The 288,358-nt window shown below is 41.6% G+C and overlaps 1 protein-coding gene and 1 pseudogene across 6 annotated transcripts; one reads left to right on the forward strand and one right to left on the reverse strand.

The window, feature by feature from the left end:
• Positions 1-11,509: 11,509 nt before the first annotated feature.
• On the reverse strand, positions 11,510-165,437 carry TRPC7 (transient receptor potential cation channel subfamily C member 7). 6 transcript variants are annotated; one of them, XM_054488173.1, is made up of 12 exons: positions 164,611-164,903; positions 155,971-156,748; positions 114,900-115,082; positions 73,399-73,563; positions 64,948-65,164; positions 50,376-50,609; positions 46,206-46,470; positions 30,028-30,223; positions 24,698-24,919; positions 23,937-24,017; positions 14,965-15,040; positions 11,510-12,370 (listed from the first exon to the last, which is right to left on the reverse strand). In XM_054488173.1, coding segments are annotated over exons 1-12 (2,589 nt in total). In that variant the 5' UTR covers positions 164,613-164,903; the 3' UTR covers positions 11,510-12,200. The 6 variants fall into 6 exon arrangements, with proteins under 6 accessions (XP_054344148.1, XP_054344151.1, XP_054344150.1 ...); XM_054488174.1 differs by lacking the exon at positions 164,611-164,903 and adding an exon at positions 165,414-165,437 and having other exon boundaries at positions 11,544-12,370; positions 155,971-156,717; XM_054488176.1 differs by lacking the exon at positions 114,900-115,082.
• A 66,865-nt stretch (positions 165,438-232,302) lies between these two features.
• On the forward strand, positions 232,303-233,307 carry LOC129036249 (heterogeneous nuclear ribonucleoprotein A1-like; annotated as a pseudogene).
• Positions 233,308-288,358: the final 55,051 nt, after the last annotated feature.

Raw genomic sequence — 288,358 nt, forward strand, 5'->3', positions numbered from 1 at the left:
ATTGCAGAACTCGGCTAACAAAAGAGTCAAATTATTGGCTTTTGAGTTTCAAAATCTTGGCCCAGGTATAGGTTTTGAACAAGACATGATGAGTAAGGGCAGCACTGTGGCTCACACACATGGTACCTTTGGGCAAATTATAAAAAGGTGCCATTTCCCTGGGCATGTTAAATTTCTCTGTTGTGCAGTGCACACACTGCTCAACTTTATATGGCAATCCTGCATAAGAGCACATTTTCCTATCTCTGAAGCTAGAAAAGAATCTCCCTGATCTTGGGGCAGGGTAGAGCAGGAGGTGAGGAGAAGAGAGTTCATGGGGACACAAGGAGACCTTAGATGTGAGTAGGTCTCTGAGAGGGGGTAGAGGAGTGTTCTGCCTTGAGAGAGATGACAGAAGACCAGATAGTTTGGGGGATCGGGGTGCAGAGGGAGATGGTAAATACCTTTCTTAGGGAGCCCTAAGGAGGCAGAAGCCCTAAGATCATTCCTGCAAGCTCACCTCATACATGCCTGCAAGTTCACCTCAGTGCACATGAAGTGATGAGGGGCCACAGCAAGCTGCCTTCAGCTCCAAAATGATTTGGAGACAGAAGGGCTTCTGAGTCAATGCTCTGAGAAGGGCATGAAAGAGGCAAGCAGGCGTTCTGAGGCTGTCTTTTTGATGGGAATGAGGTTCCATGCAGCAGCGATCCACAGGACTGACCTTTAGGAAGCAGATAGACAACAGAGGTTTGGTGGACATCAGCACAGGCAGAGAGGGCTGGGGGTGGGATGATCGCCTGCTTTAAGCCTGCGGAATGTATCACAGGGTCAGGAAAATGGGTGTGGGACTCAGAACTGAGCTGAGATTTCTACCACCTCTGAGGAATGAGGGACAAGGGGCTTCTAACAGAGACTGACTAGTAATCTTTCATTTCTTACCCACTTGAGTTTGTGGATTAAGATTTATATAAATATGTAAAGAGAACCACAAGCAAATACCTCCTAGTAATTATCTCTAGGTGGCTGGATTAAGAGTGATTTTCATTTTCTTCTTTTCTGAATGCTGAGGTTTTTGGAAATTTCTCCAGTGACCATGGTTTACTTTTGTAATGAGAATAATATTTTTAAAGAAACAGTATAAAACAAAACAGCAAAAGTAATTTGCATTTTAATTTTTCTCCCCTGTCTCCTGGGCCCTCATTCCTTAAGTGCCTCATCCATCTTGCTTCCTTCAGTCCTCTCTGCAGAGGCCTGGGCACTGGCTGAGAGGTGAGCTGGGGGCTGGAGGGGACAGAGGCAGTGTGCTCAGTTGGGAGTCCTGGAGCCTTGGGCCTCGATTCACAATGACAGCGGCAATAACATCTCAAAGGACAATTTTCTATCCTCCCTGCACCCACTTGAGAGACAGGGGGAAGAGAACCCTCTGTCTCTCATTTTTGGCTTCCTGGAGATGGTCTCCTCCCCGCGGTGGGGGGGGTCCGGCTGGGCTCTGCTGAGCCAGAGGGAGAGTGGGCTGGGCTTGCTCACCGTCTGAGCTCCTGAAACAACACCCTTTTCCAGAATTGGCTTCTCTGGTTCCTTAGAGCCCTGGTTCAGAACCTCACTCTGCATCACAACGAAGGGAAAGGCCCGCCCGCGAGGGCCCCAGTAGGACCATTTGGAAAGAAAGGAAAAGGATAACAAACCAGCCGGGCCTTAAAGAGGTGGGGCCTCTTTAAGGGATCCTCACCTGGGAGGGGACAGGGATGAAAATAGAAGCGAGCAGGCAGGAGAGGGAGGTTTAGTGGGCTGGTGGGAGAAGCCTGCTGATTATGAAAGAGTGAATTACCTGGGTCTAATTACGAACGCATAAGCAGCACATTTCCTCCTGATACAAATCAGAAGTGGCTCAGTTTCAGTCACAGAGAAATAAAAGATAAATCTCAAATGTGAGGGAACCCCCCGACACACACTGCCCTGTGTCTTTTCCTCCCTCTCTGCCCTTATCGCACATTGGTTTGGTTGGAAAGAGGAGTAGGACCCCCCACCCTCACCTCCTCTTTCATTCTCTCTGGCTCTGTTTATTATCTATATTAATAAATATTAATGTATAATATCTATATTAATAAATATTAATGTATAATATCTATATTAATAAATATTAATGTATAATATCTATATTAATATTAATACTATTAATATTATCTGTATTAATAAATTGATAGACTGTCTTTCTCTCTGTCTACACTCACACACACACACACACACACACACACACACACTCCCTACTTGCTCAGCTTGGCTGGAGCTTTTCCTCCTGTCACCTTTGTCCACAGAACCTGCTGGCATGACGTGGGATGAGGCCCTGTCCGCCTCACTTTGGGGCTCTAATGGCAGCGCACCCTGGAAGCCTGCTGTCCTAGGCAGGTTTTCCCCCTCAGCACTCTGCTGTCTGACATCTGGTGAGTTCTCAATTCTGGGGACAGAGTGGGAGCGGACCTTGCCTATGCCCCAGTTCAAGAATGACATTTCCTTACCTCCAAGAAACAGGAGACAAAATCAAGACTGGGCAATCCCTGGGGTTGGGGTTATTACCCCAAACCCTTGTTAGCATTGGCTGTCCCTTTATTATTAGTTTTTAACATAATAACAATGCTGTTGAGTCATGGAGATGCAGCACAGGAAAGGGTGGAATTGAGCTATTCACCCCTATTTTTTCCTTGGTGCCTTCAATGCTTTATCCTTTATCTTTCTGCATGCCCAAATCATATATATTTATTTTTAGAGCTGTGATCTCGCCCTGTCACCCAAGCTGGAGGGCAGAGGCGAGATCATAGCTTACTGCAGCCTCGAACTCAAGTGATCCTCCTGGACTCAAATGATCCTCCCGCCTCAGCCTTCCAAAGTACCAGGACTACAGGCATGAGCCACCAGGCCTGGCCCCAAATCTTACATATCCTTCCAAAACTGGATCAGTCTCACCTTAGGGAAGATCACAGAACTAGCTAGAGCACTGGCCCAGGCCTGGGGGCCAGTCCCATGTCTAGTGCCCACCAGTCAGGTGATCTGATAACCATGCCATCTGGAAAGGGGAACTCTGTGGCAAGTGTTCAAATATAGTTGGTCATCAGAGTTGCCTGGGGGCCTCTTAAAATAGAGACTCCTAGGCCCAACCCTTAACCGTTGAATCTACATTATCAATCTGTGTCAAGGGATTCTGAGGGAGGAGGTCCCAGGACTGTGTTGAGAAATACCCCACAGGGAATGTCCCTCCTCCCCAGGCTGCCTGCTAGGGACAGTGCCTCTACACTTGCTGCCTAGCCTAAGTGCATTCCTCCCACTCAGTTCTGTTCATTGCCACTCATTCTATGCTCAGTCCAGTTTATGGGCCTAGGACCCCAGGAACTGAACTTCCAGTTCATGCTCTACTTAAGCTCTTTCTAGGAAAAGGGGATCTTGAATCCTGCCCTACCCACATCACTGGGCTGATGTTTTAAATAAATGAAATAAGGGATGTGAAAGTGCTCATCATATAGCTAGCTGTAAGATTAGAAATCGAAAGGGATGTTATTGTCCATCAGGCAAAGATTCACCAACTGCCTTGTGACTTCTCCTCTGTATTGCCCACCACTCTTGTTAAAATCTCACAAATCTGCTTACCTGTTCCCAGGCTTGTCTCTTTTCTCTTCAGTGAAACTGCAAACCCCTCAGAGTTGGAGTCCATTGGATCCTTCTAGCTCTTCGTACATTACAATACATGAGCTGAGGTGATGACTGAGTCGACTGGCTGTATTTAGCTTGTTCAACAAAATGTGCATCCTTCTGCAGGATGGCCAGAACTACTTTTGGGGGGTGGTGGCAGTTCCATCGGTGTCCAGACACAGGGTTTCTTTTTAAGTGGAGCAAAGCCAACCTGGGGAGGTTGGAAACCCTGACTGTGGCTTCTTAAACAACTGCTGATTTGCATTCATAGGCTGCTGTTGTTTGAGGCACCAGGCCTTATGATTCAGAAATCATTCTTTTGGGATGAATGGGTGGGATTGATTACTCTCCTGCAGATAGGCTAAAAATGGTGTGAAAAGTTCCTGGATCCTTCCTCAGCCCCTTTGTTTTAGTTATTACTGGGTAACATACCACCTCGAAACTTCGTGGTCTAAAGCAACAACACTTTATTATTTCTCATGATTTTGTGGCTAACAAAGCTCAGCTGGGAAGTTCTTCTGCTCCACATAGCTGAATCACTTATGCAGCTGCACTTAACTGGGAGCTTGACTAGGCTGGAAATACAAGAGGCCTCTCAACCTCCAGGGTTTCTCTCTATACAACCTCTCAACATTCAGCATCCTAGCTGAGATTCTTTACAAGGGCTGGCTTGTAGTAAGACAAGCCACCGTAGGCATGGGCTTATCAAACCACTGCTTGTGCTATACTTGCTAATGCTCCATTGGCTAAAACAAGTCCCATGACCAAGCCTAGCATCAATGGGGGAGTGGAACACACAAGGGCCTGAGTACTGGGAAGCATGTTTCACTGGGGCCATGGATGGTATAGTTCACCACAACCATATTTTCCTTTCTGTCTTGGGAAGTCACCCAAACACTTTACAGAACAGAACAGCAGCCATACCAGGCATTTGTGTCTATTTGGGAAATGGAACATATGCCTAGTACTATGTATCTCCACTGGGACCCAGTGCTACTGGCCCTGCCGTTTCCTGTGTTTGGCAGCCTGTGCTGTGACTTGGGGGAGGTTGCACAGACCCAGACTCCTCTGCTCTGTGCCACTGGTGGTCTATACCCCTGGGTGACCTCAGCTCAGGAAGAGGAGACTCCGAGGCCTGGCAGGAGGGCAGTTTCTCTGATTTTCCCTTGGGAGTAGAGTGGCTTCATGCAGATGCTGCCTCTTGCACATAGGTTTCTGATGGTGGCCTCTGTGAGGCCTGTGGGAGGCCCTGCACATCCCTGACGATGAAGACACCGACATCTCCTTCACATCTCTTTGGGTTGCCTCTAAGTCTTTGCCACAAAGTGGACCCATGTGGGAGCAAGTATGGGGCCCTCTACCTCACTCCTCTTCTTTCCTTGTGTCTGTGTGCCTAGGCACTTCTGCCCAGGTTCCATTCTCACCTCCAAATCCCCCTTGTCTTTGCCTATGTGGTGGAGCACCAAGGATGACCAGAAACACCCCGTGGGTGGGCACAGGGCACATTTTTAGTCTCTTCAGGGTTACCCGGGTGTCTGAGCCGTGACCCCGTGGGTGGCTGCACACAGGCTGTGTGGGAAGTGATAGTTCCCTTGATTTCCTCATATATCTGTGTCCTTGTCTCACACCCTTAGATCTCTGTTTCAGAAAGTATCCCTTATGTTTCACCTCGGGTTGAGTCTTTCATGTCATATGTATGCTGGGGGAGTACAGACTGGAAGATCTTTAAGAATCAGGAAAATGCTGTTTTTACCCTTTGGGAGAAAGATTGAAAATCTGTCCAGAGTGACTAGAATACTGATCCGTACCATCCTCTTCCTGCAGCCTCAGCACAATGAAAACAGCTCACCTCTGAGCTGGGGCTTGGGGACATTAGGCTCGGAAGTCCCAGGACACAGCAAAAACATCTGTGTTCTTTGAAGGAAAAATATCATGAGAAGGCACCCCAATGGCTCTTGCTGAAGCACAGAATACACATTCTGTTCACGCTGGTGGTGACAGACAGTGATAATGCTGCAAGCATCTTTATGTAATGATGAGTCTACAAGGCAGCCTCGGCTCTCAGATCGAATCTTCACCTTCACCAGGGTTCAACTGGCTCTGGGGGCAGCTAATAGATTTCTGCAGGTTAGGAAGGCACCAATAGCTCTATTTTGCTGGAGTGCCCATTCTGTGATTGATTGGAGTTGAGCGTGATACTCTGGGGCTGTGTTCCGTTCTATCACTGAGATGATCCAAAGTCACTTCCTCTCTCTCAGTGACTGACCCTGCTCGGGTCTGGGGCAGTCACTGCTCCCTGCCAGCATCAGTGGTCCGGAAATCCTGAGTCAGTTGTATGGCCACTGGGGCTCCTGCTGCTCTCAATGATCTATGCTCATGGAAAGCAGCAGAAGTCCCCAAGACCAATATCAAGTCGTATTTATGTAACTTGAATAGTCCACTTCACCATCCTCTACCTACAGAATAAGGCTCTATATTTCCTATGTATAGCAGCATCCTCACCAGCCAGAAGCTGGACCTGCCCACAGTGTCTACTGGTTATTTCTGAGTCTCCGAGGGGTGACCCCACAAACAAGGTTGGTAATGGTGGTCACCATGCTGGCTGCCTTGTCACCCTCTCTGCTTTGCTCCCCCTTCACCTTTCTGCTACCTGCTGCCTCCATAGATGTTAAGAGATGTCTCACTGGGATCACTGTCCCTACAGAAATGCCCAACGTGCCAATTCAAGGTCTTCCCAAAGCTGGCGGCTGGGCAGAGCGGAAAGACTCTTCTCCCTGGTCCTGAGGTGTATGCATGCCCTGGGCCACGTAGCAGGCCTGCTCTGCCCCACGGCCTCGAAGCTTCTCTCCCAAACAGTTTAACCAGCTTCTGGCCTCAGTCATTAAACAGAACCACACCATATCTCAAGAAAAACAGTCTTGGCAGTTTCTGGCCCTCGCTCCTTCAACCATAGAAGCTCAAAACCAGCCCCAGGGTTGGGAAGGGTGGAGAAGTCATCGCACCATTTCTGTGTTCATCAAGACTCTGAGGATGTAAATGACAGAAACCCAAAGCAAATTTGCTTAAACAAAAATGGGATCCATTTGGCGGGGAAGGCTTCTGGAACAGCGCTAAGGAAGAGTTGCAGTAAGCAGGGCCTCGGGGTGGGCCCCAGCTAAGGTCAACGGCACCCCTTCTGCTTCCCTCTTTCCCTCCTTTTCTCTTCTATCCCCCTTCCCCATCTCCTCTTCTCCCTTGTCTCTATTTCTCATCTCTCTTTGACTTCATCTGCAGACAGTCCCTCTCCATGTGGCAGAGGGGTGTCCCAAATTTGGTGTCCCAAATTCACATTCTCCTTTTCATCAAACCTGCCAAAGAAGGACTTTTCTTTCCCAGTGGCTACTTATATATAAAACCAAGGAAAGACTAAGATCAGCTCTGTTTGGGTCTGCTGTTGATTTTAGAGGAGGTGGGCACTGTGGTTGGCTGTCCTGGGGTTAGGTGCTAGATGGTGTCTGGGGTACAGTGAGATCTGTTACTAGCCAAAGAGGAGGTCACAGCCAGCACCAAGCCTACATGCTCCATAGCCCACCCTCCCCTCTGGCTTCAGTGCTGGCCATCTCTCTGCCTTATCCCCATCTATTTACCATCACTGGGGTGGTGGGGGTGGAAGTGGAAAAGTGAAAAATGTTGTCTATCCTACCAGTGTCTGGACCTACCCTCAGACACCTCAAAGTGTCTTGTTAAATTTTTCTGTGGCATGTTTCATTGTCGTCTTTTTTCTTCTCTTTCCCCAGCATGCTGCTTGTCTGCTGGGTGGGGTGGGGGCTGCTGACCTGAGGGGTGTGGGGTCAGTGCCTGGCAGCAGCCTCTGCATGTCAGCCTCCACGGGACACTCAGGCCTCTTTGCTCAGTGGCACAGTTATGCCACATCCATGTCAAGGCATAGCAGGCTGCGTTTTGCCTAGTTATTTCTGACTCAGATACTCGGAGGACATGAAATAAGGACTTTTAAAACTTATTGTAAGGAGAGGACACTTTGCCCCTGCCTCAGCCCTGGAGAGCCACTTCCTTCCTCTTTCTCCCTCCTAGTGCAGGGGAGAGGCTGACAGGAGGCAACTGGGCTGGTCCCTGCTCATTCTAGAGGAGGCCAGGCAGTGCAGAAGGTAGACCCAGCCAGGCCCCGGTTTCTATGGGCATGGGAGCACTCCCCTTCCTCTGGGGTCTGACTCTCTCTGTCCAGCACCTTGACCTCTCTGCTCTCACCACTTTGCCTCATTCCTCTCCTGCTCCAATCTGGGTAGGGAAGAACCCATGCTCCTCAGCCATCCTTTCTTCCAAACTTCGATTCTCCCCTCATCTGACCTCTCCCTTTTTTAAAGCCTCAGGTCTGGGAAATGAGCACACCTTTATTTTTTCCTGCTTTCTGTGTCATTCCTTCCCTGAAGCAAAAGGCATGGGTTGTCCTAGCTGCTTGACGGCATTGGGGAAACAATGGTGAAATACTGGGCCAAAGTGAGTGTCTGGACCTGCCATTCCGCAATGCCATCCAGCCCATGTGAGCCCCGCTCCCAGGACCGGGATGAGGTAGCGTTAGCCAAGCTCCTGCTGGCTGTGCCTGGGAGACCACGGCCGGAAGTGGCTTCACTCCTGTGTTAATCATATTAAGTTGATTGACATATATGTGTCTTTCCTGGAGCTCCTTCCCTCTAGTACTCCCACCCTTCATGGGATGCAGAGAAGAGCTGGGATAAGCATAGCGTGGAGGTGTGCCTGCCTGACTCCGCAAATGAAGCTCCTCTGGCCTGCCGGCCTCTGGGGCTCTCAGACTCTGCACTTTACAGAAGCAGTCATGGGCACTTTGAGAAGTGATGGGATCAAGGCCGCTTATTTGTAACCAGATGCTGTGTGCTCCTGAGCAGGGCAGGGTGTCTCAGCCTCCCCATGAAGGTGTCTGGTCAGAGCTTTCCTGCCCTGGGGAATCTCCCCCTGCCTGGCTTGTGTGGGCCAATGTTCTGTCTTTGGGCCTTGCTGGGAGGGAAGGAGACAGGCTTTGATGGGCAGAGGCGGCCATTGCACTTTCTCAAGTGTGTGAGCATGGTCCTTTCGGAACAGCTCAGAGGACTAATTGGGGACTTCTGCATGGGAAGTGTCACTATGATTTGTCGAGTCCTATTAGTAGCCATTGGAAGGTGACAAGTCACTGAAGAACTCACTGCTTAACCACTGGTTACCCAGGAAGCCTGGACAGGGGCTGCCACTCCCGCATCAGTGTGCCATGTTAGGGCAAGGAGCTGGGCCTCCTTCCAGGCTGTAACTAGAAGGGAAATGGCTTGAGCTACAGCAGAGGATGGCTTATGTTTCTGCAAATTCACCGAGTTTCTCAGGGCCCAATGATGCTGTCTGAAGGAACTTCAGAAAACTGGAGACCAGAAGGGCCCTGCAGTAATTCATGAGGAATTCTCCAAGAGTGGCTACTCTTTGGCCCTGTGCCAGTACTCAGTGGGGAATGGAACAGACCTGACCTCCTCATGGAGCTTCCCTGGAGCAGTGGAGACAGACGCTGAACGTATACATTAGAGTTGTAGACAGAATGATGGCAAGTGTGCAGAGCTGCAGGGGACAGATGGGTGCCTCTGGCAGCGTGCACATCTTGGGGAGTGTTAGTGAACTTTCCAGGGAGGACCTGGGTCCTATTTTCTCCCCATCTGCCCTTGGGCCTCTCTCAGGTTCCATTCCTCACCCTGCTGTTTGGCTTCTTCAAGCGCTGCTTCCCCTGCCTGGCTAATTCAGCATGGGCCCAAGAGATGGGGCAGGTGAGGGAGACTGGTAGTGCCTGGAAGATGACTGAGCTCTTTTCCCTGCTCCAGGCTGCTGATCTCTGCCAGCTCTCAGTTCCAGGCCTCTCCAACAGCTCTCCACCAAAAAGGGGCCCTCTTCTGCCCTTCTCCATAGTGATCTGACAGCCATGAATTCATTCCTGGACTACCTTTACCTCCTAGACATGGCATTAAAACCCTAATGGATGGTACTAGTTTTCTTTCCCAGTTTTTAGTTACTCAGTGAGACTGGTTTTCCTTTATAAGGAGTAGATCTGAGACTTAGGTTTGATAGGAAAAGGGTGCCCCATGGTTTGAAAATGGGGTTGCCAACTGCCTTTGGCTGAAGGCAGATAGAGAAATTGAAGAATGCATCTCAGAAGTGTTTATTAGCATTCTGATAAAGATAAATGAGGGATCTGGAAGGCAGTCCTCCAGAAGTGTTAGCAATTTGTCCCCTGGATGAATCAATTGCTCTTCCTACAAAGCACTTAAGCCTCCCTTTTCAGAGTCTGGGTTTAAAAAGGGAGCCACACTGGATGCACATGGCTCTGTCCCTAGCACTTGGCAAGGGGCTTAGTACATAGCTGCTGAGTAAAGTCATTCCTCATTTGTGGACTTGCCGGGGGTGTGTAGACGAGTGCTTGCAAAAAGCTACAGGTGTTCTCTCCAGAACAATGCACCCATCGCAAAGACAAGCACACAGCCTGAAGGGCACCTTAGGACTTGCAGGCTCTTTGAAATCCATCCATGGTCCTCTACGGGTCCTCCTTCTGGGCCAGAGTTTACGTCTGTCAGGTGCCCCTGCATGTGCAGTATGCCCAGTACCTGTCAAATGCCTGTTTCTGTCTTGCTCGAATACTAGGTGATGGTGCAGATTGGGTTGGGAAGGCCCAGGTATGGAGCCATGTGTCATCTTCTGCTGCCTAACTTGGCTGCCAGGAGCCCAACAAATGTTGACTTTTTCTTTTTTTCAGCAGTTGAGAAGATGTGGCAAAACAGGACTTATATTCCTTATGGCAACGATGGGCTGAGCTGAGTGTCTGCAACCTGCTTTAGGCAGGGCACGGCTGTGCAGTCTGTCATCGTCCCTCGTCACTCCCATCAATGCTGGCACCAACCTCACTTCTATTTATCACCTCATCTGATCGGCTGTTTTCTTATAGCAGAGTTAAGTAAAAAAAATGTTTGCCCCTGAAGACAAAGATGTATTGTATATCTTGAAACACAAGCTCCCTCTTTCTACATATACATACATATATACATTTACACATACACACATGCGTATATATATGTAATTATTATATATTTATTTTCCCCCTCTAGAATGTCTGCAAGGCATGTGAATTTGTAACCATCACCCTCCTCACAGGGTTGCTGTGAGGATCCAGTGGACTGATGTGTGCAAAGCCCGAGCACAGTGCCTGGTACACGGCAAGTGCTGAATACTTCTGGCCAGCCCTAGGAGTATTTCCTTGGGACCAGAGGGCTCTTCTGGAAGCTTCTCTTGGGACCAGAGGGCTCTTCTGGAAGCTTCTGGAAGATGAATACATTCCGGAATGAAGCTTCTGGAAGATGAATGCATTCCAGAATGAAGCTTCCGGAAGATGAATGTCATCTTCGCACACCTGCTCCAAACAGGCATTGTTTGGGACTCAGCGCCCTCTGGTGGCTGCTCTCCCTACTCACACTTAGCCTCTTCCTTGGTGGGGGGGACACTTTGAGGCCTCATTCCTGCCCCTCCCTTTCCTTTCACATGGAGGAAAGTTCTAGAATGGGGTGGGAGAAAACTTTCCACTTCTTCTGCATTTCCTTTACCTCCTTCCTGACCTTAGGTCTGGGCACAGGAAGAGGGGCTTGGAGGTGGAGGCTGGAGCTTCTGGGGGTCCTGGCTGCGTGACTCTAAGGAGGGTGGTGCCTTCGTCCCCACCCAACCCCCACCTCACCAGCCCATTCTCCTCCCGGAGCATCCCTGGGCCACAGGTTCCCAAGGCCACCTCCAGACTGGGCCTGTGAGTGGGGCAGCCCTGGCAGCGTATCCACAGAAGTTATTATGAGGTAATTTTATTTCTTTCCATTTTAGGTAAAAATAGTAAATACAAGATAATCTTAATAAAGGTAAAAATACATCATTTGGATTTTGTTGTTGTTTTCTAAACAGTGCTACCTACAGTACAGTTTTCAATTTAGGATTTTTAAACTTTTTTTTTAATATAAACAAATAGAACTATTTGCTATTAGGCTGTGTTCTCATCTGGCACTTAAGAATAGATCACAGGTCACCTCCCAGTTCTGTTTGGATGTGTTGGGAGGTGGCGGGGAGGGAGTGAGAAGGAGTTTTTGGGTTGAGGTGTTTGTCTTCCCAGGACACAGCCAGAGCTGCAGTCCCACCTGCAGTGGGAGGGCACAGGTGTGCACCCAAGATGGCCTTTTCCTGCTCTGGCCACAGGGATGGGTTTCACTGTGGCTGGACCAAAGGTCTCACACTCGTCAGGGGGCTGTTCCTCCCCTCCTCCCGTGGTAGCTTTTCTTACCCAACCACCTAGATTCACAGCAGTTCTGGTTCTAGGCAGGCCAGCGGGCTGGAGATGTCAGTCATGCTGCAAGAGACTGAGCCAGGAGATCCCCTTCATGTCTTAGAGGAGTGGGCTGGGGACCCCTCCCCACCAAGGATGGGGGCGAGGGCATCCAACCTGGCCTTGGAATGCTGGTAGAAGTCACAGATGCCGATGTGGGCTGCTAAATGTCTTTGCCCTTGTTCACCCTCAGGTGGTCTTTGTTTAAGTTCTTTCCAAACTTCTCGCTGAGTTGTTGAATCAGGTCTGCCAGCTCACCAGTAGCTTGAGATTTTTCCTCAAGAAGCTCGTAGCGCAGGCTGGAGATATCTTGCTTGATTTCCTTTAGCTCGCCTGCAAGGACAGAGGAGATTTTGCTATGTCTGAGCAGGTGGAAGCTGGGGGCTTGTCCCATGCACACGTGGGCATGTACATCCTTCCAGTGGAATGTCGGGTCCTGGGCCAGCCCACCAGGGTTGAAGGTGAGGCAAGGGGGGCTCTATTTGAACCCAGAACCACCCAGCTCCCCCACCACTGAAGGACACATCAATCCGTAGAAAGCCCTTCTCCTCCCATTCCAGGAAAACCTTTCCCTTAGGGGTTTGAAGGAGGAGTCAAGATCAGGGCTGTGAATTGTGTCTAGCACCTGTTTCATAAAATACTTGTTAGAAAGTTTGTTTCAGAGTCACTAAAGGCTGATTTCAAGACTCTGGACAACAACCCCATTAACTGGAGCATTGATTTTGATGATGCTATGTTTTGTTCTGTCATTGTTATTTGTAGGGAAGAGAAACTCCCAGGAGCCTGGAGAGAATGGCTTGGCACAGCAGATGCAGCCATGGTGGCCATGGAGCTGACCAGCCTCTTGGGAGTGAGCCGGCCACCTGAGCAGGGTCCACCCAGCCCACACAAGCAGCAGCACCACCTCGCTGACAGGAGCTGCGACAATGCCTGCCGCCTCCTCCTTCCATAACGAGGGACCACCTAGCAGGGACTTTCACTTTTATTTCTACAGTGAACCTTGTGGTTAGAAGTCCAATAGGTCTAGGCTGTGGGAATCTTCTTATTAACCACAAACAGGTGTCAAAAGGATCTTTCCTAATACTGTAGATACTGCACTTGGCTCATGTGGGAGTCCATTGTCTGTGGAAACACTACTTGTCTATTTTTCAGGTAGGTCTATATACATAAAAGGCAGAGATCTTAAAGGTACAGTTTGACCATTTTGACAAATGGATACCCCCCCTGTTTTTATCAGATGCTTCACTGAGCCCCCGTTTCATGGTGTAATTTAGGTGGCATGACACGTGGGTACCCCCACTTCTATGATCAGTGATGTTCACATGAATCTGTTACATACTGCTTGAGGCTGGCTGGCATGACACTTGGCCGTTGTTTGTTTGAGACCTACAAGTAGGTAGGTGGGCTGTTGTCAGCCCCTAAACCATGTCAGCTCAGGGGCAGTTCAGTGATGGCTGAGCTTCGAGCTGCATGCTGGGTGCCCCAGGATAAAGCAGAGGGTCACCCAATGACCAGGCTCTTTCTGTAGTTCCCTGTGGCTCAAGCTAGGAGAACAGAAACTTCAATCATGGATGAGACTGTTTCTAGGTGGCAAATATTTATCATAGGTATCCCATTAATTACCTGGTATAAAGTAATTTGCTTTTCCTCTAGGAGTAACTGCTTAAAATAGACTGGAAAACAATCCAAACAGTGAAAATAATACAGTTGATAAACTTCAGTGTGCATCAGAGACCCTTGGTGCAGTTTTCCAAAAGCAGATCCCCAGGCCCCACTCCAGAGATGCTGATTCATTAGGTCTGGGTGGGGTCTGGGATCTGTAGTTTTAATAGCTAGTTCTGAGGTGGGGAACACTTTGAGAAACATGGCTGGCAGTTAGATGCTGAGAACCTCCCACTGAGACTGGACAGGGCCAGTTAGAAGCAAGCGGCGGCAGACCCTAAATGCAGTGTGCATCTGCTCAGTGGACGTGCACCACGGAATGAAGTACAGCATTGGAATTCTGAACCATCCTGCACTCAAGAGGCATGAGGTTGGCTCAAGGCCGCCATTGCTGTGGGAGGCAGAGGAATGTCCCCTACTCCCAAGATGTCCCCATTCCTGAGCCCTGGTGTTCTGCCTGTGGGGAGTCATGTTTCCCCTCAAAGGGGAACTGAGGTGGCAAATAGAATTCAGGTTGCTGATCAGCTGCCCTTAACAGAAGGAAATTATTCTGGATTGTGCTGGTGGAACCAATTCAATCACATGAGTCCTTAAAAGTGGAGGAGGGGCCGGGCACAGTGGCTCATGCGTGTAATCCCCACACTTTGGGAGGCCGAGATGGGCAGATCACAAGGTCAGGAGTTTGAGACCAGCCTGACCAACATGGTAAAATCCCATCTCTACTAAAAAAATATATACAAAAATTAGCTGGGTGTGGTGGCACGCACCTGTGATCTCAGCTACTCAGGAGGCTGAGGCAGGAGAATTGCTTGAACCCAGGAGGTGGAGGCTGCAGTGGGCCGAGACTGTGCCATTGCACTCCAGCCTGGGTGACAGAGCGAGACTCCATCTCAAAAAAAAAAAAAAGGTGGAGGAGGAAGGCAGAAGAGTGGGGTCAGAGATGGGACAATGGAAAATGAGGCAGGGCAAATGGAGCATGAGGGTGCCTGATGCCTGCTGCCAGCTCTGAGGTGGTGTGGCTGTATGCACAGACCAAGTGCTGGAGCTCAGGGCAGCCCAGCAGCAGCCAGCAAGGAAACGGGGTCAGGCCTGCAGCCCCGTGGAAATGCACTCTGCCGACAACTGAATGAGCAAGGAGACTGAGCCTCCCTGGAGCCTCTGGAAAGGAGCACAGTGCCCTGACAACACCGTGGCTGTAGCCCAGTGAGACCCGCAGAACCTGTGTTATTTTAAATCACCACATGGGTGGAAACCCAGTCACTTACCTTCATTGACTTCGTCATTTTCTCTGTCCACCTGGGCTTTCAGGACATATCTTTTTATGAGCCGTTTCATGATTTTCTGAAATGCCAAGCAAGGAAGGGATCAGACAGGGCTGGCCTAATGCAGAGGCATCCTGCATGGTGTAGCAGGACCCCTCCCTCCCTTGAAGAGCCTCAGCAACCATGGCGACCCTCCCATGCCTGGTGCCTCACTCTGGAGGAGTGCCCTGCACAGTGCAGGTACCTGGCCAGTCTCTGTTTCGCCTCCCCCGCAGGATGCAATGTCCACCTGAACCCAGGATGTAACAGGAATACTTCTCAATGGCAGGAAGCTGAGCCAAGCAGAGAGAGAGAGAGAGAGAAAGGGGGGAGTGGGGAGTGGCAGAAATCCTGGATCCACATCTCTGCTCCAGGGGCCTTGGCCTGGCTCTGCTCTGCTCAGTCATGTCATCTTTCCTGGACCTCAGTTGTGTTTCAAGGATGGAGGGCTGGGGAAGACTTAGCAGGCCTGCCTGGGTGGAGCTGCCTCCCTCAGAGGTCACAGTGAGCAGTGTGCCCTTCATGAGGAGATCCGCTGGGTACAGAAGTCAGGACCAGGCTTGGAGGACAAGGTCCACTGTACCTTGGAAAATTCCTACCAGAAGCAGAAGCAGACACAGCCGGGCCTCTAGGGTTTTACAGAGATACCACTTCCCACAGGCCTGACACTGTACTGCCGGAGTCACACTGGAGAAGGATTTGGCCCTCAAGTTCCGTTTATTATGCAGATACTGAATTCGTTAAGCAGGCGAGGCATGAATAAACACTTAAGAGACACCAAGAATAGAGCCAAGTGTAGGAAAGACTGCAGGAGGTGAACTTTGGATTTTGCCAGCTAGTTGGTCCAGGGTTCCTGCGAAATCACAGGATTTAAAAATACTCGGGTAGCCGAGACTTCTGAATCTTCCAAGAGATGAGCAGTATGGAAGAGAGGAAGGGATTTCCCTGCTCCTTGGTCCTCCCTTCTTGTGGCCTTCTCACCTGCTCACACCTGAGGACCAAGAGGACAGAGGCAGCATTTTCCAGTTTGAAGAGACCTGTAGGGACTTGATTCTGTTCCTAGCTTTGCAACATAGGCTGAGGAAAAGCATCTTGCAAATAAAAAGTAAGTGAACTGGATGCAAAGAGCTGCAGGATTTACCGTTATCATCAATTATGGTTTTTTCCATCCCTTTAACCGTGAAGAGCTTGCCACAGAGATGCTTCCTGGCCTGTGATTCTAAGACTTCACTTGAACTTGAAAGGCTCTCTAGAATAACACTGGGTTTAGCTCATTCAGGCCAGCGCTGCCCCTCCTCAGCCCTCGGGCTCATGGGCCAACTGGCTGTGTGGTTTGAGTCGTGATCTAATTTCAGGCTGAAGAGTTAATTGGCAGTTGCCTTCCTGCTGCTCCTTCTTGGAGAAGCCTGGGTCTTATCCTACTAGTGGTTAAACTGCAGCGCTGAATTTCTCATGGACATAGTCTAGTCAATAAAGTAAGTTATCTAAGTTATAAAAATATATCCCTTTCAAGCCAGGCGCAGTGGCTCACACCCATAATCTCAGCCCTTTGGGAGGCCGAGGTGGGTGGATAACCTGAGGTCAGGAGTTCAAGACCAGCCTGGCTAACATGGTGAAACCCCGTCTCTGCTAAAAATACAAAAATTAGCTGGGCGTGGTGGCGTGCGCCTGTAATCCCAGCTACTCGTGAGGCTGAGGCAGGGAGAATTGCTTGAACCTGGGAGGCAGAGGTTGCAGTGAGCCAAGATCACACCACTGCACTCCAGCCTGGGCAACAAAGCGAGACTCCATTTCAAAAAAAAATATATATATAAAATATATATTTGAGATATATGTTATATATAAAATATATTTTTTGAGATTATATAAAATATATGTACAAAATATATATATCCCTTTCCATGAGACTCAATAATGCTGCTTTCACTTTGAGTTGGAAAAACAAAACAAGACAAAAACTTTGTCCTAAACTAGTTCTCATGAAAAAAAAAATAACAAAACAGACACCTAGGTATCTGTCATTCTTACTGGATAAGAAATTCAGAAGTGTTCTTCCACTGCAAACTTTCAGGCTGACACAAAATTAAAGGGACCTAGTTAAAGTTGGTTGCCTTTTCAAGGCAAACCTCAGGAATTAAGGGTTCTTCCAACAATTAATTATCCAACAATTAAAGAGCTTTACTGTTTCTCATGTAAAATGATAAGCCAGAGATTGGCAGTCAAATGGCGTTGAGGAAAATCCTTTCATAGGTGCAGCCGGAATTACAGCCCTTCCTGTTTGGTGTGCACATTTTGTATTTAAGAACATTCCATAGCATATATTTACTAGTAATAGAAAATGTGCCCCTCAAACTCTATTTGGCTGGGATATGTGAGATCCTGCTCACAGTCTCCTTCAATGCAGAGGAGCCCCTCAGGAGGAAGGGTGAAAGGATGAAGATGCAAAGAAGCAAATGCATTGAGTGCTTCCATAGACCAGGATTGTGTCAGCCTCTCACAAAAGTGATCTTACTCCTCCAAGAAACTCAGTGAGATGGGAGTTGTCATCTCCATTTACAGATGGGGACACTGAGGCTCAGAGACTGATGTAACTTCTCCAAGGTCACACAGCTGGAAAGTGGCAGATCTGAGATTTAACCAGCATGGAAACCATGGCTGGGACTTCATCTGAGCATCAAAACAAAGGCTCAAGATGGTTTAGGAAATGAGATGTGGGAAACAGGCTCCCATTAGTCAAAGAGGGTTTGGGCCGTGTCTGGGTACTGAGTCATTTTATGCAGGGGGAAGCCTCACTAGATTTCAGAGGCTGAGTGACATCATACAATGGTCATCCCTTGAAGAAGGGGGTCTCTGCTCTGTCACTGGCAGGAATGCTCATGGCCCACTCTTGAGCACTGGCATGCTTGACCTGAGCCAGGGTTTCTGTAGACCTAGGGCTCAGAGGGTAGAAAAGCAAAGGTTTACTTTGAAGCTCTCAGCGTGCATTAGGATTATAAAAGCTTCTTGTGGAAGTAGAATCAGATGAGCACTGCAGATGTGCAGGGACACTTTAGCCTTCCTCCTCACCTCCAGGGCACTTCCCAGAGTGACAGGGACCTTCAGGGAGAGCAGTGTGACTGCCTGCCAGTTCTTAAAGACTTCATGTCCTGCCGGGCACAGTGGCTCATGCCTGTAATTCCTAGCACTTTGGGATGCTGAGGTGGGTGGGTCACTTGAGGCCAGGAGTTGGAGACCAGCCTGGGTAACATGGTGAAACCCCATCTCTGCTAAAAATACAAAATTTAGCCAGGCATGTTGATGTACACCTGTAGTCCCAGCTACTTGGCAGGCTGAGGCAGGAGAATTGCTTGAACCTGGGAGGTAGAAGTTGCAGTGAGCCGAGATGGTGCCACTGCACTGCAGCCTGGGTGACAGAGCGAGACTCTGACTCAAAAACCAAAAAAACTTCATGTCCTCATAGAGACCTAACTTCCCTTCTGTTATGTGCATGCTGCACAACTTGGTATCTGCAAATGCCAGTTTTGCCACCAGAAAGCCTGAAATGGTTGGAGAAATGGCCAAAAGTTCTATTTAACATGGATGGCACAGAGGATATTGTTGCAGGAAGTCAGGGATCCCAAATGGAGGGACCGGCTGGAGCTGCGGCAGAGGAACATAAATTGTGATGATTTCATGGACATTTATCACTTCCCTAATAATACTTTAATAATTTCTTACACCTGTCTTTATTTTAATCTCTTAATCCTGTTATCTTTGTAAACTGAGGATGTACGTCACTTCAGGACCACTGTGATGATTGTGTTAACTGTACAAATTTATTGTAAAATGTGTGTTTGAACAATATGCAATCAGTGCACCTTGAAAAAGAACAGAATAACAGCAATTTTCAGGGAACAAGGGAAGACAACCATAAGGTCTGACTGCCTGCAGGGTCAGACAGAATACAGCCATATTTTTCTTCTTGCAGAGAGCCTATAAATGGACATGCAAGTAGGGAATATATCACTGAATTCTTTTCCTAGCAAGGAATATTAATAATTAAGACCCTGGGAAAGGAATGCCTTCCTGGGGGCCAATCTATAAACGGCCACTCTGGGAGTGTCTGTCTTATGTGGTTGAGATAAGGACTGAAATACGCCCTGGTCTCCTGCAGTACTCTCAGGCTTATTAGGGTGGAGAAGAAACCCCACCCTGGTAAATTTGAGGTCAGACCAGTTCTTTGCTCTCGAACCCTGTTTTCTGTTGTTTAAGATGTTTATCAAGACAATACGTGCACAGCTGAACATAGACCCTTATCAGGAGTTTTTGATTTTGCCCTTTGCCTTGTGATTTTTATTGGCCTCAGAAGCATATGATCTTTGTTCTCCTTTGAAGCATGTGATCTTGTGACCTACTCCCTGTTCTTGCACTCCCTCCCCTTTTGAAATCCTCAATAAAAACCTACTGGTTTTGTGGTTCAGGTGGGCATCATGGTCCTACCGATATATGATGTCACCCCCGGAGGCCCAGCTGTAAAATTCTTCTCTTTGAATTCTTTCTCTTTATTTCTCAGCTGGCCGACACTTATGGAAAATAGAAAGAACCTACGTTGAAATACTGGGGGCTGGTTCCCCTGATAGGATATCTATTTCTATTCTATTTCATTAAAATGGAAAAACTGCAATTACATTTGCCTCAACCTAATAGAAAAGATGGACATAGAAAGCCTCCCTTCTTTCACTATGTGGGGGAAATGTGTGTGTGTGTGCGTGTGTGTGTGTGTGTGTGTGTGTGTTATGTTTTGTGATGAGTATGAGATACCTCCTTGCTATCTTCCATAGAGTTCTTTCACTTCATGGAGATAATAAGCTTTCTCCAAGTTACTATGTCCCTGGTAGTGGCAACTCTCCCTGCCCTGCCCCATGCATTAGCAAGTACTGGAGATGAGTATATTTAGTGCTATCACTCAGGCAAAGAATACTCAAGAGGATGAAGATGAGATGCACAATGGATAGGAGCAGTTGTCACGCAGAGCCCTACATGCAGAGAGGAAGGCACACAGTTCCCACAGCCCAGACCCAGCCCAGACTACAAGGGGCCAGATGGCCTCTGGCCACTGGTGGTGAAGGGGAACACAGGACATCTTTCTATGGGAGAGACAACTCTTCCTGCGCAGCCAGGGCAGATGAGGACACAGATAAGGAAGGAAGGAAGGAAGAGAACACACACTGTATGCTGATGATGGCCAATGAGGTAGGATCCAGAGGGAAGAAATGTGGTCACCTAGGAAAACAGAAATTGAGGAACATTTGGAAGAGAGTGGACAAAATGGATCACAGGACAAGTCATTCATTAAACTGAGGTTTATCAGACACAAGAATAGAAGAAATAGGCACCAGCAAGTTGTCCATCCTCTTTGCTTTGATCTCTTCAGTAAAGGCCATTTAGAAGATGGAAAAGAGAACTCCCCATGGGGTTTTGGGGAGCAGATTGCAGCATAAAGATTGGAGTGTATGTGAATGATGGATGTGCCTGGATTCTATGGTTTATTTGGGATATCACTTGTTTACTTTGACCATGAAGAAATATGCCTCTCAGAGTGAGTATATGGGTCTGTATACTTCCTGCCCCAACAAACTAACAAGCTGAATCTTGGAACAGATCGCAGGGAGCTTGGGGAGGAGGCATACTTTGGCCATCTCACCAGTATCATGGTTTTGTTCCATTGTTTGGTCTCAGGTCTGCAGAGCCCAGACTGGAAAACACATTAGGAAAATGGTTTTGTGAAAAATAACAATTCAGACACCCTGGAGCCTAAGGAAAAAGCACAGAAAGCCTCTGAAGTCTGAAGGAGCTGTCTTCCCTTACAACAAAGACCTCACAAAAGCAGAAGGATTGACAAACAGCTGAATGAACACCTGAAATGCTAACAGTTGAGAAATCGAATGAAGAGACAAAAAAGCAGCAAACTTAGTAACTAAATGTGTGTGAACGATGGTGCTTTTATCTTCTTGGGAACACTAAGTGATTTCTCAGAGCCACAACATGTGAGAGGCTGACGGAATATGTGCTCAGTGACATCAGCTCTGCCTAGGGCCTGGATTGTAAGAAGGAGGGGGTGAATTGGGCTGCTCATGTTCTCTGCACATTTGGAAGCTGCTGTGGGAGGAAAGCAATGCTACTTGGAAGGCCACTGGTGGGCCCAAGGAAAGAGAGGAACCATACTCAGATCCCCACTCAAATTGTCCTTGCTGCCGTTGATAGCAAAAGTGCCCCAGTGCCTTCTCCTGCTCCTTGTCTCCTCACTATGTGCTTGGAAGGCTCAGATAGGTCTCTTCCTGGTGACTGTCAAACACAGGCAAGACAGGTTCTGAGGAGGGTGCTGGTGCAAAACTATGAAGATAAATAATAGGCAGGTGTCCAGGCAGCATGACGTGGTGAGAGAGGGGGGCCCTCTGAGTCAGAGATCTCAGTTCAGTCACTTGTGTGGCCTTGGCCACTGAGCCTCAATTCCCTCATCTGTTACATGGGGTTGAAGACAGTGCCCATCTCCAAGGAATATGGGAGAATACACCTGAGCTAGTGTCCAGCCTGCATCCAGGTATCTTCTAGTGACATCTCAGGGTTTACTCCAATTGTGAGCAGATGATGACTCAGGAAGATGCCACGCAGCCTAGCAGGGTGGAGCCAAGAGCCAATGTGCAAGGACTGCTTTCCCTCAGCCCCTTTCCTCTGATGCCTACTGGCTGGCTTTTTGTTTCTTCTTTTCTGTGACAACTATTTGAATAAGTTGCCTCAGGCTTTTTCTGTGGAGTCACAAATTACAAAATGAGCAAAGCTTTCCAAGGTCATCAGTCGCCTGAATCTGTAGATGACCAATCTCTGTAATCACAGCAGGAAGTTCCTGGGGAGATTCAAGGCAGTATGGACTCAACCAACGAGGATGGAAGACAGAGATGGGACTGCTCTGAGACTGCTTTTGAAAATGGTCTCCTGCTAGGCACGGTGGCTCACACCTGTAATGCCAGCACTTTGGGAGGCCAAGGCAGGTGGATCACCTGAGGTCGGGAGTTTGAGACCAGCCTGACCAACATGGTGAAACCCCATCTTTACTAAAAATACAAAATTAGCCAGGCATGGTGGTGCATGCCTGTAATCCCAGCTACTCGGGAGGCTGAGGCAAGAGAATCACTTGAACCTGGGAGGCGGAGGTTGCAGTGAGCCGAGATTGCACCATTGCACTCCAGCCTGGGCAACAAGAGTGAAACTCTGTCTAAAATAAATAAATAAATAAATAAATAAATAAACAAATAAATAAAGTAAAAAAATAAATAAAAAAAGAAAAGAAAATGGTCTCCTTCAGAAAGGATTCATTCTGGAATGGGACATTCACACAGAATTGATCTTCCTTTATCTCAGGAGCTGATTCTGCTCAAAACCTAGGAGAGATTTGGCCCTAACCTGTTATCTATCTTTTCTATGACACAGATAATCTACACTTCTCTCTGAAAAGCTGAGAAATAAAAATCCTTTCACTGACCAAAGGCTTTGGTCTGTAAAACAGCTCAAAGCAGATCAAACCAGTCAGTCCCAATTTTGTGCGCGATTAAACACAAAATTTGCCCATTGCTAATTTTTCGCCTGTCATCTGATAGAACTATAAGCTCTTTGAGGGATGAGCCATTTCTTAATTGTGCAATTAAATTCTCCTAACTGCACAGCTGGCTTCTGAAATATGGTTGGAGAGATTCAATTAGAGACCTGTATCTAAAAGATCTAAGTCTGTAATTGTTCCCTGTGGGAAGGTGGCACCAGGGGCATATCACCTCCACCCAAAGGAATGCTCAGGACAGCTTAAAATTTACATCTGATAAGAAATGATCGCATAGGTGAAACTGCTGATCATCGAGAAGTGGAAGACAGGAAAGGAGTGGCCTGCCCTTTTATAGTTGATCATCTGTAGCTATCGTTTATCACTGGCGCATGGGCTGATCCAAATGGATACAGAGATCTGGCATTCATTTCCAAAAGCAATGCAAGGATTGGAAGCATAAAAGTTCTTTTCCTAATTTTTCTGACAACAGACTTGGCAGGCTGGCAGTCCAAGTCTGAAGACACCTATATCTACTTGACTGCTTAAGACAAAAACCTGGGAGCCATGCTGGGTGCGCCTCGCCCTCCCCATATGTGCCCAGCAGCTATACATCCAGAAAGTGTATTGCATCTGTCTGCTTTTCTCCATCACCCTGCTCACATCCCATTCCAAGCAACCATGCCTTGTACCTGAATGACTGTCACATCCTCCTCACTGGTATCCTTGCTTTTACTCTTGTCCCCACCTGTCTCCTCTCATTATAGCAGTTAGGTGGTTTTCTTAAAGCACGAATACAACTTCATCATCTCCCCTCCTGGGCAAAGTTACCCTCTCCCGCATCCTGACAGTGGTCTGGCCCTCTGACTTCACCTCCCTCCAATCTCTGCTTCCACAGGGCCCAGCTGCCCTGGACCTGCCACCCTTCTCTTTCTCTGCCCGGAAGGCCATATATGGCTGCCTCCTGCATCCGAGTGGTCTTGGCTGACTGTGCTCTCCTTGAAGGTGTCCTCTCTGAAAACCATATCTAAGCAGAAGCTCCCTATTTTTCTCTGTTTTTGAGTCCTCCTGTTTTCTTTTTGTCACTGTTACCAGTTTGAGGGCATACACTTATCTGTGTGTTGACTTGTTTATTGTTCATCGTCACTAGACTGGAGGTACCACTGAGGGAGGAACCACATCTGTATCTGTATCCCCAGGAAGTAGCACAGTGCCTGACATATAGTAAGTACTCAATAAATATTTGTACAATAAAGGAAGGAATGAAGCTGTGTTCTCAGGGGATGACACAGCCATGGGACTAAATCTGTGTCTTAGTGAAGTCTACTTCTGCCCATGTTTGGATTCTTGGGAAAGGGGTGGTTACCTGGTATCTGGTGGGCTTGCTGAAAGTGTTATTTGCTGTCAGATTTTCAGAATTCCTCATGCCAGCCTGGTAGCGAGTCTTCTGGATAAAACAAACAAACCCACACACATCACACACAAAAACATACATGCATCCCTACATATCTTGTAGGACTTGAACAGTATCCACATACGGGGCTGTCTCAGTAAGGCAGCTTTTGAAAGCTGATTTACCTGGTGCTGCTTGGCTTCCTAGAACATTGTTTCTAGGACCTTTAGCTCTGTAGGATGTTAATAAGGGTTACAGAATATTGTTTAGTCAACTTGGTTGGAAAGCACTGAATTAAGGTTAGATGGATGTCTTTTCTCCAGGGGTTTTAACATACTAATAAACACTGAGAATCCCCAGGAAAGCCAGACAGTGGGAAGGAAACCTTTTTCTCAGAGATCATTTTCCAGATACTTTCTGAGAAAAGCTGTTCCATTTCCAAGTCCACTAAGGGGTTCCCTTCACTGGGGTCACGCCTTAGCCAGGCAGCTTACTACGTCCCCAGCGGGGCACCTCTCCAAGGGGTTGCAAGGAGAAAGGAGGGTATCACAGTAGCCTCTGCTGGCGTTGGAGCTTTCAGATGTGTCCAGGTAGACTCTACAGAGTACCGGCCCTCCCAGCTCCTGGCTCCCCTTGCATGGGGTGGGGGAGGGCAGCCATATGACTCAAACACACTCGACTCGCCCGCCGCCTCCTGCTGCCTTCTCCAGCCTCATAAACCACATGCTACCTACCTTGAATTTGGAATTCAGCATGCCCATTTCAAGGTCATTTTCATAGCTTTTGGCCTTAGATTTGCAGAGTTTTATGAGGCACATCTTGATTCTCATTATGAGATAATAAAATGATTTAGGACTTGGCACTAGATTAAAAGGAGCAGGTAGAGTTCTTCCTTCATCAAAGTAAGACAGCCAGAGTTTTGCTCGGGCGAATTTCCATTCCACATCTGCATCCTCCTGTGGAACAAGGGAAACAACAGCACACCCTCAAAGGCCACGATTTAACAACAGAGCCCAACCTGAGGAGCAGAGACACAGCCTACACATTCGGAAAGCAGACTTCTAAGCAGGACTCTGGTGCAGCTTTTCTACAGATGGCACAGAGAAGGGGAGTTTACTCTCACTAAAACCATGCACGATTCCGCCTGTCTCCTTCAGACTCATGGCTGAAAAGCCTCGACTAGTTCATATTAACCGCCCCTACTCTCCACTGGGTATTTTTACCAACATTCTCCACTTGCAGCTAACCAAAGAACTTTTCTCACTGCCACTTAATTTTGTTATTCATTAATTTTTATAGCTCTGCTAGCTGATTCACCAGCCACCACAGCATTATTGTATTTATTAATCTCTAAAGAAGTGCTGCTCACTAGAAATATATTGTGAGCCAAAAAGATGAGCCACATAGATGTTTCAATTTTCTACTAGCCCCATTCTAAAAAGTAAAATTGAACAGGTGAAATTAATTTTAGTAATATATTTAGTGCAGTAGATCAAAAATATCATTTCAACATGTAAGCATTATAAAACAATATTAAGATAGCTTACCGTATTGTTTTCATACTAAGTCTTCAAACTCCAGTGTGAATTTTACCCTTACAGCACATCTATTTGGACCAGCCACATTTTAAGTGCTTGATAGGCATATGTGGTTAGTGGCTACCACATTGTACAGGACAGTATATTTCTTATTGGTCAGAGTGCTGCCAGGGAGGATGTTTATAGATCTCGCATATGTAATTCAAGGGGAGCAAAGCCTGAGTGTAGTTTGTAGGAGGTGATCCAGCTGTGTTCTCTTCTGGGGTAGTGGGGTGAGACTTAAACCCAGGTTCTGTTCTTTCTGACGTTGTGTCAATGCCAGAATGCTAAGTGGGTACCTGAGAGTAGCAGGTGTATTTTGTCTAGACAGGTTCCTTGAACCTCTGTCCTAGGAGGGCAGTTTGAGACCAGGAAAGAGGCATGGGGTTTGTAAACAGATGGACCTGGGCTCAAAACCCCTTATTAGCTGTGTAACTTTAGGTGGGTGTCTTGAGCTTACGGAGATAAAACTGCTTCCCTCACATAGCCCTGAGGTCAGTAGTGCGTGTGTGCTCCCTGAGCAGTGGGTTCCTCTTTCCATAGGCAGTGACTACACACTGAGGGGCTGTGAACCCAGCAAGGGCCCAGGAGAGGCTGCTGGGATATACCACAAGAGTACAGGGTTATAATCAGCAGGCTTGACCACTTTGCTTTTGTTGAGGATCGACACTGGGCCTGGTCTACTTGGGGACATCCTATAAGGATCTTTTAGGTTGGAAGCTTTGTGAGGGCAGGGCTCACTCCTGGTCTCGCTGTACAAGAGAGTTGTAACAGGGACACCCGTCCTGAGAGGAAGCGTGGTATAGTGCAAAGCACATGGGTTCTGCAGCCTGTGTGGGTTTAAATCCTGGCTCTGCTCCTTACTAGCTATGCAACCATGGCAGGTGATGGACCACTCTGGGCCTTAGTTTCCTCATCTGTAACATAAGCATAGCAATACCTATCGAATACACTGTGAGAATTAAAGGAGTTAATGCATAGATGACACTGAACAGTGCCAGACACTTAGTAAGCCCTCAATAAATGTGATTTTCATCTCCATAGCCTAGCATAGGCCTAGTAGTCAACCTTCAGTCACTTAGCATTGATGGAGCACCTGCTATGCACTTGGCATGTGCTAGGGAGGCCCCGGGCATGACGATCCATGCCATGGTGGAACACACAGTCTGGCCAATGATGTGAACCCAGCAAGGGCCCAGGAGAGGCCCACAAGAGTACAGGGTTATAATCAGCTATTCAACAGCTAGTTAGTTAGTCTTTTACTTACTGTTGTACCCAGAGCTGGAGGGTCTAGGTGCTGAGGCCACTGACCCAGTCTGGGGGTCAGGGAAGGCTGGCTGGTGTTTGGGCTCAGATCCAAGGAGTGAGCAGTTCTCAACAAGGTCAAGAGTAGGTGGGGTGGGGGGTAGAGAATTTGTAAGAATTAACTTGTGGAAGAGGCAGCAAGAAGTGTAAATAACTCGAGGATGCTGGCAGTAAGGATCAGGGGAGAAAGAGGTTGGGAGCTGGAAAGTAAGCTAGAGGGAGGATTTTTTATAGTTCTTTTTTTTTTTTTTAAAGATCAAGTGACTTATTTAAATGCTGACAGGAAGGATTAGGTAGCAAGAGAGGGGTGAAGACGCAGGCAGGCAGGGTGCCCTGCAGTAGCGGCTGCTGGGGAGGCGGGATGAGCAGAATGGAGCAGGGCAGAGCTCTTTGCTGGAGAAGCCTGTGCTGCCTGCAGAGGCAGGGGGCTGGGGTGGGGGGAGTTGAATGGAGAGGCAGGTGCAGGTGAGTTGTGGATTTGGACAGCAGGAGCTTAAGATCCACTGAGCCAATAAATTAGTGTTCTCATGGAAGGGTTTACAAATATTTGCATCATCAAAACTACATGTGATCATGAATGCCTGGCATTTTCCAGTGGTACCTTCCATGGTCCAGTAAGACAGGTGAGAACATGTGCCCTCCTGCCGCAGAAGTCCAGAGCCCAGAGGGAGGTGTGGGGCTGTAATACACTCTCTGCATGTCGCGGCCCCTTTCCGTGGTAGGATAACTTGACCTCACATGCCGTGGGCTTGCCTGCTCCTGCCCTCAGCTAGTGGGCATCCCTCACAGCCAACTGCAAGGCTTCCCATGCTACTGTCATTTCAACCAAAGCATTACGTGCCTGTTAGGATATGGCAGATTGCCTGGGGGAGTGGTGCAGAGACCTGCAGCTTTTCCAGGCACCATCTGGTTTTCTCTTACACATGGGGAAACTGAGGCCCAGAAGGGCAGGAAGGACTAGTGGACAAGAGCTCATTATCCACACTGGTGATTAAGTATGTAAAATGCTTTAAAAATATATGTGTTGTTTGTCCATCCACAATGTGCTGTATTTTTCTGGAGGGCAGCAGCTGAGGCTTCATGGCCAGGCTCACCTCTTCTCTCACCTCTTGCCTTTTTTCCTCACTCAATCTGCACTCTTGCAGCGCTGAGCATACCACACTGCTTCACCCCTCCCTGCCTTAGTACATGTGCTCCCTACTGTATAGAGTACTGTTTTTTGGGGAGGGTATCATAGACTGAATTGTATCCCCCTTAAATTCCTATGTAGAAGCCCTAACTCCCAGCAAGTTAGAAGGTGACTGTATTTGGAGATGGAGCCTTTAAAAGGTGACTGAAGTTAAATGAGGTCACGAGGATGGGGCCCCAATCTTCTTGGACTGGTGGCAAGGCTGTGTGAGGACACAGCAAGAAGGTGGACATCTGCAAGCCAAGCAGAGAGGCTCCAGAAGGAGCCAACCCTGCTGATGTTGATCTTGGACTTGTGGCCTCTAGAACTGTGAGGGAAGAAACTTCTAATGTTTAAGCCACACAGTCTGTGGTATTTTTTAGGAAAGCCCTAGCAAGTTAATACACAGGGATCTTTACTTTTTTCTACATAAGAAGTATATAAACAATTGTTTCTTATAATTTAAGGACAGAGGTACACCAGGACATGGGAAAGTCCCATTTCAGATCTTCTCTCTCCTTTCATTTCCTCTCCCAGAGGACACCCGGTCAAAAGCCCTGTAGCCTCCTTGGAGTTCCTCTCTATGTTTGCATTTGTACTGTTACGTAGATTAGATTCCCCTATATGTCTTTTTCTACAACTTACGTTTTTTCACTTAATAATGTGTTAAGGATTTTCCCATGTCAGTACAAAACGGTCATTCTCATGCTGGATGTATAGTATCCTACACCTTATTCTAAAGTGTGACTATATCACAGTTTATTTAAACATTCTCATATCAATGGACTATTTCCAGGTTTTTCCTTTAACGAACATCTATGTAAAATGATATTGGATCTATTTCCAGAATTGGAATTGTTGAGTCAATAGGTCAGTGCTTTTTATTTTAACTTTAGCTTATTTATTTAATCATATAGTAGGTAAAACAACAATATGATTTATAAAGGATAAAAAATATAAAGAGAAAGGAATTCCACCCACCATGCCCCCATCCCCCCCTCTCAACAGGCACCCCATGGTGTCTTTCTTGTGGAACTTTCAGAGGTTTGTTCTTTTCATTTGCTTATACAGTCACAAATGAATCACATTCCCTTTTCTTTCTCTCTTACACAAGAGAGAGCCCACTATATACATTGTTCTGGAACTTGATTTTTACCTCCTACCACTGTAACTTGAAGGTCTTTCCCCATCAGCATATAGAGAATATATTTATCCTTCTTAAAATAGAATTGCACAGCATCCCATTTTTCAGATGCATCATAGTCTATTTAATTAGATTCCTATTAATGCTCATTTAGTTTGTTTTTTATTTCTTGCTGTTCCAAACAAGCTGCAATCAATAGCTTATGGTTCATGCCTTTTAGATTTTGATAAATTGTCTCCTGATACATTCTCTCAACCCCTTTATCTGTCAGGCAAAATTGTTCTCCTTTTAAATGGCCTTCCAGCACCACCTCTGGAAGCTTCCCCCATAGTCAATCTCTGTCTCTGTCCCCACACCACCCCCAACAACCTGGCTGCACTGGCCCCAGGGCACTGGAATTTGTTGATCACCCTGTATGATCTCCTCACTGGACTATGAGTTTCTCTAGGCAAGAACTGTGTCTTAGTCATCTTGGTATCACCAGTGCCTAGTGCGGATTTGGCATACAGTACTTAATAAATAATCCGTGAGAGGCAAAAGGGGCCTGGGGGCTGAAAGACAGTCATTCTGATTGATTGCCATGGGTCATCTGCATGATGTCCTGAGAAGACAAGTGTAAAAGAGAGAAGACTCATGATCCCAGTTCTTTCTGCTCTCGCTGGGCCTCATGGTGGTACCAGCAATGCCATGGGGCAGACTGACTTTGATTGCTTCTATTTCTAGAAGCAATCCAGGAAGAATGCCTGTTATTTGTTGTTCTGGCTGCACATTTAACAACACATGGGCTTCTAACATCATTCCCCTCATTGCTGAAAACAGCAATGTAAATTAGATGAGGGAGAGCAAGCATTTTCAGTGACCTGGCCTTACCTCAATTTCCTGATAGGAGTTGTTGATCATGGCTATTAGCATGTTGAGCAACACTACCACCATGGTGACGTTATAAACGCCGTAGAGAACGTAGCCGATGTTCTCGATGAATTTGTGGTCGTATTTCAGCACCACTGAGATTACTTCAGATAAGCCGAATATGGACCAAAACAAAGTTTTAAAACTTTCTTCAACCCTGCAAAGAAACAGACAGTCCTTTCAGGCAGTTTGCATCAGCTTGAACTTTTATTTATTCATTCATTTATTTTGAGACAGAGTCTCACTCTGTTGCCCAGGCTGGAGTGCAGTGGCTCAATCATGACTCACTCCAGCCCTGACCTCCTGGACTCAAGCAATTCTCCTGCCTCAGCCTCCTGAGCAGGTGGGACTACAGCTGTGCACCACCACACCTGGCTAATTGTTTCATTTTTTGTAGATCTAGGATCCCACTATGTCGCCCAGGCTGGTCTTGAATTCCTGGGCTCAAGGTATCATCCCACCTTAGCCTCCCAAAGTGCTGGATGACAGATGTAAGCCACTGCATCTGGCCAGCTTGAACTTTTAAAATGAAAGTTGCCATTGGTCAGGCTTTACCCTGGAGTGCCCAGGTGTTACCCTGGAGTGGGGCTGGGCTGGTTGGTGGTGCCTGCATTCTGAGATAACGTGATATTCAGATTTCTAAGAAGACTTTGAAAGAATATTAAAAATGGCAGGCTCTTTATTTTTTATTCAATCCATTTATTGGGACTCCTGGCTGTGGTATCACTTTTCTCTTACTGTAATTAACTTAAACATTTAAAATTAAACACCTGGGTAAATGTTTGTTCTTGGGCATTATGAGCCCCAGAAAGTGCATTCTTCCTTCCATTAAGCCCTAACCATTTCTCCTCAGACTCCATAGTCCACGTGAAGGGGAGTGATGGCAGATACCTGGAAAGTGGGCAGTGTCCACACAGGAGGATGGCATCCCTGGAGTCTGACACTTCTAGGCACTCGACAAAGAGCAGCTCACTTAAGCCTCATGACCAGCTCTGTGGCAGGCTCTCATATGACCTCCTGTTACAGAGCTGAGGCTAGCCATATGTATTAAGCTTTCTAAACTGGGGCTGAATTATCGAGAATGAGAGGGGGGATTTTGGTGTGCCCACATGGTTCAAAATCACCAGGTGACTGCCCAAACCTCACCTTACGGCTCACTTAGGTTAGGTGCTGCACGTGCCTTGAAGGCGGTTCAGGTTAGTCTCAGCTTTACGGACACTGCTCTTTGGCCCTTTTGAGACTACGAAGTAACTGAAATACAGTAGTGTTGTGAATAAGACCCAAGTGCATTTCGTAGTCCATACTCTATGGCCATGACCCTGTATCAGGTTGATGACCTAGAATCAAATAAGAAAGCTGGATTTTGGTTGGGAGGTTTAGACCGTGCAAGTGTATCTGGTAACATCTGAATGGTTAAGTGCAGTTCTTTTAGTTTTCATCCAGATTTTTGGTACCACTGTGAGAAGCACTTTTTTTTTCCTCTTTAACATTTCAGGTTTTCAACACTCACCCACAAATGGCCAGGATTAGCTAGATCTTTAAAAATATCAGCATTTCTCAAGGATTGGTATTTATTTGACAAGATGTACAAAAATACTGGTACTCGTCACTTGGGCTGAAAATCCAACTCTTGACTCGCATGAATTTACAGCTCTCCTGAGTGTGATTGTGTGGGGGTGTATGTGTATCTGTGTGTGCGTGTGCATGTGTGTGTGTCTACCCAGCTGTTTGGCTCATTCCCTATGCACACTCTTCAGAGTCTGAAAAACTGATATTTGAAGTGGGATTGTATTGTCAGTGTTTGTTTTTAGTTTCTTTTAAAACTGTGATTTTGAAACATTTAATTCATTTTAGCATTAGCGAGAAATAATTTAGTTGCGTGTTTATAAGCAACAACAGGGTATTAAGCCATTCTTGCAGAACTCCAGCTCCTGGTGCTATTCTGGAAGGGGGAAGAACTGTTTTCCTCATGTGAGATGCAGCATTTTGTGTGAAAAAGATGTCATCCACCCTGTGTCATGATTCACTGCAGTACTGTGTCCCATTATGAAGCAATCTTTCAGTTATCACACTCGTGGAAGGGAACAGTGGCAGAGAGATTTCAAAACCACCAGATGAACCCTAAATTCCAAACTGGAAGGAGACAGTAGGCTGTGATCTCTCTTAGAGTTGCTCCCCTCCTGGCAGGATCAGGTGAAAACTGGAGAACACAGTGTCTGAAGGGGAGGCTGGGCAGACAAGGGCTGATCTAGGATTATAGACTTGTCATGGACCAACAAAGGAATGGATCATACTTGCCATAGAGAGAGGCTTTACCCAAATTCATCTTCCCTTTCTTACCTTGGAACAACCCAGAAACCTTCGGCTGACACAAATGAAGTGAGCGATTACAGAACACATCCAGGGAAAACCCTCTGAATTTCGATTAGGGAAAGTGGGCCTACATTCACCTTCCATTTTTTTCTCATTTGCATCTTGCCATAAATTTTGCCACTGAGCCCTGATTTATCCTTGGTGCCTTCTCTTAGGTATTCTATATCAATAATCTGAAGAAACAGGCCTGGCTTATTAAGCAGTATGTGTTCCAGCAAGGTAATAGTTACTAATCTCGAGGCTTTGCCTTAGTCCCTCCTTTACCTGACTCCCGCATCTCAGGACAATTAACCTGGCTTGGAATGCTGATATGTTCAATTTGTTGTCTGTCTTCCAGAAAATCTTCAGTACTGCACATCTGTTTTATTTCTATTCTGTGGTTTAAGGAGTAACTCCTGGACCTGGATTTGGCCATTTCTCCAGCAGGCTCTACAAAAGGCCCAAACTCACTGGGACTGCCAGAGTGGCAGCCACGCCTCCAGAGCAAAAACCAGCTGCACCTGTCTGGGCAGGATGGGGTCTTAGACAAACTATGCATTTCTTTTCTTTCTTTCTTTTTTTTTTTTTTCTGAGACACAGTTTCACTCTTGTCACCTACTCTTGTCGTGCAAGTGGCATGATCTTGACTCACTGCAACCTCCACCTCCTGGGTTTAAGTGATTCTCCTGCCTCAGCCTTCAGAGTAGCTGGGATTACAGGCGCGTGCCACCATGTCCAGCTAATTTTTGTATTTTTAGTAGAGACGGGGTTTCACCATGTTGGCCAGGCTGGTCTTGAACTCCTGACCTTGTGATCTGCCCACCTCAGCCTCCCATGGTGCTGGGATTACAGGCGTGAGCCACCGCGCCTGGCCCTAAACTATGCATTTCTAATGATCTCTTCTAAGCTGTTAAGGGAGAACATCTATGGCCCTTGCTTTCTCTTTTCATGGGGCAAAATGAATGAGGTAAGAAAATCTTCATTTAAAGAAAGGTGGGCCTATTGGTTTGACTCACCCAATATGGCTAGATTCACAATTTGAGGCTCTTGGGTCTTTCATTTGTACCCACATGTTCTTGTCATGAAGATAAGTGGACTAACTGCATAGACTAATTCTGTTGCTGTTTTTGTTGTTGCTATTAGAGGGCACCTTATGGGCCGAGTTATGTCCAATTATCTGGGCTAACCTGTAAGCAATACAATATTTTATCCATAGTTCAAACCATATAACTAAATAACTTCTGAATGGAATTGAAGAGTTAAATGTTAAAAAAAAATACATGGTAAAAACACTAGAATAAAGTACTGGTGAGAATTTATTACATAATTCTGGTCTGGGGGAAGTTTCAGAAACTACAAAGCTTGAGAGATTTGACCACACGAAACTTTACTTGTACACATGAAAAACATAATAAGTAAAAACATATGGCAGAAGACTGAGAAAAGAATTGGTATTTGCAAACGTAAGACAAACAATGGATGATATCCTTACACTAAGAGCTGATAAATCAATATGAAAATGACAGACATCCTGGTAGGAAAAAAAGGAAAAAAATTTTCAGTGAAAACTTGATGCTTTTTATGGTGATTAGAGCTCTACAATGAATTTAAGATGCCATGCTAGTGTCATCTTCCAACTTAACATGTGGCAAGAAATAAACAAAACTTGACCTCACTACCCTGAGTGGGAAATGACTTGTGTTCCCTTGACCTTGGGCACCCATAGTAATATATTCTCAGAGAGAAGGCTGGCATTGGAATGAGTCAATAGAAATCACTTATCCCAAGGGCTTAGGTATTGGAGCTGGCCCTAATGCCCCATGAGGTTATGAGGCTCTCTGAGTTACATATTAATCATCATCCACGATTTTCATGAGCTCTGGAACCCAGGGCATGGGGTGGAAAGCCAGTCATTTGGGAGAAATGGGGCTGGCTTTCAGGAAGAAAATATCTTGGAATTAGGCTAGTTACTATTTGCCATAAAGCTACTTGTCTCACAGAAAGCCCCACAGTGAACTAGCTGGTCTTAAGACTAGATCTGAGGTTCTTTACTGATAGGAATGGCAACTACTGGCTCTGCATCCTCTTTCCATCCACCCTAACTAGCTATAGAGTTTGCCACAGATTCCTTCAACTGTGTCAATCACAGGAGATGACACAGAGCTGGAGGAGTGAGAAGATCCAGGGTGCATGCCTGGGTTCAAATCTCAGCAACACCTTGTAGTGGCTGTATGAGTTTGGGCATGGGACAAAGTCTGTTTGAGTCTCAGTTTACCCAACTATGAAATTGGCATAATGATGCCTCTATTGTTCAGTTGACATGAAGTTTAAATGGGCAACCTATGTGAAATGTAAAGTCCAATAAATGGCAGCTATTATTTTGATTCATATATTTATTGAACTATGTGCCAGGCACTGTCCCAGGTGATGAGGATACACAGGTGCCCAGATCAAACGTGTTTCTGTCCTTTTGGAGGTCCCAGTCTACAAGCAAGCCCAGTAAGATAAGAGAATGCTATGAGACTGTAAGCAGGGAGGCTCTGTTTGCCTCTGCCCTTCCCAGCATACATACAGCCCCTCAGCCCCTCAGGTGCTTCCACACAGGGCTGAATGGAGTCAATAATTCAGCTGCTTGTTTTCTGAACAAGACTTGTTTTTCTTCTAATCTTCAAAGATCATCACAGACCCTTGATTTCATGCAAATACTCTTTCTGATTATTCCAGCCCATGCTGTCTTTTCATATTTGACTCTGGGCCTGCAGTGGAAGGGACTGAAGTTAGTCAATAGGCCACCCCAGCAAAAGAAGCACTCCTAATGAAGTAAAGGAGGAAAAGTGCCCGTGAGTGATGTTGAATAGGCCACGATTCACCCTTCTCTGGGCGGGAGTGCGGGTGTGTGGGAAGGTTGGGGCTGATTTGTCATGCAGACAGCAGGGACGAGGTAATCAGTTCTCCACCAGGTCTGTCTCGGCTGGATAACAGGACTTTAATAACAGGTTGCCTGAAGAGGCAGTTGTATACGGGCCTCAGAGAACAAACTGATCAACAAGGAGAGGGTTCAGGGTGACAGGAAAATTGCTGCTTCTTCAGAATGCCATATCTCTCTCTCCCCACTGCCAGGACTCCTAGCCCCTACCACTGAATAGTTCAGTTCAGTTACCTACTCAAATCATCATATAGCAGGCTAAAATTAAGCACGAGGATCAGCCTTTAATTGAAAAAGGCTGTTTCCCAAGCTCAGCAGACAATAGCTGGCACTCTGCTAGAGTTCTGCTGAAGGAGAATAATGCTCACCTGTCATCCAAGCTGGGCTGATGGGAGGAAGGTGTTTAGAATGGATAAAGATCTTTTCAGAGGCTGTGTTCCTCTAATGCCCAGACCCAGAGACTGAAAGCAGTTGGACCAGGTTTGAGGATGGTTAAATGCCTGAGAAAGTCTGAACTCATCCCTTCCTTGGCCCTGCAAAGTTCTGTCCTCCGAATCACCTCTGATTTCTACCCTGGGTCCTAAACAAGGAGTTTGATTTAGACAGTCTAGAAGTAGAAGAGTCTGGGGCCACAGAACTGATGCCAAAGAACTGGGATATGTAAAGCCTGTGCAGCCTAGATTTATTTATACTGAGGGGTTTCACTGTACCCCATGCAGCCTGGGAACTCTTGGAGGGAAGAAGCTGTGTTTTCTTCATCTTCGAAACTGCAAACCTCATCAGAGCCTGGCACACAGAAGGCATTCAACAAATTCAAAGTCAGCTGAATGAACGAATGAATGAATCCCTAATGCACATTTCGACTTCCTGTTCCCTAACCCTAGTGTTGAGTCCAGGTGATGATGAAACAATCGAGGTGTAAGTTCTGACTCCAGGCAAACCTGGTTTGAGTATATGTTTTTGGCCAAATAGCCTCATCTCTCTGTGCTGCTTTGTTCCTGGCTGTAAAATGGGAAAACAGCAATCTCCACTTCATAGAATTGTTGTGAGGATTGAATGAGTTAATGGAATGCTTGTGAAATGCATAAATTACTGCCTGGCACATACTAATTGCTCAATTAATGTCACTAATTTTATTACTAGTGTTCGTTTTTTACACAATCTGCATCAACTGCAATAGGCTCCAATATCTGGCTGAAAGACTATGGAGCCCTGCGATTAATTTTCAGAAAAGCCCTTGGAAAACAGAAATCAGATCCTGCCCCTCTCTGTTAGTGGCTTTCCCTGTGGCTGACAAAGCCCATCATCACCCAGCGCAGGCCCTCAAGGCCCTGGGTAGTCTGGTTCCTCCTGCCTCCTGGAGCCCGAGGCCGGCTTTCCCTTCACTCACTGCACTCTGCCTGGGTGCACGGGCTGAGCTCTCTCTTGGAATGCCTTCCCCTCTCTCTGTACCTGGCTCCTCCTCCTCTTTTTCTCATTGAGGCTTCAGGCTGAGTCAGCATGCGCTCCATGAGAACTTCTTTGACGACCTGTCTGAAGCAGGCCCTCTCTCATGACTCTTCTGTACAGTGTCTTACTTCTCTAGCTCCCAGCTCTTAATCTATAACTATCTTACTTGCCTATTTGTTTATCTTTTTGCCTCTTTTCCCTCCGAAATGTGAACTCCATGCTGACAGGGCCTGCTGACCTCCTTTGTCACTCTGTCCTCAGTACTCAGAATAGTGTCCAGCTTGTAGTTGGGGGGGAGGGGTCAGTGAACATTTTTGTCAATGGACGATGGAATGCTGGGAAACTGAGGCAGAAGGTGATCTGGCACTTGGCCTTACCCAGCTTGCCTCAGACCTGCCCCTGCTGGTAACATCTTGAGCTAACCCTGGACATTGCAGTTTCCTGCCACTGTCACTTTGAGAAATGGCAGCTTAAACCATATTATCATCCTAGAACTGAATTTTAGTGAATAAAAAGGTGGGACCCTCTCCCCTGTCAGACAGTGACCGTCAGCCTGAGAAGCAGATGGAGGGCCCTGGGCAGTGCTTGAGAGGGTGCCGTGAAGCCAGCATCCTCAGGAGCACATTTTCTGTGTGTCGTCAGGTCTTTTTCCTCAAAACTTGGTGGTTCTCAGACTGTTCCAGGGGCTCACAGGTCCCAGGCTTTTAGAATCCAGGTCACAAATAAACATGAGAAGAATGTATCCATAAACATTTTATGATAGTAGAGTGTCTGTTGTAACAATTCTTCTAAAGTAGTCCAGGAAAAGATCTATATTTTTATCACTTGTTGGAGAGTTATACAAAGAAAAAGACCTTATATTATACCCAAATGATCTTTTTTGACACATAAAGGTCATTTCCAGGTCCCCAGCCTCTCTGAGCCTGACTTGGACCCCACACTGATCTTGGCTGCCTTCTCCATCAAGCCGTAGAACTTTTCTGTGCTGGTTTCTCCACCTGAAAGTGGGTGCAGTAAGCTCTCTCATCCCCTCCAAACACCCTATGCCTAACTTGCATTAATTAATTAATTAATTAATTAATTAATTTTTGAGATGGGGTCTCAATCTGTTGTCCAGGCTGGTCTCGAATTCCTGGGCTCAAGCAATCCACCCACCTTGGCCTCCCAAAGTGTTGAGGTTACAGGTGTGGGCCACCGTGCCCAGCCGGTCCTGACTTGAATTTATAACATGAAAGGTGGAGATTGTAATGAAAGGTGGAGATTGTAACTTTCACAGTGTAATAAAGTCTGATGGTGAAACAGCCTGTGGAGCTTCTGAATCAGAGATGCCCATATTTCAACACTGACCCAGGATCCTGGGAAAAACGGGTCCTTCACAAAGCCCAGTAGGCTGATGCCATTCCTTGTTCCCCACCTGCAAACACGTTCAGCACACTGCACAGGGAAACCGGCAGTAGGCCAAGCTCCTAGGGTGCCTCAGGGTGATCTCTCCCTCGGTTTCTCTCAATATATCATTGGTTCTGATGAGTTTTATGACATATTTCGGTCTAGGCAGCCTCAGCAGGATCCCCTTTGCAGCCATAGCCTGCCACTCTACCCCTTGCCCTGCTTCTCCATCGCACTACTCCCTGCATGTAGCAATGCACCCTCTCTCACAGGGCTCCTGCCAGAGCCTCCCAGGGGATCCAGCTCAGCTCCTTTTGTAGCTGCCTTTCTTTCACATTCCTGTCTTTCAGAACATTTTCTCGATTTGTAAACATGCCCTCATTCATGTGATTATTTGATTAACATCTATCTTCTCAACCAGTCTGCAAGTTTCATGAGGGGAGGGACCACATCTGCTTTTGCTCACAGTAGAATCCCAGCACCCAGCTTGGGCCTCCACTCTCACCCCTTCCAACCCACCCTTCATGCAGTTGCCACAGCACTCTTCCTGAAAGCAGACCCAATTACATCTTCCTCCTTTTACAAAGGCCTTAGCGGAGACTCTAACACTCTATCAGGACTTATGAAGTGCTTCACAATCTAGCTTTTACCTGATGCTCTGATTTAATCTTCTGCCATCTACCCAAATGCCTTCCTACGTGAAGCTCTCCAAAAATGCCTTGCACAGGCTAGAGTGCCCTTCCAGTCATCCTCCCAAACCCTCTGTTTAGAGCCACCCCTTCCAGGAAGCCTCTGACTGCCAGGCAGGGCTCAGTGCTTCCTCCTCCCTGTGCTACTCAAGTACCCTTTGATGATGATCATATGGGATCGTAGCTGTTGCTTTCGCCCCCTGCAAAATCCCTACTCATCCATGAGTTTCCTAGGAACAGAATTGTCTTATTAATCTCTATGGCCTCAGGGACAAACACCACTTGCCATAGAGTAGTTGCTCCATACATGTTTGTCAAATGAGGGAGCTCACTTTGGAATAGAAACCTGCTTTATCCGGGGAGAATCACAGTCTGCATATTAGAGCTGAGATATGTAGAATCAGCAGGTTCTCAATGGTAATCAAAATCTGAGTTAGTATGCTCTTTTTCAGAATTTACTACTATAGGAGAGCAACTCAACTTTTAGAGTCTTAGCATCCATCTCAAAGTGTAGGCCCTAGTGTGAGTGATGGAAATTTTAGGCCTAAGGTGGAGGATGGGCTTGGAGTCATGCGGATTTGGATTCAGATTCTCTCATTGGCTCTATGATCTTGGGCAAGTCTGGTACCTCTCTGAGCCTCAGTTTCCGGTAATAGTATTTGTGTTATTCCACTGTGGATTAAATGAGAAAGCAGGTGCATATTTTTCATGAGTTGGTCAACAATTTGATATTTATTATTATTATTATTGCTGCTCTTTACTGACTCCAAAAGGATCATCTGAAGCCTCAATTTCAGCTCTAAGCCGAGTATGTGAAGCTCAGCCTCGAAGCTGGGACAATCTGTGGCGGGTGGGGGTGTGTGGGCAGAGTCTTAAGGATCCTCTCCCTCAGCTGCAGTTCCCATAGCTGGAAGGGGAATCTGGCTTCTCTATGGCAAGAACAAGCTGGGTGGGGCTGAATCAGTGCCTCCTGAATCCCTCCCTCATAAAGTATGGAAATTTCCCATAAGTGTCATGGAAAATACAAGTTTCTAATTTTGCCTAGCATTGCTGAAGCTACTTCCATTAAAATGATTCCTGGGGAGACAGAACAACCTTAATAGAGGTATTATTTTGATTAGAAAACTCTCAACCCAGCTATGCTATGAAGCTGACTTCACAACAGCCTATAGAAAAGATGGGCTGAGATGATCTTTTGAGAAACAAAACCCACATTTAGTCTCCAATCAGGATTGAGTCTGGAAGGCCAAGTTCACCCAAAGGGGAGACAGGGGCCCACCATAGGTTGTGTTAGAGCACCCTTCACTTCCTACTGTGGACCACCTCATTGCCTCCAGGCCCTCCTATTCTCTGTGTAGCTGTCCCATCACAGTCACCAGCTAGGGTATGAGAAAGGCACCCTTTTCCTTCCTTCCTTCTTTTTTTTTTTTTTTTTTTAATATAGTCTCACTCCATCACCCAGGCTGCAGTGCAGTGGCACAATCTCGGCTTACTGCAACCTCCGCCTCCCAGGTTCAAGTGATTCTCCTGCCTCAATCTTCCAAGTAGCTGGGAAAACAGGTGTGAGCCACTATGCCCAGCTAATTTTTGTACTTTTAGTAGAGATGCAGTTTTGCCATGTTGGCCAGGCTGGTCTCAAACTCCTGACCTCAAGTGATCCACGTGCCTTGGCCTCCCAAAGTGCTGGGATTATAGGTATGAGCCACCGTGCCCAGCCTAGGCACCCTTTTTCTATGCATTGTCACTCAGCTGTATTTCATCTATGAGCATGGACCTTTTATTTCTCTTTTTCTAAACCTGTAACAAGAGTGCTGGGACCCCAAGAATTCCACACAACATAAGCAGAAAGTCTTCACTTTATGGAATATGTGCATTTCAGCAAAGTTGGCTATAAAACAAACCTCCAAAAAGCAAATCGTATTTGTCTACTGAGTTCTATGATAGAGTTAAAAATATGTCCCCAGTCACAAAATTCCTAATAGTCTGAACTGAGAACTTTTCTTAAAGACTTTATTAAAGGAAGTGTGTTCTCAGGCGATTTTTCTCTCCACTTCCTTACCCATGTCTTGGGATACTTCGATTTTGTACTCTGAGAGCATAAACCTTGTCTGAACACTTTTCCTTTCCTCGCCTGTGGCCATTTTCAGTTTCTAATAGAAGTGGCTTGGAGATAATGAGTTGCCAGCAGGTGTACTATCTGTCATGCCCAGACAGGCCCCAGCTTACCAACTAGTGACCCATGCTTCTCCCCTCAGGCCAGCACTGGACACAGAAGTGGCTATGAAAAACAACCCAGACCTTTGAGAAAATTCTTGGTTCTGAAGTGGAAGGAGGCTGAAAAATTGGGAACTATTAATAGGATCTAACTTTGGGGCTTGCTCCCACTGGATCTGGCTACCTCTTTAGTAGCTTGTGCTTAAAAAAAATTGCCTGCATAGAGCCTGAAATCCTACTAATAAGATACTCACTTAAGTTAACAAGCTCCTTGTTTTTGAAGTACACAGAGCTGAGAGTGACTTCCATCTCCCTATTGGTGCAATGATGAGATTGGATCAGATTAGCATTTCTCATACTGTGATCCAAGACCATCTGTACCAGAATCCTCCAGGGGCTTGTTAATGCTGATTTCTGGGTCCTACCCAGAACCACTGTAATTAGACTCTCTAAGAGGAAGAGCCTGGGAAGTCCCACATTTAGCCACCTCCTCAGGTGACTCTGATGTAGTTTGAAAACCACTGATCTGTTAAGGCTGCTCATACTGTGTATTTATTCGCACCTTGGGCTAAACCAATTTAATCCATCCATTTTCTTCTAGCCTCTTCATTGAGGTCTGCCAGATGGAGAAAATGAGAATCTGGGAGTGGCTGGAGGGAGGCGGTATGTGATTTTAGAACTGGAGTACACTGGGCGATAGGGCAGGGCTTGGTTGAGGGTTGGGGGCTGCAGTTGGTAGAGAAGTCTTTCTTCTCTTCTTTCCCTTTGTCTTAGAATGCCTGCCCTACCTCTTCCCCTTGGGACAGTGCTACAACATGGTGAGACTGGTTTTTGTGAGCTGGCCTAGGACTGCACCCCTAGGGTGAGCAGAGCTCATATGAAAAATCTCCCTGTAGGTTCCTAACAGCTGACTTTCGAAGTGGACTCCTGAACAGTCTTTAGAGACTCCAACTGCCCTTGGACATGGCAGGAATGGAGTTGGGGGGAGGTCAAAAGGGGGGCTGGGGGGATGCCTGCAGTGTGCTCCAACCCAAATTTCCCTTCTGTAGGATTGGGTCTGCTGAGTCTATAGAAACAGATGCTGAGTTCTATAGACTCCTGCCTTACCCTACAACCTCAAAATTCCACAGAGAACAGGCCACTCACCTGTGGGTGGGTCAAAGGGAAGATTATAAGCTGGGCAGGGCAGCCTGGGGATGGGCTGCTCTGGAGCAAACATTCACCTGAGTGAGGTTGTTTGACTTCATCATCAGCATGGCTGGCACTCAGAACAGCTTTGAGTATCCTAAGACACGAATCTCATTTATTCTCACATGGCTTTTTTTAACTAACAAAGAACATCTCTTGGGGGTGACATGCTCCAGAGAGCAGCCAAAAGGTAAAAGATGACATTTACAAAAATTCATTCTTTTCTCTCTCCACTTCACTGCTCTACTGACTGTTTTCCTGTTCAATCAAATCCTATTCACAGATACACATCCCATTTCAGGAACTGCCAAGGCAATAAATCTCCTGTCCTTTCTTCACTGTGCTTGCCGCCTCCCCACCCTTTCTCCTCTTCCCTATCCTAGAAGGCCTGGGGTCCTCTTGGTTGGGTCTCTCATGTCTAGGAAGTCTTCATTCAGTTTGCCTTTCCCCATGACTCTTCCTAATCCCAAAGACCCCAACCCAGGCCACCTGCCTTCCTCCCTGTATGGATTATCTGTGCTACATCTAGTTGAGAATTGTGGCTAGGTCAGCCCTACTCTAAAGTCATAATCTCTCTCTCTCTCTCTCTTTCGCCCTCCCCTCCCCTCCCCTCCCTCCCTCCTTCCCTCCCTTTCTTCCTTCCTTCCTCTCCTTCCTCCTCCTCCTCCTCCTTTTTTCTTTAATGAGGTTTCACTGTATTGCCCAGGCTGGTCTCAAACTCTTGGGGATCCTCCCACCTCAGCCTCCCAGTGTTGGGATTATAGACGTGAGCTACCAGGCCTGGCCCCTTTGTCATTTTTCTGTGTGTCATGGCACTGATCTTCTGAGGGAGTGAGGGACTGTGGGCTGGTGATACAGGCTCTCCGTAGAGGAGGGAAGAGGGATTGCACAGAATACTCTGGGCAGTAGGAACAGGACAGAAGTCCACACTGTCAAATGCCCAGTCTACTGTTTATTTGACTACTTTGACTCTGGCTTCCTTTCTCCTGCTTATTTCCTCATTCTTGTTCATAAAGCATTTAATGAGCAAACAACTTTTTCAAGGCACCATGCTAGGCTAGAAACACAGGAGGGACACCAGGGTCTGATCACAGAAAGTAAGAGCCTTCGTTTATCGGCTGACATCCTCTCCATGTTCAGTAGCAATGCATCCCATGTGGAGTGGATACATTTAGTTTTACCTTTAGCAGATCTACACCAAATTTGCTTTTGGGTGATTGAAACTTATTCTATTCCTTCAGCAGTTAATCACTAAGTATTGGAGTGATATAAAGTAGTCCAGCTGATTCGACAATGTGCTTGGCCTGTGCTGGTGGGCAGTGTGTAAGCTAGACCACTGCCCAGAAAGGGCGCTAGAGACCAATTCAGTACTCAGGTGTCTTTTCTTGCAATTTCTTCTCCCCTGAGGATAAATTATTCACCATCTCCATTATCATCATTACTATTTATTGGAGGCTCACTTTATGCCAAGCATTGCATTTGATCATATTTCTTCTTATTGGATCCTTACAACAATCCTGTGAAGTTGGCTGTCTTAGTATTCTCATTTCGGAGCTGGGGAAATTGAGGCCCAAGGGATTTAAGCACTTGCCCAAGTCCACAAAGTTAGTAAGAGGCCGAGCTCAGACTGAAACCTAGTCTGTCGGTCCATGGGGTACCAACGCTCCAACATAGCCTGTGGGCCGAGGAGCAGGGCCAAGCACCTCTCAGGTGCATTTCTCAGCACTGTGGCTGGCACCTATTCTCTGTGACACACAAACTACTTTGCTTCAGGGAGTAACAGCTTCTGTGGTTCAGCAGCACCAGAGTCCCACTCTTTTAGGTAGTTTCAGCTGGGTGGGGCAGTGCAGTCCATAATTCTGAGCTGAGTGGCACAGAATTCATTGTACTTGGTTCTCAGAGACAAGTATCTTACCTTAATGGGTGATTTCTCCAAGAAGAGTAAGATGAGGCCCTGCTGCAACCTGGAAATTGCTTAGGGAGTCTGAGGGGCAGGGCTCAGAGCCATTTCTACTAGCTGGAAAACTGACATTCTAGGCCACTCAGGGCTTCCTGGGGACAAGTGTCAGGAAGTGCTTAGCCCCATTGATCCTGGCTGCTGTGCTGGGATTCCACAAGGCTGAAAACCTGACTATCCTCCTTTCAAGATTTTGGGCAAGAGCTTGGTGAAGGCAAGGAGAAGTTCTGGAGCTGAGTTGGTCTGGGGCAGGACATGGACTGGAAACACTTCTGTGTTTCAGGCACTTTATGTAAACATCCTCATTTATCCATACAGGTATTTGTGAATAAGGTGGGAAATCTTATTTTCATTTTATAGACGAGGACACAGAGGCTCAGATAAATCAAATGACTTGATTTAAGTTCACCAGCCAGTATATGCCTGTGTCAGGAAGTATATTCAGGTCTTCCACACTCTTCCACTAGACCCTTCTCGGTGCTACTGATGGCTGGCCCTCCAGGAGACTATCTGGCATCCTGCCCTGCCCCCATCCCCAGGGGAGGAGCTTTGGATCTTTGTGGACACAGGCTTAGAGAGCTCCATCACCATTTCCACGGTGGGGGATGTGCATGCCATTGTGTTACTCTGCCTGCTTTCTGGAGCACCCCTAGCAGCTACTTCTGGACCCCAGTTTCAGTGTCTTGCCTCATGCTCAGGCTGCATGCCTCCTGCCTCTCTCACATGGGCTTTCCTTCCTGCTGCAGAGGCACACGATGCTGCAGGACTTGCTGGGTGCCCACACACAAGACCTGGCTTACCCAGCCAGGCATGGAGAGCTGTGACCTGCAACCGCTCGCAGACCTGCCTCCCATGCTGTGTGGATATGGCTTCCCCAGGGCTGCCCTGGAAGTGTAGGTGAGTTAATGTCCTATGGAGTGACTGATGAGAGACAGCAGATGGGACTGATCTGGATGATAAATTCTCTATTTCTCAGCCTGATGGGCTATTCTGAGATGTGGTCTTTCCAGATAGTCCCTCTGGAGAGGTCCATCATGCCCAGGCTGTGTATTCTGGTAGACAGTGGCCAGGGAGCTGCCTGGATTTGCTTTCCCCATCCTCACTTCACACACCTCTCATGCAGAAACACCTTGTACTTGCTTCCCCTCTTCCCATTCTTCACTTTCCTTTTTCCTTCAGTCTTATTTCCCTTAGATTGCAACTCCCTCGCTCTAATAAAGTGTTAGCATGCAACTTTTACCCAGAGTTCTGTTTTCTAGGCAACACAGGCTAAGACAATAATAATAGTAATAACTTTTTTTTTACTACATATTGAGAGTTTACTATGTGAGTTACATCATCTCACTGAATCCTTGCACAATCTCGGTGAAGAAGGTACTATTATTATCACCATTTTAAAAATGAGAAAATGAAATCTCAGAGATGTTAACCCATTTCCCCTTTGCCCCAAGAATACTCGCCAGCATGCTTGCTGCTGCATTGTTTACCCTGAGATAACTCATGGATTGCAGTCCTAACTTTACCCCCAAAGTTTACCACAAAATATCTCACTTTTATAATTATTTTCACATCACTCTAGTATATCAACTTTGGAAACAAAAGACAACATTCTATTAATGGCATTCTGTTTTTAGTAGTGGTCTTTCCATTTATGAAATTTCCATTTATGAAATAATTCCTGATTGCTGAAAATGTCAAATCCTAGAAAATGTAGCATTCCTACATGTGATTTTTTTTTTTTTTCTAAATGGGAACATGCTCTGGCCACACAGAATGTAAGTGGCAAAGTGAGGATTTAACTCAACTCTTCTGTTCAACTCCAGAACCTGAACTCTAAGCCACCCTTGAATAAAGTTGCCTTTAACCTTGAGAGATAGCAAGGAAACAGCAGTCTCTGCAAGAAGCCACCTTCAGGAGACTCCCAAGGATTCCCAGGAAGCCCAGGGAGAACCTCAGGGGAAAGCCCTCAGATACTCACGTTGTAAACGCTGGGTTGTATTTGGCACCTCGGTAGTAAGAGTACAGGTTGAACATCCCAATCATGAAGGCCACAAATACCATGATGAAAATGACCATGAACTTGAAGATATCTTTCACAGTTCTCCCTAGGGAGATCTGCAGGGGCCCAAAACTCTCGTTGGCTGGCAGGATGTATGCAATGCGAGAGAAACTCAGTACGACGGCTATCGCATAGAGCCCTTCCGATATGATCTGAGGGTCTGAAGGCCACCACTTGTCCCTGGCTAAAAGAAAACAATCTGGGTTACTCACTAGGCCACAGGATCTATTCTAGAAGAGAAACCAGTTAGGCATCTTTAGAGGTCTCCAACTGCATCATTTGCCATTCTTGTCCTTGTCCTTAAATTAATCCCAATATCCAGAAGTTGCCACCCTCCCTCTTGGAATGTGCTGGACCATCTGCCTGGAACACTCTTCTCTCACTTCGAAGTATGATTCATTCCTAATCCTCCTCTAAGACTCTGCTCAGGCATCACCGCTTTCAGGAAGCCTTCTGTGATCCCCCTTACCCCCACCACGGACTGGGCAGGTTCCCAGTTTCTGTCTGTGCTCTCATTGTATCCTGTACACCCTCCATGTCTTGGCACTCACCAGGCCACTTGCTATTCTGTCTCCCTCACCAGTGTTTAGCTCCATGCTCAGGAGCTGTCCCACTCACTGGGGAGGCAGCGCGAGGAACGAGATGGGCAAGAGCATGGACTTGGAGTCAGACAGCCCTGAGGCTGAATGTGGCCCATCCACCTACTGGCCACATGACTCTGAGAGACAACTAACTAACCTTTTGAGCTTTATTTTCCTTATCTCTAAATTATGGATAATATCCATTTCACAGGACTGTGGAGAGGATGAAATGAAATCATACATGTAAAGTGCTCAGCACAGGGTCTGGCACACAGCAGGTACAGATAAGTGTTTGTCAAATGACTGAATAAACTTTTAACCACAAGTTTAGACCAGACACAGGTCAGAACAAATAAGCTCACATGGGGACCAGGAATCTAAAGGATCTTGCCTGAGAAAATACTCTTGGGTTTTGTTCCTCAGGTACTGTGTGCTGGGATATTGCTCCTTGATTAAGCTAAGGCCCCAAAAGTGGTGACCAGTCAGGCAGGTTTGCCACGACAGCCTTGTTCCAGGTAGGCAAGGGTCCTAGGACTGATCCTGAGCTGGGAAGGCTCTGCTTGTGGTCACTGTGACCACAAGGGCCTGAGCTCTCCTATGGGTATTTCTGCAGCAGAGCAAACCTGCAAAGCATTCCTATTGCAGTTCTAATGGTAAAAGGAGCAGCACCTATCTCGAATCGGCTGTCTATTACATGTCAGTGATTCTCAAGTGAGGGCAGCACTTCTCTCATGGAGGATGTGTGGGGGTGTCTCTGGTTGTCACAGTGACTGAATAGGAGTACTACTGGGATGCTAATGTCCTGCAATGCCCCAGACAGAGCTGTACAGTGAAAACTGCCCTGCTGGAAAAGCTAATAGTGTCCCTATTGAGAAATGCTGAGTGAAATATTAATTGAGAAACATTGAGAAACCTAAATTAGCACTTACACTTACATTAGCTGTAATTTTCACAACAGCCCTGTAGAGTAGATATCATTATTGCCATTTTTAAGATTGGATTTAGGGTATGGGTCCTTTTCAGAGCCCCGTAAATGCAGATAGCAAGGATATTACATAGCAATTCGTGGCATTCCAAGGGAGATTGAAGAGGAAGGCTTTTATTCTTTATTTTCAAAACTAGACTCTGTTAAATAATTATAATAATAGAGAGCAGTAAGAAAGCTTTAGTAAAGGAAGCCAGGCCACAAAGTTTCATGGAGTGATTCTAAATTGCATTTGGAAATATAATAACATTACAGATTCTATGTTCTCATCAAGATCATACCTCAAAAATCCATGAAAGACTAGTAAGCAGAATAAATTATATGTTTTCCAATATATCTGTCATCTTCTATGGATAAATATTTGGATAAGATAAAATAAGACATAACCTCTCCCATTAAACAGAAGGCAAAAAGGAATTCTTTTTTTCTGCAGCCTCTAGCTCACCATCTTAAACCTCAGTCACAATAACAAGACACTCTTATAATCTACTCAGATTTAGCTGTTGTCAGATCCTGGTGACTAGGTCAGGACTTATATTGAAAAATATTATATTTCAACTGACTTGTGAAGAGTTGTGATGAGCATAGAATGAACAGCACTGTGATGATTTGGACAAAGGGGTTTTCTCCTTAGAGCTATTTCCAAGAGAAAAATTGCCCTATCACAACCTGAAAAACCTGTGCATTTGGTGCTGTAGAGGTTGGAAGGAGCCACTGTCCAGCTGGCCACAAGAGGGCTCTCTTGCCCTGTAACTGGAGCACAAGTGAAGCCAGAAATCCAAAGGATTTCCAAGAGCACAGCGTGAACCGCAAATACAAGAGCAATAACATACTATGCTTTGGGTTGGGTGAGACCTTAATACAACCCATAAAGCAACAGAAGTCAGAAGTGGACAATACTGCAGCCTGAATCCTGGCATTAAGAAAAGTATATAATGCAGTATCAATATTCTTTCTTCCTTCCTTGATGAACCCTGAACAAGACAGAGAGGATAACATCCAAGCTATTTTGCTTTAAGAAAGTCTGAATTTGCCAAACCCCAAAATGGCAGAGGGTGGGTGGGTGGATGATTTGTAATACTACAAGACTCTCCATTTCTCAATGGAGATTTCCCTACCACATTTACATGTAACATAATCTACACTGAAAACGGGCAGTTACTCAACTTTTGCGTTAAGCGAACAACGCTCTGCAGATCATTGTTGTATCTGACCACAGAATCACTGTTGTATCTTACCACAAAGATTCTGTGGTCCCGGAGCCATCTGGCTTCATGTAACAGGGACATTCAATACTCAATCCCTTGAAGATGTTGCAGCTACCATTAACAAATGCCTACTAAGTGTCCAGCTGCTTTTTACTGTTAGCAAGTATCTACTGTTCCTTCAACCTTCAACATCTTTCTGTTTCAGTACAGAAATTACAGTGTTTGAACAAGAAAATGACCCAAAAGGTAGTAGTAAGACATAACTTATGTTAAAATAAGTAAGCAGATAATAGCTGCTACCATTAAGTGAGCATTTACTATTTTCACAGCAGAGCGCAAAGCGCTTCACATACACTATTTTATTCAACCCTCAAAACAAACTTTTTGACATAGGTATTATTATCTCCGTTTTACATATGAGAAAAGAGAGCTCAGAAAAGTTAAGTAAACAAGATCTCACAGTAAACTACCGAACTAGGATTTGAATCCAGGTCTCTTCTACTCCAAAGCTTGGGGACATAACTACTATGCTATTCAGCATGATTTTCAAATCATGTCAGGCCAGGATTCCCTGCTATACAAGGCAATCCTGTATTTTCTGGAAACATTATAAGCCCTGCTATAAAAACCTGATTCTTCATGTTTAAAATAGGGACAAAAGAAGGACCCTTTTTTGCCGAGCTATTTGCAAGAATTAGAATTGTGTGTATAAAATGTCTACACAGTTCCTGGCACATAGTAGGTTCTCAATAAACATATGTTATAACTATTATTAGTATTCCTGAAGTCTCAATCTACTACATCAAACTGTAAGGCTTTGTATTTTGCAAGAATTAAGGTAATTAAGGTATCTTCTAAGAATGTAATTTGCCACCAAGCAATAACTGGGAAAGCAGGATTTATTTTTGCACAAAACACAGGGATCCAATATAGAAGGAAAATTCTTCCGCATATACATATCCCTTTAGTGCTCCTGGATGCACATCAGAAACAAGACGTTTCTTAAAAATAAACAAACTACAGAAATGTTCCCAAGGGCCTTTCAGAAACAAACTCGTCCTTAACACAAAAAGATTCATTTCTCAAAGTCACTAATTCCACGTTCTATTCTGCTGGCTACACTTCCAGGACCAAGGGTTTTTTTGAGGTGGAAAGGATGCTCTGCACTGACAATGAAACTGCCAAAGTCAGCTGCGTTACAAATCATGGGCCACTTGATTACAAATGACGTCACAAATTCACCAGCCGCAGTGAACCACCATGCCCACGTCCCGGAAGCACCAGAATGGAGTAGGGGAAGCACCCTCCGACTCACCGTAGGTGAAATACGCCACTTCCGGAGGAAGCGAGACATTGTGCAGCGTGTCGTCCTGCACGTGCTGGTCCACGTACAGCTGCGCCTCCGTGGCCTTCAGGAAGGCCATGAAGCGTGCTGTGAAGGAGGCCACGAAGATGGACAGCATTCCAAAATCTAGCAGGTTCCACAAGTGCAGCACGTACTCCCGTGGCCCCTCCTCCCAGATTTCCTTGCATTCGGACCAAATCATTCCTGTGGGAGAAGGAGAAGGCCAGGCTCATTTTTCGTTTCTCTTGGCGTTTGTGACCGCATGAGGTCATGGAGGGAACCAGAGTACAAATGTAAATATCAGCTCTTTGGAGCTGGGACTGTCGATAGCCAGAGGCAGACAGAAACGTGTTTTCAAAGACAGATTTAGACCCAGGAGACTGAGACTTGGCCTTGCGCTTACAAACACACTGTCTCTGGTAGTGAGGAGAGAGTTCTCATTCGTTGATAGATTCTTGGAGGGAATATAGGAGAAATACAGTTGCTGACATTTACACACTTTAAGAACTGGGAGGCCTTAAAGAATCAGTCAGTCCTAAATTAAATATAGGGAAACTGAGGTCCAGGAATTGTAAAGGGCTTTCTGAAGGTCCCACCTCTCCATGTCCCAAATTCTACAGAAATGCCCCAAGAACCTAGAACTATGGGTTTTTTTGGACATAGAACCCAATTTTTTGTTTTGTTTTGTTTTTAAATCCCAGATTAGAATGCTTCTGTATTTCTGTGTCATGAGCATTAATTTAGAGTTATTAGATTTTTTCTTACTCTTTCATAACTTATTGGACTTTAAAGATATATGTCCTCATTGTTACATACTAAACAATATAGAAGTATATAAACAAAATGTTACTAGTTTCCCCAGCCTTCCTCTAAGCCAGCAGCCCATTTGGCACCAGGGACCAGCTTCATGGAAGACAATTTAACACAGGGTGGGGTTGGAGTGGGGGTGGAGGGTGGGATAGTTTCCAGATGAAACTGTTCCACCTCAGATCATCAGCCATGAGATTCTCATAGGATGGCAACCTAGATCCCTCACATGCATAATTCACAATAGGGTTCAGGCACTTATGAGAATCTAATGCCGCTGCTGATCTGACAGGAGCTGGAGCTCAGGCAGTAATGCTGGCTTGCCCACCGCTTACCTCCTGCTGTTCAGCTCGATTCCTAACAGGCCACAGACTGGTACCAGTTGGTGGCCCAGGAGTTGGGGACCGCTGCTCTAAGCCATCCCTGTGAGGTAGCCTGAACTAATAGTTGATGAGTATCCTTCTAGACCTGTACTGTCCAATACCATAGCCACCAATCATATGTGGATACTGAGCACTTGAAATGTGTCTAGCCCAGTTTGAGATGTGCTGTAAATGTAAGGTACACACCAGATTTCAAACACTTACTATGAAAAAAGAGTGTAAAGTATCTCATTAATAATTTTTTGCATCAGTTACATGTTGCAGTGATTAATATTTTGGATATGATAGGTTAAGTATATTGTTAATTAATTTTACCTATTTGTCTTTATAATATGGCTTTTAGAACATTTAAAATTATATAGCTCATGGTTATTGCTTGCCCTATATTTCTATTGAATAATGCTATTCTATACCTTCACATTTACTGATTACTAAATTATTACTAATACTATTTAAATTATTTTAAATTACCGGCATACCTTGTTTTATTGCGCTTTGTTTTATTGTGCTTCCCAGATACTGTGTTTTTTTCAAATTAAAGGTTTGTGGCAACCTTGTGTTGGGAAAGTCTATTGATACCATTTTCCCAATAATGTGCTCACTTTTTGTTTCTATGTCATATTTTGGTAATTCTCACAATATTTCAAACCTTTTCATTATTATATTCATTATGGTTGGTCTGTGACCAGTGATCTTTGATGTTACTATTGTAACTGATTGGGGGTATCATGAACCACTCCCATATAAGATGGCAAACTTAATCAATAAATGTTTTGTGTGTTCTGACTGCTCCACTGACCTGCTGTTTCCCTGTCTCTCCCTCCCCTCGGGCCTCCCTATTCCCAGTATTTCAACAATATTGATATTAGGCCAATTAATAATCCTACAGTGGTTTCTAAGCTTTTAAGTGAAAGGAAGAGTTGCACATTTCTCACTTTAAATCAAAAGCTAGAAATGATTAAGGTTAGTGAGGAATGTGTATCAAAAGCTGAGATATGCCAAAAGCTAGGCCTTTTGTGCCAGATATCTAAGTTCTGAATGCGAAGAACAAGTTACTGAAGGAAATTAAAAGTACTACTCCAGTGAACGCATGAGTGATTGATTAAACCAGCTACGGCATTCCCTTAAGCTAATGCCCAAACCAGAGGAAGACCCTCACTCTCTTTAATTCTATGAAGCCTGAGAGAGGTGAGGAAGCTGCCAAAGAAAAGTTTGAAGCTAGCAGAGGTTGGTTCATAAGGTTTGAAGAAGGAAGCCATCTCCATAACATAAAAGTACAAGGTGAAGCACCAAGTACTGATGTAGAAGCTGCAGTAAGTTATCTGAAGATCTAGCTAAGATAATTGATAACAGTGGCTACAGTAAACCACAGATTTTTGATGTAGGTTAAACAGCTTTATCTTGAAAGAAGATGCCATTTAGAACTTTCAGAGCTATAGAGTAGACATCAGTGTCTGGTTTCAAAGCTTCGTAGGACAGGCTGACTCTCTTGTTAGGGACTACTGCAGCTGGTGACTTTAAGTTGAAGCCAGTGTTCATGTACCATTCCAAAAATCCTAGGGCCCCTTAAGAATTATGCTAAATCTACTCTTCCTGTGCTCTATAAATGAAACAAAAAAGCCTGTATGACAGCGTATCTGTTTACAGTATGGTATATTGAATATTTTAAGCCCACTGTTGAGATTTACTGCTCAGAAAAAATATATTTCTTTCACAATATTACTGCTCATGGACAATGCATGTGGTCACTTAAGAGCTCTGATCTAGATGTACAGGAGATTAGCATTGTTCTCATGCCTGTTAACATAGTATCCATTTTGCAGCCTGTGGATCAAGGAGTAATTTTGACTTTCAAGTCTTATTATTTTAAAAAATACATTTCATAAGGCCATAGCTGCCATAGATAATGATTCTTCTGATGGATCTGGGCAAAGTAAATTGAAAACCTACTGGAAAGGATTTATTTTAGATGCCACTCAGAACATTAGAGAATCATGGTAGGAGGTCAGAATATCAACATTAAATGGAAGAAGTTGATTCAAACCTTCACGGATAACTTTGAGGGGTTCAAGACTTTAGTAGAGGAAGTTACTGTGGATGTGATGGAAATAAGAGAACTAGGATTAGAAGTAGGGCCTAAGATGTGACTAAATTGCTGCAAATTCATGATAAAACTTCAATGGATGAGGAATTGTTTCTTATGGATGAGCAAAGAAAATGGTTTCTTCAGAGTCTACTGGTGAAGATGCCGTGAACATTGTTAAAATGATGACAAAGGATTTAGAATATTCTGTAAACTTAGTTGACAAAGCAGCAGCAAGGCTTGAGGGTATTGAGTTTAATTTTGAAAGAAGTTCTGCTTTGGGTCAAATGCTATTAAACTGCATTGCATGCTACAGAGAGATCTTTAGTGAAAGGAAAAGTTAATTGATGCAGCAAACATTACTGTCTTAAGAAATTGCCACGGCCACTTTAACCTTCAACAACTACCATTCTGATCAGTCAGTGGCCATCAACATTGAGCCAAGACCCTCCACCAGCAAAATGATTATGCCTTGTTGAAGGCTCGGATGATTGTTAGCATTTTCTAGCAATAGAGTAATTTTAAAATTATGGTAGTCACTTTTTTTAGACATGATGCTATTGCACGTTTAATAGACCACAGTATAGTGTAAATGCAACTTTTCTGTGCACTGGGAAACCAAAAAATTCCTGGGACTTTCTTTATTAGGATACTTGTTTTGTTATAGTGGTCTGAAACTGAACTTGCAATTTCCTTGAGGTATGCCTGTATTAAAACGTAACCTTATTCAGTTTCAATTTGAGCACCTACTATGTGTTAGGCACTGCCATATGTATATATGTATTATCTTAAATCCTTGCAACAATCGTATAAAGTACGTTCTGTTATTATCCTATTTTTACAGCTAATGAGACAGTGGCTCAGATGGTTGTAATGTGCCCTGTTAGGAAGCAGATCTGGAATTTGAACCCAGAAGGTCTGCCCCTAGAGTTCATGTTCTTGACTGCTATACTCTTCTGGCTCTCCAGGAAATAAAATTGGGCTCAAATCAGTTAGAAAAGACTCCTGAACATTTTATGTCATCAAAGAGTCTTATGACTACTCAGACCTGGGAGAGCTTTGTTGTGGAACAATGCTACACTTAACGTGTATATTTAGAGGGATTCACGTGGTGAAAGAATCACCAGCTGGTCAGTGAGTGAAACAATTCCAGCTCAGTGACCACACACTCCCTAGAGGCTAACACCGATAGCCTCTTTTGGCAGTCCCTTGGCCCTGTTCATCAGACATGATGGCCTGCTTTCTTTGGCACCTCCTTCCCCTCCCATTGCTCCTCCTCAGCTTTCTTTGCTGCTTTTCTAACTCTGCCCACTCCTTAAGGGCTGCAGCTTTCCAGGTTTTTGGCCGTTCCCATTCTTTCCTCTGACCTCAAGTTAGTGCATCTAGCCCTGAAACTTTGTCCTTCATTTCCTTGCATATGTCTCACAGATGAATATCTTCCTAACTTTCCTTAAGAACTTCAAAGCTGAATTCTCCCCATAGAGAGAGACTGCTGTTAGTGGGTTAGTGGATGTCTTTCCAGTGCCAATATTACATCCCTCAAGCTGGCCTCCCCATCCCTCCCACCCTCACTGTGTCATATCCTTACCCAGTATTCCCACTCTTGCACCCCTGACTCTTCTGGCTGTCAACAAGGATCACTGCAGTTCTGCAGATCCTCCTCTAGTGGATGTCAGATCCATCTTGCTCTTTTAGTCTTCAACTCTATTCTCTGACCTCATGAAGTTTGGGTCATATCATGGTCACTTCTGTCTTCAGATACCTGTGGTGTATTCTTCATAATACCAAGATAAAGTCTAGACTCCAAAGCTAGGCTGTCATTCCTATGATATTCCTATGATATTCCACAGTTTTCATACACCCTGTACTCTAGCAAAGCAGGCCCACCTAACAGTCCTCCAGCAGTTCCACCCAACCATTTGCTTGTGTTTCTTCCTTTCTTTTTCCCAGACCTTAACCCAAGCACACTCACAGATGCCTACATAATACAATGGTCTTTGAGGGTCCAGATGCTGAAAAAGCCTGGCGTCATAGATGATGCTAGGAGTAGACAGTAATGAGGGCTCTTCCCTGGTCAGAGCCTGGCTGACTTGCTCACAGGCCCACATGTGGGCACATTCAAGTGATGAGCTGATCACTTTTACTTGTCTGGGACTATGCCCAGGGACTATTTTAATCAGAAAATTCCCTTTCTGTTGAAAATGGCCCATGAAATAAAAGGATTTAAAATGTTTTTCTTTCTTTATTTTTTTTCTGAGATGGAGTCTCACTCTGTCGCCCAGGCTGAAGTGCAGTGGTGCGATCTCAGCTCACTGCAACCCCCACCTCCTGGGTTCAAGCGATTCTTCTGCCTCAGCCTCCCGAGTAGCTGGGACTACAGGCACACGCCACCACACCTGGCTAATTTTTGTATTTTTAGTAGAGACGAGGTTTCACCATATTGGCCAGGTTGGTCTCAAACTCCTGACCTCATGAGCCTCCCACCTTGGCCTCCCAAAGTGCTGGGATTGCAGGCATGAGCCACCACTCCCGGCCTGAAATGTTTTTCTAAGGAGAAAAGTAATTTGAGAGCAGCTGTTTGGAGAAGAATCATGGCTTTATTTAATGAAGATCTGCATATTTGTATCAAATTGGAATCCCCACAATAGGAAATATTAAAAAAAATTGCAGGTATGTTTACCCTACAATGGTAGGGCAGAACCAGCCCCCTCCTTTTTTGTTAACAAAGCTATGTCTCAAGTATACCATATCAAAATTTTTGTGGTAATTCAGTGAAGTAATTTCTTAACACTGAAATACGCTTTCATCTGTGACTGTGCAACAGGTATTTTTTAAATGGATTTTATAAATCAATTTTTTAATGGATAGAAAAATAGTGTTTGTTGCTTTCCTGTTCCCCCAAATTAAAATTCTCAGCATCTGAGTGGAACTGCTTTTAGCTTGGCACTAGGAGAGTCACAGGCTGTAACTTAAGAGTGATTGGCTTTAATTCAGGAAGCCCTGGGTTCAAGTTCTAGCTTGGCTGCTTATTAGGAGTATGACTTGGGCTAAGTCCCTTGATTTGCTGTGGGTCTTAGATTCTATATTTTGAAATGAATGAATTTGGAGTTTGGAGGTAACTTCAAGTACTAAAAGCTCTATGAATCTGAAATGTAAATTATTTTCAGAAAACTAACTTTTCTAACCCATATAGTAGCTTCTCATTGGACATTGAGAATCACTTCCTCCATGGTCAATGTCTGCATGAGTCTTCTTAGATTTAAATATTAATTCACCCAGATGAATTTAAATTATTCCAGGGCCATAAGTAAAAGTAACATGGGCCCAAGGGTTTGGGCAGCAGGAATGCTTAATGAAAAAGGAATTGTGTGAAATTAAGTATTTTAGTGAGTGAAATTAGGCCCCCTGCCTCCATAGTGCCAAGGATAGTTCAGCATTTTATATCCAAGCTGAGCCCCATGGCCTTTTGCCTCCAGCATGTCAATCAGAGGAGTATTTAGAGCCCAGGGCTCAAGGGGTAAGCATGTGCCCCCACCCTGCTCCCCACACTTGAGCCTCCTTCAGGCAAAATTTCCCTCACTCAGGGATGCCTGGAGCCTAGAGAACAAGGTCACTAATAATTAAGGAGGGGTGCCTGGCAGTGGAACAGGCTGGGAAGTGCCAGGAAGCCTCAAGGGAAATGAGTAGCTTCTTATAGGCGGGTTCTGAGTAATGTCCTGCAGGCTGTGGAGATGGAGCTTGACAGCTAAAAGGCTAAAAGACAGTTCACTCCTATCCCTGCCTCAGATGATATTCAGAAGGGCTCCCCCTTCAAAGTCCTGTGAGACTTAAGTATGCACATTCTTTAAATGGTCCTGGCCCCCAGGGGCTACTGTCCCAGGGCATTGCATCTGCCTCTCTGTTCTCTCAGGCCAACCTCTCACCATTGGTCCCCAGTTTGAACTCACAGGAGAGAGAATATGCCTAGTGGCTCTGAACCCACAAGTCCTAACATCAAAACACTATCTCAACAGGCGGTCCTTTGCAACAAATGTTGGCCTCAGACACATTCAGGGTTCATTTGTTTTTCAGGCAAGAGGATGACATTAATAGATCAAAAATTTTCTAACAAAGCTCCTCCTCTTCATCCTCCTCTTCTTTTCTAATACAGTAGCCCCCAATTATTGAGTACCTTCTAGGTGCCAGGCCCTTTGTAAGTACTTAATAAATGCTAAGTCTTCATAATAGTCTGATAGATAGCTGCTATAATTATCCCCACTTTACAGATGAAGAAACTCACCTATAAAGGTGGCAAGTAAGTTGTCCAAAGCCACACAGGCAGCCCAGGAGCCTTGTTGTCCACTGTGCCCTCCACTGGGAACAAGCTTACTCTCACTGGTTAGGAACTCATTCACCCACTTAACAGACATTGTTGAGCTCCACCTTTGTGCCAGCCACCATTCAGAGAGGCAAAACCACCAAAGAGAAAGGGACACACTCGCAAGCTCTTCTCCTATCTAGCATTTTAAACGTATTTTACTACCATACTGGGCATTTACTCCTAGATGGAGAAATCTCATGCGTTATGGAGAGGCTTACTAGCTTCCAAGCCTCTGACCGCTTTCTGGGAACTACTAGCATTATTACACAGTCCTCAGATGAACATCTCTAGTGATATAATCTCTAGTCAAAAAGCTTATTATAAGCTTGTTATTCTTGCATCTAGCCCGGAATCACTGCTTATAATGCAAGCAACAAAGACAGATTCCTATGGTATGTGTGGATGTTAGAGATTCTCCAGGCTGGAAGGAGCAATGGTCACTGGTTCATTTAGTCTTTTCCTCATCTGATGGCTCTCCAGGATATACATGTCTGCCAGCAAATTTGTCCCTCCTTCCTCAGCCTTGCTCCTCACTTGGCTTCCTTGATATTATGTTCTCCTGGGGTTTCTTTGCCTCTGGCTCTGTCTTCTTAGTCTCCTTGTGGCTTTCACTTCCTCTGCCCATACCTTTAATATCCTGGAATGATAATCTAGAATTTTCTCAAAATTCTGCTGAGAACTGGGCAAAGTATGTGGAGGAAAGGAAGAAGGTATTTCTAGTTGGGTTTGGCCTTCCTATAGAACTGTAAATCAAAAGAGGAACAACCTACATGCCCCATAGGATGAGGGGATTGGGAAGTAAGTTATTGTCAACACAAGTGGCCATTGAAAGAGGTGATTGGGAAAACCAGATGGCCGTGTGGAGAGAGGGCTACAGTTAAACAGAAGATGAAAGGAGACAGCTACAAATCTATGTGATTACAGAAATATCAGTATTAATTGAGACAGGCAGGAAACAAAATAGAGCATATAGTATTGTCAGAGGCGTTAATGGTTATGCAGAGAAACAAAAAAAGAAACAAAAAAGAGGGACTAGGAGGACAGTAGGGGTGGGAGGACTTGCAAATTTAAATAGCTTGGGTTGAAAGGGCTCACTCTGCAGAGGATACTGTTGAGTAAAGACCTGAGGAGGTGAGGGAGTGAGCCGTGTAGATCCATGCAGTAAGAACTCTCCAGGCAGAGGGGACAGCCAGGGCAAGTGTTCCTAGGCAGAAGCAGTGCAAGGCAGAGAGCCCAGGGGGCTGAAACAGAGTGAGTGAGGTGGAAAGAGGTGGAAGAGGAGGCCATAGAGATGGAGTGGAGAGGTGAGAGCATCATAGGCCACTATAATGACACTGGCTGTCATTCTGAGGGAAATGGGAAGCCACTGGAGTCTTGATGCAAACAATGAGAAGACTCAATTACATTTTAAATGGATCACTCTAGCTCCTGCATTGAAAACAGACTGAGTCATGGGGGTGGGAAGGGCAGCAGCAAGGAGACCTGGACAAGGGTCATTCAGCCCTTTGTGGCCAAACTCTCCATTCCTGAAAGTACTTTGGACTTGTTAGGGTCCTGAAAGTACTTTGAACTTGTTAGAGAAGCAACTCTAGAGTTGCTTCTGATAAAGAGGGAGTAATGGTTTGGGTATCTTTATAATCAGTCTGTTCAAAGTACTTCATTTATGAGTGTGGTATGTCATGGGAGAAAAGAACTGTGCTATTGTGTTTCTAGCTGATACAAGGCCTTCTTGGAGGTGCCCAGGAGCAGCAGCCTGATGCTACCTCATACCTCTCAGCATCTGAGCAGAGTGGATCACATGCTGGATCTCAGGGTGCACCAGCACAAAGACCTTTCTCATAAACACAGTGCTCAAATCTGTCTCTCAGTTATTATTATTTTTATAATAATTAAAGAGCTCCAGACGCTATTTAGAACAAGATAATGTTAATTCTATTTATAGCTGCTTCCCTAGTACCTGACACGGTGCCTGACGTATAATATAGTGCCTAATAACTAGAAAATATTTATTGAGTAAAAAATTGAGAAAACAGAAAATATTGGAGAATAACTTCTACATGTTCCCACTACTGCATCTCCCAGTCCACCTGCACTGTGCTGTCAACTCCACCTTTTCTCCCGTTACAATGAGTGAAGTGTTCACACTCCAGCTAAGGTCAAGTCCTCTACTTCCACACTAAATCCCATTCCCTGTTGCCTACTCAGGGACTTTGCTTCCAAAGCTGATGGTCAGGTCTCTGGCCTCATCAGCAGCATTCGACATTGTCATCACTCCCTGGTTCTTGCCACAGATACTTTGGCGTCTGGGCCAGCACTCTCTTGGTTCTTCTCTTACTTCAGCCTTCTTTGCTGGATACTTCTCATCTTTCCATGCTTTAAACATTGTTGTGCTCTGGGGCTTGGTCCTCAGTTCTCTGCCCACATTCATAGTTACAATGATGTTATATAATTTAAATGCATTGATATGTCCAAATTTATGTTTTCAACCTGTCTCCCCTGTGAACTTCAGGCATGTATATTCAGTTGCTACTTGGCATTTCCACATGAATGTCTAAATATATGTCTCAAACTAGAGTCTTGGTTTCTATCTCTATTCCCCCTGCAAACTGCTCCACCTTGGGTCTTTCCCGTCTTAGTAAATGGCTTTATAATATGCCAGTGCTTGAACTAAACACCTGGAATTGTTCTTGACTGCTCTCTTTCTCTCACATCCCATATACAATCCAATTGTAAGTGTTATTGATTTTACCTTCAAAATGTAATCACAATCTGCCACCTCCTCAAACCAGCCATTTCCTTCCTGTCTGAATTACTGCAGTGGCCTCCTAATTGGTCTCCTTACTTCTGCTCATATCCCACAATCATCTATTCTCTACATAGCAGTCAGTGATCCTTTAAAAACTGAAGTCATATGATATCACTTTTGTGCTGAAAACTCTCCAAAGGCTACCTCCTCTGACTTCATCTCTATTTCTCTTCTCCTCATTCATCTACATCAGCCACACTAGTCTCTTTGCTGTTCCTTGAACACATCCAGCTTGCTCCTGAATCCAGCTTTAACACATACTGTTCCTTCTGCCAGGAATGCTTTTCACCTTATCAGAGTAGAGGGATGAGAGGGCATGCTCTTACCTGCTCAACTACTCTGATAAGGTGAAATTTGAACAGTGATTTGAAGGAGGAGGGGAAGCAAGTCTTGTGGATATTTATTCAACTTACCTCTCTCAATGAAAGAAATTTGGTTATTGGCTGGATATTTGAAGATACTAAGGAATTATTAATTTTCTTTTAGGCTTGATAATGTTTTTCTGATTCTCTTTTAGAAAAAGTGTTCTGATTTCTGTTACTAGCCAGGACGGAGTAACAAACAGGTTAAAAAACAACAAACAAAACAAAAGCAAACATAAATAATATTTTTAGGCATTGGAAATAGGCAGCAAGGGACTGTGATCCCTAAGTAAAGGGAAACAAGTGAGGCAAACCATATGACCACCATGGCTTGCTTTCTGGAGGCACATTCCAGTCTGTAGTGCATGGAGAGGGATCTCGAAAGCATAGCAGCAGTCTCACTGAGTTGAAGAGACAGAATGGGGTTTTGGAAGGCTGAAGTGATTACATGTTGTGCGGCAGAGCTCCAGAGAGAAGGGTACTATGCAAAAACAAGCAAGCAAAGAAACAAACAAACAAACCAAAACTAAACAAACAAAAGACACCAGAAATTTAAATAGGGGTTCTTTTGAATGTTTGCTGAATACCAAGTCATGAATTCATAGAGTGAAACTCCACAAACAACTGCCAAGGAGCTATAAGCTGAACAGTTTTCAGAGCTCACCCAGGGTGGGGAGATATTCGAGCTCTGATCATCCAGAGTTGACACTCCTTGTTGATTACCCAGGGCATTCAACAGAGACCCCAGAAGTGTGTCTCTACAGTACAAAGATAAACAATCTTTACAGTAAGGCTTCTCCAGATCCACTGTGAGAAAGCTTTACATGGATCAAACTCATCACAAATGACATAACAGCCTGTCAGAATAATGCCAAAAACTTTGAAGGACGACAAAATCCAGAGGCTCACAACCGTTACATGCAGAGTGCCCATCATTCAACCAAAAAATTACCAAACATTTCAAGATGCGGGAAAAGGTCATCCATAATTAGAAGCAAGATTAGTCAATAGAAATCAACCCAGGAATGACAGAAATGATGGAGTTAGGAGTCAAGACTTCAAAACAGTTATTGTAAATGTGTCTAAGGATTTAAAGGAAAACACAAAAATGATGAGGAAGGAAATGGGAGATATAAAATAGAACCAAATAAGATTTTAAGAATTGAATAATATAATATCTGAAATGAAAAACCCACTGATTGAAATTAAAATCACAGGAAAAAATATCAGTGACTGTGAAGCACAGAAAGAAAGAAGATTGATAAAAGGAAAAAGAAATGTTACATTTCAGTGATATACACAAAAGTGTTTACAGAATAAATTTATGATAGCTGGGGTTTGTTTCAAAATAATTCAAGGTTAGAGAGAAGGGAGGTGGGGGAAGTATAGATGGAGCAAAGATTGGCCATGAATTGCTAACTGTTGAACATGAGAGATAGGTCCGTGGAATTCATTATGCTCTTCTCTTGATTTTTTGCATTTCCTTAAAATTATTTGTGACAAAAAATTTGAAAACATTCTCTAGGAAAGAAAAAGTATTAGAATTTTCCTTCTGGAAAGAGGCCAATGAGAAATAAGTCCTTCCCTCTACAACATTTCTGATTTAACAGTCTTGAACTCTGCTCTGAGGGTCAGAAGCAGGGACTAAGCTATACAAGTTGGGGTTCCTATAGCTAGAGACACATCCCTCATATTGAAATAATGCTCTGACACCCGGGAAGAGAAATACGAGGACTCAGGAGGAAGTCCTCATTCAAGAGGTTCCATTAACAGTAGCCACACCTGTTCAAGGGAAAGTATGGTTGCATTTACCAGAGTCTTCTACCTGGGGTCCAAGTGGGAAAATGGGTTGGGTGGGTGATTGGTGCTGTAAATACTTTAAATTTTATTCATAAATCCAACGTGAGATTTTTTCTAAGTGCCTAGTGTTAAAATGCTCAATTTAGTTAAACAATGGCGTATGTACTAGGGAGAACTGGGATAGATTCTGAATTGTGAAGTTAAGGCCACAGAACTCACTCTGTAACAAACTTTAATGTCACTTCCAAACTTTAGTGTCAGTGACTGTACTAAATGAGCCTTTGGTCACAGGGTTGCTGTTTTTTTTTTTTTTCTTTTTTAGACAGAGTCTTGCTCTGTCGCCCAGGCTGGAGTGCAGTGGTGCAACGTCGGCTCATCGAAACCTCTGCCTTCCAGGTTCAAGCGATACTCCTGCCTTAGCCTCCTGAGTAGCTGGGATTACAGGCATACACCACCATGCCTGGCTAAATTTTGTATTTTTAGTAGAGGTGGGGTTTCACCATGTTGATCAGGCTGGTCTCAAATTTCCTGACCTCGTGATCTGTCCCCCTCGGCCTTCCAAAGTGCTGGGTTTGCAGGTGTGAGCCACTGTGCCTGGCCAGGTTGCTGGTTTTATAAAGTCCCTGGAAAGCCTGGTGGGTTGTCCTTCCTGTGCCCTTTGGATAAAACAATTCATCCCATCTTCCGTTGCCTATTTAGAGATCGAATTTAGAGAGCATTTTTCCAATTGGTCTCAGCTTAGGCATCCATAGGATGTTCTCTAGTGGTTCTACTCTTGTAGCACTCTTGGGCTATATTATTTAATTAGCACAGGCCACATGTTAGGTTACCTTTTCAAGTATTTGTTCTATTGTGATTTTGTTGATTGATGGCACAGACACGTTGACCCTGAATACATTTTGACTCATTGTTTGTGAATATAAACATAATGAAAATTATACCAATATTAAAATTTTTGTTCAGAAAGCAAAATCTAAGGTGAGTACCATTAAGCCAATTGAATTACTTGATCAAGTCTTGATACTGTATATTTTTGTCTTTTTTATCTTCTGTTTTGCTTGTTTTACTTAAAATATTCCCATCAAATTCGCATATTTTTGATGTAAATCTTAAAATTTATTGATAAGGTTTATATACAGAGTCACTGATTTTAGTTTTTGCAATTTTTAATTTTTTCCTACTAAGACTGATTTTTTTTTAACCAACCAATTTTGCAGTTTTCAGTGTCGGAAAAATCTATAACACATTTTGCCACGTTCAGTTTTAGTCACTGCCAGTTTTATTTTGTTTTGATTATTCCTTCTAGTAATGGTTCTCATAAATTGGGTAAAAGACAGCCTTTCTTAGTTAATCAATGAGGAAATTGGGAACAATTTACTTGGCAGCTCCAGTGGCAGACTGTGGCAGCATGAAATACCACTACAAGAGGAATTTCATAGCCTTTTAGTACACCCACTTACACAAATAACAAGAAAATGTTACTCCCATAAATTTTTAGATGTATATTTATTATCAAAATTCTACTATATACCAATATTTAGTGATAACAGAAATATCTTTCAAGCTGTGCAATTTTATGCCCTTTTTAAGAATCTGAACTTGTTTTCTTAAGGCTTCCGGTAGACTATATTTAAATGATCAAAATAATATGTTTCCCCATGAAACTACTTTCAATACATGTATAATGAATGTTCAATATATGTACTTAAAAAATTTCTGTCCCCCGCCGCCCCAAACATTTCCTTTCGAAATTGGAATTTGTATACAGGTCTGTGTATCTTAAAGACAGAAGTTGACTCTGACTTTCTTGTTGGTCGTCCACTCACCATTTTGTCTATCAGGAGTACACTGAAGAGGAGAGGGAGAAGTGCAGAAGTCAGAGTTTAATAATGTCCTACTATAATTAGCAAGGAGAGAATAAAAATAGAGTGACTTGCTTACCTAAGACCCACTTCATAATGAGCATTTCTGTCCAGGAGAACTGTGTGGTTTTCACTCTGAAGATTTGTTTTGGGTAGTCTGTGAAGGTTTCATTTGGCAGGGTTTTAACACCTTCAAATCGGTCAGATGCATTCACAACTAATAATCCCAAGAAGATTGTAAAAGAAACTGCATGAGCTACAAACTTCATGAAAGGGCTCCTCAGGGTTCGTCCTAGCTGGAAAGAAAACGTGTGCAAGACATGTTAAACTGGCTCTAGGTGGATGTAGGTCTTTCTTTATAACATCGCTTTCCACCAAGGTTTAACCAGAGAATCCTTCATCTTGGACAGAAACTGCTAACTGAACCTATACAACATTTTTTCTTGAACTATTATATGAGATGCTGCTTGACCAAACTTATTTGGTCAATATTTTCCTATTCAGAAGACTTAGTGGGAGGGCTAAGAGAAACTGATAGAACACACCTGACATAATCATCATGCTGCATCTGATTGCACTGATACCTCCAACTGCATGGATATGAAAAAATAATGTCTGCATAAAGTTCACAATTTTAAAAAATGCACTTTGAGTATGCTCGGTTTTTGTTTAATCTACTCACTTGGGCTTCATTCTAAGAGTATTTGTTCTCAACCTTTCTTGTATGTTGATACATTTATTTAAAGCTATACATTTCTCACTAGGTACTGCTTTAACTGCATTCTCCTAAATTTTCACTTGTAGCATTTTCATTGACATTCTGTTATAAATATTTTATAAATTATATTTTGATTTCATTTTTAACTCAAGGATTATTTCATTTCCAGACATAGAGGACTTTTTTTCTCCCTGCTTTAAAAAATTTGAATTTTATTGCAGCATCTTTGTAGAACGTAGCCTCTATGATGGTATTCTAAAATTCATTGAGGTTTTCCTTTTGGCCTAGTGCCTGAAATGTCACAAGCTGGAAATGGTCCAAAAGATGCCCTATGAGGGAGCAAATATTAGTCACATCTTCTCTATCTCATGGCACCCCATCCAAAGGCCACTTGGATCTTTGGGATCAAATTGAGGGCTGCACATTTGAGTACTTGCCAACCTCCTGTTAATGAACTCAGTTGGGACTCTTCCAGCTCATTGCCCTCATCTAAGCACCAAGCCCTACCCCTCATCCAGGTACAATAATAAGGCAAGAACAAAGAGGAACATCTTTTCTGAAGCTCAGTTCCTTTTCCAAGGTAGATATTCAATTATAACCAGTGACATTACTTGACATTCACATTCTGCCTCATTCAGGAGTCCTAGAGTGAAATGTTACCCAGGAGATAGACTGTTGGTTCAACAGAAGATCAGTTACAGGGCCTTCTCTAAGTAGAATTTTCCTAGTCACATATGGTCAGCACAACATTTATAAATCAGATGGTTTGATAATGTTCTTTTAATGTGCTTCAGTATGTTAATCGTCCACTTTAATTATTGTAGTTATTAGCATAACATTATTATGATTCTGATGCTATAGAACCCATTTATTAAAATAAAGTATTAGTTTTTATCTTTTTGAAAAATCTAGGTTTTAAAAAATATCCAAGCATTAGGAGTCCCTGCTTGTGTTAGAATTCATCTGCATATTGTCATATGACACTAGGAATAACTTCAGAAATATAAAGAGATGTTTATCTGACAATAGGCCCACAAATATTTTACAATAACATTTCTGTATAATGTTTATTACTTACAAAAATTGGGACTGTAGATTATTTTTGGCAATAGATGTGCTAGTTATAGAATGCAGTGGCATTCTATAGGGCACTGAAGGTGATCGAGATAGAGATTAAATGTAAGGACAAATAAAACATTTTTATATAAATTCAGTAAAAAACTGAATTAAACCATGTCTCTTTTTTATTTATATGATATTAAATAGCTAGTTTGAAGTTTCTGACATTTTAGCAAATGGTGTTAGCATCTTGGAGCTTCATTTCCCAACCAGGACCTTGGGATATTTTGGCATATCCAGGAGACAGCCTTAGGTAGTCATCACATTGTTTCTTGTCACTGTGACCTGACTGAACTGGTGATGAGAGGTGAGGGGAGATGGAGAATGACTGCAGGGAGGAGAATAGAGCATGAGGAGAGGGGAGACTGAAGAGAGGGCAAGGGATACCAGGTCTTGTGTATCCCAGCAAGGTTTCAAGAATGTTAGAAAAAGCTGGGGAACTCTGAGATAGACACAGCTCTTAAGGGGTCCATTTTCCCCATCCTTTATCTGTGGGCTCTACCTAATATCTTCAGTGATAATCTGGATGAGGATATGGGGTATACCTCTCCAACTTCTCACCCAGGTGAGGCACCTGATTGCTGGAATTTGTATGTAGCTGCACCCAAGCTGGCTTTGGGTTTCCCCAGAAGACCTGGTTTAAGGAATTTAATATTCATTTTGTTACCTCCTTCAAGCTGTTATCTTCTAGAAGAAGATGAATCTGCAAAAATTATTATATTTACTATAAACCATAATAAAAAGTCCTGATAATGCCTTTTGGTGATTTGATGGAAAGTTACCCTGGGCTCAGTTCCCACTTGATTTAGGTCATACGGAGGAAAAGCGAGGTTGGGAATTGATGTTCTTTTCCTATACTTCTGGGTTTGAATGCATCTTTTTATCTGGTAAAACTTTGATAAAGGTCAAATGAGATCCAGTCATTTCAATGGTTTCCTTTTTCTTTATTTGTAAAATTCCCTATTTGACTCACACAGATAATTTTTGAAGTAAATTACCTTTGGGGAAAATTTCCTCCATTTGCAAGGCCATCAGATGAGCCAAAAGAAAGGAGAAAAGTCAACCAATATATGCCAGCAGCTCTTAGCTGCAGAATCGTTAAAGCTGGGTCAGGTACCAGCGTTAGGTGTAAAAAGAGATGAAGATGTGGGCCTTAGCCTGCTGTGCCTGGAGTGCAGAACTGAGGAGCCCAAAAAATGTGGGCTAAAGCAGTTCAGTCATTACTAGGACCTTATGAGCTGAGAACACATCAGGAAATTAAAGCTTGTAGAACTGAAGTCTCTGGCTCACCCGAAGCTTCCTGGCCACTATTCTTTGGCTCTGAGAAATATATGAATGTCAAAGCAACTGAATAGTGCCCCTGAATGGGCTCCAAGAAAATTGCCTTCATGGACCTTCGGGGTGGGCACCTGCGTTTACTTGTCAGCACCAACTCTATGTTCCATACCACTGGGCTTTTAGCCCCTACAAGTGTAAGCACCTAAGTGGTACCTGGATGTGCGAGTCCCCACATCCCAGAAACATAGCCCTGTGGCTGTGATTGTGGTAGATCACTCAGAAGTTTTCCAGCATCTTCCTAATCTTTTATGACAGAGTCTCCTTCACCAAATGCCACCCTCGCTTTCCACTGGGTGCCATGGTCTTAAACAAGGGCCTGGTTTACAAGTTAGAAACTGAGTGAAAGCAAACTTGGATTAATCATTCCCAAAAGAATCATGCACAGCTTCAGGGTTGAGTAATTCTCAAATGTTAGCGAGATCCTGGTTAAATTAGAGGCAGATCCTCAAGATGCTCCCCCTGAAACTCTTATTCAAAATGTCTAACATAGGGCTCAGGATTTTTCCCTTTTATGATCGGGTAGGATAGTGGTGGTGTTTACTGGGTGCCTATAATCAGTGTTCTTACATTACAGTGTCAATCTACACATTGTAACGACTTGATATTTCTCCACACATTTCAATGTGAATCCACACTTTGTCCTGGGGGCTGAAGAGGGATTTACAAAGTAGGACTCCGATGAAAGAAAAGGAAGGGACAGAGTTTGTCATCTGGTTGTTTTGACTTCTTTCTAAAAAAGTCCTACCAACTTTTAAGATCTAAATCAAGTCCATTTCAAGGTCGGTTAGTCAGCAGCTAAGATGTTTACGTTAGGCGTTGAAGGTTATAATGGTGCTAGTGTAACTAGAGAGGTGTGTGTGTGTGTGTGTGTGCACACATGGGCGTGTGCATTTGCATGCAGCCATTAAGGGCAGATCTCTGGAGCCAGAGACTCTAGGTTTAAACCACAGCTTCATATATTTTTTAAAAAACAAGTTATTTAATCCCTTAGTGTTTTAGTTTCTTCTTCTATAAAATGGGGATAAAAGTAGTGCCAACTGCATAGAGTCAATGTAAGCAGTGCATTATTTAATACACACAAAGCAGTTAGAACAGTGCCTGGTGTATGGGAAGTACTCAATATATGGCACTGGAGGGTCTCAGGGCATTCTCCTAAGAGGAATCTTAAAATAAATTTCACACAAAGGTGGACCCAAACAGAGTCCTTATGTCTTTATGCCACGAGCCTGTTTGGGATATCTCTTATAGATAGCCTGTTGTGCTATCTATATGCAATACGATGCTGGGCACTGGAGGTGAAAGAGATAAAACAAGCTGTAAGAGTTGGATCTTCCCTTCAAAGTTGCTGATTTTCTAGTGTGGAGAGACACAGGCTAAAAAGTGTGATAGGAAATAGATGGAGAGATGGGGAGAAATGTTGCAGGGCTCAGTCTGGGCTAAGTCTGAAAGTGATCAGCTTCCGGCACTCTTTAATCCTATCTCAGCAGGGTGACAGGTGCTGGACTAGCCTTTTGGACTTGGGAACAGAAGCACTGGTGACATAAGAGCACCAATGCTGTACTTCCTGACACAAATTTCCTCTCCATGGGTATGCTTCAAAAATTGTGTTGTGATTTTCTTTAATCGAGTGTAGCTCTCTGGTAGAGATAAATGTGGAGAAACAGAGGTCTCTGGAGGTGCTCTCCTCTCCTTGTTGGCCCCTGAACCACGTGGTTTGAGGACCCCTTTCAAGCCATTTCAGCTTTGGTAAGGCAAAGCAGAGATCTTTCAAAGCTGCCCACTCACTCATGCCTTTCTTACTAGATGTTCATGTTTGGGATGGTGAAGAGGGGGTACCAACTTTATATTTCTCTGAGCAAGGGTTATGGCAGTAAGGACTGATAGATTGCACACTACAAAGACATAAGGTTGGATTCTAAAGTTGTTTACAGTTCCTCCTGCCTGAGTCCTGGGGCAAATTTTGAAGATAATTGAACAGTTATGGTTAACAGGTAATAGACAAGGTCAGCTTCTCCTTCCCTGTTGTAAGTAAAACTGGTGCAGTTCCTCGGCATTTTCATGATGCTGGCTTCTGCCACATCATATAGAGACACTGTTTGAAACTTTGAAGATGACTGTTATTTATTCTTTTGGCTCTGAGATCTTAACAGGCAAACAATCTAAATTACAAATCAGAATAGGATAGCAAAGGATGGAAACAGCTCAGGCAGCTAAAAAGACCCTTTGACATTGGAGCCCTTGTTGAGAGAATAAAGAACTCTCTAGGCAAACAGAGACCTAACTGCCGTGCATCCACGGGGATTAGAATTCACTGGTCTCCCAGTGGGCTGCCTGAGCTCAACGAAGTTGGTGATGACAATGAGAAATGATGAACAGAATCACTGTTCTTTCTCTTGACCCAGATAAACTTGTCCCATGCTCCAGGCCTGCATTTATCATTATATGTAGCCATCTGTGACTTGGTTATCCTCTTCAACCAACATATTAGTAAGCTGAACTTCTGTTGACACCTTTCACCTTGTAATTTCCTTATTTAACTGTCTTTCTTAGGGACCCTCAGAAACAATATAAAAATAGAATCGACAGCCTTGATAATTCAATAGGAAAGAAATGATGCAGTCATTATGGCTGGCTAATCAAGTAATTTTGATGCTCCTAATAGTCTCTAAATTAGGGCAGCAACTATTAGGAAGTAAATGCACCACTGGGCTGGAAACAGAAATCTCAACATTTACTAGACATTGATGGGCATTAGTTAGTTGACGAAGTTTGCAAGTAACATTTTATGAATACATTTATAAAATAATATCAAGGTCTAAGTTTTTAGAAAGAGGTGTAATAATGTCATTAGAATATGAGATCTCTGAAATGACATTGTCCTTTTCCTGGAATTACAGATATAGGCAGATGTAAAGTCAGTGACCCCTCAGGAGGAGGGCTGCCAGCCCATTAACAGACTTCGCCATTGCCTTCCTTTTGGGAAGACATGGTTTTTCTGGGCATCAGGAACCCTTAGAGGGGCTGGTTTTGTCACATGGCAGATGTGACCTCTCTGTAATTCCCAGTAATATCTCTGCCAAAGTTGAAAAGATTTCTTTCTAAATGGTGAAAGGAAAGACTAAAAATATCTTGACTGTTTTATCTGTCCTTTGGCTGCCTCAGAGCAAGTTCAACAGCTCTTTAATGAGGGAATCTTTGCTTGTAATGAGCAGTGCCACCAAGAGTCATCTCATGCCACAGACTCAGTTATCGACATGCCCTCTACTGCACTGAGCTCAGACTTGGAATCTAGAAAGTGCACAGAAGTGACAAGTGGCTTAACGATCAGCTCATGTTTATCTTGAGTTTCTTTTTTTAGTCTTATTGGAACTTCTGGGGGACTAAATGTCAATCACATGAGTATCTAAACAGAGGTGAGGAAACCCCTGTTATGGGCCAAACTTCCCTGCAAGTGTTTCCTCCAGAGTGTTCCAGAAGACTGCCATAGGTCTGATCCCTACATCCCAGGTGCTATTACCTTCCTGGATTCACTAGGCCTAAGAAATTCTAGAAATCCCTCTCTGCAACCACACACTTTTTAATGGGATCACATCTGCATATGTACCAAGATTCCTCTCAGAGCTACCAGAAATCTAAACAATTTAGTCAGCAACTACTCTTTCTGAGTCTTTTCCCAGGCCACTAGGCAGTTCAGAGCCAAGCCAGTTTGCTCCTGTTGGCTAGTTCCAGGTTCCTGGAAGCTGTCACATTTAGCTTTGCAGCAAAAGTGAGGATTGGCAGCACTTTCTCCACAAAGTTGCTGTTATTTTAATGATTGAACAGCCTAGAATTTGTTCTGGGGCTCAGAGAGAGTGAAGTTAAGTGTCCCTACTCACTGGGGCTCTGGGTGAAGGCAACTTACAGTACAGACTGTGCCTAAAACTCATGACCAGCTTCAAGCCAGCTTTAAATCTGGTTAGTTTTTTCACCCACTGTGTTTTTTCAGCTCATAATGAAGGACAGAAAAAAATTGCCTTTATCTACATATATATTACTTGGGAAATTCTGATCTGAAAGTGCCTGGCATGATAGACTGCCATAGAAGCAAAATCCTCAATAGATGTAAGGTTGAATACTGTAAAAGTTCAGTAAGAGGGCTTCCATTTTTAATACTACTCTCCAGAAGAAGGATTTGGGGGCTTGACCTCTCTCTGTGACCCTGTACCTACTGTGAGGCAGTCAGTTCATTGACTGTCTGGTTAGGTGGCCTCACCAGCAGCCCCGAAGTCTCTCAGCTGTCATTCTGGTATGAGTTACTCCTAAGTGGAGCTGACAAGAGGGTTGGTTCACTGGTGACACTTTTATTAACCACATTACCTGATCAAATTGCCTGTGGAACTAATCTCCCTGTAGTCATATTTCTCCTACTGAATGTTGATTACCTAAGCTTAATTCCTTTTTAAATGTATCACTAGGTAAATGCAGCTTTGGAACCTTTAGTGACAATCTTAAACCCATGAAACATACTTCAAAATTTCTGCATGGTTTGGTCTTAAAAGCACTGACTCTTCCCCGAAGCTGGAGTGCTGGTACTTTCTACGGCTTTGACTCATGTGACTGGGATGTGGGGATGGTGGAGCCAGTAGTAGGGCAGCTTGGCACCTGCAGGTTCCACTCCTTCCATCACTGGTGGGCACTGGACACTCCCCCTCAGGGAAATAACACTCCTTTTGAGCTCTTCTTCTCTTTCCTTTGCCTTTTTCCTTCTTGCAACCTAATTAGCTGCCCATGTGAGCCAGAACCTCATCAAAGGGGCCAGGAAAACTAGGAAGATGTTGTAATGGGTCTGCGGTGCCCCAGCATGAGCTGTGTTTGACTCCCAGCCTACTAGTCATTTCTCTTTTCTGGACCTACTTCTTCATAAAGCATACATGTCATAATGTAATTGAGGCTGTGAAATGAGATATTCCATGAAAAGGGCTTAGAGAAGAGAAACTACTCAAATGTTGGCTATTACTAGTACCATGATTATAATTATTATACTGTGGGTTTGGAGGACATGCTTAGGACATTGCATAATTAGAAGAAGAAAAGTATCTTTATTCTCAATTCTGTTACTGATCTTTTCAAATTATGCCTCTCATGTTTAAAATTTTATTGCTCCTCTCTCTCTTTAAAAAAAAAAAAAAGATTTAAAAAAGCACGTCTTAACATTTTTCCTTTTATGTGGTTTCCTACTTTCACCGGGTATCTCAGGAATATTTTCTTTAAATATGGGAAAAAATCAGCTGCTAATTTGAACAAAATGGACTTCAGATCATGCTAAGAAGAGAGAAGAAATAACCGCAAACGACATGCACCTTAAGCAGTCTGTACCTTGCTGCACGGAGCAATCCAATAGGCTATGGCGAGAAAAGGGAGGCCTATGGAGACTCCAAAGACAGCCAGGAATTTCACAGCGATAGACTGTTGACGTAAGCCTGAGAGATTTTCATACCACATGGTAAGCAATTGCTGCTGACAGTTAGGATGAGCAACGAACTGTAAAAACAAAACAAAAACAAAAACAAAACGCAAACAGGAAAATGGCATTGATAGCACTTGAACAGTATACAACCTACGAGTAGCTGGGGGCTGAAATGCTCCACCTGGGGGGTGGTTGAGGAACCTGCAGTGGGGGTGAGGTGTAGGAAGGGGGCCTTCTGACTTGGGGATGCTAAGGAACTTTGTGCTGTGGCCAGAGTCCTTGCAAGACTGGCTGAATTCACACTTTGCAAACCGGGCCTAGAAAAGTCTAAGGCACAGAAAATGGAAGTCAGCTTTTCGGTACATGCTTGTCTTCAATTCAGGCTGTTCAGCTGATCAAGGGAGACTTATCTCTGGGCAGAGTTCACTTGGGAAGGAACACAGAGGAATGGATGGAGCATGAATGGGGTTTTGGAGTCAGACATGGGTGTGAATTTTGTTCTACCCCCTGCTAGCTGGGTGACCTTGGGACAGCTACTTAACCTCTCTGAGCTTTAATATTCTTATCTGAAAAACAGAGCTTATCACATTGTCTTGGAGGATTAAATGATATTGTAAAAAGAAAAAAAAAATCCCCTGTCTTTACCCATGTAGTCTAAGGAAAAATGCTTACAGTGTTTCCAGAGGATGTGTTAAAACTCCTCAATATTTTCTCACTGGATCCCAGTGGTGTTGGGCTTGAATCCAGTTTTTTTGTGGTGTGATGGAGCACCGCCACATTGGATCCTCCACGGAGTAGCTTCCTTCTGGGACATCACGCACCCTTCTTACCACCACTTCTCTCTCTTGGAACTGTTCTGCCCTAATGCTTAGGTTACAAGACAGACCTCTTGTGGCCATTTTCTATTGTGTGGCCATGTCCTGCCCTCACCCCTGGATTCAGCTTGTTGGACTAGGAGTGGAACCCTGACCTAAACTGGGCCTATCAGGTTTTCTCTCCTGGGTGTTTAGGACTATGTTGAGAGAGGCAGTCTATTTATTTAATAGAGAGTTAACATGTAACCTTGGACGATCTGGGCAGCTATCTTCCACTTTGTGGACTAAGTAGCAAAACAAGTCTGTTGAAAACAGAAAGAGAATGGTGTGCCGAAAGAGGCTAAGCTAGTGTTTGACCTCTTTAGGGCCCAGCTCCACTCTACCCATGTGGTCCATGAGACACTTTTATATTCATAAACAAAATGTTTTGTTTTCTGCTTGATCTAGCATATTGGCTTTAGTTGTTGCCACCAGAACATCCCTTTTCTGCAAATAGTAGTTGCTGCTTGGCCATTTTTTAGTTGACTCAGGGTCAACTGGAAACTGGTAATAGGCAATATTTAAGCAAAATTTATGGGAAGAAAGTTTACATTTGAAAAAAATATACTCGTTAGCTTATTTTTTTCCCCATGACAGGAGGAAGCCATTGTTTGCTTCTGACAGGTCTGCCCTTTGGCCCCACTCAGGATACCCATGTGCTTCAAGAGCATGGCTGGACACTATGGAGTAGAGAAGATAGACTGGGCATTTTTCAAACGGACAACTTATCAACTGAGTACTCTGGAATGTCATGTGCTGATTTTCATCTCATTTGCCTCACTGAGTATTAAGGGGACATATACAACAATTCCTGGGAAATTTGAAACATTCCTTTTTCATTACAAGAGCAATATAAATAGAGCTATTTTAAAATTCACAATGTAAGTGACAACATGTTTCCCATTTCTGTGAACTCATGGTAACTCACAGTAACAGCCAAACTATCTTTGAGGACATTATCAAAGGTTTCTTTGACCCTACAGCCCCTAACAATACCATTACTTGAAATATTAGATGCAAATGAGGCTTTTCTTTGTAGCATTACTGGCTTTTCTTTGTGGCATTACTGCTATGCTTTCTCTCTAAGAATAGCAATGGATTATCCTCAGCCCAGGAAGGAACCCCCAGGCTGCAGATCATAAGACATCCTGGCCCTTTCTGGCTCACAGTGAAGAGGAGCAAGCAATGGAGAGTCATGCAGACATTTCTGTAATTCTCAGGGTCTAGTCATAGCACAGTCTCAGAGGGAGTGGTGGGTGAGCATGGGGTGCAGTCACCTTTGTTTTTCAACTGCCAGCCTTCTGTGGATACTGAAATGGCCCTGCTTTGCAGAAACTCAGTCTGATTAGAAGGCGCGACACATGCTGTGAAATAGAAGACGAGTATTTGACTCACCCTATGGCTCCCTGCACTACAGCTGCCTGGGAAGGATGCCTGTCGCAATCCCCATCATTTGCTTCTTGTCTGTATCTGGGAGAGCCTCTCCCATGCTTCTGCTGCTACCTCTTGGCAGACAGGTCAGCACCGCAGATTGGTCAGAAGGCCAGAAGAGCAGAAGCTCTGAGAGAGAACACAGTGGTGACTATTCCCCACTCTCCCTCGCTTGCCTCAGAGGAAGATGGTGGTCCCAGCTAAAACAGAGGGGTCTCTTGGGGCGCTGTCTTCCTCTGATTGGACCTTTGCTAATTTCCACAGCTGCATTTATCTCTATAATAAAGCAACCTAGCTTCAGACATGCTATTTATTTGTAGATAGACTTTATGATGTAATAAGATATCAGCTGTGGATAGCTGAAACCCAATTGGTGTTTACCTCTATCTGGGTACCTTTCTGTACTTGTGGCAGCCGTTCAAAGACAGTTCAATGTGTATCAAAATATTTTTTTCCCATGTGATTTTGAAGCATGAAAAAATATCATCCCTGACCCAAGGAGGATGAGAGTAGCAAATGAAGCACACCAACAGGACACAAAGAAAACTCTACCCAAAAGGGCACACAACTAAGGAACAAAGGCAGGAAGAACTCAGGGTGTGACCAGGATTTTCGAAAGCAGGGTCAGAGAGGAACTGATGGAAGAAAAGCTTATAGCTAGAATAGAATAGGAACTCAGAAAATTGGTGTTGTCTTAGGCTTATTTTCTTTGGCATCGTGCTCACAAAAGGATAGAATGATCAAAGGATGGATGTCACCAAGAGCTAAGCCTAGGCCATTCCTGCCCAGGACATGGCACACTTTTAGGAAAATTCTTGAAGGGAAGAACTGATGTGACCGCCTAGATTTTCCCAGCGACATGATTCATATTCATCATAGTAGGCAGTTTGTAATGGCTGAAACCAAGAATCTCTGAAGGAGTTTACATGCAGCTGAGCAGGCTCTTAAGAGAAAATAAATCAAACTACATCTGTAACTGAGATGGACTGTCCAAGAAGCCGGGTGAGGGAGGGACTGGAGAGGAGTTGGCCTGCAGGGAGAGATAGGAGGGGACACTGAAACAGAATTCTCTGGAATGGAAAGGCTGACTCTGCCCCACTCAGGTGACAGTCTCTCTTTCTTTTCTCTCAAGTAATTCTTAGTCACTCCCTTTAATTGTAGTTATAGTTCTGCATGATCCCCTGCTGGAGAGAAAACTCCTCCTGGAGGGCTCCTGTGGTCTTTAGTGTGGTGTTCATGAATGGGCACTGTTTGAGTAAATGGCATGGCCAGAGTTCTCTGCTTTCAGATTGCAAATCTGGTGCCATCCACAGGACCAAAGTTGCCTTCCTTCCTCATTGCCCCTGTGAGGTGGCCGACTCCCGGCACTTCTGCATGTCACCACATCTGGAAGAGGCACGTGGCTACCAGAGGCTGAAAGTGGCTTGCTAGGAGACACGATGAACAGATAAATGATTGAATTCATGTCTGCTGAATTTATTTTAACTATAGAAGTGCCAGGAGATTAAGAAACAACAACAACAACAACTTCCTTAATTCCCAAAGGCGGTTGAGCTAGGGGTTTAAAGAGATGAACCAGGAAAAAATTCATACCATCATCTGGAGGGGACGCCCCAAGAAATGAGCCAAGGAGGGAGGCAGGGATTGGAACTAAGCTCAAGGGGATTTTGGGCTACAACTTGGGGTTATTTCGTATGCCCTGCCTAGGCACACCACCCCACTCACCTTTTTGCAGCACTGCCTTCAAAATTTCCCCTTTTTTGACCACCTGAGCATCTGTCACATAGCTCCTTCATTGCTAGGAGATTCTATTTGCATGCCTCTATAGATGTCTGACACTTGATTCCACCCTCCCCTGACTCCTCTTCCACTTGTGCATGCCTGATCCCAGCTAACTCTGGAATGCTTCTTGGTTATTTCTACAGCTGGGGATTCTGCCAAGCAGTTGCGAACTGAGCCTTCCTGGAAGTCTACCAGGCAGCAAAAGGAGATGGGCCTCTCCGCAGGCTCTTCATTCCCACGGATATTCAATATCAACTCTTACGTTAGGTCTCTTGTGCCATTGTTCTCAAAGACAGCTCTCTGTTCTTGTATCCCAGGGACAGCAGGACACAAAAAAACTCTCTGCCACCTCTCTTTAAACAAACCTCCAATTTTCTAGACCAAGAGAGATTACTTACACAAATGCCCTTAATTGTTGGGTTGCTCTGAGAACTGTGCCTGTGACTCAGCAGCATCTCTCTGAGCAGAGGATAGTTTTTTGATGAAGAAAGTCCTTAATGAACCAACCTATGTCTCAGTCTCAGGGTGCAGGCACCGAAACAAAGGGTACTGGAATTCTTCCAGAGCTGGAGGCAAGCCATTTCCTGAGTGCAGTGGCAAAGGCAGAAGCTGTGGCGGGGCTTTCTGGAGGTGGAAGCATTTTCCCCCACTCACCAGAAGTCCTCTCAGAGGAGAGAGCCCAGAGGGTGCTGATGTGACTGGGTTTCCAGTCTGGTTATGTTGTCATGGCCAGAGTCCCATGGAAGGCTGAGTCAGCTTCTAGCTGGCTCCAAATGACTGCCTCTATCCTTTCAAAGTGTCACAAAGAGGCCACCCTCCATACCTGGCGGCAACTCTCTCCACCCCACTGGAGGCTATGCCCTAACCTGAAATCAAAGAAGTGGAAGTTATTTCCAGCAAATTTTCTTGGATTATTTTCAACTCCTCCCCTTCCTGAGCCTTATCATCTAGCCACATTGCTCTACATGCTGTTCCCAAACATGGCATATGTAGCCACCCCCTGTCTATGTTCAAAGAAGGTCCATCCTGCTCCTCTCTGGTATAACTCCTCAGCAGCCTTCAAGACCCAACTTCCCCTTTGGGAGGCCGAGGTGGGCGGATCACCTGAGGTCAAGAATTCAAGACCAGCCTAGCCAACATGGTGAAACCCCATCTCTAATGAAAAAAAAAAAAAAATACAAAAATTAGCCAGGCATGGTGGCTGGTGCCTGTAATCCCAGCTACTCGGAAGGCTGAGGCAGGAGAATTGCTTGAACCTGGGAGGCAGAGGCTGCAGTGAGCCGAGATTGCACGACTGCTCTCCAGCCTGGGCGATGGATCAAGACTCCATCAAAAACAAACAAACAAAAAACACCCAACTTCCTGTCTACCTCCAAGTCCCACCAAGTTCCTCAGCCCCCAGAGACATCTTGGACACCTATGGGTCTTATTCTGTAGCCTACTCACTTGGCAATCATGGTTCATAGGTCAAGTTGTGGATAGACATACTCTTGTAACTACATTTGATCTTTTCTGCTATTTTTAATCTTCTTGAAGGAACCAATTGTCTAGGTATCTCCAAGAGTGTGCAGCCTTATGTTTTCCATGTAATAGGTGCTCAATAAACTTCTGTTGAGTGATTGATAAACTGAGGGTTTTGAATCCCCTAAGATTTTCTCCATGATTTTCTCATCATCCAGAATAATTTCTAAATATAACAAATCCTGTTACTCAGGGCCTGATGAACGCTTAAGTGTCTTCACATCTTTACTAAAAGGTAGGCAGGAAGAGGGGATAAAAGCTAAACCAGGTACTCATCTTCTTGTGTAGGAAAATATTGAAATATTAGTCCAAAATAAGGTTTGAGGATTATCTCTTAGATTAGATGAGGATTATTTAATTTTTATGTATGCCATGTACCATGTAAACTGACATCAATTCGGAAAGTATTTATTTAATAATAAGGAATCACTAATATTTGTTGAGCACCATTCTGTGTCAGGGCCTGTGCTTACCAGTCATTATATTATTTAACCCTCACATCAGTTTTTTAAGGTGAAGTTGGCAAATCTCTGTTTTAAATATGGAGGCATTAGACACAGAGAGATGAAGTAACTTGTCTACCATCAGTCACAAAAGTGATTATGATGACAGGGCCCGGACTGGAACCCAGGCCAGTCTGACATCAAAGATAGCATTTTGAACTATATTTACCCTATATTTCCTCAAGGTAGATTTAAAATCAGATGGAAACACCAAAGCACAAGGGATTATGGTGATTTTTCCAATTCCCCAAAGGCCAGGGGGCTCATCATTCGAGATACTGTTAGAACTCTCATCTCTCTCTGCCCTTCTGCCTGTTGGTCAGCCAAGTCTCAGTAGAGATAAAAATCAGAAATACACAAGGAGAAGGGCTTGAAGCCACTTTTCTTGATAACTTCATCCTGCTAAAGATAACATCCTGGGCTCTGTCTTCTACATATAGAGAAGAATAGAAGCAGCTGATTCCATGATGGCTCAAGTGCCTGATCACTTCTTTGCCAGGACCCAGGTTAATGTGGAGGCCACCCAAGCTCAGACTTACAGCCTTGAAAAGTGCAGACTCCATTTAAACAATCACTTTGCTGAAGGACCTAATTAGGATTTCAAGTCCCATGACAAAATCCTACCTGACACTGATACCTTACTAGGAAGAGCAGCAGTTCCCTAAGCCTGAGTTCTGACTGGATAATGTTCCCAAGTTGGTTCCACAACTCTGCAGGCCTTGCTGGTGGCTGTGCTGTGCCTTGGTTGCAAACGTTCATGGGATTGGGAACATGCAGAGGCTCTGGGTCAGCCTGCCCAGGTATCAATACAAGCTCCACCATTGATTGGTGAGGAACTGAGTAGCTTAGTTCCTTAGGTCTCAATTTCTCTACTTATGGAATGTCCATAATGATGACTAACTCAAGGGAGGTTTCAAGGGTTTAGAAAATGAAGTTCCAGTTTTTGGTTTACGGTGCAACTTTTAAACCTCAGCAAACTTCTGTTTACCAACATACTGATTTTTGATTGGTATAATATTTCTGAAATACAAACCACTTATATCATGCATCAAATTTTTTAATCAAGCAAAGATGTGCTCACTTACAGAGAGTATTCATCCACTTTCTGTGGCTCTAAAGTAGAGAAACCTGATTATCATTAAAAGCAGTTTTTCTTGCATGAATAATTCTTACTCTAGTTCAGAAACTTTATCAACAAGGAGAACATACACCCAAAGGTATTAACATTGATACAGGAAATCTGCATGGGATTCTGTATCTATATTTAATTAAATGAAAAAAGACAGAGTGGGAATGCTTTCTTTAAATATAAATCACAGTGTATGACCAGTACAAAAATTGTCATGCTAGGTTGATGGAACTGGGATGGGGTGTGGTGGTCATACATTTTTCAAAGAGATTCCCTCATATTATCAAATAAAATATTAGGTTAGGGCAGGCAGATGAAGGAATCAGAGGGAACTATTTGTAGCTTACTTACAACTATCCCTTTATGATTCTAAATTTTCTAAATGTCTCTTTCAGAGAAATGTGAATATAACTCAGTAATAAGTTATTTACTTTTCAAAATCACATTTTATATTTTATTTTTACGTAATTATTTTAAAATGACACTTTAGGCCGGGCGCGGTGGCTCACGCCTATAATCCCAGCACTTTGGGAGGCCGAGGCAGGTGGATCACGAAGTCAGGAGATCGAGACCATCCTGGCTAACCCGGTGAAACCCCGTCTCTACTAAAAATACAAAAAATTAGCCGGGCGTGGTAGCGGGCGCCTGTAATCCCAGCTACTCAGGAGGCTGAGGCAGGAGAATGGCATGAACCTGGGAGGCGGAGCTTGCGGTGAGCCGAGATCAGGCCACTGCACTCCAGCCTGGGCGACAGAGCAAGACTCTGTCTTAAAAAAACAAACAAACAAAAAAAAAAAACAAAAAAAAAACAAGACACTTTAAAATTCAGTCTATCTCCTATGAATTTATATGATAATGCTGATGTATGTATAACATCTATATTGCCCATGTTTTATTTTTACTTGATGCTTTTATTTGTATGTCGTTTTATACTCAAAATATGCTTAAGATTTAGGGTCACTAATTTTACATTTTAAGCTTTGAATTCTTAAAGTTATCAATATTCTTAATACTAGTATTTTGATATTGTGAGACATAAATGTGAAATAAGGGCATAGTCATTGATTCAAGCATTAGAAATAACATGTGTGTAACCCAAATGTTCCAGGTCTTGGCAGCTGGTGAGCACAAACCTAGTACTATTGGCAGACAGTCATCCATCCATCCACCAGACATGTATTAAATGCCTATTGTTACCAGGTACCAAGAACTTTTAGGAATAGAGGACATGGTGAACAAGATGGCCATGGTCCCTGCCCTTGGGAAGCCTGATAATTCCCTAATCTTGATGGTTCTGAATCTTTCCAGGCTGGACAACAGGGGATTGTTTCATGATAGCCTCCTATGTATTCCTACTCAAGTCATTCTATCTGTCACTCAGTGTACCAAGTACAGGACATCAGCTCCTTCCTCCTCGCTTCCTGAATGAGCCCCCGGCAGGGCCAGGCCAGTTGCTGGGACACATGCTGTGGTATGACCAGTTTTCTGCCTTCTGCTATGTCCTCAAGGGTCAACTTTCTCCTGCAGTTCTGTTGATGTGCCAGCGGGGCCCACATGGTGCTGGGTGCTGGGTTCCTCTGGACCTTGATGCCTCCTTGGTGTGTGGGGTGTCTGCTTTCTTTGCAAAGGCAGTTGCTTGCTTTCCGTTGCTCCTATCTCACTTGCTCTCCGTTGCTCCTGTCTCTAGATCTCCATTTATTTTCCCCAGAAATGCCTGTCTCTTCTCATGCCCATCTTTTCTAAAAGGGCAGTCCCCTAACAGAGTTGCTGGAAGTGAAACCCAGCGTGAAGTAATGCCTTCCATTGTTCCACAGATTCTCTTTCCTAGGCTCCAGGCCTGCATGAGTCCACTTCCAATAATTCCGAGACGAGAATTACTTGTCATAGTTAATTTTACCTCCATCTGAGTGTGAGTTAGCCTCCCACTGAGGCAGGAAAAAGAGAGGTGTAAAATCCTGAATGAGATCCTTAGCTCCCTGCACATAGCTCATCTTGGTTTGTGAGAAGGGAGGTGAAAAGGGTCCGAGGATCACCTCATGCAGAGCTCAGAAACCTTGCTCATCCCTCACACTTAGGTCTCGACCAGATTTCTTACTTCTGGGAATTTTTAACCTTATTTCCTGCCCTTTCATTTCCCAGCATCAACCTGACCAACAAAGACCCATGTAGACAGAGTTCTAGTTCTTTTTCATGTGATTCTGGGCCTTATGCAAACAATGGGGTGTGCCTATCAATGGACATCTACTCTCCTCCAACAAACACTGTAACTCTTCACATGTAGAGTGCACAGAGCACTTTTAGAGGGCATCTCCTAATTCCATTTATCACCCCGCCCACTCCTACCCTTAAATACTTCTGTCCTCTTGGTGCTTTCTGTGCCTACTCTGCCATCCAAGGCCTCAGTTTGGACAACTTCAATTGCTGTCTGCACTTATCCAAGAGCTGTGGAAATTCACCATACCCCAAAACTGGGAAACATTATTTCTGGTAAAGGGCATGTTTTGATCATGCAGGAGACCTCTGATTCCCTATTCTCAGATGTCAGATGAGGATATGAATACTCAGCATTCAAGGGTAAGGTACCCTGGGCACTTGTGTTTGTTTTTTGCTCCCTTTGTCATCAGGGGCCAACCCCCACACCATGATATGTGTGTATGTGTGCACGTGTGTGTGTATATTCACACACCTATATAAATTTCTTAATGGGTTGGGTCAATTTTGATCATACTTTGAATGTTAGTTTTTATCAACTTACGGCAAATAAAATCTCTTTCTCCCAGAATGTTCATATTCTTTAGAAGTAAAACTGAATCCCATTGCATATTGTGATATATTTAAAGCCACATCTACCTACATTCAAATCTATCTATACATCCATTCATTCAACAAATATCTACTGAGCCAGACACTAGGACACAGAAGTTGATAATAATGTCCTGGCTCTCATTGCCCTCAATGCCTGTCAGAGAGTCAGTTAAATAGGCAAGTTCAATGTAGCTCCAACAGTGCCCTAACAGGAATTGACCAGGGTTGTCATGGAACAGCAGAGAAGAGGCACCCAGCCCAAGAAGGGATATAGAGGGACAGTGAGGAATGCCTTGTTGAGGGAAGGATTTTTGTGAAGAGTTGTGAAGGCTATACCCAGGCCACTGAGAGAGTCAGGAAGGGCATGCTGAGGAGAAGGAGCTGCAAAACATTTGGGCTCCAGAGTCAGTGATTGCTTTAAATCTTGCCTCTGCCTGTGACTGCCTGTGTGAGACTGAGCAAGTTACTTCACCCCTGAGCTGTGTCTGTTTCATATGTAAAGCAGAGATGACAATATTGATGACACACTGAATGAGTATATTCAAAGCACTTGGCATGGTAAAGGGCACAGATTAAGAACTTAAATCATTGTTGTTATTGTTGCTGTTATTACTGAAGCCTCAGAACCTGGCATGTTAGGAGAAATGCAGGTAGCTCAGGGTGGCTGGACCATTGAGTAATGGGTCTTGTGAGTCGTGCTAAGATGAAGACTAAACATGACTTGGAAAAGTATGGTGCCTTAGGAGCCAGGGAGGGTTGTAACAGACTTTTAGTTTAGACATATGGGCCAGATATGCATAGTGTGGATTTTTTTTGCACATACACTTGCTTTCACTTTTGCCCCCACTGTACTCCCATGTACAAAGAAGCAGAACAACATCCTCTGTTTAAATTGCAGCATCAGACAGTCTCAGAAAGTTCCAGGGGCACTTGATTCATGGAACCTGCTCAGTGGACAATGACAATTTATTGCAATGTCCAGTATTCTGTTTGCAGCCTCTTTAAATGTTAATGATCACTAATGTAATTATGATTGAGAAAGTTCCTGGGCCAGTGTGGGTCTAATTTAATTTACAAAGCCATCTGGAGCTATGCAGGATTTTTTAAACATTTTTTTCCAGACCAAATTTGGATGGCTTCTAGCCACTATAATGTCAAACCTATAGCAAAGATACTACCCTCAGACTCTAAGGATCTAGAAGAGAAGCCCAGTGGCCTGAGGATGAGTCAGAGGATGCAAGGCTGATGATAGATTTTGTAATCTCCTGGCTGGACAAGAGGCCAGATGAATGGCTGCTAACTATGCTTAGAAAAAACAATTCACATTTCTTCCCATGCCTATAAGGCTTTTGATAGTCTAGTTCTTGCCCCAGTGCCCCTCCACTGTATTTCTGAAATGCACCAAGGCCTTCCTTGACAACCCTGCCCGAAGTAGAAGTCTTCCTTGTGTCCCCTATTCAGTTCCTTCTGTCCTCTAACCCTGCTTTCTTATACCACTTGGCAACCGCTAGAGTTTATTAAGCATTTATTGTCTGTCTCTGTACTAGAACATAAGATTTATAAGAGCAAGAACTTTTTATTTTTACCTCACTGCACCTGTAGTACTTGTAACAGTGTCCAGTACATAGTATAATTTCAAGAAATACTTATCGAATGTGCGAATTTATAAATGAATCCACAACTCATCTCTTTGATTCCACAGCATACTCCCACAAGTAGGAACTGTCACTCCTCTCTCCTCCTGAGGTAAATGGCATTTCCAAAGATGGTGACAACAATATGTCCCATCCCACATGCTCTGGAATCAGACCTTGAAAATCCTCCATCAAAAGGTGGGTCTAAATCCCTGTGGTGGAAGCTGGGATAACTCTCCATGACTTACTTTGAAGAGGATGCTGCGACACTTTCCAAGACTGAGCCTTAGACATCTTCAGTATCTCCTGAGAAAGCTACCTCTTAGAAGGCAGCTGCCATACTATAGTCCTGCTCCCTTGAGATCCCCATGCTGTGAGGAAGCTCAAAATATCCATGTGCAGGGAGAGAGACCAAATAAAGGAGCATTGAGGTGCCAGCCATGTGGGTGTAGCCTTCTGACATCTTCCATCTCAGCCAAACCACCAACTGAATACAGCTGAACAAATAATGTTAGCATAAGAACATCCCAGCTGAATCCTGCCTCATTTCCTGACCTACAGAATTGTGAGTAATTAAAATGATTGATTCTTTTCCAAACCACCAAGTTTTATGAACCAAAAGATAAGTCAAACACCGCCCATCAGTTTCTAGTTCTCAGCACTCCACATTGTCTCCTTCTCCATGGGCCCGTGGGAACAAGAACTCCTTCCTCGGTCTTCATCTCCTCTCTGCCTTGATGTTCATCCTCTGCTCCTCTCCCTTCTCAGAGGTAGAAGCATCTCACAAACAACAGCTGCACTTACCTGTGTTGTTAGCTGCACTTACCTATGGCCTCATGACCATCTGAAATCTGACTCTTAAACTCAGCTGAAATTACTGTCTCAAAATCTTGTTAATTTCCTTCTGGTTGTCAGACACACAAATCTGTTCTATGTCTTCCTTCCCTTTGACAGCACTGTGGTCCAGATGCCGCCTACCGCTCCCTAAGCCATGAGTGCTCACCTCCCTGGACCCCATCTGTATTTCTGGGTGTCTGAATAACCTTTCTGGGAGATGAGCCTGTCTTGTTTTCTTGCCTAAAGATTCATCATAGAAGAATGAGTGACGTTTTCCCTTCCACCTCCTTAGGAGGTGGCCAGGAGAGCTCTGTGTTCTGGTGATCATAGCTGAGGAAGAAGTTAATAGTTTCTTGAGGTTTTTAGGAATGGTTCTGAATATCACATGAAGGCTTTTTGGGGTGATTAGGGCTCGGTGAAGAGGAGAGTCTGGAGGAGAATCCTTGGTGTTGGAGAGATGTTTCCTGAGACCAGGCAAGCGGAGTGGGGTTTGAATGTCTTCCGTGGGGTGGCAGACATAAGTTCCAGTTGAACTCCCTGCCTTGGAGGTAGATGGACCCCCAAATGCAGGTCATTCCAGAGTACTGAGAGGATTGATCAAATGACAAGGGTCTTCTTTGTGGAAATCCTGAAGAGGGCCATAGCACCAGCCTGGGTCAGGGGTCTTGCTTCATTTGAAGCTCCAGGAGGAAAGGGTTAATTATGTTTTGTTTTGTTTTTCTGTTTTATTCCCAGCACCTGCTATAGTGTCAGGGACACAATGGATGCTGAAAAAAAAAAAAAACAAAAAAAAAAACCAAAAACCAAAAAACAAAAAAAACCCAGAACAAAAAAAAAAAAACCTCTGTTGAATGAATAAGATGGAGCCACAGCTTAGGACAGATTGTAGTGATCAGCACTTGTTAGTGGCATCAGGTGTCCATAGGAGAAGGGCATAGACCAAGAGCCCTCCTTTAGGTACACAAGTGAGTCTTCAGGGCTGTGGTACAACACAGAAAAAGGTGCCCCCAGAATGACTGAGACCAAAGTTCCTTCCAATCTGGGCAGGAGACACTGAGCCAGACTTCATGTAGTTCAGAAAAATTTTTAAATGCTAAGAGCCAACATTTATTGGATATGATGTGCCAGACATTCTTCTAAATGATTTTCATGTGTTGATCAATTTAATCCTTGCAACAATTCCATCATTAGCACAATCACTAGATCTTTTTTTACAAAGGAGGAAACTGAGGCAGAGGGCTAAGTAACCCATCTGAGGTCACACAGCCAGGATGTGAACCCAGACACGCCTACTTCAGAGCTTGAACTACACCAAGCAGCAGTTAATATGTGAGATATCTTACCAGCAAGAGGCACAAAGCAAATTCATACTGTTTATGCCTGTTTCCCCAGTCATTACACATTTAATGCTGTATATACACATGTATATAGATTATACATAACATTTTAATAATATAATAAAATATTAATTTTGACAGAACAGGTTAAGGTTAGAAATAGAGATTTTTTTTTTCTAGTAATAGAGTATAACAACATGGAGTGGGCTGTGCCTTGTCTGCCACCGAGATGATACACAGCTGGTCCCCTAACTAGTGCCGGCTATGGAGCAGAATAATTCCTGGAAGAATTTGTCCAGTACTTACTATGTACTGGAACTTTATAAAGCAAGTAGTGTTATCCCCACATTAGAGATGAGGGAAAAACAAAGTTAAACAATTTGCCCAAGCTGATGATTCTTAACCACTACTACACACAGGGCCATTTGCTCACATCATGCTGAAAGGTCTGTTTTTTGGCACACAGCCTTTGCTTGTCTGGGAAGGAGTCAATTACTTCAGAAAGAAATCTTTAACAACCATGTAAGGGACCTTCAGGATATTTGTGCACCATCTGTAAATATAATAACCAGTTACAATTATGACAGAACATGACATATATATATGTGTCCCCTGCCCTCATAACAAAAAGTCAGATTTCTCTGGGCAGTGGTTTATTATCAGCTAAGGATCTGTAACTGATGCTAATGGATTTGCTTGTTGGAACTTTGTCTTTGTATACCCTCCCTAATGGGTTTTAATTTCACTGAATTTCAGCCTGATGGTTACCGCAAGCAGCTCTTCCAAATTAGCCAACACTTTAACATCTCCTTTTCAACTTTTCTAATAAGGACTTTGAATAAAGGTCCCAAAATGGGCCCCAAAATGCAGGTCATTCCAGAGTGCTGGGAGGATTGACTGAAGGTCCTTATTAGAAAAACAAGTATTAGGGGGTAGAGCCAAGATGGCCGAATAGGAACAGCTCCAGTCTACAGCTCCTAGCATGAGCAACGCAGAAGACGGGTGATTTCCGCATTTCCAACTGAGGTACCGGGTTCATCTAACTGGGGAGTGCCAGAGAGTGGGTGCAGCACACCGCGCGTGAGCCAAAGCAGGGCGAGGCATTGCCTCACCCAGGAAGCGCAAGGGGTCAGGGAATTCCCTTTCCTAGTCAAAGAAAGGGGTGACAGATGGCACTTGGAAAATCGGGTCACTCCCACCCTAATACTGTGCTCTTCCAACGAACGGGCTTAACAAACGGCACACCAGGAGATTATATCCCACACCTGGCTCAGAGGGTCTTATGCCCATGGAGCCTCACTCATTACTAGCACAGCAGTCTGAGATCAAACTGCAAGGCAGCAGCAAGGCTGGGGGAGGGGTGCCTGCCATTGCCCAGGCTTGAGCAGGTAAACAAAGGGGCCGGGAAGCTCAAACTGGGTGGAGCCCACCACAGCTCAAGGAGGCCTGCCTGCCTCTGTAGGCTCCACCTCTAGGGGCAGGGCACAGACAAACAAAAGACAGCAATAACCTCTGCACACTTAAATGTACCTGTCTGACAGCTTTGAAGAGAGTAGTGGTTCTCCCAGCACGCAGCTTGAGATCTGAGAAAGGGCAGACTGCCTCCTCAAGTGGGTCCCTAACCCCTGAGTAGTCTAACTGGGAGGCACCCCCCAGTAGGGGCAGACTGACACCTCACATGGCCAGGTACTCCTCTGAGACAAAACTTCCAGAGGAATGATCAGGCAGCAGCATTTGCGGTTCACCAATATCCGCTGTTCTGCAGCCACTGCTGCTGATACCCAGGCAAACAGGGTTTGGAGTGGACCTCCAGTAAACTCCAACAGACCTGCAGCTGAGGGTCCTGACTGTTAGAAAGAAAACTAACAAACAGAAAGGACATCCACACCAAAAACCCATGTGTACGTCACCATCATCAAAGACCAAAGATAGATAAAACCACAAAGATGGGGAAAAAACAGAGCAGAAAAACCGGAAACTCTAAAAATCAGAGCGCCTCTCCTCCTCCAAAGGAACGTAGCTCCTCACCAGCAACGGAACAAAGCTGGACGGAGAATGACTTTGACGAAGTGAGAGAAGAAGGCTTCAGAAGATCAAACTACTCCAAGCTAAAGGAAGTTCGAACCAATGGCAAAGAAGTTAAAAACTTTGAAAAAAATTAGACGAATGGATTAACTAGAATAGCCAATGCAGAAAAGTCCTTAAGGGACCTGATGGAGCTGAAAGCCACAGCACGAGAACTATGTGATGAATGCACAAGCCTCAGTAACCGATGTGATCAAATGGAAGAAAGGGTATCAGCGATGGAAGATGAAATGAATGAAATGAAGCGTGAAGAGAAGTTTAGAGAAAAAAGAATAAAAAGAAATGAACAAAGCCTCCAAGAAAAATGGGACTATGTGAAAAGACCAAGTCTACATCTAATTGGTGTACCTGAAAGTGACGAGGAGAATGGAACCAAGTTGGAGAACACTCTGCAGGATACTATCCAGGAGAACTTCCCCAATCTAGCAAGGCAGGCCAACATTCAAATTCAGGAAATACAGAGAATGCCACAAAGATACTGTCGAGAAGAGCAACTCCAAGACACATAATTGTCAGATTCACCAAAGTTGAAATGAAGGAAAAAATGTTAAGGGCAGCCAGAGAGAAAGGTTGGGTTACCCACAAAGGGAAGCCCATCAGACTAACAGCGGATCTCTCAGCAGAAACTCTACAAGCCAGAAGAGAGTGGGGGCCAATATTCAACATTCTGAAAGAAAAGAATTTTCAACCCAGAATTTCATATCCTGCCAAACTAAGCTTCATAAATGAAGGAGAAATAAAATCCTTTACAGACAACCAAATGCTGAGAGATTTGGTCACCACCAGGCCTGCCCTACAAGAGCTCCTGAAGGAAGCACTAAACATAGAAAGGAACAACCAGTACCAGCCACTGCAAAAACATGCCAAATTGTAAAGACCATCAAGGCTAGGAAGAAACTGCATCAACTAACGAGCAAAATAACCAGCTAACATCATAATGACAGGATAAAATTCACACATAACAATACTAACCTTAAATGTAAATGGGCTAAATGCTCCAATTAAAAGGCACAGACTGGCAAATTGGATAAAGAGTCAAGACCCATCAATGTGCTGTATTCAGGAAACCCATGTCATGTGCAGAGACACACATAGGCTCAAAATAAAGGGATGGAGGAAGATCTACCAAGCAAATGGAAAACAAAAAAAGGCAGGGGTTGCAATCCTAGTCTCAGATAAAACAGACTTTAAACCAACAAAGATCAAAAGAGACAAAGAAGGCCATTACATAATGGTAAAGGGATCAATTCAACAAGAAGAACTAACTACCCTAAATATATATGCACCCAATACAGGAGCACCCAGATTCATAAAGCAAGTCCTTAGTGACCTACAAAGAGACTCAGACTCCCACACAATAATAATGGGAGACTTTAAAACCCCACTGTCAACATTAGACAGATCAACAAGACAGAAAGTTAACAAGGATATCCAGGAATAGAACTCAGCTCTGCACCAAGTGGACCTAAAAGACATCTACAGAACCCTCCACCCCAAATCAACAGAATATACATTCTTTTCAGCACCACACCACACCTATTCCAAAATTGACCACATAGTTGGAAGTAAAGCACTCCTCAGCAAATGTAAAAGAACAGAAATTATAACAAACTGTCTCTCAGACCACAGTGCAATCAAGCTAGAACTCAGGATTAAGAAACTCACTCAAAACCACTCAACTACATGGAAACTGAACAACCCGCTCCTGAATGACTACTGGGTACATAACGAAATGAAGGTAGAAATAAAGATGTTCTTTGAAACCAATGACAATAAAGACACAGCATACCAGAATCTCTGGGACACATTCAAAGCAGTGTGTAGAGGGAAATTTATAGCACTAAATGCCCACAAGAGAAAGCAGGAAAGATCTAAAATTGACACCCTAACATCACAATTAAAAGAACTAGAGAAGGAAGAGCAAACATATTCAAAAGCTAGCAGAAGGCAAGAAATAACTAAGATCAGAGCAGAACTGAAGGAAATAGAGACACAAAAAACACTTCAAAAAATCAGTGAATCCAAGAGCTGGTTTTTTGAAAAGATCAACAAAATTGATAGACTGCTAGCAAGACTAATAAAGAAGAAAAGAGAGAAGAATCAAATAGACGCAATAAAAAATGATAAAGGGGATATCACCACCAATCCCACAGAAATACAAACTACCATCAGAGAATACTATAAACACCTCTATGCAAATAAACTAGAAAATCTAGAAGAAATGGATAAATTCCTGGACACATACACCCTCCCAAGACTAAACCAGGAAGAAGTTGAACCTCTGAATAGACAAATAACAGGCTCTGAAATTGAGGCAATAATTAGTAGCTTACCAACCAAAAAAAGTCCAGGACCAGATGGATTCACAGCCAAATTCTACCAGAGGTACAAAGAGGAGCTGGTACCATTCCTTCTGAAACTATTCGAATCAATAGAAAAAGAGGGAATCCTCCCTAACTCATTTTATGAGGCCAGCATCATCCTGATACCAAAGCATGGCAGAGACACAACAAAAAATGAGAATTTAGGCCAATATCCTTGATAAACATTGATGCAAAAATCCTCAATAAAATACTGGCAAACCGAATCCAGCAACACATCAAAAAGCCTATCCACCATGATCAAGTGGGCTTCATCCCTGGGATGCAAGGCTGGTTCAACATATGAAAATCAATAAACGTAATCCAGCATATAAACAGAACCAAAGACAAAAACCACATGATTATCTCAATAGATGCAGAAAAGGCCTTTGACAAAATTCAACAACTCTTCATGCTAAAAACTCTCAAAAAATTAGGTATTGATGGGACGTATCTCAAAATAATAAGAGCTATCTATGACAAACCCACAGCCAATGTCATACTGAATGGGCAAAAACTGGAAGCATTCCCTTTGAAAACTGGCACAAGACAGGGATGCCCTCTCTCACCACTCCTATTCAACATAATGTTGGAAGTTCTGGCCAGGGCAATCAGGCAGGAGAAGGAAATAAAGGGTATTCAATTAGGAAAAGAGGAAGTCATATTGTCCCTGTTTGCAGATGACATGATTGTATATCTAGAAAACCCCATTGTCTCAGCCCAAAATCTCCTTAAGCTGATAAGCAACTTCAGCAAAGTCTCAGGATACAAAATCAATGTGCAAAAATCACAAGCATTCTTGTACAGCGATAACAGACAGAGAGCCAAATCATGAGTGAACTCCCATTCACAATTGCTTCAAAGAGAATAAAATACCTAGGAATCCAACTTACAAGGGATGTGAAGGACCTCTTCAAGGAAAACTGCAAACCACTCCTCAATGAAATAGAAGAGGATACAAACAAATGCAAGAACATTCCATACTCATGGGTAGGAAGAATCAATATTGTGAAAATGGCCATACTGCCCAAGGTAATTTACAGATTCAATGCCATCCCCATCAAGCTACCAATGACTTTCTTCACAGAATTGGAAAAAACTACTTTAAAGTTCATATGGAACCAAAAAAGAACCTGCATTGCCAAGTCAATCCTAAGCCAAAAGAACAAAGCTGGAGGCATCACGCTACCTGACTTCAAACTATACTACAAGGCTACAGTAACCAAAACAGCATGATACTGGTGCCAAAACAGAGATATAGACCAATGGAACAGAACAGAGGCCTCAGAAATAATGCCACATATCTACAACTATCTGATCTTTGACAAACCTGACAAAAACAAGCAATGGGGAAAGGATTCCCTATTTAATAAATGGTGCTGGGAAAACTGGCTAGCCATATGTAGAAAGCTGAAACTGGATCCCTTCCTTATACCTTATACAAAAATTAATTCAAGATGGATTAAAGACTTAAACGTTAGACCTAAAACCATAAAAACCCTAGAAGAAAACCTAGGCAATACCATTCAGGACATAGGCATGGGCAAGGACTTCATGTCTAAAACACCAAAAGCAATGGCAACAAAAGCCAAAATTGACAAATGGGATTTAATTAAACTAAAGAGCTTCTGCACAGCAAAAGAAACCACCATCAGAGTGAACAGGCAACCTGCAGAATGGGAGAAAAGTTTTGCAACCTACTCATCTGACAAAGGGCTAATATCCAGCATCTACAGTGAACTCAAACAAATTTACAAGAAAAAACAACCCCATTAAAAAGTGGGCGAAGGATATGAACAGACACTTCTCAAAAGAAGACATTTATGCAGCCAAAAAACACATGAAAAAATGCTCATCATCACTGGCCATCAGAGAAATGCAAATCAAAACCACAATGAGACACCATCTCACACCAGTTAGAATGGTGATCATTAAAAAGTCAGGAAACAACAGGTGCTGGAGAGGATGTGGAGAAATAGGAACACTTTTACACCATTGGTGGGACTGTAAACTAGTTCAACCACTGTGGAAGTCAGTGTGGTGATTCCTCAGGGATCTAGAACTAGAAATACCATTTGACCCAGCAATCCCATTACTGGGTATATACCCAAAGGATTATAAATCATGCTGCTATAAAGACACATGCACACGTATGTTTATCACGGCACTATTCACAATAGCAAAGACTTGGAACCAACCCAGATGTCCAACAACGATAGACTGGATTAAGAAAATGTGGCACATATACACCATGGAATACTATGCAGCCATAAAAAATGATGAGTTCATGTCCTTTGTAGGGACATGGGTGAAGCTGGAAACTCATTCTCAGCAAACTATCGCAAGGACAAAAAACCAAACACTGCATGTTCTTACTCATAAGTGGGAATTAAACAATGAGAACACATGGACACAGGAAGGGGAACATCACACACTGGGGCCTGTTGTGGGGTGGGGGGAAGGGGGAGGGATAGCATTAGGAGATATACCTAACGCTAAATGATGAGTTAATGGGTGCAGCACACCAACATGGCACATGTATACATATGTAACAAACCTGCACTTTGTGCACATATACCCTAAAACTTAAAGTATAATAATAATGATTAAAAAAAAAGAAAAACAAGTATTATGTTTCTTTTATTAAAAATAATCTGGGGGAAAATGTGTAAGGGTGGCTAGCTGTGGATCTGGTGAGAGGTTTAGCATCTCTGATATTATCTGTGGACTGGATAAGAACACTGTGCTCTACCAGCTCATTGGTCCTTCCCTATCTTGGGAATTCTGGCTGCCTGCTAGGCAGGGCGAGCTTGGCTTAGCCCCAGTAGTCCCCAGTGCCCCAGTCCCCTCCTCATCCACTGTGGCCCAGGCCTCCTCCAGGCTGCTAGAACTTGTCTGCCTCAGCTTATCACCACGTCCTCTAGGCTTCTCAATGGCCTCCAGTTCCCTCCCTCATCTAAATCAAATCTCTGTTAGGGTAATCTGGGGAATGCCCCTAATCTCTGCAATCTCTGTAGGAGAATCTGAGTAGTTTATCCTGTGGTTGATAGGCCATACTCAGCCATAGAAGCATCTAGGCTGAACTTGTCTCCTAAATTGCAAAGACTTATTTTCTACCTCCAAAAGGACGGATATACATATTCCTCATTTGAACTCAGCCATTGCCTTTAGGCCCTCATGACTTCCTACTGGACGCCTCTAACAGTATTTTAGCTAGTTCCCTTTCCTGTATACGCCATCAAACCTTACCACTAGAACTGTATTACTGAAGTGAAGCTACTTACAGTCCTAATATATGATTAACTTGGCCACAAATGTGTAGAAAGTTCTATATCACACAAGAATCATACAAATTGACATGGAAAGTGGTAAGGTTCCAGTATGGAAATGCTAAGGATATTTGTGGTGTGGTGTGGTGGACAGCTGGGGGTGGGGCAGGATTCACATAGAAAAATATTCATCTGCTTAGTAACCAGAGGAATGCATTTTAAAATATGCAAAGATAGTATTTTACATCTATTAAGTTAGGGAGGAATAAAACTAATAATCTTAATAATACTCAGTGCTTGCAAAGTGCTGATTAAACCAGGTCAGTTTTATACCACTGGTGGCACTGAAAAATAATATAGTCCTTTGGGAAAATAATTTTGCAATATATTTCAAGAACCATAGCAAATATTTATGCCCTTTGACCCAGTAGCCCCACACTCAGAAATTCAACTTAAGGAAATAACACAAAAGAAGGAAAGAAAACTTTATGCAGATAAAAGTAAATAGAAATATATTTTAAAATGAATGCTCAACAGTAGAGAAAATGTTAACAATGGTACTTCAATCTCATGCTAGCATCAACAAAATAATTATAGGAAACAGATAAATTTTTACATTCTCCTGCCAGGTGGATCAAATCACAAAGTTATTTACCCTATAGCTGTATGTATGTAAATACATGTCTGCAAATGGGGAAAAAATGGAAACCTGTAAACAAATAAAAATAATTGATATATGGGTCACATGATTGTACACTGTCGTTTTTCTTTTAAATAGCTTCCTTGTTTTTATAATGTTGTTTGTTCAGTAAATAAAATCAGTGAAATCAGAAATACAAACTGCAGACAACCTGGAGGCCGTGTTCCATATGGAATGGAGCCAAGCCCTTTGGCCATCTTCACAGCCCACATGCTGGCCTGGCCTCCCCAGCCAGGAGTCCTGCCCCTGCCTGGGGTTCCTGTTCTCCTACCTCACATTGCCTCCTCTTCCCAAGCTCCTTTCTTCCCATAAATCCACCCCCAGGACGCAAGTCCCTAAACGTGATCGCACCTTTATAGGTCCCCCACTGCTTCCTCTTTCTGGAATGTCTTTGTTCCCCCTTTGCTTTTGAGCTCTGATCCCCCTTTCATGGCCTGGCTCAGAAGCCATGAACCTCTTCCTGTTCCATGGTTTCCCACACCATTTTCATCTGAATTAGTCTTCCCTTACTTGTTTGATAAAAGGTTGGATTCAGATCTCTGAAACCTGTTAGGATGAAAGTTCCTGACAAACCAGGGCTGGATCTTATTTATTTTATATTGTCCACAGATGTAGCTGATAATGGGTGTCACAGGATGATCCCCTCCTTCTTCAAGCTTGGATCTGCCTAGCAACACCTATCAGAAGAGGAGTAAGCATAGCAGTCAGGCAATGAGGCATCTGATGGGTTTAGTAGGGAATAATAAGCATAAAAAGATGAATTCATTTGTGATAAGTATGCTTACTGTACAAATATACATATATACTAAGTATGTAATAGCTATAAAAATATTAATTTGTAATACACTTCTGTAATAAGTATACTCATTACCCAAATACATTATTATAATTATACTAATCTTTTCCTAAACATTAATTTGTAATTTATTCAGATGCAATTTGGAGACCAAATTATTAATAATTTTATTAATTAAACTATATTTTGTATGTAAATGAGTTTTTAGTTGTTGTTTTTAAGTAAATTAAGGTCATTACTCATGTTCTGAGTTTCCATGGACTCAGTGACAATAGTCATAGGACCTCAAGCATGAGACAAATGACATCTAATCCACTATCACAGCATGGACTGCTTTCCTATTCATCTCATTTGATCCTCAAGAGAGCTCTGTGAGTTTCCTCAACAGCATTTGGGAATGCATCTCATCTTGAATTTGGGATTTTGTTGTATTTCTGGAAACAAAACTGGAAGAAGACTCAGGTGCTACACATTCATTTATTTATTCCATTTTTCACTTATTCAGAAAATATTTTTGAGAATCTTCTACTTGCCTGGGTATGCTCTAGGCTGGGGATACAGTGGTGAGTTGCTGCCACAGAATTAAGGGAAACAGACAATAAACAAGTAAACAAAAGAAACAAATGATATTCACTGGGATAGACAGTGGCTGATGAGGGAGGGAGCAACATGGTGACCACATTCAGATCGGGTGGTCAGGAGGTCCCTCTGAGAAGCAGGCTATGGATCTGAGACTCAAACACTGAGGATCCAGCCAGCAGAGATCCGAGGGAAAGGGATCAGTAACTTCCCTGGGCAGGAACTAGCATGGAATGCTGAAAGAACAGAGGCAGGCAGGGCAGCTAGAGATCAGTGAGCAGGAGGGAGCTTGGTGTGAGGTGAGTTAGACAGGGAGGCAAGGGCCAGGTCATGCAGCACTTTGTAGGCCATTGTTAATAGCTGGATTTTAAGTGCTTTAGGGGGCAAAAAGATGCTAGTGTCCTGCCAAGATCCTCATTAGAAATAAGGTGCACCCGCCTCCAGCTACTAGGGACTCACAGAAACACCTGTCTCCAGAAATTCCCCAAAGCCAGAGGGAACCACTTTGCCCAGAAATGCCTAGGAGGTGATGCCCTCCCCTTGGGGCAGCCTGCCACTAATGAGTGGCTGGTGTAAGTGTACAAAAGGCCAGCCCCCTTGCCTTAACATGGGACACTTCTGTGGTGCTACTAATATTCCCAGGCTCCTCACCAAGTCAAGCTGAAGTTAGACTTTTCTGAAACCCTCCCTTATCTTAGCTTCTTCTGCCCCATCCTGCTTCTGCCCCTTCAATGCAGGTTTCTCCTGAGATCATGCTTTTGATGAATCACTTGCAAAAACAAATAAAAACAAAAAACAAAAAAACCCTTGTTTCAGGCTCTGCTTCTAGCAGTGATGATTATTAGACTATGAGCTTCTTGAGGGCAGAGACCATGCCTGGCTTATTCATGCTTGGGTGGAAGATTTAACTGTGGGCATGACATGATCTGATTACTTAAAAAAACAATCAGGCTGGGCACAGTGGCTCACACCTGTAATCCCAGCAATTTGGGAGGCCGAAGGGGGGTGGTCACCTGAGATTGGGAGTTCGAGACCAGCCTGACCAACATGGAGAAACCCCGTCTCTACTAAAAACACAAAATTAGCTGGGCATGCTAGTGCATGCCTGTAATCCCAGCTACTCGGGAGGCTGAGGCAGGAGAATAACTTGAACTTGGGAGGTGGAGGTTGCGGTGAGCCGAGATCATGCCATTGCACTTCAACCTCACAACAAGAGCAAAACTCTGTCTCAAAAAAAAAATTTCACTGGCTGGGGTGTGTGTGTGTGTGTGTGTGTGTGTATGTGTGTGTGTGTATGTGTGGTGGAGGTGAAGGAGGAGGAGGAGGATGGGGAAAGGAGAGGAAAGAGGTAGGTAGACCAGTTAGATGCTATTCTAATCATCCAGGCAAGATATGACTGTGGCTTGGATTACATAAATTAAAACATAAATTTAGCAAAAATTTTCAACTACAATTATACTTACAAAACTCCCCTTCCATCAAGAAAATTTGCAAGTGACCTTAGGCAGATGAATGTTAATAAAAGAGTAATGCATGTGGTACATATTGGGAGGAATATTTGAAAGATCAAATGCTCATTAAAATTCTAAATTCATATATCAGCATCTGGTAAAGAAATAATGAGATAGAAATGTGTAGATGGTCTTTAGCTGAACTACCAGAGTTAGTCACAAATCCTTGGGGAAGATTGTAATTTCTAAGATCTGTTTGACTTTGGGATAAAAGTGACAATTTGAAGATGGCTCTTGTTCTTTCCACTTTGGGCTAGTAAATGCATCTGATTTGTATCTATTTCTTGTGGGGCATTGGGGGATTTATGTTCTGCCATTGAATGCTCCTCAAATTCCTCTCTTCCTATTAGCCCCCAAATCAGGATGAAATAATACTCAAGCTCTGACTATCTTAGCAAATGCAGCACAGTAAGAACATAATGATTGGTATATAAGCTAAGTCTATGTGGCTTAGGAGATGTGGTAACCAAGAAGAAGAAAAATGCTTTAAAGGATTATGCTTTCATGCAGCTACTTAGGTATTGAAACAGCTGAACAAAAGGTAGCAAAACAGGCAAAAAGCAATAGTTTTCTGTCCTGTCATGACAACTCTTAATTTGGGGATCTGAAATATCTTTTGCAAATTTACAGTAGCATCTGCACATCATGCAGAAATTTATGTCAGGTGATTTACAGAATGCCTGAAGAAAGGCAAAGAGGAGCATCAGGCATTTTGTCCCTTTCTACCCTCTAAAGCTGAGCTGGCAGGGTGTGGATATGGGGCAGCAACTCAGGCTCATGAGTGGAGGGAGCACTCCCGAGACCCACTGTGGAGCCCTTAGCAATCTGAGCTCCCCACAGGAGGCAAAGGCCCCACTGTTTCTCCCTGACTGTACAGGGCCACACTGGAAGCCACTCACCTCTCTGCTTCATCTCTAATACAACCAGGCTTATGGTGGTAATTTTAGAGATGGACTACCACCATAAGTGGATGACTGATGCTTTCAACACCAATGGATTCTAACAGTGTTTGGCAACTACCGGGCAACTACCAGGCCAGAACTGGTGTTCGGGCTTTCCTGGATAGCTCTTTTCCAGAGTGACAAACCCCAAAGGGACACAGGTCAGCAATGAAGGACATGGAGATGATAGCCCCATACTCTAGGGCCAGCCTGGAACATCATCTGGATTGTTTACATAGGCTTTTAATCCCAACGGGCAGTTTCAGGTACTTAGAGAAGCATTAAAGCCTCCAGCTTCCCACTGAACACACCATCTATCTATTCACTCCATATGGAGGCTGCACATTGCATGTGGGGCATGTACTGTTCTCAGCCTTCAGAGATCTAGATGAACCAAGAGTCCACCATCCAAGAGCTTCATCTCTTCAAAATGTAGAATCATTAAAGAACCTTTAAAAAACACCAACTGCTGTGCTCCCACCCAAAAGAATTGGATTACAAATTCTGTGGATGTGGTTCAGGCATTTTTTTTTTTCTGAGACGGAGTTTCACTCTTGTTGCCAGGCTGGAGTGCAGTGGTGCAGTCTCAGCTCACTGAAACCTCTGCTTCCTGGGTTCAAGCAATTCTGCCTCAGCCTCCCGAGTAGCTGGGACTACAGGCACCCACCACCATGCCCAGCTAATTTTTGTATTTTTAGTAGAGATGGGATTTCATCATGTTAGTCAGGCTGCTCTCAAACTCCTGACCTCAGGTGATCCACCCACCTTGGCCTCCCAAAGTGCTGGGATTACAGGCATGAGCCACTGCACCCAGCCCAGGCTTTTTTTTTTTTTTTTTTGTGACAAATCATAGTTGTCAGGCTTCTGAACCCAGGCCAAGCCATCACATCCTCTGTGACTTGCACATATACATCCAGATGGCCTGAAGTAACTGAAGATCCACAAAAGAAGTAAAAATAGCCTTAACTGATGACATTCCACCATTGTGATTTGTTTCTGCCCCACCCTAACTGATCAATGTACTTTGTAATCTCCCCCACTCTTAAGAAGGTTATTTGTAATTCTCCCCACCCTTGACAATGTACTTTGTGAGATCCACCCCTGCTCACAAAACATTGCTCTTAACTTCACCACCTATCCCAAAACCTATAAGAACTAATGATAATCCACCACCCTTTGCTGACTCTCTTTTTGGACTCAGCCCGCCTGCACCCAGGTGAAATAAACAGCCATGTTGCTCACACAAAGCCTGTTTGGTGGTCTCTTCACACGGACGTGCATGAAATTTGGTGCCGTGACTTGGATTGGGGGACCTCCCTTGGGAGATCAATCCCCCATCCTCCTGCTCTTTGCTCTGTGAGAAAGATCCACCTACGACCTCAGGTCCTCAGACTGACCAGCCCAAGAAACATCTCACCAATTTCAAATCCGGTAAGCGGCGTCTTTTTACTGTCTTCTCCAACCTCCCTCACTATCCCTCAACCTCTTTCTCCTTTCAATCTTGGCGCCACACTTCAATCTCTCCCTTCTCTTAATTTCAATTCCTTTCATTTTCTGGTAGAGACAAAGGAAACACGTTTTATCCGTGGACCCAAAACTTCGGCGCTGGTCACAGACTGGGAAGGCAGCCTTCCTTTGGTGTTTAATCATTGCAGAGATGCCTCTGATTATTCACCCACATTTCAAAGGTGTCAGACCACACAGGGACACCTGCCTTGGTCCTTCACCCTTAGCAGCAAGTCCCGGTTTTCTGGGGGAGGAGCAATTACCCCTCAACCCCTTCTCCTTCACACTTAGTGGCAAGTCCCGCTTTTCTGGGGGAGGGGCAAGTACCCCTCAACCCCTTCTCCTTCACCCTTAGCAGCAAGTCCCGCTTTTCTGGGGGAGGGCCAAGTACCCCAACCCCTTCTCTCCATGTCTCTACCCCTTCTCTGCTTTTCTGGGGGAGGGGCAAGTACCCCTCAACCCCTTCTTCACCCTTAGCGGCAAGTCCCGCTTTTCTGGGGGAGGGGCAAGTACCCCTCAATCCCTTCTTCACCCTTAGCAGCAAGTCCCACTTTTCTGGGGGAGGGGCAAGTACCCCAACCCCTTCTCTCCGTGTCTCTACCCCTTCTCTGCTTTTCTGGGGGAGGGGCAAGTACCCCTCAATCCCTTCTCCTTCACCCTTAGCGGCAAGTCCCACTTTTCTAGCAGACAAGTCCCACTTTTCTAGGGGACAAGAACCCCCAATCCCTTATTTCCATGCCCCGACCCCTTTCCCACTTTTCTGGAAGGGAAGAACCCCTGAACCCCTTCCCTCCGTGTCTCTATGCTCTCTTTTCTCTAGGCTTGCCTCCTTCACTATAGGCAACCTTGCACCCTCCATTCCTCCTTCTTCTCCCTTAGCCTGTGTTCTTAAGAACTTAAAACCTCTTCAACTCTCACCTGACCTAAAATCTAAGTGTCTTATTTTCTTCTGCAATGCCGCTTGACCCCAAAACAAAGTCAACAGTAGTTCCAAATAGCCAGAAAACGGCACTTTCAATGTGTCCATCCTACAAGATCTAAATAATTCTTGTCGTAAAATGGGCAAATGGTCTGAGGTGCCTGACATCCAGGCATTCTTTTACACATCGGTCCCTTCCTAGTCTCTGTGCCCAGTGCAACTCATCCCAAATCTTCCTTCTTTCCCTCCCACCTGTCCCCTCAGTCCCAACCCCAAGCATCGCTGAGTCTTTCTGATCTTCCTTCTCTACAGACCCATCTGACCTATCCCCTCCTTGCCAGGCTAAGATAGGTCCCAATTCTTCCTCAGCCTTTGCTCCTCCACCCTATAATCCTTTTATCACCTCCCCTCCTCACACCTGGTCCGGGTTACAGTTTCGTTCCATGACTAGCCCTCCCCCACCTGCCCAGCAATTTACTCTTAAAAAGGTGGCTGGAGCTAAAGGCATAGTCAAGGTTAATGCTCCTTTTTCTTTATCCCAAATCAGATAGTGTTTAGGCTCTTTTTCATCAAATATAAAAATCTAGCCCAGTTCATGGCTCATTTGGCAGCAACCCTGAGACACTTTACAGCCGTAGACCCTAAAAGGTCAAAAGGCCGTCTTATTCTCAAAACACATTACCCAATCTGCTCCCGACATTAAATAAAACTCCAAAAATTAAATTCCAGCCCTCAAACCCACAACAGGACTTAGTTAACCTTGCCTTCAAGGTGTACAATAATAGAGTAGACGCAGCCAAGTAGCAATGTATTTCTGAGTTGCAATTCCTTGCCTCCACTGTGAGACAAACCCCAGCCACATCTCCAGCACACAAGAAATTCCAAATACCTGAACTGCAGTGGCCAGGCATTCCTCCAGAACCTTCTCCCCCAGGATCTTGCTACAAGTGCCAAAAATCTGGCCACCGAGCCAAGGAATGCCCGCAGCCCGGGATTCCTCCTAAGCCGTGTCCCATCTGTGCGGGACCCCACTGAAAATCAGACTATTCAACTCACCTGGTAGCCACTTCCAGAGCCCCTGGAACTCTGGCCCAAGGTTCTCTGACTCCTTCCCAGATCTTCTCGGCTTAGCAGCTGAAGACTGATGCTGCCTGATCGCCTCGGAAGCCCCCTAGACCATCACGGATGCCGAGCTTCAGGTAACTCTCACAGTGGAGGGTAAGTACGTCCCCTTCTTAGTCAACACGGAGGCTACCCACTCCACATTACCTTCTTATCAAGGGCCTGTTTCCCTTGCCTCCATAACTGCTGTGGGTATTGACGGCCAGGCTTCTAAACCTCTTAAAACTCCCCAACTCTGGTGCCAACTTAGACAATACTCTTTTAAGCATGCCTTTTTAGTTATCTCCACCTGCCTAGTTCCCTTATTAGGCTGAGACACTTTAACTAAATTATCTGCTTCCCTGGCTATTCCTGGACTACAGCTACATCTCATTGCCACCCTTCTTCCCAATCCAAAGCCTCCTTTGTGTCCACCTCTTGTATCCCTCCACCTTAACCCACAAGTATAAGATACCTCTACTCTCTCCTTGGCAACCGATCATGCACCGCTTACCATCTCATTAAAACCTAATCACCCTTACCCCGCTCAATGCCAAGATCCCATCCCACAGCATGCTTTAAAAGGATTAAAGCCTGTTATCACTTACCTGCTACATCATGGCCTTTTAAAGCCTATAAACTCTCCTTACCATTCCCCCATTTTACCTGTCCTAAAACCAGACAAGGCTTACATGTTAGTTCAGAATCTGCACCTTATCAACCAAATTGTTTTGCCTATCCACCCCATGGTGCCAAACCCATATACTCTCCTATCCTCAATACCTCCCTCTACTACCCATTATTCTGTTCTGGATCTCAAACATGCTTTCTTTACTATTCCTTTGCACCCTTCATCCCAGCCTTTCTTTGCTTTCACTTAGACTGACCCTAACACCCATCAGGCTCAGCAAATTACCTGGGCTGTACTGCTGCAAGGCTTCACAGACAGCCCCCATTACTTCAATCAAGCCCAAATTTCATCCTCATCTGTTACCTATCTCAGCATAATTCTCATAAAAACACACGTGCTCTCCCTGCTGATCATGTCTGATTAATCTTCCAAACCTCAATCCCTTGCAAAACAACTCCTTTCCTTCCTAGGCATGGTTAGTGCCATCAGAATTCTTACACAAGAGCCAGGACCACACCCTGTAGCCTTTCTGTCCAAACAACTTGACCTTACTGTTTTAGCTTAGCCCTCATGTCTGCATGCAGTGGCTGCCGCTGCTTTAATACTTTTAGAGGCCCTAAAAATCACAAACTATGCTCAACTCACTCTCTACGTTTCTCATAACTTCCAAAATCTATTTTCTTCCTCATACCTGATGCATATACTTTCTGCTCCCTGGCTCCTTCAGCTGTACTCACTCTTTGTTAAGTCCCACAATTACCGTTGTTCCTGGCCCGGACTTCAATCTGGCCTCCCACATTATTCCTGATACCACACCTGACACCCACGACTGTATCTCTCTGATCCACCTGATATTCACCCCATTTCCCCATATTTCCTTCTTTCCTGTTCCTCACCCTGATCACACTTGATTTATTGATGGCAGTTCCACCAGGCCTAATCACCACACACCAGTGAAGGCAGGCTATGCTATAGTACAAGCCACTAGCCCGCCTCTCAGAACCTCTCATTTCCTTTCCATCGTGGAAATCTATCCTCAAGGAAATAACTTCTCAGTGTTCCATCTGCTATTCTACTACTCCTCAGGAATTATTCAGGTGCCCTCCCTTCCCTACACATCAAGCTCGAGGATTTGCCCCCACCCAAGACTGGCAAATTAGCTTTATTTAACATGCCCTGAGTCAGGAAACTAAAATACCTCTTAGTCTAAATAGACACTTTCACTGAATAAGTAAAGGCCTTTCCTACAGGGTCTGAGAAGGCCACCACAGTCATTTCTTCCCTTCTGTCAGACACAATTCCTCAGTTTAGCCTTCCTACCTCTATACAGTCTGATAGCAGACCAGCCTTTATTAGTCAAATCAGCCAAGCAGTTTTTCAGGCTCTTAGTATTCAGTGAAACCTTTATATCCCTTACAGTCCTCTGTCTTCAAGAAAAGTAGAATGGACTGAAGGTCTTTTAAAAACACACCTCACCAAGCTCAGCCTCCAACTTAAGAAGGACTGGACAATACTTTTACCACTTTCCCTTCTCAGAATTCAGACCTGTCCTCAGAATGCTACAAGGTACAGCCCATTTGAGCTCCTTTTTATTAGGCCTCAGTCTCATTCCAGACACCGGACCAACTTAGACTGTGCCCCAGAAAAACTTGTCATCCCTACTATTTTCTGTCTAGTCATACTCCTATTCTCCATTTTCAACTGCTCATACATGCCCTGCTCTTGTTTACACTGCCAGTTTACACTGTTTCTCCAAGCCATCACAGCTGATATCTCCTTGTGCTATCCCCAACCTGCCACTCTTAACTCTTGAAGTAAATAAATAATCTTTGCTGGCAGGACTATGCTGAATCTCCTTAGGCACTCTCTAATTAGATGTCCTAGGTCCTCCCAATTCTTAGACTTTTCCATTTAGTTTTTCAATTCACACAAAACCATATCCAGGCCATCACCAATAATTCTACATGACAAATTTTTCTTCTAACAACCCCACAATATCACCCCTTACCAAAAAATCTTCCTTCAGCTTAATCTCTCCCCCTTTAGGTTCCCATGCAGCCCCTATTCCCGCTTGAAGCAGCCCTTAGAAACATCGCCCATTCTCTCTCCATACCACCCCCCAAAAATTTTCACGGCCCCAAGACTTCAACACTATTTTATTTTTCTTATTAATATAAGAAGGCAGGAATGTCAGGCCTCTGAACCCAAGCCAAGCCATGGCATCCCCTGTGACTTGCACATATACATCCAGATGGCCTGAAGTAACTGAAAAATCACAAAAGAAGTAAAAATAGCCTTAACTGATGACATTCCACCATTGTGATTTGTTTCTGCTCCACCCTAACTGATCAATGTACTTTGTAATCTCCCCCACCCTTAAAAAGGTACTTTGTAATCTCCCTCACCCTTAAGAAGTTTCTTTGTAATTCTCCCCACCCTTGAGAATGTAGTTTGTGAGATCCACCCCTGCCTGCAAAACATTGCTCTTAACTTCACCGCCTATCCCAAAACCTATAAGAACTAATGATAATCCACCACCCTTTGCTGACTCTCTTTTCGGACTCAGCCTGCCTGCACCCAGGTGAAATAAACAGCCATATTGCTCACACAAAGCCTGTTTGGTGGTCTCTTCACATGGACATGCATGAAAATAGTTGTATATATTTATGGGGTACAATGGATGTTTTGATATATGTATACAATATGTTATGATTAAATCAAACTAATTAACATATTTATCACCTTGCTTACCTATTATTTCTACGGTGAGACATGAAAATTTACTTTCTTACTTATTTTGAAGTATATAATACATTTTTATTTATTATAGTTACTATAGTGTGCAATAAATCTCAAAATCTATTCCTTCTGTCTCTCTGAAACTTTGTACTCTTTGATTGACAACTCCCCATTCCCTCCCTCCCCACCTCGTCAGCCCCTGGTAACTATGATTCTACTCTCTACTTCTATGAGTTCAACTTTACTAGATTCCATATATGTGAGATCATCTGGTATTTGTCTTTCTGAGGCTGAGGCACTGGTGCTTTTTCCGTTTGTTTTATACAAAGCACCGAAGTGGTTTCATTAATCATTTAAGTTTTGGAACCCCTGGTCTAGAGTAATACAACACATCCTTGGATAACTATAATCCTTGCATTTAGGGGCTGACAATTAAGAGTTTATAGCCTGGATCCTGAAAACAGCCAAGAGGTTCTCAACAGGGAATTATTTGTCCCCCTCCCCCTTCCTCCAAGGACATTAGAGACAGTGTCTGGAGACGTTTTTGGTTAACACAAGCTGGGGGTAGGGTGCTACTGGATAGAGTCCAGGGATGCTGCTAAACAGCCTATAATGCACAGGGCAGTCCTCACAGCAAGGAATTCTCTGGCCCAAAGAGTTAAGGTACCAGGCTTGAGAAATGTTGACTTAGCCTTAAGTGTAGTTCTGCTTAGAAAACCAGTATGGCAAACAGTTTCCATTGGCTAATTTGTTATGCACCTACCATGTTCCAGGTACATTGCATGTGTTCTAAACATTAACTATTATTTATTAGACACTGTAATTTGTTTGTATTATATGGATGAGAAAATCAAGGCCCAGAGGCCAAATAACTTATCTAAACCACATGACTAGCAAGTGAAGAACTTGGGACTTGAACACGCACAGTCGGGCTCCTGGACACCACACTATACTGCTGCCCCGTAAGTTCTATTTTCCCTCTCCTGGGAGTTTTTCCAAGTAGAAAAGGGATCACGATTCATATTTACATATATACATGCTGGAATTATTCTTTCTCTTCTGAAGATTTGCTCCTTGAGAAAACAAAACTTCCTCATGTAAAAGATAGCCCTTCTGAGCCAGGAGATTAATGGATATTGATCATTTTTGTGGCATGTGGCCAGGTGAGATCCACGGAAGTGCTTAGAGGAATTCCCAAAGAGGAAGATGATTGATGCTTTTGACACCAATGGATTCCAACAGTGTTTGCCAACTACCGGGCATCCTGCAGTGCAGTTTGGGGTAGTGCCTGACCAGCCAGACTGTGTTTGTGACAACTCTGATCTTCTTAAGCCTGAGCATCTGTTAAAACGATGCCTCAGCAGGAAAACACAGTAGGAGAATGTCTGCTCAGGGCATGTGAGCATCTGACTGGCCTCTCAGACGTCCTCTAGAAAGCCCTGATGTCCCCAGGTCCCCTTTGCTCACTGGCCCTGCCTGTGCTTTGTACAGACAGAGGAAATCAAACAGAGCCCAGCAGAGGGCATCTGCCCTCTCTTGAGTGTTCCTACCAGTGGTCACTGCACTAGGGAGAGGATGTCAGCCAGTTGTGCAGCTATGGCTGGCATTGTTCTCTCTCTGAGCACATATTTAGGCCAGAAGGCCCTTTAGGATTGGAGCAGTGTCCACTGTGTCTGTGAGCTCCCTGCAGGCCAGCAGACTAAGAAACTTATTTTATGTCCCATATCAGCAGGTGGAGGACTTGAGCAGTCAGGCTCCCAGCCATAACACTATACTGCTACCTGACAAGTTCTATTAAATACTTTCATCTGCTAGTTTTTCCAGGCAGAAAAATGGGCCTATTCATGGCATGACTGTAAAATGTGCACAAGGTGGTCATTTTTGGAATAGAAGGAGGCAAGGGACTTCTGATAGAGTAAGAGGCGCTGGCCCAACTGTAGAGCTAGTGGCAATGTGGGCTGAAATGGTCCCCCATCCCCTCCTCTCTAAGCCTGCCCTTTTCTCCTTGGCATTCTGCTCTGAGGGGAACTTTCCAAGTGCTGTGCCCTGTGGGCACATTTTGTATGCTCCTGGCCCATGTCTATGAAAGAATCTTGAAGTTGATGGCAGGGAACTGAGGTTTATGGAGGACACTGACTTTCTGTGTTACCATCATTTGTGGAGATCTTCCACTTTTATTAAAAATGCAGTCTACTGCCAAAGAATTTCAATCCCCAGTCTTGGCAGGCCTATCAGACCTACTGCTCAGCTTCCTCTCCCATCTCCCACAGAATTTTTCCCATTTTTTTTTACTTTCTTCAGGCTGCTTCTATCTCAGAGGGTGATTCTGTGTCCTATTGACAGAGAAGTTGAAGCTATCAATACAAATTCCCTCAACTTTTCTCCCATGGTAATCATTAGCGCTAGCTGCCAAATAGTGCCAGGATTATGCTTCCTGGTCCTTCTTGTGAAGGGGTGGGAGGCATGACTAACTCTTCACTATGAGTGGCGAGCAGAAACAATGTGTATCACATCCAGGTGAAAGCACGCAATTGCTGGAGTGCAATTTCCCAAAGCCGAGTGACCCTCTGGCGTGCAGGAAACATTTAAGAGGGTGGTTCCTCTGTCAGCCGGGATTCCTGAGGGAATTCAGTTCCAAATGGAAATAAGATGAGCAATAAATAAACTTACTTTTGTAAAAGCCACTATGACTTTAGTTTTGTTTGTCAACACAATGTAACAGCCTATCTTGGCTAATATCCTGTCCCTTTCACACAAAAAACTTGCTCCATCTTCACCCACCATGTTTCCTTTCCAACTTTTTCAGAGGAAGAGCTGTCTCTCCATCTATCCTAATCTTTACAACCACTCCTGATTAAGGTCCTCCAATGGCTCCCATTGTTCTTTAGAAAAATAATAAAAAGATTAAAATCCTTAGGGAGATCTACAAGGCTCACATGGTCTGTCCCCTGCCTGCATCGTTATAGACTCAGTCACACCCAGTGCTCCCAAGGCCCAGCTTGGCCCGTTCACCCTCTTTCAGTTCCTCTTATACACCATGTCTCTTCTCACCACAGGGCCTTTGAACATGCTTTCAACATGTCCTTTCTACCAGAAATGCCCTCCCCACCTCAGAGGGAACCTCTGAATTTCCAGGGTTTTGTTCACTTTCCTCATTTTTTAGCTTTAAGAGCAAACATGAACTTTTCAGTGAGTGAATGAATAAAAATCGTAGGGGAATTTTTAAAAAAATAAAACTGTGAAGGAAAAGGGAACTATGTAAGTGAGGGAGAGTGAGTGGGTCCTCTCCACCCTCTGCACTTTGTTCCCTTCCCATGGTCCTGTCCCAGGTCTTTATTGTACTTGAGACTAGCTTTCTGAGCCAGGATAACCCAGGGAGCCTGGCAGAGCCAGGAAAAGGCACCTCAAGATTTCAGGATCTGGAAGGCTCAGGAGGAGTGGAGCTGGCTCTTGAGGAGGGTGGAGATCTCCTCAGTTGGAAGGAAAGATGGCTGGCACCAAGAGCAGAGGCCCCCAAACCAAGCTGCATCCCAAGATGCTAGAACCGGGGCCACCTGCAAGTCTGAAAGAGGTCACAGGTGTGAATGCTACTTTGCTCAGCTGGTGAAGTACTTAAGAGACTTCCCCCACCCCACTGCAAAGGCTGCTGCTATTACAGTCATGAGACACCTGTCCCATTTCACTCACTAGACTGGTAACTCTTTGAAGGTAAGACTGTGTTTTATTCTGCTTGGGTCCTTGGAAGGCCGAGCTCATTGTCTGTAGACCTCGTAGGTGGTGGTTAAGACAATTTGTCAGATGGAACTAATCACCCTTGTTGGTGATACAGCCTTGCCTGCCTGATAATATATGTGCTTTCTGCCATGAAGTAATATATTTTGGAAAATAATATTCACATATTTTTCTTTTTTTTCCCCCAGTAGCAGGCCTTTGCTTAGTAGTGTCCAAAAGATGCTCCATCTCCTTTATAGGTAGAGTTAAGGCCTCTCTCGTGCAAAACCGGACTCTCTGGGTCTCTTTGCCCCACTCTCCTGGAGGACTGATACACACAAAGTTCTCTTGCAGTGAATAGGAGATCCCACCTGATCCTCATTAAGGCAGAGTGGGGTCAGGAAGGAGGAGGGAATGGTGTAGGGGAAAGAAGGGAAAAGATCATCCCTGTAAGCCCACAGATGAGGAAGCAATCTAGAGGAGAGAGAGGGAGGGATGAGAGTGTGTCTTCTGTTAGACAAGTTGAGTAGAGTACCAACAACTCTGTCTGGGTCTCTGTTCCCCATCACTAAGCACTGATCACATGGCAGACACTGGGGTCCCTTCGTAACTGCAGCCTGAGTCCAGCTGGGCCTAAACTGGGATTCAGAGACTGGTTGGGTTGGTTCCCAGTTGTTGGGGCTGGAAGTTTCCTCAGCATGTGTTTAGAGTTGATATGCAGTGGAAGGAAAAGGCCTTTAAGAAGGATAGTTAGGCATGATTCCCGGAGGACAGAGACAGAGTTAGAGAAGATTGCAAGGTGTTTGGCTCTGCAAGGGAAGGCCAAGGCCAGTTTATATAGAGAGGCTGCAAGCCGATGCTGGAGGGGTGGTTTTCTTTAGCTGCGGAGCATAAGCAGAGTCCTTCTGAGCTTAGGTGTGACTCAGTATGGGGAAGGGTCATATCCCTGATTTTTCATGAGGCAAGCTTGGCTTCTTCAGGGACTGTGGCCTAGAGGGGCTGGGATGCACTGACGTGGGTAAGAGAAATGTCCTAAAGTAATGTAGGCATTGACTGTGAGCAATGTATGTGTTAATACTGCCTCATTTATACCCATCGGCTACTGAAGCCTGGAGATATTTGAGGCACAAATGCTTTATCCCATTTAATTCTCATTATAACCTATGATATAGGCATTATTATTCCAACCTTCCTGATGAGGAAAGTGAGACAGAGGCAAGGCTGAGTAATTTACTCAAGTGACCACATTAATAAGTGTTTGGACGCGGGACTGACTTCAATAGGCACCTCTCAGCTACATCTCCAATTCTGCTTCCCAGAAACCATGCTTGACAGTTTGAAGACACACCCACTTGGGTTACTGGGGAGGCTGAGCGCCCTCTTAAGGCAGAAGTCATGGGGGAAAAACCATGTCCTCACAGCGCCTTTGGTATTTTGGAAGGAATTTTAGGCTTTATGAATGATGTCCTTTCCCAGGAAGACATTTCTAGCATTCTCTGGGGAGATAACAAAGGACCAGCTAGGGAATTAGAAGAACCCTAGAGTCCCAAGAAAGGGAGTCATCACTGAATGAAAGCAATGATGCTTCCTTTTGGAGCTGCAGAGAACTTTATAGTTTCTAGAGCATTTCCTCTCATATCAGTTCATTTGGAAGTTCACACACACATACACAAAAACCTCTGTGAAGCAAAAGCTCATATGTCCATTTTGCAAATGGGGAATGAAACTCAGAGAGCTTCAATGACTTGCCCAAGACCACAGGGTTAGAGAATCAGGCTAGAAACCTGGTCAACAGAAACCCAGTTCACGATTCCTTCCCTTTAACAGGTACTCCCCTGAACCATGGTGGGTGACTTATCTTCATCTAATGGAGGCTGGTGCTGTGACTCAGCCAGCCAGAGGTCCAGACATTAGGGTGGTGCCTGAAGATAATCAAACATTCATATGAAAGACACGATTCAGAGTGCAGTCCCAGCCACAGAGCAGCACCACCTTCATTCAAATCCTGGCATTTCATAGACATAGAGGCTGATTATAGATTAGTTTCCCAAAGACTGATACATGAAAAACTAGTTTCACCATGAGAAAAAGCCTGTGGTCTTGTAATACACATTGTATCCTTCATCTATTACAGTAGTGATTTTTTTTTTTTTTTAATAGAGACAAGGTCTTGCTATGTCCCCCAGGCTGGTCTCAAACTCTTGGCATCAAGCAATCCTCCTGTCTCAGCTTCTCATAGTGTTGGCATTACAGGCATAAGCCACTGCGTGATGCATATTGAAGGCTGTGTAATATCTTTAAGAAAAACAGAAAACAAAAACAAAACCTGTTTGACTGTTTAATTAAAGGTTTCCAAATTTATCTGAACACAAAATCTTTTTTTTAAGGTAATACCTATTAGCAGCCCATGGAACTGCTAAGAACAACTTGTTTTCTTAAGTCGCTGAATTAATGGGTTGATTTTATGCCATATGGGCAGAATCTTGGAAATGTTTTATGGTTTTATATTCAAGCCTGAAGCCTCAGGAGATGTCTATCTATCTATCTATCTATCTATCTATCTAAGTTGTAAAGGGCAGTGCATTTAAGTAGGTCTTGCTGCTAGTTATTTCATAACTTGAATACTCAGGGATAGATTGTGCTCAATGCAAGTATGCTAAAATTCATAAATTAAAAATGGAAGCCCATTGTAATATTAATAAGACTTTTAAATATTGGTTAGTTTCCTGGTAATTCATGAAGAATAAATGTCAAGGAGAGCTGAGTCTGTCTGCTGTCACATGATGGCATACAAGGTTTGAGAAAATGTATCCCTTGAAGGTCTTAGAAATGAGCAGGTTGACATTTTATGCAGGTCATTTATCATCTTCCTACCTATGGATTACAGCAGACACTTGACATTCATGTTGATTTCCTGAGACCTTATGACTCCGTTAATTGGCAAATACCACTGGAGCCAATCATTTCCTTCATGAAACAGTTTAATTCTGACCCAAACTATCATGTTCATGAAGGGCTTCATTTCTTCCTTCTTATTCATCCCCAGGGCCATTTTGAACTTGGTAACTGACAAAAGAGGACATATAGTTATGAGGTGGGGGCCAGACTCTGGACTAACTGAGTAACTCCACCCTCCATGTCAGTTTTGCTAGGAGATTTGAATTTATGTTTCAGAAAAATGGTAAATGCCCACATGCCATGGACTGTTGAAGTTGTGCATAATTAGCCCAAACTGTGAATATAAATCTGCAAATGCCAAGCATCTTCTTTTGTCTGGTTTTTAGACATCTTCCATCTTCACCACGAGCTGGGAGGCAGGAGGATAATCTGGCTTCAGGAAGGAAGAAAATGTTTGTAGTTCTGGGAACTCCAGCTCATTTTTACCACTGCCTGACAGCCTCCACAGCAGCGTTTGTTTGAACCCCAAGGGCAAGGATATCTCAGCAGCTTCAGGGAGTGACTGCATACTTTGGTGAAAAGCCCCAGCAAGCTCTTGGTTTAAGCTAAAAGGTGAGTTTTCCTGAGCTGAGTAAATAGGATTGTACTGTACTTGAAACTGCAGCCCGATTCTCTCAACTTCTAACAACACTGTGCTTTCTAATATTAATCTCTAAGGTCACCTTTCCCATGGGTCATCAATTTCACCTTTGAGCTCAGAGTCTTAGGCAAAAGTTGTTTTTCTTAAAATTTATGATTATTATAATATCAAAGTAAAATGGCAGGAAGATTTTATCAAACTTGGAAGCTCTCCCTGGATGAATTTCACAGATACATATGGTTGTTGAAGGCACAAATTAAGATACACACAAATTAAGATAATCAAGAAACAGAAGGAATGCCCAGAGGCCAGTCTGGGAGCTTTAAAAATACCATTCAGTTTTGATCAGGTGAAAAAGCTGAAAACATTAAAACCCTTCAAAGACCAATCAGCTCCTTTGCTTATGTGGAAAGAACATTGATATTTAAACATGTGGATCTCTGGAATGATCTAATTTTCATCAGGATGAGTAATGTAATCTAATAAAAGAGCAGATTCTAAAGAATCCAGAGTAGATCCAAAGTGGGAATATAATTTACTTTTGCTCCTTATAATCTTAATCTGAGTAGCCGCTACAGGTCTGAGGGCTACTGGTGACCACAGCCATTAAAGACACTTGGATGTCTATTGAGGAGGTGGCATGAGTTTACTTTTGGGAAAGTCTACTTGAGCTTCCTTAGGGCTTTCATATGCCTTTGGAGTGCAATTCTTCTATAAGCCTCCCAGGGCTGTTGATCCCATAAGCTCTTTACATTAATACATTTTCTACACAACTAGTCCTCAGGCACACAGAGGAAGCTCAATAAATGCTTTTGAAAGATCTGAGTTCTATGTTTCTCGTGAAGACTTGGGAACTGTGTTGCTAACTGTTAGGAGCCCTCGCAGTGACATTGTCCCTGCCAGTGGGTTGAGGCTGAAGATCTCTTCTGCTGTCCAAGCTCGAGGCCTGCTCAGGAACTGACTCATGCTTCTGCTCTCTCTTCTGGTGGGCTGGGGGCTGAGGTGGGAAGGGATGGTGGAGGGGATCCTAGCAGCCCTGTGAAGCTGACAGCTAGCTCCCTGTCTAAAGAGAATCTGGGTGTCATCATGGTCACCCTGTGGGAACATAAAATAGACGTGAGCAAAAAGCAAGGGCAGCAGCCCCGAGAGGAGAGGTGAGATGGGAAGACCAGGAGAGATGGGGGAGCTTACCTTCTTGACTTCATATTTAATGGCGAGTTTGATCCGGCTCAGACTTGGACGGTGGTGGTCAGACCAGACTTGGAAGTTCACATCACCGTTTAAAATTGCTTCCACTTCTTCTGTGTCTCGGCACAGGTCCAGCACACCCACTACAAAATCCTTGCATTGCATAGATAACTTCCTGTAATCGTTCTAACAGAATAAAGAGAAATCAGCGGTATGTCACACGAGCCCCGCATATTGGCTTGCCCAGCATAGCAGTGTCGATCAGCAACTGCTCACCACATGTGAGCTTATGGAGCACATTGGATGCACTTATGGAACGCAGCAGGATGTGCTGGGTGCAGAAGGCAGGGCAATTTCTCTTGACACAGGACCTGAAGGACATTTTCTATAGGTCAGCATGTGTGAAGGTGTGGTCCATGGGCCACCTGCATCAGAGTCACCTTAGGTGCGTGCTACAGTTGCAGATTCCCAGGTCCCACCCTAGACTTACTGAGTCAGAATACCTGGTGGTGGGGCCAAGAAATCTGTCTTTTAACTTTGCTCTCTAATGATGTGGATGCCTGCCACAGCCCATCCTGGGCTCTTTCAAAATGGCAGTTTTCTATGCCCAATTCTGAGTCAGTTCTGAGGGAGGAATAATAAGGACATGAATTTTTAAGGCTGATGTAAATAACACTTCGCTCATTTACCACTGATCTATATTGGTGACTGCTGCACACAGGAATTTTATTGGAAAGATGGATAATATGCTAAAATTGGAAAAAAAAATTGCACAGGTGTGCTTTTTTGTGTGCCAGAAAATCGGCTTGTAAATTATACATTTAAAAATCAAATGTAATTTAACTTTAACAGGATCTTTTCTTACTAGAAATCCTTTTGTATGGCAAATCATAGCTCCTTAAATCACCTGCCTGTTGAATAAACATTTTTAGCCCTTGACCTTGTTGTTGTTGTTTCATATCTTTAATGAGCTGCTTCCAGATTTCTCTCTTCCTTTCCCTAGGTATACCTGTCTGAATGTCTTTGAGAGGCTAAATTCCTTTCCTAGTGACATGTCAACTTCTCTTTCCCCTAAACAAACTGCTTACGTTCTAGATAATGATCCAAAATGTTGGACAAAGAATGTTTGATGTTACCTCATACCTCTCCTCCCCAAAAATGTTTTCCCTCAGAGGCCTCCTTGCTGGTTTCTTAGTTGAAAAGAGTCTATTCAGAAAGTACCCAAGAGCCAAATGTCACTTTCAACGTTAATCAATGTCAACAACCCTCAGACTGCTATATAGTAGTTGGTAAACAGGACTGCGGTTGTGCTTTTCCAGAACATGGATTTTTCAGTCAATGGTTGGAAGCCTGGCAAACTGCAGAAGCTCAGCCATTTTTCTGAGTTAATGAATGATTCTTATTTCCTTCCGGGGTTGCTGTATCAAAATGTCACTTTGCATTAGAGAAAGAGGTAAGTAAGTGCTTGTTTGCTGGGAAAAGGGAAAAGATCAAGAAAATATTTTCAGGTGAGGGTAGCTGTCCTTCATTTTTATATATAATTTAGGTAGAAGAAGGGAGTTTCAGAAATTCTGGGTGGAAAAATGACCTCTTGGCTCAGGCATGTAAGAAACTTTTGGGGTTCTAGGTTTTGGTACCTAGCACAGAGCTGGCCTGAAGTGTTAGGATTGGAAGAGCCATGCTCTACACTCCTCCAACCCTAACACTCACCCATCTGCCATTCACTCATTCATTCATGAATGCATTCATTCATCACTGAGAACCTACTATGTAGCAGACAATGAAAAATTAGTGGTGAACAAGGCAAGTCTCTGAGCAGTGTGAGGGAAGAGGAGGCTAGAGTTCCACCCTCAGATTTGCACAAGTGCAAGGCTAAGTGAAACTTGCTCAGATCTTTTCCTGGCTAATATATTCTGCATAGCACTGATAAGCCAGAGGTAGGAGGCTCAAGGTACACTGGGCTCAGCAACATGGACAAGGTGAATCACCTCACCACATGGACCCATTCAACTCTGGCATCTCCTCTGTGGCAACTCAGGTTCCTTAAATTTCCAACCCCCACCCCGTAACTTTATTACCCCTTTTCTGAGAACAAGGAATCTCTGAATGTTAATGCCTGTTACCAGTGAAACAGACACTGCCCTGTTGGCTAGAACATACCTCATTTCTTGATGGAAACTCCTGCCTAGGGCTGAAGTCATGGGTGGGTATAGGAGAGAAAGTGAAAAGGACTTGATCCAGCTCTTGTCCCAGGCTCCCCATGCTAGGAGCTAGTCAGGCTGTATTGCCCAGAGCTTCCTCACATATCTGGGTTCAGTGCAGTTCAGAACAGAAGGTAACACTTCATTAGAGACTTCCCCGGGCTCTTTCAGCCAGCCTGCCATCAATAGGAGAGGCAACAGAGCAGCCAAAGCAGGTAATTTGCATTTTGCCTTCTGCATTAGACACTTGGGCTGGAAGGCAATAAGCCTTCTGCTGTCTGCAGTTGGCTAGAGGGGACAGAGAGAACCCAGGCCTGCCAGGAAGAAGGAGATGACATGTACACGAATGGAAGCAGAGAGGGCCATTGATGAACGTCTCTTGGGAATTGTGATGATTATAATTTATTGAGCCAAACCTGAGCTCAATTAGCCTTCCAAGACACACTCCTTACTGTAATTGGAAGGAGATGACATACATCCTCAAGACTTCATAGATGCCCTTTACATTTTTTAAAAAATATTCCTGAACACTGAGGTCTGCCAGATCTAATGGGTGACAAGTGCTCTACCTGCATTATCTCGTTCAGTCCTTATAAAAACCCCACAATGGAAGGCTGATCACAATTTCCAACTTGCAGATGAGGAAAATGAGACCAGAGAGATAAAGTAACAGGCAGATCTACGCTCTTCCTTATATCAGCCACTGATCTCTAGGTCCCTCTCTCACCTTCCTTGGATATTTAGCCTGTCTCACATCAGTCTCCCAACATGACTGCATTGTTATTCTTGATGGTTTCACTATCCTGGAAGATGACCCTCACATTCCCTGCCCTTTCATTTCCTTGACAGCTCGTTTTCTGATGACCTTATTCCCAACTCAAACTCAGCCATTGACTCTCATAGTTATTCCAATAACTGCAGATCCTTCCCTACCCCAACTTCAAGTGTCCCTTCTCCAAACACCACCTCCTATATGTCCAGCTCACTCCCTCTAGGACCCCAACTCCAGCAATCCTTTGATTCCACCTTCCTTACAGCCACTGACTGTACCTCCTTTTCACTGTTTTTTTTTTTTAACCCACCTTATGTCACTGTCTCTCTCCTTGCAGAGCTGATATTTCATGGTCAATGAAACGGTCTCTTGTCTTTCTTTTATTCCAATGTCCCCACTGGATAAAAGCCTGACCTTGGTTGAGTCTAACTGTCTACCAGTGTGTTCTTGCCTCTGCACAGTGAATGTGGCTGAGAACACACAGCTGATCATTGTGCTGTAAACTCACTACCTCCAGCCTCAAGTCATCCTTAGTGCTCTTGGGCAGTTTACTCTCCTATTCTCCTAAATAGTCATTTCATATATTCTTCTTTCCTCAGTCCTCTAATATCTCCTTCTTCTCCTCTCAGATGAGGACCTTGTTTCATATTTTATCAAGAAATAGAAGTCATCAGAAGAAAAGTCCCACATGTTCACACCTACATGCGTCTCTGCTCCTGCACTCTGTGTTCCCTCCTCTGGCTGTGAATGAACTGCCCCTGCTCCTCTTCAAGACCATCTCTTCCACTTATGTGCTGGATACCAACCTCTTTTGGCTACTCAAGGATGTGGCAATCTTCCTTTCTCTCTCCTGAATTCTCAATTTCTCCCTTTCCCTACTTGCTCATCGTACAAACATGCTGTTGTTTCTCTTGTTTTAAAAAGAAATTTCTCTTGACCCCACTTCTCCCTTCAATGACTACTCTAATTTTCTGTTTAATTTTATAGCAAATCTCTTTAATAGGGTTGTCTACATTCATGTCTCCATTTTGCCCTCCTTGTACCCTTTCTTGTCCCCTTCAGTAAGGCTTTCCCCTCCACTGACTACTGTGACTTTTCTTGTCAAGGTCATAAATCACGTTCATGTTGCTAAATTCAATGGTTGGTTCCCAGTCCTCATTTTACATGACCTACCAAGTGCTTTAACATGGCTGATCACTTCCTTCTCCTTGATACATATTCTTCACTTGGCTTCCAGAATAACATACTCTTCTGTCTTTATCTTTTTTCTGAATGACTACTTTTTGCATTCTTTGTTAATTCATTTTCATCTCCCTTATAATTTAATTTTTGGAATTCCCCAAACTGTGTCCAGCCGTTGGAATTCTTCTTTTATCCATTTACACTGATTGCCTTATTGATGTTATCTAGTGTTATAAATTTCAATAGCACCCATACACTGGTGAGTCCGAAATGTGTATCTTTCACCCACCTTTCTTCTCTGTATCCAATTACCAACTTTATATCTCCACTTGGATGTCTAATAGGCATTTTGAACTTCATAAAATTAACTCTGGATCTAGTCTCCTACCTTATTTAGTATTCCCTATTCTTTCAGTTGTCCTAGACAAAAAAAAAAAAAAAAAAAAATCTTGAATTTATCCTTGATTGCTACCTTCCTTTCATAACCCACATATAATTTGGTAGCAAATCCTGCAAGTTCTACTTGCCAAATATATCCACACCCTGACCTCTTTTCACCAATTTTACTATTTCTACCTTGGTCCAAACCATCATAATGTATTGCTTGGACTAACCCTAGAAACTCCCAGCTGGTCTCTCCGACTCTGTCCTTATCCTGTGTAGTTGATTCTCAGTACACCAGGCGGAGGAATACTTAGAAAAAGTAGTGAGATCCTGGGACTTCTCTGTACACCCGCTCCAAAGGCTCCCTATCCAAAGTAAAAGTGGGGTCATCAGTCACTGATCTCTGGGTCACTCTTTCACCTTCCTTGGAGATTTTAGTTCCTGTCCCACATAGTTCTGCCAACATTACTGCTGTTGTTGTTCTTGGTTTCAAAATCCTGGAAGATGACTCACTACCTACACTATCCTCCAGCCTCCCCATTTTCTCCCTGACTTTATTTCCTGGGAGTCTTCCCCGGATTTAGTCTACTCCAGCCACTCTGGTGCCCCTGCTATTCTTCAAACACACTTAGTGTGGACCAGACCTTTACACTGGCTATTCCCCTTGCTGGGACTCCTCTTTCTCCAGATATCTACATGAACAACTCTTAAGCCTTCCCTGACTATCTTTTTATAAAAGTGTGGCTCCTCCACTCCTCATTACCATTTCCTCCTTTTCCTTTCTGTTTTCTTCATAGTACTTATGACTGCCTGATGTACTATATATTTTACTTATTTTTATATTTATTGTCCATGTCTCCCACTAGAATATAATTTTCTTGAGGGCACGGATTTTTTTCTGTGTCATTCACAAATATATCCTGAGATCCTAGAACATTTCCTGGAGCATGGTGGGCATTCATTAAGTTACTTGTTTAATTAACTGGAACAGTGAACTTGCCTAAGATGACACAGCTACTAAGTGATATAGCCAAGATTCAAAACAGGTTGGTCTGACTCAAATCCTGATCTTTCCCTCTCATCCTGTTGCCTCTTGGGGAGCAGCGTGTTACCTTCTATTTGGCACACTTGAGGCTCAATTGTGCTGACTCTCAACTAACTTGGGGGAAACAAAATGTGGGCAGGGATAAGGATATATGAATCCCTGACAGATTCTATAGTATAGTCAGTAAGTGCACAGGTTTTGCAGTCAGAAGGACCTGGAATTGGAATTCTTATTTTACTACTTGCCAGTAAATTGATAAGTGGAACTGATAAGTTTCCTATTGATAAAATTAATAAGTGGAGCAAGCCATTTAACTCTTACGCGTCACAGTTTTCCATCTGTACTAAGGTACACACTGTTCAATCATTTGGAGAATTCAACACCAAAATCATGTCAAATGCTCAGGATAGTTAATAATAAATAACACAAATAACAAGATAAAAACGTAAAAACTGATAATAAAAATAAGCATGTAAATGGCAATCTACATGATTTCAAACTCCTGATCTCTTGCCATTTGTGGTTTATAATTACTGGAGTGGGAGTAAGACTGGCTTATGGGTAGGAGGAAAACAAAAAGTACTGGATAAACTCTTGATTCATCTTTCTTGCACTCCAGATAAAATCTGTAAATTGGAGTGCCTTACAAATGGACTGATGTAGTATATAAGCTTTTGAGACTGGGTTCTTTCCCTCAGCATGATCACTTTGAGATTTATCCATGACATTGCATGCATCAATAGTCAATTTTTCTATTTCACATCCACTATATGGTTGTATTTCTATTTCACATCCACTATATTGATCTATTTACTCACTGAAGGACATTTAGTTGTATCCAGTTTTTGACATTTGGGAATGAAGAAGAAGGCTGCTATAAATATTCCTGTACAAGATTTTTTTTTTTTTAAGATGGAGTTTCACTCTGTTGTCCAGGCTAGAGTGTACTGGCACAATCTCAGCTCACAGCAACCTCTGCCTCCAGAATTCAAGCGATTCTCCTGCCTCAGTCTCCCAAGAAGCTGGAATTACAGGCACCTGCCACCACGCCCTGCTAATTTTTGTATTTTTAGTAGAGACAGGGTTTCATCATGTTGGTCAGGCTGGTCTTGAACTCTTGACCTCAAGTGATCACACGCCTCAGCCTCCCGAAGTGCTGGGATTACAGGCATGAGCCACCACACCTGGCTAATATTTCTGTACAAGTTTTTTTGTGTGAACATAAGTTTTTTATTTCTTTAGGGTAAATGCCTAGGAGCGGGATTGCTGAATAGACAGTAAATGCATGTTTAACCTTGTAAGAAGCTTCCAATTTGTTTCTGGAAAGGTTCTACCATTTTATATTCTACTAGCAAATTATGAACGTTCTAATGCTCCATATTTTCACCAGCACTTGGTATTGTTAATTTATTTCCTGTTTTTATTTTCATTTTTAGAGTTGGGTCTCACTATATTGCCAGGCTGGTCATGAACTCCTGGGTTCAAGAGATCCTCTTGCCTCAGTCGCCTGAGTAGCTGGGACTACAAATGCAGGCAACTATGCCCTGCATGTCAGTTTCTTTTCTGTGTCATGGTATCTCATTGGGATTTTAATTTGCATTCCCTAATGGCTAATAATGCTCCACATCTTTTCCTGTGCTTATTTGCCATCTTTGTATCTTCTTTGATGAAGTTTATATTAAAATCCTTTGTCCACTTAAAACATTGTTTTTAAGTTATTGAATTTTGAGAGTTCTTTATTCAGGATACAATTCCTTTTTAAGAGATAGGATTTGTAAATATTTCTCTTAGTCTGTGGCTTATGTTCACATTCTCTTAGTAGTATAGTTCAGAGAGCAAACATTTTTAATTTTGATGAAGTCTGATATGGTTTGGCCGTGTCCCCACCCAAATCTCATCTTGACTTGTAGCTCCCATAGTTCCCTTGTATTGTGGGAGGAACCCAGTGGAAGATAATTGAATCATGGGGCGGTTTCCCCCATACTGTTCTTGTGGTAGTGAATAAGTCTTACAAGAGCTGATGATTTTGTAAGGGAAAACCCCTTTCACTTGGCTCTCATTCTTCTCTTGTCTGCTGCCACGTGAGATGTGCCTTTCACCTTTGGCCATGATTGTGAGGCCTCCCCAGCCATGTGGAACTGTGAGTTTATTAAACTTCTTTTTTTTTGTAAATTGCCCACTCTTGGGTATGTCTTTATCAGCAGTGTGAAAAACAGACTAATACAAAGTCCAGTCTATTATTTTGTCTTTTTGTTATGCTTTTTATGTCACAATTAAGAAATCTTTTCTTAATACAAGGTCATAAATGTGTCCTCCCATGTTTTCCTCTAGAAGTCTTATAGTTTGTGTTTTAAATTTAGGTCTACCACCCATTTTGTGTTAATTTTTTGTATATGATGTGAGGTGTAGGTTGAGGTATCTTTTATTGCACATGGATGTTCATTTGTTCCAGCCCCATTTGTTGAAAAGATTATTCTTTCTTCATGTAGTCTTTTTTGCACAACTGTCAAAAATCATTGACCACATTTGTATGAGTCTATTTCTGCACTCTCTGTTTCCTTGATCTATATGCTTATCCTTTCACTAATTCCCACTGTCTTTATTTTTGTAGCTTTATGTTATCTTAAAACTAGGTACTTTGAGTCCTCCAACTTTGCTTTTCTTTTTCAAATTATCTTGGCTTTTCTCATTCCTTCCCTTTACATATAAATTTAAAAATAAGCTTGTTCATATCTACAAGAAGTTCTGCTGAACTGTGTTAAATCTATTGATCAGTTTGGGGAAGAACTGACATTTAAACTCTTTTGAATTCTCCAAACCACAAACATAATATGTACTTCTCTTATTTAGGTGTTTTTTGATTTATTTCATTCATGTTTTATGGTTTCCAACATACAGTTTTCACATATGTTTTGTAAAATTTATATCTAGTATTTCATTTTTTCAGCTATTGGAAATATTTACAAATTTTTCTTCATTTTAATTTTCATCATTATATATAGAAATATTGATTTTTGTGTGTTGTCCTTATATTCTGTGACCTTGCTAAACTCACTTACTGGTGCCTTTAGATTCTTTGGGATTTTCTACATAGACAAACATGTTGTCTGAAAATATGGATTGTTGACCTTGAATAAACACCTAGTTCAAATGTATTCCTTAAAATGATGAGAAAATGCTCAGAAAAGTGCATTTACATTGCTTTGAAGATTGATAAGTATTTCTTTCTAAGAACAAAATTCTGTCAACAATTTTTTGCTGGTTTTTAACCCAAATTAATGGCTCAGAGCTTTTTATGTAGTCAATTCAGTAAGCAGTTTTGTAGCATATTCACTATTTATTTCTTGCTCTCTGTTCAACAGAGGTATTAACTGAGATTCTTTAGTTCTCAATTATCTGAGAATTTCTTTTCTTTCCTTTTGATCCATAAATCTCCCAAGTTTATTTATTATTGAGATGAATTTCTAGCCCTAATATGGAGGATGACTCCAAACCATCTATCAAGACATGTTGATACCTTTAACTTTTGGTGATAGGGCCATTGTTTTGATAACATCAATTTCAGGAAATTATTTAGTTTGCTTGACTTTCAATAAAAACTTCAACTCCTCAATTTTTTCAAAGCTATTGACAAACTTAAATTAGAAGAGAAAGAGAAGCTCATTACCCTGATTGGTCAAAAGTTAAATGAATTTCTCAGACAGATGCTGTAGAGACATCCATACAATACAGCATAATTAACACTCATTCCTTAATGGAGACCTTAGAAATTAGATTTTAAAAGAGTGTGGACTTCAAATTCACTCCCCTTCCCTCCCTTTAGGGCTCCAGTTATGGGGAAAGAATGTTTATGGACAGCTCCAATTGAAAACTAGTGGAGCTAAGTCCCAGATGTGTATAGCTGTAAACCTGGGAGATATTTCTGCTTTTGACATTTAGGATGAGTTTAAGAAAGGGTTGCGCTAACAGTTTACAATAAAAGTGTTTAAAACATTTTAATAGTTCATTAAATTGTCACAACTATTCTGTAGAGCTGATAGTATTATTATCCCTAAATAAGAAGACTGAAAGTTGACCACTGGATTGAGCAAATTGGAAGTCTCTGATCACCTTGACTGGAGCAGTTATGGAAGAGTGGAGGACATGCCTGGAGAGAGCTAAAAGAGCAGGAGAAGAGGTATTGTGCCACTGATATTGACAGCTCTTTTGAGGAATTTTATTGCAAAGAGAGCAGAGAAATGGAAAAGTAGCTGATGTGAGAAGTAGGGTCAAGAGAAGCTTGTTTTTTCCCTTCTTCCCTCTCTTCCCTCTCTCCTTCCTTCCTCTCTTCCTTCCTTTCTTCCTTTCTCCTCCTTATAGGAGAAACTATGATATTTTGTATGCTGACGGGAATTTTCTAGTAGGTAGATACGCTGATCATTGTCTATGATATCAGTAGATCATTACATTAATCCAGTAGTTCAGAAGCATATATGAGGGAGGATTGAACATAGTGTATTGAGGGAAGAGAACAGGGTCTGGAGACAGGGAACTTAAGGCCAATTCGTGCTGAATCAAGGAAAACACCAAGGTCTAGGGGCAGATAATCAGAGGCCAATTTGTGCTGACTTCCTAAAAGAAAAAACGCCAAGGTCTGGGGGCAGGGAATCTCAGGCTAATTTGCACTGACTTCCCAAACCTGGATCAAAAGGAAAACACCTGGGTCTGGGGGCAGAACACCTAAAGTTTCTTAAAGCTAAACCAAAAGGAAAAACCCCATCTCCCAACCTGAGCAACAAAAGGATCAAAGGCTACTCTCCCTACAACCCTCTCCCTTCCACCAGTGTCAGATGGAAAAGGAGAGTGCCTGGGATTGGTTGCAGGCCAAGCCAGGACCATCCCTTCATCTGCACAGGGCACCAATTCACATCAGCCTTTAATTAGCCACAGACCAAATCCTTCATGCAGATAAGGGGCAGCTGGTAAGAGCTGAAAACTGAGTGCTTAAAACCCAGAAAACTTTGTAACTGGGCCCTTGAGTCACTTGCTCAGGCCCATGCCCACCTTGTGGAGTGCTTTCTCGCTTTAATAAATTGTTGCTTTCACTGCTTCATTACCATGTTTCTTTCCTCTGCTACTTTGTGCATTTTGTTCAATTCTTTATTCAAAATGCCAAGGACCTGGACAACTCATAATCAAGACCCTCCACCAGTAACAGTATGAGTAGAGGAATACATGTATATAGAATCACATATGGTTTAGCTACAGTAATAGGAGGAAAGGTCAGTATGTAGGTGAGGATGCTATTCGGTAGGTGCACGGATGGTGGGGTCCTGTATACATTTTCCTCCTGTTGCTTCAATTTTTTCTTTCAGTGCAATAGAAATAAAAATTATCAGCTGAAAGTAAGAATAGGGGAAGAGGTGGTGGAAGTTTGGGGAGAGGAAAGAGTAGATCCAAAATAGCTTTTAGGAGAAGATGAGAAGAGATGGATTGGAAAAACCGGATATGGTTGCTGGAGAACAATAGAGCCCATTTGAAGTTCGTGGTCATAAATTTAGAATGAGGTCAGTTAATGTGGTTGTTTTTTTTTCCTAACCACATTCACCTTCCTGGGTGCTAGCATGGAGCAGATAGAGAATTATATTTTACCAGGGTTGTGTTTTTGCTAAAGAGTGCAACAAGTCAAGAGAGGGGCAGAGGAGCTGAAGTGTACCTGAGGGAGTGATCACAGTGACAGTTCATGGAACTGAAGCTGATATGAAAGGAAGACAGGACGTTGATGGGGAGAGGGAAAGTGAAAAGATGGCTTGATCCGTTCTGAGGTTAGAAGACCTGGGGGGAGACGAAAGATTGACAGAGTTGAGGCATTCAAGGGAGATGGAAAAACTGGAGTCAGAGAGTGTGATGTGCAATGCTTAGATAATGGAGGGTTTGCATTTATTGATCATGGCAAGTGTTGGCTCACATAGGCTCTCGATGACTAAGGTACAGAGGAGGTTAAGACCGCTAGAGGAGGTAAGTCCATAAAACTGAGCCAGTGTGTTGGAAGGATGACCTGTGTATATACTGAGGTGCCAAGAATTTAAACAGCAAGAACCAAAATTGTGATAGAGTGACCCATTGTTGCAGACTACAACAATGAGAGATAATGGGTGATATAATATGTTGAAATATAATTCAAAGGTAGATGTTCTTAGAGAGGAGAGAAAAGAGAAGAAGAGAAATTTCTTTCTTGGAATTGGCAAGAAACAGCAAGGGGGATGCGTACCCAATCTCCAAGCCCAGTGCTCTGAAGATTGGGAGCAAAACCACCTCCGCTTGAAAGGGCTGCAGGAACGCTGTGTCCTCAGGGCAGCCAGTCTTTAGAGAGAGCAAGAAGGTGGCACATCACTCAGAGAAGGGGTTCAGTCATGGGGGCTTTGCTGAGGAGGGACTGTGACTTTCATAGCATGAAATAGGAGAGCATCTGGAGATGAAAAGGAAGGTATGAGGATGGAGGAAGGGATCTGACAGCCTTCTGGAGAATCACATGCAGGTTCTGAGGGGTTACTTGGGAGACAGTGGCTTCCCATGGTGAGGACCTATAGAGGGATTAAAACATGTAATTACAGGATGTTGAGAGGATTCAATGCGGTGAAGTGGGGAAGCACACAGCCCAATGCTGGGCGCACAGGTCACCTTCAGTACCCTTTGGCTAACACAGGACTTAGAAGTTGCATCTTGCCCGAGTGTTTTCTTTCTGCACATCCCCAACTCAGCTGATGGGTAAGAAAGCTCTGGATGTTAAAATTTAACACATATGGATGAATTTTTATTAATTAAAACTGGAATCATTAAAATAATTAATAGATGTTAAATACTGGGTAAGAACCTGAGCTCATTATGGCAGATGAAAATTGAAAAGCTTCAATCCATGTTTTAGCTTCCATGGATACAATTAATTGTTTCATTAACCTTCACCGTATCAATAAACTCACACTGCAAAGGATCAAGGCAAGTACCCTTTGGCATTTCATCTCCATTTAGGAATGCAGATCCAAGGAAGGTGGTTCAAGTTTCGTGCAGAGACCAACAGCATTTATCACCTCAGCTTTCTCAGAGGAATTTAGGCAACTCCTCGGTCCTCAGAGTCCAGGGTTCTGCCCCAAGGGTGGAGCAGGGTAGGGCTGGCTCTTTGTCTCAGTGATCCCCTGAGAGGTCTGACTCTCCAACTCTGCCACTGGTTACCCGCTGCCTCCCTGACTTTATATGCTCTCTGCAGGAGGCTTTCCTTTATTAATCCCAAACATACTCCCTGCTTTTCTAAAGGGATCTCTGTGTCCTAAGTGTTTCAGCATTCAGGAACGATGGCTGTGCATTGGTGATCTTAGAATTTTTCGTCATAGGCCTGATCAGTCTTTGCATGAGAAGGATGACTGGGTGGTCAGTATTTGGGTCCAAATCACAGCTCTGCTGCATCATGGCTGTATGATTTTGAGTGTATAACTTAATCTCTCTGTGTGCTCTAATTTAATCTGCATAATGGGGCTGATAATGCCATCTACTTTATAGGGTTGTTGCAAGGAGCAAACTGAAAAAGATAACCCAAATAAGGTGCTTCACACAATATGTGGCCAGTATTGACCAATATTATCATGACCTAGAGTGTATAGGTTAGCAGAGAGCATAAGCACAGATCACTTGCCTATTTGGGGGCTGATCTTCAAGTGCCTCATCTAACAAAGCTGGCAAACCTCCTCATTGGATTTATTTCCAGAGCTTCAACCTGTGTGAGTCCCAAGGTAGAAGGTGCAGGCAGCAGGGAAGAAGTTTGGGGCACAGAAATTGGGGCAGGGTCCTGCTCACTTACCCCTCAAATGCAGGCACCTGGACGCTGAGCACTGAGTCTGCAGGTCACTGTGAACCACCTTCCTCAGCCAGGCAGTGCTGACAGTGCTTCTGCTGGCACATTGGTCTCCAATCTGGTTTCTGGTTTACTTAATTGTCAGCTACTGACATTGTGAGGGGCCCATAGCACATTGACATGGCGTTTGTGAAATCCCAGAAGTAATGCATTGCTCTGCTTGTTTTTTTTTTTAACAAGTCCCCTCTGTTAGATTCAGAGGCTTGCCTGAGGACAAACACTGTCTTTCAAGGAAACGACTCAGGTATTTTATTAGCAACTCAGGTATTATATCCACTAATTCAGCAGATATATTTGGGCGCCCACTGTATGCCAGGCACTGAGAACGTAAACCTACTAAAAGAAAGCCCTTGCCCTGAAGGGTCTCAGGGTCCTTCTAGAGACAATACAAGTAGCCAGATGAGGACCACAAGGTGATGTAAGTGCCTTGCGACAGGGTTGGGGCATGCTGCCTGAGTTTCGGATACCACGGGGTTTCCAAAAGGAGGCAGAGTATGAACTGAGACCTGAGGATGAGCAGAAGCTAGCAGGGGTAAACAGGTATGAGGAGAGGAGGTGGCAGGGAATGGACATTCCAGGAAGTGGGACCAGCAAGTACAACAGGAAGAGATCATGTACGCATGTGCGGACTGTGATGAATACGAGCTGACTTTAACCACAGCATGGTCATATGCGTAAGTTATGCACATAATTCAATATTTTACATATTTCTCATAAATAGGCATGGATATGCTTATTTACCAAGGAAGGAATTCATGTGCACTCTCTGCACATCCTTAGCCAGGTTAAAGATGCTGCTTGGTTCTCTCTTGTGGAACTCCTGGAAGAGCCTCTCCTCAGCTTTCTGCTTTTCCTGCTGGTTCAAATGCAGTAAAACTGGGAGGCAGGTTTGCCTATATGAACTTAGTCTTGTCCCCACAACCCACCCCTCACAGCCACTCAGCATTCTCTGTTTTCTCTCTCTCTCTCTGACACACACACACATTCACACACACACACACATACACACACACACACACTACCTTATCACCCACAGGTTAGTGCTTCCTGATAGAGTGCTTCCTATGGGCTGTGACTCAGAGAATCCTTCAGGACATGTCAGTTGAAAGAGGAAGAGGGACCTTTGGGAAGCCCTGTGTCTCACATACATGGAAGCAGTCCCACCTGTCCCCTGCCCACCTGCCCCGCCCCCACATGGGGGTGGCCAAAGCATGATTGATTGGTCTGTGCACCCATTAGGATCAAAGACAAAATTAAAAGATATAACTATTGCTGTTATTACTGCCATTGTTATCATTTATCAAGTGCTTACTATGTCCTGGTTCTGGGCTGAGTGCTTTGTATATTTATCTCATTGAATTCTCATGACAAACCTAGGAAGTATATACTATCATCATTTCTGTCTTAGGGACAGAGGAACTGAAGCCCAGAGACTTTGGTAGCAGCTGGGATGTGAATTCAGGTATAGCTCACTCCAGAGTCCATGATCCATGATCATAATACTGGTAAGTACTCATTTGCTAGAAACACTGACTGCCCTTGTAGTGCTCTAAAACCCTGAACATGCCCTGAAGGGCAGGTGTGGGAGGAGCATTCAAGGACCTCTCTGTGAAAGGGAAGAGAAAGATGAGGGCCTCTTGTTAAAAGGCAAAAGTGCTGAAACTTTAGGTAAAGCAATACCCTGTGTTTACACACCCGAGGGAAGGCCAGGAGGCGAGACTGGCTGAGCTCTGGGAGCTGAGTCCACCCCACGCTAAGTCACCAGCAGGTGTGTGGCAACAATTGGAAAATCAGGGTAGGAGTTGTCTCTAACAGAACAGGCCACTCCTATTGCTCTCAGGGCCCTAAGCCTCTTAGCAAAGTGCCAGACTGTCCACTCCACCACACCCCTTTTGGGCTCTCACCCGGAGATCATCACCCCCTTTCTGTAATGGGTCCTCCAGCCCCAACTGCTATCACTGTTTTCATGGTGAGAGGTTATGGGAATGGGTGGGTAAGCAGAGGGTTTATGGAGTTCCCCTGCCAGCAGTGGCTGGGGGAACCTTTCAGCTCATTCCTCAGGTATAGAGAGAAGAATGTGGTGGGATGAGGCTGCATTGCTTGTGCCAGCTAAATTCCAAAGGGGGTAGCATGGTGACTGCTGTTCTGAGTGCACTGGCTTTTAACAAGCACATTTTCTGGGGTGTCTTTGACCTGTTGGAGCTGAAGCACACATAACAGCTACACAGTGTTGCAGAATTAAGCACTCTCTCTACCTGGATCCTTCCAAAGCTTCATCCACAAAGCACACCTAAGCCACTTTTGCCCAAGGATTGACTCATGGAAGACCTCAAGTATACATTCATTTACTCATTTAATCAACAAAAATGAATAGAGCATCTAGTGTGTGCTGAGCTCTGTGCCAGGGCCCTGGAGGTACAATGGAGAGTGAGGCAGGCATGGTCTTGCCTTCATGGAGCTGACAGACCAGAGGAACACGTAGATGATAAAGGTCCTGCAGTTAAGTGGGATGAGGAACTCTCCTTTTAGTGCAAATTAAACTTGAGTTCCTTTACATCCAGCTTCATAGTTATTCCTGGGGAAACATTTCTTTCCAAATAAACCCAACTGGTAAGCTGCAGTAACTGGGTGTAATTCTGTTAGCTCAAAAGCTTGAGAGGTTTCCAGAAATCCACTTTTACAAAGTTGTTCCGCTCAGTTCAGCATGTGCTTACTGAGCCTTGTGTGTGTGCCAGAGCTGTGGCCGGCACTGGAGATTCTAGGAGGAGTGAGCTGGGTTATTGCTCACACAATGGGGAGATAACACACAAGTCAGTCATTTCAGTATTACCTAGTGAGAGCAAGTCACTCATTCACCAAGTATTCCCCAGGTACCCACTCTGTGCCAAGGCTGTCCTAAATCTGAGATACAACCATTAGCAGAATGGACAGTCCCTATTCTCATAGAGCTTGTATTTTATTGGAGGTATAGGAACCGCAGAGGTAAGCAGAGGGTTTATGGAGTCCCCCCGCCAGCAGTGGCTGGGGGAACCTTGCAGCTCATTCCTCAGGTATAGAGAGAAGAACGTGGTGGGATGAGGCTGCATTGAGAGAGAGTGCTGTTTTATATAGATGTGAACCAGGAACTCCCTGACGAGGTGATTTTGAATAGAGTTGAAGGAGGTGAAGGAGAGAGTTACTCAAATATATGAGGAAAGAATATTCCAGACAGAGGGTCCCCGGTGCTAAGAGGAAGAAGAGTACAAAGCCAAGAGAGGGCGAGTGTCTGGGGTTTTTGAGGAGTAGCTAAGAGGCCAGCCCTAGGTGCAATGTGGGTAGGAGTGGAGCAGGAAGAGATGAGGCTAAGGGAGCAGCAGGAGCAAAATGATCAGAGCCCAGACAGGCATCTGCACAGACTGTGATGACTGCAGCTTTTCCTATGGCAAGTTGGGGAGCCACTGACTGGAGGGCTTCAAGGAGGAGAGTTGACATATGATTTATGCTGTAAGAGGATCCTTCTGGCTGCCAGGATGGAATAAATCCTAAGGGGCAAGAGCAAAAGCAGGAAAAGCAATTAGGAGGCTGTTGCAATTACCCTGAGGAGAGACAAACGTGGCTTGGACCAGAAGGGAATTGAGTAAGGAGAGGAGGAGTATAAAATTCTGAATGTCTTTGAAAGATAGAGCCAAGAGGATTTATTGATGAATACTAAGTAGGGAAAAAACAAACAAACAAACAAGAATGAATCTAAGGTTTTGGCTTGAGCAACTAGAAAGATAGAGTTACTATTTGTAAAACATGCACTAGGAAAGGTTTCATAATTGCTTAGCAAATACTTCCTCTCTCCCTTTTTGTCTCTATGAGAGAAACACACTTTCTTCCCCATTGATGTTGGGTTTGGTCATAGGACTTGCTTCTGCCAGTGAAATGTGGGTGGAAATGATAGCATATGTGTTCTAAACCTAGCTCTTAAGAGGCCTGCATCTTGCAGTTTTCTTTGTCCTTCCTGGAGGTGCTGACCACTGCCAAGAAAAGAATGTGCCTAAGTGGCCACTACTTATACATCTTGGGCCCCAGAATGAGATACATAGAGCAGCCTCCTCCACTAACCCTCAGAACTGTGAACATGAAAATAAATGTTAATTGCATAGACTATTGTGTTTTGGGGTGGTTTGTTACACAGCCTGACTGTGGCAGTAACTCACTGATAAAGGGAGGAAGATAGGCTCAGTGCTTTGGGACATCAACATCAAAGACAGGCTCTTAGCCCTATCTGGGTGCTCAGGGATGTTGCCCCAGAGGTAATAAGTTGTTGCTGAGTCTTGAAGGCTAAGTCAGTGTTTCCCAGTTCAAGAGGTGGAACAAGGGCATTCCAAGCTGAGGACAGCATAAGTAAAGGCACAGAGACACAAAAACATTATATATGAATATATAGGGAACTATGCAAGTAGACGTATAGGGTGGCAGAAGATGAGTTAGGAGAAATTAACAGTAGCTGGATCACGGAGGATTTTGTATTCTTGTATAAGGAGATTGGACTTTATAACATAGGCAGTGAGGGCCACAAAAACCTTTTCAGCAGGAGAATATCATGGTCTGATTTATGTTGACGTGCTATCCTTCTGGCCTTATGTGGAGGACAGCTTCAGTGTTTCAGAGTTTCATGGCCTGGAGGCAGAAGGATAGGTAGAATCTGTTGGAATCATCTGGTCAAGTGCAGTGGTGGTAAGGATACATGGATGGAAATGGAAACATTCAAATTTTAATACCAGCAGGATTTAAAGTACAGGGAGAAAGTGAGAGCTCAATATGTGGCATGCTTGGAACAGCAAGCATTGGAATGGATTTTCCTAACATGCTAATGTCTGATGGAGTTATAGATGATTTTTCTTTTCTTCTTTTATACAAATTTATTTTCTACAGTAATCATGGATTGCCCATATAATTAGAAAAACGTTTTGGATATGTTACAGTGTTTAAATCTGCCTGTTTTCCTTTGGATCAAGTTTGCTGAACCCTAGAATTTCAGTGTTGGAGAGGGATACCCACCCTTGATGCTCTCTTGGCCGGGTTTGCTGTCTTCTCTGAAAATTTGATTTTTTTTTAAGATAACAAATTGAAAAAATATCCAAAAAGTGGTTCAGAGTGAATGTGACCTATGCATCTTATTTGTACTAATTTTATACTGTGAAAACATTTCAGAGAAACACTAATTCAGAATTGGCATCATCAGATAACATGCCCTTCCAGAGGATTGTGTCATGACTCATCTGATTATGGATTCAGAGTAAGAAATGTACATAAGACTCCTTTAAAAGAGTAATTAAAGAGCACCATATGTGTAGAAGTAACTTTTTAAAAATTGCTGTGATTGCTGAAAATGCTATTGATTAAGAGGGGCTAACAGCTAAATGGTGAAGTAGCAATTAAAAAATGTAGATCCCTGCTAACAAAAAATACAAATCAGGTTAGGCAAATCAGTACTTGTGATTTCTCTGCTCAAGGAGCACATCACACGTTTCACTTTGGTGCCTCTGTCCATTCTGTTCCCAAGCCTGGGCTGACACTCTTTGTCACCCCTGAGAACTCTACTCCTTCTCAAGACAAGCTCAAAAGCAACTCCAGGATGGCTTTTCTGTATCCCTGAGGAAATCCACTCTTTCACGCTCTGGGCTCCCACAGCATTTTATTCTTTGGGTCCAATAGCCCTGTCAAAGTGCTCTCTATATTTTTAACACTTATACTTTATTCATTTGTAATTTCAGTGCAGAGAATAACACACTACAAGACTTAATAAATATTGTGTCAATTGAAACGACTTAATACATACTCTTAGTCAAGCATCTTATTTATAAGGAAGCTGAGGAACAAGTAAGTGCTAGCATGTGGCTACCAGGGAATTGATCTAGAAGTGGTAAGAGGGTATACTTGGCTGTAAGAGATGGCCTTGAAGCCAAGGCTGACTGTTCAAGGCCCATTATCTTGTATATAGATCACTGTAGCAATTTTCTAAAAGCCCCGGGAGACATAGGTAAAAGATGAATAAGTGATTGCATTTAAATACGTTTAAATCTAATCAGGAAAATCAGATTCCAGTTTTTTGCTTTAAACTGATTTATCCAATGAATTACTGGATAGCCCTTGGAAGTAAGATTGATATCCACTTTGTAAATGAAGAGACTGAGGCTTGACATGATTCCATTGATCTCCACAGCTTCAACAGACACTTATCTGCTGACAATTCCCAGGCTTTTACCTCCAACCTCAAACTGTATTCTAAGGAGCTGATTTGAACTCCCAAGTGGTCATCTACCCTGGTAAGTCCTGCAGACATTTCAAAATCTGCAAGCTGAACATATGGGGCTTACATCTAACATCCAAACCTGATCTTCTGCTTTCTGTTTTAGGAAATGGAGTTCCCTCCACTTAGCCCTTGGGGCTATAAACCCTATGTTCATCTCTGTCTCTGCCAATTAGCTACCAAGAGCTTTGGAATCTAATCCACAGTGTCTCTTATGTCTGACCCCTTCTCCCCATACCCACAGGCATGGTATTAATTTAAGTCCTTATCATTTAGCGTCTAGACTTTTGCACTGGTTGGTACGTTTACTAGCAACAGTCCCATCTTCCATCCAGATGCCAAACCATCATTCCCTTCATTAAAAAGCTACGAGAGGTCGGGCGCGGTGGCTCACGCCTGTAATCCCAGCACTTTAGGAGGCCAAGACGGGCGGATCACGAGGTCAGGAGATCGAGACCATCCTGGATAACACAGTGAAACCCTGTCTCTACTAAAAATACAAAAAAATTAGCCGGGTGTGGTGGCGGGCGCCTGTAGGCCCAGCTACTAGGGAGACTGAGGCAGGAGAATGGCGTGAACCCAGGAGGCAGAGCTTGCAGTGAGCTGAGATCACGCCACTGCACTCCAGCCTGGGCCACAGAGTGAGACTCTGTCAAAAAAAAAAAAAAAAAAGCTACGAGATAAAACTCAAGCATCTTTATTATCAAACCTCCACATACCTCACTAATATCAACCCCCTTCCCACAAACCCAACTTCCTTCCTGCCACATCTGTCCACTAAGGACACTGAGCCCGATCACACCTCTGCATATGCTCATTCTTCAGCCTTTATGTCTTTTTTCTCTTCTCCACTTGCCGAACTCCTACTCATTCTTCAAGGACCACTTTAAAATGTCTCTTCTGAGAAGCTTTCTCTCACATTGCAGGCAGTTCATTGCTGTCTCCTCTGTGTTCTCACAGTATTTTGCTTATACTCTATTCCACTGTGATAATCTCTTTACACTCCGGTCCCCTACTTGCTTTGAGGACAGGGTCTGGAGCTCATTTTCACCAGCAGCCCTAATACCTGGTACAGTATCTGGCACACAGAAGGAAGATTACCTTTTGTGGGTAACTATTTAACCACTCTCAGTCTATTTCTTCACCTGTAAAATGGTAATAAAAATCTCTCCTTAAGATTTCAATTCAGATGTTGTTTATGAAAATGTTTTGTAGAAATGAGAAGCAGAAAGGGCTAGTGAAAGGAAGGGTTTTTTTTTAATATACTTTAAGTTCTAGGGTACATGTACACAATGTGCAGGTTTGTTACATACGTATACATGTGCCACGTTGGTCTCCTGTACCCATTAACTCCTCATTTATATTAGATATTTCTCCTAATGCTATTCCTCCCCCTTTCCCCCCAGCCCAGGACAGGCCCCTGGGGTGTGATGTTCCCCGCCCTGTGTCCAAGTGTTCTCATTGTTCAATTCCCACCTATCAGTGAGAACATGCGGTATTTGGTTTTCTGTCTTTGCAATAGTTTGTTCAGAATGATGGTTTCCAGCTTCATCCATGTCCCTAGAAAGGACATGAACTCATCCTTGGGAAAGGAAGGATTATTAAGGGATTATTTAGCCTAAGCATCTGCTTTTATTCATCAGAAAGATGAACCACAGAATGGTGACAGGACTTAGCCAAGGTCACACAGCAGTTCACATTGTATAGCCTGGGTCTCCTGACTCAATGCCATTTCCTTCCACCTTTCTGATTCTGGAGGCTCACCTATTAAGGCCCCAAACTAGTAATGCCTTGAAGGATCTTCTTTTATGATGCCGTATCACCTGTGACAAAGGCCATGTCCTGGGAAGAGTCTCACCACAAGGCTTCAAGCTATTTGGTTCCCTTACGTAACCTCTAAAATCTTACTACCATGAGAAAACTCCTCAAATATTTGCTTTGGGTGATGCACAGACTCAACAGTATGCTTCAAATCTGGTTTCTAAATTTGCAGTCTTAGAGGAGATACTATTTAGAGGAATAAACTCTTGCTCCTGATTTTTTTAGCTTAATTAAAATATTTTCTCTTCCTGAACATTTCCTGGAGCTCACTTTCATGTTTATGTTAAAATATCTGTTTTAGGGCGGGGCATGGTGGCTCACGCCTGTAATCTCAGCACTTTGGGAAGCCGAGGTGGGCGGATCATGAGGTCAGGAGATAGAGACCATATTAGCTAACACAGTGAAACCTCGTCTCTATTAAAAATACAAAAATTAGCTGGGTGTGGTGGTGAGTGCCTGTAGTCTCAGCTACTCAAGAGGCTGAGGCAGGAGAATCACTTGAACCCGGGAGACAGAGGTTGCAGTGAGCCAAGATTGTGCCACTGCACTTCAGCCTGGGCGACAGAGGGAGACTCCATCAAAAAAAAAAAAAAAAATCTGTTCTAAGGACAAATTTCCAATGTGCTGTGATCAAACATTGGGTGAATTATTTAGAGTATAAACTTCAAACAAAATTAACAATCACCAGAGAAGAGAAGTTGTCATCAGAAAGACTCTTGGTCCAGCATTCTGAAATGAGATGGAAAAAGGCTCAAACCACTGTTTTCAAAGAATATGTAGAAGAAGCTGGGAGAGCTATTAACTCAACAGGCAAAGACCTAATCCCCATCATGCAGAAGGCTGGCAGCTGCATGCTCCTGTCCCAAGAATGCAAACATGAGCTCTCACCTCCCAGGTCCAAACAACTGCATTGTGAGTAAGTGCATTGTATTCTAACCATGGGAGGGAATGGTGGAGAGAGAGAGAGAGAGAGAGCAGCTATACTTAGCATTTCAATGTGGCCCTTCTGAATTTTCAAAGCATTTACCAGTCAGTAATTAGCAGTCTCACTCTGGAGCTGAAAAAAAAAGGACGTTATTATAAATTTCACACTTTAGGTATGGGAGATGGAGAGATCATAGTAACGTAAAAGATGATCACACTACCAAGCATTTGGGCAGTAATTTTCTGTTTGAGAATTGACAGTACTTAGAATATGTTCACACCATTCTTACATCACTGTAATTTTAGAAATAGGCATATCATTTTATCTATTTTTTTTCTTAGTTTTCTTAGATCTTACAGCATACTACCTCTATGATAAATAGAGCTTATATCTCACCTCTCCAGAGTTCTTGACCATATAGGGAGTATGAAAAAGTATAGATGGTACCCCATCACCTGATCCACTTTATTGAGAGCTGATGAAAAATTACATAGTGTCCTATTGCTCAGGCGGGACATGTTTTGAAAGAAAGCCCAAGCCAGATATTCAGAGTGTTTATCCCTATACTATGTTTGAGTGTGTGACCTTTATGTCAGGTACTCATCACCTAGTTTATGAATAGAAAAGAAAGAGAGGCACATTTAGTTCATCAATGCCAAGTGAGATTTATGGTTTGTTGCATCTGAATGATGGAGATTTTTTTCACTTTTCAATCAAATGTAGTACTCTCAGTTTTCTTGACTGGCATTAAGTGGGACCCTATCTTGGATCCCACGGCTGCAATGGCATTTTCCAGCTTCTTATAACTCATGGGCTGATGGGAGAAAACAACAACCATGAATTGTTGCCACTCTGCAGCCTAAAAACCAAACATGAAAATTATCTAAAACTTGAAAAAAAACCACAAAGATAAATGAAAAATAAACTGAATGTGGATTTTGACTTCTGTTGTGGCTGAAAAATACGTATCTGGGGTTTGATGGGGAAATGAGTAATCACTTCCACTGGCAACCATTTTCATTCTGCTTAATAACATTAAGTTCTTTTCATTGATATTTTCAGAAATGGGAGTCTTAGACTATGCAAATGGAATCAAATCTTGATAACTACCTGAAGGAGAAGAGGAATGTTTCTATTATGCTCCATCTTGCTACTAACCTCACAGGCTGGCTGTTCTTGCTCATTCCTGGGTATAAGCTAAGCCAGCTATGGGAGGAATTGGTTTACAGTTTAACTTTAAAACAAGATGATAAGAGTCCCCTCCTGAAACTAACCCCCTCTTTGCTCAGGGACCAAAACTGCCTTTGTAAACCTAATAAATTGGCCACAAGGTTAGAATTATGGTAGGGGCCTAAATTCTGTTAGAATGTAGGCATAGTTAAATTCTAACCAGTCATTGTTTTATAATTTGTCTTTTTATAACTGCTTACTGATCAGGTGTCATGTAACTGGAAGTTATTTGTAAATTCTCCAATTGGTCCTATAGATAACATCACTATTGTCAAACCTAAGACAATGTTTGAGATCTTTTTCAGACTTTTGCATTCTGGTGACCAACTAACTCCACTTGGACCTGTGACTCATACCAAGAAACTGACTCAAAAGGTCCTGTGTCCCCCACCCAGAAATGGACTCAGTGCATGAAGACAGTTTTGACATTCCTATGATTTCGTCCCCAACCAATCAGCAGTACCCATTCTCTAGTCCCTGCCCACTAAATTATTCTTAAAAACCCTAGCTTCCGAGTTCTTGGGAAGGCAGAATTGAGAAATATCTCCTGTCCTTCTGCTCAGCAGCCTGGTGATAATTAAACTCTCTCTACTGGAACAACAACAACAACAACAACAAAGTGAGAGGATGTCCTCTTTATAACAGAATAAATTTCAGAGGAGTTAAAAATAAAGCCATAGAAATACTAGAAGAGAACTCAGGTGCATTAAAAAAATAACCTTTGAGGAATTGAAATCAGTACATCAAAGAGAAATCTGCACTCCCATGTTAATTGCAGTATTATTTGCAATAGTGAAGACAAGGGGAAAACCAAAAGGCCATCAATGAATGAATGGATTAAAAAATGTGGTATATATGCACTGGAATACTATCTAGTCTTACAAAAGCAAGAAGTTCTTGTTATTTGCCACAATATGGATGAACCTAGAAGAATTATGCTAAGTGAAATAAGCTAGGCACAGACAAATACCACATGATTTTATTTATATGGAATCTAAAATAGTTGAACTTGTAGAAGTAGAGAGTAGATTGGTGGTGGGTGGGGTGGGTAAGGAAATGGGAGATGTTGGTCCCAAAGTACAGAGTCAACATGGTGACTATAGTCAACATGGTGACTATAGATTATAATAATGTATATTTAAAAAAACTAAAAAAAGGACTTTAAATATTTTCACTGTAAAGAAATAAGTATTTGAGGTGATTAATATCTTAATTAACCTGATTTGATCATTATATAATGTATACACATAAGAAAACATCACATTATATACCATAAATATATACACTTATTATTTATCAATAAAAATAATTGTGGAGTAGCCTTTTAAAGCATGACATGAAATCCACAAGCCAAACTGAAAAAACTCACAAATAAGAAAGCATAAAATTTGAATAAAATTTCTGTTCAGAAAAGAATACCATAAAGGAGATAAAAAGGCAAGTTGAAAAAATATTTGCAACACACAAAATAGATAAACGTCGATTTTTTTCATAAAAAACAGTAAAAACAGTAATGAGCCAAGAAAAAATGGACAAAAGACACCGGAAGACAATTCACAGAAAAAGAAATACAAATGAACATTAAATAAGAGTTGTTTAGTCTTACTCATAAAAGAAATTCAAATTAAAATGGCACTGAGATACTGTTTCTCTCCTACAAAATCAGCAACCATTTAAAAATTTGCTAACACACACTGTCTGGAAGGAAGTGAGGAAAAGAGACTCATTCTCTCTGTCAGTGAAATTTATGATTTGAGGCTGCCTTCTGGGAGGGCAATTATCAATCTCTTATATAGTTTTCAGTGCCAGTGCTCTTTGACCCAGCAACTCCATTTTGGGGAGTTTAATTTACAGATGTGGTCACAGAAGTACAGAAAGTTGTATATATTAATGAGGTTTAATATAGAACTGTTTATTAAAACAGAAAACTGGAACTAGCCTAAAGTTCATCAATAGGGAAATGATACATAAGTTACAGTGCCTCTATCTTGTGGAACACTACAGCTATTGGGGAGAAAGAGGTAGACTTGGAGATGCTGATATGGACAGACATTTCTGCCAGATTTTATTATTAATTAAAAAAAAAGCCAGTTGGGAACTGAATGTGGGGTATATTTTAATAATTTTAAGGCAAAAAGTAAATAAATTAACATATATACATATATTTACATATATACACATATATATACACATATATATACACACATATATATATATACACACACACACCCCTATGTATAAATAAAAGATTTATGCCCAGATATAAAATAAGTTATTAATAAGGCTGAGTCTGGGAATTGACACTGGGGCAAAGAGAGGGTTAAGGAAGAGGAGCTTACTTCTTGCTCTCTATTTTGGGTCCTATTTGGATGATTTTTCATATCATATATTCCTTTGATTAAAAAATTGAAAAGAAGATGAATGATTTCTTCATTTATCCCTTATTCCTGTACAACAGTCGCTATTCAGGTAATTCAAGGATAAACCAAACTCTTGGCTGCTCCAGGCTTAGCTCCTGCTTCTGACAATGAATTTTTCAACCAGTTACAGATCCAGCAGCAACATGGGATCTCAGATGATTAGCACAGTTTGGTTCCTGTCCATATTGTGGCTTAATTCACCTGAAATATATTATGCATATCTGGGCCATGTTGCTGAAGTCGTTTTAAGAACAAGTCTCTGATCTTAGCCCTCTTCTCACTGATTTTTAATTCCAGCTCCCTCTTGTTGATCCTTAGGAAATACAAAAAACAGCCCTTACCAATTTTTTTTTAGTAGACTTTCAGGTAATTTATTCATGTCTTGTTGGCTTTCTCCATCCCCTACTCTATCACTTCTTTTCTAACCCCTAATGTGTAATTTTCACAGGCCTTCTAAGTGTTTTTGAAATATAACCTCAACAAAGAATGGTAAAAATTCCATCAAGGTAACAGGCCATGAAGCTGCCTGGGTCCTGCATGGTCCCCCCAGGGGCTGGGCTGGTACTTAGATGTGAGCTCACATGCCTCCCTCTGTTCACCAAGCCCATCCTGGAGAGCTGGCCAAGAATATCAAGAATCCCAGGGATCTGTATTCAGTTCTACTGAGGGGTGCAGACTGCTGGGTGTGTAAGAGAAAGATCCTCTTGAAAAATGAGTGTTCTTCTTCCTTCTAAATGGATCATCACTGACCCCTGGGAGTAGGGGTTATGTTTTGGAAAGAATGGCTGAAGCTGACCTGTGGAAGCCAAGTCTGGGCCCAGCCATCATCTGTCTCTCCCTAGTCAGGGATCAGAACACCTTATCCCATCTCCTGCAGACTTGACCCTGCCTCAGTCCCTGGGGCCTACCCTCACCTTATATTAGGCTGCAGAAGTTGTTCTATGGTGGAAACACACTGGATTGTGAGATTTGGTTTTATTGATGGTGACACTATATTTTCTAGGAATTGATGTTTATAAAGTGTTGACAAAACATGGGAGAAATGCCAAAATTAACAATATTCAGTGAGAAAAGCAGGATTCCAAATTACTATACAGCCTTGTAACAATTGTTTGAGACAAACAAATCTATGCACAGAAAATATAACTGGATCTCCCCACTTGGTAATAGGTCACAAAACAAAGTCCTAGGATGAAACTGTGGAAGAAAGAATGGAGAAATTGTCAGATAGAACACTGGAATGGAATAGAAAACAAAGAAACAGAAACATGTATTTGGGAATTGGTATGTGATAGAGGTGGATAGAGATTAGTGGGGAAAAGTTGGATTATTTAATGGATGAAACTGGGAAACTAAACATACAGAGAAAAGCAAAAACTGAAACAAACTCACTCTACATACAAAAGCAAACTCCAGCTGTACTAAGGACTTAAAAGTGAATGGTAAAGCTAATGAAAGTAATAGAAGAAAAAAAAGATGTAATATAGAATACTTCTTCATAACCTTAAGTGGGAAATAATTTCTTAACAAGACTAAATGCATAAGTGGGAAATAATTTCTTAACAAGACTAAACGCATAAACCATTTCAAAAGCAAGGTTTTCTGTTCAACAAAGAATGATAGATGAATATAACTGATGTTGGGGCTCAAAAATGCTACCCCAAGGCACTTTGAACTGAAGGAGATTTGTAGGGCCTTAGTAGTAAGGTCACTCTGACCTTCCCCAGCCTTTGCGAGAGATGTCCTTGAAATTCTCTGACCTACTTTGCTAGAAAATAGGAAATAAGATCCTTATTCCAAATGGGTCCTTCCCTATTCCTTGGAGGAAGGAATACTACACAGAGAAACCGAGAAGAATCTGAACAGACAGGCCTTGGTCTATTACCATTAGATCATACCCTTTTGTCCAATCACATTTTTATATGGCTGGCTGTTCTTCATCTAAACTTAGCATAAAAATAGACATTTCTTCCTGGGTCTTAAGGTCTTCACTTCTGAAAGCATCCATGTCATGTAAAACTTTGTTAAATAAATTTATGTTTTTCTCTTGTTAATCTGTGATTTGTTACAGGGGTGAACCTTGTGACAGGTGATGGAAAAGGTATTACTCCCTTTTTGCCCCTACACAGATGAGTGACACACTGGGAAAAGATATTTGCAATGTCTGAAATAGAGAAGGAACTAGTATTTAGAATACATAAAGAACACTTGCAAAAAAGGTATTTTTAATACCTCAAGACAGAAATCCTGATAAAAAGTGGGTAAAGCATTATTGTGTATATACCCAAAGGAGTATAAATCATTCTACCATAAAGACATATGCATGTGTATGTTAATCACAGCACTATTTACAATAGCAAAGACAGAGAATCAACCTCAATGCTCATCAATGCTAGACTGGATAAAGAAAATGTACGTAAATACCATGGAATACTATGCAGCCATAAAAAAATGAGATCATGTCTTTGCGGCAACATGATGGAGCTGGAGGCCATTATCCGAAGCAAACTAACACAGGAACAGTAAACCAAATACTGCATGTTTTCACTTACAAGTGGGAGCTAAACACTGAGCACACATGGACACAAAGACACATGGATAACAGACTCTAGGGCCTACTCAAGAATGAAGGCTGGAAGGAGGGTGAAGAACAAAAAACTACCTATCGGGTAGTTTTTACCCTGGTACTTATTACCTGGATGATGAAATAAACTGTAAACCAAACCCCTGTGACATGCAATATACCTACATAATAAATATGCACATGTATCCCTGAACCTAAAATAAAAGTTAAAATTTTTTAAAATGTAGGTGAAGAAAAGATCAAAGTAGGCAATTCATAGAAAGGAGAAGCCTACATGTCTAGACAGTATAGGAAGTGGTCAGCCTCACTAGCAATTAGAGAAACACAAATTAAAATGACTTTACATTTCTCATACTGGCAAATATTAGACAGCAGCATGTGGCACATCAAAGACCCTGAGAGAGTATAGACTAGGGTGGGTCTTCTGGGAGTTAGTCTGCTGTGTTCACTGAACCTAGCCATGGGTATTCCTTCCTGAGTCTAGAACACAAGAATGCTTGAATAGGATTGTAAGGGGGTATAGGATGTTCTTTGCAGCCTCCTTTGTGGTAACAACAAGTGAGAGGCAGCCTGGGTGTCTATCACTAAGAGAATGAGCCAGTCAAATACTGTAGGTGCAGGAAATAGAGTAGTAGGCAGCAGACAGAAGCAATAAACTAAACACATGTGCAAGCACACACGCAAAACAACCACCATATTTTTTCATAATTTCCATTAGAATATAAGCTCCATGAGGGCAGAGACTACAGGGTTTTGATGGTCTTTAAGTCCCACCCTCTAGAATCTTGAGAACATAGTGGATGCAAAAGTCACATTTCTTGAATTTTTGATAGATACATACTTATATATCTACATACATTAAATATATCAAAAAGGATGCTTTTTGGAGGGGAAGGATAATGGAAGTAGGGATAAAATATGAAGGGAAATAAAAATATGTTGATAATGTTCCATCAACTGAGTTATAGTATTAATTCAAATTTTTGTACCTGGAGATTGGGGAGGATTAGGAGGAAACACCAAAATATGAACTATTCTGGCCAGGTGCGGTGGCTCACGCCTGTAATCCCAGCACTTTGGGAGGCCGAGGCGGGCAGATCACCTGAGGTCAGGAGTTTGAGACCAGCCTGGCCAACATGGCAAAACTCTGTCTCTACTAAAAACACAAAAATACAAAAATAAGGGCGTGGTGGCAGGCGCCTGTAATCCCAGTACTTGGGAGGCTGAGGCGGGAGAATCACTTGAACCTGGAAGGTGGTGGTTGCAGTGAGCCGAGATCAAGCCACTGCACTCCAGGCTGGGCGACAGAGCGAGACTCTGCCTCAAAAAAAAAAAAAAAAAAAAAGAGTTATTTGTAGATTCTGGATATTAGCCCTTTGTCAGATGAGTAGATTGCAAAAATTTTCTCCCATTCTGTAGGCTGCCTGTTCACTCTGATGGTAGTTTATTTTGCTGTGCAGAAGCTCTTTAGTTTAATTAGATCCCATTTGTCAATTTTAGCTTTTGTTGCCATTGCTTTTGGTGTTTTAGACATGAAGTCCTTGCCCATGCCTATGTCCTGAATGGTATTGCCTAGGTTTTTTTCTAGGGTTTTTATGGTTTTAGGTCTAAGATTTAACTCTTTAATCCATCTTAAATTAATTTTTGTATAAGGTGTAAGGAAGGGATCCAGTTTCAGCTTTTTACATATGGCTAGCCAGTTTTCCCAGCACCATTTGTTAAATAGGGAATCCTTTCCCCATTTCTTGTTTTTGTCAGGTTTGTCAAAGATCAGATAGTTGTAGATGTGTGGTATTATTTCTGAGGGCTCTGTTCTGTTCCATTGGTCTGTATCTCACACACCGAGGCCTGTTGTGGGGTGGAGGGAGGGATAGCATTAAGGAGATATACCTAATGTAAACAACGAGTTAATGGGTGCAGCACACCAACATGGCAGATGTATACATATGTAACAAAGCTGCACGTTGTGCACATGTACCCTAGAACTTAAAGTATAATAAAAAATAGATATAAATAAAAAATTAAATTAAAAAAATGAACTATTCTTAGATGGTGGAATTAATGCTAATATTTTTGTTCTTCTGCTCTTCTATATTTTTAAAAATTCTATAATCAGCAGTGTTTTACTTTTATTATCCCCAAACCCAACACTTTAAAAGGTTTTTGTCATACTTGAGAGGGCACTGTCCCCAATACCAAGTTTCCTCTCTCGGCTGCCCTCCCTCCTTTTATCTGTTCTGCTTTTCCCAACACCATGAGTGCGCGCACACACATATGTACACATACATGCAACACACACACCATGTACATATACAACACACACACGTGTACACATACACACAACACATGGACACACACATTTATGAAGTTCCCATATCACTGGCTTGGTTTGTGCTTGGTCAATAACCAAGAAATCAATAACCTCCGGTTTCCTCCAGACTGACCTCTTAGTTAGGATTATCTTTGGCTTCCTAGAATATATGACCCATGGTATGAGTCACTGACCTCTGGCCTAGTTTGCCCTACTGGAGGTCTTCCTGGATTCCTGGTCTCAGCCTTCGCCAGTTTATCTCAACCTGGTGCTTACCCTAATGTACTGAGTTGCATAGCACCCCGCACCCCAATGCATGTCCTTCCTGGTAATGGAAATGGGATATTTGCTGGTGTAACTAGTTAAGATGAAGTCTTATTGGAATAGGGTGGATCCTCAATCCCAAGTGACTGGTGTCCTTATCAGAAGAGAATTAACATAGAAACACACAGCAAGAACCCTACTGCATTATAACAGAGGCAGAGACTGGAGTGGTGCCTTGACAAGTCAAGGCTTGGCAGAAACCACCAGAAACTAGGAAGAGGCAAGGACAGATCCTCTCCTAGAGCCTCCAAGGAGGGCATGATCCTGCTAACACCTTGATTTTGGACCTCTAGCCCTCAGTACTGTGAGAGAATAAGGTTCTGTGGTTTTAAGTCACCACGTTTGTGCTACTTTGTTATTGTGGCACTCAGAAACTCAAACAACCACCCACACTCAATTGAGTATTTGCCAAAGGAGATTTTGGGTGGCCAGAAAAGCCTCGATTGCACCCAGTCTCTTGCTGGCATGGCATTTTGAATGTCCAAAGTCCCATGAAGGAAAGGAGAAGGAAGGAGAAGGGGAGGTCTACTCCATATCTTTATTTATGCTAAAATGAGCTTTAGTTTAACATAAATCAGATAGTAGATTCAGTCATTTTCCTGTACTTTAATGAAAAATTTACTTGGTTCATGCAGCCAACAGAGAGAGAAAGATGTTTTTAGAATCTTGAAAATGCAATAGGAAGATTAAAGTCCACTGGAATCCTTTCCATTCTGGGGTTATCACTTCTGAACCCACTTTCCAATACCTCCGCTTTGCAAAGAACAATTTGGCCGAGCCTGGGACACACTCTCTTCTAAGGTCAAGGTCAATTTTCCATCAAAGATCAAGGTGAAAAATTGGAATTGACATCACTCTCCTGTTCTGCTTCTATTTTACTGGGCTCCTGTCTTAGAGGAGAAGTTAAAGAGCTGTCTCTGTTCTGCTTCCTGTCCCTATTTCTCTCCACTGCCTGGAGCACCACTGTGAAGCACTGAGAGGTTCCAGAGATAGGAAAAGCAGGGTCCTGGGGAGCTTAAAGACAAAACAGTGGTCCTGGAAGCAGCCAGGAGCCAGTCACCTGCTCCAGCTGTGCTGTGGCTTCATCTGCAATGAAACACCTGCTGGTGGAGATGCGCTAGTCCTTCTGCATTCATATGCCACTCACCCCTTCCCGGGAGAGTCTCATCTTCCTATACAGGCCTTCCAACTCTTTCCATTCTTGTGCTCTCCAATCCATTTTCTATAGCAGGTAGAGTAGATCTTCCCAAACTGCATATACAACTCACTTGCTGAAAACATCCGATGCCTCGCCATTCACCCTACAATGAAGTCCAACTTCTTACATGGCCACTAATGGTAAAGCCATGGCTAAGGTCTCTTTAGCATCCATGTCACCTGCTACTTCTGTTTACTCCCTCCAGTAGATCCAGACCATGTTACTCACAATTCTCGGAATGGGCTTCTTTGTCTCCTTCCCTTCACTGGGCTATTTCATGTGTCATTTCCACACTCAGAACCCTCTTTCCTATTCTCTGTTGTCCATTTATCTCTTTTATTCCACTGGGTTTCATTTTAGACATTGCTGTAAGCTGTCCCATTGAGACAACTCTTTTAAAATTGCATTTTTATTTTCTAGCACAATTTTAATGCTGTGTTTATTGGTATGATTACATGAAGGACACGTATCTTCTCCCCTTGACAATAAGGTCCTTGAGGGCAGGAACTTTATCTTGTTCATTTTATGTCAGCATCCAACTCAGAGCCTTGTCCAGACTAGAAGCTTTATATGTATTCATTGCAAGAATAGGGAATTTTCAGATGGCTCTGTTACTAGGGCCTGCCTAGCTCTGATATTCTGAGTCTGTAGATCTTGTCCCCATCCTGATAAATATTTTCTGTATTTAATCTGAGTGTGAATTTACTGCTAATAAAACATGTGCCTCCCTGCAGATGGTGTGTGCAGCATACTTGATTAATGCTACTCTACTCTGATTAATGTATATAGCATTGTAATTATTTTTTTCAGAGAAAAATCTCTGCATTTCCATTTGATTTAATTTGTGCTACTACTCATTGGCTAACATTCTCAAAGAACTGTTTCCATTTTCTCCATATCTCTGATATTTCAGACTGATAGTTGCACTTGTGTAGGAAATGATTTTTCTCAATTTTTTTATGTGTAGTGATGAATCTTTTCCATGGAGATATTTTTCAAAAAATAATCTCTGTATTTGGCAGGATCTCTGCCTGCCCATTTCCTCCCTCCTCCTCTTTTGCTTCTCTATCTTTCCAGCCCACATCGCCTCTCCCCACACTAATATGTTAGCAGCACTCTAAGCTTATTCAGTTTTAGTGTTCTGCATTTTTTTCAATTGGAAAATATTCCCTTGGCCTATTTTTAACCATGGAGCTCACACGTACAGCCTAGTTGTTTTCTTGTGCTGGAAAAATCTGCCATGGGAATGGGAAGCTTAGCAGAAATCAGCAAGACCCTCTGAATAGAGGAGGTGCTGAATTTTAAGCCGTGTTACTGGGAGGAAAAGTTGTGGTGCTGAAAATCCAGTGGGTGCTGAGAAACAGAAAGAGCTTCGTGGAGCTCTCTGGTGAAAAATTTATAGTGCTTATTATGTATATCAGCTTCTCTGTAAGAAGTTATGTATTTTTTATCTCATTTAATCCTCACCAACACCCTGGGAGGTCATTATTCATTAATTTGATCACTGATTTATTTGTCTATTTACTGAGCTAATGTTTACTTAATACTATATGTGCCAGGATTTTCTGCAGGTTAAATGGGATGAAGTGTAGAAATTTCTTAGCAACTTGATAAATGGCAATGTCACTTACAGAGTTGGACAGATTAGGGTAAGAGCAAATGTTTGGGTGGAGAAAACAAGCATTCCATTTTGGTCAAGTTACAACTGAAGTACAGTCATGCATGGCATAATAGCATTTCACTCCAGAATGGACTGTATATATGACAGTGGTCCCATGAGATTATAATGGAGCTGCCCTATACAGGTATATCATTAAAAATTTTTATACTGTATTTTACTGTGCCTTTCCTATTTAAATATGTTATATACACAAATCCTGACCACTATATTACAATTGTCTACAGTGTTCAGTACAGTAACATGCTGCACAGGTTTATAGCCTAGGAGCAAGAGGCTATCCCATATAGCCCAGGTGTGTAGTGAGCTATATCATTTAGGTTTGTGTAGGTACACTCTATGATGTTCACACAGTGATGAAATTGCTTAACGATGCATTTTTCAGGACATATCTTCATTAAGTAACACATGACTGTATCCTACCCTCCATTTTTCAAATGAGGAAACTAACTTCCAATAGATGCCCAAGATTACATGGTTGGTAGGAGAGAGAACCAGGTCAGTCTGGTTCCAGGGCCAAGACCCTCACTGTCTGCTTCTCAGCCTCAAGGAGATGAAGCATGGTGCAATGGGTGCCCTCCAGGGCCTGCCCCTCTGCGCTTGTCTCTTTTATCACTCTCAAATAACTGTCACCCAGAGCATACAGTCTCCCTGTATCTTGGAGGCAGATACTCATGACATAGACCCTAGAACAGAAACATCATCTAATTTTAGGCACTATTTGTGACCCAATGAAAAGTTGTTATTAAAGCACACATTAATTGACTCATTTTCCTTTGATGACTCATTAATGGATGCTCTGGGAAAAGCATTCCCCTAGGCACTTAGGCAGAAAAATAGAAAAAAACAAAGCTAACATAAGCAGAAGTCACTTTGTCCCTTTTCTGGAGATAAGCCAGTCCCTGGGTCTTGCTCTCAGGTATGGGGTCGTGTGACCAGGCCCTAGTGTGGCCCTGAGGAAAGGCATGCACACTTTGACTACATTTCACCTGTGTATGCTTATTGAGTGGCAGTTCCATCAACTCATCACCTGATATTCATCAGCTTTCTTTCCTCTACTCACATTTCTGCATCATCAGATGCTCAAACACAGGACCAGAGGGACACAGATCCCTGAGGGGATTAGAGATGGTGTACAGTCGTCCCTCAGTATCTGTAGATGATTGGTTCCATGACCTTCCCCCCTACCAAAATCTGAATGTGCTCAAGTCCCTGATATAAAATGGCATCATATTTGCATATAACCTATGCATATCCTGTATACTTTAAATCATTTCCAGAGAATTTATAATACCCAATACAATGTAAATGCTATGTGAATAGTTGTTCTACCACGTTTTATTTATCTGTATTATTTTTATTGTATTGTGATTTTTTTTTTTCCCCGAATATTTTCCATCCACAGTTGGCTGAATCCATTGATGTGGAACCCGTGGATAGGTACAGCCAAATGTATAAGCTCACGCTTTGAGGACTTTTCTTCTAGATTCTGTCTTACACACACAGGCACACATCACACACATAAAACTTCCTTTTAAGACCTGCAGCCTTCATAGCTTAAAAAATATTTTCCCAATAGAAAAGGAAACAATTTTCAAGTCATTTCCTGCATGTTAAGCAGGCATTTGTTTATACTACCAGCCAAGCTTTCAAACTTCAAGGAAATGTATAATATTTTTCCCAGGGTGTTGGACTGTAACATTTAAAAATTCTAAAATGATTGAAAGTATGTGAGAAACTGGTGCAAACACTGAAAGCTGGGGCAATAGGCTTATTCAGCGGCAGCCCAGGTGGGGGCCTTTCCCCAACTTCCTGTCTCCCTGGCTGCACACAGCCAGAGGTTAGATGTGCTCTGAGCCCTGGAACAACAAGACAAAGTCACTCCTTCTCCTCACTCTTCCCTTTTCTATTCTGATAAGTTTGCAAGCAGATTACAAATTATCACCTAAACATCTTTACCTTCCACAATGGGATCTCTCTAGATATCATAGCAGGTGGCAAATTGGTCTGATTTATCATTATGTGCATTTTTAATTTGTAGTATTTTAGGCCCAGAGAATTTTCATGAGTCTTAAAATGACAGCACAAACATTAATACATAATTCATCATCTATTTTTCATAATACATGTGGTTAGCAACCCATTGATAAACAGAAAAATCATTACCACTTTAAGTAGGATAAAGTTAGTTCTTGCCCCCTACTCTTCCCCTCTGAGGTCTCAAAGGATAAATTGCCTGTGACTGAAGCACCATCGACAGCCTCCGTGCTATTTTGTCAACAGGAAGAGACTTCTTAGTTGTAGCTTTGTTATTCTTTAGAACTACCAGATGTTAAATAACTGCAATACAGTGTTTGTGGGGCTTCCACAGTCTCTGATTTGGGCACACTGGATGCTTTCACATGTAAGCAAAAGATGAGAAAGCAAGAGAGATACCCCTACCCCATACTGCTTTCTCTTTCCTTCCAAAGTCCTAAACCTCACTCTACAATATTCCCTTGTCATCCTTTCTTTCCATGTCCCCGCCCTGCCCCACCAGGCGTTGCTGTTTCCATAACTCAGTTGGAAGAAATATTAATTCCTCTAATCGTTTTGAAATAACAGCCCCACAGAAAAATAAAATGCATAGACAAAATGCCTAGGAATTTGACTGGGAAGCAAATAAAGGAGACTAGCAAAATAAAATGGACCCTAAGCAATTTTATCAGAAAGATGATCAGTGAAGAAAACCAAGCAGATTAATTCAGGAGAGCTTCAGACATCACATTGTGTTCTTGTTGGCTGTTACCCAACTGAGGTAGACAAATTTTTTATTTTTCCTGGCTACTCCAGGTGCCTCTACACAGACAGCACATATTCCACAAGGACGAAGCACTTCTGAGAAGTCCAGCTCACACCAATCTTCCCTTTCTCTGGCTCCTACTGCATAGATAAACCAATCAACCAAAATGTCATTTGTTGGCAGTGCTCCCAAAACCCATTTTAGGTACTGTGGGGAAGATCAAGAAGACACACTTTGCCCTCCATACACATACAGTGAAGCAAATGATTGGGAACAGCTATTTAATGTGTATGGACTTTGTGCCCCCAGCCAGCTTGTAACTTTCTTTGGAGCTTCCTTGTTTCACTATGTCCATCAAACGCCACTATTAAATCCACCCATGTAGGAAGAGTTTAAACCATAAAGAAAAGGAGTCACTTGCTTCATCAGTTGAAATGATTATCCTTTTAGGATTTCCTTTATTCCCTTCATCAAGTATTTCCAGAATGCTCACTAGCTTATTGGGCACCACACAAGGCACTGGGGAGGCCCCAGTGACCACATCAAGTTTTAATATCTTTCTAGATCCAAGATTAGAGAGACATAAGAAAATCCTTGAACAGCTACATGATTTCCACACCAAAAATAATGGCTTGCTAGCGGGCATCTAACTCCAGCCACAATTTGCTGAAGACCTTGACATTGGCTGAAATTTTTGTTAATGACTAGTATCTATTCTGGTGATAAATTAAAGTGACTCCAAAAACAATAGCCTGGGAAAACTAAATCCAGGCTTTTCATGGATGATGCTTCCTAGTCAGGAAGAGTTTTTCCCTGAATGAGTTAGGGGATGTGGAGGATGACATATGACATTTCCAATGAGAATCTGATAGTTTTTTACACAACTGATGGCATCAGGTCATCTCCATAATATGTGACTACAAGCAGCAACATGTGGTCCCTTGAAAGCAGAACAGATTCAGAAAGAGTGCATTTTAGAAGACACTCTCTTGCTCTTTATTTTCTTTTTTATTACAATTTGACTTCTTTCCTGCTAAGCTGCTCTCCTCTGAGAAGATTTATAATGTCAGGAATGCACATATAAGGCTAGCTGAATAAGTAATAAAGTTCTAAAGGAACAGTTATGTTAATTTATACTGTGCCATTTGTCAACAATCCAAAAGACATTACTTCAAATAAAGATAACTAGGTGGATGTTAATAGCAAGCAAATGTATTGATGCAAACTCTTACTCCAAGTAAGTCACTGAATTGTAGAAAGGATTTTTCATCACATTACTGGTGTTCTTAATTGTCCACAATTTTCATATTTACTTTTAAAATCAAAATATAGTAGATGCTTTCAAACGAACTTCCAGTTTTAGATATTGCAAATACTGAAATATGCCAGATTTGAGTTTTACTAAAAAAAATGGCTCAGATGTAATTCCAAATGTTAGTTTAGTATCATTTTATTTAGTAAGGCTGTCATGCTCCCAGATATAGTAGAGAATTGTGCAATTTTCCAGATAATCTGATCCAAAAAAATATTCTTTTGCTTGAATTTTTAAAAAAGTTTTTGGCTTGAAATATCTGAATTAATTGGTTCAGCTGTTTCTTTCACATGGCCAATGCAGAATAGGTCAGAAGACTGAATAACAAGCAAAGTTCAACCAATTTTCCTTAGCACATCCTTGACCTTAATGTTGGCAGGTAAGGTTTATTGTACAGAAAAAAAGAAAAAAGAGGCTATATTCCTTAAGAGTTTCTTTCAGTAATCTCTACCTCTACATCCACCAAGTTTTTCAGATGAGACCATACAATGTAGGATTTAGAGAAGTGGCTTCAATTTAGTGGTTGGGTCTCAGATGGGAGACAGATGACATAAAGTAAACTTTTTAAATAATTATTATCTAGTCCCAATTTGTGGGCCCCTGCAACCTCCTGTTGGCCTGGCCTTTCTGTCCCTGGCTTATGGCATGAGCGTCTTCCTACAGAGGCTTCCATGGCCTCACCTACATACAACAAAATTTTCTCCCTCTTCAGTCCCAGTGCCTCACACTCCAAATTCTCCAATTAATCTTATTTACCAGACAAGTTAATTTCCCAAACTCTAGTTTTCATCACTTTAGTTCCCTAATTACTTTCCATGGCTCTCCCTTTCCTACAAGACAACCTTAAAAGTGCTCAGCCTGACCTGCTGGGTCCTTTGAGATCCTTCCCCAACTGATCTCTTCAGCATTCCTCCTGAATGGCCTACAGGAAGCCTGTATTTGAGTCACATGGAACTACTCACCCTCCCTGCTCTGGCCCATTCTGAGACTCATCTTCACTTACCTCCTCCAAATGCCTACTGTCTCTTCCTAATGACCCAACAACTCCTGCTCATTAAGGCCCAACCCAATTACATCTCCTTTGAGCCTTCCCTGAAAAACTTGTCCCAGGAGAGCCTTCCTTGGTATGAGCTGGTACCCATTCTTGGCTGTATAATTGTATGACATACAAGGGCAGCTCCCCCAATGACATCTAGTTTGGATCATGAAGTTTTCACTTGCGGTAACAGCTCTGTGTGCAATAACTCTTTGTATGTCATGTAGCACATGATAGTCTCTGGTTGAATGGCAGGATGAGAAATAATGAGCCCAGTTGTGGTTCCTACTCTTCCAGCTATACCTTCTGCAGTGGGCAATCCTTTATCATTCAGGTAAAAACAAGTGAAACCTGACAAGCTCAATATACAAGCAAGGCTCTGGCCCTCAGTTTCCTGAAGTGGCTAAGAGTTGACTCGGGTCTGAGTGCTTAGATTAGAAAAATGGCTTTGCTATTTACTAGCTATGTGATCCTCTCTCTACTTCTGTGCTGTCATATAAAATGAGGCTAATAACAGTACTCATGTCATATGGTTGCTGAGAAGATTAAACAAGATCATATAGATAAGGTTGTTAGTGCTAGGCACACAATAAGTGCCCATTAAATATTTGCTCTTGGCCAAGTATGGTGGCTCACGCCTATAATCTCAGCACTTTGGGAGGCCGAGGTGGGCAGATCACGAGGTCAGGAGATCAAGACCATCCTGGCTAACATGGTGAAACCCCGTCTCTGCTAAAAATACAAAAAATTAGCTGGACATGGTGGTGGGCACCTGTAGTCCCAGCTACTTGGGAGGCTGAGGCAGGAGAATGGCATGAACCTAGGAGGTGGATCTTGCAGTAAGCCAAGATCACGCCACTGCACTCTAGCTTGGGTGACAGTGCAAGACTCTGTCTCAAAATGGAAAAAAAATTGCTCTTATTATTATTAAACACTGTGTGAAAAGAATTTCCTACTTTAGGGCCCAGTTTTCTCTTTCAGGTGGAATGTCAGTTGACAATAAAAGCACAGACCTGCTATTGAAAAATGCACTTTGGAGATGCATCCTCTAGGCTGACCTGGCAGGTCAAGGTGTTCTCAGAGTGATTGAATTAGAGCTTTCGCCTGAGCTCATCTACTAGGGTGACAAACTCTACAGAGACAGTTTCATTCTTATTTTCCTAAACCTCCTCCTCAGCCCATTGACAAGAAAATGGCAAGAGCTTCCCAGGTTTAAGAAAAGCTGCAGCCAGGTCTTCCTGTTAGACTGAGACCGATCAAGACATTCCAGGATGAGACAGAGATGTGAACAAGACAAATCAAAGCCACGTAGGTGAAATAATCAAGAAGTCTAAGCCCTGCACTAGGAAATAACCACAGGTCCTTAGGTGTCCTAGACACTCCTGAGCTCCCTGAGGCAGAGCTAAGGCATTGACATCAGAACCACAACATAATCCTGCCTGCACTGGCCTTTTACTGCATGCGTTTGTACTCAAGTCACTTCTTACCGCATTTATGTAGTTTAAAACATTTCACCCAGAGGGCTGCTTTTCCTCAGGCCTACCTCTGATAGGTGAGATGTGTCCCCCTCCTCCCCTGGGCCTGCCCAGTAAGATCCCGAAGCTTCCCCCTTTCTTAGATTTGAAGATAACCCATTTCACACTGGACACACGTGGAAGAGCCCCTTGAGCAACCTGCCTGCAGGGTGCTAAGTGGGAGAGTTACCTTGAATTCAGTCTCAATGTTGGCTAGTCTGGCTAACTCGTTGCTGAGCTCCAGGGCGGTGAGGACAGGGTCTTCGCTGGACAGGGACAAGTAGGCAGCACTCGCCAGTCCTTTGTAGGCGTTCATGCGCGAGCGCGAGTGGCTGAAGGAGTCTTTCCGCTGTTTCTCGGTGCACTCATTGCACTTGCAGAAGTAGTCGTGGGGCCGCTCGATGCGGGCGCCCTTGAGCAGCAGAATGTGCACGATCTCATACTCCTGGCAGTGCGCCGCCAGGATGATGGGCGTGATGTCGTGGGAGAAGCGCGTGCCGTCCTCGTCGTAGGCATAGAAATCGTCGTCGCGCAGCTCCTGTTCCAGTGGGCTGAGCGTCAGGCGCTGGCCCTGCGCGAAGGCCGGGTGGTTGAGGATGGCCTCCACGATGCGCACATAGCCCTTGCTGATGGCCAGCAGCAGCGCGTCCCCCACCCGTGCCAGGTTCTCCTTCTTCAGCAGCAGCTCCGTGACCTCTAGGTGCTCGTTGCCCACGGCCAGCTGCAGCGCGTTCTGCCCCATGTAGTCCACACAGTTGAAGTTGAGGGTCTTGGACTCCTCCAGCATTTTCCGGACCACCGGGATGTTGCCATACTCAGCCGAGTCCAGGAAGCGCTCCTCCTCGGGCGTCAGGCTGGTGCCCTTCTCGTTGAACATGTAGGCGGGACCCCGGATGGCCTGGCGACGGCCCTTCTCCCTCAGCGTTGTGTGCCGGCGCTGCATGTTTTTGAAGGTGCTGCTCCTCAACCTATGGGACAAGGCAAAGATGCCGTTACTTTCCTGCAGATTCCCTAGCAGTAAAGCACACAAAAATGGTTGAGATACACAAAGAATATCATGCTTGGAATCTTATGAGGACTTGTGCAATCTTACAAATCATTGTCTTAATCATCGAGATTCAGACACACTGGGTTACCTGTACTATTTGTTTCAAGTGGTAGAATATGACTCAGTTGTCTGCCTCTATACGCCTTGGGTGGAGACCGGGTGGCAGAGCTGAAAAATGGATTTAGAAGGACCCTAATAAGAGATGGAGGCTGGGGCGTAGGGTGGCGGTATGGCTGAAGCAGGCAGGAGGCTATTGGTTTTATTTCCATTTGTACAAAGTCGAGAGAGCCACTAAACCCCTCTGTGCTTTAGTTTTCCCACCTGCACAATGCGGATAACTTACATGTGCTGCAGAGTCTGTAGGAGGATTAAATGAGGTAATTTGTAAGTAGAAAGTATAAGTCAATGTAGGTTTTATTCTGTTCCCTCTTGCCTCTTTTTATGCCCAGCTCTCCAAGGGCTGTGCCATAGAGTTGGCCATCACAAATACGGCTGCCTTTGGTTCAGATGTCTCCCCCTGAATGAGCTCCTGCATCATGGCAAAACTGCAGCAACATGCATGCATGCATATCACACGTGTCTGTTTCTACATTCTGTGCTATTCTTTATGGGGACAGTGCTTTCTGGTCCACACACAACCTAGGCACCTATTAAAGGGCAAGATGTGGCAGGGAGCAGGACTAGAATCCTGCCACTTTCTGATGGCCACTGGAGCAACCCTTCTGAGGGAATTCAGCCTTAGCTTCTTAAGATTAGCCTGGATTTTTATATGGATGGAAGAAATAGCTCAACTTACATGCTGAGTCCCCTTCTTACTTATTGCTGTTTCCCATTGTGGACTAGTGTAGAGCTTAATACCAATGCTAATAATAATAGCAGTTAACATTTATTAAGCACCTACTATATGCCAGGTATTATACTAACAGTTTCACATATATTAACTTGTGTAATTCTTGCATCAAATCTATGAGGAAGGTGCTATTATTATCCTCATCCTCAGATGAAGATACTAAGAGTAGGGGGCCTGAAAGACAGACTTTGAAGTTAGAAGGTTTAGAGTAGGAATCCTGGCTCCACCACTTGCCAGTCTTGGACAATGTAAGTTACCCAAACTTACATTGCCAAAGTGTTGAAACAGCAAACTAGAGACAATAACAGCTACTATGTAATTTGAGCTCAAGTCAGGGATATGCCATCTCCAGCTAGCCTTGAGACCTTGAGCAGGTCCCAGCTTCTAGATCTCAGATAATTATGAAATAGAGGGGTGGACCTGGTGTTTCCTAAGCCTCTACCAACTTGGACATCTTAAACATTTTTGATTTTCCAATTGGTTCTACCTGTATTTTCTATTTTTCTTTTCTACTCTACCTCCACTCACATTATTCAGAGAATATTAAAATGGCATAAATTTTAACAAGAGTGTATCTGTTTTAAAGAGTAAGTACTTGGATATTTGTTTTTAACTATTTTCCATGGTCCCAGAGAATTGTCTTTTTTTTATTTGTTATGTCTTCATGCATAAACAATACTCAGTATTTCATTTTAGCCATTTTTTAAAGTAGTCAAACAAAAATGATCACAGAGAAAGGCTTTAAAATTAAATCCAATTTTTCGAGATTTTTAAAAAGTTATGCAATTAGCCTTGTGAATGTTTAAATTGGGGACTCCATTTAGTTTTCTGCTCATTGTACCTTTCGACCTGCTCAAACCTTTTTGGTTTTAGCTCCTTGGGGGCCCTACATCTGGTATAAAGCGAAGAATGGAGATCAGATCTTGGTACTCTAATCCTGCCTGGAGCTGAGTCACACTTTCCTTGGGAAAAAGCTCCTAAATTATATAGTGGAGCAACTTCTTCATCTGCACAAAATAAAAATTATGGGCAACTCCCTCAAAAGGAAACTGTGGGTGATAAATCCTAATAGAGAGCTCTGTTACACCTTTAGGAAGAGCGTCTGAACCATCATCCACTTTTTTAAAGTGCACTTTGATAAAAGATTGCTGGAGAAAAGACTGTCAAAATTCAAATTCATGAGATCCTTCTGAGCCCATTCCTTTCAACAATGCCATCATTCCAGAGACAGTCTGCTCAATGGTATCAAAGGCAGACTGTGGATTAGGAGTCCCAGAAAAATCTTTACAGGAGAGAAAGATTCAAAAATAGTGTACAGGCACTTATTATTATAGGGTTTTCGGAAAGAGAAAGCTACTGAGTCGAAAGCTAAGCAGTTACCCCATTTGTATTCCCAAGAGACTTTGTTTCAGGAGATGTAATGAACTCAGTTTCAAGGCCTGTCATCTGGGCGCACACACACACACACACACACACACACAGAGGTAGAAGTTGAGCCCAAAGAAGACTAATAATAATCTTCTTCATGGAACTACACAGCCTGTCCTACAATAGGCTTCTACTTATCTCAGAAACACTTTTTTTTTATTCTTAGCCATCACAACTCAACCTGAGAAAAAGCAGTTTACACTCAAGAGCATCTGAGCAGTGTGTCAGATACGAAACAGCAGCTGTCGGAGAAGAAGCCAGCACTACAGCTTGATTCCACGTCACTTTTCCATTAGAGGTCTGCTCAAGAGGGAGAATAGGTCAGACTACAAGGTCAAGGGTACCCAACTATTACACAGCAACAGGCCATGGAGAGATTAACTCAAAGGAAATTTAATGACTACTGAACCAAGTCACAGCAGAGAAATATTTCACAAGGAACACATAAGTACTCAATCTAAATTCAGAGTCCCTGTGAATATCATAAACACTGCAGCCTACAAACTTAAAGGATATTCAAGCATTGTTTGTTAATTACACTCATTACAAAACAAAACAAAACAAAACATAAAAAGGAAAGTATTAGCATTCTCATCTTTCAGGTGAAGAAACTCTGGTAGGTCAAGTGAAAAGACTAAATCTTAGGTCCTAAGACATTGGACAAATAATTTCTGCACAAGGGTAGGGCGTCATATAAATCTTGATGTTTCTACAATAATTATGTTTTATCAAAGAAAATAATATATGTGTATAGCTAGTACTTGGCAGACATTAAAATCTCCTCACCATTTGACATGCATTTTTCTGAATGACCTTGAAAGCGGACACCCAGATGTAGTAAGAAATAAACAAGACTCTTTCGCAGACTTTAAAGCCTCAGCCTTGAAACACATTTGGATGCTCACAAAATCATCACTTCTGTTCCTTTCCTAGCAGAATTTAGCATTAAAAATGAAATCTTATGAGCCTTAGGGTCATGTATGCATATAAGCAGATAATGGCATGTGCTACTCAGTGAAATTGCTTCCAATGGGAGGGGCTTCACAATAGACTATGAAGCCATGAGAATTGATGCAGATATTGATGGAGGCCTTTTAACCTCACTGTGGCCTTTTTATTGGCTCTGACTCCCTCTTACCCTAATATCCCTCTAATGATGCTTTTTAGACATTTATGCACTTGTGAATATATTCAGCCACCATATCCTAGCTATTTAATTTTGATACCACAGATATTCATGTTTTAGCTATACATATCACATGGGTTGGAAAGAATCCACAAAAGATGCTGTGTCAGAAAGATAAAGTCACATGGCTCACAATAGTTGGTGGCCAAAGCTTACACTCATGAATCAGATGTGCTGCCCTGCTGAACTCTGGAGATCTTAGCACAGTTTTAGGGCCAATGATAAGCAAAATGAATCTCCCTAAAATGCAATTGGCATTTGATTGCCCTTATTTTAGTATTTTTCTTAAAAATGAACTTTGAATGCAAATACATTTTTATTTGCATATGTTATTGAGATAATGCGTGATTAAATACCCCAATTAAGATATTATGTTTTACATTTTCCAGAAATGCATACAATTGACATTTGATGTCATTTGGAAGAAGGATTCCAGTGGAAACAAAACCATATATGAGAGGAAGACTGATTATTAAACTCCCTCTTGATCCTTCAGTTGCTATTTTTATCAAGCTGCTCTTACAGATGCATCAGCCAATCTGAAGGAAGCCAGATGTCATTGACCCATGAAAAGTATGAATCTTGTGCCCTAAGTCCAGCTGCAGATGAGCATGGCCATAAAGCCTTTTGGAGACAGAAATTGCGGTTAATTACTGAAGAAGAAAAGGCCACTTAATCAAAATGTCTTTTTAGAGATATTTGTTGTCTCTTTTCTAAAATGCTACATGCATCAAAAGTCTCTATGGAAATTATCCAAGCTTAAAATCAATTCAGGCTGTAATATTCCCCAACTGGATATAGAACCAAACAGAATCTAGGAGTCAGATCAAACACCCAGGAAAACCCAGCTTTGATCTGTGCATCTTCTCCCAAGAGTACGTATTCTGAGTATTAGTCTAGAGCAACAGTGATGAAATAGTCATTTGGAGTCTTCTCCTAAACCACAGTTCTCTTGCCAAAATAAAGGGAGTAATAAAGCCCATTCCTCATGTTCCTCAGGATCACAGTGAAGATTAAATAATGTCTACCAAATGCCCTGGATACCATAACACTTTATACAAATGTTCATGACAATAATGATCAAAATCTTACCTATCAATGCACTTAAGTACACAATTATTAGAATTGTCTCACATTTTACTGTACATTGATATACTCAGCTTAGCTATTTTTCTAAATGACTATACAATAGTTATATTTAACATATATTACACATTTACCATGTAGACACTGTCCTAAGTGCTTTACATAAATTATTGTTTTAAATAAATTATCTTCTGATAAGGTTAGCTATTTTCCTGAATGACAATTTAATCATAGTGATTAACATTTGTTTCACATTAACCATGTGCCAGCCACCATGCTGAGTAATTTATGTGCATTGTCATTTATATTTATTTATTCATTTATTTTTCAAATAAGATCTAAAGAGAAATTTAACATTATAGGTACTCAACACAATAATGCCAGCCTGTAAAGACAAATGGCAATGTAATGATGAATGAGTTGTAAATATAAACATATAAAAAAGGAGGTAAGTACATAAATCATTAAGCAAAAATGATTAGAAATGTATAGCGAACATGACACATTTGAGAACATGCATTATCATTTTAAGTTCTCACAAACTATTACATGGTTTAGGTGCTATTGTCATTCCCATTTAACAGATGATGAAGTGATGGTCAAATTAATTAATCACTTTTCCGAAGCTACACAACGTGTCAGTGGTGGACTCACTATTAAGGGTCTAGTTTGTCTGCTTTGAAAGTTTGTGCTTTGGGCTAGTATGCCACTGCCAGCCATCTTCTTTTTGTCTTTCTGTTTTTTTATTTTGTTTTGTTTTTTGTTTTTCTGAGTTTCTTTAGGCTATAACTTTTTCCATTAGGGTTCAAGATCCTTGAGGGTAGGGAATACTCGTGTATATGGCATATGCACCTGGTGCCCTGTACTCCTGATGCCTGGGATATGGTGCTTGGTCAATCAACTTAATTCATTCCTAAATATTTGAATCTGGGTTGGTCATTTAAGAAGATCAGTACATTGGAGCTGTTGGTGTTTACCAGCATCTTTCTTCTCACAAAATGCAGGAGCCATATAATTCTATAACTGTTATTTCCTACTTATGACTGGCAACATTTAAAATAAGGTATGAATTCCTAAGTAAAATCAGTTTCAAATTAGCTCCACTATAAATTATGGCCCATAAGTTGCTAGATGAAGCAGCTAATATCAGAGGGCATATGATGTCCCTTGGTGACTGAGGAAGAAAATTGAGACATTCTCACTTCTTCACACTACTCCTGAAAATTTTTACATATTTCCAAAGGCATCCAACTTATTTCTAAGTATCACTTTCCTTTTTCTCTTATAATTGAGGTGAGATAGTGAATGTAAACTATTTATCATTGCCTTGTAAGTGCTCTAGTGAAATTGGATATTATTAGCTCTATTTAATTTATTATAACTATATTAATTGTGGGTTTAAGGCATTTAAGTTCCTACCTAAGCTACTGATAATAATTTGCTTGTACAACATATATACTTTAAATAAAAGTATAAAAAGATATATACCTAACTACCCCATGGTATACACAAGTTCATACATTTTACCAGTTAAATCCTACAGGAAACAAGCAAAGTATCCTTCTTTTACTCATTAAAATGTATTATATTAAGATATACTTTCCACATAATTCTACTAATGTGGGATGGTTTTTCTATTGCATCTTGGAATAAAAATATTATCTAGTGTTCCTGAATGTTAATAAGTGTTTCTATTAGTAATTTATTTTCTACCAAGTAACATCATTTAGAGAAGAAGTTATCCTCAGTTTTTTCAAACTGCCCTAGGTACCACCTATCCAAATATAACTAGTGCCTTGTATGTGCTTCTATTTTTCTTTTAAAATCCTTATTTTCCTATTTGGAAGTTGGAAGTTATGAAACTGGATGTCTATATCTCATTGTGTATAGCTCCAGGTGGAGCTGTAACAAGTTTTGATAGCTTTATTTTTAAAAAAGATTTTTCTTGAAATAAAATAGACATGTGTAACCTTTTGATGATTTCACTGACCTCTGTGATAAGAGTCTGAAAATAAACATCTACTACCAAGAAAGAAAGAGAGGCCCTTATATTATGAAATGACAATACTAAAAAAAAGTAACATGCTGAATATTTATATGGAGGGAAATGTTGATTGCTTTTACTAAGCAAGAGCTCCTGGTAGCTCTCTTCCAAGATACCAAATGCATTCTGCAATTAGCCTCAACGAGGCTCCACATAGTTCTGATTTTTTTCTGGGTTAATTACTGCCTAAAGGAGTTATCTAATCTACATGCCCCTAAGTTTAGGAGCAAGTGTTTTTGGAAATAAGTATTTATGAAAGAGTAATTGTGACATAGAACTTTGATAAGCTTTTAAATAATTGAATCAATGTCATTGTTAAAAAGATCTCGGAGATTGGGTTTGCATCACATCCATAATGAATATTCTGGATTTAATGTGAATTCATTCATAAATTTGATGTGTACCCGGTGCTTCAGAAATAAGACCCACCAGCAGGTGGCATTCTGAGGCAAAAATTCACTGAGCGCCACCAGACAGGGTCAATCATTATTGCCTTTTCTGAGTCTACCCTGAATCCATTATGCCTCTAAATTACAATTAATAGCAATAGCATTTTCGTTGTGTCTACTCAATCATAGGTAAATGAATTTGCAACTTCAAACTTAAAGGGGAAATTATGAGAGTTTCAAAGCTCTGCCTAGATTACACCTCTTTCATTAGGAGCATATTTGTTATTTTGAAATGGATGTCTAAAGGAGATATATAGCTCAGACCATATTTTCAACAAGAAGAAAAGAAAAATGACAATCTCTTTCTTGCCACCTGTAGTTCTTTAACAGTGGCTACTTATTAGAATATAACCCTCTCCCTTCTCTCACCCCCATATTTATATTATGATAAATACAACCACATAAATACATTAGAAAGCTGTCAGTAGTGAAGGGAAAGAAGAGACAACACCTATACACTCTTCTAGGAATAAAACTATATTACTCTAGCACAAAAGGAATAGGCTACTGACATGAGTTGTCTATTTCTAAATGGCTTTGAAAACTTAGACATTCAATAAAAGAAAAAAATTTCTTCTACCAACCCAACAGATAAGAAAGATCTCAGATCCATCTAAAAATCTAAGCAGTGCGCTAGAGGAAGAAAGCTGATAAATAAAAGTTCAATTCCATATTTTAGCGAGAACACAACCTCTACTGGAAAAAAAATCAATATGAAAGAACCATCATAGCTGCTTACATTGAGGGTGTAATACGCAGGCTTGTTCCTCCTCTAGATGACCGGAATCCGGCGCTGAGTCGCCAGAAGCTGGCTCCCCATGGGTGGTAGCCAAGGATGTACCGCTCTCCGTGGTGCTGAAGTATAGAGCTGGTCGAGTGAGTGGAGTTGCAACGATGTGAAAGCGCGCTCCGCTGTTCTTTGTGCTGCAATGGTAAAAACTCGCCTTCCGAGGCAGAACCGTGTTACCGTCCTTTTCCTAATCGGGGGGAGATTTCCCAGAGAACATGACGGAGAAGCATCTGTGTGAGAGTGGCATGCGGCGTGGTGATGGGTTGGTATAGTCCCCACCCCCTCTCCCCGACGTAGCTTGAAAGGGAGGTAGCAACTCTTTCTTCCTACCATAGCTCCTCAGGATTTCTACCTGCCCCTTCCTCTGTCCCAGAATAGCACATCACACACACACACACACACACACACACACGCACACACGCACACACACACCTCGTTATATAAGGCAGCATGTTCTGGCTTCCGAGGCTGAATATTCATTGGTTTAAACAAATGAAGAATGAGGAATGAGCTGGTTTCCTACCTGTTGTGTCTGTGTGTTTACAGAGGGAGGGGGTTAAGAAGAAAACTAAAACCAGAGAAGCCTAAAGAACGATATAAGTAGTTTTCTTTCATAAGTCTCATCACCACACCACACTTTGTCTTCTGTGAGTGATGTATCTTCCAACTTTACTATTTTGGTTCATGATCTTTTAGCATTATCTAGGATCAGGAAGAGGTCAGTGGTGTAGAACAAGTCTCACATTAGTAACAAGACTAAAAGGGTTAGCTTTCATTTGCAACTTTCCATTTTTTGAAACGAAATTCTCAATCCAAAATACCATTTCCCCAACAGTTCCCACGCTCACCAATTGCTATGTTACCAAATGGTCTATGATTCTTAAACACTGAGGTACTTTAATGACATCATTAGAGAGAAACCATCTTAACTGAAATATTGCCTGTGTACGAAAAACCACAATTGCTTCTACAGTCTATCTTGGTTACTTACCAGTAAATCAGAGTGGTTATTTTCTGAAATCAACTCACGGCTTAGTAACTGACACTCTGTAAAACTGTCTCTGTGTGCACGTGCAATACTTAGGGCTAAAGAGTTGCTTACAATGTATTGTACACATGACCATTCTAGTTTTACATCCAAATGAAATTGCATTGGTTTATTAATATGCTACTAGTATTTTCTCTGGAGATAACATGATATGTGGGAAAAGACCTTGGGATTTTGATTCACTTATTAACTGTGTGACCTTAGACATAACACTTAACCTATTGAATCTCAATCTTCTCATATGTGAATGGTGGGTAATAATAGGGTTTATAATGCCTTTTACCAATTGTCGTGGTGATAATTAATTGAAAAATCATATACAAATAACTCCAAAGAGCTGGCATTTAAGGTGTGCATGATAAGTTTGAAAGTTCTTTTTAATTTTTTAAAAATTTGAGACAGGATCTCACAGTGGTACAATCACGGATCACCGTAGCCTTGACCTCCCAGGCTCAAGTGATCCTTTTGCCTCACCCTCCATAGTAGCTGGGAATACAGGCACATACCATCAGACCTGGCTAATTTTTAATTTTTTAGTAGAGACCGTGTCCCACTATGTTGCCTGGGAAGGTGTCGAAATCCTGGGCTCAAGCTATCCTCCTGCCTCGACCTCACAAAGGGGAGGGATTACAGGCGTGAGCCACAATGCTCAACCCAGTTTGAATGTTCTTTCTCCTCTGCTTGCTCAATAGAAGCTAAGGTAGTTCTCTAGTTGTGGGCATGGTGGTATGAACCTGTAGTCCCAGCTACTTGGGAGGCTGAGGCATAAGGATCACTTGAACCCAGGAGGCTGAGGTTGCAGTGAGCTGAGATCATGCCACTGCACTCCAGCATGGGTGACAGAGTGAGATCCTGTCTTGAAAAGCAAGCAAACAAACAACAACTACAAAACCCTCCAAAAAGACTGGCAACAAATGCATTTTATTCTTATAAGCCTCCACACAAGCTTTACAATATTAATAATTATGTTTCATTGGACAAAATACCATTCTAAAAAGAAATTTTCTAAAATCAAGACTTTCTTTAAAAAAATTACAGGCTTGAAGGATACAGAAATTTTATTTTTTATTAGAATCAGAAACAAGTAGATTTAATGCATTTGAATAAAATGCTAATGAATTAGGAGCTCTTTAGTATTGCAATGAAGTGTGGAACAAAATATAAATGTGAAGCCGATAAAAGTGTGTTACACAACCACAAAGTTAGAAGATTAGATCTGACAAGTGATAATATCCTTTTGATTGGGATCCTCATCATCATGATTAGTGAAGTAGTGTAGAATGAGATAACTCTTAATTATACAATACTTTTAAAAGAATACTGGTTTGTGGCTTTTACTTAATGATGGAATTGAAGTCTCATTATATTCTGTTTTTAATAAACAACCAAGAGCGTATTTTCATAAAACTCTGACATGAATAATGTCCTTGTTTTCAGTATTGATAAGCTCATTAAAAAAATTAAACCATATTTTAGAAAGTTGTGCCAATGATGGTATGACAGTCAAATGTGTATATATATATATTTTATCTCTCTCATACACACACACACATATATATATGTATGAGAGAGAAAAGAAATGAGCTAATTGTTTTATAGATGTATTAATTAATTGAAGACAAGTCAGAGTCAGGCCAGACAGCTCTTCAAAAGTGATAAGATGACATTTTGCAAAGGATCCAATCTTCAGGATCCTTATAATTAGAGTACTTTATCATTTCCAGAGCATATCATACACACATATTTGGTTCAATGGGGCAAATACTTGTAATCTGAAAAAATGTTGCATCCGTATCAAATTATCATTTTCAATATATAAAACACAGAAGTATTTAGGACTTCACTATCAACCGTGAAAGTTCAGAAGATGCTCAGCTTTTGGACTAGAGGATGTCTAAATATACTGCATAAGGACTTGAGTTTTGCATCTCTCAGTCTCAACCAGACATAGGCTCACAGTCAAATTTAGTGGTTAAGAGTGTGTACAGCTTCTAGTCAAATTTCCTGTGTTTTAATTCCAAATTTCCTATTCCCCAAGTGTGTCCCTAAGTTTTATCACCTGTGAGATGAAAGTAACAACAGTTTCTCACTTGTAGAATTATAGCGAAGATAAAATGAGACAACACACATGAAGAGCTTACAGCAGAGCCTGGCACGTAGAGCTCAGCCTATGTCAGCTTTCACTATTGCTTAACAACTCACCCTGTGACTGAACAGTGAACATACTATTGATCTGTGGTTCTCAGACTTTGTGTGCTCCATTGTCGCCTAACTAGCCTGTTAAAAACATAAACATACAAATTTCTGGTTCCCTAGAAAAATAAGCACTTTATCTCCTTAAGAACCTAAAGTGATTCTGATGCAGATGATTCATAAATCATACTTTGGGGAAACACTGTTATCATCTATTGAATGACTAGGTTGTTTTAGAAACCAAAGCCGTGAATATGAAGGTTTATTTCAAATAAATGAATCCTTTGGGAGACTCATTCTCCCTTTTTTCCTCTCTCAGAATGTTCCTTAAGTCTATGCAACTTTGTGTGGTTACTAGTCAGGTCTGGCTCTTTCTCCTAGATATAAATATATTGAGCAGACTTCTTGGGCATTAGATTTAAGGAATTAATGTAAATCAGTTTCCATAGAGAAATTCTGGCTGAAATTGCTAGAAGCCACTATACTGAACCCACTTAAAAAGTAGATCTCTCTCATTTTGATTAATGACAGCATCACTGTAAAGCTTCTTTAGAGTGAGCACAAAATCTGGGGAAAAATTTTGTGCTCTAGACTGTTCTCAAGTAATGAAAAATTGTGTTTTTATTTACAAACAGGGAGTAACTGGAAATAGCACTATGTCTCAAAGTGATGATAAGAATGATGCTAATTTAATTCTATTCCTATTTATGTGTTTTATGAAAAATTATTCATCTTTCAGTTTGGGCTATAACTTTGCAGATTTCAATGGTTATGCTTTTACAGGATTTATGTAAGCTATAATTGGCTTGTAACCTATTAAAGGTTTCTTACAAAAGGAAACTGAAACCCATATGAAATATTTATTGATTGCTATTGTTTAAATGTCTCCTCCAAAACTCATGTTGAAATTTAATTATCATTGTAATAGTATTAAGAGGTGGGACCTTTAAGAGGTGATTCGTTTATGAGAGCTTCACCTTCATAAATGGATTAACATCTTTATGCTGGGATGGGTTATTGTGGGAGTCCAGCTTCCTTCTCTGTCTCTTGAGCTTACCCTTTTGTCTTTCACCAAGGGATGATCCTTTGCATGTGGTGCCTTCTGCCCTATTATGACACAGTAAAAAATCCCTCACCAGATATGGCCCTTGATCTTGGACTTCACAGCTTTCAGAATTATTAGCCAAATAAATCTCTTTTCTTTATAGATTACCCAGTCTGTGGTATTCTATTACAGCAGCAGAAAACAGACTAAGACATTTGTATTCTGCCTTTAAAAAAAGATTTAAGATGGTATGGTCAGAATGGAAATGCTTCTTCAATGAAAGAAGTGTGCAGGAATGGCAGTCAGTGGATAGCCTCCAGCTGCCATACCCTTCAGAGTCTGCCTCAGGTACAAAGAGCCACCTTTCCTGGGGCCACATCCTTTGCAGGATAGACTATATTTTGTGACTGAGCAAGGTGAGAGAATACAGACCATTTCAGGAACATGATTACGCGCAATACTATTTCCAGGGCTTGCTGCTATATTGCCCGCATTATCATAGTTTGAGTTCTTCCTCTCCCCAATACTGCTTTCTCCCTTTTCCTTTTAAAAATGTTGATCCCTAATAAATATTTTTCACCTTAAACTCTATATCAGTGTCTACTTCTGGAAAACCTAACCTGTATTAATTGATATCAGGAATGGATTGAGAAACTAGGTGATAAAATGGGATGTTTGGGCTGGATTGCCACCACTTAGTTGGCGCTGACCCTATTACTGGTCATAGATGGAGCACAGATGGCCCATGAAACAAGATGAAGATCCAGTTAAGTTTTCACCTGTGGTGAATTGGGATGCTATGCTTGTGGAAGATAATGCATTGGTAAGCAGAAAATATGCATTTGAAACTCATCAGAGAAATAATAATGACAAGCACCATGGCTTTGGATAGCTATCATTAAATGCCACCAATATTCGACAGAAAGATGAGTAGCTGAGGATGTGTAATAGGCAATAGAATTCCAGGTGTTAAAGCTGGAGGACATCTTGGTTGCAAAGAAGCTCTTAAAAACTCTGTTGGGAGAATATAGAAAGTCAAAGTCTCAGCCTGAGAAATCATATTCAGAGTGACTGAATTTCACAGATAACCAAATGGCCAACTAAGCATGGTCTGTCATGTCAGATTATCACCTTGTATAAGAAAGTCCAGAACTCTAAAGAGATAGAGATACCTACATGACGTCTCAGAAAATTTTGTCTCTCAGTTGACCCTCAATCACTAGAGTGATTGGTTTTAAGACCCCCAAATATACAAAATCTGTTCATACTCAAATCCTGCAGTTGTCTCCATGGAACCTGCATACAGGAAAAGTCAGCCCTTCATATATGTGGGCTTCACATCCTCTGAATACTGTATTTTTGAGCTATGTTTTGTTGAAGAAAATCTATAATACATATAAGTGGACCCACATAGTTAGAATCTGTGTCGTTCAAGGGTCAACTGTACATCTGAACCCTCTGAGCCTGAAGACATGGTCCATCCATCCATATTAAGAGCTAGCAGCTGTCACCTCATGGAATACATTATATAGGTCTCACCCCCATGAGGTACACGTGCCTGCCCAGAGCCTATACCACATTCCTTCCTGCCCACAAGGCCTGTAACTAAGGTTAAGTTGTACTTAGGGTCTGAGTTGACATTAATATCCATAGAGCCATAATATAGCAGAGGATGTTCTAAACCTGATTAAGTCAGGAAAGGGACAATTTCCCAAAAAAGCTATAAGAACTAGCCAAGATGTATTGGAAAAAGCCAGGGGAGTACATTTGGAATGGCATTCTGAGGATGCTTGTCCAAGGGGCCCTGTAATAAAAATTAGATGGTGAAGAGTTTATTGACTTGGTAATGTTCTCTTCAATTGTAGGATTTAACATCTGGCAAGGTTCTGGGGGACGGTGTGAACTTACTCCTAGAATGGTCTCTGGAAACATAAAAAAGGAATAGTTCACATCACACTAAGCTGAAGTGACATAATTTTCATGGCAAAAGATGACGGAAAGAAATGAAAAGCTTATAGATGTGGGGATGCTAGAATCAATATATCCTGTTTGGCTAGAAGGTTCCTGAGGTGATCATGTTCATGGGGCCCAGAGGACACATCTTTTTACCAAAGGCATCATAAATGCACTGACTAAATGTCCACCAGGATCACTGAAATTTTCATTCATGGTTCTTCTCTTTAAGCCAAGGTTGATGGTTGGATAGTCTGTTACAGAACTTACTCACTGGTAACAATGGGCATGAGAGAACCCTGAAACAATAGAGGCCAGGTGGAGGTGCTTGAACATCCTAAAGCAGACTGTTGCAATTATTGTAATGACGAGCAAGATTGGAGGGTAAGGAAACATAACTCACAGAGTTATGAAAATGGTTAATAGAACATAGCATCCCTAGGGACAAAAAGAGGCAACTGACTAGGATATTATTAAATTTGTGCCTGTAGAAAAATCAAGAAAGGATGACTGGTGGGCTGAGGATGTCATTCTGATAAAAAGTTGTAATTCCACACCATAAATATGTATTACTAAACGAAAAGACCAATCTGAAAAGGCTGTATACTGTATGATTCCAACTATATGACATTCTGGAAAGGGGAGAGCTATGCAGATAGTAAAAATATCAGTGGTTGCTAGCAGTTGGGGGAAGGGAGAAATTAATAGGCACATTACAGAGGATTTTTAGGACAGTAAAACTGCTCTATATGATAGTACAATTAAAAGTGGATACAGGCCGGGCGCAGTGGCTCACACCTTTAATCCCAGCACTTTGGGAAGCTGAGGTGGGCAGATCATGAGGTAAGGAGATTGAGACCATCCTGACCAACATGGCGAAACCCAGTCTCTACTAAAAATACAAAAATTAGCCGCACACGGTGGCACGTGCCTGTAATCCTAGCTACTCGGGAGGCTGAGGCAGGAGAATCGCTTGAACCTGGGGGGCAGAGGTTGCAATGAGCCCAGGTCATGCCATTGCACTCCAGCCTGGGCAACAGAACGAGACTCCATCTCAAAGAAAAAAAAAATGGATACATAGCATTACACATTTGTCAAAACCTGTAGAGTGTACAACACCCTAATATAAACTCTAATGTAAACTATGGACTTTGGGTGGTAATGATTTGTCAGTGTAGATTCAGTGATTGTAACAAATGTACCACTCCATTGTGTGGTGTTTATAATGGGAGGAGAATATATGTGTGGGGATTGGGGGTATGTGGTAGCTCTCTGTATTTTCTGGTAAACTTCACTGTGACCCCAAAATTGCTCTAAAAATATAGTCTATTAGAAAAGTCATAATTCCTTGCCAGTTTGTGGATCTGATCTTGTTTTCAAACCTGGAATGGATTGAAGAGGTAGACCAATTCCTAGGAGAAAGAACCCTAGGTTCTTTACATGGTAATACTTTCTTCAGTCATTCCCCAAAGGATGGTCAGTGGTAGGCAAAGATGTCATTTATAGTTTCGGTCAAGTAGTAGTGAGAGAATCACATGTGGGCCTTGCGGTTCTGGAGCATGGCCATCCATTTGAAGTGGAGAATTATGCACCATTTGCAACAACTTCTGGCATGCTACTGGATCCAAGTAGAGATGGATCACCTGACCATGAAAAACCAAGTGACTATATGTCTAGAACTGTCCATTATGAGCTGGGTCCTGTCAGATACACTACGTTATAAGGTCAGCTAAGCCCAGGCACAATTAGTTATAAAATGAAAGTGGTATATCTAGGACTGAGGGCTGGGTAGACCAGAAAACCCAAGCAAGCTTGAGCATGAACAGGAGGCTCCAGTCCACATGGCACCCACCACTGTGGCACCAGCATACCTCCCTCAGCTCATATCTATGGCTATGTGGAGAATTTAATACACCAGGTAAAGGAGTACAAAAACTCTGAGTTTGGCATATAGATAGGTTGGCTTAGTATTTGGGTACAAGTCAAAATGAATGGCAGCTATTCAAATCTCATTCAATCAATCTCATTCAGAGATGGCTTTGAAAGACAAGGAAATCCTCCCAAGGCAGAGAGATGGACCTGCTTATTTCCTTTCATAGAAAGAAAGCTAACTTGAGGTTAAATTCATACAAACTCATGAACAGTGATGAATGGCCTGCCCACCTGGTCATGAACCTGGAGCGAGAAAGAATGGAACACTGGTGACAAGAAAGTGAAGTAGAGGCATGTGAATAGACATACGTGAATGGATAGAAATTGTGAAGATCTTTGTATCACATATTAGTGCCCACCAGATAACATATGTCATGGAAGTGACATAACCAAGTAGACAAAGTGACCTACCCAGCCAACATCAGCCAGCTTGTCATCAGCCACACCAGTGCTGGCCAAATGGATACATAAATGACAGCAGCAATGATGAAGGATTTGCATGGCTCAAATAACCTGGACTCCCACTTACCAAGGCTTATCTAGCTATGGTCGCTGCTGAATATTTAATATGTCAGCAACAGAGACCAATGTTAATATGACACCATTACTCACTCAGGAAGAACAACTGGCCTCTAGATGGCAGGTTTACGACTTTGGGCTCATTTCGTCCTGCAAGGGTTAATGGTTAATTTCACGTGTCTCACAGGAATGGACATGCATTCTGAGTATGAGTTTCCCTTTCCTGTACAAATGACCTCAGCCAGCACCAGTATCCAAAAGTTTATCGAGTATTTGATTCACTGGCATGGGATCCTGCGTAACATTGCATCAGACCAAGGGATGCACTTTATAGCAAAGGAAGTTCATGAGTGAGTCTATAACCAGAGAATTCACTGGTCATATCATATACTCTGCTCAGAAACTACTAGCCTGATAGAGCGTTGGAGGTTCAGAGGTAATACTCTACACAGACAGATTACCATCATCTAAAATTCAGTATTTGGATCAAATAAATGATCTTTATATGGTGCTGTGTCCCTGAAGGAAGACTACATGGACACAGGAATTAAGGAGTGAAAACAGTAGTGGTCTCATTTACTATCACTCTCAATGACTCACTGAGGGTCATTGTGTTTTCTTTCCCTGTAATTCTGGGTTCTGCTAGATTAACAGTCCTGGTCTTCAAAGAGGATAACACTTTCCCAAGAGGACATAGCAAAAGTCCCATTGAATTACAAGCTTTAGTTTTCACTTGGGTACTTTGATCTCCTTGTGTACAGGGACCAAAAGCAAGAAGAAGTCACTATCTTGGCAGGGTAATTGACTCCAATCATTAAGAGGAGGTGGTGTTATTGCACAATAGAGGCAGAGAGGAATTTGTGTAGAACTTAACCCATCTACTTGGTCCTAACTTAGTACTCCCTTTCCCAATTTTGACTGTAAATTGATTGGCCGAGTGACTGCAGCCAAGGTGCGTGGTGGTCAGTGACTCAGGTCCTTAGGGCTGAAGGTCTGAGTCAGACTAACAAGAAGGCAGCCAGGCCAGTAGAAGTGGTAGCTGAGGGTTAATGGAACTTAAAATGCCTAGGGAAGAAAGGAGATAATGAGTATTAGGTGGAACCCTGAGACCCACTCCAGCTTTAGGCACTACTGTTTATCTCACCAACATCTCTCTTCTAAGCCTCCCTTCAGGATGAGAGGCTCACCAGACATCTGGAGGATCTGATCTTCCATCCCATATAGAAACGTGGTTCTAAGCCAAAAAGAAGGGGACTGTGGTAGATGCTGATGTATCTCCCAGTTTCTCCCTCGAGGAAGGACTTGCTGCTCAGTGGAGGTAATCACATCGCAGATCATCTCCATAGTTCAGCAATTTCAGATCCTACCTCAGCTCAGAGACTCACCTTGCCTGAGGTCACATTCTTGCTGGGGCAGCCTGTGTCGGTGACTGAGTGAAGGGTGTGTATGCTGGGCATTTTGGCTTGACATAGGCACTCTTAATGATCAATGGTTACTTCAGAGTGCCCTGTTAGGTTGACAAAATTTTGATCAGGCCTGCCTTCTTCCTCTGCCCAATCCCACTTCCTCCCTTTTCTCTTCCTCAGTGATAATTACAAATAAACAACTTGAACCATAAACTCCATCTCTGCATCTGTTTCCAGATTACTCAACCTGCAGCAGATGGTCTTATAGGAATGTAAAAAATACAAAACAAATTGGAAATGGGTGAAAAAGAATAGATCAATAATAGGGAGAGGGACATAAAATTGCTTGATTTAAGCCAACATATATTTTCTTAGTCTTACCTACTGGCTATAGACAGCCTCCATGTTTTCTAGAAGCTGGAGTAAAACAAAACAAGCCAAGTGATCAATGGAAACCCTCTGACCAGGTAAAGAACAGTGATTCCTCATCCAAGGAGCAGATTTTTTTTTTTTTTTTTTTTTTTTTTTCTGGGAAAGGACACTGTGTAATGAAATGAAAAACTTTAACAATTAAGTTGTGCTGCATGGTTAACTAGATGGCTCATTGCTGTTTGTTACATTCATTTCAAATGGAATTACAATCAATCACGTTATCCCAAGCAGGTTTATTGTTTATCATTCACACTCCTTAGGCTCTGGATCAGTGGCTGTGTATTAGTCATGGGAATCAATTATCCAAGGGTGTTTGGTTAAGATGGTTTTATTGGTGCTGGAGCATGCAGAATGACAATGACTAATGGTGTCCCACATACTATCATTATTTATTTCGTCCTCCCGTGTGCCAGGATGTTTTTGCTTGAGCTGACTTGTTTCCCTTTTTGACTCTCCTTCCTGAAAATCATACCATCCAGTGCAGAAGAGGACGCTGGCATGTAGAAGAAGAGAGGGAACAAGAGCAGAAAAAGTAAGTGGAACACTGAAGGGCCTAGAGAGTCCTCCAACTGCAGAATTCGTTCTTGAATCACTGAATCACAAACTAGTAAGGGGTTTGATTTTGAACCCTTGATTTTCTAAGAGATTATACAGATATGCCACTGGTACTGATAAGCTACTGGTCTCCTTTACAGGTTCCCTTGAACCCTGGAGGTTGCAGTGAGCCAAGATCACGCCACTGCACTCCAGCCTGGGCAACAGAGTGAGACTCAATCTGAAAAAAACAAAAAAAAAAAACAAAAAAAAAAAAAAAAAGAAAAAAGAAAAAAAGAAATCACCAAGGGTAAAAGAGAAAATTTTGTGTTTTTTTTTTTCCTGATTATCTGAACTCTTGCCCTCCTGCCTTCACTGTATATGGCTCATTATTTTTTTTGTTTCTATTTTATTTTATTTTCTTTAATTGTTTTTAAACAAATTTGAAATTTTTTCATACAATTGTTTTTAGTTTGATTTGAGTATTAGTCTTTTGGATACTCTGGTTTCTGCAGAACTAATTCTATTTTTTTTTAAATCTTCCTAGTTTATCTCTACACTCTTGGTTTCCTCAATCCTTCATCAAACAAATACACATAATAAAAGTCTTACAGATTCAGATTATCTCCAGGAGAGATGGTTGGAATTAATGGGAAGACTGTATTACAGATTATCTTTAAACCAATATATACCTTTCTTATTCACTTAGAGATATTTGTCTACTAAAGTGTTCATGAGTTGCATGATATCTTCTGAGAATTTCCTGTAACGAGAAGATAAAGAACACTCTTCTTACTTTTTTTTTTTTTTTTTTTTTTGAGATGGAGTCTCACTCTGTTGCCCAGGCTGGAGTGCAGTGGTGCGATCTTGGCTCACTGCAAACTCTGCCTTCTGGGTTCAAGGAGTTCTCCAGCATCAGCCTCCTGAGTAGCTGAGATTACGGTCACCTGCCACCACACCTGGCTAATTTTCATATTTTTAGTAGAGAAAGGATTTCGCCATATTGGCCAAGCTGGTCTCAAGCTCCTGACCTCAGGTGATCCACCCGCCTTGGTCTCCCAAACTGCTGGGATTACAGGTGTGAGCCGTGGCACCTGGCTCTTTTTACATTTTTTGTTGAGTGTTCTGCTGGTCCTTTGCCCCCAGAGAAATCCCCTCTCTTTTCCACACAACTCTGTTACATTTTGCAAGGAGGCTAAACTCCGTAGGATGCATTTCTCAGGCTCCCTTATCAGTTGGCTTCCATTTGGGTTTTGCCAATGGGAATCGTTAGTGGGAGATTGGTGGGCAGAAGGAAATGAGGCATCTCTACACCTTTCTCCATAGGTAGCTAAGCCACTGGAGCTCTGCTATGGCTTCAGATCTCATTGGATAGACTACCATGATTTTAGCATTTGCTTGCTGGGCCCAAACCCAGGACTTCAGGAACATTTTTTTCCTCCCTTGAATACTTCAGCCTAGAGGTAACAGTGGTTTCTTGTCCCTGCCAATCTGTGGATTGGCCTATTGCTCCCTGTTTGGCATCTCAGCTCATCCATCACACATGAACAAATTCCAGGCCTCAAATTCCATCTGTTTTGGAAAAAATGGTTTAAAAGTAAATGATGTTAGGACAACTGGATACTCATTTGGAAAAAAAGTAGTTTCATGTCTTGTACCAATCACCAGAATGAACTCCAAATGAATCAGACAACTAAATGTAAAAAAATAACCCATGTAAATCATAGAAGAAAACAGGAGTGATTTCTTTCTTGAACTGGGCATGGAGAAACCTTCAAACTATAATCCAAAATCTAGAAATAACAAAAGAAAAGATTGATAATATTAATTACATAAAAATAATAAAAATATTTTTATGTGACAAAGCACCACATGCAAAGTCAAAAGACCAATGATACAGCAGGATACTTCTCTTATGATAAAAGACTATTTTTTCCAAGAAATAAAGACTTTTTTTAAAATCAAGAGAAAACTGCAAAATAGGATATAACATGGAAAAAGCTGCCCAAAGAGTTCACAAAAGACATTGGAATGGCTCTTAAATACAGAAAAAATATTCAGCTTTAATCATAGTAAAATACAAATTAGAACATTAGGAAGAGACCATTTCTCATCTACCAGATTGGCAAAAAGTTCAAAATTTAGATAACACACTTGTCAAGGTTGTGGAAATTTAGATACTTTCATACTCTATTGGGAATGCAAAAGAATATAATCCCTCTTCAAGGGATTTGACAGTTATCTAACAAAACCTATATATGCACTGATCTTTTGACCAAGGAAGCCCACTTCCAGAAATGTTCCCTGAAGACACACCTTCACAAATATGAAACAGCATATGTGCAAGGTTATTCATTAAGAAATCCTTTGTGATAACAAAACATTACAGTCTGTCTAAATGATCACCCAAAGGAGAATGGTTTAATTAAATATTGTACTCCACACTATGGTGTAAAATGCAGCTCAGAAGGAAGGATAAGGAAGCTCTCTGTGAATCCAGGATATATTGTTTAATGAAATAAAGCAGGTCTCAATGGAGTGGATATAATAGGCTATTGGTCATGTGAGAAACAAGGGGAAATTGCTTATTCTTAGAAAATGAAACAGAAAATATAAACCAGCAATTAATGAAAATATTTACTTACAGGGTGTGTAAAGATGATATAGAGGGTAGAGGAATATATGAGATTTCTCTTAGCAGACTATTTTTATATAGTTTTAATTTTGAACCGTGTAAATATTTTAAATATTCAAAAATATAATACAAAGATGAAAAGACAGCCACTAAGCTCAGCAACAGAAAATAAAAACAAACTCGACTGCATATCCAGTTGATAACAATCACACAGAGAAAATAATTGAGTCAAGTAACTTTCGAGCACAAGGCTTTGACTGTACATGCTCAATAGAATATACTATAAAGTCAGAAAGAAACACAAATAACTACTGACATCTACTTAGCAGGTTTATTCTTGGTAGTGGCATTGGTGGTAAATATCTGAAACTGTGTGTTTAATAGGATAAAATAAATGTGTAAATATACTGATGTTTTGGTGAAGCAAGGTTTTTACTTTCATAGGTGAGGACAAACTACATAGGATTGTATTTCAACCAGAGGGATAAGGGTGAGATTTCCATACATAGATAGATGGAGAGATAGACAACACAGACATACCTGCAAACTTCCTAGCTCTGTCTGCTGAAAGGACGTCTAAGCAAAGCCACTTTAATTGCAGCAAGCACAGTTGGCACTTAGATCTGGATTGCTAAATACCACTCACTACTAAAGTACTCCTTAGAAAAATGACTATTTCCAGACCCAGAGCAGGGAATTTACAAGGTAAGACTGAAAAATCTCACATCAAAAGGCAAGTAAGTGCACAGAGACTAATGGGTTCATTAAAAAGAAAAATACAAAAGCTGTCTTGGGACAAGTTACACATCAAAAAGAATGATGATAATAGATTACAACACACTGAGTAAAAACTGAATTCATAGCAATAAGATGAGAGAGAGGAGAAAGGCTCTTTTAATAAAATAATGCTAGCTGATAAACGTACATCGAATAATACAATTATAAAATTAGCATTTTCAACACTAATGTAATAATTGATTCAAACAAGAATGGTCAGTGAATGCCAAAACCATTGGGTGAAATGTTGCAGAACAGGATATTTATGTGGTCTGAAAGTATCCCCCCAGAGATTATTTGGGGGTAAAAGGAAAAGTGTACTTTTACAATAGACATATCTTCATAATATTATCATCCTCCTAGCATAAGTAGATTTTTTTAGTTGGGCACCCTTTTTGTTAATAATATTAGTAATTTGTGTCTTTACTTTTTCTCCGTGATTAGTCTCAGTGAATGTTTATCAATTTGATTAATTTTTAAAGTAATTTTTTTTACCGCTGTTTTTCTCCCTTTTGTTTTAGGTGGGGGAAAAAGAAAAATGTACTTTTACAATGGACATATTTGATATTCCACACCTTAACTAATTTCTACTCATATTTGTTATTTTCTTCTTTACATTTACTTTGAGTTTAACTTGTAGCTTAGCTCACTGACTTGAGCATTTCCTTCTTTTTGACTATATCAAAGTTATAAATTTCCCTTTAAGCAGTGCATGGCTGCATGTCACAAATTTTGAAATGTTTTCAATATCATTCAGTTTATTTCCTACTTTTTTTATTGTAACTTCCTTGACCTCCTCTGGATTATTTATATATGTTGCTTAATTTCTAAATATCTGGAGAGTTTCTAGATACCTTATTTTATATATATATGCATAGAGAGAGAGCGAGAGAGAGAGAGATGGAGTCTCACTCTGTTGCCCGGGCTGGCATGCAGTGGCTTGATCTCGGCTCACTGCAACTTCTGCCTCCCAGGTTCAAGCGATTCATCTGCCTCAGCCTCCTGAGTAGCTGGGATTAAAGGCATGCACCACCATGCCCAGATAATTTTTGTATTTTTTAGTAGAGATAGGGCTTCACCATGTTGGTCAGGCTGATCTCAAACTCCTCACATCTTGATCTGCCCGCCTTGGCCTCCCAAAGTGCTGGGATTACAGCTGTGAGCCATTGCATCCAGCCATTACTATTAATTTCTAATTTAATACTGATATAGTCACAGAACATCCTCCATAAGATTTTAATCCTTTGACTTCTTTTTTTCAGGGATGTACAAATGTCTTTTTATTCAAAAAGACAAAATAAATTATCTGTAGGCGTGGACAATGACAGTGGTAAGCCATTATATATTTTGTCAATTGAAACCAGTAACTGACGGTTATAGTGATTTCTTAAACATCAGCCAGCCTTTTCTTCATTTTCTCCAACTGACTTCTCTGAAGCTATTGGTGAGGCACACTGCCTTGGGCTTCCTGCCACAGTTCATTAATAAAGGTAAAGCCCTATTCTAGGAATTAGAACATGCCACCTCCCATCCACCTCCCATTGCACCCATTGCACCCATTCCAGGGCCTGTCTCTTCTTTAGGAATTTCTGTGACTGCAACTTCTGCTGCAGTTAACAGAGAGGCCACCCCAACAGCATCCAGTAAAGCAGGTCTTACAACCTTTGTTGGGTCACTAATTCCTTTTTCCACCATATTCACAAAATCTTCAATATAGCATCATAACCAACTTCTGAGGAACTTTGCATGATTTTGACATTTTTGATAGTTGTTTTATGGTTCCACAGATGGCCTATCATGATGCATGCTCCAAGTGTATTTGAAAAGAATATGTATTGTGTAGTTATTGGGAAACTTGAATCTAGTGAGAAAAATAACAGATGTATCTAGAATCTGATTTATTCTATAGGCCCGAAGTCTTTATAAAAGTCAGTGTCATAAAAAAACAGACAATACACAAAAACATGCAGACTTGCCTAGGTTTAAAGTGACAAAAGAGGCAGAACAATCCAGAAAGTATATGAACCTTAAATGGCTACTGGATTAGAAAATAAAAAGCAACAAAAGATATTTTGGGACAGCTGAAGAAATTTAAATATAACAGACAATATTATTATGCATGTAATACCCCTAACATACAGAACATCATAGCTTAGACCAGCCTACCTTAAATGTGCTGAGAATACTTACATTAGCCGACAGTTGGGCAAAATCATCTAACACAAAGCCTATTTTATAATAAAATGTTGACTATTGATGTAATTTGTTGCATACTGTGCTGAAAGTGAAAAGCAGAGTGGTTGCATGGGTACTGAAATATGGTTTCTTCTGAATGCATATTGCTTTCCCACTGTAGTGAAGTCAAAAAATCCTAAAGAAAACCTAGTAAGTAGGGGAGTATTTACATTTCAAAGAGATGGCTTCCGGGTCCTTGAGAAAGACATTCTAGGGTTGTAAAACTGGTAAGAAGCTTTCAAAAAGATTTACATCTCAAAGGAACAGAGAAAGGATCTACAAATACAAGTTTTCTAAAGTAAATGCTCTAAGAAAAGGGAAGGAGGGCAATAGAATCAGGAAAAAGCCTGTCTAAGGTTTAGGAAATGGGGGAATGTTAAGGCCCTCTTGGTCATGACAATGCACATTTACAGAGGTTTGACTGAGAGATGTGAGACTTGTGTCTGGCCTTCAGTAAAATTTCTAACTTTCATTTTATCTGCTCATGATTCTAGACAATTTTTTTTTTTGACAATGCATGTGTACTTTTCTTCTGCTCACACACCTTTTTTCTTCCCACCTTTGTTCTGAAGAACATTTCCTTTTCCTTTTTTTTTAATTCCAGCCTATGATTTTTATTTTTTTAATTTTTTTCCCTTTAACTTTTATTTTAAGCTCCGGGGTACGTGTGCAGGATGTGCAGGTTTGTTACACAGGTAAACATGTACCATGGTGGTTTGCTGCACACATCATCCCATCACCTAGGTATTAAGCCCAGCATCCATTAGCTATTCTTCCTGATGCTCTCCCTCCAGCAACAATCCTCCCTCAACAGGCCCTAGTGTGTGTTGTTTTCCTCCCTGTGTCCATGTGTTCTCATTGTTCAGTTCCCACTTATAAGTGAAAATTGTCAGGCCTCTGAGCCCAAGCCTGCACGTATTCATCCAGATGGCCTGAGGCAACTGAAGAACCACAAAAGAAGTGAAAATGGTCAGTTCCTGCCTTAACTGATGACATTCCTCCATTGTGATTTGTTTCTGCCCCACCTCAACTGATCAATTAACCTTGTGACATTCCTTCTCCTAGAAAATGAGTCTCAGAACTTTCCCACTGAGCACATTGTGACACCCTCCCCCCGCCCCTGCCTGCAAGAGAAAAACCCCCTTTGACTGTAATTTTCCACTACCTACCCAAATACTATAAAACTGCCCCACCCCTATTTCCCTTCAATGACTCTTTTTTCAGACTCAGTCTGCTTGCACCCAGGTGATTAAAAAGCTTTATTGCTCACACAAAGCCTGTTTGGTGGTCTCTTCACAAGGATATGCATGACAAAAATATGAGGTGTTTGGGTTTGTTTTTGTTTTTGTTTTTTGAGACAGAGACTTGCTCTGTTGCCAGGCTGGAGTGCAGTGGCACGATCTTGGCTCACTGCAACCTCTGCCTCCCAGGTTCAAGTGATTCCCCTGCCTCAGCCTCCTGAGTAGCTGGGACTACAGGTGCGTACCACCACTCCCAGCTAATTTTTTGTATTTTAGTAGAGAGGGGCTTTCACAATGTTGGTCAGGATGGTCTTGATCTCTTGACCTCATGATCCACCTGCCTCGGCCTCCCAAACTGCTGGGATTACAGGTGTGAGCCACCGTGCCCGGCCAGGTGTTTGGTTTTCTGTTCCTGCATTAGTTTGTTGAGGATAACGGTTTCCAGCTCTATCCATGTCCCTGAAAGGACGTGATCTTATTCTTTTTATGGCTGCATAATATTCCATGGTGTATATGTACCACATTTTCTTTATCCATTCTATCACTGATGCACATTTGGGTTGATTCCATGTCTTTGCTATTGTGAACAGTGCTGCAATGAACATACATGTACATGTATCTTTATATAGAATGATTTATATTCCTTTGGGTTTATACTCAGTAATGGGATTGCTGGGTCAAATGATATTTCTGCCTCTAGGTCTCTGAGGAATCACCACACTGTCTTCCACAATGGTTGAACTAATTTATACCCCCACCAACAGTGTGAAAGTGTTCTTTTTTCTCGGCAACCATGCCAGCATCTGTGGTTTTTTGACTTTTTAATAATTGCCATTCTGACTGGTATGAGATGGCATCTCATTGTGGTTTGGATTTGCATTTCTCTAATGATCAGTGATGCTGGCCTTTTTTTTCATATGTTTGCTGGCCACAACATTTCCTTTATTCAAGCCAGTAGTTCTCTTCTCTCAATTTCTTTCTGGGCTTTTAATATTTTTCTCTTCCCTACTCCTTCCTCATTTGTGAGGGTAGAACATCTATTGATTCCCTTCTAGATCTAATTCTCTGTGGGTCTTGGACTCTCTCTCAGTGTCTACCCAGGAAAAAGTAGGGCTACACTAATGCAGCGAAGTGTCTGGCTTGTCTCACATTCTCATAAAAGGTGATGATGATTGAGAAGATTTTCTGTGACTAGTGCCACAGGAGCACTTAGGTTTTGGAATTAAAAAAAAATTACACCTCTTATTTACTATTTTAAAATTTATCATTTTATCACTAACAGCAGAGAAAACTGGTGACAGATAGGAACTATGGAATCAGTCTCAGATTTGCAGCTTACTGTGTGGCTTTGAGCAAGCCAATGAATGTCTCTAAGCTTCAGTGCAGTTACTTGCAAAAGAGGGGTCCTAATCATTAGTACCATCCTTAACAGTTAACTAGGTTAATGAATGTAAAGCAGTGAACCTAGTGTCAGGTACTTAGTAAATGATCACCATTTTGTTGGAAAAATCCTAAGTCTTTGCTTATATGATATCAATGGCTGCTTTGAGCAGATCTGAGGTGACATTTTCTTAGGCAGAACATCTGGTCACTTCCCTCTTGTGCTAGATCTGCCCTCAGGAATAGATGTGATACCTTTGTATTTGCCAACTTAGCTCAAACTGCATTGCCCAGATTTCCTTTCCCTGTGGAATTCTAAGTCAGTTGGGCCACAAGAGGCATTTCACAGGAAGTGTAGCAGTGGAAGTGAAGCAGCAGCCAGATTCCAGATGCCCAGAAGGTCAGGGCAGGTCACGCAGTGCTGTTGTACCCCATGGCATGCTGTCCCATACAGCAGCTGATCTGCTGGCTCACCTCCAGCTCCTGCTGCATTTTTGCCTGCCGCTTCTCTGACTCTTGGACCAGGTATGTGCTTAGTTCTGTGATGGAGGGTGCCAGCTTCCCCTGCAGGACACCTCCATTGAAATAGAAGGCTTGGAGGGAGTGGGTACCAGTCCTTTTAGCTCATCCTCACAGGTTCCCTTTTTTCCTTCCCCCATTTCATATCCATCTTCTCTTCCTAATGGCCTTGGCTGAGAACTGCAGACTTCAGTACCAGAAACAGGTGGCATAGCTTCATATAGACTATTTAACCAGTTACACCAATTGTGTAAAGTCAAATCCCTATAATGCATCTCTTAGTATATCTAATCTGCTTTAGTAGTTTTGCTTCCCTGAGTGAATTCTGTCAGATACAATAGATAATGAGTTTGATCAGAGTATCTCCATAGCTCAAGGTTGGCATCTCTCAGTTCCTAGGTTAATTCAGTAAAAGATGACCCTTTCCTGATTAATAAGAAATGGGATTCTGTATCTTGGCTTTTAAGTTCTTCTTTCTGGTGGAGTGTGCATGCACACACACACACGTATATGTATTATATATGTTTATGTAACACACATACACACACACATACACACACATATATGTTTCCCATTTCTAACTTCTTTGAGTCAGACTAATTGTAGGATGGTGTTTTCATTCCATCAACAATTGCAAGCTATAATGATAGCTTTTCCTAATATAGTGACAAAATATCACATAACTTTGCAAATGTTACTTTGGTAATTTGTAATACAGGCATTGAATGATTTATAAAAGCAGTGTGTGCTACACTGCCAATCTTCATATTTTAAATATAACATGCAAAAATAGTACCTTTTAAAAGATAACATACCCAATATAAAATAGAATACGAGGATGTGAGTGGAAATGCAAGCTCAGAGAGGCAGCAGATTGTAGTAGCTGAAAATGTAGAGTAGGACCAGGCTGCCTGGAGTTTTGATTGTTGGGTCTAAGCTCACTAATGATGTGACCTTGGGTGATTACGTGGCCTCTCTGTGCCTCAATGCCTCATCTGCTGCACTGGGGCATTATGGGGTGGTTGTGGTAATGAGGTGAGGAACATAAAGTGTAGTGCATCACACAATGTAGGCATAAACTTTGGTTTGATTGGACTGGATGCTTTTTTATAAAGAGAAGCTGTTGATTTCCCCACTCCATGAGGGCCAGGATGAGGCCCATCTACTGCTGGACCCCTTTACATGATCACTGGAGGAGGATGCTGTGGTGGCCCACCAAGACACTCTACAGGATGCAGGTTCTTATGTCCACAGCTGCTGCAGTGGCACCCGCAGAAGCTCACAGCTTGAGTCCCTCCCCAGGAATTGCCTTGGGCCAAAGGGATCTGCCAAGGTTTAGGTCCCCCCAGGGGAATGTCCCTATCCCATGACTAATGGACTTGGGGATACAAAGGCTGTACCCCTTTGTCTCAATGTGGGGCAACTCTGAAGGGCAATGCCAGCTACAGTGTTCCACATGGGCTGGGCCAGCTCAGGGCCTCTGTTGTACATGCTTCGCAGTTCAATCCCAACTCTTCCCTCTCTCCAGGCCTGCTGCCCTCACTCTTGCACAGGTGGTGCTCCTGAGAGCACTCCTGGATAAACCCCACACAGAGCTCCATCACCAAGCCTGTTAGAGGCCACGGCAAGAACTTTTTTTGGGGGGGGTGATGGGTATGTTTACTATGTTGGTTGTGGCAATGGTTAAATGGGGGTGTATATATATCAAAACTTGTGAAATTGTTTGATGTAAATTATGTACAGTTTAGGTCAATTATACTTCAATAAGGCTGTAAAAGGGAAAAAAATCAGAGGAACAGCGGGAGGAAAATGTGAAGTGTTTTTTGGTCACATCCCACCAGTAGTGCTTGTCTAAGATATTGTTTACATTGTTAGATATGAGTTCTAAATTTCTTTTCAAAGAATATGTCAGTATGTTCAATTCTTTACCTTCTACTTTTAAACTTAACTTCCTCATAAAGCAATCTTTTTTGATTACCTACTCCACCCTGACTCATTTCAATCACCTGCTCCACCCTGACTCATTACCTGCTCTGTCATAACCATTTTTCCCGCCAAACCACTCACCCCCTCACTCTCTTTAAATTAGCCAATCAGAATTAGTTTAGCCTGTGCGGTCTAACCCTAGCCAATAGGGGAACCACACAACAGCAGGAAGTGGGGGGTGTGGGGCACGAGCGTCAGGGATAAGAACCCGTTCCCCTCCCTTGTCCAAGTGTGTGCTCACCATTGCTCCATCTGTCAGGGTTTACCCTTCTATAGAAGTACCTTGCCTTGCTAAGAACGAAAAAGAAATTTTTTTTTTTTTTTTTTTTTTGAGACAGAGTCTTGCTGTGTCGCCCAAGCTGGAGTGCAGTGGCTCGATCTCGGCTCACTGCAAGCTCCGCCTCCTGGGTTCAGGCCATTCTCCTGCCTCAGCCTCCCGAGTAGCTGGGATTACAGGTGCCCGCCACCACACCCAGCTAATTTTTTGTATTTTTAGTAGAGTCCGTGTTAGCCAGGATGGTCTCGATCTCCTGACCTCGTGATCCACCCACCTCAGCCTCCCAAAGTGCTCGGATTACAGGCGTGAGCCACTGCATCCAGCCTTAAAAAGAAAATTTTATACTCGAGTGCTATTTCTTTTGCGGCACCGAAACTTTATAGATAACAACATGTTTCTCATTATACTGTTCTCTTGCTTATGAACCTTTTCGCTCAGCAAATTCAAGGTCTTCTTCAGTTCTTCCTTCACTCATATATTCGTATAATCATTTGTTCTCTTGGGCAGACATTCTCTGAGCATTCTCTAAGCCCAGATCCTGTGATAGGCACTTGGGATACAAAGACAAAAATGAGACACAACCTCTCTCCCTAGTGAGTTCATGATCCTATAGAGGAGACTGAACCACAGACCATTCCAGTGTCTGACCTTGACAGTCACAACCCTTCATAGTTTGACTTCAGCCTACGACGCTAGAAGTAGCACATTGTTATGGAATAAAATGAGACAGATAGGGAATGAAATAAAGAAGGAAACAGTGATCAGATCCCACTGTCAACTTACAGTGTTTTTTTAGTTATCATTTTATCACAAGCTTTCCTCCCACATCACCAAATCTGTGAGGACGTAATTTTGACCAGGAAAACTATATTTTGTTACGTGAACATGCATGTTATATTTTAACTGTTTTCCTCTGTGGCATCTGTTTGGACGCTTCACCCCTGTGTCTTTGGCATTATTGCCAGAGGTGCCTGGATAAGTCCTATGGTGCATTCATGATCTGTGCCCTTTTCAAGTTCCCTGGATGCTATCCCTCCTCCATAATTCCTGCTAATTTGATTGTATGCAACAGTTTCCATCTTTTTGAACTTTGCTCTGTAAAGCACCTCTTTCTCTTTCTCCCTTTACATTTTTATGCTATGGTATGAAGGGAGCACAAAACAGTGTGAGGGCCAGAGCAGGAGAAGAGGAGCTGAGGCCTCAGCCAGCACAGGGAAAAGCCATTTCACATTCCTTTGCCTCCTAGTGGTATTCAGCATTTCTCTGGCAAGAAGAGGCTTGCCCTGTTAGCCTTCTTTTGGGTCACCAGGCAACTCAATGAGGCATGGCTGGATTTCTAACCCAAGTCACTTTGTCGCTAGTTCATCAGCACTCCATGTATCCACAGCTCCGTACCCATCCACAAGAGACTTCAAAGGATTTCAGGCTGGGCACAGTGACTCACGCCTGTAATCCCAGCACTTTGGGAGACCGAGGGAGGTGGATCACTTGAGTTCAGCAATTAGAGACCAGACTGGCCAACATGGTGAAACCCTATCTGTATTAAAAATACAAAAATTAGCCAGGCGTGGTGGCACACACCTATAGTCCCCACTACTTGGGAGGCTGAAGCACGAGAATTGCTTGAACCCTGGAGGTGCAGGTTGCAGTGAGCCAAGATTGTGCCATTGCACTCCAGCCTGGGCAACAGAGCAAGACTCTGTTTCAGGAAAAAAAAAAAAAAAAGATTTCAAGGAAGAAACAAAAAATCATTAGTTCATGCCTTTGGTAAAAGGTGGCCAAATCTGAATTACCTCTTTGGATGTTTTAAGCAGGGAAATTGAAAAAGGAATCTCCTTGGGGTCATGAAGATCTAAAGAAACCAAGTGTAAGAAACTCAAAGAGAGTTACTTTGATTGGCCACTTCTACTGCAATGTTGTCTTTGAAACTGAATTAGCAATTCAGATTTGAAAAGGATGCCATGTGCTAGGAAAGAAAACCTAAGAGATATTCACTTTGTGGTGCTGAGAAACAAATGTTAATATGATCATAATAATGAAACAAAATTAAATTAAAAACTAAATAAAAATAAAACCTAAAACACCACCAAATATTAGATATTTCTGTGTGGCCATGCTTTATGCCAAGAGCTATGTATTATCTCATTTACCCCTCACACAGCCCTGTGAGAAAGGCATTTTCCATTCTAAATGTGAGCACACAGTGCCACTGAAAACCACTCACTTGTCCACGGTCCCATAGCCATTAAGTAAGTAATGGAACTGGCATCCCCACTGGGGTCCACTTGGCTCCCCAGCCTACATTGTTAAGTATTTTATTTATTCTTAGGGGAAGGGTCATCTCCTGGGTCTCTTTCCAAGAGCTTGGCAAGCTGTGAAAAATTCTGAGAGTGATAAGTATATATTTTTAAAAGCTGTCATTTGGCCATTGATTTCTAATTTTATTGCCTTGTAGTTAGAGAGTTCAGTGTTTGGTAATGGTTGCTTGGTTAACACTTCTTTTATGGTCCAGAACGTTGTCAATTTTTGTGAATTATCCGTGTGTGCTTGAAAAGAATGTTTACTCTATTTTTTCAATATGTCTGCTAGATCAATATTGTTTATTTTGTTCAAATCATTTATTGCCTTACTTTTTTTGCTGGCTTGATTTATCAGTTTCCTAGAGAAAAGTGTTAAAATATCCCACAGTGATTGTCTCATCAATTTATTCTCTCAGTTCTAATTTCCTTTATATATTTTGAAACTGTGTAGTTGCATTTATATTGGATCAGGACTGTTATCTGTTTCTGGTGAATTTTTTTCTTTCAACATTAAGACCCTACTTTATCCCTAAAAATACATTTTGCTGTAGTATACTTCAATATTATCACACCACCTTTCTATTAGCATTTTCTTTCATTATCTTTCTTACTAAACTTAATATGAAAAACAGATTTCTGGTGTGTCTTTGTGTGTAAGAAACTGTGTTTTGCTTGGCTTTGGGTATTCAGTTAATTCTAAAATTTGTGCAGAATAGTAAAAGGCTGATGATGTCAAAGAAATAAATCACCTCAAAACATCTCAAAGAAAGAAATATGATGGAGGGGATTGGTCTAACAGATATCAAGATTTATTTTAAAGCTAAGAAATAAGTAGTGAGGTATTAATAGATGGATAAAAAAAGGCCAATGGATCTTAACAGAAATAGATTTCACATAAATGGAAACTGAATTTCAGATGAAGTTGTAATTGCAGATCAGTGGAGGAAAGGGTGAGCTTTTCAATAAATGGTACTGGGACCATTTACATATTAAGTATATATACTTGGATTCCTTCCAAAAATCCAACCAAAATTTAAGGTGAAAAGTTCAAACCACAACACTTTAGGAGACAAAATAGAAAAATAGGTTATGATCTTGGAGCAGAAAAGTATATTTTAAAATGGTAGCAAAAACTCCAAACTACAAAGAAAAGATTGTTCCGTCTGACTACAGTAAAATTAAACAATTAAAACTGTCAAAAATAAGGTTATAAACACCATGAAAATGAGAGAAGATATTTGTGATACTTGTCTCTGAAAAAGAATTATTACCTAGAATAGATAACTCTCTCAAAAGAATCAACATAAAAATGAACAAAAGGTATAAATTGGTATTTCACAGAAGGGGGAGCTCAGATGGCCAATACACATATGAAATGATGATTAATCTCATTAGTAATCAAACAATTACAAATTAAAAAGCACAATAAATACTATGTTTCATCCATCAGTTAATAGCATGAAAATATCACATTTCATAAACAACTTATAGTATATTGTGACCTAGCGATTTCACTCATAGACATATAATCTAAACAAACGATTGATTTTGTGTACCAGGAGGCTTGTTTAAGACTTTTCATAGCAGAAATGTCTGTGTTAAATAAGGACCAGGAATATCCCAAATATCTATCAACTGGAGAACAGTCAAATAAATTAAATACATCATGGAATACTATACAGCAGGGATTCTATATCCCTGTGATGGAGGTGTCTCATGTGAACCCATGTTCCTGTGGAGGCCATGTCCCATGCAATATTTTATCTGTACAATGGCTGTGTCTTGTGTGACCCTGGCAGTAGCTTCCCCTTCTGCTCTGCCTATTTGTTTCTGGCATTTGGGGATTTCCTTTTCTTTCCTTTATATTTAGCTTTGAATTTTATATTTTGTGAAGAATGTTTTACCAAGCATTTCTGTGACTTTGTGGCAGGAGGAGGCCTCTCTGCATCAACAGTGTCACAAGAAGCCACTGTCTGCCATCTGTATCTATTCTGCCTGTTGCAGGATTCAATGCTTTGCCAAAATCATGTTGCTTTGCCCAAGTTTAGCTGTTGTCTCTACCAGCAGACAGGAATGGATTCTTCATGAAACCCTTTTAGAGGCCTCTTTTATTTATAACTTTGTTCCTCTTGCTCAGAAAGGACACAGAAAAATTATACAGTTTAGAAACATAATTATTTCTGCTCTCTTTTAGATCTAGCTCTGTCATTTCCATACCAGTCTGCATGATGACTTACCACAATAAAGGCATTTTTAAAAGTCTTTTCTTATGTTAGCTATCCTGGTGCATCTGAAGACTCATCCTCAGCAATTCTAAAGGACTGAATGCAGACTTGTGAAAAGAAACCAAGAATGATTGCAGGGGTATTCTGAAGCTATGTGGGTAAAGCCAAGATCTGAATGAAGTCATAAAGCCTGAACATTTGGGCTTTTCTTTTCCTCCTCCTCCCGCTTCTAGTCTTCCTCCTTCTCTCTTTTTTCTCCTTTGTCTTCTCCCTTCTTTTCCTTCTCTTTTTCTTTCTCCTTTTTGCTTTAATATTACTTTAGTGTGCTCTAAAACTCTTAGAAAAGGCTAAACAATAGAACAAAACCATCTGAAAATTATGTACATTTAGCGAGACTAAGGAAGCATTTTTGAGGCATCTTAGATAGGATAAATTCCATTTGCTGTACCAAATTGACAGAGTTAATATTTTTCACTCTGAAATTAGCATTTCAGACAAAATTTATTTCAGAGTAAGAAATATTAACTGGAATAAAGAAGGTAGTTTTATAATGATAAAGAGGTCAATGCATCCGGAAGACATAACAATCCTAAATGTTTATTTACCTATAACACAGCTTCAAAATAGGTGAAGCAAAAACTGATAGAACTGCAAAGGGGAATAGACAAAATCATAAGTATAGTCAGAATTTTTATAGCCTCACTCAATAATCAATAGAACAAATAGGCAATAAATCATCAAGGATATAGTAGCCTTGATCAACACTCAACCAACATGACTTAATTGATATTTATACAGCTAGTCTCTCAACGTGAACGGAATACACATTCTTTTTCAAGTGCACGCAGAAACATTTACAAAGATAAACTATATACCTAGGCCATCAAACAAGTCTCAATAAATTTAAAAGTATTCCAAGGATCACAATGGAATTAAATTAGAAATTAATTACAGAAAAATCTCTGGAAGATACTCAAATGGTTGGAAACTAACATAGTTCTAAATAACACATAAATTAGGCAAAGACTAAAAGAGAAATTAGAAAGCATTTGAAATGAATTAAATGAAAACACAATGTGTTAGAATTTGTGAGATGCTGCTAAATAAATTTAGTGCTATTTGTATCACTAAAACACTATATTAGAAAAAAAAGAAAAGTTACAAATCAATGACCTCAGCTGCCACCTTGAAAAAAACAGAAAAAAAAGATCAAATTAATGTATGAGGAAAAAAGAAAATAATAAATTTCAAAGCAGAAATCACTGCAACTGAAAAAAGTAATAGAGAAAGATTATAGTGAAATAAAAAGCTTGTTTTTTGAGAAGATAAAGAATATTATATTTGTAGCCAGACTTATGGTAGTGGGAAGAAGAAAACATAAATTGTCAGTATCAGGAATAAGAGAGGTGACATCACTACAGAATCTACAGCTATTAAAATTCGAATACAGGAATAGCATTAATAACTTTGTGCCTATAAACTTCACAACTTAGATGAAGTGGACAATTTCTTTGAAAGTTGAATGTTTAAATTACCAACATTCACTCAACAAGAAAGTCGAGTGTTGAAATTACCAACATTCATTCAAGAAGAAACAGATGACTTGAATACCACTACCTAGGATACTGAATTCTTAGGTTAAAACTTTAATATAAATAAAAGTCAAAGTTCAATGTCTTTCTGATTAATTCTACCAAAAGTTTTAGAAAAAAACATTACCAGTTTTACACAAACTCTTTCAGAAAGCAAAAGGGAACACTTTCTAAGAAGTTTTATGAGGCCAGCATTAATCAGATAGCAAAACCAAAGAAGGTCATTATAAGAAAGAAAAACTACTTATGAATATACATGTAACCATTTCAAACAAAATTTTAGCAAATTGTTACCCCATAATATATAAAAAGAGTAATACGTCATGATTATGTTGGTTTTATCCCAGGAATTCAAAGCTGGCTTAATGTTAAAAAATTAATGTCATTCATTATAGTCACAAACCAAAACTGAAAAAGCATAAACAATCTAATATATGAGAAAAAGTATTTGACAAAATCCAAAATCGGTTCTGACAAAAACTTTCCTCAAAGTAGAAATAGAACACAATTTTCTCAATTGCAAAGGTATCTACAGAAAGCCCTCCAACCTTAAAATTTGCCAGGCATAGTGGTGTGTGCCTATAATCCTAGCTACTCGGGAGGCTGAGGCAGGAGAACTGCTTGAACCTGGGAGGCGGAGGTTGCAGTGAGCCGAGATCACACCACTGCACTCCAGCCTGGGTGACAAGAGTGAGGCATTGTCTGAAAAAAACAAAAAACAAAAAAACAAAAAAACCTTCAACCAGAAAATACTTGATGATGAAAGACTGAAAGCTTTCTCCCTAATGTCAGGAACAAGACAAGGATGAATGCTTTTATCATATCTTTTCAATATTGTACTAGATAGTCTAGCCAGTGCAAACAGGCAAGAAAAAGAAATGAAAGTATGTATACTGGAGAAAAAGTACAGCTGTCTTTATTTAGAGATAACATTATTATCTTTGTAGAAAATCCAGTGGAATATATACTACAGATTTCAAGACTTACTATAGAACTAGTATGGTATCAATGAAAAGATAGACACATAGAAAAATGGAGCAGAATAGAGACTCCAGAAATAGACCCACACACAGATGGAGAACTGATTTCTGACAAAGATGCAAAGATAATTTTGTGAAGAAACAGCAGTCTTTTGAACAAATAGTGTTGGAACCATTGGATATCCATATGCAACAAAACAAAACAAAAACAAAGTAAAACAACTTTGGTCCTAACTCACACATGCAAAAATTAACTCAAAATGCATTAAAGACCTAAATATAAATCTAAATCTATGAAACTTACAGAATAAAATATAGATAAAAATCTTTATGACCTTGGATTAAGCAAACATGACTTAGATACAACACCAAAAGCATAATCCATAAAATAAAAACATTGATAAACTGGACTTCATCAAAATTGAAACTCCTGCTCTTTGAAAAACACTGTAAGAGAATGAAAGCATCTGAGAAAAAAATATTTACAAAGCCTGTGTCTAATAAAGAGCTTATATCCAGACTATATAAAGAACTCTGAAAACTCAAAAATAAAAAAATAGAGCAAAAGACTTCATCATATGCTCTGATGAAGAAGCTATATGGATGGCAAAATAAGCACTTGAAAAGATGATCAACATGATGAATTGTTAGGGAAGTGAAAATAAAGACCAAGATGAGGTACTACTATACACTAATTATAATTGGCTAAAATTAAAAAGACAGACCATATCAAATATTGGTGAGGATGGGGAGGGTCTGAAACTCTTATACACTGTTGGTAGGAATGTAAAATGGTACAACCACTTGGGAAAACTGGTAGCATCTTCAAATGTTGAACATCACCTACACTATATGACTCAGCCATTCTGCTCTCAGCAGTAGAATTTACATGACAAGAATAAACGTATATATATATATATATATATATATATATATATATATATATAAAAGCTTGAATTCAAATGTGTAAAGCAGCTTTACTGGAATAGCCTCAAAGTGGAAACGACCCAAATATCTATCAACAGGCAAAAAGAGAAATATACTGTGCTATATCCATACAATAGAATACTACTCAGCAATACAAATGATAAACTATGGATATACATTAAGATGTCTCAAAATAGTTATGCTGAGTGAAAAAAATCAGATAAACATACAAACTCTATGATTGCATTTATCTAAAATTCTAGGAAATTCAACTAATGTAGAGCGACAGAAACTAAATCAAAGGTTGCCTGAATTCATAGGTGAGTGGTGGGGAGAGGTAAGAGAAAGATGCAGGAGGTAGCTTTGGGGGAACTGATATATGCAGGTTTATTGTCTTGATTGTAAAGATAGCTCATGAGTGTACACATGTCAAAACTTATGAAATCATACACTTTAGGCAGATGCAGTTTATCATATATCAACTAGACTCAATAAAAGTATTTTAAAACCCCAAGAGATGATTTTAATCCTCAAGTTCATAAAGAAATCAATGTTCAGAGGTTATTTTGCTCAGTGTCATGTAGGAAAAAAAAAAACCCAGCTTATGTGCTGCGTCTTTTAACTTAATCCTGATAACAGTTCACAAAGGAGTATATTACATGTCCCATTTGCAGAAGAGACAAAAGAGACTGATGAGATTTAAGTAATTTGCCTGCCATCACATAATTTGTGGTTCAACTAGGCTCTGACCTATATCTAATCTGATTCCAAGGTTTATATCTTCTTACTACTGAGCATCTTGGCATCTTTGAACTCTAGACATGATCTCTGAGTCCTTATACTTTAAAAAAAGATGGAAGGAAAGAAGGAAGAATGGAAAAGAGGCAGGCAGGCAGGAAGAAAGAAAATCACTGCTGTACCTTGAGAATTCCTTCTGAAGCAATGCCTCTGGATTCACCCAGAGGAGCATGTCTGACTCTCCCCATCCACCAACAGCACATGATGAATGATGTTTGTGTGTGCATAGATTCTATCTGGTATTCCAAGACTGTGAACAATTTCCCCTGCCTAACTACAACCGCAACCTTTCCCTATCATTCTAGAAAGCATTTTAGAATGTGGGTTATGAAAGTAAAGCCTTGTTAATTTGACTTTATGAAAGTAAACAATTTATAAACATTACTAATTAAAAATAATAGATAACATTTATTGAATGCCAGATACTCTGAGTGCTTTGTGTCTATTGTCCTATTTAATCTTCATAATTCCTAACAGGCAGGTATTAATATTATCTTTTTTTTTAACAAATGAAACTGAAGCTCAAAGAGGTGAAGTCACTTTCCGAAGGTCATGCAGCAGTCAGTGTAGAAATCAGGAATAAAAATCAGTCTAATTCCAGAATGTGCCTATCCTAGCTAAATTACCTTCTGGTAATTTAACTCTTACTAAAACAACTTCTTAATGATTTGAAACATACCTGACAATAGATCACGGCAACCCATGATGCTTGATCTTTACCATGGAAAGAACTCTGGATGGTCCACAACCCCCAACAATCCTCAAATGGAACTCCACAAACTGGGTAAAATACTGCAAGCTCCCTAGGAGGAAGAGATCTGTAACACCTGCTTGATTCAAAAGTACTATCTCAGCTGTGAAGGTGAAACATCAGCGACCTTTCTGGGATTACTGATTCTATCAGTGTTAGGATGGATTAGGGGAACAGAGCAGATGGGCATCACCTGTGTAAAAGCTTAGAAAATGATGTCAACACTTCCCACCTTCTGTATACACTCCTCTAAAGTTAACAGGCTCAATTTCTTAAATTAGAGAAGCTAGAAAAGACAGAACTCCTCTCTCAAAACAACAGAGCCTACAGCTTCAGTTCCTTGCTGCTTCTAGAACTGACCTCAATTTCCCTATATTAAAACAATTAAAAAGTTAAAATTTTAAAATATTTTAAAAAATCAAACCTAACACAATTAATAATACTATTGTCATCATATATTGAAAATACTAGACAAGAATGCCAGCGGTTCTTGAGGACATTAAAGTTAATTATCAGATGTGTGATAGAAAGCAGTCTTTTTCAAATTTGTATTTTGTTTTGTTTTGTTTTTAGCAGTGGGACTCATTTCCAAACAAGAGCTCACACATTTTAAAACAATTACAAAAGTGACCATGTGTTGATACAGATTGATCTTACGTTTCTATTTATACTACTCATTTATAATGATACAGTTGCTACTTCCATGAACACAAATATTTGAAACTGGAAGGTCTGGTGGCATGTTCAGGCTCACATTCACTCCAGCATTTTATGAAATTAGAAGCAAACCTTGGTGGGATTTTTGCCGCATCCTTGCACGATACTTTGTGAGAGTTTGGAATTGACAGAAAGGGCTGAATGATCTGAACAAGGGAGTGGTTCCTGAGGTTGGAAAACCCAGAAAAAGCTTCAGAAGGAGTTGCAATTGAGTTTGGAGGTGGGGAATGATTTGTTGGTGAAAGGGATAGGTGTGGAGGAGGGGGTCCACCCGGACCATCTTCCTCCTCGGTGCCCTCATTGACATTTAGCAGCTGATGTAGGTGGGGCTCTGGCGCTTTGCGCTGGCTGAGCAAAAATCTACTATTCACGTGAACACATCTTCCCTGCAGGTCGGGATCTGGAACTCATTTATCTTGGCCCTATGTTCTCTTCTGTACTTTGTCAGAAGTCAGTACAGCCTTATTCCATGGGAAGGAGAGGGGCACAAGGTGCGAAGCAAGAGTTCATCTTTCTCTAATTTCAAAAGGATCACTAAGTCAGGCCTCGGGCTCCTGTGGTCCCTTGGCTCACAAATAGCTCCTCAGAGCTGCACTGTGAAGTTCACAGGGGCTCAACGGGACACTGCATTTCATTTTGCAGCAGCCTGGAAAGTGAGCAACACACAGACATAAGCCACCACTCAGACTCTGCCCATGCAAGCACCCTGAAGTGGATATTTTAATCAATGAATATGCGAATTCTCTTTTTACTCCAGGTTTCTTCATAATCACCCCAGAACTTTCCATAGGCAATCTGCTCTTAATCGGAAGTCACTACCACATCTCATGTGATTCTCCAAATAAATCCACCTCACCACTCCTAGGCGCCAGATACTGGGCTAGGTGTTGCGGGGAGGGTCATACAAAAACAGCAAGGCAGGTACACACACAGGTGGGCATAATCAGTTCAACTACAATAAGGGAACTGTGATGAGGCACAGCCTGCTTAATTGCCAAGTGAATTATGCTGACAATCAATACTCTAGAGTTCAAAAGGGGAAGGCAAATGTTGTCAGAGAAGGATTTACAGAGCATGCAGGAACTGAGGAGAGATTTGGAGCATGGGAAATCTTTAAACTACTCCAAAAGGAAGTTAGAGGATGCACTAGACAGGCTGAGCAAAAACTCAGAGGGGCAATGTGCACTCCATGTTTAGCAGGCAATGGGCAAACTGGTTTGACAAGAAGGGGTTACTTTTTGGTGGGGGGAGGGTAGAGATCAAACATCGTTAACAATAACAACAGTAAAGTAATGATGATGCACATTTATTGAACACCATCCTTGTCAAACACTGTACTTAGTGCATAATAATCATAATCTCAGTTAATTCTTACAAAACCTTATGATGTAACTAGAGCTTTGCTAGCCTATACAGTGGTTTTGGGAAATCAGAAAACGGTACCTCCAGGGGCAGACACACCTCATGAGAACATGACTTGGAGGGAATGAGCAACTTTGAGCAGTGTACAACTGCCCAACTGCACATGACAGTAGAAACAGTCACTACATTTATCAAGTGCAGACTATGGACCAGGCTCTGTGTTAGTGCTTCACACAGATATTAACTTTCTTACTCCTCCTAAGTACTCCCTAGAGTATGTACTGTTCCTTTCTCTATTCCATGAATTTCCACTTTGGGGGGATATTGCTGGTAAAATCAATGGAAGCCAAATTGTGGAAGGCCTTCACTGCTAGGCTTGGGGAATAAACTTTATGGGGTAGGCTTAGGAGACTTTCACACCTGACACTCAATGAGTTAATTGCTGGACAAGCTGCTCTGATCACCCAGGGTGTCAAGGTCTAGCCAGGCAGACTCCCTCACACACTTCCTATATTATTGACAAGAGCACCTTCATGTCCTCCATCCTGCCCTTCTTAATTGGAGGCCACCCTTCAGCCTCCCTGGACACCCCAACTTAAGGCCGGGGGCAGCCAGCTTTCTGTTCACCATGCACCGGAGCTCCTCAAAGGCAGGGGTGGTTTCAGGTTTCACTTGTCTGGGCCTCCGCATATGTAAGCACAGATCTTTGGACTAAGCAGTGATCGTGTGACTCTTTCCCAAGTAATCTTCCTTCCTGGTTCATTTACTCAGTTTAAAGAGCTCTACCTCCTCAGCTTGACCTGGCTTCTGGTACTCTGTGTTTGCGCTTCCTAAGTTTTATCCATATCGGAGCCTTTGGACACTCCTCATCAGCTCCCTTTGATGCCTGTTTTCACTTGTTGTTTCTTGACTGCGGTTTTATGCCATTCTAGTGGCATAAATGCTAGTTTTTAGGCTATCATATGCAGGGTGTGGGAAGCTTACAAAATTGCAGAATTGTATTCTTTTTTCCTTGTTTGAATAATCATTGATTATCAATTGCTCTTTAAATATCACTCTTTCAGACAGCAGGGTTGAGATTTTGGCTCCTCTCTTCCAGGCTGGCTGCACTAATTAAATTACCTGCACAAGGCCTTGTTGCTTCTTGCTCGCAGGTAGGGTTATTGTTCTCACTGATCCACACATGTATGGCCATATTTGGGATTATAAAACTGAAATATCTCTATTGGTAAATAGATATTGCTCCAAGCCTTTCACAGGCTCTCCGCCACCCAGCCTGCCCCGAACTGTCCCCTGGGATCTCCTGGACTTTCCCCAAATCCAGCAACTCAAGGGTTAATGCTCAGCATGGCAGGAGGGCTCAGGCTCCCCCCTTGCCACCAGCCCTACTACTGCCTTCGGTTCTGATTGGCTGGTCCAGGGCTACATAGGCAATTACATATTTTGAATCTCACTCTTGCTTCACTAGACCAAGAAGTACCCAGCCTGTCTTCTAACACCAGGTTTCTTCAAGATAGGAGGAGGATTTTCATCAGAGGAAGAAACCTCCACTCCAGATGAAACAGGGAGCACTCACCCCTGATCAGGTATGGTGCTGAGCACTTTACCTGAAATGCTTTAGTTAATTCTCACCAAAGCCTTGATGAGGCTGATAGTATTTCATTAATACTGTTAATACTGTATTTCCCCCTTTTTGGGCTTGAGAACAAAAGGCTCAGAGAGGTTGAGAACTTGCCCAAAACTAGAAGTAGAAAAACCGGGATTTGTATCCAGGTGTGGCAGGCTGCCAAGCCCATGCACTGGGCTTTGAATGAAAGTCCTTGCTTTCACCAGCATTGCTCACTAGACTCAGGGTGTGCCTCAAGGAGTGCCTTCTCCAGTCCTCCTTGCCTGGATCTTTGAGTTCTGATAGGCAGACTCTGGCTTGTGAAGCTCTGTAGATCACCTCTCACCAGGATTTGGAGGGAGTGGGGGGTGCCTCTTACCCTCATCTAAGTAATTACATACATTGATGTAACTGACTGGATCCTTGAGTTCTGATAGGCAGACTCTGGCTTGCAAAGCCCTCCAGATCACTTTTCACCTGGATTTGGAGGGGAGAATGCCTCTTATCCTCATCCAAGTAATTACATCCATTGGGGATAGCACCAAATGAATTATGCCTTCTTTTGTCTATACCCCTTTCCAATGTGACTTTGCTGTTCACCCATTGAGGGGTGAAGTCTATTTCCCCACCGCCTGAATCTGGACTGATCCTGGGACTTACTTTGACCAAGAGAATGCAGTAGAAGTGATGTTCTGAAATTGTCAGACCAGGCCTTAGGAGGCCTTGTGGATTCAGCCCTTGCTCTCAAAATTCATCCACTATGTAAAGAAATCTAGGCAATCCTGCTTCAGAGAGACCACTTGAAGAGGGAAACCATTTGGAGGAGAACTGAAGCACCCCAGCCCGCTGTCAGCAGCAAGCTCCCAGACCTGTGAATGAGGTTCTTTTGGATCTTCTATTGCTAACTGTGTTTGTGTCAACTGACCCCATGTGGAGCAAACACAAACCATCCACACTGAGCCAAGACAACTTACATAACTGGGAGCAATGGCTGTTGTTTTCAGTCATTAGTTTTAGGATGGTGTGTGATGCAGTGATAGATAAGTGATACAGTACATCAACGGAGAGGAAAGCTGTATTAAAACCTAAAAGAATGATTTACTTTTCAACAACTTTTTAAGAGTATAAACTGACTTAACAACTCCACTTTTTTTCTTGGCTGAGGGTTAATTTGTTAACAAAGAAAAATATTATGAATGCAAAGGAAATTGAAGAAACCACTTAATCTAAAGAAATTATTATTAAAACAAATCCATTCGTACCCAACATTTCCCTAAAGTCAACAAGTAAGCCAGAATAAAAGGTGTTCTTAAGAAAATTGGCAAATAATTTTAATTACTTAAACATTTCTTTGAAAATAAACTGTTTGTTTCTCTCTTAGAGCAGTTCAAGATGAAAACATAAATATAGGATCCAGAAAGTAAGGTGGGTAAATGTCTCCATTGCTGTCTTTGAAACAAGAAGTTGGAAATATTACAAATCATTGTGTATATATATATATATATATCATACATATGTGTACCTTTATTTAAATTTAGCAAGCACTTATTGAGCTCTTACTATAAGTGAAAGTAGTATCACACCTATGATAAGCACAGGATATGCCTGGATAAATTAGATCTGTGCAAATTCTCCAAAGCATTCAATAACATATAGTGAATTTTCACCTTCTTCAGAACTCTTAAACATTTCTAATGTCTTCTGACCTCAATTTCTGGAGTGAATCAGCTGGGTGTCCAGTTATTTAGTGAAGTCTTCACGAATATTTGTTGAATAAATGAATTGATTAAATGACTAGAGAAGATAAAACGGGGTCTAAAGGAAGGAGAAGAATCAATGAGGTTACAGGGGATGAGGAGGGAGAATAATTTAAAAAATAGTGATCAACCTCTCAGTGATCGAAGTTAGCTGAGCCTTCCTCTATTAGGAAAGTTGTTCTCTACTTTCCTAATTGGGCATCCATATCTTACAGCCTTCAAACACCAGGTCTGAAGGAAGTTAAACTCAAATAGATACAGCAGTATGTGAAATTAAGCATGATTTTTAGCTGTGCTGGTGGTGCATGGTGTACAGTCCTGGCTACAGGAAATGGCAGTCCTGGACTCTGTCGTAGATAGACTGCCTTTGTGGTTGTTTGTCTAATCATAGACAGCCCATTCCCAGGTGACAAATCAAGGAAACACAGAGGTGGTTAGTGAATATCTGGAAAAATCCTAGGAACATCCCATGAGGTAAAAAGTTGAGTCTTTGAAAGGCTCACAGAAGATTTGAGGATTATCTTCAGCATGACTGTACTCATGTGGATGGGACTCATCTTGCTCTGCATGACCCTAGGGAGCAGAGAATGGACCAGCAGCAGAAGTTATACCTCTATGGGACCTGTAAATAAAGTTCTAAGTGGGGTAGTGGCACCGAATCCCAAGGGAGACTGGTTCTGGAGTGATGTACTTCTTTAAGTTGTTTAATGACTCAAAGCAGTATGGTTTTACAATAGATCAGAGGTTACAGATGTCTGAGGGGAGGCTGGAGGTGGATGGAAGTCATCCTTACCAAGGACATGAAGAGCCAAGATTCTGTAGCAGAGGGCCTGGGTTAGAATCCCAGCTTTACAGTTTACTATTTTGGGCAAATTACTTAGTGTCTCCATGATTCAGTTTCCTTATCTTTAAGATGGGAATAATAATAGTACCTTCTGCAATGGGTTGTTTGAGGCTTCAGAGAGTTACCACTTGTAACCACTCAGAGCAGTGCTGGTATGTGGAAGGCACCATGGAAGCGCTGGCTGTTAATCTCATCATTTCTGCAGGAGGGGCAGGAAGCATATGCCTGGGAGTCGGGGTGTCTTCTCTCCTTTCACATGGGCATGGTGTTTTATAGTACACAACACTCTTTCACATGCACCAGCGGATTTCATCCTCACAGCAACCATGTGAGGACCAAGGTAGGGTCGAAGGGAGAATTGAGAAGACAGGTTTGACCTTGCAAGTGAGGAGGGAGAGAGTCCTGTCTTGAGCTTGAGGTTTTTGACTAAGTCTAGCAGTTACTTCCTTGCACCAAATTGCCTCTTCCTTAGTTTCTAATTTGACATGATAGCTGGACAGCAATCACTTTAGTATGAATCTGAATAAATGACTACATTTGGCTTTAGAGAGCGTAGTCATCTCCATACTCCAGCCAGAATCTAGGAACAATGTGCCTGTGATTTATGTTGCAATATTTCTCTCTAAAAGTAAATAGTTAACTCATAAAGGAGGTTACCTCCCGGTACACACACTTTTCTTTTGCTATAAAATTTTCATGCCATGTATTTCAGCTGTGTTGATTGAAAGTCAAATTATGAGCCTCAGGGCAAATGTAATATGAGGTTTCCAAGAGCCTTCCTGAAATTATTACCAGTTTCCCCAAATTAACTTCCATGAATTTATCTCAGTGCAAGAGTTGATCATACAAAACATGAAATAAAATGATAAATATGTTCCCAGATTTTTTCGCTTGCAGATTTAATGGAGTCAGTGCCACAGACACCAGGAAAGATGCTCAGCTACTCTGACTTCTCATGTCCTATGTCTTGCACTACCTGAACTGACAAGTCTTTGAGTGTGGCGGCCACTCTATGGAGGAGGAGAGTCCTCCATTCTCATCACGAGACAAGTGGGCCCCAAATACTAGGGCTATTATAGCCTGAGCCATTCCATTTTTTCCTCTCTAAGGTGGGAATTGAGCAAGATAATGTATGGAAAGCATTGGACAGTGCCTGATCCATAGTAACTGCTTAATAAATGCTTTTTAAAAAAATGTTACATGGAAGAATCAAGGGTAGTTATTCTATTGGCTTCACCATTCTGACAGCTTTTCCAGGGAGCTTTGTGTCCTTCGTAATATTGACTAAAACTCCATTTAATCATCCATTGTATTGTTTATTCCTTGAAATTCAAAACACTGTGAGCAGAAGTCAATTATTTCATTTATTTCCCAGAAATAAAAATAGAGTCCCAAGCCCCTCAATCAACTGAATGCCCCTCCTCTCCACCTAGGGGATTTCAGAGAAACCTTAAATAACTGAGTTCTTGGCCACGACTGATTGGGAGGTTGGACATGCCTCAGTAACCGCCATTAAGCTAACTGCCACTAAGCTTTCTTTCCTAAGGTTAAACAGAAACTATCATTTTTGAAAGACTTGCTCCACCACTGATTTCAACCAGTTGCCTGACAATGCCTCTCCCTTTTGCAGTTTCAAAACAGCAACTGACCACATTTCTTCCTGTTAGGAGACCACTGGTAGTGGAGTAGTTCTGGCCAGTCTATGGAGGCTGTGCACTGAGGGTCTTCGCATCTTTGGCTTCACCTTTTAATGTATAGGGTCTAATTGTAATACATTGAAATGTTCAGTCTCCACCCCAAAGCAAACATGGGATGCATGTAACATACGTGTTAGCTTACTATGCATTTGTGTGACTCCCCGTCATGGATATTCATCTCCTCCTATAACCTGCTGAAATATATATACTTAGCCAACACATTAACCGTAAATTCCTGCCTCCTCCTTCCCTCCCTTGAGGCTCTTTCTTTTAGGTTTCAACTGGAGGGTCCATTTCCCACCTGCAGGTTGTGGTACCCTCCATTAGAAATAAAGCTCTCCTTTCTAAATTTATAGATTTTGTAACTTACTCAGTTTACATTTCCAGCTTACATTCATTGTGCAGATAGTAAGCATTACCGAAACAAAATAATTGCTTTCAGAGAGCTGGGTCTGTCAGAAAATCAGACAAGTTAACAGAGGAAGTGGGATACGCTTTCCATGTGTTTACTACTCTGAGTTCCTACTTTTTTCTTTTTTTTTTGTCCTGTGGCACATTCCCTGTTCAAACCAGACCTTTAGGCATGCTTTGCCACAGGGAAGTGTTGTTACAGCAGAACACAGAAAGATGTAAGAGTCAAGTCTTGGCTTTTGAGTTTCAAAATATATTTGAAAACTCAACCTGTAGATAATAGTTTGAAAGAAAAGACTTTAGGATTCTAAGAGGTTAGGAATTTGGGACTCCAAAAGTCTTTGCCTTGAGGGAATAAGGGTCTAGAGAATAATATCAGTCAGAGATTTTTTTCCACCCCCATAAAACTTTGGAAAATTTGGAGCATTAAAAACTATTTTATTTTATATTTGAGTATTTTATTTTCCAAATTTTTATGCTCCATAAAATGCTTCCTAGGCTGGTGGAAGACAGTTGGAGGGAAGGCAGTAGAAATGAGCACCTAGAAACAATCCCATGGCTCTCAAGGCTGAGTTCTAGGAAGGATGTGTGAGGCAATGGATAGCATATCCAGTTAGGTTTGGGGACCACCTGGAGCAGAGGGTATCTGCACTTAACTTTCTGGGTAGAGCCTGAGAAGATGACAAGACCTTTGTTTATCCAGACAATCGTTTGTTTATCCGGACACATGGGGGAGTGGCAATGGGTATCTGGACTATATATGTGTGTAAATTGCTTAGAATAGCACCCTACACTCTGTTATTCCTACAATTTATGTGACTTCCTATTTCCATTATAATGATGACTACATTCATTATTACATTTACTATTCTTTTTGTGGATCCTTAGACACAGCTGTGGGATTAGGTTGGGGTGTCATCTTGTCCTCTATTTGGGCCCAAGCCTCCCCTTGGAGCTGCCTTTAGAGTCAAAGGTGGCATCCTTCCTCTTGGGAGGAGGGCTGGCCAGATGGAGGACAGGCTCTGGGGACCTAAGACTGTCCTGGTCACTTTGCAGTAAGGACAGAGAGTGCTTTACCAGGGAGGCCTCTTGTGAGCAATAGGAAGCGTGGCTGGAAGGCAGCAGACTACCTCATTAGAAATGACACTGCTGGCTCCATGAGGATACTCCACTAAGGGCTTAGGCTGATTATTAGGCAACAGGGTGTCATAGAAAAGAGTCAAACTCTGTAAAACATTTGAGGAGACTTATTCTGAGCCAAATATCAGTGACCATGGCCCATGACACAGCCCTCAGGAGACCCTGAGAACATGTGCCCATAGTGGTCAGGGTGTAGCTTGGTTTTATACGTTTTAGGGAGACACAAGACATCAGTCAAATACATTTAAGTATACATTGGTTCAGTCCAGAAAGGTGGGACAACTTGAAGGAGTTGGGGCAGGGGGCAAGGGGAAAAAGGTATCCAGGTTATAGCTGTATTTAAAATTTTTCTAATTGGAAACTGGTTGAAAGAGTTATCAATAGAAAGAAACATCTGGATTGTGAAAAGAGGTTGTGGAGACCAAAGTTTTATCATGCTGATGAAGCCTCCAGGTAGCAGGATTCAGAGAGAATAGATTGTAAATGTTTCTTGTCAGTCTGTGTTGATGTTCGAGTTGGAGGGGTATAATGAGGCATGTCTGACTCCCACTTCCTGTCATGGCTTGAACCAATCTTTCAGGTTAAATTTTAAAGTGCCCTGGCCAAGGAGGGTGTCCATTCAGATGGTTGTAGGGACACTTTGAATTTTATTTTTGGTTTATAAGGATCTGGCCTGAGACCCTGCCTGAAAGGAACCAGATGTAGGTTAGTCAGCCCCATGTCTGGGGCCAACTCAGACAATCTGCAGCACCAGAGGTTCTTACAAGACACAGCCCCAGATATCTGAGGGACTTTATGGGGAGGTAGGTACTAAGTGAGGTCTTAGATAAACTTTCCAAGATACAGTTCTCCAAAACTTGGGTTGAGAGGCCAGGATGGCAAAAGAGCCAAGGGCATGGGCTTTGACGCCAGACAGACCTGGATTTACCTCCCGACTATGCCGTTTATCAACCATGTGATCTGGTGAGTTACTTTCCTGAGTCTCAGTTTCCCTGGCTATAGGCCAGAAATGATTTTAAACTGCCTGCCTTTTGAAACTTTGGTGAGTATAGTGCTTGGCATAAAGTAAGTGCAAATTAGACAGAACCTAACATGATACAGTCATCTAACAAACACTTCTGTGATGCTTACTATGTATCAGGCATTTTTCTAAGCACGTTGCAGATATTACCTCATTTAATCTTCTAAGCAACCTTATGAGGTAGGTAATTGGATTGTCTTTGTTTTCTGTAGGTAGAAACTGAGGCACAGAGAGGTGAAATAATTTGTTCAAGAACCCCACAGCTAGCAAGTGGATTCAAACCCAGGCATTCTGGCTCCATATTAGTCTATGCAGCCTCATGATCATAATGATGTTCTATAAATGACAATGGCAAGGGCTGTGAGGAGGTATAAATATAATGCAGAAGGCCCCACATCCCTAGCCAAAATGTTGCTAGCATTTACTGTGGCAAGTCTTGTGTTCCTTTAGGGACAGAATTAATCCATATTTCTGTGATCAAATACACGATCCCCTGCAGACCTAGCTACCCCTGCCCCTGATTTCTTTTTAAGAAACTATTTTTCTTGAGTGGTGGTTCAGAAAACAGAACACCATGGGCTTGGTTTGTGCATTTCACTTTGTTTTCAAACTTATTTGCTTGCGGGTTGCATGGATGGAGACTTAAAAGTCCCCTCCTCCACAGTTAGAGCTCCTGTGGGCCTGGGACAGTGAGAAAGTCCAAGTCTATAGAACAGAGACCACTTCGATTCCTGAAACCAAGTGTCTGCTTGTTCCTGAGCTAAGTGTCCACCTCTGTGGCTATACACCTCCTTGGGCACGGGACATTATCCTCGTCATGGCACTTAGCAGAGCAGTTTGAAATGATCTACTTGTGTGGTGAAATGAGGTGTTTCTTTCAATGAAAATCTCTTGTGAGAAACACAGTCACAGTGAGAAAGGACTATGCTTCCCAGGGGTTCCTCTCTGGGCAGAGAGGGAGGACTGGGCCATGGAGCTTCTGGGCTCCCCAGCCTTCCCAGAATGGTCCGGGAGTAGGCTTGGTTCTAGCAGGCACTTGTGGTAGGAAAATAATGTTGCATGTTCAGGGATGAGAGAAGGAAGAAGATCTTTTATAGGTAGGGTGCCAAAGAAGGCTTGGGAACAGAGTTGAGTACAAGGACAGCCCTAGAGCCTTGGGCACAAGTTGGGAAAGAGAGATATAAGAAAAGGAGATTAAAAAATTAAAAAGAATGTGAGTAATGAACTGAATCCCCTTTGATATTTTCTGAAAGACATAAATGGAGATTAGAATTATGTTTTAATTACTTTTAGTCATTGGACTTATTTCTTTGAACTCACCACTTAATCAAGACAGGCCTGCATGGGGGTCCCAGGATTTATTCTGGTTACATGTTTCTCTTTTCCACTATGTTGTAAAATTCTCAAGGGCAGTAACTTTGTCCTTTCCATCTCCATATCTTTGATGCCTAGACTGGGGCCCAGCACAGACTGGTGCATTTGTATTAGGTGGAGCTAAGGTGATCAGCTCATCTTGGTTTGTCTGTCGTTTTACTGCATTTAGCACTGAAAGTTCCCCAAAGTCCTAAATCCCAGGCAAACTGGAATAGTTGACACCCTAGGATGAATCAACAAATCCTGGCTTGCTTTCTTGCCTTTAGCGAGCAAGAGCTTGTGCAAGACTAAGTGGATGGCTCAGTGGAAATCTAGCCCCACCTCTGGTCAAAGCCTCCAGCAGGGAGTCTAATGGAGGCAACATCAGTGGGAATGCTGTTGTTTTCCTGTATAGCTCAGTCTTACTGGGTAATATATTTGTAGTGAGGCCATTCCAGCTCCAAGCCCAGCCCAGCAATTTCTTGAAAGGTGCTCACTGTGTTTCCCACAGACCCCAGCAGCTAGTGGGCACTCATCACTGATTTCTCAGCTATGCCAGAGGCCCACAAGGATGGCCTTTTCATTCTGGAGAAAACTGGTTCCATCTCAGTGTAATATGAAACAACTTTTTGGGGGGTATCAGGACATTAAAGGAAAAAGAAAAAAACTTAAAATCCAAGATGAAAGATTTTACTGAGTGTCCACCAGTCTCAGAACCTCACAGAACTTAAATTTCAAATTGGTGGGGTAGCTTGTCTGTCCAAAGTCTTGGGGAGAATCCCAAAAGGCCCTGAGCCAAAGGAAATGACATTTGTATATAAGAAGTAACTGTTTACCAGGTGGCAAAAAATCAGGATGTAAATAAATATACAAGATAAGATGAGATACACGCTACAGGAGAGGTCCAGATGTATGCTTATGAAGGTTCAGAGAAAGATAGATACGTACTTCATAGAAGATGGACATTGAGCTAGTCTTAAAGGATGGATAAGAATGGCCCAAGTAGAGTTGGGAGCATTAGAGTTTATTCTAGGCAAGGTAGTACAGGAATAAAGTCATGGAGGCAAAAAAAATAACAGGGGACCAGTTCAGTAAGAGCATAGGATTCATGAGCCAAAATGAGGCTCAAAAAGAGGGTGGGACCAGGTAGGTGAAGGTCTCATCTGCCAAGCATGCCAAGGCATTTGGGATGTAACAGGGCATCATTGAAGATGCTAGGGAAGGAGGGAGATGATGTGCTGAGGACCTTAGTTAACCATTTGAAACCATTAGAGCTCAGTAGATGGAAGAAGAGAATTAAGAGTTAAGAAGGAGGGGAGACTGACTCCATCATGAATATCCAAGTGCTCTGTTGGGTTGGCCTTCCAATCCAAACTGGCCCAAATTTGAAGCTCCTCTTCTCCCCAACACTCTGTTCCTCTTAAGGTTGACATTTTTATTTGCATGAAGCCTGATGATAGCACTCCTTTTCCCTCAGGAAAAAATCCACACTCCTTAGCTAACATCCTTTGGACCTCACTTCTACCTACTTCTGCAGCTCATTTCTGGCAATTTCTCCTCAGTCTCTATGCTCTTGCCATTGTTGATTTTTAAAAAAATATTTTTTAGTTTCTCAAACCCTCTGCTTCTTTTACCTTTGGGCCTTGGAATATGCTGTTTCCTGATCTGGAATTTCTTCTTCCTTTTCTTTTCTTTTTCTTTTTCTTTTTCTTTCTTTCTTTTTTTTTTTTTGAGACAGAGTCTCGCTCTGTCACCCAGGCTGGAGTGCAGTGGCGTGATCTTGGCTAACTGCAACCTCTGCCTCCCGGGTTTAAGTGTCCTTTTCCTTTTCTTTACCTGTTAGACTACTCCTCAGTGTAAGCGGCTTCCTCCAGGTAGCCTTCCCTGACTGCCTCTTCCATTAAGATTAGACCTGCTGCAATATATTCTACTAGAATCCTGTGTTTATCCTGTGGCAACCTGCTTGCATGCACACTGCAGGTACTCTTCTCTGTACCATGAGATTCTTGTGGACATGGATCTTGTCTAAGATGCTCTCCTCTGAGTCAGTGTACCCAAGTGGGAGGAGTAGGGTGCCTTGTGTGAATGACAGGACAACTTTGGAACATGTCATCTCTCAGAAGTCTATTGAATCACCTGGAAATGAGTTTGCCAAAGATGATTACGATTTGAACAGAAGACTTGGCTGAGCATGTGCTGCAAATGGATGACAGAGATGTGAAAAAAGAACAGCCAATTTATCAGAGGGAGCTTAGAGTCCAAAATTCAGATTACTAGCAGGTACAAGATTAAAAGCTCCGTTGACATCTGTCTTTGGCTAGTCCAGTATTATTCTTTCATTTTCTGGTGATGGAAAAAGCAAGTGTTGCTTATGGGGACTCTGCCTATTATACAAACATGCTATTTTTATTTCCTTCTTTAGGCACAAGATGGAAAGGGTCCAAGGAGTTTACCAGCTACTCAGCTAAGTTCTAGAAGAAAAAAAAAGCAGTAACGTAAAAGGTCTTTGGGCAGAAAATAACCTTCAGAAAGAGCCAGAATCCATGGTTTTAGACCTGGCTCTGTAGCATCCCATGACCTTGAGTAGTCTTGTCTCTGTTTGTGCTAATAATATTCATTGTGTGTGCTAGTCATCTCTCATATTTTATCTTATTTATTATTTAAAAAGAAAATATCTTGACAAGTAACATCCTCCTACTTCATAGATGATGAACCCATGGTTATCTCCATTCAGGGTTTGGGCCCGTTGTCACACAAATAGTATAAAAAGATAAGGGTTCAAACTCAAGTCCATTTGCATCTACAGTTGAACTCTTAATGACTACACAATATTTCTCTTGGTTTCTTTGTCTGTTAAATGAGGTTTCTTCCAGCACTGTCATTCTCAGATGCATGAGGACAAACTGATTATCCAAATTTTTAGCCATACTCACAGATGTGAGCCCTGTCAGAAAATAAAATACTACACTCACGCATTTTGAGTTGGATATTTAATGTAAAAGTCTTGGAAAAACACCTTTATTTCTTCTTCTAAGCACATCTAATATTTAATCTTTATGCATATCATTACTGTGTCTGATTAAAAAAGGAGTCAGTTATGTTGTTCTGAGATGGCTTAATGAAGTCATGCAATAGGCACCTTGCAAATGAAAAGGCAATGTGTGGGAAAGTAGAGTGAAATTCTTCAAAGATGATGAAAGGTGATACCCACCCCACCCCTTGCAAAAGGACTGATCTTCTGGATGGAAAACATTACTTCTCCGGTGTTCACTGAAGATTCCCCAAGGCTGTGTCAATGCTAAGCAAGCTGGGAATATTCTGTTTTTTTGTTTTTGTTTTTGTTTTTCTTGTGTGGCACCCAGAAAACCTAAAAGGACAACTCTAACTCTCTAAGCCCAGTAGAGTGGCATGATTAAAGCACAGATTCTGAAGTCTGACAGCCAGGGGTTCAGCTCTCAGATTCTGTGTATTGGCTCTCAGAATCAGCCCTGTCCTACTAGACCCAGGGTAATTAATGTTTCTGTGCCACAGACCTTTCAGCATCTGGCAAACCCCATGGACCCCTTTGAGAGTAATGTTTTTAAAAGGCTAAAATAAAATAGGTTTCTTAGGAAACCAATGATATTGGCTATGAAAATGTATAAAGTAATAAATTTGTGATATAGTAATATATATTTTGGGGGAAAAAAAGAGAGATCAGACTGTTACTGTGTCTATGTATAAAGAAGTAGACATAAGAAACTCCATTTTGTTCATCTTGTGAGTCGATGGTGCTCAATTGTGGTGTTTCCGTCTCCGCCGAGGCGCTTTTCTTTGCGTCTCCGATGGGTTCACTGTAGAACTTCAAATGTCTAGTGGGTATCCAAACAGAAGCTGATTTTCTTCTGGTAAAACACAAGCAAAACCTCTCCCCCACATTACCACCTTCCCTATTTCCCATGTTTTATTTTTGTTGTCTTTCCACCAGATCAGTTTTCCTTCATGTGGACTGTTCTTTTTACCAGTAAGATGTTGTTCTGCAGAGGTAGTAGTCTGATTTCTATAAATGTTTAAAAATTTAAAGTATAGAGTGCCAGATTAAGTTGCATCTGAGGAGTGGTACGCTCCTTACTGTCTCCCCCTTCTTTTTGTTTAACCAGCTGAGTTTTGAGTGTTCTATTAGTTCTTTCAAGTATGGCCTGTCCTTGGGAATTATAGGGAATTCCTCTTGTATGTGTAATTTTCCACTGATTTAAGAATTTTTGGAATGCTTTACTACAGTATCCTGGTCCATTGTCAGTTTTAATTTTTTCTGGAACTCCCATTACAGCAAAACAAGATAATTAATGTTTTTTAACATGGGAAGTACTTTCTCCTGTCTGGCAGGTTGCCCATATGAAATGTGAATAAGTATCAACTGTTACATGGACACATGATAATCTGATCTCTCTTTCTTTCCCCCACAATATATGTTTATTAATGCCTACCTGTAACTTCTATGGGTAAAAATGTCATAATACTGTTAATTCTTCTGTGAATAGTGACCTATACTATTATTGAAACATATGCTAAATTTCAGCAAATTGTTAGTGAAAATGGTGATGTTATTATTTTCCCTATCTCAGATCATGCGTACCCTGAATTCTATCCATCATCCCCATAGCCCTCTGTACCACAAGAGTTGAAAGTGTGTAAACTACATTTTCCAGACCTTCTTGTTAGCAGAGATCTGGTTTGGGCTCTTCCCATGGGACAGTGCTTGGGCACTTAGGGGCAGACAGGGAGGAATGAACTTCTTCATTCAGTCCTGGCAGCAGTGGCACCAGCAGATGGCTGCACACCCATGAAGGCAGCAGTGGAGGCTTACAGCCTCCTGCAGAAGCCACCTGGGCAGCACAGGGGCTGAGGGGCATGGATCAGAAAAGTGCAGGCTCTGGGGTGGGCAGTGATTTCCTATAGTTCTCATCTGTAGATCATACCATGACCTCTCCTTTGCTTCTCCAGCCCTCTTGACAATTTTGTAACTTAAATCTCTCTCTACTTGAAGTGTCTAGAGTGGTTTCTGCCTTTAAGATTAAATTATGGGCTCAAGAAAATCCCTAAACCCCAACTCTATCTCTTCCTAGTTCTGGTACTTGGGTAAGTTAATGGACCTTTGCCTCATTCACATAATACCTAGCTCAAAGGTTTGTTGTACAAACTTAATGGTGCAGTACATATGAAGTATTTGACACATAGAAAGGTTTCTTCCAGTATTAGCCAGGAATCTTTGGCCTGATCAACTATATTTATGTTGGGATGGCATTTCAGAGAAAGCAGATTCGTTTTCTGCAATTGGTATGGGAATCTGAAATGGCTTGAAGTATCCCTTGGATATAATTAACTGGATCATTTTATTTATTTATAAGGACAGTTTTAAAAAATGATGAAAAATGCCATTAGAAAAATAATTAAAGCTCTTATGATTGGTGTTGCTTCATTGCTTTTGCTAATCTCAACTGTGATTCCTTGAGCAATTATGCTGTAATGGCCCATGATCAGCCTAAGCTCTAGTGGAGTTGTGCATAATAATGACCATATATTTCCAAGTCTTCTTAGAAATAAGTCATTATGGATGATCTCTCCCTCATTCCATTTTAAGTAGAAATAAACAATAATACTAAACCTCAGGGCAAATTGCCTTCACTAAATTCTGAAGACAGACTATTGAACCAGACTATGAAGAACCTGTGAAATATCTCAATCGAATTCTTTGGATAATTCTACAGATTTTCAAAATTTTTTTGTGGGCAAAAGATTTGTCAGAATGAAAGATAGTAAATGTTGGGGGGCAATAGTGCCCATCACAAACTATGAAGTGAAGAAGGTAAGAGAGTCCCTCCAGAGGAAAATGTTACAATCAATGTAGCCTGGTCATAACAGAGACAGATTGAGACCTGAAGGAGAAACAATGATTTTCCATTCAGAAAGACTGTCTTGAATGTTTGATTTATTAAAAAGGAAAGAAAAGCGGAGGAGAGAGGCAAAAAGATGCACAAACAGTGTTCATCTGACCAGAATGAAAGAAACTTTCCACACCAGACTCACGCTATCCTGGCCCCATGGTAAAGCCTGCCCCATACCATAGAAATGGGGCAACAGGCTTTCTTGGCTGGTGTCTTTAAACGCTGGATTCATTCCCATGTGCAGACCCCACACTCACCCAGCAACACTACTATGATGATGTGGTTTTCCCAGGTGGTTCTGCCTACAGAGGTAGTAAGGGATGATCATAAAAGTAACATCAACAACAATCGCTGATATTTGCTGAGTGCTTCCTATGTGCCAGGAAATGTTCTAATGCATGGTCTTATTTAATTCTCATAATAACCCTACAAGGAAGATTCTATTAATAGCTCCATTTTACAGGTGATGAAACTGAGGCACAGAGAGGTTATGTAACAAAACTGAAACCCCGCAGCTGGATCCCAGAGTTTGTTAACAATTGGGACAATGAAGGGAGCCCCTGACATGGGCCCAGTTGCATTTTCTCTTATCCATGTGCTTTAAGGCTTTGATCTCAAATTGTTTTATTCTTTTTCATGCTTTAGCATGTGTGCTGACACTAAATCGCCAAATTTGAGTGATGAAAGCCAATTTTATTTTCTTGAAATACAGATTACATTTCAGTTGGCTGCTTCAGAAATCCATTTAGTCAGTGGAATTGACAAGTGGAGGACGCCCATACAGACTGTATTTTGAAATTCCTTATCTGTAATTCCAAAAGCAAATCTAACAGGCTTATTTTTTTCTCTAATTAAGGTCTACTTTTATCTACTTCACATGACTTCCTTTAGCTCTGTCTTACCTTAGATGATGTCACCTCTTTTATAGAACAACCTTCCATCTTTGTAGCCATGGATCTTGTGTCTTTCAAACTGTAGAGGCTAAACTCTTGGGCCAGGCAGTGTACTCAGTGTGCTCCTATTGTAAGAAAACGTTTAGGCCTAACAGCTCCAAGGATGAGCAGACCTTTAACACATACTACTCAGCATCCTGGATTCCTGAAGATGCATGCAACTGTTAGCTGCTCACTTGGGAGCAGGCAGAGCTGGGGCATGCAATCAAGGAAGAATGAAGGGCGATGGTATCCACAACCAGAGCCATTTGCTATGAGATATTCGCAAAATAGCTGGAAAGCTCAACTTGATTTCTTTGTCCATTTTCTAAAGGTTAGAAATGATATTGTTTCAAGTCAATTTAAATACCTGGCAAGCATACTATGAACAAGGAAAGGATAATGCCTTGGGTCCCACAGTGGTAAACCTGACACAAGTAATAACACTTGTCCCTAACTGTTCTGAAAAGACTGGAGTGGCTTAACACTCAGAAGAAAGAGTGTGAGCCAGGGATGAGATGAAGGAGCAGAGGGAAAGAGCGAGAAAATGTCATGTCCATCCACTAAGTGGTCTAAAGAAAACACAAGCTGCCTCATCACAGTGGCACTTTTGTGGTAAAAAGCCTCTGAATTCCCAACAGGGTCTTAAAGTTCAGTTCCATTAAATCAACTTCTATTCAGTAGAATTCCATGCCCACCAAATAACCCAAGAGAACCTTACGTGTTCACAATTGAGGGATTTTATCCTATCATAAATATTCTAAATAATTTGTCCACATAGGGTAAGGTATACACTCCTGAGAATTGAACTCAATTTTCAGACATTGAAGTCTTTTGTCTGTGTCTCCACTCTGACATGTTTTTAATGTCAGCATGCATTTCAGTGGACTGGAAAATTCTCATTTTATAGCTCAACATCAGAGATCAAGAACAATGCAGTGATTTATTTGAGTGGGGCTGTAGCTATGTAAATAATTTTGAAGGTGCTTATACTCATCTAAGACAAGGATATCATATCTTTGGAAATTTTGTTGTTGTAGTTTTACTTTTCATTAGTTTATTTGCTTTTTGCTAACTGGAACAAAAAGCAGGTTAGTCTGAAAATACCCATTAGCTTATGTCTTGGAAGCAATGGGCACCTGGCAAGAAAGGACACCGGGAAGGGAGCACATAAATGCCACATTTTAATTCAGGAGGCTGTGTGGAGAGTAATTAGGGAACGTTGATGAAGAGGTGCACTTGTAATATATGAGTAACAATATGGGAGTTGCCTCTTTCTGCCAAGTAACACCAAAGGTGCCTGCATTATTTAATGAATTCAAACTTTGCTGCTTAAAACAACACACATTTAACATTCACAGTTTTTGTGGGTCAAGAATCCAAGAGCAACTTAGCTGGGTGGTTCTGACTTGGAAACTCTCAAGTCAAACTGTTGACTGGGGCTGCAGTCTCTGAGGCTTGACTAGGCTGAAGGTTCCTTTTCCGAGCTCATTCATGTGACTTTGCAAGAACCTTCAGTTTCTCACCATGTGGGCCTGCAAGTCACTCAGTTTAGCCTGCAATCAGAAGGAGGGGAGTTAAACTTCACTTCTTGAAAGCTGGAATATCAAATCATTTGGACGTATTTTTAAAGCCAAGGCAGTGTCCAAGCTTAAAGTAAACTTCAAAAAAAATGTGAAGCATAAGTGCTCAAGAGGCTCCGACAGTCCAGGAGAGACAGTCCAGGAAAGGAGAGAAGCTGTCTGGACCTGTGTAGACAGGGGAGGGTCAGTGTGGGCACAAGCTGTCCTCATGGATAAAAGAAGAGTCAAAGCAACAGTCAGAGTCCTGATGAGAGAGGAAAAGTTCCAAAGCAGAAGGAGCTGAGATCAGAAAAGACAGGGAAGTCCAGGCACGGTGGCTCATGCCTGTGATCCCAGCACTTTGGGAGGCCAAAGAGGGAGGATCACTAGAGGCCAGGAGTTTGAAACTAGCATAGGCAACATAGTGAAACTTAATCTCTACAAAAAATTTTAAAAAGTTAACCAGGCATGGTGGCTCATGACTGTAGGTCCCAGCTACTCAGGAGGCTGAGGTGGGAGAATCATCTGAGACCAGGAGGTCGAGGCTGCAGTGAGCAGAGATTGTACCATTGTACAGCAGCCTGGGTGACAGAGCAAGACTCTGTCTCCAAAAAAGAAAAAAAAAAAACAAACAACAGAAAAGACAAGAGACAGCTGTGATGGAGTGGTCAGTGAGCAGGGTCTGACAAGGCAAGGAGGTAGAGAGTGCAGGCCTGGCTCACAGGCCAGTGTCGGGGTCAGAGGAGCTGGAGCCTGGTCTGTAAACCAGGGAGGCTGCAAGAGAGGGGAAAGGGTTCTGGAGGCACAATGTGGCTCAGCCACTTACCTGCTCTGAGGCTTGTGGAAAATTATTAATTTGCCATTTTTGTTGGATAATGATGAATATTTACACATTCATGTGGTTCATCTGAATATTTTGCCTCCTTGAACCTTGGTTTCTTCAGTGCTGAGATGGAGATGATAACATGTACCCTGAAGTGTTGACATTGAGATTAGAGATAACATGTGCCAAGGGCCTAGACCCATGTCTGGCAATTAGGGGACACAATAAATGGTAGCCCCTTTTGTTATCAGGTTGGCCAAGGTGGGCACAATGGCTGAGACATCAAGAGAAGGAACTCGGGATCACTTAGTTTAAGAAACAAAGACCCATATTCATTCCTGACCCTCTCTAATTCACTTAAGCAGCCCCCCTTCCTATCTGGGCCTCTGATTTCCCATTTTAAAAATGAAGAGATTGATTTGCGTACACAAATCAATAAATGTAATCCAGCATATAAACAGAACCAAAGACAAAAACCACATGATTATCTCAATAGATGCAGAAAAGGCCTTTGACAAAATTCAACAACACTTCATGATAAAAACTCTCAATAAATTAGGTATTGATAAGATGTATCTCAAAATAATAAGAGCTATCTATGACAAACCCACAGCTAATATCATACTGAATGGGCAAAAACTGGAAGCATTCCCTTTGAAAACTGGCACAAGACAGGGATGCCCTCTCTCACCACTCCTATTCAACATAGTGTTGGAAGTTCTGGCCAGGGCAATTAGGCAGGAGAAGGAAATAAAGGGTATTCAATTAGGAAAAGAGGAAGTCAAATTGTCCCTGTTTGCAGATGACATGACTGCATATTTAGAAAACCCCATCGTCTCAGCCCAAAATCTCCTTAAGCTGATAAGCAACTTCAGCAAAGTCTCAGGATACAAAATCAATGTACAAAAATCACAAGCATTCTTATACACCAATAACAGACAAACAGAGAGCCAAATCATGAGTGAACTCCCATCCAAAATTGCTTCAAAGAGAATAAAATACCTAGAAATCCAACTTACAAGGGACATGAAGGACCTCTTTAAGGAGAACTACAAATCACTGCTCAATGAAATAAAAGAGGATACAAACAAATGGAAGAACATTCCATGCTCATGGGTAGGAATAATCGATATCGTGAAAATGGCCATACTGCCCAAGGTAATTTATAGATTCAATGCCATCCCCATCAAGCTACCAATGACTTTCTTCACAGAATTGGAAAAAACTACTTTAAAGTTCATATGGAACCAAAAAAGAGCCCGCATCGCCAAGTCAATCCTAAGCCAAAAGAACAAAGCTGGAGGCATCACGCTACCTGACTTCAAACTATACTACAAGGCTACAGTAACCAAAACAGCATGGTACTGGTACCAAAACAGAGATATAGATCAATGGAACAGAACAGAGCCCTCGGAAATAATACCACACATCTACAACTATCTGATCTTTGACAAACTTGACAAAAACAAGAAATGGGGAAAGGATTCCCTATTTAATAAATGGTGCTGGGAAAACTGGCTAGCCATATGTAGAAAGCTGAAACTGGATCCCTTCCTTACACCTTATACAAAAATTAATTCAAGATGGATTAAAGACTTAAACATTAGACCTAAAACCATAAAAACATTAGAAGAAAACCTAGGCAATACCATTCAGGACATAGGCATGGGCAAGGACTTCATGTCTAAAACACCAAAAGCAATGGCAACAAAAGCCAAAATTGACAAATGGGATCTAATTAAACTAAAGAGCTTCTGCACAGCAAAAGAAACTACCATCAGAGTGAACAGGCAACCTACAGAATGGGAGAAAATTTTCACAACCTACTCATCTGACAAAGGGCTATTATCCAGAATCTACAATGAACTCAAACAAATTTACAAGAAAAAAACAAACAACCCCATCAAAACTGGGTGAAGGATATGAACAGACACTTCTCAAAAGAAGACATTTATGCAGCCAAAAAACACATGAAAAAATGCTCATCATCACTGGCCATCAGAGAAATGTAAATCAAAACCACAATGAGATACCATCTCACACCAGTTAGAATGGCAATCATTAAAAAGTCAGGAAACAACAGGTGCTGGAGAGGATGTGGAGAAATAGGAACACTTTTACACTATTGGTGGGACTGTAAACTAGTTCAACCATTGTGGAAGTCAGTGTGACGATTCCTCAGGGATCTAGAACTAGAAATTCCATTTGACCCAGCCATCCCATTACTGGGTATATACCCAAAGGATTATAAATCATGCTGCTATAAAGACACATGCACATGTATGTTTATTGCGGCACTATTCACAATAGCAAAGACTTGGAACCAACCAAAATGTCCAACAATGATAGACTGGATTAAGAAAATGTGGCACATATACACCATGGAATACTATGCAGCCATAAAAAATGATGAGTTCATGTCCTTTGTAGGGACATGGATGAAACTGGAAACCATCATTCTCAGCAAACTCTCGCAAGGACAAAAACCAAACACTGCATGTTCTCACTCATAGGTGGAAATTGAACAATGAGAACACATGGACACAGGAAGGGGAACATCACACTCCGGGGACTGTTGTGGGGTGGGGGGAGGGTGGAGGGATAGCATTAGGAGATATACTTAATGCTAAATGACGAGTTAATGGGTGTAGCACACCAGCATGGCACAGATATACATATATAACAAACCTGCACATTGTGCGCATGTACCCTAAAACTTAAAGTATAATAATAATAAAATGAAAAAAAAATGAAGAGATTGGCCTTAGGAAAACTCTAATGGCCAATGAAGCTGGGAGATAAATGAAACAAAATACTCACCCTCCTACACGGTATAAATTGCTGTATTTTCACTAGCAAAGTGGAGCATCAAACTGATGAAATAAGTAATGGCAATTCTAGCCCTACATTTTGTTATTAAGGTTAAGTTGTCTTTGTGTGTGTGTGCATGGGGAAGTGGGGGAAAGGGGTATATGTGAAGGTGTATGTGTGTGTGTGCCTGTATTATGTTGTGTGCATGTGTTCTGTTAGGTGTCTGGCTGAGTCTTTGGGTGTATCTGTGTTTCTCTGTCTTTGTCTATGGGTAGAAAGATGAGGGAAGAAGTGAAGGTAGTAGCCAGAGGGGAGAGACCATGAATATTTACTGTGCTTCTGCTCAGTGCCAGGGGCTCGGGATCTAGCAGTGACAGGTGGGGGTCTCTGTCTTTGTGGGACTGTTGCTTTAGTAGGTCCAACACTGCTTCATTCTGCACTCTGAGAAACAGAGTGACCCTCAGCTTCTGAGTTGGAGAATGGAGTTTCCAGAGCCTTGGAAATAATATAAGGCCCATATTACAAATGTTTATCTTGCAGTCAGGAGCTGCAGGCCCCTGAGGAGGTCAATGTGGATTATTCCTCTTACTGGGAGTTCTACTAGAGAAGCCTCATCTCTGGGTAGGACTAGGGGCTGCAATGATTGATGTGGCATAGGAGCAGGGGGCAGCTGGCCTTGAGCTTGCGTGTAGAGCAATTAACATTTTTATGGCTCCCCCACCCCTGACCCCTTCAGAAAACAACACTTGGCTAAAAGCCAAACTTTCCAATTATGCCATGTATAAATTTAGTGACATTGGCAAGAGAAGCAAAGAAAGAGAGTGTTTGCTTTGGCTCAGGGCTGATTTCCATCCTCTCACTCTGTCCCTCCTGCTGAGAGCTTCCCTATGGAGCATTTGAGGAAAGATAGGAAATAATCATTCAATGGTTACAATGGAGATTGTTGGCTTATGGAGCTAACATATGCTCCCATATGTACTTTCTTTATTGAAAGATTATACCTCATCAACTCATTTCCTTGTCAACCCAGGCAGAAACTAAAGTGCACCCAGACCTCATCAATAAAAGGGGCAAAATTAAATTCATCAAAGAAATGGATGAAGCAGGGTCTGAAAGCACATGCCCAGGATCCTGGCTATGCTTGCACTAAGGAGAATATTCTGGCTGCACTGGAAGTTGCTTTCCTTGAAGATGTCTTCTTGATATTTATCTCAATAAGGGTTTCTGCAGCTTTGTCTGTGTATCTCTTATATTCTAAGTTACTTGAGCCTGGGACTGCATGTATATGTTACCCATGAGGGCTTAAGAAATTCAAGAGCTCTCTGGATGAATGGACATGTTGGAGAGTGGACATGCTTGGGTCAGGGCTTGTTGTGTGCCAGGCACTGTGCTCAGTTCACCATATAGGTGAGGATCCATGTAGGATCTGTGATCCATGTAGGATCTCAACTCTTCCCGAGGCAGCCACCAATGTAAGTTGTGGCTCACAGACAATCAGTAGAGAGGAGTAAGAGAATGAGCAGCTCTCATCCTCCCTTTGAAGAGGGTCCTAAGGCATGCAGTCCCAACAGCTGGCAGAAGGGATGCCCCAGCAGCCAGCCATCTTCTTCGCCATCCTGGTTGTTGAGTTCTGAACCTTATCGTTAAACAATAGTCAATTCCACCAACAGATGTCATGCCCTGAGATATAAATGGGTACTAAAATGAGAAGCAGGAGGCCAGTGAGTGTGGGCACATTTTGGACGACTGCACAGGGCAGACATAGTAGCTCTACCCTCCAGGCTGGTGTGTCATCTATGTCTGGGGTCATGGAGCTTAATGCCCCCTGGGCATCAGGCACAAGTTGGTGTATCTGTTAGATCAGGAGGTGAGCCAGCCAAAATTCTCATTGCACCAGGGGCTAAGGAGACTCCTGGAAAGAACTTATCCTAACGGCAGAGGAACCAGGCAGGGCAAACTTGAGAAGTGTCAAGTGTTATCCAATGAAAATACCTTCTTCCTTGTTTATCTCTGATCTTGGGCTCTGTTTGATGGAAGACTGAGGTCTGTGGTGAGCAGGCTGATGGAGGGGGCTCTAAGGGAAGTGACCAAGGAGCATTGCTTCTGGGCTCCTCTGAGATCATAGGAACCCCGCCTCCAAGAGCATGAACCATGCCACTCCCCACCCACCTCTTCATGATCTTTTGCCATTTTGAGCACCTAGGGACCTCTCAGAGAGCAGCAGCATCTGGGTTTGGCATTGGGGCCTTCAGAGCCACTGATATGTCCATAGTATGGTGCTGCCCAGAGAAATGATGGCACCAGGGTACTTCCTGGTGGAGCTCACAGGGTGGCCTTGGCTCGAATCACAGGGTAGTGTGGTCTCAATGGTGAGATTCTACTCTCCTGTGCCTGAAACTAGGTGAGCGCCCTCTTAATATTTCGAGCATTGTTGAATGCAGAACTCACCCTTTTTTGGCTGTTCATAATAGAATATTAGGTTTTTATCTCTTACTAATTTGGGTCCAGAAGTCCACTTCTTTATTTGGAAAGAAAAAATTGAAGCATTTTTCAAAGAACTGATGTGCTGAGTTGGGCCATCATGTTTATTATATCATTTTCCCCTAAAGGCTTCAATTTACCAAAAACTGTACTTTAATACTTGATCATGCTGTGTCCCTGTCTTAATTTTTTTTTAAACATAGCTGCATTTGCAGAGAACCCCTTGTGGATTAAGAAGCCTAGAAACATCGATGTTGGTATCTGCACTGAGAGGGTCCTCTGAATGCATCAGAGGTACGCATTGGTACTATATGGCAGGTACTATATATTTTTCAGAAGTTGGAGATGCTGCCATTTGAGGAGTTGAAGGCAATTTCCACATTTTTCAATGAACACTGCAACTTGTCCTTGGGGATAGCTCCTCCTACGTTTCCGCAAGCACTCTCTCCGCGGGGTGGGGGTGGGGGGGGTGGGAGGGGCTTCCAGTCATGCAGATGTTGGGGAATTAAAAACCACCTCATTTTTCTTGGGGAAGCTCCCACATGTACCAAACAACAAAATGAAAGTCCTACAAACTGAGATTCTGAGTGTTCTGTTCTGAAAAGACAGCTGGTAATACTAGCAGTGTGTCCTCTCTGAGCTGGAGCTTGTTCAGTTTCATTCTGTTTTGCTCTTACCTCTATGTTTGACCTGCCCATGCCCAGTGTTAGAAAACACATGTGTCTTCTCACTCTGGCATCTGCTGACAGAAGAAGGGAGCTAGGACCAGATGAGGGCAAGACGGGCACCTGCCTGAACTCATCTCTTTCCAGTGAGGAAAGACTATGAACAGGACCAGGGTCAAGCTTAGACAGGGTAGATTGGACCATTGGTATAGTTCTTGGGCTGTTATTTTATTTATTTATTTATTTATTTTGAGACAGGATCTGGCTCTGTCACCTAGGCTGGAGTGCAGTGGTGCGATCTCTGCTCACTGCAACTTCTGCCATCCAAGCTCAAACCATCCTCCCACCTCAACCTCCTAAGTAGCTGGACTACAGGTATGCACCACCTGTTAATTTTTTGTATTTTTTGTAGAAACAGGGTTTCACCATGTTGCCCAGGCTGGTCTCGAACTCCTGAGCTCAGGCCATCGGCCTGCCTTGGCCTCCCAAATTGCTGGGATTATAGGCGTGAGCCACCATACCCAGCTTTGGGCTGTTATTCATTGTAGTAAAAAGCCAGATACTGTTGGGTTTTATGACTTTTTTTTCCAGGGTGCACTTGTGGGTGGCTTCCTGAGGAAGTAGAGGTTTCCATTGTCAACCTGAGAAGAAGTTAATTCTAGAGCAGGAGGGTTGCTGGCATTGGATAGGGGGTATAGAAGGACTATGTTCCTAATCTGGGGCCAAGAGTGCAGAGGGGCTTGGGAGACAATGTGCATGAAGATGTCTGGAGCATCCTAGTGGAGGCGATGAGTCAGGTCCCACTATCGGGGATAGGCTGGGAGGTGCACAAGGACCAGCCTCTCTACACACTCTGCGTGAGGCAGAGCCCATGGGCCTTTGCAATGGCCAGCTCCAGAATGGAGTTGCCTTTTGGGAAGATGTATGCTTCCCTAAATCTGTGCAATGAGGAATTGAAAAGCAAAATGTCCTCATCCCAAAGCTGGGATGATGTGGTCATCAGCAGCCAGACTAGGAAGAAGAAGCAGCTGTGTCTGGCCAGACAAGGAGGTCTGAGAAGAGCCTGGAGCAATTACTGGGAATTTGCTAGAGAGATTTCTATAAACAGGGCTTATATGCTAATCATTTAGGTATAAAAAATAGTTACTTTGATTTGTGTCATGGGTTGGTGAGGATATGGATTCCTGGTTTCCATGGGGATCCCCACAAATCTCAACAATACATTGTTTTTCTTTATAAAAATTAAAATTAATTATATTAGTGTGTGGGATTCATGCCAGGCCTGTGGAATGGAAAATGCAGGGAGTACTCTTTGGACCAGAAAGAAAAAGTCTGGGAGGGGTTAGGACTTATGTGCACGGGGTCAAAACTATGCAAGTGTAGACACAGGGAAATAAATTTGTTCTGTACACTTACACACACTGGCACTGGAGGGTGACAGGGCTGAGTCTCTGTTACTCTCCTTTACTGTAAACCATTGTTCCTGGGGTGGGATAGCTACAGGGCTGACCACCAGGTTTTTAAAACAGAAAAGAGAGCCCAACAGTGTGGCATTCTTCAAGATGATTTGATGGAAAATGTGAGATGGAAGGTTCAAACATTTTGCCTTTTCAGACTCTGGTATGAGGAATCAGTAAGAAAATGAAAATAATGGGTTTCTGAACTTAGCACTGAAGTCTGATTTTAGTCCAAGGTGAGATTCCAATTTCCTGTTACCTTGACCTGCCCCCACGACCTCAGTTTACCCTCAGTGAAATGCCAGGTTATACTAAACGCCTGCTCCTTTGCAGTTGTGATGCTCTAGGCCTCTGCGATGGGGCTACCACTTGCCTGAGACTTGGTCTCTCAAATGGAGATGCTCAGCCTGCTGCCCTTGGCTATGCACACATTGGTGGCTTAAGCAGAGGAAGGCTGTCTTTCAGTCGCCAAGCATGACAAGCAAAAAGGCCTTCATTGCCTAGAGGGCCTGCATGCCTGAAGGCCCTTTGCCACCCTGCAGCGCCCCCTGGTGTTTCTAGGTGTCATGCATCGGCATCCTCCCGAGTCCCTTGCATGAAGCCAGGAACCTATTCTATAACGCAGAGAATCCAAGTTGGGGGTGTCAGAATTGCTAGGTCATTTCTCTCTGCCCACCAGATAACAATATTAAAATCCCGGTTATCCCCAATAGAAAACCAGAAAGTCGCATTAAGCATGAATGATGTCATATTTCATTTCTGTGTTATACTGAATTCAAAGGACACAAAACATGAAAAGAACAGAACTTCTTTCTCTAGAAACAGCTATTTCTCATCAGCTTTAAATTAAAAGCATGTTCTGGGCAGTCCTTGGCCTTCGACAGCCTGCGTTCATATCAAGTTCTGGTTTACAAACAGCTGCTGTGTGATTCTGGGTATAACAGTTATCTGTAATTGAAATCACCATAAAACAAATCCCCCCTGCACTGGTGGAGTCAGTAATCAACATCAGGAATGCAGCATTGAGGACCCATAAAATATGCAAGATTAATTTGCTGAACTCCATTCAGGCTTCCAATAGCTCTGTCACCTGGGGCCAGAGGAGCAGCAAATTCATTCTGAACCTCCACTAGTTTCAAGATATCAAAAGTGGCCTCCTTCATGTCGCTGTCTTCTGCAGTGCATCTCTGCCTTTGCAGATACTTTCTGTAAAAATCAAACAGTCTGTCAAGGTTATTTGGCTGTGGAGATGCTGAAGTGCTCCATCTGGTTCCTTTCTTCCCTCTTCATTTCTTCCCATCTCAGTAACCTTCCTGCAGACTTCTATAGCCCCAGACTAGGAAAAACAGAAGATCCTGACTTTGGTCTGCGCACTGGACATTCCTGCTTAGATATCAAATCAAGGAAGAAGAAATACCTAATGGCAAAGCATTAGGATTTGAGTTAGGTCATCAGCAGCCAGACCAGCAAGAAGGCTCAGGGGGTTGCAGTATCTTGCTCAGGCTCCCCAAGAAAGACTCCAGAGCTGGTTGTTGGTTGGATTCTAGTAATGGTTAAACAGAGTGTTTAACAGGTGTCTACAGTACAGTCAGGCCCCTTTCCTCCTTGTATTTTTCATGCCCTTGCTACTCCGCCAAATGAAGTGACTTGCAGTTTGCAACATGACTGGTCACACTTCACACCCATATTTTTGCATATGCTGCATCGTCTCTCTGGCATGTCATGATCTAATCTGGTCTAGTTCCAGCTCTGCTTCTTGCTACCACGTCTCCCTGAGCAAGTTGCTGTTCTTTGAGTCTTAGGTCCCATTTTAAAGAGAGAACCTTGATTGCCAAAATTCCTTTTAATTCTTTTATACTTGGATTTTACAAGAAAGGCTGGGTAGACACTTTTAGTTTTCAACTTCCTCTGTTCAGTCTGGTCTGTTACTTTCCTTCAGCAATTTTCTATATTCTAAAAATATTGTTGATGCCACTCTCCCCTTTTGCCTACTCTGTATTCTTTGGGCTTGCGTGTAATACATACTTTGTTCCTTAACTATCGTCTTCAAAAAGTTTTGAGGGTAGTCAATATCAACATTCTTGTTAATTGCCATGCTTGTCATGAAGTCTCCTGACATTTCTTCTTCCAAATAAGGTGATACAGTAATAGTCTAATTATTACAGATGAGGAAATAAAGGCCCAGAGAGGTTTAGAAAATTGTCCGAAGCCACACAGGTAGTAAGTAGCAGTAGAGAGATTTGAATCTAAAGGTTGCCTTTTAATAAAACCCCTGTTCTTAGTGACTAGGTTGTGCTGTCATGAACACATGACAAATGTGTTCATCTGTCGATGCTGTGAACTGGGCTCCTGTTTGTCCACCTTTGCACGCTGCTCAGTTCTTAGCACACTGACAACACCAAAATTCTGAGCTAAAACAACAACAACAACAAAAAACCAAAAAAACAAAAAACAAAACCCAAAAAAACACATGGACCAGGCAAAGAGACCAAAGCAAAGGATATTCTCACAGGCCCTTGAGGGGCTGATTGCCGGCCTTTCCCCCTCAAGGGCCTGTCAGAATATCCTTTGCTTCAGTCTTTTTGCCTGGTCCATGATGTATTATGCACAGATAGAAATGTGCCTTTTGTCGTAATTTTAATTTCTACATATAAAATATATACCCATCTGTCCATCTGATGTGGCGACGGGGATCACAGTGAGGAAGACAGTGTAGGGATTTTTTTTCCCCCAAGAACACTCTTCTTTATCTTTTTTTTTAAATTGAAATTTCTACAGAGGCACTTATAGATTCACATGCAGTTGTACAAAACAATACAGGGAGATCTTCCTGTGTGCCCTTTCTCGCTTTCCCTGGATAGTTACATCTTGCACTTTATTAATTCTTTTAGCTGCCTAAATATTATATTGACACATTTTCATTATCAAAGATTCAAATAATATGGAAGCATAAAGGAACAAACATGGAGGTCCTTCTTTAACCACCTGGCTCTTCTCCTGGGCTCTCTCTTCACCCTGGGTGCCACTTTATTCTGCTCTGCCTCCTTCTTCCTTCACACTCCTTCCTTGTTTTGTTACAATGGCCAATATGATCCTGGGGCAGAGTGGGATCTGGGGATTTCTGGCTGACTCATCACCTTCAACACTCCGGGGAACCTGGCCTCTCTTCCATGATGATCATAGGTGGCATGGGCAACCCTTGATCTCAACTCTTCCTCTAATTATCTGGCATATTTTCAATTCCTGTTGCCATCCTTTTCTCTGTACCCAATCAGAAAGAAATAATTTCTATTCTACAATAGATATAATAATACATTTTCTATACCCAGTAGTATTAATAACAAGTAGTACAAAGAATTACTTAGTAGAAGACAGAGATTTTATTTGTTTTATTTAACAGATATTGCCAGACATTGTTCTAAGCACTTTATAAAATATTAATTTATTTAATCCTGTAGCAACTCTATGAGGAAGGAATCATTAGTATTTTTACCTTACAGGGGAGGATATGAGGCACAGAGAGGTTAAGTATTTTGCCCAAGGTCACACAGCTAATAAATGATGGAGACAGGATGCAAACCCATCAGTCTGGCCCTAGAGTCTGTGCTCTTAACCCCTTATCAGACTCACTGAGAGTTGGAAGCTTCACCCCCTTCCCTTCCTTTCCCTTCCCTTCCCTTCCATTCTTTCCCCTCCCTTCCCCTCCCCTTTTTTAATATTGACACATTCCCCCAGCATTGACACCTATCTTGCAGGCTATAAATATGTTCTAATATTTAAACCTTGAAAAGGTACATACCCTAACTTAGCCTTTGTCCCTGAGCCCTGTCTCAAGCTCCTAGCCCATCTCTGTCTTTCCTATGCTATTTCCTACAAGCTTGGAAAGACTCTTCTATAACTGCTGTCTCAATTCCTCATCTAATTCACCCTTGGGCTCACAGAAGTCAGAGCTTCTATTTCAGTCACTCAGTGGAAGCTGCTCCGCCATGATCAAAACTGCCATTTCCTTTCATCTCTCCATATATTGATGTGACTAATTATATTAATGCATATCCTAATATGGAACCATTCTGCCATTAACATCAGTTTTCATTATTTAAACTCAGTGCTGGATTTCATTTGCTAATATTTTATTTATGACTTTGGTTAGTATCAGATGGACAGACTCCTTTTTGAAACTCAGGGGATATCCCCTTTATCATTTTTTATTGCGTCTATTTGATTCTTCTCTCTTTTTTTCTTTTAAAGGGGATATCACCACTGATCCCACAGAAATACAAACTACCATCAGAGAATACTACAAACACTTCTATGCAAATAAACTAGAAAATCTAGAAGAAATGGATAAATTCCTCGACACATACACTCTTCTGAGACTAAACCAGGAAGAAGTTGAATCTCTGAATAGATCAATAACAGGATCTGAAATTGTGGCAATAATCAATAGCTTACCAACAAAAAAGAGTCCAGGACCAGATGGATTCACAGCCGAATTCTACCAGAGGTACAAGGAGGCACTGGTACCATTCCTTCTGAAACTATTCCAATCAATAGAAAAAGAGGGAATCCTCCCTAACTCATTTTATGAGGCCAGCATCATCCTGATACCAAAGCCGGGCAGAGACACACCCAAAAAAGAGAATTTTAGACCAATATCCTTGATGAACATTGATGCAAAAATCCTCAATAAAATACTGGCAAACCGAATCCAGCAGCACATCAAAAAGCTTATCCACCATGATCAAGTGGGCTTCATCCCTGGGATGCAAGGCTGGTTCAATATACACAAATCAATAAATGTAATCCAGCATATAAACAGAACCAAAGACAAAAACCACATGATTATCTCAATAGATGCAGAAAAGGCCTTTGACAAAATTCAACAACCCCTCACGCTAAAAACTCTCAATAAGTTAGGTATTGATGGGACGTATCTCAAAATAATAAGAACTATCTATGACAAACCCACAGCCAATATCATACTGAATGGGCAAAAACTGGAAGCATTCCCTTTGAAAACTGGCACAAGACAGGGATGCCCTTTCTCACCACTCCTATTCAAAATAGTGTTGGAAGTTCTGGCCAGGGCAATTAGGCAGGGGAAGGAAATAAAGGGTATTCAATTAGGAAAAGAGGAAGTCAAATTGTCCCTGTTTGCAGATGACATGATTGTGTATTTAGAAAACCCCATCATCTCAGCCCAAAATCTCCTTAAGCTGATAAGCAACTTCAGCAAAGTCTCAGGATGCAAAATCAATGTACAAAAATCACAAGCATTCTTATACACCAATAACAGACAAACAGAGAGCCAAATCATGAGTGAACTCCCATTCACAATTGCTTCAAAGAGAATAAAATGCTTAGGAATCCAACTTACAAGGGACATGAAGGACCTCTTTAAGGAGAACTACAAACCGTTGCTCAATGAAATAAAAGAGGATACAAACAAATGGAAGAACATTCCATGCTCATGGGTAGGAAGAGTCAATATCGTGAAAATGGCCATATTGCCCAAGGTAATTTATAGATTCAATGCCATCCCCATCAAGTTACCAATGACTTTCTTCACAGAATTGGAAAAAACTACTTTAAAGTTCATATGGAACCAAAAAAGAGCCCGCATCGCCAAGTCAATCCTAAGCCAAAAGAACAAAGCTGGAGGCATCACACTACCTGACTTCAAACTATACTACAAGGCTACAGTAACCAAAACAGCACGGTACTGCTACCAAAACAGAGATATAGATCAATGGAACAGAACAGAACCCTCAGAAATAACGCCACATATCTACAACTATCTGATCTTTGACAAACTTGACAAAAACAAGAAATGGGGAAAGGATTCCCTATTTAATAAATGGTGCTGGGAAAACTGGCTAGTCATATGTAGAAAGCTGAAACTGGATCCCTTCCTTACACCTTATACAAAAATTAATTCAAGATGGATTAAAGACTTAAACATTAGACCTAAAACCATAAAAACATTAGAAGAAAACCTAGGCATTACCATTCAGGACATAGGCATGGGAAAGGACTTCATGTCTAAAACACCAAAAGCAATGGCAACAAAAGCCAAAATTGACAAATGGGATCTAATTAAACTAAAGAGCTTCTGCACAGCAAAAGAAACTACCATCAGAGTGAACAGGCAACCTACAGAATGGGAGAAAATTTTCACAACCTACTCATCTGACAAAGGGCTATTATCCAGAATCTACAATGAACTCAAACAAATTTACAAGAAAAAACAAACAACCCCATCAAAAAGTGGGTGAAGGATATGAACAGACACTTCTCAAAAGAAGACATTTATGCAGCCAAAAAACACATGAAAAAATGCTCATCATCTCTGGCCACCAGAGAAATGCAAATCAAAACCACAATGAGATACCATCTCACACCAGTTAGAATGGCAATCATTAAAAAGTCAGGAAACAACAGATGCTGGAGAGGATGTGGAGAAATAGGAACACTTTTACACTGTTGGTGGGACTGTAAACTGTTCAACCATTGTGGAAGTCAGTGTGGCGATTCCTCAGGGATCTAGAACTAGAAATACCATTTGACCCAGCCATCCCATTATTGGGTATATACCCAAGGGACTATAAATCATGCTGCTATAAAGACACATGGACACATATGTTTATTGCGGCACTATTCACAATAGCAAAGACTTGGAACCAACCCAAATGTCCAACAATGATAGACTGGATTAAGAAAATGTGGCACATATACACCATGGAATACTATGCAGCCATAAAAAATGATGAGTTATTGTCCTTTGTAGGGACATGGATGAAATTGGAAATCATCATTCTCAGCAAACTATCGCAAGGACAAAAAACCAAACACCACATGTTCTCACTCATAGATGGGAATTGAACAATGAGAACACATGGACACAGGAAGGGGAACATCACGCTCTGGGGACTGTTGTGGGGTGGGGGGAGGGGGGGAGGGATAGCATTAGGAGATATACTTAATGCTAAAAGATGAGTTAATGGGTGCAGCACACCAGTATGGCACAGGTATACATATGTAACTAACCTGCACATTGTACACATGTACCCTAAAACTTAAAGTATAATAATAATAATAAAAAAAAAGAAACTCAGGGGAAACATAGGAAGTTCTTTCTAGTTCATTTAGTTTCCTTGTTAATTTATAGGGGTCAGTTTCCTTGTACAAATGGTTTTACTCTGTATGTAGTTCATGTCTCTCCCCATGGGATGTCTACAATTTACCATTTAAAAGGGAAACAGCTTTCTGCCTGTGGATGCCACCGAGGAAGTATTGTTAAAGACCTCTTCCGACTGTCACTGTGTCTAAGTCAGTGTCTCCTAAAGAGACTGAACAGCTGCAGAAGCTCTCCATCAAAGCGTTGGGCTTTGAAATAACTGATGAACATATGAGCAGCCATTTTGAGCGATGGGGAATGCTCACAGACTGTGTGGTAATGAGGGATCCAAACACCAAGCACTCCATGGGCTTTGGGTTTGTCACATATGCTACTGCGGAAAAGGAGTGGATGCAGCCATGAACGCAAGGCCACACAAGGTGGATGGAAGAAACACGGAACCAAAGAGAGCTGTCTCAAGAGAAGATTCTCAAAACCAGGTGCCCACTTAACTGTAAAAAAGATACTTGCTGGTGGCTTTAAAGATGACACTGAAGAACATTACCTAAGAGATTATTTTGAACAGTATGGGAAAATTGAAGTGACTGAAATCATGACTGACAGAAGCAGTGGCAAGAAAAGGGGTTTTGCCTTTGTAACCTTTGATGACCATGACTCTGTGGATAAGATTGTCATTCAGAAATACCATCCTGTGTGAATGGCTACAACTTTGAAGTAAGAAAAGCCCTGTCAAAGCAAGAGATAGCTAGTGCTTTATCCAGCCAAAGAGGTTAAAGTGGATCTGGAAACTTTGGTGGTGGTCGTGGAGGTGGTTTTGGCAGGAATGACAACTTTGGTCATGGAGGGAACTTCAGTGGTTTTGGTGGCTTTGGTGGCAGCCCTGGTGGTGGTGGATATGGTGGCAGTGGGGATGGCTATAATGGATTTGGTAATGATGCAAGCAATTTTGGAGGTGGTGGAAGCTACAATGATTTTGGCAATTACAACAATCAGTCTTCAAATTTTGGATGCATAAAGACAAGAAACTTTGGAGGAAGAAGGTCTGGCCCCTGTGGTGGTAGATGCCAATACTTTCCCAAACTACAAAACCAAGGTGGCTATGCCAGTTCCAGTAGCAGCAGTAGCTATGGCAGTGTCCGAAGATTTTCGTTACTGCCAGGAAACAGCTTAGCAGGAGAGGAGAGTCAGAGAAGTGACAGGGAAGCTACAGGTTACAACAGATTTGTGAACTCAGCCAAGCACAGTGGTGGCAGGGCCTAGCTACTATAAATAAGACATGTTTTAGACAAATACTCACGTGTATGGGCAAAAACTCAAGAACTGTATTTGTGACTAATTGGATAACCAGTGATTTTAGTTTCTGTTCTGTGGAAAGTATAAAGCATTCCAACAAAGGGTTTTAATGTAGCTTTTTTGTTTTTGCACCCATGCTATTGATTGCTAAATGTAATAGTCTGACATGATGCCGAATAAATGTGTCTTTTAAAAAAATGTTCTGTGTAAAGTTACTTTACTCTGAAGCCACCTTGGTAAACTTCCCCAACAGTGTGAAGTTAGATTCCTTCAGGGTGATGACAGATTCTATTTGGAATTTATTTACAATCTTCTGGGTAGAAAAGCCATTGTCTTCAGAAACCTTGGTGTAGTTGAACTGATGGTTACTGTTGTGACCTGAAGTTCACCATTAAAAGGGAAATCATGGAATTATTGGTTATAAAGATCATTGTTGGCACATCCTATGGAATACATCTAAATTGATTAATGGTAGCAGATAAAATTAAAGATGGAAATGAAGTATGTGTATCACCCATTGTCATGTGTAATCAATAAATGATTTAATTATCTTGAACAAAGTAATAAAAGAGATAAATAAATGTGTTTTCTAATTAGCACCAAAATAGTCACATAAGGCAATATTTTCACATTGGGGCACAAAGTGTTAGGAAAGCAAGAATCATCTGATTGGCTTTTACATGGAGTTTTTGTGGGTGAGATCCCTAGGAAATGAAGATTGGTAGGAAGAACATTCTCTCTTGAGATAAGCCAAAGAGTAATAATAATGAGGTTAGTGACCAAAAGTAAAAGACGGGTCAGTTAGAATATTTTAAGGACTTATACTATGCTTTTTATTGGGCCAAGCATATTGCATGTGTTACTTACCAGAATGTGAAGTCCATGAAGGCAAAATGATGTACATAATGTTGATTACTAGTTCATTTACAGCTCTATATGGAAGCACTGCTATTATGCCCCTTTTACAGATGAGAAAACCAAGTTTCAGGGAGTTGAAGTAACTTGCTCAGGCTCCCCCAGAAAGACTCCAGAGGTGGTTGTTGGCTCAGGCTCCCCCAGAAAGACTCCAGAGTTGGGTCCTAGTAATGGTTAAACATAGTGTTTAACAGGTGTCCACAATACAGTCAGGCCCCTTTCCTCCCCATATTTTTCATGCCTTCGCTACTCCAGCCAAACGAAGTGACCTGCAGTTTGCAACATTTCTGGTCACACTTCACACCCACATTTTTGCACATGCTGCTGCTTCTCTCTGGCATGTCATGAGCCCTGTTCACCCGGCTCACTTCTATTTGCCCTTTGAGTTTTCTTTGTGTATCACCTTTTCCTTCTTCCTTTCATCACACCTCTCCCTCCTCCCTGGGGCTGGGGGAGGTGCTTTTCTCCTCTGTCCTCCATGATCATTTATCTCATGGCTTCCTGCCCATTGGAGTTTCTCCAGGTTCTTTTCTGCAGGGTACTTATTGTTCCCCGTTTGCACTAAAGGCTACCTGGATCTCTCAGAATGGGTTTGCTGGATGAATGAAGGCTGAGAATCCCTTGCTGATTCCTCTACGACCTGAGCCTTACCTGGTGACTGGCAGTGGTTGCTGAATTCCACCCTCAACAGTGGTGCAAGTTTGGGCTTCTGGGCCCATAAACCCACATCCCCTGACTCTCTGACCATCTCTGACCCTCTGGTGAACCACCTGTTATTTCAAAAGGTATCATACATTCCTTCCAAATAAAACTTCATTTAGCTCACTTATTTGAAGAGTAATAAACAATTTAACTCATTTATAACTCATTGAACAGGAGGTTGAACAGTTACAACAAAAATCAGGCTGAGGTCAAAACCACCCAAATTTGGGGGAATACAGCCCCAATAATTGGTATGAGTATATAAAAATCCCTTTGAGTTTTCTGAATGGTTCTCAAAAATAAATTATATCCCATCTTTTTTCTTCCACTGTGGTAAATACTATGGCATTCAACTTAGAATAATTCAGTTCATTTTTATTTCCAGAGGATACACAACTGATCAGAAGATCTTCTTTACATTTAGAAACAAATATTTCTTTCTGTGGGGAAATAAATGGAAAAAAATCCAGAAAAATACATCTTGCAATTAGCTTCAGAGATATACAATTTCTAAGAAGATTATTGCCCAGCGTATAGCAAGAACAGAAAAAGAAAAAGCCTTATTTGTATTTAAAAATTGGATGAAGATTGTGGTTCTCTCTTCTATATGCAAATCTCTGTAGCATTTTGTTATTAATCTGCTATAAACTCCCAACTCTTCCTGAGACTGAACTAGCAGGTCAGGACAACACAGAGGCTGCAGTTGTCAATGCAGCAGGTCAGTTTTTGAAAGCAAGTGTGTGTGTTCACATGAGAGAGAAACTAACTTACCTCTCTGTGCAGGCCTGGACCAAGTCTATCAGAGTCCCAGTTGGATTCTCACCACTGAACACTGACTTGGCACCTTGTCAGAATTCAACAATATACACAGAATGAATGAGTGAGTGAGTGAATAAGTGACTGAATGCATTCGCCCTTCCAAGACATCACGCTGTGACTGGCCCATGTGTGTATTTTTTACACACAATGCCTCCAGAATCCTATCCATTCTTTGAGCCCAGCTATAGTGCCACCTCCTCTGTGACATATAAGAATTGTGAGAGCACTTAAGATGGAGTATCAACTCTGCCCTAAGTTATCCAAAAGCCTTCATGGAGGAGATGTCATTGGAGTTGGGTCTGGGTGAACAAAGAGGCTGCAAAGAAGGAGAAAGGAGTCTCTAGGAGGAAGTGGGGACACTTCTGCAGGTGAAGAGGCTCAGGTGAATGGAAAGAGATGTCAACACTCTTCTTGGCCTGCTCCCAGAGTCCACCAGGTCAGAGCCTCAGGGGGTTGTGACCTCTGCAGCTCCCCAACAGAAGAAGAGTCTTTCTGCCCCATATGTCTACATACCGTGTAATCAGAGTCTCTGAGCTGAGGACTCCCATGCCCTGAGTGCCAGGAGCATCTCCCAGGCTCTGCTCTAGTATGCCTACAGCTCCAATCCAGTCCCACATTCCACAAGAGCCAAGAAGCACCTGAGATGTCTCCAGAGAGCTCTGATGGGAACATGTGAACCACCTTCTTCTGTCCCCTCATGACCCCTCAGGACCCCCCCTTTCTGGTAGCCCCCAGTATACAGCACAGGGCCCAGAACATTGTGGGGCTCAATAATGACTTATGGAAGAATGACTACTTGAAACTTGGAGGTGGAGTCATTACCACAATTCCCATGTCAGGTGTAGTAGATCATTTCTTCATTTTCGGAACTCTCATTGGAGGGACAACTTGGAACATTTCCATCCTCACTAAATATTCAAAGAGTAAGTGCCCAGTCTGCTGTTTCTGTTTTCATTTGAGTAAACATGCCATGACATGAGGGGATAACCACTTGTGCAAGCTGCCACCAGACACCAAATACAGTGGCACGGTTCTGCAATCCAGATCTCATTAGGATAAAGAGAATTAGCCTCATCCTGGGTATGTGGGAGAAAAATGAATGGCAAGATTAAATGTAAACTCCAGATTTACAGACACTACAGTGTGCACAGGAATTTCAATCAACCTTGAAGCAAGACTAAAGGGCAAGGTCAAAAACAAGTTTCCCATCCAACATGCTTTAGAAAGGCAATCAGTACCCAAAAACACAGCGGTGACCACTCTTTTGAAATTCTTGCCACGCCTGCTGACGTAAAGAGAAATTATAATGTGCCCGTGCTCAGAGGTGATGTATCCCTTCCTTTCTAACCACAACGAGGTTAAATACAATGAGGACAATGCTCTGGTAGGACTTATGTAAGTGTTAGGGGAACCCAAGAGGGGTGATCAACTCTGCCAATAGGAGGACTTCCACGGGGAGTTGCCAATCAGAGCTGTGGAGGGAAAATCAGATATGCTAGAAGAAGGAATCCTAAGTGGTGGTAATGAAGAACGCAATGGATCTATAACTAGATCTACTGAATTAGTTTTATGATGGCTGAAGAGGTTGAGATGTTAGGGTGAGTTTCATTTTGAGAGAGATAATGGACTTGGACTTGTGCCTGCTTCAGGGATTTTGGCAGGTGCTGAACTCTGCCCCTTCTCTTCTTATCACCTCCTTAGTGCCCCCTACTTCCGCTGCTCCAGGATATTATCTCTTGCCTCAGTCGCTGTCTTAGACTCCTGTGATCTCCAGCATCTCTTCCTGTTCCTCCTCTATTCTATGTCCCATGGTTCCTACAGTGAGCTTTCCGAGATCAAAATCTTGCCACGGTCTTCTCAGGTTAATGCCTCCCAATCACCTCCAAAGGACACATCGGAATTCTCTGATGTATGGGGCCTGATGTCACACACCCTCATCCACATTTTCCTTCCATGGTGCCGCATCCTTCATCCATTTTGAACTTATTCCCGAACCAAGCTCTGCTCTTCTCTGCTCCTTTGCCTCTGCCTATCTTTTCTTCATTACCACCACTTAGGATTTCTTCTTCTAACACATCTGATTTTCCCTTCACAGCTCTGGTTGGCACCTCCCCATGGAAGTCCTCTTATTGGCAGAGTAGGTCGCCCCTCTTGTGTTCTCCTAACACTTACATAAGTCCTATCAGAGCATTTTCTTCATTGTATTTAATTATTTGCACCCTTCGCTACCTAGTGTGTCCACGTGGGCTGACCTCAGATTTGATTGCCTGACACAGGATTCTCCTTTCCTGCCAGAGGATATGGGACATAAAGGGAGATAAAGACTTCTGTCTCCATGTATTTCCCTTCACCTGCTGGTGTGCCACCGACATCCCTCTCCTAACACCACGTGGAACTTTTAAACATTTATGTATCAGTGTTGTAGGTATAATTGACATACAATAAAGTGGAGTATTGTAAGTGTACAAGTTTTGAAAAATGCACACTCCAACGTAACCGTCACTCTGACTAAGACATAGGACATTATAATCATTCCAGCAAGTTTCCTCACATCTTTTCTAGCCAACAGGTTGTTCCCCTTATCAGACAAACACAGATCTGTTATCTAGCATAAGGAGTTAGTTTTGCCAGTTCTAGAACTTGGTGGAAGTGAAATGACACAGTATGTACTGCTCGCATCTGTCTTCTTATGTTCAGAATATTTGTGAGGTTATCTATGCTGTGTATGTCAATAGGTTTTTAATTTTTTTTTCTGAGTATTATTCCATTGCATACATACAGGTTGAGTATCCCTTACCTGAATTGCTGGGGACCACAAGTGCTTCAGATTTCAGATTTTTTCAGATTTTGGAATATTTGCAAATACATGTGATATCTTGGAGATGGGACCCAGGTCTACACATGGAATTCATTTGTTTCATGTGCATCTTATACACATAGTCTGAAGGTAATTTTGTAAAATATTTTAAATAATTTTGTGCTAGAAACAAAGCTTGTGTATTTTGAATCATCAGAAAGCAAAGGTATCACTATCTCAGCCATCTATGTGGACAATTGGTGGTGTTTGGCATCACTATCATTGATGAATTTATATACTACCTGGCTCTGAATTTATATGCTATCAATAAGCAGTTATTTTCTTACATTTATTCACACATAAGTACTTAAGAGTAGAAATATGATATACCATTCACAGAGTGAAAAAACAATGTGTTCAGTGTGACTAAGCAGCACAGAAGCATCAATGGAATGCCTGTATCAGCTGTTAGCAAAAACAAACAATGCCAGGCTCTCAGTCCCTGTCTTGGATGCTGTGTTTTAATTAAAAGGTTACCGTATACTGCATTTTATTGTATTTTTTGGTGAGAAGAAACATCAGAAGCAAGTGAAGGACCAGGAAGTGGGTCTCCTAGGAATGAGGAGGCATTCTGCTGGATGGCTTTTGAAAATGGCTGGGAGGGTTATTCCTGCCTTGGGGACGTTGAATAAACTGTATTGTGCACATGCATGTTGACTTCATGTGCACAACATGAAGTCAGATGTGTCATTTTCCACTTGTGGTGTCATACTGGTGCTCAAAAGGTTTCAGATGTTGTAGCATTTTGGATTTCAGATTTTCAACCTGTATTCTGCAGTTTGTTTATTCATCCACCTGTTGGTAGACATTTGGGTGGCTTCTCATTTGGAGCTATTACAAATGAAGCTGCTATGAATATTGCAAAAGTCTTTTGGTGGACATATTTTTGTGTTTCTTAGACAAAATACCTTGGAGAAGAATGGCTCAGTCATAGGGTAAATGTATGTTTAACTTTCTAAGAAGCAATTAAATTGTTCCCTAAAGCGATGGTTTCATTTTATATGCCCACTAGCAATATATGAGAGGTGCAGTTGTTCCATAATTTTGTCGACACTTACAATTATCAGTCTTCTTCTTTTTTTTAGAGCCAGGTTCTTATTCTGTCACCCAGGCTGAAGTGCAGTGGTGCATTCATAACTCACTGCAGCCTTGAGCTCCTGGCCTCAAGTGATCCTCCCACCTTGGCCTCCGAAAACACTGAGGTTACAGGCATGAGCCACTGCATCAGGCCTCGGTCTTAACTGTAGTCATTCAAGTGGGTGTGTCATGGTATCTCATTGTGATTGTAGTTTGCTTTTCCCCACGTTGCTGAGAATCTTTTTTATGTATTTCTTGTCCATTTGTATATCTTTTTTTTTGATGTGTCTTCTTCAAACCATTTACCCATATTGGATTGTTTGTCTTCTCATTAATGTTTTGTGTCCTGTATAAAATATTTTTGACTATGTCAAAGTCATGAATACTTTGTCTCTTGTTTTCTTCCAGAAGTTTTATAGGGTTGGCTTGTATGTTTATGTATACAATTCATTTTGAATTAGTTTTTGTGTATGGCATAAGGTAAGAATTGAAATTCATTTTTTCCATATGAATATGTAAATACTCCAGCACTGTTTTACAAAAAGACCATCACTTACCTATTGAATTACCTTAGCACTTGTGTTAAAAATGAATTTATCATATACGTAGGTCTATTTCTGAACTATGTACTTGGCTCCACTGATCTATGTGTCTGTATTTACACTAATGCGACATTCTCATGATTATTGTGAATTTATAATAAGCCTTAAAATCTGATAGTAAAAGTCCTCTAATTTTGTTCTTCCTTTTCAAAATAGTTAAAGAATCCTATATTCTTTAAATTTGCATATAAACTTTAGACAAATGAGATAGACCATTTCTATTTTTAAAAATCCTGCTAAGATTTTGATTGGGATGATATGATTGTATAGGTCAATTTCTGTCAGAAATGAGTTTTAGTTTTTAGCATATAGGTCTTACACATCTTTTGTTCAACTTATTTCTAAGAATCTTGTAGTTTTGATGTGATTATAAATTGTACTACATTTTAAAAATAAACATTTTATTTTAGAACAGTTTTAGATTTACAGAAATACTCCAAAAATAGTACAAAGAGTTTCCATGTACCTCACACCCAATTTCCTCTATTATCAACATCTTACATTAGTGTGGTACATTTTTTACAATTGATAAAAGAATTTTGATACATTATTATTAACTAAAGTCCACACATTATTCAGATTTCCTTTGTTTTATCTAATGTCCTTTGTCTGTCCAAGATCCAATACAGGAAGCCATATTACATTTAGTAGTCATGTCTCCTTAACTCCTCATGCCTGTGACAGTTTCTCAGACTTACCTCATTTTTAGCACCTTTGACAGTTTTCATGAGTATTGGTCAAATAGTTTGTAGAATGTCCTTCGATTGGGATTTGTCTGCTGTTTTACTAAAGATTAGACTGGAATTATGTGTTCTTGGAAGGAAGATCACAGAGGTAAACTGCCATATTAATCACATCTTTTCAAGTGTATATACCAGCAACATGATTTATCACTGTTGGTGTTCATCTTGATCACTGGGCTGAGGTAGTGCGTGTCAGGTTTCTTTACTATAAAGCTATTTTTTCCCCCCTATTTCCAGGCCGTACTTTTTGAAATTAAGTCACTATGTGCAGTCCACACTTAAGAGGTGGGAATGTATGCTCCCCTTCCTTGAAAGTGAAGTATTTGTGTGCATTATGTGGAATTCAATTGCACAGTAGATTTGTCTCTTGACCCATTGATTTATTTGTTTATGTTTTTATTTTATTTCAGTAAGGACTCATAGATATTTATTTTATACTTTGGGTTATAATCCAATACTACTTCATTTATCTCGCTGCTCAAAATTTTCCAGGCTTGGGCATTGGGAGCTCTTTCATTTGGTTTCTTTGACCTTTTGAAATACCTCCATCATTGCATACTTTTTTGTTGTTATTTTAAAAAAGCATGTTCTTACATTCTGGCACTACAAGATGTTCAAGGTTCATCTTGTGTATTTTCTGACTAAGACATAGAATCAGTTATTTCTCCAAAGAACACTGGCTCCTTTTAATGGAGAATAATGTTAAAAACTAAGATCTGAATTCTAGGTGTGCTTGTTGGTACTACAAGGTGCTTTTCCTATATCTCAGCAGACAGAAGAAATATATGTGTGTATACTAACTGACTAACTTGTGTAACCTATCACTTTTTTTGTGTGTAGCCATCTGTAACTATATAAAGCTATACATAAGTTCACACTGATGTCTCCATCTCTAATTCTTTACCACCCAAATCCTTCCAGCCTCTTCCCTTTGCTCATCTGTAACTTCCCACTCCAGCAATAAGAAACCTGGATCCCGCCATCCATCAAACCATTTACTTAATTATTAAATTCCAGTATATGTGCAAAACCCTATCAGAACTGGCTCATACTCCCATTAGAAATGACTTTATCAACTACAGCACAGTTCTTATGTACAATTTGTTTTGCCTTTAGTCTTACAGATTTAACTCATTTCGAAGTTACTTAGGTCAGCATCTTTTACCCTCAACTCCTTCAGCAAGGTTGTTTCATACATTTGTAATACAGTTAATTATTTTGTTATATTCTACATTTTATCTTGGGATCTCCCAATTTCCTAGATAATTAAACAATTTGCATACATTAAGATTCACTCTTTGGGCTGTAACATTTGTTTTGACAAATGTATAGTGTCATATATTCACCACAACAGTGTCATATAGAATCATTTCACTACCCCAAAAATACCCCCTGTGCTTCACCTGTTTAGCCCTAAACCCTACTCTTGAAGCCCACCCAACAACTGATAGGGTTATTATCTCGTAGTTTTGCCTTATCCAGAATGTCTTATACTGTAATTGAAATCATTGTGTATGTGCCTTTTCAGACTGGCTCCTTTCACTTATCAATACCCACTAAAGATTCATTTATGTCTTCTTATAACTTGATAACTCATTTGTTTTTATTGTTGAATAACATTCCATTGTATGGGGGTACCAATTTGTTTATATATTCACATATTGAACGACATTTTGGTTGCTTCCAATTTTGTCTGATTACAAATAAAGCTACTATAAACATTTGTGCACAATTTTTGTGTGGATATAAGTTTCCAAATTAGTTTGGTAAACTCTTAAAAGTACAATTGCTAGATTGTACATAAAACTATGTTTAGTTGTGTAAGAAACTGCCAAACTGTCTTCTAAAGTGCTGTGTCATTTAGATTTCTCACTGGTAATGAATGAGGGTTCCTTTTTCTTTAAACCAGAACTTTCAAATTTTAATTCAATAAAAAAAATAAGATAGCTTTCAGAGCCACATTATGATCTATTTTCCCCCCAGCTTTACTGAAGTATAACTGACAGTAAACATTGTATATTTTTACACTGTACAATGTGATGTTTTGATATAAGTATATGTTATGACATGATAATCCCATTCAAGCTAACTAACATATCCATATCTCACATAGTTATTTTTTGGTTGCTATTGTGGGAACATTTAGTATCTACACTTTTAGCAATTTTCAAGTTTACAATACATCATTATTTAACATAGTTACCATGCTGTACAATAGATGAGAATTCCTTTTATTCCACATTCTTGGCTGCCATTGGTATTGTCAGGGTTTTTGTTGTTTTTTGTTTTGTTTTGTTTTGTTTTGTTTCTTGGATTTTTGCCACTCTAATAAGTGTGTAGTGGTATCCCATTGTTGTTCTAATTTTCAATTCCTTAATGACATATGATGTCAAACATCTTTTTTCATGGTTATTTGCCATCTGTATATCTTTTTTGGTGAGGTCTTTTTTTATGGTTATTTGCCATCTGTATATCTTTTTTGGTTGTTTGTTTTCTTATTGTTATGTTTTAAGAGTCTTTTGGATACTTTGGATAAAAATCCTTTATCAAATTTTGTATTTTGAAAAATTTCCCCCTAATTTTTGCTTTGTCTTTTAATTCTATCTCTCTCTGTCTTTTTTTTTCAATGAGGTTTCACTCTGTTGCTCAGGATGGAATGCACTGACATAATCATAGCTCACTGCAACATCAAACTTCCGACCTCAAGCAAACATCTCACCTCAGCCTCCTGAGTAGTTGGGATTATAGGCTTGAGCCACTGGACCTGGTCTTTATTCTCTTAATAGCGACTTTCACAGCAAACAAAAAATTTAATTCTAATAAAGTCCAACTTACTGACTTTTTTTCTTTAATGAATCAGACTTTTGGTGTTATCTCTAAAAACTCCTGACTAAACTCAAGGTTATCTAGATTTTCTCCTGTTTTCTGGTAGATATTTTATAGTTTTGCAATTTAGGCCTATGATTTATTTTAAGTTAATTTTTGTGAAAAATATAAACTCTATGTCTAGGTTCATTTGTTTACATGTGGATATCCAGTTGTTCCCCCACCATTTACTGAAAAGATTATACTTTCTCCACTGACTTACCTTTGTTCCTTTATCAAAGATCAGTTGACTATATTTGTGTGGGTCTATTTTTAGGCTCTCTATTCTGTTTGCTTGGTCTTTGTGTTTATTCTTTTGCCAATACCAACACTGTTTCAATTGTGGTTTTTGATTTGCATTTCCCTAATGAGTAATGATGTTAAACATTTTTATAATATGCTTCTTGGCCATTTGTACATCTTCCTTGGAGAAATGTCTATTTAAGGCTTTTGTTTATTTTTAAAAGAATTGAATTCTCTGTCTGTCTTTGTAGAGTTTAAGATTTTAAAAATATTGCGAGATACTAGACCCTTATCAGATATATAATTTTCAAATATTTTCTTTTAACTTGCTTGATATTGTTTTGTTTTCTGATGAGCAGTTTTAAATTTTGATAAAGTTGGATTTATCTATTTTTTTCTTTTGTTCTATATGATTCTGTTCTTATGATGGTATCGTAAGACACCGTTGACAAATCTATGTCATCACAATTTACCTCTATATTTTCTCCTAAAAATTTTACATTTAGGTCTATAATTCATTTTTACTTAATTTTTGTATATGATGTAAAGTAGATGTTTAATTTCATTATTTTGATGTGGATATCCAGTTGTCCCAACACCATTTGTTGAAGGTACTATTCTTTCCCCATTGTATGGTCTTGACACTTTTATTTAAAATGAATTGGCCACAAATATGAGGGTATGGATTTATTTCTAGACTCTCAATTTTATTCTGCTGATTTATATGTTTAACATTATGCCAATGCCAATACCACACTGCTTTGATTATGGTAGTTTGGTAGTAAGCTTTAAATTTGGAAATGTGACTCTTCCAACTTTGTTCTTCTTTTTCAATATTCAGGGCCCCATGTAATTTCATATGAATTTGAGAATCAGTTTATCTATTTCTGCAAAAAGGGCAGTTGGAATTTTAATATATATTACACTGAATTGGTAGACCACTTCGGGAAATATTACCATCTTAACAATATTAAGTCTTCCAACCCATAAATACAGGTTATCTTTTCACTTATTTAGGTCTTTAATTTCAGCAGTGTTTTGTAGTTTTCTGTGGACAAATCTTGCACTCTCTTGGTTAAATTTATTTCTAAGCATCTTATTCTTTTTGATGCTATTGTAAATTAAATTTTCTCATTTCACTTTTTGCATTAATGTTAGTGTGTAAAAGTACAACTGACTTTGTATATTGTATATTAACCTTATATCCTATAACTTCGCCGAAATCATTTACTAGCTCTAATGGTTTTTCTTTTTTGGTGATTTCTTTAGGGTTTCCACCTACATAAAATTATTTTACTTCTTCCTTATGATTTGGATGTCTTTTATTTCTTTTTCTTGCCTAAATGTCATAGCCAGAACTCCCATTAATTACAATGTTGAATATAAAAGACAAAAGACTACACCTTTTTCCTCTTCCTAATTCTATGGGAAAAGCTTTCAGTCTTTCACCATTAAGTATGAAGTTAGCCATGAGATTTTAGTAGATGCCCTTTATCAGATTAAGTTTCCTAATTTTTAATTTAGTACTACTGTGGTTTTAGGCCATATTATGTACTATCTTTTGAAATTCATTAATATTTCTTTTTGGTCCAGGTTATAGTCTGTCTTGGTGAATATTCCATGTGTGCACCTGAAAAATTTGTATTTTCAAGTGGTTGGGAGAAGTGTTCTATATTAAGTCAAATTGGTTAATAATGTTTTTCATGTCTTTTATATCTTTAATGATATTTTTGTATACCTATTGTTATCAATTATTGGCAGGGTGCTAAAATCTCTATAATTGTCAATTTCTCTTTTTCCCCTTTTAGTTCTATTCATTTTTGTTTCACGAACTTTGATACTCTATTATTAGATGTGTATATGTTTAGGATTGTTTATCTTTCTGATAAATTGCCCCCTTTTATTGTTTTTATGTCTGTTGTGATTGATAATATATTTTGCATAAATGTATCATAGTTTTTGCAATATACTCTTGATATTGAAATTTTTGTTTTATAGGTACTCTAGTTTTCTTTGATTACTATTTGCATGGCATATCTTTTCCCATCCTTTTATTTTCAATCTATATGTATCTTTTTATTTACAATGCACAGGCCATAATTTTTGAGCCAGTCTGACATTTTCTACCTTTAATTTAAAGAGTTTAGTTTACTTACATTCCATGTAAATATTGTTACTGGTATAGTTGGTTTAAGTTTAGCATCATGCCATTTTTCCTCACTTGTTTCTTCTGTTTTTTGTTCTTCTGTTTCTCCTTTATTCCTTTCTTTTGAATATTCTTTAAATTCCATTGTATTTTTTCTATTTGATTAATTGTATCTCTTTTTATTTTTACTTTCAGCATTTAGTAGTTTATTTTAGGATTGTAATATAGATATTTAATATATTACTAATTTCAAATCACCATAGAACTACTTTACAACTTAAACCTGGTGTCTAACATTTTTTGCTTTATACTTTGTACTTCCTACTTCATCAGACACTTCTGCTTTCCCACTTCCTGCTTTATAAGTGTAATAACCTTACAACAGTATAATTCCATTTACTAATGCTGCTGTCCTTTTTGCTACTATTCTCATATTGTTTACTTCTATATAGGGTATAAACCTCACCTTACAGTGTTTCATTTTTTATTTTTTTGCTTTAGACACTTAGCTGTTTTGCAAGAAAATTTTTAGAGGAAAAACAGTCATAGCTTTTATATTTACACACTTATTCACAACTTCTGGTGTTCTTTGTTTCCTGCACTTTCAAGTTCCCATCTAGTATCCTTTCCTTTTAGCCTGAAGAACATCCTTTAGTGTTTCCCACAGTATGGCTTTGCTGGTGCTGAATGATAAGTTTCCATTTCCCTGAAAAGTCTTAATTTTACTCTTGTTTGACAGGCTATTTTAGCTGGATATAGAATTCTGAGTTGCCATTTTTAAAAAAATTACTTTAATGGTGTTGTTCTTTGATTCCTGGCCTCCACTGTTTCTGAGAAGTCAGTGATCATTCACATTTTGATGTTTTCCTTTATGCATGTTTTTATTCCCTCTCTCTGGCTGTTTTCAATATTTTCTCCTTATTTTTTGTTTTTAATATTTCTACCACAGTGTACTTAGATGTGATTTGTTTTTGTGTTTACAGCTCTTGGAGTTGGTTAAACTTCTCAGATCTATAAGTTTACCTTAAAAATCACATTTGGGAATATTTCAGCTATTACTTTTAAAAATATTTTTTCTGCCCCATTTTTTACTCTCGTCTACTTTTGGACCCTTATTACTAATAAGTTTTGAGAGGTGACAGCATGCTGGCAGTCCTCACAGTCCTCGCTCTCTCTCGGCACCTCCTCTGCCTGGGCTCCCACTTTGGCAGCACTTGAGGAGCCCTTCAGCCCATGGCTGCACTGTGGGAGCCCCTTTCTGGGCTGGCCAAGGCCGGAGCCAGCTCCCTCATCTTGCAGGGAGGTGTGGAGGGAGAGGGGCGAGACGGAACCGGGGCTGCGTGCAGTGCTTGCAGGCCAGCTGGAGTTCCGGGTGGGCATGGGCTTGGCGGGCCCTGCACTCGGAGCAGGCGGCGGGCCCTGCTGGCCCCAGGCAATGAGGGGCTTAGCACCCAGGCCGGCAGCTGCGGAGGGTGTACTGGGTCCCCCAGCAGTGCCCGCCCACTGGTGCTGCACTCGATTTCTCACCAGGCCTTAGCTGCCTTCTGGCGGGGCAGGGCTCTGAATCTGCAGCCCACCATGCCTGAGCCTCCCACCCCCTCCATGGGCTCCCGTGCCGCCCAAGCCTCCCTGATGAGCGATGCCCCCTACTCCATGGCGCCCAGTCCCATCGACCACCCAAGGGCTGAGGAGTGCGGGCGCACAGCACGGGACTGGCAGGCAGCTCCACCTGCAGCCCCAGTGTGGGATCCACTGGGTGAAGCCAGCTGGGCTCCTGAGTCTGGTGGGGCCTTGGAGAACCTTTATGTCTAGCTCAGGGATTGTAAATACACCAATTGGCACTCTGTATCTAGCTCAAGGTTTGTAAACATACCAATCAGCACCCTGTGTCTAGCTCAGGGTTTGTGAATGCACCAATTGACACTCTGTATCTAGCTACTCTGGTGGGGCCTTGGAGAACCTTTGTGTGGACACCGTGTATCTAGCTAATCTGGTGGGGACATGGAGAACCTTTGTGTCTAGCTCAGGGATTGTAAACCCACCAATCAGCACCCTGTCAAAACAGACCACTGGGCTCTACCAATCAGCAGGATGTGGGTGGGGCCAGATAAGAGAATAAAAGCAGGCTGCCCGAGCCAGCAGTAGCAACCTGCTCGGGTCCCCTTCCACAGTGTGGAAGCTTTGTTCTTTTGCTCTTTGCAATAAATCTTGCTACTGCTCACTCTTTGTGTCCACACTGCCTTTATGAGCTGTAACACTCACCGCGAAGGTCTGCAGCTTCACTCCTGAAGCCAGCGAGACCACGAGCCCACCGGGAGGAACGAACAACTCCACACGCACTGCCTTAAGAGCTGTAACACTCACTGCAAAGGTCTGCAGCTTCACTCCTGAGCCAGCGAGACCACGAACCCACCAGAAGGAAGAAACTCCGAACACATCTGAACATCAGAAGGAAAAAACTCCGGACACGCCGCCTTTAAGAACTGTAACACTCACCGCGAGGGTCCGCGGCTTCATTCTTGAAGTCAGTGAGACCAAGAACCCACCAATTCTGGACACAGTTAGATGATTTCTCACAGGTCCCTGGGTCTATTATTACTTTTCCCTAAGTTTTACCCCTTTATTCTTCAAATTGGGTAATTTTGAGATGGATTGAACAGAGATCATGGTGGACAGGAGGCAGGAGTAGATTGCAGCTCCATATACAGCAGCGGGCAGAGGCTCACATTGTGAATTTTAGCTCCAGATCAACTGCAAGAACAAACCAGCAATCCTGAGAGGACCCACAGACCTTCTGAAGGAAGTGGACCGCTCTTGCAGGACCCAGGAGAGCCCCCACCCCAAAAACTGTGAGTGCCCCAACTGCGGAAGTGGGAAAGGGAGACCTTCCTCCTCTCCCAAACACACCCCCCACTGGAGAAGATGAAGGTCTGTTTGCAGATGTTTCTGACTTTACCTGGAGCTGAGTCAATTTGGAGAGCCAGTGAAATACAGGGGTAGAGGAAGCGGCAGAAAGGCCCTGGGAGCTCACTGGGTTCCCTAGCAGGCCATCTCTGCCTGGCACCACAGGGAAACAGGAGAGGAACAGGGGGTAAAATTACACAGGGAGAAGTAAATCTCTGGCTGAACTTTGTAACAATATGAACGGGGTGAGAAGCCTGCTGGACAGAACTCAAAACAAGTCCAGCGTGCAGACTCCACAGGTGGTGGAAGAACCAAGCCCTTTTCTTTCAAAACTGGGAGGCGGATAGCCTGGGGCAGGTTTTCAAGCTGGTGGTATAGTTTTCCATCTGAAAACCATCTGGGGGCTGTTGTCAGGGGACAGTGGGAGTGAGACCAGCTCTTTGGTTTGTGTGGGAGCCAGATGAGGCCTATGACTGCCAGCTTTCCCCCATTTCCTTGACAACCTGCATGACTCAGCAGAGGCAGACATAATCCTTTTAGGTACACAACTCCAGTGACCTGGGAATATCACCCTCATCCCCCACTGAATCTGCAGCAAGACCCACCCAAGGAGAGTCTGAGATCAGACATGCCTAGCCCCGCCCCCACCTGACGGTCCTTTCCTACCCACCCTGGTAGCAGAAGACAAAGGGCATATAATCTTGAGAGTTCTAGGGCCCTGTCCACCGCTGGTTCCTCCCAGTTATACCACAGCTGATGCCCTCTGGAAAGCGCCACCTCCTGGCAGTAGGACAACCAGCACAAAAACAGAACATTAAACCACCAAAGCTAAGAACCCCATGTAGTTCATTGTATTCCCTGCCACCTCCACTGGAACAAGCACTGGTATCCACAGCTGAGAGACTCATAGATGGTTCACATCACAGCACTCAGTGCAGACAACCCCCAGTACCAGCCCAGAGCCAAGTAGAGTCACTGGGCAGCTAGGCCCAGAAGAGACAATAATCACTGCAGTTTGGCTCACAGAAAGCCACATCCAAAGGAAAAGGGGAGAGTACTACATCAGGGGAACATCCCGTGGGACAAAAGAATCTGAAGAGCCTTCAGCCGTAGACCTCCCCTCTGACAGACTCTGCCCAAATGAGAAAGAACCAGAAAAACAATCCTAGTAATATGACAAAACAAAGCTCTTCAACACCCCCCTAAAATCACACTAGTTCACCAGCAATGGACCCAAACCAAGGAGAAATCCCTGACTTACCTGAAAAAGAATTCAGGAGGTTAGTTAGTAAGCTAATCAGGGAGGGACCAGAGAAAGGCGAAGTCCAATGCAAGGAAATTCAAAATATGATACAAGAAGTGAAGGGAGAAATGTTCAAAGAAATTGATAGCTTAAATAAAAAACAATAAAAAATTCAGGAAACTTTTGACATGCTTTTATAAATTCTAGGTGCTCTGGAAAGTCTCAGCAATAGAATTGAACAAGTAGAAGAAAGAAATTCAGAGCTCGAGGACAAGGTCTTTGAATTAACCCAGTTCAACAAAGACAAAGAAAAAAGAAGAAGAAAATATAAACAAAGCCTCCAAGAAGTCTAGGATTATGTTAAATGACCAAACCTAAGAATAATTGGTATTCCTGAGGAAGAAGAGAATTCTAAAAGCTTGGAAAACATATTTGGGGGAATAATTGAGGAAAACTTCCATAGCCTTGCCAGAGACCTAAACATCCAAATACAAGAAGAACAAATAACACCCGGGAAATTCATTGCAAAAAGATCTTTGCCTGGGCACATTGTTAGCAGGCTATCCAAAGTTAAGACAAAGGAAAGAATTTTAAGACCTGTGAGGCAAAAACACCAGGTAACCTATAAAGGAAAATCTGTCAGATTAACAGCAGATTTCTCAGCAGAAACTCTAGAAGCTAGAAGGGATTGATGCCCTATCTTTAGCCTCCTCAAATAAAACAATTATCAGCCAGGAATTTTGTATCTAACAAAACTAAGCATCATATATGAAGGAAATACACAGTCTTTTTCAGACAAACAAATGCTGAAAGAATTTGCCATTACCAAGCCACCACTACAAGAACTGTTTCTAAATCTTAAAACAAACCCTGAAAACACATCAAAACAGAATCTCTTTAAAGCATAAATCACACAGGACCTATAAAACAAAAATACAAGTTAAAAAGCAAAAACAAAAACCAAACAAAAACAGAGGACACAGGCAACAAAGAGCACAATGAATGCAACGGTACCTCACATTTCAATACTAACATTGAATGTAAATGGGATAAATGCTCCACTTAGAAAATACAGAGCTGCAAAATGGATAAGAACTCACCAACCAACTACCTGCTGCCTTCAGGAGACTCACCTAGCTCCTAAGGACTCACATAAACTTAAAGTGAAGAAATGGAAAGAGGAATTTCATGCAAATGGACACCAAAAGTGAGCAGGGGTAGCTATTCTTATGTCAGACAAAACAACTTTAAAGCAAAAGCTGTTAAATAAGACAAAGAGGAACACTATGTAATGGTAAAAGACCTTGTCCAACAGGAAAATATCACACTTCTAAACATGTATGCACCTAACCCTGGAGCTCCCAAATTTATAAAACAATTACTAATAGACCTAAGAAATGAGATAGACAGCAACACAGTAATTGTGGAGGATTTCAATACTCCACTGACAGCACTAGATAAGTCATCAAGACAGAAAGTCAACAAAGAAACAATGGATTTAAACTCTACTTTGGAACAAATGGACTTAACAGATATATACAGAACATTTCATGCAACAACCACAGAATACACATTCTATTCAACAGCACATGAAACTTTCTCCAAGATAGACTGGCTCAATAAATTTAAGAAAATTAAAATGATATCAAGCACTCTCAGACCACAGTGAAATAAAACTGAAAATCAACTCCAAAAGCATGCAAATACATGGAAATTAAATAATCTGCTCCTGAATGAACATTGGGTCAAAAATGAAATCAAGATGGAAATTAAAAAATTCTTCCAACTGAAAGACAATAGTGACACAATCTATCAAAACCTCTGGGATACAGCTAAGGTGGTGCTAAGAGGATAGTTTATGTCCCAAATACCTATATCAAAAAGACTAAACGAGTACAAACTGACACTCTAAGGTCACACCTCAAGGAACTAAAGACACAAGAACAAACCAAACCCAAACCCAACAGAAGAAAGGAAATAACAAAGACCAGAGCAGAACTAAATGAAATTGAAACAAAAAAAAATACAAAAGATAAATGAAACAAAAAGCTGGTTCTTTGAAAAGATAAGTGAAATTGATAGACCACTGGCAAGATTAACCAAGAAAAGAAGAGAGAAAATCCAATAACCTTACTAAGAAATGAAACAGAGATATTACAACTGAAACCACTGAAATACAAAAGATCATTCAACTATGAACACCTTTACAGAAACTAGAAAACCTAGAAAAGATGGATAAATTCCTGAAAAAATACAACCCTCCTAGCTTAAATTAGGAAACAGAAAATTAAAGGGAACAGAAAATTAAAGGGCATCCAAATCAGTAAAGAAGAAGTCAAACTGTCACTGTTTGCTGATGATATGATTGTTTATCTTGAAAACCCTAAGGACTCCTCCAGAAATCTCCTAGGACTGACAAAAGAATCAGCAAAGTTTCTGGGTCCAAGATTAATGTACACAAATCAGTAACTCTTCTGTACACCAACAGTGGCCAAGTGGAGAATCAAATCAAGGACTCAACCACTTTTATAATAGCTGCAAAAAAAAATTTAGAAATATACCTAACCAAGGAGTCAAAAGACCTCTTCAAGGAAAGCTACAAAACACTGCTGAAAGAAATCATAGATGACACGAACAAATGGAAATGCATCTTATGCTCACGGATGGGTAGAATCAACATTTTGAAAGTGACTATACTGCCAAAAGCAATCTACAAACTCATTGCAATCCCCATCAAAATACCACCATCATTCTTCACAGAATTAGAAAAAAAACAATTCTAAAATTCACATGAAACCCAAAAAGAGCCTGCATAGCCAAAGCAAGAAAGACTAAGCAAAAAGAAGAAAACCGGAGGCATCACACTACCTAATTTTAAGCTATACTGTAAGACCATAGTCACCAAAACAGTGTGGTACTGGTACAAAAATAGGCACATAGACCAATGGAACAGAATAGAGAACCCAGAAATGAACCTAAATACTTACTGCCAACTGACCTTTGACAAAGCAAACAAAAACATAAAGTGGGGAAAGGACACCCCTTTCAACAAATGATGCTGGGATAATTGGCTAGCCACATGTAGGAGAATGAAACTGGACCCTCATTTCTTGTCTTATACAAAAATCAACTCAGGATGGATTAAGGACTTAAACCTAAGACCTGAAACTATAAAAATTCTAGAAGATAACATTGGAAAAACCCTTCTAGACATTGGCTTAGGCAAGGATTTCATGACCAAGAACCCAAAAGCAAATGCAATAAAAGCAAAGATAAATATCTTGGACCTGATTAAACTAAAGAGCTTTTTCACAGCAAAAGGAACAGTCAGCAGAGTAAACAGGCAACCCACAGAGTGGGAGAAAATCTTCATAATCTATACATCTGATGAAGGACTAATATCTAGAATCTACAATGAACTCAAATCAGCAAGAAGAAAAAACAAACAATCCCATCAAAAAATGGGCTAATGACATGAATAGACAATTCTCAAAAGAAGATATACAAATGGCCAACAAACATATGAAAAAGTGCTCAACATCACTAATAATCAGGGAAATATAAATCAAAACCACAATGTGATACCACCTCACCCCTGCAAGAATGGCCATAATCAAAAAATCAAAAAACAGTAGATGTTGGCGTGGATGCGGTGAACAGGGGACACTTCTACACTGCTAGTGGGAATGTAAACTAGTACAGTCACTATGGAAAACAGTGTGGAGATTCCTTAAAGAACTAAAAGTAGGACTACCATTTGATCCAGCAATCTCACTACTGGGTATCTATCTGGAGGAAAAGAAATCATTATTCGAAAAAGATACTTGCACATGCATGTTTATAGCAGCACAATTCACAATTGCAAAATCATGGAACCAACCCAAATGCCCATCAATTAATGAGTGGAAAAAGAAACTGTGGTATATGATGGAATACTATGCAGCCATAAAAAATGAATGAATTAACAGTATTTACGGTGACCTGGATGAGATTGGAGACTATTATTCTTTTTTTTTTGAGACAGAGTCCCACTCTGTCGGCCAGACTGGAGTACAGTGGCACAATCTCAGCTCACTGCAACCTCTGCCTCCCAGGCTCAAGCAATTCTCTTGCCTCAGCCTCCCAAGTAGCTGGGATTACAGGTGTGTGCCTCCATGCCCAGCTAATTTTTGTATTTTTTTTTTAGTAGAGGTGGGGTTTCACCATGTTGGCCAGGCTGGTCTCAAACTCCTGACCTCAGGTAATCCACCCGCCTCAGCCTCCCAAAGTGCTGGGATTACAGGCGTGAGCCACTGAGCCCGGCTGGAGACTATTATTCTAAGTGAAGTAACTCAGAAATAACCAAACATCATATGTTCTCACTGATACCTGGGAGCTAAGCTATGAGGTCTCAAAGAATAACAAAATGGACTTTGGGGACTTGGGGAGAAGAGTGGGAGGGGTGTGAGGGATAGAAGACTACAAATGGTGCAGTGTATATTGCTTGGGTGATGGGTGCACAAAAATCTCAGAAATCACCACTAAAGAACTTACTCGTGTAACAAATACTACCTGTATCCCAACAACTTATGGAAGAAGTTAAAAAAAAAAAAAAGAATGACAGATTTATCTAATGGGAATAGAGGCTACAGGCTATATACCTGGCTCTTATTTCAGCTGTTAAGCTAGGCTATGAGCACTTTTAAAAGCAAGCTCCTTGGGGCATAGTGTGGTGTAGTTAATAGACAAGTGTGCGCACTGTGAAGTCATGCTACTTTGGTTCTAATGCCAGTTCCACCAATTATTAGCAGTGTGGCCAGAGGCATAGATATTGCTTAGCCTGTTTGTGCCTCAGTGGCATCATAGGGTAACAGAGATTATGATAGTCCCCACCCCATAGGGTTGCTCTGAGGTAATGACTTAATGGTTGTACCATTAGCATTATCTGGGAATCTGCTAGAAAAGAAAATTTGCAGCCTCCCTGAGTCAGAAACTGGAAGGCCCAGCATCAGTCTGTGTTTAATACACCCCCTAGACAATGTGACAATGCTGATGTGCATTAATGTTTGAGAACCATGGGCTTAACACATCGAAGTACTTAGCATAACACCTGGGACATAGGAAGTGCTTAGTAAGTGTCAGTAGCTTATTATTGTTGTTATTAGCAAGGGCACTCATCACTTCTAGAGTCTTGTGTGAGGAAGTTCAGCCCAGCTCCAGAAGAGAAAGGGTGGAGTGCCATTCTCACGTTCAAGTGACCATCTGGGTTCCCAAGGACTGGTCTGTCTTGTCTTGTTCACTGCAGAATTTCTAACCCCCACAGCAGTGCTCAGAACATACTGTAGACTTGACTCACTGTGTGGAAATGACATCTCTTCTCACTCTGTCTCAGTGAGTAGAGTCTGGCTTTGAGAAGAGGAGGGGATTTCAGCTCCTACTGGAAGTACCCCACATCTAGGGAGCATTCTTTGCTCACCTCGGACTTGTTTTCATACTCCCTTGTTAAGTAGATTGAGGTGTGTGGAGGTGAGTGGGTAGAGGGTTACCAGGCCCCTGTGTTTATATAACAGTGTATTAATAAGAAAAAGACAATTCAAGAGAAAAGTGAAGAAAAGCCTTGTACATTACTTGAAAATGAATAACCAAGTGGCCAACAAACATGAAAAGGTGCTCAACATCATTAGTCTGTAGGAAAATGCATGTTAAAACCACAGTGGGATGCTACTGCACATTCATCAGAAAGACCAAAGTAAAGGAGATGAAAAATACTGAGTACTGAGGAGGACATGGAGCAATTGAACCCTTCTATATAGCTACTGTGATAACACATTGATAAAGCCACTTTGTTTGGAAATTTCTACCAAAGTACATCCTATGGCCCAATATTTCTACTCATACGTTTAATACACCAATAGAATTGTGTCAATATGATTCTCTGAAAGATAGGTGCTAGAATATTCATAGAAGCATTATATTTAATACCTCCAAACTGGAAACTACATGAATAAAGTTGTCTGCCAAGAGTAAAATAGACAAATCAAAAGCGGCATATTCACACAAAAGAATACTACACAGCAATGAGAATTAATGACCTGCCATTACACTCAACGACATGAAAGAATCTCATAATCTTGAGCCAAAGAAGCCAGACATGAGAGAATATGTATATACTGTTTGATTCCATTTAAATAAAGTTCAGTAGCAAAAAAAAAAAAAAAAGCAAAAAACAAAAGACGAAAACAAATCGGGTAATTCTGATTGTTCTATCTTCAAGTTCACTGATTATTTTTTTCTTGCCATCTTTAATGTACTGCTAAGTTCACCCAGTCAAAAATTCATTTGATTAGTACACTCTTCAGTTATAGATTTTTTTTGGTGTAAGTTTTATTTCTTTTTTTTTCTTTTTTTTAATCTTTTATTATTATTATTATTATTATTATTATACTTTAGGTTTTCTGGTACATGTGCGCAATGTGCAGGTAAGTTACATATGTATACATGTGCCATGCTAGTGCGCTGCACCCACCAACTCGTCATCTAGCATTAGGTATATCTCTCAATGCTATCCCTCCCCCCTCCCCACACCCCACAACAGTCCCCGAAGTGTGATGTTCCCCTTCCTGTGTCCATGTGTTCTCATTGTTCAATTCCCACCTATGAGTGAGAATATGCGGTGTTTGGTTTTTTGTTCTTGCGATAGTTTACTGAGAATGATGATTTCCAATTTCATCCATGTCCCTACAAAGGACGTGAACTCATCATTTTCTATGGCTGCATAGTATTCCATGGTGTATATGTGCCACATTTTCTTAATCCAGTCTATCATTGTTGGACATTTGGGTTGGTTCCAAGTCTTTGCTATTGTGAATAATGCCGCAATAAACATACGTGTGCATGTGTCTTTATAGCAGCATGATTTATAGTCCTTTGGGTATATACCCAGTAATGGGATGGCTGGGTCGAATGGAATTTCTAGTTCTAGATCCCTGAGGAATCGCCACACTGACTTCCACAAGGGTTGAACTAGTTTACAATCCCACCAACAGTGTAAAAGTGTTCCTATTTCTCCACATCCTCTCCAGCACCTGTTGTTTCCTGACTTTTTAATGATTGCCATTCTAACTGGTGTGAGATGGTATCTCATTGTGGTTTTGATTTGCATTTCTCTGATGGCCAGTGATGGTGAGCATTTTTTCATGTGTTTTTTGGCTGCATAAATGTCTTCTTTTGAGAAGTGTCTGTTCATGTCCTTCGCCCACTTTTTGATGGGGTTGTTTGTTTTTTTCTTGTAAATTTGTTTGAGTTCATTGTAGATTCTGGATATTAGCCCTTTGTCAGATGAGTAGGTTGTGAAAATTTTCTCCCATTTTGTAGGTTGCCTGTTCACTCTGATGGTAGTTTCTTTTGCTGTGCAGAAGCTCTTGAGTTTAATTAGATCTCATTTGTCAATTTTGGCTTTTGTTGCCATTGCTTTTGGTGTTTTAGACATGAAGTCCTTGCCCATGCCTATGTCCTGAATGGTAATGCCTAGGTTTTCTTCTAGGGTTTTTATGGTTTCAGGTCTAACATTTAAGTCTTTAATCCATCTTGAATTGATTTTTGTATAAGGTGTAAGGAAGGGATCCAGTTTCAGCTTTCTACATACGGCTAGCCAGTTTTCCCAGCACCATTTATTAAATAGGGAATCCTTTCCCCATTTCTTGTTTTTGTCAGGTTTGTCAAAGATCAGATACTTGTAGATATGTGGCATTATTTCTGAGGGTTCTGTTCTGTTCCATTGATCTATATCTCTGTTTTGGTACCAGTACCATGCTGTTTTGGTTACTGTAGCCTTGTAGTATAGTTTGAAGTCAGGTAGTGTGATGCCTCCAGCTTTGTTCTTTTGGCTTAGGATTGACTTGGCGATGCGGGCTCTTTTTTGGTTCCATATGAACTTTAAAGTAGTTTTTTCCAATTCTGTGAAGAAAGTCATTGGTAGCTTGATGGGGATGGGATTGAATCTGTAAATTACCTTGGGAAGGATGGCCATTTTCATGATATTGATTCTTCCTACCCATGAGCATGGAATGTTCTTCCATTTGTTTGTGTCCTCTTTTATTTCCTTGAGCAGTGGTTTGTAGTTCTCCTTGAAGAGGTCTTTCACATCCCTTGTAAGTTGGATTCCTAGGTATTTTATTCTCTTTGAAGCAATTGTGAAGGGGAGTTCACTCATGATTTGGCTCTCTGTCTGTCTGTTATTGATGTATAAGAATGCTTGTGATTTTTGCACATTGATTTTGTATCCTGAGACTTTGCTGAAGTTGCTTATCAGCTTAAGGAGATTTTGGGCTGAGACAATGGGGTTTTCTAGATATACTATCATGTCATCTGCAAACAGGGACAATTTGACTTCCTCTTTTCCTAATTGAATACCCTTGATTTCCTTCTCCTGCCTAATTGCCCTGGCCAGAACTTCCAACACTATGTTGAATAGAAGTGGTGAGAGAGGGCATCCCTGTCTTGTGCCAGTTTTCAAAGGGAATGCTTCCAGTTTTTGCCCATTCAGTATGATATTGGCTGTGGGTTTGTCATAAATAGCTCTTATTATTTTGAGATACGTCCCATCAATTCCTAATTTATTGAGAGTTTTTAGCATGAAGGGTTGTTGAATTTTGTCAAAGGCCTTTTCTGCATCTATTGAGATAATCATGTGGTTTTTGACTTTGGTTCTGTTTATATGCTGGATTACATTTATTGATTTGCGTATATTGAACCAGCCTTGCATCCCAGGGATGAAGCCCACTTGATCATGGTGGATAAGCTTTTTGATGTGCTGCTGGATTCTGTTTGCCAGTATTTTATTGAGGATTTTTGCATCAATGTTCATCAGGGATATTGGTCTAAAATTCTCTTTTTTTGTTGTGTCTCTGCCAGGCTTTGGTATCAGGATGCTATCCTAAATATATATGCACCCAATACAGGAGCACCCAGATTCATAAAGCAAGTCCTGACTGACCTACAAAGAGACTTAGACTCCCACACATTAATAATGGGAGACTTTAACACCCCACTGTCAACATTAGACAGATCAACGAGACAGAAAGTCAACAAGGATACCCAGGAATTGAACTCAGCTCTGCACCAAGCGGACCTAATAGACATCTACAGAACTCTCCACCCCAAATCAACGGAATACACATTTTTTTCAGCACCACACCACACCTATTCCAAAATTGACCACATACTTGGAAGTAAAGCTCTCCTCAATAAATGTAAAAGAACAGAAATTGTAACAAACTGTCTCTCAGATCACAGTGCAATCAAGCTAGAACTCAGGATTAAGAATCTCACTCAAAACTGCTCAACTACGTGGAAACTGAACAACCTGCTCCTGAATGACTACTGGGTACATAACGAAATGAAGGCAGAAATAAAGATGTTCTTTGAAACCAACGAGAACCAAGACACAACATACCAGAATCTCTGGGATGCATTCAAAGCAGTGTGTAGAGGGAAATTTATAGCACTAAATGCCCACAAGAGAAAGCAGGAAAGATCCAAAATTGACACCCTAACATCACAATTAAAAGAACTAGAAAAGCAAGAGCAAACACATTCAAAAGCTAGCAGAAGGCAAGAAATAACTAAAATCAGAGCAGAACTGAAGGAAATAGAGACACAAAAAACCCTTCAAAAAATAAATGAATCCAGGAGCTGGTTTTTTGAAAGGATCAACAAAATTGATAGACCGCTAGCAAGATTAATAAAGAAAAAAAGAGAGAAGAATAAAATAGATGCAATAAAAAATGATAAAGGGGATATCACCACCAATCCCACAGAAATACAAACTACCATCAGAGAATATTACAAACACCTCTATGCAAATAAACTAGAAAATCTAGAAGAAATGGATAAATTCCTCAACACATACACCCTCCCAAGACTAAACCAGGAAGAAGTTGAATCTCTGAATAGACCAATAACAGGAGCTGAAATTGTGGCAATAATCAATAGCTTACCAACCAAAAAAAGTCCAGGACCGACTAGAGGAGCCAAGATGGCTGAACAGGAACAGCTCCGGTCTACAGCTCCCAGCGCGAGCGACGCAGAAGATGGGTGATTTCTGCATTTCCATCTGAGGTACCGTGTTCATCTCACTAGGGAGTGCCAGACAGTGGGCGCAGGTCAGTGGGCGAGTGCACTGTGCACCAGCCAAAGCAGGGGCGAGGCATTGCCTCACTCTGGAAGCCCAAGGGATCAGGGAGTTCCCTTTCCAGGGGTGACAGACGGCACCTGGAAAATCGGGCCACTCCCACCTGAATACTGTGCTTTTCCAACGGGCTTAGGAAACGGTGCCCCAGGAGAGTATAGCCCGCACCTGGCTCAGAGGGTCCTACGCCCACGGAGTCTCGCTGATTGCTAGCACAGCAGTCTGAGATCAAACAGCAAGTCGGCAGCGAGGCTGGGGGAGGGGCGCCCGCCATTGCCCAGGCTCGCTTCTGTAAACAAAGCAGCTGGGAAGCTTGAATTGGGTGGAGCCCACCACAGCTCAAGGAGGCCTGCCTGCCTCTGTAGGCTCCACCTCTGGGGGCAGGGCACAGACAAACAAAAAGACAGCAGTAACCTCTGCAGACTTAAATGTCCCTGTCTGACAGCTTTGAGGAGAGCAGTGGTTCTCCCAGCACGCAACTGGAGATCTGAGAACGGGCTGACTGCCTCCGCAAGTGGGTCCCTGACCCCTGACCCCCGAGCAGCCTAACTGGGAGGCACCCCCCAGCAGGGGCAGACTGATACCTCACACGGCCGGCCAGGTACTCCAACAGACCTGCAGCTGAGGGTCCTGTCTGTTAGAAGGAAAACTAACAGAAAGGACATCCACACCAAAAGCCCATCTGTACATCACCATCATCAAAGACCAAAAGTAGATAAAACCACAAAGATGGGGAAAAAACAAAGCAGAAAAACTGGAAACTCTAAAAAGCAGAGTACCTCTCCTCCTCCAAAGGAACGCAGTTCCTCACCAGCAACGGAACAAAGCTGGACGGAGAATGACTTTGACAAGCTGAGAGAAGAAGGCTTCAGACGATCAAATTACTCCGAGCTACGGGAGGATATTCAAACCAAAGGCAAAGAAGTTGAAAACTTTGAAAAAAATTTAGAAGAATGTATAACTAGAATAACCAATACAGAGAAGTGCTTAAAGGAGCTGATGGAGCTGAAAACCAAGGCTCAAGAACTACGTGAAGAATGCAGAAGCCTCAGGAGCCGATGCGATCAAATGGAAGAAAGGGTATCAGCCCTGGAAGATGAAATGAATGAAATGAAGTGAGAAGGGAAGTTTAGAGAAAAAAGAATAAAAAGAAATGAGCAAAGCCTCCAAGAAATGTGGGACTATGTGAAAAGACCAAATCTACGTCTGATTGGTGTACCTGAAAGTGACGGGGAGAATGGAACCAAGTTGGAAAACACTCTGCAGGATATTATCCAGGAGAACTTCCCCAATCTAGCAAGGCAGGCCAACATTCAGATTCAGGAAATACAGAGAACGCCACAAAGATACTCCTCGAGAAGAGCAACTCCAAGACACATAATTGTCAGATTCACCAAAGTTGAAATGAAGGAAAAAATGTTAAGGGCAGCCAGAGAGAAAGGTCGGGTTACCATCAAAGGGAAGCCCATCAGACTAACAGTGGATCTCTCAGCAGAAACCCTACAAGCCAGAAGAGAGTGGGGGCCAATATTCAACATTCTTAAAGAAAAGAATTTTCAACCCAGAATTTCATATCCTGCCAAACTAAGCTTCATAAGTGAAGGAGAAATAAAATACTTTACAGACAAGCAAATGCTGAGAGATTTTGTCACCACCAGGCCTGCCCTAAAAGAGCTCCTGAAGGAAGCGCTAAACATGGAAAGGCACAACCGGTACCAGCCACTGCAAAATCATACCGAAATGTAAAGACCATCGAGACTAGGAAGAGACTGCATCAACTAATGAGCAAAATAACCAGCTAACATCATAATGACAGGATCAGATTCACAGATAACAATATTAACTTTAAATGTAAATGGACTAAATGCTCCAATTAAAAGACACAGACTGGCAAATTGGATAAAGACTCAAGACCCATCAGTGTGCTGTATTCAGGAAACCCATCTCACGGGCAGAGACACACATAGGCTCAAAATAAAAGGATGGAGGAAGATCTACCAAGCAAATGGAAAACAAAAAAAGGCAGGGGTTGCAATCCTAGTCTCTGATAAAACAGACTTTAAACCAACAAAGATCAAAAGAGACAAAGAAGGCCATTACATAATGGTAAAGGGATTAATTCAACAAGAAGAGCTAACTATCCTAAATATATATGCACCCAATACAGGAGCACCCAGATTCATAAAGCAAGTCCTGACTGACCTACAAAGAAACTTAGACTCCCACACATTAATAATGGGAGACTTTAACACCCCACTGTCAACATTAGACAGATCAACGAAACAGAAAATCAACAAGGATACCCAGGAATTGAACTCAGCTCTGCACCAAGCGGACCTAATAGACATCTACAGAACTCTCCACCCCAAATCAACAGAATATACATTTTTTTCAGCACCACACCACACCTATTCCAAAATTGACCATATACTTGGAAGTAAAGCTCTCCTTAATAAATGTAAAAGAACAGAAATTATAACAAACTATCTCTCAGATCACAGTGCAATCAAGCTAGAACTCAGGATTAAGAATCTCACTCAAAACCGCTCAACTACGTGGAAACTGAACAACCTGCTCCTGAATGACTACTGGGTACATAACGAAATGAAGGCAGAAATAAAGATGTTCTTTGAAACCAATGAGAACCGAGACACAACATACCAGAATCTCTGGGATGCATTCAAAGCAGTGTGTAGAGGGAAATTTATAGCACTAAATGCCCACAAGAGAAAGCAGGAAAGATCCAAAATTGACACCCTAACATCACAATTAAAAGAACTAGAAAAGCAAGAGCAAACACATTCAAAAGCTAGCAGAAGGCAAGAAATAACTAAAATCAGAGCAGAACTGAAGGAAATAGAGACACAAAAAACCCTTCAAAAAATAAATGAATCCAGGAGCTGGTTTTTTGAAAGGATCAACAAAATTGATAGACCGCTAGTAAGATTAATAAAGAAAAACAGAGAGAAGAATCAAATAGATGCAATAAAAAATGATAAAGGGGATATCACCACCGATCCCACAGAAATACAAACTACCATCAGAGAATATTACAAACACCTCTACGCAAATAAACTAGAAAATCTAGAAGAAATGGATAAATTCCTCGACACATACACCCTCCCAAGACTAAACCAGGAAAAAGTTGAATCTCTGAATAGACCAATAACAGGAGCTGAAATTGTGGCAATAATCAATAGCTTACCAACCAAAAAAAGTCCAGGACCAGATGGGTTCACAGCCAAATTCTACCAGAGGTACAAGGAGGAGCTGGCACCATTCCTTCTGAAACTATTCCAATCAATAGAAAAAGAGGGAATCCTCCCTAACTCATTTTATGAGGCCAGCATCATCCTGATACCAAAGCCTGGCAGAGACACAACAAAAAAAGAGAATTTTAGACCAATATCCCTGATGAACATTGATGCAAAAATCCTCAATAAAATACTGGCAAACAGAATCCAGCAGCACATCAAAAAGCTTATCCACCATGATCAAGTGGGCTTCATCCCTGGGATGCAAGGCTGGTTCAATATACGCAAATCAATAAATGTAATCCAGCATATAAACAGAACCAAAGTCAAAAACCACATGATTATCTCAATAGATGCAGAAAAGGCCTTTGACAAAATTCAACAACACTTCATGCTAAAAACTCTCAATAAATTAGGTATTGATGGGTCATATCTCAAAATAATAAGAGCTATTTATGACAAACCCACAGCCAATATCATACTGAATGGGCAAAAACTGGAAGCATTCCCTTTGAAAACTGGCACAAGACAGGGATGCCCTCTCTCACCACTTCTATTCAACATAGTGTTGGAAGTTCTGGCCAGGGCAATTAGGCAAGAGAAGGAAATCAAGGGTATTCAATTAGGAAAAGAGGAAGTCAAATTGTCCCTGTTTGCAGATGACATGATAGTATATCTAGAAAACCCCATTGTCTCAGCCCAAAATCTCCTTAAGCTGATAAGCAACTTCAGCAAAGTCTCAGGATACAAAATCAATGTACAAAAATCACAAGCATTCTTATACACCAATAACAGACAAACAGAGAGCCAAATCATGAGTGAACTCCCATTCACAATTGCTTCAAAGAGAATAAAATACCTAGGAATCCAACTTACAAGGGATGTGAAGGACCTCTTCAAGGAGAACTACAAACCACTGCTCAAGGAAATAAAAGAGGATACAAACAAATGGAAGAACATTCCATGCTCATGGGTAGGAAGAATCAATATCATGAAAATGGCCATCCTTCCCAAGGTAATTTACAGATTCAATGCCATCCCCATCAAGTTACCAATGACTTTCTTCACAGAATTGGAAAAAACTACTTTAAAGTTCATATGGAACCAAAAAAGAGCCCGCATCGCCAAGTCAATCCTAAGCCAAAAGAACAAAGCTGGAGGCATCACGCTACCTGACTTCAAACTATACTACAAGGCTACAGTAACCAAAACAGCATGGTACTGGTACCAAAACAGAGATATAGATCAATGGAACAGAACAGAGCTGTCAGAAATAATGCCACATATCTACAACTATCTGATCTTTGACAAACCTGACAAAAACAAGAAATGGGGAAAGGATTCCCTATTTAATAAATGGTGCTGGGAAAACTGGCTAGCCATATGTAGAAAGCTGAAACTGGATCCCTTCCTTACACCTTATACAAAAATCAATTCAAGATGGATTAAAGACTTAAATGTTAGACCTAAAACCATAAAAACCCTAGAAGAAAACCTAGGCAATACCATTCAGGACATAGGCATGGGCAAGGACTTCATGTCTAAAACACCAAAAGCAATGGCAACAAAAGCCAAAATTGACAAATGGGATCTAATTAAACTCAAGAGCTTCTGCACAGCAAAGGAAACTATCATCAGAGTGAACAGGCAGCCTACAAAATGGGAGAAAATTTTCGCAACCTACTCATCTGACAAAGGGCTAATATCCAGAATCTACAATGAACTCAAACAAATTTACAAGAAAAAAACAAACAACCCCATCAAAAAGTGGGCGAAGGACATGAACAGACACTTCTCAAAAGAAGACATTTATGCAGCCAAAAAACACATGAAAAAATGCTCACCATCACTGGCCATCAGAGAAATGCAAATCAAAACCACAATGAGATACCATCTCACACCAGTTAGAATGGCGATCATTAAAAAGTCAGGAAACAACAGGTGCTGGAGAGGATGTGGAGAAATAGGAACACTTTTACACTGTTGGTGGGACTGTAAACTAGTTCAACCCTTGTGGAAGTCAGTGTGGCGATTCCTCAGGGATCTAGAACTAGAAATTCCATTTGACCCAGCCATCCCATTACTGGGTATATACCCAAAGGACTATAAATCATGCTGCTATAAAGACACATGCACACGTATGTTTATTGCGGCATTATTCACAATAGCAAAGACTTGGAACCAACCCAAATGTCCAACAATGATAGACTGGATTAAGAAAATGTGGCACATATACACCATGGAATACTATGCAGCCATAGAAAATGATGAGTTCACGTCCTTTGTAGGGACATGGATGAAATTGGAAATCATCATTCTCAGTAAACTATCGCAAGAACAAAAAACCAAACACCGCATATTCTCACTCATAGGTGGGAATTGAACAATGAGAACACATGGACACAGGAAGGGGAACATCACACTTTGGGGACTGTTGTGGGGTGGGGGGAGGGGGGAGAAATAAAGAAAGAAAGAAAGAAAGAAAGAAAGAAAAAAAAAAAAAAAAAAAAGTCCAGGACCAGATGGGTTCTCAGCCGAATTCTACCAGAGGTACAAGGATGAGCTGGTACCATTCCTTCTGAAACTATTCCAATCAATAGAAAAAGAGGGAATCCTCCCTAACTCATTTTATGAGGCCAGTTTTATTTCTTTAAGTAGATTTCCTACCTGTTCACTCATGAAGATACAATTTCTTTAATTTTTTAAGCATATTTTCACTCAATTCTTCAAACATATTTATCATAAATGCTTTAATATCTTTAGTAAATCCAAAATCTAGAGTTGAGTATGGGTCACACATTTTCATTTTTTTCTTCTCTGTTTCTTCAGTAATTTTTGATTGTATATTAAATTGTCAAATATACATTTAAGAAACTCAAGAATCTATTATCTTCTGCTGAAGACTGTGAATTTTTTTTCTAGTAGGCAGCTCACTTATTGATGGACCACCTTCACCCTGGGTAGACTTGGTTTTATGATTTATTTAGGGCGAATTCATGGAAAGTCCAGTTGTTTCCCCAGCCACTCTAATGTGGTGGCACTCAGCTTTCAAATTTTGTCTCCCCTCCCTTTGTCTCCCACTTCCTGATCTTTCAGGGATTGGTGTTGGGCTTTGTTACTGTAGCAGACTTATGCCTTGTTTTATGGTGTGGTCTCTATTCCTCAGGCTCAGACTTTCTGGTATCTCAGATGGATGTCTGGGATGTTAATGAGGCATTAATGAGTTTCATCCTCTCTGGCTAGCCTGAAACTCCAACGCCCCCAACACTGCTGGAACCTCTCTTACCTTTGCTCTCATCTCAACTCTGTGACAGCTAGTAAGCCTTATCATATTGTCTATGCTACCCAATTGCAGCCCCATCCTCAGGCAAATGCTTGTTGGAAACTCTCAGACAGGCTTCTGGGGGTCAGACGGGGGTGGTTCCTGCACATCTAGGAACTGTGATTTCTTTCTTATCAGCTCAGTGGGATTGCCATGCTCTGCTTGGACTCTAGATCACCGTGTAGTGGCCAGGAAATTGTCCCCAAGCAGATGTCTGGGATAATCATGAGACTCACCTCATGAGTTTCCCTTCCCTATGGGTTCACAGAATTGTACTGCCTTTTAACCAGTGTCTGAAAACAATTACCTCATATATTTTGGTAATTTTTGGTGAAAGGTCTAATTCAGGGCCAATTACTCCATCATAGCTAGAAACAGAAGTCCTAGTATTTTTTGTGTTAAACTTTCTTATTTTTCAAGGACCCTTTTAAATGCTACCTCTTCTATGAAGTACTTCTTGATAATTGTAGCCAGAATTAATCTCTTTCTCCCTTCCATTTCTATTGCATTTTGTATTTCTTTTATCACAATGAGCCACGAATGATATTCCTGCCCCTTGGACTGGTGCTTTGAAGGATGCCATCATTTTATTACACTTAAAAGCTGGTCTTTTCTGGAGTGACAGGATTAAGGAGAGACTATCAGAGTTTATGGGTCTGCTTTCAAGATCAGAGACCAGCACGACACTTTCCCACATACTGCATGTTTTTTTCCCCTACTAAAGGTAAGCTACTTGAGAGAAAAGACTATACATTTTAGATCTTTGTTTCTGCGCCATTGTGCCTAGCATAGTGCCTGACATGATGATGATGACGGCAACAGTGATATTAACAGTGATATTAACAGTGATACATCAAGCACTTATTGAGTACTTTCTATGTGCCAGGCGCTAGGCGAAAGCATTTTATTTAATGAACAAACATTTATGTGTCATTTACCCTGTGCCAAGCATTATTCTAAGCACTAATAAATATTGATCCATATACATATATTATCTTATTTAAACCACACAAGAATCTTATGAAGATATCTATTATTGTCTCTATTGTGTAGATAAGGAAACTGAGGCTTGGGATATTTGGGTGACTTTCCCAAATGCTCTCACATCCAACAGATAACAGAGTAGAGCTAGAAAGAAATAATCAAATATTTGTTAAATTTCATAAAATTTACAGCTCTGCTTGGTAATATTTTATTCCACCTTAATGGGGAGTGTATTTTACAAAGACGTGATGTGAACTCACCCTGCAGGGGTTAGTCTGGTAGTTCCAGCTGGCTGCATACCATATCCTGAACTAAGACATTAGTGCCAGGACTGAAAGTTTATGGAAAAGGAAGCCCTGTGGAGATTAATGGTCACTCTTCCACAAGCTTCCGTTTGATGGATGCTGAGCTGCCAGAGTGAGCAATGGCTGTGTGGCTGGACCCAGAATCACAAAGGCCCAATTCTTACTGATTGTTTGCAATCACTGCTTCCAAATTAGATTGTAGGCAAAACACCAGACTTTTTAAATCACCAGAGAAAATATTGTGTTTCTCCAGGAAGATGGATCACATAGTGAGCATGTAGTACTCACACTTTAATTCAGGTTTTACGGAGTTGTAAAATTCAGTTAGACATTTCAGTCTAAAGTATCAAGAAAAATCTCAATACAATATATTTTTTCAAATATTTTTACCTTCTTCCTTGGGAAAAGAGTTGGGGAAAACTCCTGTGGTCAAAACAGACACTGCTGGGCTCCAAATTGAAGCAAGCTACCCACTGGAACATCTTTTACATAGCGTAAGGCCTTACCATTCCTCAACAGGGATAGATAATAGCATTTTTGCACTGTAGAAGGAAGATATTTCCTTTTCATTATTATCATTTTTTCTAAATGCTGAACAATTTTGAGAGGAAGTCTGGCTGATTTCCAGGGCCCTAGAAAATGATTGCATTTGCTTCTTTTAAGTACCATTTCTGATGAGTTCAGCCAGTCCCAAGTCCCTACACTGTGGGGGATGCATCCTGGTGCTAAATTGATTCTGAAAGTACCAGAGACTCTGACAGCCTCTCTCCAGCATGTCCAGAATAGGCTAGTTGTCAGGTATTATACAGTAATGATGCACTTCTTATACCCAAAATAAGAAGGCGACACATTCTTTACCCCTAATATTGTGACAAAAGTCAGAATTAGAGAGTCATGATGCTTGCACTCCATTGCTGGTTCAAAGATTGACATTCATTTAAGGATGAAGAAGTGTCATAGAAGAGACAAATGCCTAGTTAATCTAGTATTTAGACACTCAGCTGAACTGTGAACAGTATTAAGGGGTCAGGATAGGTGATATAAGGTACAAAGCACCTTGGCAACTGCCTTCATGGTTGTCTTGTTTCCATGTTACTTGAGATCTCCCGGTGATTTCAAACATCAAGTGGCTGGATACTCCATTTGGGAATTATGCAATGAAGTTGGACATGAATGAGATTGAATAGCCTTCAACAGATTATTTTTATTATTAACTATCATGCATTTCCTGTGAATGTATTGGAGTAATATTTTAACTGAAGCTAAATATTTACTAAAGTATCTGGCAGTACAAATTCACCTTGATGCAGGATCAAATTTGGGAATCATTTGTTTATTTATTTTTTTAAATCAAAGCTTAGTTTTTCTGTAGAAAAATTTTAAAAAAATTCTACACACCTACTTTTTGAGTTAAGGGAAAGTTCCTAGTCCATAAATAACTAGTAATAATTGTACTCCAAACTCATATTACGACGAACAAAATGATTCAAATGAGAATAAAGTATCTCAAAAACCTAAAAGTGAAGAACTAGAAATCATTTTAAATATAATTTATATAATGTTCTTCCCTTTAAAAAAGTACCAGGCTGTCTTTTTGGACTTAAAATCGTTGCTAGGTTATGATACCAAATGTGCTTCAATTCCTGTCTAAATTGGGAAGTATACAGCAGGTGTGACAGCATGACTAATGAGCACAGAATTGGGAGATTGGGTACTGATTCCAGAGGTGCCTCATACTAGCTGTGTGAATGGAGGAAGTGACATGGCCTTTCAGGGTCTTGATGCCTGTCCCTGTAAACAAAGGGGCTCCAGGCACTGCTTTATTTTATTTAACACTCACAATAATTTTATGGGATTACATTGGTCACGTTTTACAGAACAGGGAACTGAAGCTTACAGAGTTCAAATGCTTTGTTCAAAATTATGTTGTAGTTTTGCAACCATAAGCATAAAGAAAATTGGCTCTTGGTGTTGATTTCAGGCACGAAAAACCAAATGTACGCAGGCTGAAAGGTCTAACCCTGTCCTAGACACCCACATGTAAGAACAAATCTATCAGAGTCCAGCCAATTCTGATTGTTTCTACAGCCTTTGGGTGGTGTTTTGAAATAAAGTCTGTAACAGAAATTGCATGGGGGAGGATTTCCAGTGAAACTGCTCCAAGGAATGCCTATGTGCAATGACTATAAATGCTGTTTGGCATCATTTAAATTGAATTGGGAATGTGCTGAATTGGGGACTGACTAAAATGTTAAACCATTTCACTTGAACTATGTTCAAGGACAGGGCTGAAAAAAAGATTGTAAAGCCAGCTGCAAAGGGGAAAGACATCAGGTTGCCTGCATCAGCTGATGGCAGCTTGCCCTGGTCTCAACTCAACTTGGCAGCTCTCCAGTCCCAATGGGCAGCTACAGTGAGGACAGGTGAAGGTCTGAATGGGCAGCCTCAGGAGACAAAGATCCTGCAAAGGTGGCAATTTATTGCTGTCGGCTGGAAATCACCCCACCAGCCAGAGTAAATATTTCTTAGTAATGTCATCTTTTAGCAATTAATTACATTTGTGAACAATATTGAGACATGTGCCTTGTCACGCTGAACACCCTGCAAACTAAGACACAGCCAACCCAGTTTTAATGGGTTCAGTCTGCAATGTCTGTGAAGACTCAGCTCAAGAAAAAAAGATGTAAGACTTTTGAGGTTTCCATGCACCTTGTAGTTTCATCTTGATTAATTCATTTATTCATTAATTCAACAAATATTTTCTGAATGCTCATTACATGTATATAACTCTTGTAGATTCCTTGAGATACATCAGTGAACAAAACAAAGATCCCTGCTCTTATAGAAATGAAATTCCAGTAATCTACATAATTAAGTGGAAAGCGCACTAGTTTTGGAGCCAGACAGCTCTGGGCTCTAAAGTCAACTCCCCCACTTCTTAGCTGCATGACTTAATTTGGCTGACCTTCTCTTTTCTCATGGGTAAAATGTGGACCATAATTCCAGCTCACAGAAATGCTGTGAGGTTTGGAACAAATAATGGGGGAAGCAGTGCTTGGAACTTGAAAGGTTCTAAGTAAATACCACCTCTTTCTGCTTTATCCTGGCAGTGGTTTCCTTCCCAACACATGGCCATATTTCTCGCTGGAAACAGGCCAGCTACACACCATGGACTTTGTCCTGTGCCTGCTGTGCCATCAAAATGCATCCACTCTGTCCTTAGAGTCATATTTCTAGCTACAACTGACCAGAATCTAGCAAAAATAAAGGGCGAATGCTTTGGACTGAATGTATGGGCACCCCTGCCTCCCCTCACCCCACTCATATGTTGAAGCTCTAATCCCCACTGTACTGGTATTAGAAAGTGGGGCCTTTGGGAGGTAATTAGTTTTAGATGAACTCATGAAGGTGGGTCCCCCATGCTGAGATTTTCCACTTATAAAAAGAAGAAGAAGATACCAGAGCCCTTCTCTTTAGCCATATGAGGATAATGGCTAAAAGGCTAAAAGGTTATGTGGATAACTAGGAAGAGGGCTTTGCCAGACATCAAATCTGTCAGCACTTTGCTCCTGGACTTTCCAACCTCCAGAACTGTGAGAGAGCAATGTCTGCTGTTTAAGCCACTCAGTCTATGGGATCTTGTTAGGGTAGCCTGAGGTGACTAAGACAGTAAGCTTGACATCAGCCGAAAAGAAAGGATGGCCATTGGTGCTGAGCCATCCATTTTGATGGTTTGAGCACAGGGTTCCTCCCTGATAATCGCTTGGCATCTTCTCAGGAATCTCTGCAGCCACATCTCACATCTGAAGGTATCTCTCAGTGGGTAGGGACTTAAAGCCCCAGAAGACCACAGATGATGCTCTCAGGTCATGCCACACAAAGTGAAATTTTTCCTTCCCAGAGTTCTCTGCTACTGTCAAACTTCCTTCTGTTTGATTATGTTGTGGTTTATTATTATGTTTTCTAATGGCACCCAAAATTCTAACTCACTTCCAGAATATCATTTTTTTCATGTAAGTTAAAACATCTACTCCTTTGTACCTTTTTAAACTCTGAGGCTTTGTTTCCATTTTTTTCCTTCTTTGAGTTTTTGTCTAAACTAAACAAAAACTAACAATGACCAAGAAATTTACTAATGACCTTCTGTGCAGCCTAATCAGTAGAAGATTATACAGAATAAAACTTTTTGAGAATTTCAGGTATCATTATGTAGCTTTCAGGTGATAGGAGTTTTTATTGTATTATATTTTTAACAATGTCTTACTGCTACAAATGCACTATAATACATGCTCATGATAGAAAACAGACAATACAAATAAAGAAATAAAATAGTTTTTAATTCCAAGACCCTGTGATAAAGGTCATAGTCATTTTTGAGAAATGCTATAGTTATTAAAGATTGGTAACCTACTTCCTTATCAATCTTTTTCACTTCCCCTTGTCATTAGATTTTTTATATAACATTTTAATAGCTTCACAATATGCTGCTATATGGATTACCGTAATTTAACCAAGCACTCTCTCCCAGCCTCATCTTTTAGATTTATTTCCACACATTTTTGGCTATCACTAACAACATCACAGTGAGAAGCTATGTAGCTACACCTTTGATCTCATCCATTTTATTTCTTTAGGATAACTTTCTAAAGGCAAAATGATGGGTCCAATAATACAGCCAAATTCTTATAGATTCACATATTCATTTAACAATATCTTAAGCACCTAGTATTTTTTAGGCAGTAATGGCCACTGGAGAAAAATCATGTGAAAAAGGCACACAGCCTCCACCTTTGCTAGGCTTACAGTATCATGAGGTTGTCCCTTTGATTCTCCTGCCAACAGAAAATGAGCGTCGTCCTTCACCTGTGAGGGTGTACCTACTATGAGTTGGCTCCTTCCAAAATGCCTTCAAAAATGTGAATTTTTACATTTGTTGTATTGCAAAATAAAAATGTTCCCAATGTTTTAACATCATTTTTTGTAAAATGCAGTAATGAATTATGATCAGTGCATTGGGATGGATACTTGCAAAATGATGCCTTTTACCAAAGTTCTTGAAAGTGATCATGGACTCCTTAAAATCAATGAACTCGTATTTTTATGTCTCAACTTCATATATGTTTTATGCTCAAAACCTCATGTGTTCCTTGTTTTAGCATCTATGATGTCTGGAGCAACCCAGACTTGTTCTGTCTGAATGTCACTGCATTTGTGTCCAAACAAATTAGTGTCTGAAATGGCTCAAATGAAAATACATTCCCACATGGGCCAGGGGACTGGACAAGATGGCTTTGAAATGCCTTCTAGCCCTACTTTTTTCTCCTCCTTTCTCATTTTAAAAAGAAAAAAGGGTCTTCAAAAAGAACAAAATCTGTCAGAACTCAGATAAAAATTATTCAAAATCATTAACAAAGAAAGAAATCTATCTTCCCTCAACACAAAGAGATCCCAAAATGTCATACTCAAATCTGCAACATGGAAAATCTGAACCATTGAAAATCATACATTAACTATGGTTATAAGATAGTCATCTCATCTCAGCAGCTAAAAATACACAAGGACAGTCAGAAATATTGCCATTTTTTTATAGCCAGTAAAATTGCTTCATTTTTACTCCACAAAGAAAAAGGCTCCCTTGAACACTGAACAATATTAAATTTGCTGTTAACTCCAATTGTGCCAGATTCTGTTTTAAGGTCAGTATTTCTCCCTACCTCTGCCAAATTCATCCCTGGCCACAGTGCCTTTCCCTACACTAGCTCTGAGTCCTTTGACATGCTTGGGTAACTCCAGCTCACTATCCTAAGATGTAGGTCTTTTTTTCTCTCCTCCAGTCTCTCACAGATCCTAAACACCCTTTAATACCCATCCATGCTTATTGAAAGGTGCCAAGAGTACATGATTGAGTTCACGGCAGTGTCCTGAATATGGCTTTTGTGGTGAGAGCACAGAGAACAACGTATTTTCCTGATGGTTTCAAGTAAGGCTTTGGGCAAAAGATTTGACCTTGGAAAGAAGAGGTGTGAAGTCAGTAGCCTCAGCATCAGAAGCGATAATAGTGAGACAGGGGGAAGTAGTATGCCAAAGGATCATTTAATTTAGAAAAATGACACAAACCTGCAGAGCAGCTACTAAAATATGTTCTCAGCTTAGGAGCCTTATATTGTGGGGAACTACAAACATTTATTTTCCCAAAACCCCTAAATCACTTTTAATTAAATTAGAGCCAATGTCCTTCAAAATACTCCTGAGGTGATGTTTTCCCATGAGGTTGCCTAAATTTGAACCAGTATGTTGTATACATGAATGCGGTTAAAAACTTCCTAGGGACCTTGCTGAAATGCAGAATCTCTGGCCCTACTTATCCATCAACTTCATTCAGGAGGTCTGGGCTGGGGCCTAGGTAATTCTGATGCAGGTGCTCTCTAGAGATAAAATGTCTGGGTCTGGCGCATGACTTCAGATACATTACAGAGAAAGTTAGACTTACATTTGGTGAAATGTGAGGGTTTGGAAATCACGTAGGATTTTAGCATAACGATCCTTAAGTCATGTGGTTAGGTGAGTGCTCAGGCAAAACAAGGGTAATAAACTTCCATATTCCATGACCAAATTCTTTTGCGGGGGAGCATCTCATCATGCAGAAAGGGACAGTTTTGGTTCTGAGCTAACCGCACGTCTCAGACAATTGAAAATACACAAATCTCTAGTAGGTTAAATATGACAGGAGCAAGTGCATGGGTAATGAATTACAGGTATTAAAAGATTTTGGTGCTTAGCATGAATGCTTGCTTACTTAGAATTCTTGTTACAAAAGAGAATCTGAGGGCTGATAGATAACACATGTGAATTAAAGTGTAAAGAAATTGCTTCATTTCTGGGTCGTCTTGCCCTTTCTGAGCCCTTTTGAGGCTTCCGTCACCTATAGGATAAAATCCAGACTCCCCAGTCTCACATGTCAAAGCATTATCAATCAGACCCCATTTACCTACCGAGGACCCTACTAGCCCCAACTCCCCAAGGACCTTTCTACTGCTCTGTGCTATAGCCCCATCCACCGTAAGAAGTCTCCCAAACATACTCTCCTGGAGAACACACCTTGCCCTCTTGGGCCCCCTCATCCACTCTGTACTCCCACCTGAACCCTGTTCCATAGCAACCATCATTATCATTTCTCAGACCTCAGTTCTAGAGCTACCTCCTCTTTGAACCCTTTCCTGATCCTCTCGGCCACCCCCACTGACTATCTGAGTTTTCGCTAATAGCCCCACAGCAACCTAAACTCACTGTATATTGATTTCCAGGGCACATGGCTGCATTTATTTGTTTACTGGTCAGTCACTCCTTATTAGATGACTACCCCTCCTGGGCAGAGGAAAACTCACATGGGTGGTGGTATCACAAGGCCTTGGATTTGGGCAAATATTGATTAAATAGCTGATACATTTTTATTTATTTATTTATTTATTTATTTATTTATTTATTTTTATAAGTATGTGTTTCTGAGTTACCTCTTTTATTAATTATACCGAAATGAAACTCTTCTTATATCTTTGAATTTCTGAGAATTTATTATAAAAGATATAAGAAGAGTTTTATTTATTTATTTTTTTGAGATGGAGTCTCGTTCTGTTGCCCAGGCTGGCGTGCAGTGGCGCGATCTCGGCTCACTGCAAGCTCCGCCTCCCAGCTTCATGCCATCCTCCTGCCTCAGCCTCTCTAGAAGCTGGGACTGCAGGCACCCGTCACCACACCTGCCTAATTTTTTGTATTTTTAGTAGAGATGGGGTTTCACCGTGTTAGCCAGGATAGTCTCCACCTCCTGACCTCGTGATCCGCCGGCCTTGGCCTCCCAAAGTGCTGGGATTACAGGCGTGAGCCACCATGCCCGGCCGTAAATATTTTTAATGTGAAATATCAAATCATTAAGTTGCTTGTGTGGACTGAAGAACAGAATGGTCATAGCGCTAACATCTTAAACCTTGTCCCTTTTTCTGATAATTTTCTCTGGAATGAGGAAGGATTATGTGAAGAAAGTCCCTGTTTACCAGAGCAATCTATGGCTTTCCCAGTTTTAGTGCAGATTCTTAGGATGGGTTCCCTCTGACCTCCAATCACTGTGCTCAGTATCTGATCACCAGCCGCTACATGCTCTCAGATGCTGGGGCTTGGGAGGTATAGATGGGTTAGATGAATGCCTTTATCATTTGTTTTTCATGACTTTATTCTTGAAATAAAATAACTTCACAATTATTCATTGTAACAGTGCAACATTTAAAATTCTGGGGGGTTTTTGTGTGTATTTGGTAATTTATATCAATTTATTGAAGACTTGAAAATACCACCCCGCCTCTCCCAGCAAACCAAATGGGATTACTCAGTTACCCCAGATTGATTTCCATTCTGTTTTACAAATCAGCTTTTTCATTGCTATTCAGAAATGAAAGGACTAGCTTTGCCCCTGCTGTCACAGAACCCCCCTGAGAGCAGCTTCTAACATGGTCTGGCTGGTCCCTAGGAGGTTGGTTAGATATAGTGGAATTGTCAACACTTTTAATAGCCCAAACTCAACATCCTACTATATTTTTACCTCTAAGAAACTCTACGGTAAAAGCTAGGAAAGCTAAAGACAAACCAAAAGCACCCTATTATTTTATGAAGATGGATTTCATTCACTCATTTCTATTCATCCATTTGAATATTAATCGAGGCCCTCTCTGTGTCAAGGGTTGTGCTGAATCTTGCACATGGAGCTGACTGTCTTCAGTCTAACAGGGAGAGACACGAGCAAATGGTTATAGGGCTGTGCAGGGTTCTGAGCTCTGAAGAGAGTGTGGCATTGGGCAGCGTGAGGACAAAACAGAGAGCAAGAAACTTCGCATGGGGTGGTAAGAATGGCCTCCCGGTAGTAGAAGTGTGCCAGGCCAGAAGGCACCCCGGTGGGTGAGCAGGAGGAAACAGCTGCTAATCTTAGTTGAATCCCCCAACTCAGTCAGTCTGGCCACAGCAGAGGGTACAGATGTGAAAGCAGAGACTGGTGGCTCTAAAATGAGGGCTAAGTCCCAGATCTGAAGGGCCTTGCCTGCCAGGTAAATGATGACCCCTGGGAGATGGATTTGCTGTAGACTTCTTCTACTTATAATGTGGCTTATCTCCACATGACCATACATATGCGTATAATAGACATCGCATTAGGGAAGGTGGGTAATAAAAATAATGAGACTGCAATGATGCTATTGTGTATTTAAACTAGTCCCGTATCAAATCAACAGATTTGATCATTATTTTGTGTAACCACTAATGTGTTCCTGCCACATGTCTTAGAGGAAGGGCACCCCAGAGGTACCCCAAATGCTACAGTTTCCCCAGGCTTTCCTTTCAGCTTAGCTGAAACAGATGAACATGCTTCTAATTACCAGAGACATCTTTGTTCCCTCTGCAAAGACAAGCTTCTTTTAGCTCTTTGTGCTGTCATCTCACTCTATTAGACGTTTTCTGTGGGGTGTGGATTTTGCCATGATGGGTTTCTTTAACGGGCCTTGCTATTGCTTTTTATCTGAAAGAAATGGCTGCAAGGATTCAATGGATTATTTATTAAACAGCCCGTCCTGCTTTGAGAGACTTTTATTTTCTTTTGAGTGTTTCATAATGATTCTCCTCTTGGATGCTCTCTGCATAAAAGAAGTTAAACTATTGGAGAAATTATTTAACTATTTTAAAACTAATACACTTTAGAATTCTGATTTGAGATAAAGTAGATTTTCATTAACAAAGGGTAAATCTCATTTTTCCCAAGTTTTCCTACTGGGAGGACAAAACCAAGAGACAGATATGGAGGGTGGAACTCAGGTGATCACAGCCCAAGGCGAAATTAATACAGGGCTCAATGTCCTGTTCGTGAAACCCAGAAGACTTCCTTGCCTTCTGGTCCTGATAAGAAACAAGAAGGCATATATGTAAAAAGAATATCCCTCATATATGACTTTTGAACAGATTTTTGTATAAATGCACAGATATGTACCAATTGTTTATTCATAATATTAGCTAACAATCACTGACTATGGGGATGGTGTGAAGGATCTCACAGGTGACGTTGCCTTTTCCTCTAAATAGCTCCATGGAGGAGGTATAATTATTTTTCTTGTTTTATACACGATCAATAATAAAACAAATAACAAAAATAAACAAGAAGGGTTTAGTAACTTGTTCACTGTTAAACTTCAGCTAGTAAGTGTGAGTATCCACACCCAAATACTAGTCCATCTTCAAAGTACACACTTTTAACAATTTAATGTGGTCTCCTGATATTTGTATTAGCTTCTTTGCAAAAACTATAAGAATTCTATTGCTCATCCTCAGTCCCAAAAGCCCTGAGAGAAAATAGGCTTTTTAAGAAGACAGTAGAAAGGAGTTTATTTAATGCAAGACTTGGGTTCCTAGCAACTTCATGATGAAAACTGTATATTTATTACAAGACAGCCCAAAGCACTGATATAGAATTCCAGCACTAAAATAATAATGTGTGGTCATTGTTAGGGCTAGAAATTATATTTATAGTTATGATTTTATAGTATTTGAAATTATAGCATTTGCTATAAAATCAGCTCTCTTTCAGGACATTGTTGCAAGTAATTGTTTCTATCATTTCACAAATGATGGAGAAAAACAGGAAGAAGTTTAGGAAGAAGCCACCTAGGAAATTACAGAGCTCGTTGAGAATTATAGCTTTTGTAAAAAGAAAGAAAAGAGAGTCAATTCATTGTACTTTTTCAATACTGAACACATAAGTTGGTAGTTTCCAGAAATAGGGTGCTTGTCTTTCTTAAGCTAAATACTTTCAACATCTGGATTGAAATGGGCAAAGCTTTTAATTATCTTGTAATTCAACATCTGGATGCAATATTTTTTTAAAAAGAGGATTCTTTTCAGGGAAAGACAGGTTGTAAACATTTCTTTATGCCATTTTCTTTTACTTTTTTTCCCCTCAGCTTTATTGAAGTATAACTGACAAATAAAAATTCTATATATTCAAGGTGTACAACATCATGATTTAATGTATGCATTCATCTTGTGATGATCACCACAATCAAATTAACGAACATACTCTTCACCACACATTGTTGCCTGTGTGTGTGTGTGTGTGTGTATGTGTGTGTGTATGTGTATGTGTGTGTGAATGTGGTAAGGACACAAGATCAACGTTCTTAGCAATTTTTTTTTTTTTTTCTCTGAGGCGGAGTCTCACTCTGTCACTCAGGCTGGAGTGCAGTGGCACCATCTCGGCTCACTGCAAGCTCCGCCTCCTGGGTTCGCACCATTCTCCTGCCTCAGCCTCCCGAGTAGCTGGGACTATAGGTGCCCGCCACCACGCCCGGCTAATTTTTTGTATTTTTAGTAGAGATGGGGTTTCACCTTGTTAGCCAGGATGGTCTCGATCTTCTGACCTCGTGATCCGCCCGCCTCAGCCTCCCAAAGTGCTGGAATTACAGGCGTGAGCCACCGGCCCGGCAGCAAATTTTAAGTAAGTAATAGATTAATATAAACCATAGTCACTATGCTATATGTTAAATGCCGGGAACTTATTCATCTCATAACTGAAAGTTTGTGCTCTTTGATTAACGTCTCTTTTCCCACATGCTGCAACCCCTGACAACCACCATTAATCTCTCTGCTTCTATGAGTTTGGCTTTTTTAGATGCCACATGTAAGTGATATCATGCAATATTTGTCTTTCTATGTCTGGCTTATTTCACTAAGCATAACGTCTTCCAGGTTCATCTATGTTGTTGCAAATAGCAGGATTTTCTTCTTCTTTTATGGCTGAATAATTCTGTTGTGTATATAGAGCAAAGTTTCTTTATCCACTGATTCATTGATGGACACCTAGGTTATTTACATATCTTGACTCTTATGAATAATGCTGCAATGAACATGGGGTTTGCAGATATCTCTTTAAGATACTGTTTTCATTGCCTTTGTCTATATTCCCAGAAGTGGGATTGTTGGATAACATGGTAGTTCTATCTTTAATTTTTTGAGGAACTTCCATACTGTACACTGTTGGTGGGAATGTAAAATTTTATGAAATATTATTTTTAAAATTTTCATAATGCCTATATCAATTTACATTCCCACCAACAGTGTAGAAGAGTTTCCTTTTCTCCACATCCTTGCCAACACTTATTATCTTTTTACTTAGTATAAGAATGGTAATAGTCATTCTAACAGGAGTGAGATGACATCTTATTGTGGTTGTGATTTGCATTTCCCTGATGATTAGTGATATTGAGTCTTTTTTCTTATACCTGTTGGCCATTCATATGTCTTCGTTTGAGAATGTTTATTCAGGTCCTTTGCCCATTTTTTTAAATTGAGTCATTTATTTTTATTGCTACTGAGTTTTGGTTCCTAATATGGTTTGGATATTAACCCTTTATTATGTGTATGGTTTGCAAATATGTGACATGCAAATATGATGTCATTTTCTTTTAATCTCCTTATCATCATCAGGTATCTACTTTAGGTGGTAGGAATAATACCAAAACCATTTCAGTTACAATCCTGTGCTATCGGCCCACTTCTGCTTTACTCCAGCTGATGATCCAGTGTTTATTAGACCACAAATAGAAGCTGCGTTAGGCATGTCATTGCTATATACATAAGTTCTTATCTTTATCAGGACTCTCTTGTTGCCCCTTGAAAATACCAGGCACTCTCCTGCTTCAGGGTCTTTGCACTTGCTGTTACCTCTCCCTGAAATCTCTCATCCCAGATACTTGCATAACTCCCTGCCTCATCACTTTCAGGCATCTTATTAAAATTGTAACCCCCAGCACTTGATATTTATTCTTCTATGGTTTATTTATCTCCACAGCACTTATATACCTTTGGCATATTTTATGTTTTATTAATTTGTTCTTTATCGTTTTTTCTCATTAAATGTAAGCTTCATGAACATAGAAGTTTTATTGGTTTTATTCATCACTGTATTCCAGTATCTGGAATGTGCCTGGCACATAGTAAGGGTTAGGTCAAAGTTCATTAAATATATTATAAATAAATATGTATTATCAATAGAAAACCCCAATGACATATATACTTATAAGAAGTGTTTTCTGTGGAGGAAGGCACTGAGTTTTGTCTCTCTCAGGGTCCCCAGTCTCCTGGAGAGGGCCTGTTACATCATAGACATTCAATGTATATTTATGGATTCAATGGATAGGTCAGTGCTCATTAATAAAACTATTGAACACTGGGTGTGGTGGCTCATGCTTGTAATCCCAGCACTTTGGGAGGCTGAGGTGGGCAGATCACCTGAAGTCAGGAGTTGAGACCTGCTTGGCCAATGTGGTGAAACCCTGTCTCTATTAAAAATACAAAAATTAGCTGGGCATGGTGATGTGCCTGTAATCCCAGCTACTCGGGAGGCTGAGACACAAGAATAGCTTGAACCCAGGAGGCGGAGGTTGCAGTGAGCCGAGACTGCGCCATTGCACTCCAGCCTGGGTGACAAGAGTGAGACTGTCTCAAAAAACACAAAATGAAATAAAATAAAATAAAACTATTAGGAAAATAGGTTTTTAAAGAGAAGAGAGGAAAGAAAGAAAGAGAGAAAGAATGAGAGGGAAAAAGTATTGATATTTCAGAGCTCACTCCCATTTCACATTGATTTTACGGAGTTTACATGTAACTTACTATGTTAAAGCTACAATAATATTTGCAGTTCCTCCCCAAAAGAAGAGAAAATTGTGAATAAAGGTAGCTTATCATGAAAAGTCATATCGACTCCCCATCAGCTGCCTTTCTAGTTTGGTGTCGGTCACTTTGCAGTGAGAGAATGCATTTGATGCTGTGTCTCGTAAGTCCTGGCTGTATTAATCATATTCTCCTCTTTGTAGGCATATTGGATTCATCTATAATCTAACAACCATTTACTCGGCAGAGAAAACAAGGTTACACTTGGCAAATTCGTTCTTTGTAGATCCAGAGACAAAACATACACTTCAGTTCCACCACGAACCAACCATCACCTGGAAGGGAGCAAGAAGGGGGCAAAATGTAAGATGAATTTTAATCATGAGCAGGACATTGACACTTGAAGTTTCTGTTTATTACAAAAATGAGAAAGCTTCAAAGTTATCCTCTGTGCTGGTTGGGAACCAGAGCTAAACAGAGACAGGAAAATTGCCTTTGATTGAAGCATGTGGCCAGCAGCCACCAGCATGCTCCAAAAGCAGAAATAGACATTATAAGACACAGAGGATCATTGTGTGACCCAGAGTTCCCTTGAAATATTTTAGAGCACATTTTTGAACATGGAGAAATAATAGTAACACTATAAAAGCTTGGAATTTAGGACTTGGGCTCTTCTATGTTTAAGTAACCAGAATTATTCAGGTTTTAAAACATAGTCTAAGGTAGAAAACATGATTACCTGAAAAACATAGTAAAATAAAGAATGGAAGGCAATTATGGTGGCAAACTATTAAGCTTAGCCAGCAAATAATTACTTGGAAGAAGAAATCTCAAGGTTAGTACAGGAAAAAATGGAGAATTAAACCTATTCCAGACTGCAGGTAAGGTTTTTATGTTTCATTGTATTAACGTGAATGTAATCATATTAATCATTAGCATTACCTCTCAGTACATTTCTAAGAGATGACTACTTCCTGCTCCCTTGATGGCAAAGGTGTGCCTGTGATTTTCTTTGGCCAATAAAATGTTAGTGGAAGTGACATATGACAATTCCGAGGAAAAGCTTGAAGAAGCATCATGCAATTCTGCCATCTTTCTTTTCCCTCTGCTACGTGACCAGCATATTCTAGATAGGGACTATTCTTCAGCCCAGGTCCCAAAATGAAAAGAACACATAGTAGAATCATAGCCTATTCAAGCAGACGTAAACATGAGTCAGTGAATCACACTGCTTTTGCAAGACACTAATTCTGGGAGTCTTTTGTTATTGCTGCACAACTTATTCTCAGCTGACCTATATTGTTTTTAGATTTGTGAAGGGTATTGAGAAAAGAGTCTGGTCTTCTCAGAGGAGTGATAACATAACTTAGAGAACATCAGAGAGTTCTAAGAATTCAGTTTCTCCAGGTGGGGTGCCACATCAGAATTACCTAGGAGCTTGTGAAACATGCACTTTTCCAGGCCTCACTGCAGAATTAGTGAATCTGAATCTTTGAAAGTAGCCATTCTGAAACTTCATTTTCAGAAGCTTCCCAGGTGACCCTGTACAACCCCAAATCTGAGAACTGCTGGCCAAAATGTTTACTTAAGATTAAAGTGCAAAAGCAGAGAGGCAGTGTACAAGAAATTAGAAAACTTATCTTTGGGAATCTTGAGACTGGATCCTGGCCCTGCCACTCAGATTTCGGATTCTAAGCTAGTCCTTCAGTTCCAGGACTCAAATTTCTCATTGCTTTGATTGTTTTGATAACAGCCATCCCAGGTACCTCCCAAAGCTGTTGTGATATAATAACTCAAAAGTGCTTTGTAAATTGAAAAATATTTTGCATATTAGGATATTGTCAGTCTTGCCAAGATGGGGGGTAGCTCAAGGTTTGAATTGAAATGGAAGTCAGCAATGTGGCGTAGGAAAGAAGGCTCAGTCTCATCAATGTTAATTTTATTTTGCTCTTTTAATCACCAATAGGAAAACATATTAGGGATTATTCACGTCTAAGAAATGGATTAATGTCTACAGTCCATCAGGTTTAAGCTGCAGAACTGAGAAGCCAGAGGCATCCTTGTTATTTCAATTGAGAATCCTAAATACTTGGAGAAGCCAGGAAGGGAGAACCTGCAAACTGTTATTAGACAACTTAATAAAAGATAGATACAAGCTCCTCGAATCTCCTTCTCATCCTTGCTAAGATGGCACATTTACTGAGTGCTCATCAGGTGCTAGACATTGGGCTAAGAAATTTAAGGCTTTGTAAACATCTCCAAAGATCGGTATTTTCAGCCCACTTTTACAGATGAAGAACTTAAAGCTTAATGAAGTCGTTGCTTGTCAAAAGCGGCTTCTCTCATATTGAAACTCACCACTGAAACACCAAGGCATTCTACATAACTAGAATATCTAGAAACTATAGTATAGTAAATTTAAAAACCTAACATCTCTCGTATATGTCATCTTCTTACCCTACATTAAAAAAACCCTAAGTGCAGAAATGCATGGCTACTGCACAGTTGTCCCTAGATTTGAGTAGAAGAATTGAAAAGAAATAGAAATCACTGTAGTCCTCTTGGCTTTTTATGTCATCAGGATCTAAACACAGCTCTAATGATGAAGGAAAAGAAAAACGCATCCGTTGGTGCCAGCTTTTTATCCCCCTGCAATTATAACTCTTTTGCAGTGGGCATCCTGTTTCTTCTTAAAATGCTTGCCTTGATTTGCTCATCACTATAACCTGAAATCCTTAATAAAAGCATGCCAAAGTAAAAGGTCCTTATAGTTAGGAGAGTAAAAATATGCTCATTTATATTTTAAAATTACAATGTATTGAATTATGGTTAAGAATTTAAATATCTAATTACCCTTTATCCTATACCTAATATAGGACCAGGGAAAAAGAAGTGACTCTGACACTAAACCCCCCCGACATGCTAACATATTAGAATTTAATTAATAAAATATGACTCTTCTTTAATGATTTAATGGCCTTTGGTTTTTGGACCATAATCTTTCCACCAAAGCGCCTATGGCTCGAAATCTTTTAAAAGCCATATGAAACAAAGCTATAATAATATACGACATAGGCTACTGTGTAAAAAAAGCTGTATTGTCAGACGAATGGGATGCATAAAGAGAAGTAATAAGGACAAGTATGAGCTTTATATGAGCTTTAAAATCAATCAAAAACCATAATAAATCATGGCAGTTTGAGTTCTTGAATTACTTAAAAATTCATTTAACCACTTTATTAGTCATTTTCTTAGGCATATTTCAAAACATGTAGAGATTGCCTTTCTTTCCCTTCCTCCTTCCCTCCCTCCTTCCCTCCCTCCTTCCCTCCCTCCCTGCCTGTCTTCCTTCCTTCCTTTCCTTCCTCCCTCCCTCCCTCCTTCCTTCATTCCTTCCTTCCTTCCTTCCTTTCTTCCTTCCTCCTGTCTTTCTTCCTTCTTTACCCCATCTCTTTTTGATTCTTCCTTATCTTCTTTCTTCCTTCCTTTAATCTTTACCCGGAAAAAAAAAACACCAAATTTTATCTTTGCCATAAAAACTCCCCCAAGAAGTCCTGGTTTCTCCCATATTAAAAATAACTCTCCCTGAATGCCCCCTGGGCTTGTGATACTTTCTCTAGTTTACTACAACACCAAATAATGGACAATGATTTTGTTTAAATAGCTAATGTATGCCCTACTTCGAGGAAAACGTGTCTTTCAGCCTTATTTAACTTCAGTTAAGAGCTCTAGGATGTCTTGGACAGAGATTCATATGTTTGTTAATATTTACTGAAGCAATCCTTCTATTCCTATAACTGATATTAACAAGCTTAACAAATTGAATAATTAAAGGCTATGGAAAGTCAACCTTCATGCAAGACATAGCTTTTACCATTTTTCCTCAATGGTGTATCTTTGAATAGAAAGTAGTCATTTGATCATAGGGGAAAAGGTAAAAATTTAAGCTAAGAAATGGGTAAGAAAAACCATTGTCAGGGTGCATGGTGGGGCTGGTATGGACCCGAAAGACCTGAGGAATAGAATTGTTCAAAACTGATTTCTAGTGGGCCAGTGAAATCACTCTTTATTCTCGTTCTCTGGACTATGTTAAAAGCTTATAGCTAATTTTATTAAAATAGTTCTAGTGAAGACACATGAATTACACTAAAGGAACTTCTTCAGGCTGAAGAAAAATTATATCAGAAGGAAGCTTGAAACTTCAGGAACAAAGAAATAGCAACAGAAATAGCAAATATCTGGTAAATATAAAATATTATTTTTATCTTCATGAGTTCTTTAAAATAATATGTCTTTGGAAAATTCAAAGTATAACATTGTCTAGTGGGGGTTTTGATACATGTTATGTGTCTGGCATCCATAAGATAAGGGAAAAGAATAAAGGAACCTACAAGGTTGAAAGTCTTCCATAGTTTCCTTACAGTGGTAAAACATAAACCCTAAGTAGAACTGTGTAAGTTTAAGTGTATGTATTTAATTTCTGGAGAAAACACTAAAAATAAAAATAATGGAAAGATATATAGTCAAAGAGCCAATACAAAAATTAATACAAAATTTACATAATTTTACAATTTTAACACAAAATTAATATAAAAATATAATACAAAATGTGCAAAAATCCAAAGCAAGTCAGAAAGTGTGGAACATAGAAACAAAAGGCAGACAGGAAAACACAGAAACAAATAATAAAATGTTATACCTAAATCTAATCACATCAATAATTATATGAAATGTAAGTCATCATTGCTGAAAGAAATCATAGACAACACAAAGAAATGGAAAAACAGATTCCATGTTCATGGATTGAAAGAATCAATACTGTTAAAATGGCCATACTACCCCAAACAATCTATAGATTCAAAGCTATTCCTATCAAACTACCGATGTCATTTTTCACAGAATAAGAAAAAGCTATCCTAAAATTCATACAGAACCAAAAAGGAGCCCAAATAGCTAAAGAAATCCTAACCAAAAAGAATAAAGCCAGAGGTATCACACTGCCTGACTTCAAACTATACTATAAGGCCACAGTAACCAAAATAGCATGATTCTGGGACAAAACAGACACATGAACCAATGAAACAGAAGAGAGAACACAGAAATAAAGCCACACACCTACAACCATCTGATCTTTGACAAAGTTGACAAAAATAAGCAATGGGGAAAGGACTCCCTATTCAACAAACGGTGCTGAGATAATTGGCTAGCCATATGCAGAAGAATGAAACTGGAACCCTTTCATTCACAATATAAAAAATTAAGATGGATTAAAGATTTAAATGTAAACTATAAAATCCTAGAAGAAAACCTAGAAAATTCCAATCAGTCTTGGCAAAGAATTTATAACCAAGTCCTCAAAAACAATTGCAACAAAACCCAAAATTGACAAGTGGAACCAAAGTAAACTAAAGAGCTCTGCACATCAAAAGAAACTATCAACAGATTAAATAGGCAGCCTCCAGAATAGAAGAAAATATTTATAATCTATTCATCCAACAGAGATCTAATATCTGGAATCTTTAAGGAGCTTAAACAATTGAACAAGCACAAAATAAATAACCCCATTAAAAATGGGCAAGGGACGTGAACAGGCACTTCTCAAAAGAAGATATCCAAGCAACCAAAAAATATGAAAAAATGTTCCACATCACTAATCAGCAGAAAAATGCAAATCAAAGCCACGAGATATCCTCTTACACAAGTCAGAATGGTTATTATTAAAAAGTAAAAAAAAAACAGTCCTTTGTTAGATGTATAGATTGCGAAGATTTTCTCCCACTCTATGGGTTGTCTGTTTACTCTGCTAATTGTTTCTTTTGCTGTACAGAAGCTTTTTAGTTTAACTAAGTTCCATCTATTTATCTTTGTTTTTGTTGCATTTGCTTTTGAGTTCTTGATCATGAAGTCTTTGCCTAAGATAACGTCTACAAGGGTTTTTCCGATGTTATCCTCTAGAATTTTTATGGATTCAGGTCTTAGATTTAAGTCCTTGACCTATCTTGAGTTGATTTTCCTACAAGGTGAGATGAGGATCCATTTGCATTCTTCTACATGTGGCTTGCCAATTATCCCATCACCATTTGTTGAATAGGGTGTCCTTTTCCCACTTTATGCTTTTGTTTGCTTTGTTGAAGATCAGTTGGCTGTAAGTATTTGGGTTTACTTCTGTGTTCT

The sequence above is a fragment of the Pongo pygmaeus genome, chromosome 4 (genome assembly GCF_028885625.2).
Source record: "Pongo pygmaeus isolate AG05252 chromosome 4, NHGRI_mPonPyg2-v2.0_pri, whole genome shotgun sequence".
Lineage (NCBI taxonomy): Eukaryota > Metazoa > Chordata > Mammalia > Primates > Hominidae > Pongo > Pongo pygmaeus.

Excerpts from the sequence above, each read along its gene's own strand:
- TRPC7 (XM_054488173.1), bottom strand. Across the intron at positions 115,083-155,970 it reads ACATTGAGACTGAATTCAAG|AACGATTACAGGAAGTTATC; the intron begins GTAACTCTCCCA and ends TTATTCTGTTAG. Across the intron at positions 30,224-46,205 it reads TACAACCCAGCGTTTACAAC|GGTTGAAGAAAGTTTTAAAA; the intron begins GTGAGTATCTGA and ends GTTTCTTTGCAG.